Below are 262,166 nucleotides of genomic sequence, written 5' to 3' on the forward strand. Positions count from 1 at the left end.
ATTTCTCTCCAAATTATTTTATGCTGTTATCTTTGCTTCCAAATTCTTCTCTGGGTGTAGATCACTAGTGTAATACCAGGTTCTTGTACACATCTTCTGACCTCATTTACGCACTTAGAGCTGGACATTAATGATTTGACATATTGTTTTGAACTGGGGACCTAGAAACGACGGAGGGCTACGTCCCCGCCGTAGCCTCAGTGTTACACAACCCCATATCAGGCTACAGCAGTCCACCCACCCACCGCCGCCCCACACCGAACTCAGGGTTATTGTGCGGTTCAGCCCCCAATGAACCCCCTCCCCGGGAACGTCTCACACCAGACTAGTGTAGTCCCCAATGTTAGCGTGGTAGAGTAATTATGATGTACGCGTACGTAGAGACAGTGTTTGCGCAGCAATCGCCAACATAGTGTAACTGAGGCAGAGTAGGAGGAACCAGCCCACATTCGCCGAGGCAGATGGAAAACCACCTTAGAAACCATCCACAGACTGGCTGGCAAACCGGACCTCGACACTAATTCGCCGGGTGGATTCGTGCCGGAGACCGGCACGCCATCTCGTCCGGAAAGCAGTAAGTTAGATCGCACGGCTAACCGGGAGGGGATGTGACATAACTGAAATTTTTATTTGCTCATTCGGTTTTCCTTCATTCTCACCAGTTTTCCATAAAATCTCAACCGTGGTTTCCGCATTGTCCGTAATCTTTACGGTGCATTTCTAGAGCTCTTCGTTTTTTCTATTCTCCCCAGTCGAGTCAAAAAAATTGTTCAAATGGCTCTGAGCACTATGGGACTTAACTTCTGAGGTCATCAGTCCCATAGAACTTAGAACAACTTAAACCTAATTACGCTAAGGACATTACACATATCCATGCCCGAGGCAGGATTCGAACCTGCGACCATAGCAGTCGCGCGGTTCCAGACTGTAGCTCCTAGAACCGCTCGGCCAAGTCGAGTCAGTAGTCTTCTGGAGTTCCAGAATTTCCCTGAGACACTTTCATTCCTCCTCCTAAAGTTCTCTCAACTTCCCCTTGTTATTTAAAATAACACGCTCCGAAGCACAGGGTCTTGGTTTTATAACAGAATTATAATGACTGAACATGACGTTTTACGTCGTCACTCGTCCATTGTATTGTTTCTGTGTTGGTTTATAAGCAACATGTAATTTTCTGTCACTTCGTTCGACTGCCTCTTTATCCAGTACTGGGTTGGAGACGTTCTCCTAAGTATTTGCATTTATCTGTCATTTCAGTAATCCCGTATTTTATCTCCAAATATTTCTCCCCTTGGTGTCTGGTGTCCGTGTTCCATATATTACTCTTCATTCTAGACTACTTTCTCCAATGATTTCATGCTAGATCTCCAGCATTCTTTCTTCAGCGACGTCAGCACAATAACTTCGGTAGCAGATAGAACTAACAACTGTAAACAACACGGGTGCATTCGAGCAGTAGTGAGCAGACAGTGTTAAGTAGTGGACATGCGACTGTAGTTTCTCAACGCTGTTGCGTCACGAATTGCAATGGAGCATCATCGCTAAATGAAGTGTTCAAGACATTTTCCAGAATGTTTTGAAGAAGAGGAAGAAACTGTGCGCAAAGAATGTTCCGAGCCCTTGACTCCGGAATAAAAACGACGACGGGTGGACCCCTGCCGCAACTTTTTTGAAATACAAAACGAGGATAATGTTTTCTAGAAAAATTCAACACAGGTGACAAGACTTAGTTATCAGTACAGAACTTACGACAAAACGACGAAGCAGGAAGTCACAAGAAGGGTCAACGTTTTGACGACGTAACTGACATTCAAACCAATGTGACGCCCGAACTGAACAACATCCCAAGGATTGGCTTTCCTGGCAGTTTCACGTGGTTCTATGAACGTACTGTGCATCGTACTCAAGTGAGCGTACTGATATGGTATTACGGTATATTCTTGACTAAGGAGGAGGAGATTAGTGTTTAACGTCGACAACGATGTCATTAAAGGCAGAGCACAAGCTCGGATTAGGGAAGGATGGGAAAGGAAATTGGCTCTGCTCTTTCAAAGGAACAATCCCGACATTTCCCTAAGTGATCTAGGGAAATCACAGAAAACCTAAATCAGGATGGCCGGACGCGGGATTGAACCGTCGTCCTCCCGAATGCGAGTCCAGTGTGCTAACCACTGCGCAACCTCGCTCGGTTTAACGAACTTAGTGCTCGCTGCTTCGTTGGCGTAGACACTAAGGCCTGGAGAGATTTTTTTATTTGTTGTTTCTATTTTATCAATTTTCACGTTTGTCACAAATTGCAACATCTTCTAAACTTTTCACGCTAATTAAGGCCAAATAAGCATGGTCTTCTCAGAATGTAGTTCGGACTAAAAAGCGAATCTGCTAGCTGGAGTCCAAAGTTTTTTTTAATGGCGCCTTTTGCGTTCTTGTGGAGGTATTTCCACAGCACCTTTCATCCCCCTAAGAAATATTCTTTTATATCTAACCAAGTGAAATATCAATTTTCATAAATTAAGCTTCAGTTTTTTTAATGTAACGAGATATTTGCTTAAATTTTTTCATCTCCTATTGCATTAACTTACGGGTCGAATTTCCAGAAACACTAAACACTAATTTTTTATTTCTAACCGAGAAGTCACATACCAATTGTCATAGATGTTGCCTTAAATTACTTTAGTAGTTTTTTAGTAATTATTTTTTAAAAACTTTCACCCACTGTTTCACACCCATAAGGTTAAATTTCAAAAAATTCTGAAACACGTATTTCTTTTTCTAACAGAGAGACCAAATACTGTTTTTCTTAGGTTTAACCTCAAAATTGCCTTAATAGCGACATTTTTCAGCCAATCATCCCCTATTTCACCCCCTTAGGATTGGAATTTCGAAAAATCCCTTCTTAAACGACACCTACGGCACAACATCCGCACATTCTCCCAATTCCAAATTTCTATCGTTTGCGATTTGTGTTGGGCGATGATGTATCAGCCAGTCAGGACATTGCTTTTTCAACGTTAATAAAAAACAGGGTGTATACCGGAGATTGCTTCAAATCAAAGATCCACCTTTGTGGTGACGCAACAAATTTTCGTACCATTGCATGTAATGCTGTGTCCACTTGTTGATCTCATACTGCCACTAGCTCACGAAGCTTATTGGATGGGGTCCTACGTGGCCTGTTCAATGGTTGTTCTCTCTCTCTCTCTCTCTCTCTCTCTCTCTGTCTGTGTGTGTGTGTGTGTGTGTGTGTGTGTGTGTGTGTGCGTGTGTGAGTGAGTGACTGGGACGGCCTCAGCAACAGGCGACAGCGGACGGGCGGCAGCGTTGCCCGTGCCGTCTGCTCGCCCCCGCGGTCTGTGGCGCTCGCGAGTATCGATCCCGGGCCCCGGCTGGCGCACGTCCGGCCCTGCCCGGCTGTCCCGGGCTCCCGCCTCCGCCTCCGCCGCCTCCACCTCCTCCGGACTTTTATCTCGGCCGCCGTCTGCCGGCGCGCGCTTCCGCTGCCGATGACCTGGCTCGCCATCAGCTGCACCAAAGACGGCTGCCACTGGCCGAGACAGGCGGCGAGGGGCGAGAACAAAGCCCAGCCTGCGTGTGTCAGCTCGGGTCGATGCCACCGGCGTCTGGCACCCGAGTTAATCGCACGGAAGCAAGCGTTCCTTCACCTTTTGTTGTCAATCCGTCGGTCCCATTTCTCAGCATCGCGCTTCCCTTTCACCTCCTCCGATTCTTCACAGTTCGTCTTGGAGGGAGGCAGTAAGACTGCTGATGCGGTGCGGATGGAGCTGGACGGCTTCGGAGCATCCTGAGTCCCGGAACGACGATTAACATACTTGGCCGCGTCGACATTGCAGCACTTGCTCAGCAGGACTAACTACGGTCTGCTTGAGGGAATCGCCACGGCATTCCCGTCGAGTGGTTACGGGAAACTGAACTGAGACTGCACCGAGCGTCGGATGTAACCATTTGTAGGGATATGAAATGATCACATAAAGTCAGTCGTAGGTAAAGCAGATGAAATTAAACGATTGTATTTCATTGATGACCAGGAAAAAAAGAGCGATGCGCGAAGCATACAACCACTACCACCGTCATACCTTAGCAAAAGATCTTGCTGAAAACCCAAGGAAATTCCGGTCTTACGTAAAATCTGTAAGCGGGTCGAAGGCTTCCATCCAGTCACTCACTGATCAATCTGGCCTGGCAACGGAAGACAGCAAAACGAAAGCTGAAATTTTAAATTTAGCATTTGAAAAATCTTTCACGCAGGAGGATCGTACAAACATACCGCCGTTTGAGTCTCGTACAGATTCCCGTATGGAGGACATAGTGGTAGACATCCCTGGGGTTGTGAAGCAGCTGAATGGGTTGAAAATAAATAAATCGCCAGGTCCTGATGGGATTCCAATTCTGCTTTACAGAGAGTACTTTACTGCATTGGCTCCGTACTTAGCTTGCATTTATCGCGAATCTCTTGCCCATCGTAAAGTCCCGAGCGACTGGAAAAAAGCGCAGGTGACGCCTGTATATAAGAAGGGTAGAAGGACGGATCCTCAATATTACAGACCAATATCCTTAACATCGGTCTGTTGCAGGATTCTCGAACGTATTCTCCCTTCGAATATAATGAATTTCCTTGAGACAGAGAAGTTGCTGTCCATGCATCAGCACGGCTTTAGAAAGCATCGCTCCTGCGAACCGCAACTCGCCCCTTTTTCACATGATATCTTGTGAACCATGGATGAAGGATATCAGACGGATGGCATATTCCTTGACTTCCGGAAAGCGTTTGACTCGGTGCCCCACTGCAGACTCCTAAGGTACGAGCATATGGGATTGGTTCCCAAATATGTGAGTGGCTCGAAGGCTTCTTAAGTAATAGAACCCAGTACGTTGTCCTCAATGGTGAGTGTTCGTCGGAGGTGAGGGTATCATCTGGAGTGCCCCAGGGAATTGTAGTAGGTCCACTGTTGTTTTTTATCTACATAAATGATCTTTTGCATAGGGTGGATAGCAATGTGCGGCTGTTTGCTGATGATGCTGTGGTGTACGGGAAGGTGTCGTCGTTGAGTGACTGTAGGAGAATACAAGATGTCTTGGACAGAATCTGTGATTGGTGTAAAGAATGGCAGCTAACTCTAAATATAGATAAATGTAAATTATTGCAGATGAATAGGAAAAAGAATCCCGTAATGTTTGAATACGCCATTAGTAGTGTAGCGCTTGACACAGTCACGTCGATTAAATATTTGGGCGTAACATTGCAGAGCGATATGAAGTGGGACAAGCATGTAATGGCAGTTGTGGGGAGGGCGGATAGTCGTCTGCGGTTCATTGGTAGAATTTTGGGAACATGTGGTTCATCTGTAAAGGAGACCACTTGTAAAATTACTAATACGACCTATTCTTGAGTACTGCTCGAGCGTTTGGGATCCCTATCAGGTCTGATTGAGGGAGGATATATGAGCAATTCAGAGGCGGGCTGCTAGATATGTTACTGGTAGGTTTGATCATCACGCGAGTGTTACGGAAATGCTTCAGGAACTCGGGTGGGAGTCTCTGGAGGAAAGGAAGCGTTCTTTTCGTGAATAGCTTCTGAGGAAATTTAGAGAACCAGCATTTGAGGCTGACTGCAGTACAGCTTTACTGTCGCAACCTTACATTTCGCGTAAAGACCACAAAGATAAGATAAGATAAGAGAGATTAGGGCTCGTACAGAGGCTTATAGGCAGTCATTTTTCCCTCGTTCCGTTTGGGAGTGGAACGGGGAGAGAAGATGCTAGTTGTGGAACGCACCGTATGGTGGATTGCGGAGTATGTATGTAGATGTAGAATTCTCCACCTAGGGAAGTTCGGCAGCCGAATTGCAAGTCTTTTTAGTTGACGCCACATTGGGCGACTTGTGTCGTCACAATCTATACGCAACACCGAGTTTCTAAGTGGAGAAAAATCTCCAACCTGGCTTGGAATCGAACCCGGGCTCGCTGCATGGCAGTCTGAACGCTCTGACCAGTCAGCTGAAGGGACGGACGCTAAAGCAGATGGCAGACTTTGCTTCGTTAATGAGTTACTGGGAAAAGGCAGGCAGTCTACAAAGGGGATACAATGCAGTGTGGATAAACGGGCATTAGGAGATCTTGCACTTGCGACTTAACTTTCGTTGGGCTAATGTGCATCTGTATTTTAAAAACTTGGCTTGTAGATGTCTCAGGGTCGAGCCGTACGACGACTGCTCTACCAATCAATCCATTACACTCACGACCCTGCGGTCAAATGGTTGAGGGCAGACACGTAATGCGAGTTAAAGATTATTAAACATAAAAAATCAAGGAAATCACAGTAATAACGTATGCTACACTCGAGATATTTATTTTAAATAACTGATTTATTCAACATGATAGAGCTTTCTACAGGATGGTGGTCCCGATGGTAGTGTCCACTTAACACGCTCAAATTTCTAAATTCGTTTATACGAGGGTAGTCCCAAAAGTGAGGTCTCCTATTTTTTATACGTACATAGACTTGTTTATTTCTACAGTGGTTTACATCAGTTTACAGCTCGAACATTTAGCTATTTTTCGACATAATCACCATTTCTGTCGCTGCATTTTTGTAGACGCTGTAGCAGTTTTTGTATGCCCAAGTCATACCAGCTCGCCGCCATGCTGTTCAGAAAGATATGAACCTCTTCTTTCACCTCGTCGTCGGAGCTGAATCGCTTTCCGGCCAAATGTTCTTTTAACCTAGGGAACAGGTGATAGTCACAGGGCTCTAAGTCAGGACTATAGGATGGGTGGGTGATTATGTTCCACTTGAACTGTTGCAGGAGAGCAACGGTTTGCCGAGCGATGTGTCGGCGAGCGTTGTCATGGAGAACGTGTAGGCCCTTGCTCAACATTCCTCTTCTCCGGTTCTGAACTGCCCGTTTGAGTTTTTTTCAGATTTCACAGTATCTGTCAGCGTTAATTGTGGTCCCAGCGATTCCTCTCCGACGACGAGTTGAAAGAATAGGTTCATAGCTTTCTGAACAGCATGGCGGCGAGCTGGTACGACATGGGCATACAGAAACTGCGACAGCGCCTACAAAAATCCATCGACAGAAATGGTGATTATGTCAAAAAATAGCTTAATGTTCAAACTGGCAACTGATGTAAACCATTGTAGGAATAAACAGGTCTATGTTCTTATAAAAAAATAGACCTTACTTTTGGGATTACTCTCGTACACCAGTTTTTCTAACCCCGCACTCAGATGCATAAACTGAAGTTCATGTTTAACGAAATAGAGCCTCATAATCCGACAGCCAAAGTCACAGTTGCAAGTCTTTATTCAGAGTATAATGCGTGGTGGCACTCCCGATCGCGAAAACACAAGTAACAGAAAATCCACTCTTACATAAAAAAATCATAAATCAATCCTCTCTCTCCGATGGTTGTAACTTAACTTTTTGCCCTTGGATTCCACCAACAAATCCACCAATGTCGCCAAACTTTAGCCAGTGGGATCTAAAGTAGCCCCCCCCCCCCCCCCCTCTCCCCACAACACAATGAATGCACTTCTTACAATACTTTTACACATTGTGTGCAGCTGAAATGGAATGAAAATGATCTGGTAATGAATGTAAATGGAATTGGTCCACCATGCCTACACTGATAATTCTGCAATTATTTTACATACGTTACATGAAACATTGTTTGATATCATGCCTATTGACACTAACTAATAATTCCTGTAAACATCGCTGCGTGATGTATATAGACAGGGATCTGCATTTATCGCACTTTCAATCAAATACATCAACAATTTTAGTATGTTAAATTAAAGTGATATACTAATAGCTACATACCGCTTAATTTATATGTGTAAGTTTGGAGTACTTTCTGGTATAACACCCTTAAAAGTATACACTTACCGTTATAGCATATAGACACTTAGACCGACATAGCATATTTATTAATTATGTAATTCGCATTGCTGCTCGTGATAATGGCTACTGTGCAGCTTCTTTATCCGATGTTATGTCTTCCTTGCAAGACAGCTTTGTGTGTTATTTACAGAGTGTAAACGTTTACATTGTAGAGTCTAGTTATGCTTATAATTACAGATGGTGCTTGTGTAAATAGGATTGCCTTTCTTGGGCTCACATATAACCCTTAAGCTTACTGCATCAGTATTTCTAGTCTCACTTTAAGTTATTAGAGTGTTTGTTATGTTCAGAGTCTTGGTATTTCCAAACAACGTTTAGCTTCGGACATCTACAACTGTTAGCGGACTCCTGGCTTTTGCCTGAAAGTGCCTCCCTCTTGAGGCAAGACGCTCACTCCCGCTAATCCCTTGTCAGACCTGCCTCAGCGGAAATCATTACCGTTTGCCCAGCCTGAAATCATATAGACAACACAGTGAACAGTTTTCTATAGTAATTCAGTGTTGTAAGTGTTTCGGAAAGGGAACCTACCCTAGCGTTCTTCAGCAGCATAAACTAATCGTTTAATTCCTCCACAGCTCCCGTCTTTTCACAATACTCATTGCGGACCGTCTTTAATTGTTCACGATTTTGGGTATTAGCGCAGATATGGGATCTTACCTGGTTTCCCCACCCTTAACTTATACAGCTCCAAATAACTTAACGCCAGCCTGTGGCTTCCTCTCCTGCCATGTTACTTTACACACTGGAACCAGAGAAACCCTAAATTCTGTTCTCTGACAAGTTTCTTGTGCTAGCCATTGTTCGCAGCTGCTATACACAGTATAAACTGTAGCAGTGAGCAAGAAAAAGCCTTTTTTGCACTCTATAATAAATTTTTGTTTAAACAACTATACGCGTTTTGCCTCTTTAAAAAGGCACCCTCAGAGGGTGTCCTGGATTATTACATAATTTTTCGTTTTCACAAAGTGATTTTTAGAATTAATACAGCACACATAAATGTAATAAAATCAAGAGGTACTTTCAGTAAAAACGTCTAGTTCATTACAAAATCATCATGCAATCTTCCCTCATGTAAAAACCGGTTAAAAGTCGCACTCCTGTAGCATAAGTTCCGTAACACAAGTCGGTGCATTTCTGCGATCTTTGGCAGCAGTAGGATGGCGTTACAACCCGGCTGATAGGCTGTTACCAGTCAACAGTTCTGCAGTTTTTACTAGTTAAATAGGTTTAATTTTATAAATTAACTAATTACGGCTTTATAGCTTCTGAGGATGTCCGCTGTAGTAGGGGACGAAACATTAAAAAGCGGAGTAGCGTGGGTCATACATGGCCTGACGCCCATGAAACGATGTCGGCAATGATATAATTGCCAGCTGTTGAAGTCTGTTGTGCGGGCCGGCCGCTGTGGCCGAGCGGTTCTAGGCGCTTCATTCTAGAACCGCGCGACCGCTACGGTCGCAGGTTCGAATCCTGCCTCGGGCATGGATGTGTGTGATGTCTTTAGGTTAGTTAGGTTTAAGTAGTTCTAAGTTCTAGGGGACTGATGACCTCAGATGTTAAGTCTCATGGTGCTCAGAGCCATTTGAACCATTTGTCTGTAGTGCTTTGTTGCGGCATTGGTCTCAGGCAATCAGGCAACAGCAGCCAACCAAGGGTATGCGGGCCAGTCAGTTGTGTAGTTTTGTAGCTGGCCGCTACGAGAACGGTGTTGTAACATTCCGCAATGCAGTGGTCCGCCATAAGGGTGGGCCGGATTGCTACATGCTGTAGCATAAAGTACAGTAATACAACCGGCTCTGTGACGGGAACCGATATCCTGTCATAGTACATCCGGCCAGGACAAGTACTGGGTGGTTATAAGTAAACTAACAGAGTTCAGAGAGCTGTAGTGCAGGCTCTGCACACCGCAGGCTGCTGAAACAGCGTAGGTGTGTTAATTTAACCAACGCGTCCGCGGAATATGCTAAAAAAGTAATAGTTCCACATTTTCCCACCAGGTCAAAATATGGCGCTGCAGGCAGCCAGAATATGAAATGTTCCATGTTTTGACGGCAGTAAGCTGTTTGTTGCTTGGGGATGGGAGTTAATTTCTTTTGTGAAGTGATGGTTGGTGTAACGGTTTAAGTAATCTTTTTGGAAATTTGTGGTAAGGTCTTATGGGGCCAAACTGCTGAGGTCATTAGTCCCTAAGCTTACGCACTACTTAATTTAAATTAAACTAACTTACGCTAAGGACAAAACACACACACACACACACACACACACACACACACACACACACACACACACACGCCGGAGGGAGGACTCGAACCTCCAACGGGGGTAAGTCACGCAGACCGTGACAAGGCGCGCGGCTACGGTTTAAGGAAGATAACGTTTTCCGTATTCAGGAGGTAGACCATGCACGCTGGTAAAATTGTTTTATCAGAACAACAGCAATAGCTGTGCCGCATTGTGGGAATATCGCCTACAGAAACAGCTGCGAAGAGGGCCCATGTCAATAAATGGACTAAAGAATATGACCAAGAAGTTTGAAGAATGAGGTGGCACAGCATGGAGAGAAAGGCGGCCCATTCTCGTGGCAGTTTTTGATGAAGTTGCTATAGTCATAGCCGACCGTACAGCAAATGCCTCAAATTATGCAGCCAGTGCTAGAGCTGTGTCACGAGACCTCTCTCTCCACTAGTCAACAGTTGAAAAGATTCTGCGGTAATGTCACACTATTATCCCTACAACACTCAGAATGCGTGCCAAATGAAGCCCCAAGATAGGCTACAACGCTGTGACTTCGCCCTTCGTTTTTATGTGATGTGAGGTCATTCTAAAATATTTGTTTGCTGATGATACTAGCTTGGTAGTAAAGGATGCTGTGTGGAACATTGGCACTGTTTCAGATAGTGCAGTTCATGACATAAGTCTTGGCTTGTAGAAAATAAACTAACGCTAAATGACAGTAAGACTGAGTTTTTACCGTTTCTAACACGCAATTCAACAAATCCCAACGCTTTAATTTCACGGCATGGGTATACGATTAGTGAAAGTGAACAGCTCAATTTTCTAGCTGTTCAGATAGTAAGCTGTCGTGGAAAGCCCACGTTTAGGATCTTGTTCAAAGACTTAATGCTGCCATTTTTCCTATTCGAACGATATCTGAAGCAAGTGATAGTTTGAAACAAAATGTAGTCTACTATGCTTATTTTCATTCGATTACGATGCATGGTATTATATTTTGGGGTAACTCTTCCCATTCTCCAAGGATATTTTTGGCTCAGAAACGGGCGGTTCGGGCAGTACGGGGTGTAAATTCGCGAACCTCTAGTCGACCGCTGTTTACTAGCCTGGATAGTCTGACATTGGCCTGCCTCTCTCTCTCTTATATATATATATATATATATATATATATATATATATATATATATATAATTAGCTTATTCCCAAGAATAAGCAGCTTTCACTCAGTTAATACTAGGCAGATGTCCAATCTGCATTTTGACCGCACTTCCTTGACTCTTGTGCAGAAACGTGTGCAGTATACTGCTACATTCATTTTCACTAAGTTACCACAAGAATTCAAAAACCTTAGCAGTACTCCACGCGCTTTCAAATCGAAACACGAGTGTTTCCTCACGGGCCACTCTTTCTATTCTGTCGAGGAGTTCCTTGAAAAATTAAGCTGATTCCTGTATCATGTTGTTCACTGCGTTTACATAAATTTATGGCTTGTCTTTTTTCGGGTTCATAAACATTTTATTTTATCTGTTATTACTTTTACGTTAGTAATTTCGTCTACTGACACGTTCCATGACCTTCGAGATTTTCTCCTCAATTTGATCCTACGGAACTAGACGTGTTAAATAATATAAATAAAAAATATGACGGTGCCATGCATGCCCAGAACTGTCGCATATGGGATACTGCTCCTCCACACACTGTGTAGGGACATCGACTGCACTCAACTTACATGACTGTGTGGAGTGGTTTGCCAAACTCCTTCATTCTCGGTCCGTTTTTCTTTGAGAGGACGACATCTCTGAGTCCTTTTAGGTGTACAGTGACACCTGCTTGTTACAAGGATCTCCTTGTGCAAGAAGTGATTCCAGCACAGCAAGAATGCGACTGCGTCCAGACCAATATTTTCATGCCAGGCGGGGCGTCGCCTCATGTAGCTTGCCACATGAAAGATTTGCTTCGAGAAACGTTCGTTAACAACTGCATCATCTCTAGGAAATTTCAAGATGTGTGGCCTTTCTGATCCCATTTGTGACTTGTGGTGGTGGGGACATCAGAAAGATCGTGTCTGTCAGGGATGTATCCGAACTCTTCCTGATTTGAAGGATAGCATATGACGACATATCACTCTGATTTCACCGGATATGCTGTGAGCAACTGCCCACCATGCGTGTTATGAAAGCAGCATCTTGTTGATTGGGGAGACCATATTGAACCCATGTTTCAACATGTGACCAAATCCTAATAAAAGTGACAGTAGCCGGCCGGAGTGGCCGAGCGGTTAAAGGCGCTACAGTCTGGAACCGCACGACCGCTACGGTCGCAGGTTCGAATCCTGCCTCGAGCATGGATGTGTGTGATGTCCTTAGGTTAGTTAGGTTTACGTAGTTCTACGTTCTAGGGGACTTAGGACCACAGCAGTTGAGTCCCAAAGTGCTCAGAGCCAGTTGAACCATTTTTGAAGTGACAGTACCACCGTTATCAAATATTTGATCGTTACTCCCCTTTTCGTGCACCCACACCACATTCTGACTGCTTACAACGCCATATTTTCACCTGGTGGCAGAAAGTGGAACTACTTTTTTTCTTCAGCATACTTCGCGAATGAACTGATTAATGAACGGTGTTTTAGCGTCTTGCGATATTTACAGCTGGCACTGCAGCCGTTGGAACACCGTCAGTTTAGTTATAACCGATAGAGGTTCTCAAGGTACCCTCCGCCACACACCGTCAGGTGGCTTGCGGAGTATGGATGTAGATGTAGATAACCGCCCAGCATATAACCAGTTTAGCCAGTAGCTTCATTCCATCGGCATTGTGCTTTCGCCCGCCAAAGTCTCCACTCTAGTTATAAGCAGGATATGCAACCAAGCAGCTGTACTGCTACAGCTTCTTCTGAAAGCACCATCACGTTCGAACTGGCATCTCATTTGGTGCCAACGCCTGCCAGTCCAGCCAGCCTTAGAGAGTTCTGGGTTCGACTCACGGTGTGTGCATGCGCACGCCAGCCACCGTGGACAGTATATGCCAATCCAGCAGTAAGCTCGCTGTGCTGCGGAGTGGACACCCGTCATGCGTCAGCAAGGCCTTTGTCGCTTGCAGCCGCTGTTGGGCTGTCTCGGCATTCTGTTATTCACTGACGCACTCGCTGCCGCTAGCGGCAGTCAGAACCGGGGCCACAGCCATCGACCTGTTGTATGAGAAACGCTGAATGATAAAGAATGTTTGTGATTGCAGGCTTTCTCGGCGTATTCCAACCGACTGAGGTGGCGCAGTGGTTAGCACACTGGCCTCGCATTTGGAAGGATGACGCTTCAAACCCACGTTCGGCCACCCAGATTTAAGTATTCCGTAATTTTCCTAAATCGCTCCTGCTAAATTCCGGGAAAGGGCATGCCTTTGAAAGGGCATGGCCGATGTCCTTCTCCATCCTTGACACAATCCGAGTCTGCTCCATCTCCAATGACCTCGATGTCGACGGGACGTTAAATTAAATCTTCCTGCTGGCCGCTGTGGCCGAGCGGTTTCAGGCGCTTCAGTCCGGAACCGTGCTGCTGCTGCTGCGGTCGCACGTTCGAATCCTGCCTCGGGCATGGATGTGTGTGATGTCCTTAGGCTAGTGACGTTTAAGTAGTTCTAAGTCTAGGGGAATGATGACCCGTAGTGCGTAGAGTCATTTGAACGATTTGAACCAATCTTCCCGGGTGATCGACCGAGTAATGGCATCGTCTTGTCGCAACGTTTCGATGAGTTCGTCACCCATCATCGTCGCTTGCTTGTTGAACGATTCGAATACTCCCTCAATACTCGAATGTGCATCGAAAAATGAATGTACATTAGAGTGTCGATAGTTCGAAGTGTACGGAAGCAGGACGACATGGAACAATTGAGAAGTCGGACTATCGAAATTTATGTGGGGTAAAGAAATAAAAAGACGTTGAAAAAATTCCAGTAGTCAAATTATGAACTTTATTAAAACAAAATGTTTACATGGACATTTACGTTGGCGGAATAAAGGTATTAACTTACGTCTGGTAACAGTTTACCTCGTGATATAATCGTGGAGTGTCTTTTGTTTGGCGAAGCTGCAATATTCCCGCGTGGCATTATCAAGGTTTGATCTCAAGAGCAGATCGTGTCGATCGGTGTCGCCTCAGTCTGTTGCGATGTAGCGCATGGTGGATTCAAGTACAGCGTAGCCATCAATATGATTCACCATCGCTACAGTCTCAGCTTTATGCTTCTAAATTATCGTTCAAAAGGCGCAGATTTCCTTATCTTTGTTACAGTACTCATTTTTAGGTGTATGAATAAAAAGTCAACGAAGTAAACGAAACGCAACTGTACTGACAATGACAAACCTAAAAAACGAGTTTCAGCAAAGGGTTTGCATGTATAAACAACTAAAAATCGGAAGAATCGTATAATTGGGTCATTGACACAGCTAAGGAGAGAGAGTGGTTAGACAGATGTTGCGCCATGAGTTGGCTGGGGAAACGGATTGCGGATGGATATGTTCTTGGTTTTTATTTTGTAAAAAAAACTTTCTAAAGCCAAGGTAGCATAAGTATTTCTTTAATTTCAACAACCGGTTTCGGCTGTAAAATAGTGCACATGCATGTAATATCTCATCATGATGTGGCGTTCGCTGTGTTATTCAGTGGTTTGGTATTTAACTAATTTGTAAATGGAAATGATAATCTTATTTTATTACATTGAGTAATTACTAAATAATTTTTCTCCCGGCTAAATAATTGGTCAAGTTGCTAAAGAACTCCAAGTTAACGTCGTGTTAAAGTGTTGTCTGTAAGTTGTGTAAGTGTCACTAAATCACAGTTCATACAACAGATTCTATACAACTATTGATTATGATGGAAGCAGTTATCTTCAGCAAAATGATCATTAAAACCACCGAATATCAGCTGCGCACAACACTGACGTAAGTTACCTGAAACAATATGCTTCGCAACTCGTGCGTAATTAATTTCGGCTCCATACATCAGCTAGAAAAGTTTGTTACAACGATCGTGCTATGAGCACTGTTTTTAAAGAACCAATCTGATTCGAATTATTTTCATTAAAATGAGTTCGGGACCACCGGTGCACACTTATTTATACACATTTGTATTACGTTCGGCATTTATGTATGTAGAGTTACGTAATTTGAATTTGCCGCTGAGACAATTGTTAAGATGGCGGCAGACAATTGATAGAGACTTTCTATTGTTAGAGCAAATAAGTATTTTAAATGCTTATTAAACTTTATGAAACTCTACTTTCGTATTGTGCACTATTTAGACTTCATCAAGCAAACATTTGATGGGTTTCTAAGGAAAACACAGACAAAAATGCGATACAAATCGCTATCATCAATGGCTGCGCTCCTTGCAGCGGAAAGAAATAATTAACACAGATAATGCTTACTGAGAGAGGAATTAATGTTACAAATAATTATTCACTCATATTTATAATAATAATGAACTCTATTTTCAAGTAATAATTAACAAATAATTACAATTTCTTAACAGACCTCAGTTTGATATGCGTCCGGAACTTACGAAAGCCAACCAACAAAAGGTAAAAACAAAGGAAGACAAACACAGATCATAAAAGGAATTTACAATTACCATTGTCTGTGTATGATACACATCGATATGTCCAATTACATCATAGAATATTACATAAATAATTAATATTTATAAGTTTACACTGTTTTTTCATACGTCGAATAGATAATGTTTATAACTGTTAGAGGCATGATTTCCTCTCGTCGCACTGTAGCCAAAAATTTATCACGTGGATGTTACAATGACTTACGACGCAATATTTGAGAAAACATGTTTTTTGTTTGACGTTACAAGAAACAGAAATGGAAAATGTAAATCTATGTCTTCCATTCCCACATCTCTTCGTGTAATGTCAAAAAATTTTGTTTCTCAAATGTTACTTATAATTCATGATAAGAGGTACATTTCATGTATGTGCACAATGTTACAGGCCTGAAGATGACAGCAAAGTCTGCCGTAACCGGTTGTTGGAAATAAAGAAATATTTATGCTACCTTGGCTTTGGATAGTTCTTTACTAACTAAAACAGATTGCTCATTCTCATTTCTAAACATGAAAAAATTCGATAAGGTTTAAATTTATTTATTTTTAATTTCGAGGCTCAGATTTATGGGAAACTCGAAATTCCGAGATTCGAAATACGCGGACTCGGCTGTATTACACATGTAGTGTATAACGTGTCGTGTTCTATGGCTGGCATCTCGGGGTAGGTTAGGTTAGGGGAGCGGGTGAGTGCTTTGGGGAGTAGAGAGACGTTCTTTTGAGAGGGAGACGTTCCTGCCACTGCACTCGGCGGGACGTGCGTGCGAGCAATAAAATAGCGTTTTCACAGCCGAGCGCCCGCCTCTGCCTCGCGAGGGGGCGTAACAAAAGATGAAGACCCGCTTTCAGCGCTGCGGAATGGCGCCCACTTACGCGGCACCATTCCGTCTTGCTCCGCTTACAGCCAGTCTCGATTGATTCCGCGCCTCGTTCGCTCTCTGCCCGGAAAAGAGCGAAAATATCTACCGCGGAAACACGGAGGGTGAAGTGCTCGTATGGAACTGTAGCGGACGATGTGAAAGCAATGAAAGCCGATAAAATAGCGATATTGAGCATGCCAGACGCGGCTGATGACCCCTGAGATGACCGTAGAGAATTGTATGTGGTGTGCAAGAAATGCAACGAACGTCTTCTAAAGCGAACTGTCGCTGGTGGAGTGTTACTTATTCTCCGTGTTTTACTGTCCTTGTTAATACTTACTGACACAACAAGTATCGCACTAGAGTAATTTGGGACCCGTTATTGAATGGGCATTTAAAATTTCACTTTCAAATAGTTTTTTTTTTTTCCTAACGCAAAATGAATTGACGTTTCCCCTTGACACTGGGCGTCCCATAAAGCATATGACAAGCAGTATTTTTTTTATGCCGACGCCGTTGGGGGGCGCTGGGCTGTGAAAGCGCTATTTTATTTCTGGCGATAGCACAGGCAATGATAAAACTGAGGAATTAACCTTCATATTTTTCCAAAGAACAATCAGGCAAAACAAAAATGGATAGATGCTAGTAAAAATGCCGATTCATTTTGGGTTGCTAATGGTTGTGTGTGCTTAATACATTTTGCTGATTCGTATTAAGAAAGCGATTTGAAATGTGAGCTGTTGAATCTTCCTCTGAAATATAAGTGAACTCTGATGCTGTTCCATCTCTCCAGTGTTGATTTAGGAGTTAGTTACGAGCCAGATAAATAAAACCCACAGAAAACTATTTTATAAAGTAAAAATATTACCAACTAATGAAGATACTATTAGTAGAGTTTACATTTGACTTTGAAAGGAAGCAGTGCCGTAAAAGCGACTCTTGTCCCAGCTAGAAATTACGGAAAAGAAATAAAATAACTTAACCAAAAGAACGCAGATTTAGAGGGTCATCTCTCTTTTTAATGCTGACTTACTTAAAATTACAAAATTTAAAAAAATTGGTTAACAGTTCTTTATTTGACTGTCAGCTACAAGTGATTATGAAAGTAGAGAGTACTAACTGATCATCTGTACAGTTTGCAACGCCCGTGTCTTTACATTACACTACCTAGTCAAAAGTATGCAGACACCTATTAGTGGCCGGCTTGAGTGGCCGAGCGGTTCTAGGCGCTACAGCCTGGGACCGCGCGACCGCTACGGTCGCAGGTTCGAATCCTGCCTCGGGCATGGATGTGTGTGATGTCCTTAGGTTTACGTAGTTCTAGGGGACTGATGACCTCAGAAGTTAAGTCCCATAGTGCTCAGAGCCATTTGAACCTATTAGTGGACATTAATATGTGTATGAAATGTCGCGCTACAAGACACAGGAAAATAATATCCAGGATGTAATGTTTAATGAACAAAAAAGTCTGCTTCGACAGTGTGGAAATAGAGGCCAAAATACAATAACAAGAGTAACACAATAGGTACAAAATAAGTGTGGATAACAATAATGTGAGACTGACACTAAGCGCCGAGGGCATGGGTTGGAGATTAAATTCACAGAGAAAATACTGGCGCAAAGCTCCTTTCGGATTAGAACGCTGCCAGGTGCCAAGTCGGGAATGAGCACTTGGTGGACGCTAAGTTTGTTGCCTGTAAGTCTGGGTCAGAGTCTGAAGAGTGTTCAGTAAGGTAGCTCTTGGAGTTTGTGGCCGAAAGCCGGAACGTCCAATTCAGAATAACATCGCTAATGATGAACACACTGTGCTACTGCAGAATCTAACGTTCCTGGATTCAACCAGGCTAATATTCTGGAAGGAGAAACGACGATGACTTCTGAGGGCGGCGTTTGTCCTTAACGATGCACTTAGAGATCAAATCAGTTCGATGGGGGTGACTAGCACCCCTAACTTGCAGCTCTAGAAACCTGACTGACTGGTGCTATCTTGCCTCCGGCTTACACAAAGTGGGGCAAATAAAAGTGGCCCGGACGAATGGATACGATTGAACGCGAATATGTGCATTAACGGAGGGGGAGAACCTACAGTTATATCCAACAGGATGGAGCATCTGTCAATACAGCCGGCCGAATCTTGGAGCACATTTATACAATCTTCACGCCTGACAGCTGTTAGCAGAGACTCTAGCTGGCCACCCAGATCGCCTGATCTGTCACTGTGCGGTAACTTTGTGTGGTGGGCTCTCAAGTATAAGATGTATCACAACATATCTCATAGTCTGCAATAACTGCAGCAGAACATTTCCGGTGAGATTGCATTTGTTACTATATATATATATATATATATATATATATATATATATATATATATATATATATATATAATTAATTATCAGGTGAATTTTTCTTTTGATAGAGCATGATTCTTTCTCTCAGTGATATTAGCTTTTACCTACGTGCATAAGTAAATACGAAACGGGTTCTTGTAGGGCCGCTGTTATTCATGTACCAACTTTAGATTTTGATCGTGATGACTAAAACATAGTTGCCGTTAGCTGAATTGAATGTAATTTTGTTAATTTCTATTTATTGATTGCAAACCAAGGCTCGAGAGAATTTCGAATGTTGCCGTGGAGCGGCCACGATAAAACTTACTCAACTCATGGAATCTGTGTAGTTTAAAAAATGAACTTTAACGTAAATTAATTATCTGTTGCAATTTAAAAAGGTTCTTACAACGAAATCTCTCGCATTTACAGTTACTGTTAACACTGAAAAATTAATTAATACTTCAGCGCGTAATGCCCGACCAGAGGCTGCATCGAAAGATGAGCTTCCCGCAGCGCAAATTACTGAAAAAATTCTTATTAAAAATAATTAGCCACTGCGATCATTTGAGGTGACAACTATTACAAGGAAATTCATTTTATGACAATAATAATTAGTTTATTTTAGCAGAATACAGAATAACTTACATAAAATGTGTAGCCGCTCAATGGCTGCCTTCCGTATCGCGAAACAAAACAGTGTGTGTACCATAAAGTACATCCTTCCTCCTCGGCCGTACAATCGCGTCTCTTTGCGATCCTTTTTTATTTTCATAGACATCTTTATTTAAAAGATATTACTCTTAAATTATCGCTGCATATCAGTTGTTTCAAAAACATTAACTGTATCTTTTACACTAATTATATTCATAAAATACGTTAACTACGGTTTACAACCGATAAAAATGTCAATATTTATGTGACGTACCGTCACAAATCCACCTTCAGATACTTGCTTACCAGGGCCCAAAACTGCCAAGACATGAGTGGTGGTCACTACCAACATCTGCTGTAATGAGGCTAGTTCTGTATTTCCTTTCCTCTGCCCTGTGCTGTTTTTCTTTGTACTCTGGAAACTTGTTCTCTGGGCCACTTTCATGTGCCCCCCCTCTCCCCCCCCCCCCCCAAACCTCCTATAGCTGCCTGCGGCGGACTACTGTTGGAACTATTTCCATTCCACGTGGCGCGTGGGCAGGTTCCGTGATGGCGGTGCACTCTGCAGGCGCCGGCTTCGCCTGCTGCTGACCGGGCTTGACGGCTCCGTGTTGCACTTGCTATGCCGAGACGTGCAGGGGCAGTGTTAGCTGCCCGCGGCCCGTGTGAAGGAGTTGTCCGAAGGGTTGCCTCTATAGTAGGCGATAGCCACAGTCATTGCAGGGTATGTCCACACTTCGCCCTTATGACGGCTTGAAATCTGATAAGGATACTTTCAGTGGGGTGTCGGGAGTGTGTGGGGGGTTAGCAGCCATTTTACCTCAAGAGCCAAAGCCATTGATGGTTTTGAGTGTAGAACGTAGTCGACTTTCTAACTCAGCCTATGTGTTCCCTTGGGTTCAGATTGGGACTCTGGGCAGGCCATTCCATGTCAGAAACATTATTGTCCCCATACTATTGTCTCACAGATGCTGATTTATGACAGAGTGCATTGTCATGGTGATACAATCGCCGTCTCCGAACTCTTTGTCTACCGTGTGCATTAGGCAATGCTGTAAAATGTGATCATATCCTTCCGCATTTAGTGTTTTGTGAAGTGCGATAATCACGGAAAACACCCCCATGAGGTACCACCAACTCTTCCGCACGTACACGCTAGCAGGTAACGTCCTCCAGGCTTTCGCCATACACAAACTCGTACATCGGATTCTCATAGCGTATTGCTTGATTCATCATTCCATATCACTCGTTTCCAGTCATTCGCTGTCCAGTGGTGTCGCTCTTTACACTAGCACAAGCGTCGACTGAATACAAAAATGTGTGGTTTGTAAGTAGTGTAGTAATCATGGGAAACGGCCAAGTTTTATTGCTTCGAAACATAATAAACGGGAAGTTAAGAGACAGGGGATACTTGTGCGCAACAGCAGCCAGACCTCGGAGGGCGGTCACGTAAAATGTCAAAGGCTCTTAAAACATTGGGGAAAATACTGACCAGAGGCGCCAGGGCAGTGACAGTCGCGTATATTGATAACAATACAGTCTGTAAAAGCAATAGTGATATAATGGCAGACAAGGAGCGAGGATAAGAGAGAGGTGCAGGGAGTGAGTCTCTAGGAGGGGCACCTGTACTTCATGAAGAGTCTATAGCAGGCCTGGCCTAAGACATGAATAACGACAGGCTCTTCCCATCCTCCACTCAGCCTTCGAAGAATAGCCAATGAGATAGTGAGGGCCCTTCGACAGCACGTCATGTCAGGGACTGGCGGAAGCGAAGGGGAAAATTGAATAAAACTCGGAAAGAGGATCCTCAAAAAGATCTATCACAGTCACACTAGAAATTTGGTAGTTGTATCAGCAGAGAGAGCCAAAAGGAGTACCTAGACAGGGCTAAGCAGAGTTACACTATGTGATCAAAAGTATCCGGACACCGCCAAAAACATGCCTTTTTGATATTAGGTGCATTGTGTGCCACTTACCAACAGATACTCCATATCAGCGACCTCAGTAGTCATTAGACATCGTGAGAGAGCGTAATGGGGCTCTCCACAGAACTCATGGACCTCGAACGTGGTCAGGTGATTGGGTGTCGCTTGTGTCATGCCCCTGTACGCGAGATTTTCACATTCCTAAACATCCATAGGTCTACTGTTTCCGATGTGATAGTTAAATGCAAACGTGAAGGGGCACGTACAGCACAAAAGCGTAAAGGCCGACCTAGTGTGCTGACTGACAGAGACCGCCGACCAGTTGAAGAGGGTCGTAATGTGTAACAGGCAGACATTTATCCAGATCATCACACAGGAATTCCAAACTGTATCAGGCTTCACTGAAATTACGGTGTGATCCGATGGCAGGGTGTGGGTATGGCAAATGCCCAGTGAACATCTGCCAGCGTGTGTAGTGCCAACGGTAAAATTCGGAGGTGGTGGTGTTATGGTGTGGTCGTGTTTTTCATGAGGGGGCTTGCACCCTTTGTTGTTTTACGTGGCATTATTACAGCACATGCCTACGTTGATCTTCTTGCTTCCTACTGTTGAGGAGCATTGCATCTTTCAACATGTTCGAGCACCTGTTCATAATGCACGGCCTGTGGCGGAGTGGTTACACGACAATAAATCCCTGTAATGGACTGGCCTGCACAGAGTACTGACCTGAATCCTATAGAACACCTTTGGGATGTTTTGGAACTGATTGAACGTATGACTGCGAGAGTGGAAGCTGTCATCAAGGCTAAGGGTGGGCCAATACCATATTGAATTCCAGCATTACCGATGGAGGGCGCCACGAACTTGTAAGTCATTTTCAGCCAGGTGTCTGGATAATTTTGATCACATAGTGTATCTGTAGTAGTTGCAGCGCAGCTGATGGAATCCTAATCATTTCGGTAGGGACTTCTGTATGTCTTGTCGTGGGTGCAGTCTCAGTACTGACAGTTCCGTTTTAAGTAGACGGAACTGTGCTAACTAGTTACTGTCTTTGTGTAAAGACTTGGTCTCTTCGTCGATACATTTCCTTTAGAGCAAGTATATCAGGAACTGATACTGTTTTCTGAATAAAGTTGTAGAACACTTATAGTATTTGTTATTTCAGTACGTATGCAAGCCTTACCTTTTGTAATAAGGGAATTTTAACAATATAGTCAGTTCAAGACACCTTCGCACTTAGGCCAACCGACTATTTACTTTCCGCCGGCCACGGTGGTCTCGCGGTTCTAGGCGCTCAGTCCGGAACCACGCGACAGCTACGGTCGCGGGTTCGAATCCTGCCTCGGGCATGGATGTGTGTGATGTTCTTAGGTTAGTTAGCTTTAAGTAGTTCTAGGTTCTAGGGGACTGATGACCACAGATGTTAAGTCCCATAGTGCTCAGAGCCATTTGAACCATTTTTTTTTTATTATTTCCTTTCCTTCCGAATTCTGTCGCCCAGTCCCGAGCAACATTCACGTTTCAGGCGCGACAGTAGCTGCTCGAAAATTGTATCTCATTCTTTTTAATTTCCTAAGCACAGTCATTGTGGTAGTTCGACTGCTGGTAGCAGTTTGCACCTTACAAGTGATTGCTTCCGCTGACTTCTAGCGATTTTTTACAACAACCCTCCGCAATGCTCGACATTGATGTCTGCTTGGTGTTTATTTAGCTATGGTTGTTCCTTCATGTTTCCACTTCACAGTCACATCACCAACAGTCGACCTGGCTGATTTAGAAGGTTAAATGTCCCAGACGGATTTGTTTGTCAGTGACGACCACGTCTGAAGCCACTGAGCTCTCCTAACCGAGTCATTCTGCTGTTACTATTTCACTACTACCTACACAATCCTCCTTGCCTTCATTTACATTGGCGGTCCGCCTATGTTGTTATCTAGTGTTCAGTTCCATATTAGATGTCGGTATCTGGATACTTTCGATCAGCTAATGCATGTAACTTCTAAAGCGCTGTGTTTTTAAGTCAAGATAAATTTATTTGTTGTTTAACTAATAAATGAGTTAATGATACTGTGGCATTTGTTTCTTTCTCCTTGATTATTGATAATATTACTAGTGATAACCAAACATGATAAATCATCGGACTTCGAATGGCACGACTGCACATGGGCACAACAGATTGTACACAACGCCTGTATCTTGTTGCCTAGAGTTTACAACCTCCATGCTATGTTTATATTAGTAAATTTTTAACAGTGGGGAATAATCTGCAATACTTCACACCGTAAACTATGGGGCTGATTCCATTTGAGGTTCGCTACTTTAGTTAATCTTTCCTTAACCAGGGGTCTAGTTCACAGACTCTAACTTTCTTCAGCAAGGACGCTAGCTTCTCTTAATAAGTCGCTCGTCATATTCGTTACATTTCACATACACTATTACAATAAATAATACCTGAAAATTACACATACTAGTCTACAAATATCTTTTCACTAATTATTGACACATCTACTATGCTGTGGTGATCTTTCTTTGTTTTAATCAAAGAAGTTATCTTTAATACTACAATTTTAATCACTTTAAGGTTTCTAGTTGTTACACTTCTCAACAGTTTGGACCCACAGCATAGCATCCTGAAACTTGCAATTACAGTGCCTTTTGTTGTTTTCTGCTCCAAACTGCTCATTGAATTCCATAGTTATAACTTATTGTAAATATTTAAATAATAATTTTAAGCCTCAGTAAGACTGACCATGCTTCTGTCGTAATTTTGTTGAAACCATGACTCGTACAAAAGGCATGTATCATGTGGTAGAGGAAACAGATTAACTATCCATAAAATTCACTGGTAATACACTTTGATGTTAACATTGATTTAATATAAACTTTTCATCGTAGCGCAATATTATTACACTTCATTACACTTGAAAATGATTACTTTTGTTGGTCTTTTTTATAAGGTGCGGCTTCACACTTACAATCGCAATACGTTGCTGATAGCGTCTTATTTGAACAAACTTAGCCAAAATAGTGCACTTAATAAATTTCTTCTTAGTAGTCGCATCGACATACCAAATAGAGGATTCCAGTTACGTGGTCATACGCAGTTGCACTAGTCATTGCATTATTGCGCAACAACACACTTTCCCTGTAAATACTCTTCTTCTCATTCTGCAACTTTTTAATATTTATATTCCACGGAACCACTCTATAAGACGTCGTTTCGGCGATGTAATTTTAAATATTTAGTAACTTTTAGTGCACTTAGTAATTAGCCTTGGCCTGCTCGCGTGTGATACATCCGCTGCCTTGCTACCCGACGACTCGACTGCTCATTGTTCTTCTTCCTACTGCCAGCTGGGCTGTTTCGCGTTTGGGTTACCTGGGTGAATCCCCCATCTTGCTACTCTCGTAAAATTAACTTGTACATTTACTTATATCCTATTTACTTTCATACATTCTTTTTCCATCAGTACATACTAATTATCTTTTTTATTCGTTCAATTCTTATCTACATTCCTTAAACACTTCTGAATATTTACTACGGGGGTGCTGGTCGTACAGTATGGCTTGCAGTATCGTTCACCTTTTGGCCACTAGATGGCTCTCCTTGCTTGTCTCCAGCCACTCCTGCCATTTCGCGCCGTTCCTTTACACTAATACTACTGCTCTCAGCGCTTGTAGCGTCACAATACGAATACGGTGTAACAAGAAAAATCCCTATTGTTTTTACAATTATTGTGTAAGAGTTTTATGTGGTGCAGTGAGGCGAGGCAAGAGGGTCGTTGTAGACTTTACCGCTCGCAGCACATCTGCATGTGATGCTTCCGTGTACTCTAGTAACCACGACAATGGTCAGTTCTGTCCCCTCTCCTCGGGGTGCTTACGAGCCATTATTTGTTGGCAGCTGCCATCAGCTGGTAAATGTTGTTGACCGTAAGTGATCTCGACGAGTCATGTATTAAACGTGCCACATGAAATTGTGCAGGCAAACTGCGACAGATCTTGTAAACTCTGAACACGTCTTATATCACTGCTTTATTATGCCGCTAAAATCAAGAGAGCATGCGTTGTTAAAAATTTTTATCAGCAAGTGGTCTGTTGATTTTGTAGCTATATATAAAGCAATTGTAGAAGACATGCTAAAAGGATATTCATTGCTTTGTACCTAGCGATAGTCGTTCAGTATTTGAATGCTGTTGTGGTGTGACCCTTACTGACGATGTATCTTGCCCAAAAGCTTTACAATGCTTTTCACAACATTATTCGTCGACTACAGCTATTGTTGAGGAATGATGGTGGACATATTGAGCATTTCCTGTAAAGAACATCATCTTTGCTTTGTCTTACTTTGTTATGCTAATTATTGCTATTCTGATCAGATGAAGCGCCATCTGTCGGACATTTTTTGAACTTTTGTATTTTTTTGGTTCTAATAAAACCCCATGTCACTCCAAGCATGTGTGTCAATTTGTACCTCTGTATTTACATTATTCCGTGATTTATTCAGTTTTCAAATTTATACTGACTTTTTGATCACCCGGTGCTCTGGACGCATGCAGATAGACTTCAATTCAGGGCTGGCCGAAGAATATTTGCAGTCTGCTGGCCCAAGATTTCCCAATACTCTACATAGTTCTGTAATGGCAACCAATATTCTATAGGTAATAAAGGAGGAAAATGAATTATCACAATGTTTTTACGAGTTGTCCAAGCCAACAAACGTGTTATGTCATGAGATCAACAAGTTCTTGTTCTTGCACGTATTTTACAAACATTAAATTTCGTTATAAGCGGACGTTCACCACTGTTTTGAGATGAAAGGAAAATGCGACCGATAATGTCGGTACCTCATTATCCTACAGGCGACGTTCTGTATAGGTAGGTTCGAATGACTCTGCTGTGTACACTCCGTCTCACTGATTACCGACGTGGATGGAGAAGTCCTTGAAACTATGAACAGTAGCTAAATACGGTCCAGTCCGCTGTTAGTAACATGGTAGACCTCTTTGGAACCAACAGTGGTGGTCTCCCACACTCTTTTTGTCATATAATGTATCTTTTTGCACTGAACGCTCCATTGGAGCTCGTTGCGGGCATTACATTTTAATCATCCGAGCTCGCATTGCGTACTCGCAAATCTCGACAGGCACGAAATATTTTATGACATTCGCGTCAGATCTGTCGGAATTTGTGCAACGCGAGAGTTTTGCACTGCGCAGCCTTTTATTCCGGCGGTGTGTGGGCGCGGCTGCTGCCCGTCACGCCCTCATCTCGTATTCTGTCAGAAGCGATCTGCCACCCGCTCGTAATGAAAGCGTCAGCGGTGGCCGGCCTAAAAAATTCAGAGCCCTCGGACAGTGTGTGCTGCTCCACGCGGTGTTAAAGAGCCCTGCTGTTTTTCAGTCCATCAGAAGCTCAGATTTTCTGAATGTAACATAACAAAGGCAAGCACAAGTGTCTTCTTGTTACCTAAACTGCTACTTCTGCTTGCCAGTCTTCATGGTGTTGACTTTCTGTTGGTTGAAAAATCGTTCAAATAGCTCTGATCACTATGGGACTTAACTTCTGAGGTCATCAGTCCCCTAGAACTTAGAACTACTTAAACCTAACCAACCTAAGTACATCACACACACATCCATGCCCGAGGCAGGATTCGAACCTGCGACCGTAGCAGCAACGCGTTTGCGAACTGGAGCGCCTAGAACCGCTCGGCCACATCAGCCGACCCTGTTGGTTGCCTCGTGAAGCAGTTCACATCTTCATAGCAGACATATGCTTCTACAATTTTGCTATATGTTGTAGGTGCCTTCATCTTTGATAGGTCACCATAGGATGGGCGGTGCACGGTGCCGTCTTATAGGTAGTGCTTGAGCCTTTTTGTCCATCACGCACTGTACATTTCTGTATGTGCCTCCGGTGCTTTTATTTCTGCACCCGTCGGTAACATGACTTTATAATAAGTGAGCACATCACATCTTTTAAATCTTTGAGCATAATACTAAACAATCGATATGAAATTGCAAGAAGCAGCATAAAAAGGCGAATGGAAAAGTTAGGGTATTACGTTGCAGTAGATGTTACCCTCTGGGAGGATTTAAGTAAATTGAGCGTGTGTTACCTAATGGATTTGGATTATCGAACCTGAATTTAATATAACAGTAGAAACCAGAAAGCTAAAGATTAAAATTTGGAAAATTTCTAAGTAACCAAGTTTACTTAAAAGAAATAAAATACGATCGCCAGCCGAATTAGGCATAGTAATATGAAACACTACTATTAAAAAATCCATATTGAATTCTGGTAAAGGAAAGCTACCATTACATCTTTCCCAGAGAAGTGCAATGAAACTCTACTATAATAAGATAAGTGATACAGTGAATACTAGCAGTTATAAACAGTATGTGCAAGCTCTCACAAGAACAGTTGACCCTTTATCTCTTCTCAACAGTAATACTTTGTCATACATAAATTGTCTCGCCATCAAATGTTGTGAAAGATACTGTTGTTGTTGTGGTCTTCAGTCCTGAGACTGGTTTGATGCAGCTCTCCATGCTACTCTATCCTGTGCAAGCTTTTTCATCTCCCAGTACCTAGCCGGCCGAAGTGGCCGTGCGGTTAAAGGCGCTGCAGTCTGGAACCGCAAGACCGCTACGGTCGCAGGTTCGAATCCTGCCTCGGGCATGGATGTTTGTGATGTCCTTAGGTTAGTTAGGTTTAACTAGTTCTAAGTTCTAGGGGACTAATGACATCAGCAGTTGAGTCCCATAGTGCTCAGAGCCATTTTTGAACCCAGTACCTACTGCAACCTACATGCTTCTGAATCTGCTTAGTGTATTCATCTCGTGGTCTCCCTCTACGATTTTTACCCTCCACGCTGCCCTCCAATACTAAATTGGTGATCCCTTGATGCCTCAGAACATGCCCTACCAACCGATCCCTTCGTCTGGTCAAGTTGTGCCACAAACTTCTCTTCTCCCCAATCCTATTCAATACTTCCTCATTAGTTACATGATCTACCCATCTAATCTTCAGCATTCTTCTGTAGCACCACATTTCGAAAGCTTCTATTCTCTTCTTGTCTAAACTATTTATCGTCCATGTTTCACTTCCATACATGGCTACACTCCATACGAATACTTTCAGAAATGACTTCCTGACACTTAAATCAATACTGGATGTTAACAAATGTCTCTTGTTCAGAAACGCTTTCCTTGCCATTGCCAGTCTACATTTTATATTCTCTCTACTTCGACCATCATCAGTTATTTTGCTCCCCAAATAGCAAAACTCCTTTACTACTTTAAGTGCCTCATTTCCTAATCTAATTCCCTCAGCATCACCCGACTTAATTAGACTACATTCCATTATCCTTGTTTTGCTTTTGTTGATGTTCATCTTATATCCTCCTTTCAAGACACTGTCCATTCCATTCAACTGCTCTTCCAAGTCCTTTGCTGTCTCTGACAGAATTACAATGTCATCGGCGAACCTCAAAGTTTTTATTTCTTCTCCATGAATTTTAATACCTACTCCGAATTTTTCTTTTGTTTCCTTTACTGCTTGCTCAATATACAGATTGAACAACATCGGGGAGAGGCTACAACCCTGTCTTACTCCCTTCCCAACCACTGCTTCCCTTTCATGCCCCTCGACTCTTATAACTGCCATCTGGTTTCTGTACAAATTGTAAATAGCCTTTCGCTCCCTGTATTTTACCCCTGCCACCTTTACAATTTGAAAGAGAGTATTCCAGTCAACATTGTCAAAAGCTTTCTCTAAGTCTACAAATGCTAGAAACGTAGGTTTGCCTTTCCTTAATCTTTCTTCTAAGATAAGTCGTAAGGTCAGTATTGCCTCACGTGTTCCAGTGTTTCTACGGAATCCAAACTGATCTTCCCCGAGGTTGGCTTCTACTAGTTTTTCCATTCGTCTGTAAAGAATTCGTGTTAGTATTTTGCAGCTGTGACTTATTAAGCTGATAGTTCGGTAATTTTCACATCTGTCAACACCTGCTTTCTTTGGGATTGGAATTATTATATTCTTCTTGAAGTCTGAGGGTATTTCGCCTGTTTCATACATCTTGCTCACCAGATGGTAGAGTTTTGTCAGGACTGGCTCTCCCACGGCCGTCAGTAGTTCCAATGGAATATTGTCTACTCCGGGGGCCTTGTTTCGACTCAGGTCTTTCAGTGCTCTGTCAAACTCTTCACGCAGTATCGTATCTCCCATTTCATCTTCATCTACATCCTCTTCCATTTCCATAATATTGTCCTCAAGTACATCGCCCTTGTATAGACCCTCTATATACTCCTTCCACCTTTCTGCTTTCCCTTCTTTGCTTAGCACTGGGTTTCCATCTGAGCTCTTGATATTCATACAAGTCGTTCTCTTATCTCCAAAGGTCTCTTTAATTTTCCTGTAGGCGGTATCTATCTTACCCCTAGTGAGATAGGCCTCTACATCCTTACATTTGTCCTCTAGCCATCCCTGCTTAGCCATTTTGCACTTCCTGTCGATCTCATTTTTGAGACGTTTGTATTCCTTTTTGCCTGTTTCACTTACTGCATTTTTATATTTTCTCCTTTCATCAATTAAATTCAATATTTCTTCTGTTACCCAAGGATTTCTACTAGCCCTCGTCTTTTTACCTACTTGATCCTCTGCTGCCTTCACTACTTCATCCCTCAAAGCTACCCATTCTTCTTCTACTGTATTTATTTCCCCCATTCCTGTCAATTGCTCCCTTATGCTCTCCCTGAATCTCTGTACAACCTCTGGTTCTTTTAGTTTATCCAGGTCCCATCTCCTTAAATTCCCACCTTTTTGCAGTTTCTTCAGTTTTAATCTACAGGTCATAACCAATAGATTGTGGTCAGAGTCCACATCTGCCCCTGGAAATGTTGAAAGATACTACTAAACCAAAAATGGACATGGACATAGTCCTGTTTCAATAGTTACTTTTCATATAGTACAAATGTAATTAAAAGTCACTGGCAATAGGTTTTTTACATTCACTACGAAGTAGTCTTGTTTCTATTTTTATGAATAAAAGCAATTACTGTAACTTTATCTTTCATAGGCAAAGACTTAGATGGGGCCCTCAAACTGTCTTTCCAATTTTTACTACACAAAGCACACACAACTCTAGAATTACTTCATAATGCAATTAGTAAATTTATTGTTATAGAATGTTTCTTCTTAATAAGTAACAATAAAGTGGAGATTCCCAAACTGACCATTACACCAAAGTAAACTAAACACACTTTTCTGAGACGATTTGGTAGATGGAAATTTAGGCATTAGTTTTTCATCATTTCACTCACCTTGCATAGCTTTTAAAACAGTTAATGCTGGCAATTTTCTCTATATAATTTTAAGTAAGACTTCAAGTGCATTTACACTCTAACTAACTTCAAGACATCGTACTGTCTTATTGCCATTTATACAACCAGTAATTTTCTGTAACAGAATTTAATGCAGTTTATCTTTAAAGCACAAACACATTGAAATAAAACAAATCAGTCACTATGGAGGATTTCATAAATGCAACGCTAACTTCCTCCTTTAACTTCAATTGAAACCACAGTATCTCTAGATATATTTTTGCATTCAGAATTGTGCAAATAATCAACCATTTATTTTCATTAGATTTTAACATACAGGATACTCGGATGTCAGTATTTATGTGGAGTGGATCCTAAGAGGTATCACGAGAGGAACCAAATCAAGGATCAGACACAAGTTTCACAGAGGTTGCCTTATTATTGCAAATTAAACAACACTTAAATGTACTGGTTCATAGTTTGACAAAATTCTGACCTCTTATAAACTGCCGAAGTGATTGCGCAATGTCGGTGGCGGGTACATGGTGGCTACCTGGTCTTTCCTCTGGATGTAATTTGCTCTATTATCTTCTTCTAGGCGACGATTCTTCCAACATTAGAGACTTTTTCATTAATAGAGCACCATTTTATAGCCGTACACAACCGAGGCCTTTCCATATTGCATCCAGGTACGGTACTGGACGCTACCCTCGGCACTTGCGCTGTCCACTCACTTGCTGCTGAGACCAGACTGTCCAGTAGCTAGCTGCCGACTGACTACTGTCCCACCTTTTAGTCCGCGCCAACCACATTTTGTCGCGCGCCAACTCACTTCCGTTGCAAGTGGGGAGTACTGTTGCTTTTCATTTTATACAATGCAAGTCCGTAGGTATGAACCAGCTTATACATAGTTTTAAACAAATATCTTTTAAAAAATCTTAATATTTAAATACATTAACATGTCGACACAAAAGCCACATAATTATATAACATTTTCCTCTAGTTAATACAAAGAATTTAAATAGTAAAAAGAGAACATTTTTACACAACTTTCCACTTCATTACAGTAGGTCAAAGACACTACATAGTAAAAAAATACATACTTGACATAAACAGAATTAATCAGTACAAAATATTTACAGTATTAAGTATGGTGGTACAGACTGTAGAGCATCTAGAAAGGAATTTGCTTCCAAGACGCTAGTGTGACGACTTATATTCTATTTATTTTTTTATTACATATTTATACCAGGACCTATAGGAGGCAATACGAGTTGAAGCTATTTGGTCTTGGAATGAGTCGGTACACAGTTTACAGAATGCTGATTTTCTAAACAAAATAAACTAAAGAACAGGAAAGAATTGTGAGAGTGTATGCGGGTAAATAACGCTTTGTGTCCCATAAATGTTTACGACAAACTTCAAGGATTTGTAGAGGGTGTCTTGAGGAACAAACTGAGGATACGAACCCCTGTCCGGAAAACTCATCCAAAGACGCTACACAACGTCGAAGTTAGACACCGGACTTGCTAATAGGTCACCCCTTCGGCAACAAACTTGACTTAGTACAATGATGGACCGTAGGCGGAACGTCTCGCTATGTTGTTTGTTATTCATTGATGACTGATTCCCACGATCACCAGTGGAGAAGATAGATTTAGCTGTTTTGTAGAAAAGCCTTGTCTCCTGTGAATGTGAAGCTTTGTTGCTTCTGTGGATGGCGGTTTCGGACATGGGTTTCCATCCACAGTTTATTTTTTCTCCTGAGTCCTTCTAAAGTCTCAAAGGTTTTTCGGTATACAATTGAAAACTTAACTGCAGATGGAAACCAGTGATACAGTCACCTACCGAGTCAACAGAGCAACTCATTCATAAGAGACAAGGCCTGTCTGTGCTGCAGGTAGCTCCATCTCCTCCTCTGGGCATCGTGGCAACCAGTCGCCATCACTGAATAACAGACAACCTTGCGAGACGATCCACCTATGGTCTGGCAGCTTAGTCACGTTTGCTGCCGAAGGGGTGGCCGAGGGAGAGGTTGCGGCGCCTGTAACTTCGACGCTCTGTAGCGTCGTTGGATGACGTTTCCGAACGCGGGTTCCTATCCTTGATTCGTTCCTCGAGACACCCTCTACAACCCCTCGAAGTTCGTCGCAACATTTCTGGGACGCACTGTATATTACAGAGAATAGTTCTCAACTACTGTAAGGAACTCCTGTACAGAAGAAGGGAAATGTCCCACAAGGAAATCTTTCAGCTTAGGCTTTTAAGAATCATATTAAAATGAATTCTTGAAGAGTAGCGCACATCTTTCTGTACGGTGCTTACGGAAGTGTTATCCAAGTGCAAATAATTTTTCCATATACACTGAATTAATGTTTGCTGTTTCTGCTCTGTGAATGGATATTGTCCACAGGAGATCCTATGTCGGAATATATGTACATCTGGCCGGAGTGGCCGAGCGGTTCTAGGCGCTACAGTCTGGAACCGCGAGACCGCTACGGTCGCAGGTTCGAATCCTGCCTCGGTCATGGATGTGTGTGATGTCCTTAGGTTTGTTAGGTTTAAGTAGTTCTGAGTTCTAGGGGACTGATGACCTCGGCAGTTAAGTTTCATAGTGCTCAGAGCCATTTTGAACTATTTGAATATATGTACAAAGATGGTAGAGCTAGGACGTTGAGAAACGTGAACAACGGCCTACAGGAATTCGCGAATTCACACCGCAAATCTACCCTACTGCTCTTTTCTGGCCTTAGAATATTCTTAGTGAGTGAGTATACAGAGTCCCCAAAATATGACACCATACAAGCGAACAAAGTGAAAGTAAGCCTTTTCGTCCCAGTATCAGTACGGTGGAGATTATTGTTATATTTTCTGCGCAAGACGTTTAACGTGATGCTTCAATGAAAGCTTTTCGTCTTCTACCATTCCCAAAAAATTTTTAAATGTTCGATTTTACTTCCTGTTTTACCCCTTTGGAATAATAAAGTTGCGCTTTTTGAGGAATCCCGCGTTGGAAACTGTATGCATCTCATTTTGTTACAGTTAAGTGTTAATCTGTTCTCTGAAAGCCACGTGCTGATATTACTGGCGACGCTGTTACGTATATCTGGAGTTTTAAAACTACAATAGACTATCGTGAGTAAGCGTAGACTACCGATGTTTTCCAAGTAGCGTTGGTCAGTTACGGGAGAACCGAGTTCCCTCTATGTTAGGTGTGTTGCATACCCATCGGGCGTTACCTCATTTCGATCGCTTTGTTTGCGTATGCTATCAGTGTCTTACCAGATTCCCCTAGAAACCGGAAGTGATGAATAGAAAGTGAGTGACCATACATAAAGGGCCGAGTAACTTACGTAAAAGCCCGCCCGTTTGGCCGTGCGGTCTAACGCACGGCTTTCCGGGCGGAAAGGAGCGCCTGGTCCCCGGCAAGAATCCGCCCGGCCGATTTGTGTCGAGGTCCGGTGAGCCGGCCAGTCTGTGGATGGTTTTTAGGCGGTTTCCGTCTGCTACGGCGAATGCGGGCTGGTTCCCCTTGTTTCGCTCAGCTACACTATGTCGGCGATTGCTGCGCAAACAAGTTCTCCACGCACGCGTACACCCCTATTACTCTACCACGCAAATGTAGGGGTTACACTCATCTGGTGTGAGACGTTCCCTGGGGGAGGGGGGGGGGGGGGGAGGTCCACTGGGGGCCAAAGCGCACAAGAACCCTGGGTTCGGTGTGGGGCGGCGGAGGGGTGAAGTGGACTGCAGTAGCCGTCGTGGGGTTGCGGCTGCGGCGGGGACGCAGCCTCTCCGTCGTTTCGAGAGCCCCGGTTGTATTGTATATACAACTTCCGTAACATTTTTGTTCTACATGGCTATACTCCTATCTGTTATTTAAGAATAAACAGTATTTATAGCAAAGCTGAAGCTGTCAAATTCTGGTTTTATTCGAAAATTGGTGAGTTATAACATGAAACAGAGAGATGTAGTAAAAATTAAGAAAATAATACTCATTTATCGTACAGCGCTAGAAAACGTAATTTTCTCAAAAAAGATAAAACGAAAAAGCGCAAAACAAAAATATATCAGACATCGTTTCAATACTTCATCCAACTTGTCTGTAACATTTTTCTGTTATTCGTAAACAATTTTCGCATTTACCGTTAAATAACAGAAAACTGTTGCCTTTAATCATGATGAACATCGTTCTGAAACTAACAAAAAGAATTGTATAGACTTTTTATGTTTGTGAAAGTAAACTGTACTTGCATCAAAAGTAATTGCTGTCGTTACATAAAAACGCAGAAGTTATGTGACCAATTAACTTTTATTACTTATAAAATCATATTTGTATTTTGTAAGGATATAAAACGCACAGCGGACTAATACTGAACGGCAAAAAAAAAATAAAGTCGTCGGCTCCCAGTTTCTCTCTAATACATTCATTTACATTGAAGTGACAAAAATCTGGGAGAGCGATGTGCACTTAATAGATGGCAGTAGTACCGCGTACGAGTGCATTGCATTGGCGGAGCCGTAATTTGTACTCAGGTGGTTCATGTGAAAAGGTTTCCGACGTTATTATGGCCGCACGACGGGAGTTAACAGACGTTGAACGCGGAATGCTAGTTGCAGCTAAACGCACGGGATATTCCATTTCGGAAATCGTCAGCGAATTCAATATTCCGTTCACAGAATGCCAAATTTCAGGCATTACGTCCCACCATGGACAACGCAGTGGCCGACGGCCTGCACTGAAAGACCGAGAGCAGCGGCGTTTGCTTAGAGTTGGCAGTGCGAAATCGAAATCAATGCGGGGCACACGACGAACGTATCCATTAGGACAGTGTGGCGAAACGTGGCGTTAACGGGCTATGGTAGCAGAGGATCGCATTGCCGACAGCTCATCGCCTGCAGCGCCTCTCTTGGGCTCGTGACCATATCGGTTGGACCATAGACGATTGAAAAATCGTGGCATGGTTAGCTGAGTCTCGATTTCTGTTGGTAAGAGCTGATGGGAAGGTTCGAATGTGGCGCAGACCCTACCAAACCACGGACTCAGGTTGTCAAGAATGCACTGAGCAAGCTCGTGGTGGCTCAGTAATGGTGTAGGCTGTGTTTACTTGAAATTGATTGCGTCCTCTGGTTCAACTGAACCAACAGAGACCTTTTGCAGACATTCATGGACTTGACGTTTCCAAACTACGATGGAGTTTTTATAGATTATAAAGCGCCATGTCACCGGGCCACAGTTGTTTGGGATTGGCTTTGAGAACATTTTGGACAGTTCGGGCGAATGATTTGGCCACATACATCTCGCGACATGAATCCCGTCGAACATTTATGAGGCATAATCGAGGGGTCAGTTCGTGCACAAAATCCGACACTTTCAGAAATATGGAGGCTTTAGAGAAAGAGGCTTTAGAGATAGCAAGGGACTTCATATGACTTATTGTATCTACGCCACGTCGAGATGATGGGCAAAACAAGGTCCAACACGATACTGGAAGACATCCTATGACTTTTGTGACCACGGTGCATGCCAATGCTATCAGTTATATAGGTATTCTTACCATTTACTGCGTCATTTATGTAGTGTACCAAAACTACCGAACCGTGCTTTTGGTAGAGTTCAACCATAGCTATATGATTAACATTACATTCAACATCTCTCACAATATGCACGACGTCAGCAAAGACAAAAAAATCTATCATGTTTACTGCCAGATCATTGATTCATATCAAAGTGCCCAGAACAGAACCGCGTGGCATCCCCAATTTACACGACGCCAGTCAGGTTCAGATCCTTTCCTTGTTTGTTGACACTAGAGTACTTTGTTGCGCTTCCTACTTTCCAGTGAACCATTGTTGAATTTTTCTCTAATCCAAGATGTTCAAATTTTAACAAAATATTGCGTGGTCCACACAATCAAATGCTTTGGTTGAAACAAAGAAAATATTTATTGTCCTCAATCTGTCTTTTAGCCCTGCTATTACTCAGCACATACAAGAATAAACTGTATTTTTCTGTAAATGCTACACTGTTGACGCTCAACTGACAATCTGGCAAGAAAATCTGTATTGGGGCCTTCCAATATTCCATATAATACTGCTCCAGCGTTGGGAGTCCCTCTCAAGTTCGCAGTGCGTTGTGTGTACCTTAAACAGAATGGAGTCATGAAGATTCTGCGTCCATGGCGGTCCACGGGCTCTGAGTGTTCAACAAAAGAATACGTAGTCCATTGTCGGCTGTATTGTGCTTTATTAAAATCGTGCTGTTATCTAATTTTGGCCGTGAGCCATAATCAAGAACATTTGCCGTATCACGAATTAAATATCGTGCTCATCACTTTCTTTTATGCCACATACATAAAACCAGAAGTCATAGCAGCACTTGCAGTATCTGACATAAAAGAATGTGACGACACGATACGTAATATATGACATAGCAAATGTACTTGATAATGGCTCAGGGCCGAAATTAGCTACTAGCACGGTTTTAATAAAGCACAATACAGCCTACGACGGACAATGTATTCTTTTACTAAACAATGGAATCAAATGGAAAAACAGCGCTTGTATAGGATCACACTTACAGGTTTTGAAACACTTTACTAAGAAAAGTACGCATGCAAAAGACACACTCCATGTGTTCGCATGTGTTTAGCATGCAGACTTGTATGTTGATTCGAACGAATTATTGCTTAGTAGAGGGATTACGATACGTAGTTTCAAAAGCTGTAAGTGTGGTTCTATGCCAGCACTGCCTTTTCAACTGACTGCAGTGTGTTTAAGGGGCACACAACTGTCCCCACTGATATGTGAATTTGGCAATATATAAAAATTTTCTAATGGTGCCCCAGAAGAGCGAAACGCCTCAATAGAAATATTGTTTCCCCAGCAACCAAGACTGTTTTTCTTTGGAAACTTGTTTTCTTTCTTTTTATCGGTAGATGATATCTTATGAAGTGTAGAACAACAGAAATATTCTTGGCATAACTACAACCCCAAATTATTCAAACATTTTCATTTTCTTCTATAACCAGTTGAACTCAGCGTAACATTATCTAGAATCGAAAATATTTTTGAATACAGTTTCGCTAAAAATCGATACACTTGTTGACACACGTTTGTGGATTCCTTCATATAAATGGATATCTAAATTTCAGTTTAAAACACGTACGACGTGTAGATAATCATCTGAAATGGACTCTGTGTTTCCTGGTTAAAGGGACAAACATGTGAAACCATGGGGGCTTCTCGGAGGCCTCGATGGCGAACTTGGTGTGGGCTGTAGCAGTGGTTTTCATAGTTTTTTGGGTCCCCGACTCCCTTGACCTGAACACACACACCTGCGGCTCCTTTCACACACGACATCTTAGGGTAAATTTACTTAAGTTTCGAAAAAAAGAATAAGAGTACTTATTTCTTTCTTAACTGTTCAGGTTTCACATTTTTATCAATTTGAATGTAATTACAACTTATTCTTGCAACGAAAACAATAGGAAGTTTGAGGTTGCTTCTTCATCAGTTCTTCAAATTTCGGCACAAGGTTGGAAACTGCGACTCGTAACTCTTTCTCCATATTCATTAGCGATCTATATTTCGTGTTGATGACTGCCAATTCTGAAAACCTACTTTCCGTAAGTAGGATGTTGCCAAAGGTATCAAAACTAGGGAGACCTTGTTATCTACTTGCGGATGTTCCTGCTTCAGTAAGCTCCAATAGTCAAGCAGTGACGAGGAAACAAACTTCAACTTCAATGTAGAGTCGGAAGACATATCAATAATTAGCTCTTGATCTTCAGTGGCACATATTTACAAAAGTTTTGTATTGAAAAATCAGAGATCCAGATGTATTGGACAACATGTTCTGAAAAATTCCATCAGAAAGTAATCTCTGAGTTCAATTAAATGATCCACAAACTGACTTAAATTGTTCGTTCAACAGAAGGTAAGTCTTCTAAAATCATGTGAAGAGCAGGGAGGACCTGTGTCTTTGTCATCAAACAAGATTTTTGCCACAGTAGGAGTTTCTGAAGCGTGAAATTTTGTGTGACCGTTGTAAAATTTTGGTCTCATTATCATGGAGAGATACATTCAGTGAATTAAGTTTTCAAAGTTGTCACAAGGACACGTTAGCTACAAAACAAATTTACTAAGAACTTCTCGGAACTCAAATGTTTCTCTGGAATAAGGTAAGAGTGAAGTTCATCCCTAAGTTCATACAGCTTTTTCAACACATTCCCATGTGAAAGCCAGCAACAGTTACTGTAATAAATTAGGGAAATTTGCTTGTACCCCACGTCGACGCACAGCTATTGAAAACATCGCGATGTAAGTGGCCTAGACTGATTTGACTTCAGTTACTGATTGAGGAATCTCATGAAGGACAGGGATTATGCTTTCTGCTGCCAATGCTTCTCGGTAAATAATACAGTGTGTCCAAACAGCATGAGGAGTCTCTTTACCATCAGAGCTTGCAGTCCGTCGTCACTACCAGCCATACTACGACCTCCATCTGTAAACTAGCCTACATAGTATTCCCAATTAATGTTTCCTTCCATAAAAGAATGTAGTGTTTCAAAGAGATCTCTTGCTTTGTTCCAATGGTTGTTTTCCTGCTGCAAAGAAATCTCTGTGAACTACCTTATCATGTTTAAACCACATGTAACAAATTAGAAGCGGATCATTGTTGTTGTCTAGCTTCATCCAACTCAGTAGTGAAATCATCATTACATTTGAGTCTTTCAACCATATGGTGATCAATATAGTCAGTCGTATCGAGTACTCGACATCTAATAGTGGTATCTGACAAAGGCCACTTTCCAGTTGCTTGGCAGTTGACTCACCTTTCATAAAAGGTACCATGTCCAGAGCAGCTCGTAAAATGTGGCTTACCGTTATGGTGTGTGGTTTCTTGCTCTTTGCTACAACTCAGCAACTTTGTAAGACGAAAGAACTGTCTTTGTAGGAATCGTAGCTTATTTAGTGATTGTTTTTGTTTTGTTTGTTGTTTCTTGTAACTTGTGGGAAAAGTATTCTCGTGGTTTGTTTAGTACACTGGTGTGATTTGACACCAAATGTAATTTCATTTTATTAGGCAGCAAGTTTTCCGTAGCTAGGATTTTGAAATACATGAGACGCTGAGGTCGTTCTTCGTTTCATGTCTGGAGAACTGCATCAAACATCTGAAACGAGACTCACCACCGCAACATCCAAATACACCAAAAATAAACGCAAAAACATCTATTTAAAAAAGCAGATAAAAATTCGCATGACGCGTTCCTATGAGACAGTCTTCACTCCTTTCCAACTGACTATGTAAGTGTAGACCATACATGACGTGAACTCAAGATAGTAGTGTCTGCGGCAAATGAGAGATTTATAACGAATAAATCAATAAAAGATGGTACTGAACTCCCATGGGACACAAAACAGTTCAGAAGACATGCAGAAGGAACGAAAACAGCATGCCAAATTTAAAAGAACACACAATCCATGAGATTGGCAATTTTTTACTGTATTCGAAACTTAGCGCAGACTTCATAACGAAACTCGGTCTCGTAATCCAGAGATTGTGGTTGTGTGTGAAGTACACCCCCCCCCCCCCCCCCCCCCGCAAGATACAAATAATACCTTCAGTGCGCAACAGCAATGGTAATATTGCCGATTGCAGCGTCACTACAGCCGAGTTATTAAACTTCATTTTCCGAAATTCCTTCACCAAAGAAGAGGAAGTAAATATTCCAGAATTCGAATCAAGAACAGCTGCAACCACGAGTAACTTAGGCGTCGATACTCTTTGTGTAGCGAAGCGGCTTTAAACACGTAATAAATGCAAGACTTTCTGTCCAGACAGTATACCAATTAGGTTTCTTTCAGAGTATGTTGTTACAATAGTCCACTGCTTAGCTGTCATATACAACCACTCGCTCGACAACAGATCTGTACCAAAAGAATGGGAAGTTGCACAGGTCGCACCAGCACTCAACAAAGAAAAAGGGTAATCCGATGAATTAAGGACCCGTACGTCAGATGTCAGTTTGCAATAGAATTATGGAACATGTGTGTTCGAACGTTATGAATTGCTATAAAAAAACGTTATTAACTGCTATAAAAAATGGCCTATTGACACACAGTCACCACGCATTTAGAAAATATCGCTCTTGTGAAAAACAACTAGCTCTTTTTTCGCACGAAGTAATGAGTGCTATCCACAGGGGGTCTTAAAATGATTACATATTTCTGTATTTCCAGGAGGCTTTTTCGCACAGTTCTCACAAGTGAATTTTAATTAAATTGCACGCCTGTAGAGTATCGCTTCAATTGTGCGACTGGATGCGTGATTTCATGTCAGAAAGGTTACAATAAGCAGTAATCCACGGAAAATCGTCCTGTAAAACAGACTTGATACCTGGCGTCCTCCGAGGAAGTGTTATGGGCCGTTTGCTGTTCCTAATGTACATAAACGATTTAGGAGATAATCTGAGCAGCTCTCTTAGTTTGTTTGCAGATGATGGTGCAATTTAGCGTATAGTGAAGTCATCAGAAGATCAAAAGCAATTCGAAAATGGTTTACTCAAAATGTACGTATGGTGCGAAAAGTAGCAATTGTCTCTAAATGCCGGCCGGGGTGGCCGAGCGGTTCTAGGCGCTACAGTCTGGAACCGCGCGACCGCTACGGGCGCAGGTTCGAATCCTGCCTCGGGCATTGATGTGTGTGATGTCCTTAGGTTACATAGGTTTAAGTAGTTCTAAGTTCTAGCGGACTGATGACCTCAGAAGTTATGTCCCATAGTGCTCAGAGCCATTTGAACCATTTTTTTTGTCTTTCAATATGGAAGAGTGTGATGTCATTCACAAGAGTACGAAAAGTAGTCCATCAGATTTCGATTAAACGACAAATTACATAAATTTAAATGCTGTCAATTCATCTGAATACTTGGGAATTACAATTAGGAACGACTGAAATTGGAACGATCACGTAGATAATGTTGTGGGAAGGACAAACCAAAGACTTAATTTTGTTGGCAGAACATTTAGATGCAACAGATCTGCTAAAGGCACTGCCTACACTATGCTTGTTCATCGTCAATTTTGCTGTGCTGTAAGGCATTTTTAGCAGAGAGGGTTGAGGAAGACATCGAAAAAGTCCAAAGGAAAACCGCTCGTTTTGTACTGTCGCGACACAGGGAGATAGTATTACGAATGTGATAAGCGATTTGAGGTGGCAGTTATTAAAGCAAAGGCATTTTTAGTTGCGGCGAGATATTTCACTAAATGTCAGTCACCAACTTTCTCTGAATGCGAAAATATTTTATTGGCACCAACCTATATAGGGAGAAATGGATCCTTGCAATAAAATTAGAGATATCAGAGCTCGTACAGAAAGATTTAAGTGTTTATTTTTCTCACGAGCTGTTGGGGAGTGCAAGTTCATGTAAGCGCTATGTAACCTTGCAGTCGATAATGTAATGGTAATGTTAGTACGCGTTTATTAGGAATCTTATTGATTACAGGAATTTACTTTCCCGAGTCAAAATGTTCCGATAAATTGTAGAAGGAGTGATTTAGAAGACATTCTCTGTCTTTATTTTCGGATACCTGGGAATTTCCGATTTCCTGGCTGATTTCTACGGACAACCTCTTACAGATATTTGCACCAAAATAACGAACTCCTTTCTGAGCTCTACGTAGCGTTGCATAGCATATATATAAAAATTATATCTTTTTTAATATTGTTGTTAGTTTCATAGTTCATCCTAAATTCACTCTTATTATTAATCAAAAATACCACTAGAGAGCAAATGTTTTCTGTTCATCTTCCAAAGTACTTGTACGTGACAGGCTGCAACAAGTGGTAGGTGCACAAATGAGTAATGAAGAATGATCAGTTCAGTGCACATCGCGTTTCAAACAAGAATAAATGGGCTGCGTGCAATTTAGAAGCAATTTACACCAAACATACATGATATTTCACATTGTGCTTTCATACAACGCTTGCCTGTTGCATATGTGGACATTGGCACAAATAACGGCAGGGCGCAAAAATTTCTGGCGCCCAGAGGCACAGTATAATTAATTACGGCCTGAATATATGGCTCCAGTGATTGCTAGCTGCTCTTTCACCGAGTGTAACATCCGACGTGGCCGTCCATCCGTTGGCTTCATAGGTCTTCAGTCACAAAACGAGCACTTCCCTTATAGTCTCTGAAGACCAGCAAGTGAACCTACACGTCAGTCTAGTCTTCTTTTCTAATGCTTACCTACGTGGAGTGCAAACTTTGCGCTTATGTGATTGAAGCTTTGACAGCTGCTATTAATCTTGGTATATATGGGTTGACTGATCTGCCCATGCCTGTGGGTTTTATGCAACCTGCAATGCCTTCAAAAACCATGCAAGAGGTTTTCATATTCTCTCGCTCTCTGTGTGCGAACTGTGAGTCCTACAGAAAAAAAGAAAAACACTTTTTGCAGAAAATTTAATGTAGTTAAATTTTGTACTCCGATCTGTCTTCGCTAGGGGCCTTAGTTTTTGAGTTATTCGAGAAAACGTAAAACAACGACCTTCAAACGTGTTATTCTTCCAGTGAAAACATATCCCAGTACAAAATTTAAGTACATTAAATTTCCTAGAAAAGATCCTGTTCATTCTTTCTGTAGGACTATTAGTTCGCTTGTAGCCAGTAAGAGAATGAAAATCTTGCGTGTGGGTTTAGAAGGTGTTGCAGGTTGCGTAAAACCCACATACACGGGCAGCTGAAATGGTTCAAATGGCTCTGAGCACTATGGGACTTAACTGCTGAGGTCATCAGTCCCCTAGAACTCAGAACTACTTAAACCTAACTAACCTAAGGACATCACACACACCCATGACCGAGGCAGGATTCGAACCTGCGATCGCAACGGTCGCGCCGTTCCAGACTGTAGCGCCTAGAACCGCTCGGCCACTCCGGCCGGCCGGGCAGCTCAATCACCCTGTATAGTCTTACTGGCAACGGAATACCAGTAACTCAGCGTTATGAAAATTTAAATCTTTTGGACTAGACTTTGCTAAGTTTAAGGTTCAGCGCAACATTACACGTGTTGAACCATGACAACCACATTATGAATACCTCATTATTTATTCATCTTTGCATTAGTCTATTTTTAATTACACGTACATTAGGTGCAGTTTGGCGGCAGGGCTTTGCAATTTATGCATTTTAACTCTGCCATAGAGTAGCTGTGCATCACGAAGCAAATAATTGCCCCGTACGTGAGAGAGTTTTTAGATTTAACTGAAATTACAGGTCTGAGTTAAATGTATTGTAGTTCAGTACTGGCTGTTCCATAGTAGAAAAACTAAGAAGCATCGACATCACGAAAGAATTGAACAAGTTTATTGTAAGAAACAAAATCGAAGACAACAGAAGAAAACTGAGTGAATGTCTCGACTGAATGAACAGTGGTAGACTACCGTACAAAATCAGAAATAATAGTCCAGTCGGTCGAGGAAGTCGAGGAAAGCCAGGCAACAGGGGGCACCGTAACGGGCAAAAGCGTAATACTTAAAGTACAGAAGAAGAAGAAGAAGAAGAAGAAGAAGGAGAATAAGAAAAAGTACCGTTGTGATGGATTTATTTTAAGTCACACAATTGTCACATAATTCTGTAGTGATGGAATTTAGTTAAGGCCTCATGTTGGAAGTTAATTAATGTTGATTACCTTTATTAAACATAAGAGAACAGCTATTGAGTTCGGCAGTTGCAATTAATAATAGATTAAGAGACTAAGTGTACCAACTGCAGAAATATTAATAAAAAAACATTATAGTCGTATATCTTCAGAACTCTTCTGTTTTGAACATTAGAGTTAATTTCAGTTATGCTTAATAAAATGGACTTGCTAATTAATTTGTGTCCTTCCATTATTACAATTAAAATATGAAAACAGTAACATCGCCTCACATTTTTGGGCAACAGTCACGAGATAACGCTGAACGATATTTCCGCCATATGAGTGCACAAACTTCGTTATTTTATATTACTGTCATGATTTAGGGCTCAAGCCATTATATAGTAGAACAGTATGGAGTATAACTTTGATGTCTTCTGTTAACAAAGTCTAATTATACCGAACGTTGTTGTACTTGGTAGTGTCTTGAGACCGAAATTGTGATAGTAATATAAAATAAAGACGTTTGTACAGTCGAATGGCGGAAATATTATTCAACACAGTAACATCACCGTTGTAGTAATGAAACTCTTTCAGATCCTTTGTCTTTAGTAATTATTAGGGGCAGTCAAATGAAAACGATACAGGGAAGAAAGTATGTAAACTGCCCATTATTTCAAAAGTAATCGTCAGAACTGTTGAGCCCTGAAGGAAGACATCCGTGACCGTCGATTTGCTTCGGACGAAGTAGTGCATGCCTGGCTACAATAACGGTTCCACAGGGAGCCACAGACACTTTTTTTCGTAAAGGCATGTACCGTCTTGTCTCATAGTGGGATAAATGTTTTAACAGTTACGGCGATTGCTTTGAAGTAGTAAACATTTTACTTCCATTTTTTTACATCTGTCCTGTTTTCATTTGACTACCCCTTATTTTGCTCGTGATAAAAATGGAATATTGTGGACTGTGGCAGTAGTGCTTAATTACATGTCTTTACTAGGCAGGCGTCGTGGTAGCATGTGCTGCTGAATCTGCATGTATATGGCCCAAGATGGAGTGGCGTTAGCGACAACGAACCCCGCTTAACTACCCTCATAAAGCCTCGAGTGACCTGCAGGCAGTAGTGCAAACGCCTTTCCCTGTGTCTGGCGGCCAGGCGTTTCTTATGATGCCATTGAGAATTTAACGCGAAGGGATACAACGTTTGAGTTGTGATTACTGACTCAATCTGCATCAACTTCATTCATTTCAGCGGAATAAGCTCAAAGTAATACGTATACGAGAGTGGTTTGATAAATCTGATAAATTTCTGTGAAATAATGGAACATTTTTAAGCGCCTTGGTGGTTGGTAAGCTTGATTATTCCATGGATCCTATAATGAATTTCAACAACGTACGGCATATAGTTAATTGCTGGCAGCCGTCTGAATTGCTCAATGTGTTGATTGCGTTTGAAAATGGAGGAAGCCGGGTTTCGTGGTGTTCTTAAACATTTTCATTTGAAGCGCGGGACTGCCGTAGAAATCAAAACAGAATGGAATTAATCTGATGCGGCTTCTGCACCATTATTGAAGAACATTTGCTTTTGGGTAAATGAATTTAAACGTGGTAGGGCGAGCACCGAAGGCGAAGCGCGTTCAGTACGTCCAATTGAGATCACCACAAAGGAAAACCATTTACAAAGTCCATGACATGGGGAATGCAAGACCACCGAATAAAAGTTCGTGAAATTGCTGAGACAGTAGGTATCTCAACCGAGCAATTGCGTTATATGCTGCACAAACTATTTGCTGTGAAGAAGCTGTGTGCGAAGTGAGTGCCGCGATTACTCACAGTCGACCAGAAGCGTATCTTGCACAATATTTGAACACGATGTTGGGTGATGTTTAACCGCAATCCGTAAGACTTTTTTCGTTGATTCTTTACTGTTGATGAAACCTGGATCTATCATTACACATCAGAGTCAAAACGACAGTGTAAAAAAAACCAAAGGCAGGTGAAATTGCACTAAAGAAGGCAAAGACCATTTTGTCAGCTGGTAAAGTAGGCCCATTGTTGTTTTGGTATTCCCAAGCAGTAATACCCATAGATTACTCGGATAAAGGCATAATCATAACTGGGTCCTGTTATGCTTTATTGTTGGATCGTTTGAAACAGGTTGACTGAAAGAAAATCAAGGTTTTCACGCAAAAAAGTGTTCTTCCACCAGGATAATGCACCATCTCGCCCATCAGCAATAACAGTGGCAAAAGTGCAGGAATGCGGCTTTGAATTGTTTCCGCATCCTCGATATTCACCACACTTAGCCCTGAGTGAGTTCTTCCTGTTCAAATGGTTCTAATGGCTCTGAGCACTATGGGACTTAACTGCTGTGGTCATCAGTCCCCTAGAACTTAGAACTACTTAAACCTAACTAACCTAAGGACATCACACACATCCATGCCCGAGGCAGGATTCGAACCTGCGACGTAGCGGTAGCGCGGTTCCAGACTGTAGCGCCTAGAACCGCTCGGCCACTTCGGCCGGCCTTCCTGTTCCCTACGTTGAAACTTTGGATTGCTGGGGAGAACTTTTCATCAAATGGAGAAGTATTAGGTTGCAGTCAATGTGTACAAGTTTGACAAAACCCGTTTTTCCGATGGGATTAAAAAGCTCGAGGATCGCTGGAGCGAGTGTATCTCCCTCAGAGAAGACTCAGGAAGTGAGGTGAGCTGCTTACGAAACCAGCATTTTTCTTCCTTTTTTACCAGACTTCTCAAACGATCCTCGTACGTCCCTTAAGTCGTCGGCACACGGACCGTGCTGTCGAACGTTAACGTCGAGCGTGCCAAGTTCAACGTGCTGCTGAACGCTCAGGAACAACGCGGCTTGTGCATACGGTACGCGTGCCCCAACGTGGTACACGCGTTAGCAACGCACTCCAGCGGCAGTTGTGGGATGTTTCTAGTTCGTAAATCACACTGTTTACTCAACAGGCGCGCTTAAAATTCCCACGTTCACTCTATTAAATCACATTTCCTCCATTGTTAATATTCTAGTCAGGTTGTTCTGTATGTAATATACACAAATAAAAATTTCAATATCGATGTACCTGTTTTAAGACAAAAAGGACACAGGCTTATAAAAGTTCCATTACAAACAATGCGACACAAATTTGCAATAGTTATCCACATAAGATAAACACTATTCTATCTTTCCCACATTTTAGTAAAACCCTAAGGTCATTCTTACTTGGCCGGGGGGTGTGGCCGAGCGATTCTAGGCGCTTCAGTCTGGAACCGTGCGACCGCTACGGTCGCAGGTTCGAATCCTGCCTCGGGCATGGATGTGTGTGATGTCCTTAGGTTAGTTAGGTTTAAGTAGTTCTAAGTCTAGGGGACTGATGACCTCAGATGTTAAGTCCCGTCGTGCTCAGAGCCAAGCCATCATTCTTACTTGATCACTGTTCCTACCCAGTAGCAGAATCTTTACAACATGTAAATGTCGAAACACAAAAGAAAAAGGAACAGCATATCTTTATACAAGTAGCGCAAGCTGTCCTGTAGATTAAGCCAATCGAATAAGTTCACTCCTCAAACAAAGGTGAGCTTATATTTACATAACATCAAATGTTGTAGTATATACTTACATTAAAATAAATAAATAAAGACCGAGCGAGGTGGCGCATTCGGGAGGACGACGGTTCAATCCTGCGTCCGGCCATCCTGATTTAGGTTTTCCGTGATTTCCGTAAATCGCTCGAGGCAAATGCCGGGATGGTTCCATTCAAAGGGCACGGCCGACTTCCTTCCCCGTCCTTCACTAATCCTATGAGACCGATGACCTCGCTGTCTGGCCTCCTTCCCCAAAACAACCCAACCCAATAAATAAAGCATCAGAACCTATTATACGCGAATGTTAGGAAAAAAAATATTTCGACTCAGCGAGGAGCGAACCATCAGATCACGTATCAGGTCACGAATCATCAACGCTACTCACTACGCTACAGTGACAACAATTCATTTTACGGCCAAGTCTGACATGTTGCCACCTGCTAAGTGCTTTAATCGTAGCTATGTTACTAACTGAAATTTAATTATAACAAATTGTACCAAGAACAATGTGTTCTTGGTGGATCCTCAGTGTGTCGCTACCTTCAAATGACATACTCTCGTAACACGCAAGTTACAATAATTCTTTTGTCACGAATATGATGTCTCTCATTCTTTTATTGCAACGAATCACGCAGTTAATAATGGGTTTTCGAGTGATTCTCAATTTGCTGGTGCTCAGAAACGATATACATACTTATAGGCTTGAACTGAATGAATGCCGCCGGCGCCTCACAGTTCAATGCTGAAGGGAGATGGCGTGCATGTGACGTAGGTGGCGTTGTGCCATCAGACTGGTCAACGCTCAGACGCACGTTCAGAATATCTGACATGCTAGATATTGCTCTACACGTTCGGAAAGACTCCCGAACGTGCTATTCCACGTTACAACGTCAGAAGCTCGGCACGCTCAACGCTCAGATGCACGGTCCATGTGCCGACGGCTTTATAAGAGAGGGCTCCCGTCACAGTATCGAAATAAGGGATTTTTTTCCTTAAATTTTACACTTTGGGTTCTGTGGAACACACTCCGTCCAATTTAACGTATTGATGATAATAATAAATGAAATGCACCAGTTTGCTTTTGTTCTACAATATTACTTTTATTGCTAACCGGTTTTCGGCTTACAAGGCCATCTTCAGACATTTACTGAGTATTATCACCAAATAAGTTAAATGTTAACAGACAACATTGGAAGAGAAGTAACACATCTAGAGTGAAGTAGAAACATACAGTAAGTAACATCTTTGCAATGAAATAGTAAAAACTGAACAGTACATAAATAACAATGGGGTTGACAGGAAACCTTTAGCACAAAATAGGAATAGCATGCCTACATAAGTTTCTATTAATAAACAAAACTAATAAAATAAGATAAAATTAGTACTAGACAAGGCTACATCAAGAGGTATGAAACATGGAGAGTGATACACAACCAATTAAAAAAGAAGAGACAGTTGTCAATGTAAATGCAGAATACATAAGGAACTTAAGCAATATCTGTTGTGGACTGACAAGACAGTCAGTCCACAGTGACGGGTAACCGAAAGGCACGCGCTTAAACTCACGCAGGCTGGCGTGAGGTCTGAAACAGGATACGTAATGAATGCTATAAAGAAAAGTACGTAGCTGCTGGAATACTTAACTTTAATCCATCATTTGTATACATCGTTCTTGATGAGACATGCTTCATACGATAACTATCAATTGCTATGGCGCCTTGCCAGGTCGTAGCCATTGACTTAGCTGAAGGCTATTCTAACTATCTTCTCTGCAAATAAACGAGGCTTCGTCAGTGTTGCATCGCTAGCTAAGTCGTCCGTACAACTGGGGCGAGTGCTAGTAAGTCTTTCGAGACCTGCCGTGTGGTGGCGTTCGGTCTGCGATCACTGACAGTGGCGACACGCGGGTCCGACATGTACTAATGGACCGCGGCCGATTTAAAGCTACCACCTAGCAAGTGTGGTGTCTGGCGGTGACACCACAATATCAATAAGATAAACAGAAATTAATAAATGCAGGAAAATGGAGGTGTTTGAGGGAACCTACAGTTTGAGAGTGTGGTGGTACTGCATTTTAACATTAGCATTATAATCAAAGCAGTGGCTGTGTACCAGTATTCATTAAATAAATGAGCAAAGTAAAATATGAACAGTATTTGATGAGACAACTACAAGGGGAGTTAAACATGGACAGTAATACAAGTAGAAGTTAAAAGGAAACTACAGCCTATGTGGAATACAAAGACAATTACAACAAATAAAACAACTTAATGACTACAGGAAAATGGGAATATGTAGGAAGAGAGAGTGTGGGAAGTAATGAACAACAAAGATGATTATATGAAGTTTAGGAAAGGGGAAGTGTTGAGTTGTCTGGTCATTTAGGATGAGATCTGGACTGTGAGCAAGATGTTTGTTAATTTCTAGGGCTTCCAGCAGGTTGAGTTTATGGCCTTTGTTTGCTAAGTGAAGTACATGGGACACTGGCTGGTAGTTGTGACCCTCACTCAGTACATGCTCAGCAAATGCAGAGTCTGAATTCTGCAACCTCCAGCTGTGTTCATGTTCAGCCAGCCTAGTTGATATGTCTCTGCCTGACTGACCAATGTAAAATTTGTCACAATCAGTATTACTGTCCATGTTTAACTCCCCTTGTAGTTGTCTCAGCAAATACTGTTCATATTTTACTTTGCTCATTTATTTAATGAATAGTGGTACACAGCCACTGCTTTGATTATAATGTTAATGTTGAAATGCAGTACCACCACACTCTCAAACTGTAGGTTCCCTCAAACACCTCTATTTTCCTGCATTTATTAATTTCTGTTTATCTTATTGATATTGCTTAAGTTCCTAATGTATTCTGCATTTACATTGACAACTGTCTCTTCTTTTTTAATTGGTTGTGTATCACTCTCCATGTTTCATACCTCTTGATGCAGCCTTGTCTAGTACTAATTTTATCTTATTTTATTAGTTTTCTTTATTAATAGAAACTGTTATGTAGGAATGCTATTCCTATTTTGTGCTAAAGGTTTCCTGTCAACCCCATTGTTATTTATGTACTGTTTAGTTTTTACTATTTCATTGCAAAGATGTTACTTACTGTATGTTTCTATTTCATTCTAGATGTGTTACTTCTCTTCCAATGTTGTCTGTTAACATTTAACTTCTTTGGTGATAATACTCAGTAAATGTCTGAAGATGGCCTTGTAAGCCGAAAACCGGTTAGCAATAAAAGTAATATTGTAGAACAAAAGCAATCTGGTGCTTTTCATTTACTATTATAATGTTGTTCTACCAAGAACCGACGGAAGATTCTGTTAATATTAACGTGTTGAGTTATATTAATCAAATATTTTTCGAGTCAATCACATTTTCGAAAATAATACGTATAAGTGTACCTGGATTAGTGTCTAACACCTTTCGGAATTCTTGTTGTATCCTACAATTCGGCGCGAAATACCGAAGCGCCAGTGTAGTGGAAAAGAGGCCCATTGGTTGAATTGCCCGGAGCTGTACGGCCCACGCCGTGGCGTGACTGGCTGGACGGAGGCGGAGCTGTACCTAACCTCTGTGCGGTTGGCCACCGTGCTAACGGAGCAAGCTGTGACGTAACAGGGCCGCCGCTAATGGAGGTAACTAAGTTGCCGGCAAGTTGCCCCTCGGCGCTGTTGCCTGCTGGGAGGTGTCGGGCCGTACCGCCGCCAGCTGGACCTCTCACACCTCCACTGTCGCGCACTACGACTCGTCAGGGCGTGAAGGGACGACAATTACCTCCTAAGGTTAACGCCAATGGCCTAACAGGGGAAATTGGCGCCCGGGGCAAAATTAGATTTCACCCTCCCTCCTTTCAACGTCCTCCTGTATGTTTAATCCACAACCTACTTGAATGCGACAATAAACCAAAACAGTATTTTAAGTCTGGAATTCTTCGATTACCCATTGTGGCAAGAGGTTGCCAATCTACCACTTCCAAGCCCCAAACGAACCAAACCGTCTAAACTTTTAAGTTGTTCTGGAACTGTAATGAGTCAAAGCTTAAATAATAATGAGTTATTACTTGTTACGATTTCGCTGCTCGTACCGCAGAGAACATACGAAGCAGACCAAGTCCATCGAGCCAAATTTGTCCGATAGATGTTCTGAGCTACGAAAGAAGCAGCTTAAGGATCCCGCGCAGGTAGCAACGCAACAGAGAATGGCGGCGTGATTTGGACGTCTACTCTTAAATTCGGAAAGTCTCTTTCGTCACTATATTCACTGTGAACTGCAATAGTTCTTCTGATTTCGACAATTGATGGAACAACTGTTTGGCAGCTCAGGTACTACCTAGCAAGGAAAGCATACAGACAAGCAATATTCGAGAGCTGGTCCAATGAGCGTTTTGTAACGCAAATATTTCGTGGTGGAATTAACTTTCAGTAAGATTCTTTCAACGAATCTTAGACTGTCATCTGCTTTCGTTGCGACCAGTTACATGTGCTCATTCTGCTATAGACCGTTGTGGACGGCTAGGATTACGTTTCTGTCTCTTTCGACTGCTCTATTTCCGGTCGTGTTGTGGACAACAATGGCTCTTACTGCATCATTTTGTTATTGTGGTCTTCTTACATGGTCTGATGCACCTCTCCATGCTAGGCAATCCTGTGCAAGGCTCTTCAACGCCGGATAATTACTGCAACCTTCGTCCGTTTGAACATGCTTACTGTATTCGAGCCTTGAGCTCCCTCTACAATTCCTGCCACCCACACTACAGAATTGACGACGACTCCTGAGGTGCCTCAGAATCTGTTCTATAAACCGGTTCCTTTTTTAGTCAACTCGTCCACAAATTTCTTTTTTCCTCAATCCGATGCAGTATCTCCTCATTAGTCACACGATCTACCCAGCTAATCTTTTGTATTCTCCCATAGCACCATGTTCCAAAAGTTGGTATTCTCTTCTTGTCTGAACTGTTTATCGTCCACATTTCATTTCTGTATGAGGATACATTTCAGACAGATACCTTCAGGAAAGATTATCTAACATTTAAATGTATATTCGATGTTAACAATTTCTCTTTTTCATTAACGCTTCACCAACTATTGCCTGTCTATATTTTACGTTCTCTGCACTGCGGCCATCATCAGTTATTTTGCTGCCCAAGCAGCAAAACTCGTCGACAACTTTTTATGCCTCATTTCCTAATCTATCCCCCAGAATCGCCTGACTTATTTCGACAACGTTCCATTACCCTTATTTTGCTGCCTTTCATCTTATAACCTCTTTTCAAGACACTATCCATTCTATTAAACTGCTCTTTCAAGCCGTTTGCCATCTATGACGGAAATAAAATGTTATCGGCAAACTACTAACCTGTAATCCCCTGTCTACATTTCTCCATGGTTTCCGTCAAAGCTTGCCGAGAGCACAAATTGAATAAAACTGAGGACAGGCTACATTCCTCTCATGCTCTGTCAGCTACTACTTTCTTTTAATGTCCTTCGACTATTGTAGTTGCAGTCTGGCTTTTGCACAAGTGTGAATAACCTTTTGCTCCCTTTATTTTATCCGTGCTACCTTCAGAATTTCAATGGGTGTTGTCCAGTTAACATTCTGGAGTGATTTAGACAAATCTAAAATTGCTCTAAATGCAAGTTTTTCGTTTTTTTCCCCCCTTCTAACTTCTAAGATAAGTCGTAAGGTAAGTTTTGCCTCACGTATTTCTACGTTTCCCCAACGTCAGCCTGTATCAGTTATTCCATTCTTATACAAAGATACTTTTCAGCTGATACTTCGGTCAGCAGCTGCGTTTTACGGAATCGGAATTATTATATTCTTCTTGAATTTTGTAGGTGTTTCGCCGGTCTCATATATCTTGCATACCAATTGCACACCAATCGAAATAGTGTTATCAGTAATTCTGAGGGAGCCGGCCGGAGTGACCGAGCGGTTCTAGGCGCTACAGTCTGGAACTGCGCGACCGTTACGGTCGCGGGTTCGAATCCTGCCTCGGGCATGGATGTGTGTGATGTCCTTAGGTTAGTTAGGTTTAAGTAGTTCTAAGTTCTAGGGGACTGATGACCTAAGCAGTTAAGTCCCATAGTGCTCAGAGCCAATTCTGAGGGAATGTCGCAGACTCCAGGGACCTTGTTTCAACCTAGATCTTGGAGTATGATGTCAAATTCTTCTCGCACTATCAATCTTCCAGCTGATCTTCAGATAGTTCCTTTTCCGTTTCCATAACATTGCCTTCAAGTTAATTTACATTTTGTAACCTCTCTACATACTCCTGTCTTTCAGTTTTCCCTTCTTTACTTAGTACTGGTTGTCCATCTGAGCTCTTGATATTCATACAACTGCTTCTCTTTTCACAAAAAGAGTCTTTAATTTTCTTGTAAGCGGTATCTATGTTTCCCGTAGTGAAATATCCTTCTAAATCATTACATTTGTCCTCTAGCTATACCAGATTAGCCGTTTTGTACACTCTGTGAATCTCTTTTGTCTACGGGTTCTCATCTTTTTCGCTCTTCGATCCTCTGCTGCTTCCACTATTTCATCTCTTAAATGTACCCATTCGTCCTCTGTCGTATTCCTTTCACCTTTTGTAGTCAATCACTGCCTAGTGTTCCCTCTGAAATTCTTAACCACCTCTGGCCCTTTCAACTTCTCCAGGTCCCATCTCCTTAATTTCCTACCAATTTCCAGTTTCTTTAGTTTTAATTTACATTTCATAATCAATAAATTGTAGACAAAGTCCACATCTGCGCCTGGAAATGTCTTACAACTTAAAATCTAGTCAGTATAGGTTTTTGAATATGTGCATAAATCCGATGATCCTTTATAAAATCGGGAACAACACGTGCCTCTTTGCAATCGCTCGAAAACATCTCTAAAAAATTAACACATTTGGAAATGTCTCTTTGTCAAACAGCGAATTAAATGCTCATCTTCTCCCAGTTATCCATCTTTTTGTTCTTGTTTTTCAATCAATGGTACAATTTTCTTTCCTCCTCTCTACATTACTTGCGTTTCTATTACTGTCCTCTTCCTTGCCCCCCTTTCCCATTCCTTTTCTCACGTCCTTTATTTCAAGTATCAACAATTACAATCTACCTGCTTGAAATTTACCTTGATTATTTTACTTCTCACAGACGAATATCGAGTGTTTTGTCTGTTGTAGCTATTAAGCTATTGATGTTTCTTCTGTTTGTTGTAAGTATTTCCAGTTATTGTATTCTTTGTTAGATGTAAGATCTCTTAAAACGTATTCGTAATTAATGTAATGTTTAACACGAAAAATGCGTGGTTCCAGGACGCAAAAAATTAATACACAGAAAGTGTTTTAACAATACCAAAAATTTTTGAAAAATAGTAGGCACCTTGTACACAGAATCAGTTTTTTTTGTTAAGATAAATATACTTTATAACCGTTGTTTCTGAGGTACGTGTATAAGATGCCCTGTGGTCGGCAAGTTCGAGTAAAGAAGGGCAGCACCAAGGGTCGCAGATTTTTTGGACCCACGGGAGATCGTCACGAAGATGTTGAAGAACCTGAAGTGGCAGACACCTGGAGATAGACAACGTCTAACCGGAGAAACCAAGCTCCTAGAACCAGTGTTAAATGGGGAATATATGAACGTGTTACAGCCCCCTATATGCAGCCGCGGAGTATGGACTAGACTAACTACAACGCGCAGAGGGAAATTTAAGCAGTCATTCTCTCCGTGCTCCATTCGCACCTACTGTGCGTTTCAATGGAAGTACCCTTTGCCATACATTTATCTTATGTAAAGAATGGTTGTGGATGTAGATACAGAAATTTACAACAAGTACTCAGTCTGCCCCTGCCATATGGCCCCTGTTGTTCCAGTAACGTAGTGCCCATTGGATCAGTAACGACACTTCTCGCGGCATATCTTCATTGGAATATTTCTTCTTTTCACCCTAATAAGCATTTCACGTAAGGTTCTTCTAAAAGGTTTAGATTGCCTTGTAGCGAGTCGGGTTTTATATTTGCTATGAAATTAGTTGGCCGCTTGGTTATGTTTAATATTAAGCAAATGGCTGCACTCGCAATTTTTTTATTTGGCTGTGTAATAGTCTTCCACTGATACTTTCCATCCTTACCAATTTCCTTTCCCGTCCATTCTTTGTCAGCTGAGACTAATGCTGGCTTTTTTTCTGCTTGCAGGGGCTTCGGCAAGCAAGGTTTCCAGTGTCAAGGTAAGCACGCGTCGCCTGCCTTCGCCGACCGCTTTATCTTCTTTATTTGCCTTGTTTAATTGGCATTTAGGCGAAATCGACGGGACGCATTGTTTTACAGTCTGCCTTAGCTGAAACTGTTCAAAATGCAAACACGACAGCGCGAAGGACTTCTGAGAAGCCAGGGGACTAAGTAAGTATGCAGCACTTATAAGGCGCCTGTTCGACCGATAATTAGTATCGTTCATGTATTTGGGGTCCTTACCAGATAGAACTGATAGGAGAGGGAGAGAAGATCCAACGAAGAGCGACACATTCCATCACGGGTCACCTAGTCGGCACGAGAGCGTTACGGAGATGCTCAACAAACTACACTACTGGCCTTAAAATTGCTACACCACGAAGATGACGTGCTACAGACGCGAAATTTAACCGACAGGAAGACGATACTGTGATATGCAAATGATTAGCTTTTCAGAGCATTCACACAAGGTGGCGCCGGCGGCGACACGTACAACGTGCTGACATGAAGGAAGTTTCCAACCGATTTCTCATACACAAACAGCAGTTGACCGGCGTTTCCTGGTGAAACGTTATTGTGATGCCTTGTATAAGGAGGAGAAATGTGTACCATCACGTTTCCGACTTTGATAAAGGTCGGATTGTAGCCTGTCGCTATTGCGGTTTATCGTATCGCGACATTGTTGCTCGCGTTGGTCGAGATCCAATGACTGTTAGCAGAATATGGAATCGGTGGGTTCAGGAGGATAATACGGAACGCCGCGCTGGATCCCAACGGCCTCGTATCACTAGCAGTCGAGATAACAGGCATCTTATCCGCATGGCTGTAACGGATCGTGCAGCCACGTCTCGATCCCTGAGTCAACAGATGGGGACATTTGCAAGACAACAACCATCTGCACGAACAGTTCGACGACGTTTGCAGCAGCATGGACTATCAGCTCGGAGACCATGGCTGTGGTTACCCTTGACGTTGCATCACATACAGGAGCACCTGCGATGGTGTACTCAACGACGAACCTGGGTGCACGAATGGCAAAACGACATTCTTTCGGACGAATCCACGAATCCAGGTTCTGTTTACAGCATCATGATGGTCGCATCCGTGTCTGGCAACATCGCGGTGAACGCACATTGGAAGTGTGTATTCGTCATCGCCATACTGGCGTATCACCTGTCGTGATGTTATGGGTGCCATTGGTTACACGTCTCGCTCACCTCTTGTTCCCATTGACGGCACTTTGAACAGTGGACGTTACAGTTCAGATGTATTACGACCCTTCATTCGATCCCTGCGAAACCCTACATTTCAGCAGGATAATGCACGACCGCATGTTGCAGGTCCTGTACGGGCCTTTCTGGATACAGAAAATGTTCGACTGCTGCCTTGGCCAGCACATTCTCCAGATCTCTCACCAATTGAAAACGTCTGGTCAAAGGTGGCCGAGCAACTGGCTCGTCACAATACGCCAGTCACTACTCTTGATGAACTGTGGTATCGTGTTAAAGCTGCATGGGCAGCTGTACCTATACATGCCATCCAAGCTCTGTTTGATTCAATGCCTAGGCGTATCAAGGCCGTTATTACGGCCAGAGGTGGTTGTTCTGGGTACTGATTTCTCAGGATCTATGCACCCAAATTGCGTGAAAATCTAATCACGTTATTTCTAGTATAATATATTGGTCCAATGAATACCCGTTTATCTTCTGCATTTCTTCTTGGTTTAGCAATTTTAATGGCCAGTAGTGTAACTACTGAAACTTATACCCTTCTGAAGCTGCTTACTGTATAAATTTATTGTTCTCCCTCTACGATTTTCAGCCCTCATACTTACCTTCAGTACTAAACTGGTGTCCCTTGATGTGGTAAAGTATTTCCTACCAACCGATCCAATCTTCTAGTCAGACTGTGCTACAAATTTCTTTTCTCCCCAATTTTACTAATTATGTCCTCATTAGTTACGTGATTTACCCACGTGATCTTCAGCATTATTCTGTAGAACCAGATTTTAAAAGCTTCTATTTTCTTCATGTCTAAACTGTTTATCGTCAATGTTTCACTTGATCTATTAACAACTAAAGTGGATTTTTTACTTAAATATTTTGTGACATTTTGCATTCGTTCCTATCAGACAACTACACATAACAATAAAAGTTTAACATCACTTCGGTCCCGAGAGTTCTGGAACCTGTATAGAAAATTCGAATAGAGATCAACATAAACATCATTTCCGCCCTATTTATTGCTCATGAAAACCACACATTGCATGTTATACCACCATACAGCAAGACCTTCAGAGGTGGTGGTCCAAATTGCTGTACACACCAGGATCTATAATACCTAGTAGCACGTCCTCTTGCATTAATGCATGCCTGTATTCATCGTGGCATGCTATCCACTAATTCAATCAAAGCATTGTTGGTCCACATTTTCCCACTCCTCAACGGCGATTCGGTCGTAGATCCCTCAGAGTGGTTGGTGAGTCACGTCGTCCCTAAACAGCCCTTTTCGATCTACCTCAGGCATGTTCGATAGGATTCATGTCTGAAGAACATGCTGGCCAATGTAGTCGAGCGATGTCGTTACCCTGAAGGAAGTCATTCACAAGACGTGCGCGATGGGGCGCAAATTGTCGTCCATGAAGACGAATGCCTCGCCAGTGTACTTCCGAAATGGTTGCACTATAGGTCGGAGGATGGCACTGACGTATGGTACAACCGTTACGGCGCCTTCCGTGACCACCAGCTGCGTACGGCGGCCCCACATAATGCCACCCCAACAGCAGGGAACCTCCACCTTGCTGCACTCGCTGGACAGTGTGTCTAAGGCGTTCAGCCTGACCGGGTTGCCTGCAAACATGTCTCCGACGATTGTCAGGAAGAAGGCATATGCGACATCGTCGGTGAAGAGAACGTGACGCCAATCCTGAGCGGTCCATTCGGCATGTTGTTGGGCCCATCTGTACCGCGCTGCATGGTGTCGTAGTTGCAGAGATGGACCTCGCCATGGACGTCGGGAGTGAAGTTGCGCATCACGCAGCTTATTGCGCATAGTTTATGTCGTAACACGACGTCCTGTGGCTGCACGAAAAGCATTATTCAACATTGTGGCGTTACTGTCTGGGTTCCTCCGGGCCATAATCCGTAGGTAGCGGTCATCCGCTGCAGTAGTAGCCCTTGGGCGGCCTGAGCGAGGCATGTCGTTGACAGTTCCTGTTTCTCTGTATCTCCTCCATGTCCGAACAACATCGCTTTGGTTCACTCCGAGACGCCTGGACACTTCCCTTGTTGAGAGCCCTTCGTGGCACGAAGTAACAGTGCGGACGCGATCGAACCGGGGTATTGACCGTCTAGGCATGGTTGAACTACAGACAACATGAGCCATGTACTTCCTTCCTGGTGGAATGCTTGGAACTGATGGGCTGTCGGACACCCTCCGTCTAATAGGCGCTGCCCAAGCTTGGTTGTTTACATCTTTGGGCGGGTTTAGTGATATCTCTGAACAGTCAGAGGGACTGTATCTGTGATACAACATCCACAGTTAACGTCTATCTCCAGGAGTTCTGGGATGCAAAGCTTTTTTTGATGTGTGTAGTTACCACTGATACAGATCAGCAAGTTAATTAATTAATGTCTGTAACTTAGTTTCACGTAGCACTTCAAACTTTAACATGTATCTAAAATAAAAGCGCACCATTTGGTACCATATTCACTAGCGATTAATACAATGGGTTCTGCCATTTGACTTGACGAGCACGCACGCAAGCTTAGGTCTTGGCGATACGGAAACTAGCGTCTGTCTTTGTCTGTCCACTATGAACCCCACAGACTCTAGGCGTTCACTACGGACTACAGTAAAATCCCTGAGTACCATGGAGCGTTAAGGAAATGCTCCAGGGCACACGGGAGGGAACCGGGTTTCTCTTGACCTTGAAGTGCAAACATTTTCTGACAGCTGATCGTAAGATAATAGAGACGGCCAGGTAGCAGTACACGTCTCAAGCATGCAGTTCCAGTCTACATCAATCTGGGAACCGGGGTGACGCAGAACTTTTTGTGATGATGTATTATTGCGTGGGATCTAATTTGACCCCTTCTGGAGGTACCATTGCTCCTGGAACGTAGTAGCCCGTAGGTTAACCGATAACCTGCAATATTGTTATTTGGAATGATCACTTGCCATTAAATTTTCTGCATCTTATTTGTGTCCACGGGCTTCTCTGTTAATATGTCTGCACACTCTCTCCAGCATAAGTGTTTCGCTTGCGTGACACTGTATTTCTCTTATTTCCCTTGAACCTGCTGCTAGGCGAAGTAAGGGATTGTGAGTGTGAACTGTAGAAGGATATCGAATTTATCTGCCGATAGCGGACGAGCGAGTTTAAAGTGCTAAGTTTCACCTGAACAGGAATATACACAATGGATGTACGTGTACAGGTCGTAGACGCATGGATGACAACATGTGGAAGTTTGGATTTGACTGTGAGTCGTACACAGATAGCCAAAACTGCTAAAAACTGAATATGATTCTTCATTCTCTGAATGCTGTAATTTGTGACTGCAATTATCTCTCACCTTATTTATGTAATTTCAATATAAACTAGCCATTTTTGTTACCATTTTTTTACACAAAAGCAGTAAGGCGACCGCTCGTGATAAGTGGGAAATCCAGGTTTTAGTCCTGATCCGGCACAAATTTTCATTGTCGTCGTTCCATTCTACAACTGAAGGTTGTCCTTATTCGCAGTTGCGAACACATGTAATGTATTCTTGAGACAGTCTTTTAGGTGTCTGTTATTTCTTATCTTAAGTTGTGTGTTAGCGAAAATGTGTTTCTATTTTGGTAGTGTTTTGATTATTGAACAATTACCATTTTTATTGCATTTTCCTGGTGATTGATCATGACCACCTCGTGTATTTTCAGCCAAGAACCGGGATATCTGTTTTTATTCAAGTGAGATGGTTGTTTTCCTGTAGTGAGTATTCTGTATATTTGTAATCTATACGCTCACTCTTCGATTGTTATGAAAATAATTATTATAAAAGTAATCATTTCAACTGAAGATGTCTAAAACAAAGAGACGTAATCATTTTGTATGCGTTTACTCGGCTGAACTATACGATGGACAGCTGATATGGATGAAGTCAACATTCCTCTCTCAAATTACGTTATCTCTCGCGGAAAAATGACAATGGAACCCTTCAAAAGTGTGGCCTTTTAGCTGCAAAACCACTAAAGACATCAATCAGCGGTTGACGGAATTTCGACTGTTGGAAATTGGCCCGATTCGCTGGAAAGCCAATTTTTCCGATACCATTTTTTCATGCAAACCAGTACCATAAAAAGTCACTTATGACAGCAGTGGAAAAGAAGTCGTTTCTAAAATAGAAGATCAAAACGCTCTTCAACGATCCATTTCAGACGAGAGGCTCAATGTTTTGGCATCATTTAATTGTCTTAGAAGATCATTTGCAACACTAGCTCATGAACGTAAAACTAATTTTATTAGTTATGAAATCCAGACATAAACCAATCAGCTACTAAAATTATTAAAGAAGTTAATTCTAAGTCGAATTATTTGCGAAAGAATTGTATTTGAATTCTACATGGGTAATATTTGCTTGGTTGTTACATTCCTTTAGTTATTGTGAATCTGCCTGACAAATGCATTTGCTTGTAACTATAGTATATTGTTTTTAAAATTTAAACACTACTTTTTGCGTGGACATGACCTAAGTCTTTCGTTTTTTCTTAAAAAAAGTCAAGTTGTTCATAACGATGTTAATAAACGGTGTTGAATACCTTAATGATATATATCCGTTTCATTTTTTAATCTTATTAATTCATCAATACAGTAGAGCCCTGATAATTCGAGCTAATTGGGGCGAAGGCTACCTCGAATTACAAAAAAAAAAAAACTCTAAAATACGGAAATATCACTAAATCAATGGGTAAATCGTGAGTAACTGTTTAATGAGCACAATAATGATTAAAAAATAAAAAGCAATATAGTACATACCTGTGTTTTATGTACATATGTGGGCGCACATTTCCAGTCTGTAAAAATGTGAATTGCAACTTAAAGAAATTGCCCATAGTCCTTTGTTTTAAAATAGAACCTCGTTTTTTAGTATCAGTCTTCTAAAAAGCCTGCTGTCTGATGGAGTAGCGTCCGCTTTCTGCTAAATATAATGCAATGCCACATCTAGCGCTGCTAGAGCCTCGAGGTGAGTGATCGCTCGTACAATTTCTTCAGCTCGTCGTCACTGTATTCGGGGTGTTGACTAACCATTTCGACAACTGCAAGATCCATCCATTCTGGAACATCACTTGCATTCGTATTTTCACCTCCAGCAAACTTTTTCATCATTTCTACCAACGATATGACATATTCGTCTGTGTTGTAGGTATCCATTTCATTCCGTAAAATCTGGTTCCGAAACTTTTGTAGTGCCTCCGCCTTTATTTCAAATCATAACTCATCTATCCAGTAAACCTTTTATGGTAGGTCTTTTCTTTTTTAGAAATTCTTTGATGTTTCCTTCACCTTTCTCTGGAACAAAATCTTCAAAAAACCACATCTTGTAACTATTTTTGTCCATCCAAGCAGATTTCTGCTAGACAGATCTAACTGGCAGTGCAGAAGCAGTGATATTTTTTAAAGCTCTAGGCTGAGCAGGCTTTTCTATAACCAGCAGCGTCAGTTTATGGTGGCCACTTGCATTCGACGCAGTAAGTACTGCTAACCTCTCTTAACGTTTTTTTTAGCTCGGGACAGCCTTTTCTTCTTTTCAGGCTAAGAGTTTTAGATGGAAGCATTTAGCCCTGTTTCATCACAGTTATACAGTCAAGTAGAAAGATTTCCTTCTTTTGTAATTTTTCTTAATTTTTCACAAAACTGTGTAACAGTTTGAAAATTCGCAGAAAGTTTTTCACCGCAATTTTCAAGCAGTCTTACGCCTATCGCTTCTTCCTCCTATCCATCTATCTTGAACTTGCAGTAAAATGGTCCTCACCTTCGTTTAACTCACTTCTAAAAGATACAGCTTTTTCTTGCAGAATATGTCCTGAAATTCAGTTTCCTTCGTGTCTTTGTTGAGTAAACCAAGCGAACAAAGCTTCACTCGTTTTTTCATACTCAGATTCCTTCATGGACTTCTGTTCAAATGACGAAACAGAATATTTGTTTGATGAAAACTTCTCAATTTCGTCTCTATTTCTACACCAATGTCCAGCTGTTGCACACAGACTCCATACTCAGCAGCAAGGTTTTTTTTTATGTTTCTCCTTTGTCTAGTCTTTCCAAAGCCTCTAGTTTCACAATCACGGGCTTGAGTTCCATTAATTTTAATGATCCTCAGTCAATAAACAGTAAAATTATGTACATGAATTAAAATTAAACTTCTAATATTTACAGGTTTAATACTTATATCTGCTTTCATTAAATCCATCATTCACACAGTAGCTAGTTACTTGGCCATTACAAACAGGTATTGTCAAAAATAAAAGTATAATAAATTTTCCTTACAATGGTCTACTGCACTTGTTGAGAGATTCATGGATGGAATAGGAGGAATTGGCCACCAAACATACTTTTAAATTATGTTTAAATTGTGCCTTGTCTGAAACTAAACTCTTAATGGTTGCTGGTAACTTATTGAAAATGTGCGTTGCTGAATACTGTACTCCTTTCTGGGCAAGAGTAAGTGATTTTAAATCTTTATGTATATTGTTCTTATTCCTAGTATTGACACTATGTACTAAGCAGTTAGTTGGAAAAAGAGATGTATTATTTACAACAAACTTCATTAAGAAATAAATATACTGAGAAGCTGTGGTTAGTATGCCCAATTCTTTGAATAGGTTTCGACATGATGTTTTTGGATTTACAATACACATTACTCTTATTATACGCTTCTGTACTCTAAACCTTTTTTCTCGATTTGTGGAGTTATCCCAAAATATGACATAATGGAGTGAAAATAAGCAAAATATGCCAGTTTTTTATATTTATATCTCCTATGTCTTACACCATTCCAATTGCAAACACAGACTTGTTTAGGTGCTTTAGCAGTTCGTTACTATGTCGCTCCCAACTGAATTTATTATCGAGTTGTTGTCCCAAGAATTTTACATTCTCAACTTCTCCTATTTCCATGTCATATTTTATACACACACCAGAAGGAAATCTCTTGGAAGTTCTGAACTGCATATTGTGGGTCTTTTCGAAGTTTAATGACAGTGAATTGGCTATGAACCACTTATTAATGTCAGTAAAAATTGGATTAGCTGCCCTTTCTAAATTTATATTTGATTTACTATTTATTGCAATGTTTGTATCATCTGCAAATAAGACAAACTTGGCATCTGGTAATGTAACAGATGACAGGTCATTAATATACACTAGAAAAAGTAGTGTAGTATGTAACCTTGGGGAACACCACATGTAATTTCTTCCCAGTCAGATGATGTCTGATTGCCTACTGCTGAAGTATTACCTAATGACACCTTTTGTTTTCTATTAGTAAGATATGACTGAAACCACTTCGCAGCACTACCAGTGATGCCATAATATTTTAATTTATTGAAAAGAATACTGTGATTCACAGTGTCAAAAACCTTTGAAAGGTCACAGAAATGCCGGTTGCCTCTAATTTGTTGTCCAATGAATTAAGGACATTAAGGATGGTATGCGCTCTACAACTGATTGTCAGGCGTTCCCGGTTAGTGAAGGGTCGACAAAGAAAGAGCAAGCGCATTCCTCGAAACCTAATGGTACCTGCCCATCTCTCATAGAAATGCATTAGCACTCTGAGGCAAAGGTTATTACTGTGCATTATGAACGGAAATTCTTAAGTGGGACAGTTTTATCTGTATTGTACATGGAAAATCGAAAGAAAGTTCAAAATTTAACACATTGGAATGTGCGTAAAGCGTACATGCGGACAACGTATGAAAACGTCTTTTTACTCTGTGTTTTATGTAACATTTTAATTTTCTGAAAACCAGTTCGAATTACACGGAAGCTCGAAATACCGGGGCTCTATTGTATTACTAAATGGCTAAAATAGTCACCCGGTCTCAGCAGCTGCAGGCTGCGTCTCTAACGGCTTCCAGAGGCAAAATGAATTTAATATTCAATATTTCATGTAATTATTGACCGAATTTAAAAATGTGAAATACTGTCGTAATTGTTCATTAATAGGTATAATCTTAAGTTACGTATGAAAATTACAAACTGAGTGTTAGCCTTGAGGCAGATAAATTACGGCACGTAAATTATACGGACTATATTCAACCATTATTTGGGAACCAGAGCACATAGCGACTTCCAACAAACTTTGAAAGTAATCTTAAACCTTTTCGGTACTTTTCCTCGCTGCCACCGCAACATAATGATGAAAGGAAAGAAGTTTATCACTTGGTACATTTTTCGCTGTTCTTGAGATAACACTTCAGCACAGTTATCATGTTTTTATTCATTACGTCTTTACTACAAACTCCAGTCGCAACGTATTTTGTAGACAGTATCCGCATATACCAATGAATGTAATTCCAGAATTATATCGATTTTATCGTTATACATGTCATACGTATATGACGTCATAAATATTGAGATGCCTAAAAAACTATATTTTTTGTGTCTTCGGCAATAAAGTTTTTACATGCTTAACACCAAATATTTAACATATTAACTCAGTTGTGAAGTAATCAGACGTTAAAGGCTATTTTATATATGGAGTTAGATTCTTTAAAAACTGAGAGGGGGGGGGGGGGCGGGATTTCTGGTTACAACATAAATTGTACAGTAAAATTCTGTACAGTTAAATAAAACCCTTAAATGCTGCGTCATAGGTCTTTAATTTTAAAATTTCTTTAGACTGCTATTTCTGGACGTTTATTATCCTGGTATGACCCGTACCACGAGTTTGTCACAGAAGTGTACAGATCTTCCATACGACCCTGTAAGAAGTAGCGCCTTTTATTAAGCCTGAACGCGATTCCTGTTCTCTTAGAAAGAGCAGCTAGTGCCGCAGAGTGGCCTATGTTGCTGGAGAACAGATTCACTGTGCTAGACGATTGCAGCAGACAGATCTGTGTCAGTCCCGGTCGTCGCCTGTTTGCAGCGCTAAGCTGCGCCAGTCCTGCGCACACTGCGACGATGGCAGCTCGCCATTCCGTTTGATTTGCTAGACAGTCGCACAGACTGCGTCCACAGCCCTAGAGATAACTTCATCCGTGCGCCGTCTGTACGCCTGTCGAAGTCGCTCTGCTATTAACTGCAGGGACACTGGTCACCCCGACACATTTAACACGGGTAATGACGCTAATGCTGGCTTGCACAGCTGTATGCGTGGTAAAGCATTGTGTAGGGCAAGTACGGCTGATTTGCTGGAAATCGTCATTTTGGGCCATCGCGCTGCCGCTCATACACAGAGGACTACAATATAGACTATAGCAACAGAATTAAAGTATCACTTTTTCGAAACCCCGTGATTGTCTCCCACTGCGACGTAAAAATATGAAATTTGGCTCAAAGGTGCCTACAACTTCCCACTGTAATGGCGCACAAGCGCGGAGCCCTGAGACGTATCTTCGGGCTTGACGGCGCTTCAGACAGCGAAGTGTCGACATATACGAAGAAAAAAGACCAGGGTTCAGAAGCTCAGGTGACGTGTAAAGTGGGTTAATAATGACCAATTGGCACCAAATTTTACCACAATTCTGCCTAACGCCACCGGGAACGTGTCACATGGCAGGATGGTCGTTACAGCCCCCTCTGAACCACATTTCACCCCTTCGTATGACGGATCTGCGATGCAGGTAAGAACCGCGACGACCAGCGTTGAAATCATGGGCTGTTCTTATGAGTGGCTGAGGAAAACATTTTGCCGCTCATAATCGACACTAAAAGGCGTCAGGAGTTGGCATAAAGGGCGTCAATGACACCACCCCTTTCCTTGGGACGTTGACTCCCGAACATTTCACTGACGAAAACGAGAGCGCAGTGTGATAAGCAGCAGGAAGACGTTCTTGGCAATCTTTGGTTCTTCTGACATCTCCCTGAAGCTTCAATCCGGGGTGGCCGAGCGGTTCTAGGCGCTACAGTCTGGAACCGCGCGACCGCTACGGTCGCAGGTTCGAACCCTGCCTCGGGCATGGCTGTGTGTGATGTCCTTGGGTTAGTTAAGTTTAAGTAGTTCTAAGTTCTAGGGGACTGATGATCTCAGAAGTTAAGTCCCATAGTGCTCATAGCCATTTGAACCATTTTTTTTCCAACCCTTCTTCAAGGACGTTGTGGGCTAGCAACCCCATTGAATCTGATCGAACCCCTTTGGGCTGCAGCTGGTCCGCAATTCTTGCTTTAGAGACAGTTCAAAACTAATCGACAAAAATTGAAAAGTTATCCGAAACAACATAGGGGTCTTACGCTTTTTCAGTGCTCCTGTTTCACACGACATCGGCAAACGGTTAAATAAAACAGCAAAGGGTCCTATGGACTCTCCCCCCCTGCCCCCACCCCCCTCGTTTGGCAATAACCTACTGGTACCTGCCCCCAGTTATTGAGAATTTTAGGAAGTGCATTTACAGAGTAAAACCTTCGGAGTAGTTCTAGGCGCCTGCAGGTATGCAACCACTTGACACACCTACAGTGCCAGTTGCCTTCCTGCAGCCAGGACAATCACTAGAATTATGTGGAAGTTTTCGTTAACGAAATTGGACTAGCTACAACAAAACATTCGCTTTATAGAAGCCATGCTACTGCGGCACTAAGGTTTGTTTAAGAGATCAGATTAAATGAATTTTTTCCCTGTGAAATTCCGTATTTTAATGCTTTCGTAAATTCTAGTTTATTACCGAGATGGAAACACAGCAGATTATGTATTACATCTCTGTAGTTTACAGTTTTGCCAGGCAAAGGACGTGGAAGAGCAGTGAACGAGATGGATAGCACCTTGGAAGGAGAATATGAGATGAACTTCTTTTCTTTTGCTTGTGTCGTTTTTCCCGTGGATACGCAGGGTCGGCATGGTTAATCGGATGTGGTAATGTTGATTGAAGGGATGGCCGGATGCCCTTCCTGCCGCCCCCCCCCCCCCCCCCCCCCCCCTTGAACGCGGAGGAACATAGCTAAATCTAGACTGGGAGGATCTCATGTACTGATGGGCAGGATCTGTCGAGCATTGTGGAGGGTGGTTGTAAAATATAGCGTGAAATCAGAGGAGGAAATACTTGAGAGTTCCAAAGTGCTACAAGCAGTCCAGCTAGTCCGATGATTGTGTTTAGGAACTTAAAACGAATGGGGTACGCTGATGGAATAGCTAGTCATCAGCCACAAACTTCTGTAGTGAATGCTAAGCGACTCTGGAGGTGCTGTAAAGGCCCGCACGCTGGACGGTGAACGACTGAAAGCGAATGATTTGGACTGATGTATCACGCTGTACCCTGTGACAATCCGATGGATGGGTTTGGGTTTGCGAATGTCTGTACGTTGTTGCCTGCCATCGTGTGTATTGCCAGTAGTGATGTTCGGAGGAGGTGGTTTTACGTATGAAGATATATCTTCTTGATTAGAATGTAATATCCTTACTGCGGTAAGAAAACGCTAAACGCGGAAAGATATGAAGAAATTTTTCAGCATTGCGTTGTTTACAGCAGATAAACAGTTCGCAGAGGACGATTTTCTGCATCAGCATCACAGTGCAACCTGTCGTAAAGTAGCATTTGTAAGGCAATGGTCTGTAACAGCAACATTTAATTAATGGACTGGCTCGTCCTAGTCCCGACCTGAATCCAATTTAACACTTTTGGGTTGAGTTATAACGCAGACCCCAGCGTTCACAATCAGTATCTTCTCTTATTTCGGCTGTTGACGAAGCACAGTTAGTCATTGCTTCACAGACATTCAGATACTCCTTTGAAAGACATTAACACGTTCGCTGCCACTGTAATTGGCCTTGTGTTGCCACGTAACCAATTATTTGTTTAATAGAGTCTCAAACTGTATTGCTAAAAGTAATATAAAATGTATTGATTTTGTAAGTAAAAGATAAAATTTACTCTCGTGAATCAAATTTTTTTTTTTGGAGCGCACTAAGACGTCAATTGCATATCAGTCCACATTCTGTAGAGGGTGGCCATCGACGCGCTAGTGCGTCTCGTTTATTTTTCCTGAAAATTGTGGCAGTTTAGAGTAATACATTTTTATTTTATATTTAAAAATAAAACGAAACATCGTACTGACAAACTACATATTTATTGAACAAAAAATATGGTAGAAACAGTATTAAAAAACAAACACAAGATCTTGAAGAAACTTCTGAAATACAATGTATGTCAAATCTCAGAAAAGATACAATCAAGGACTTTACCGATTACACTCAAACAAATGAAATAAATACAAAGTTCAAGAATAGTACCTACACATAACTGTCGAAGAATGAAAGAACAACGAAAGTGCTATCTGCCTTTTGAGGTGGTGAATAACACAACAGTTCAAACAATACCCTGCTTTATTTGGGCAATCTGGGCACTCGTAAATCGTGTCTGTTAGTTGTCCTCGGCTTGAGCATGATCTGCACTTGTTTCTCGGTGTTTTTGATTTTCCAGTTGATTCTCGTTTTACCACAACATGTTAGGGGTTTCTGACTGGTCGTTCTGCCTGATTTTGTGGCAATAGAGCTCTTATAATACTGAGTCTGAATTCTTGGAGGGGCATTTTTGTGGCAGAATATTTATTGTAAGGGCATGAGCATTTCCATAACGTGGATAAAAAGTCTCTTGTACCAGCGAATAGTTTTTCGTTCCGAGACGTAATATAACATCTGATCGTGCCGATCAACTCCCGACAAAAATGTGTTGTAGTTAACAATGGCCAAGGGCTTTGATTTCTTCTCCTTTCTTTTGTTTTCAACCTCAACCATTTCATTTGTAAATGCATTAGAAATGTAGCAAACCTCCCACTCATCACGCCACTTACCTATCGTAACTCCTTCCGCAAATCTGGCAACGGCTTCACCATTTCGTAATTTTGCCGTCTGTATTTCCTTGGGTGTATCCTTCTTATTCGTCCTCCGAGTTCCCGTGCAGTGAGTCCTCTTATCCAGGAGCAACTTAGCCAATGCGAAGCTATTATAGTAATTGTCCATGTACGCGTGGTGAGCAGCATTCAACTTTTCATCCAGTAAATGAAGAACAATTTTTTGTTCATGGCTTCTTCCCCCCAAATCGTCCAGCATGCCAGTGTATACCGCGATGAAAAAATTAATAAGTGGACGTATTTTATACAACCTGTTGGATGGTTTTGGTTCGCCCTGTTTTGGATTGTCAGAAAAATGCAATGCACGTAATATTATAAGACAACGATTTCGTGAAATGCTATCGGCAATTCCTTTCACGTGAAATAAATGGTCCTTTCTCCAATAGTCCTGCAAGTTCCTCATCTTTACATTTCTCATGTGCAGGAAAACTCCCAAGAACACTAACAATTCACCAACCGTCACATCTTTCCAACAATTTATTCGTGATTGTTCTTTGGTTCTAGACGCTGCAGTCCGGAACCGTGGGACTGCTACGGTCGCAGGTTCGAATCCTGCCTCGGGCATGGATGTGTGTGATGTCCTTAGGTTAGGTAGGTTTAAGTAGTTCTAAGTTCTAGGGGACTGATGACCTAAGATGTTAGTCCCATAGTGCTCAGAGCCATTTGAACCATTTTTTCTTTTTCTTTTTTTTTTGTTCTTTCGTTCCCACAGAAAGGAATAATTCAGTTGCGTTTCGATTTGTTCCTTCTACAACTTTCAGTAGAAATTCGTCCGTCAGCAAGAGACGAAAATAATCTAAGGGGGTGTTTCCCGTTGGTTGAATTAGCAGTCCCTCATTTTTTATAAACGCGCAATTCACCATTCCAACTAGCTCGCTTTCCCATGCAACACTATTATCAGCTACGTTACCAGTTGTTACCACTCCTTTGCCCTTTCCCCGTCGCTTGGATTCACAGCCATTTCTATAGTCTCATCTAAAACAAAGTCGGCTCCGTCAGACTCTTCACTGGATTCCCACCCGTCCTCCCCACTGGCCAATTCCGTTTCCGAATCGCTTTCTTCTAATATTCATAATAATTCCGCATCCGTTAGTTTATTGTGTCCGTAGTTTACGTTTCTTGGATTCTGAAGGGCCCGCCGTCTCACAATTGTTTTCCATTTTCAGTCCCACAACAGAGAAAAACTGTAGGGAAAAAACGCGAATCGCACCCGTAAAAACTGAAAACAATACGTTCTTAGAGTGCCTGCACAATTACCACATCGAATGGCTGTGACCGACTACACCGTGGTGCCTCGCAACAGCTGAGTCTCTCGCCACGCAGCTGCGTCCACGGCATGTGCACCAGTATTGCCCGGGCGTGCTGGTGCGCCGATGGCAGCGAACTTAGTATTCGTAATTGCGAATATGGACAACCATCAGTTGTAGAATGGAATAACGACAGTGAAAATTTGTGCGAGACAGGGTCTCGAACCCCGATTTCCCGCTCTTGCGAGCGGTCGCCTTACACTTTTTTTTTTTTAATCTCATTTAGTTCGCTTTCGTTCGTTGCATCTGCTCGGGGCGGACATCGTAAGACATCCGTTTAAGTTCGTTGTTGATCGATTAACTCAGTTTTTTTTATTACAGAGGGCTGCTAGCCCTCTGACCGAACACGCTGAGCTACCGTGCTGGCACCATTTGCCTATCCTTGCACAACTCCCGGCCAGACTAAAACTTCAGTATGTCGTCATCCATGTGTCCACAACATGTACTCGTACATTCATTATGTATATTCCCGTACAGCCGAGAGATTTTACTTGAAAGTCGCATTCGTGTCCGAAGGAACTTTTACATCTTAATTCGGAATAACACAGGCAGTGCAATATCGTATTAATTCACCTACACCGGGCAAGCGACGGTCTGCAGACACTCATAATGTAATTACGATTTAACTATTTTTCACCACAATTATCTTTGTTGCTCTGGAAATACATCCACAAGAGTGAAAAAACCAGTAATTTGCGGTCGCCAAAACGTAGAACACAGAATACAGGGTAACGCAGCAACCCTGAGACAGATGCAAACGTTCTGTGGTGTGGTTGCCGTCGCTACGGCAACAGCCAAACTTAGCATTGTTGAGGCGCTCTTCATTGAACAGGAGTACTAGCTTCATATTGGCCAACTCTTTTTCAGCAAACCTCTCCATACTGCTGTTTATCACCGTTTACCTACAAATAACACAGCCGGAATAAAACACACCCGAGGCAGAACCGAGGAATACTGAGTGGAAGTGTGGGAGCGAAGACTAAAGTGGACCTAAAACGTGGAGATATTTTCACAGAATGAAAGATAAGTGGGCTAACAAATTGAATAAATTATAATTACATGACTACTCTGTAATGAGCCTCCGAAGATCACGGGACGCCCTTACGCCAAATCAGTCAGAAAAAATCCCCGACAAATTTCCAAAATGTTGTCGATGGAGTTAAAGCTCAACCTGTAAATACGGGCTGACAGTTATTGAAGTATATGAAAAAAACGTAAATTCGTTACAAACTACAGCGTGCGCACACTGTATTCAACGTGTAACCGTCACTACAGATATTCGAATTATGTTATGTCATACGGTATTCGATATGCCTGTCATCAAAAAATGTTCAAATGTGTGTGAAATCTTATGGGACTTAACTGCTAAGGTCATCAGTCCCTAAGCTTACACACTACTTAACCTAAATTATCCTAAGGACAAACACACACACACACACACACACACACACACACACACACACACACGCCCGAGGGAGGACTCGAACCTCTGCCGGGACCAGCCGCACAGTCCATGACTGCAGCGCCCTAGACCGCTCGGCTAATCCCATATGCCTGTCATCATTCGCGATGATGTGCTGCAGACGAATAGCGAAATTCTGCATTACTCGCTGAAGTGTCGGAACATCGATTCTGTCGATGACCTAACAACCCTACCACAACAAAGGTCAAAAATTAATTATGATTGTAGTGTTGCTCACGATGCTAAATATTGCATTTTCGGGCAACAACAAAGTTATATTATGTGGCAGGTGTCATTACAGCACAGTTAATAAAGTCGTTTCTTGAAATAATGGATAAACTAGGCGCTCATCTTTACGTGTTTCCCACGCTGGTCTCGTTGTGAACTCATGGCCCAATCGTCGAAAATCTAGGTAGCGATGATTCCAAGCTCGGATGCAAAGAGGCCTAGGTGTTATTCTGCGATATTCAAAAGTCTTATAGATGTGTTTCATAAACCATTTTTGAAGATTAAACTAGGACAATGGTGATGTAAAAAAGTAGTCATCACTCCGAATTTAAGTTACACTTCTTTTTTATTACTTTTGTTGCAATCTCACGTACGTCGTTCCAAAACATCACTTCACAATATAAAACATACTTGAAAATATCTTCCTCACTATTAAAGTTCACATTTCATAAACTGACTACAATTTGCGTCTTTTTAACATGACGACCAAAGCTTGACTCTCTAATAACCTCTTAGGCGCCCAAAAATCGGAGTTACAAGTACGTCAAAGGTCATAGTGACAAAAGAAAGAATACACATAAGAATAATATCATTGCAATATATACATATCGATGTATCGAAGTACCTCTACATTAATGAAATCAAATCTGAATGTTGTCACAGAAATTTTACAGAAACACAGTAGAATATTGCTGGTATCGAGAGGTTGAGGTGAGGTGCTGTAATGGTTACGTAATTCCAAGTACCATTACAACCTCCTGAATGATAGTTTTCAGCAATGGTTTTGGGGTTATTGCTGTACACATTGCCTTTAATATAGGCCCACAAAACAGAGTGGTATGTATTCAGATCCGGAGAATATGACGGGTGATCCAGGCCAATGCCAGTGGCCTCTGGGTATCCCAGAGCCAGAATGCGGTCCCCAGTGTGCTCCTCCAGGACATCTGACATCTCATGCTTCGATGAGGCTCGACCTCAGTCTTGTATGAACCACATCATGTCGAAATCAGGGTCACTTTGCATGATGGGTATGAAAATCATCTTCCAAAATCTTCACATACTATTCGGTAGTTACCATGCCATCAAGGAATATCGCACCGATTATTCCGTGACTGGAAACTGCACACCACACAGTCACCTGCTCAGCCTGAAGGGACTTCTCAGTCACGAAATGTGGATTCTCAGCCTCCCAAATGTGCCAATTTTGTTTATTGGTGACTCCAGCCAAATGAAAGTTGGCTCCGTCACTATACCAAACCATATTCACATTGAAGTTCAGTTCGTCAGTTCTGTGGACTGTAGTGTTGGCGAAACAACTGCTGTTACATGGGGTTGGGCTTAATGGCTGATGGGTTTGAATTTTGTATGGGAAGACATGCAGATCTTCAACAACAATTTGTCACATTGTCTCCTGGTTGATTCCCACCCGTTGTGCAGCTCGCCTGATCGATTTCCTGGCGCTGGATTGAAACATAGCGGGTGTCTTTTCGATGTTTTCAGGCATTTCAGCCTTTTTGGACGACCAACACTATCCGTTCTCTCAGCTCGTGAATCAAATTCTTAACTGTTAGCACACTTGGACTGGTTGCCTTCAGCTTCAACTCGCTCGCAAACTTCCTTTGAGCCGCAGTTGGAATGTTATTGCTCGCACAGTAGGCCTTCACAAGCGCTATACGCTCAGGCAGGCTGTACCGTGACATTGTCAAGTGCAAATGGCCGACACCAATAAGTCGCGTGCGCATGCGAGTACTAATTCCCATCATGCCCCGCGGCCAACCGTGCAGTGTGAACGTCCTAACGCAAACCGTTCAGAAGTTCAAATGGCTCTGAGCACTATGGGACTTAACCTCTGAGGTCATCAGTCCCCTAGAACTTAGAACTACTTAAACCTAACTAACTTAAGGACATCGCACACATCCATGCCAGAGGCAGGATTCGGACCTGCGACCTTAGCGGTCACGCGGTTCCAGACTGAAGCGCCTAGAACCGCTCGGCCACGTCGGCCGGCCGTTCAGAAGTTATGACGATTTTATTTCATATAGTTCAATAATTGTCGCCCTGTATGTAACTGTAGACGTTAAATCGTAAGAGTTCTGCATGAGCTCCGTTGTGTTTCATAGGCGGTTACAATCTCCGCCGCTTAAGAGAGATAAACTCAAACTTCCTTCTAAAGTCTAACAATCTTCTTTTTTTCGGACATCCAGAGGTTTCGCTAATTTTTTCCTCCGTATCTGCAAACTGTTGAGAACAATATTACAGTATGCTGATAGCTTTTATCATTACTACCGTCTAATTACAACTGAGGGCAGCACGTTTTGTATTATCGCGAAATATGGGAGAGACAACCGGTCCAAGTGTGCTAACAGTCAAGAATTTGATTCACAAGTTGAGAGAACGGATAGTGTTGGTCGTGCAAAAAGGCTGACACGACACAGGATTTGGGCTGTACATCATTAAAAGAACGGCGTTTTTCGTTGCAACGGAATCTTCTCACGAAATTCCAATCACCAACTTTCTCCTCCGAACGCGAAAATCTTTTGTTGACACCGAACTACATAGGGAGAAACGATCGCCACGATAAAATAAGGGAAATCATAGTTCGTACGGAAAGATACAGGTGTTTGTTCTTTCCGCGCCCTATACGAGATTGGAATAATAGAGAATTGTGAAGGTGGTTCGATGAACCCTCTGCCAAGCACTTAAATGTGATTTGCAGAGTATCCATGTAGATCTAGACTGAAACACTATTTTTGTGCCTTTATGCGTTTCGTCTTTATTCTTTGCAAGACATCTTCAGTGATCTGGAACATCTGCATATTTTTATTTATGCTATTTAGTTTACATTTAGGACGATGCATATATAGGCTACAAACAGTTCTGGGATTTTGCATTTCTATGATGTGGTAATAATTTAAAGTTGTACTTACAGGCTGCGTGGATGTTGTTCTGCATGTTGTATTATTCTTTGTTAGCGCTGCCCACGAAACCTGTAAGTACAACCTTAAATTATTACTGCATCATAGTAAACTGCCAGAACTGTTTACAACTTATATTCATAACGTCCTAAACGTAAACTTAATAGTACAAACAAAAATATGTGCATATCCCAGACCACAGAAGATGCCTTGCAAAGAATAAAGGCGAAACGCATATGGCATAAAAATTGTGTTTCATTCAGTTGTAATTAGACGGTTCTAAAGGTAAAAATTATTAACATACTATAATTTTATACGCAGTTGAGGACGACAAGACTGCAAAAAATTGAATAGATTCAGAACAAGTTTTGAAGCTATAAATATTTTAGAGCTTTCTGCGGCTGCGTGCATTCCACCTGTTGGGAGCCCCCAATATTTTTGTGTGTGTATATATATATATATATATATATATATATATATATATATATATATATATATATATATATATATATATATATAGCATGCTCATGACAACGATAACCAGGTAGGAAACTTTATTATAGAACCATTTAACTATTGCGGCGTTTAGTTCCGTGGCGCAACACTAATAAGTCACTTGTTAGTTAACCTCAACATCTGTGTTTCCGACCTACACGACGAAAAGCGAGATGCACTTGATGATACACAATTCTTTTAACGCAAGCTCTTTGCTGTTAAGAACGACCTGCAGAGTGCGGTAAACAAATGAGGATACATTCCTCCGTTATTATCCTTGGATCCAGCATGAAGTAATCATCTGTTAGTGTTGTTACTGTAAACAGTTTTGACAGTTCTGGGTAAGTGGAGAAGATACATTCGCGCTAGTGAAACCAGTTCATATTGAGATAAGTTTGTGCCGGCCGAAGTGGCCGTGCGGTTAAAGGCGCTGCAGTCTGGAACCGCAAGACCGCTACGGTCGCAGGTTCGAATCCTGCCTTGGGCATGGATGTTTGTGATGTCCTTAGGTTAGTTAGGTTTAACTAGTTCTAAGTTCTAGGGGACTAATGACCCCAGCAGTTGAGTCCCATAGTGCTCAGAGCCATTTTTGAGATAAGTTTGTGAAATGCTTTCACACAGGAGTTTTATCTTTGTACTTAGCAGCATACTGGAAGTCTATTACTGCACACGGGAAATGACCGACATTTGCCAGAGCTTAACTGAAGGTGATGACCACCATTTACCGTGTAGAGTAATAGATTCCCAGTATGCTGCGAAGTACAAAAATAGTACTACAGTATAAAAGCGTTTCACAAACTGGTTTTGATCCATCAGAACCACAGTATGCGCTGCGTTTAATCAGAACTACTAGTACGATTTACAGTAACAGCAGTAACTGTTTTTAACTGCGCGCTGTATTCATGGACAAAACAGAGGAATGTTCCCTCATTTGTTTACTCCATTGTGTAAGTTGTTCATAACAGCAAAAAGGTTGGAGTAGAGGTAGGCTCTCTAGAAGGGATAAGTAGCGAACATGAAAAAGTGTTCATAGCTCTTAACGTGCGCATTTTGGAGCCCATGTCTACTGGATATTTTTCTTGCGATGGTTCACCTCTCCAAACATGGAATGCTTTTTTAACGTCCTTTATATTTATACGACGGAAGACTGACTAATCCTGTGAGGCTTGTAAACAAAGGGAACGGCGACGGGAGAAGTTCAGAGGACGGAGTCCTTATCTGTTCCTCAGATGGGGCCGGCTGTTGCGGACTCGAGCGCCAAGATGAGAGAGGTTCAGGCAAATAATTAATTTTCTAGAAGATAAGAAATTAAGAAAAGAAACCGTAAAAACGGGTAGTAAAATAAAAGTTAGTGACAAATACAGCTCGTATAAAGTGAAATGGCTGAGATAAGAGGTCGGAGAGAGTAGGAAGAACGGACAACATTAGAGGTTGAAAGAGAGATTTTTTTTTGATGGGGGAAGCTGGTTTCTTCCCCTGTAATATTAAATAACTTCTTACTACCTACAGATAAGAGCAGTCTCCTATATTTATCTTATGGCGTCATCCCAACGTATGCTGTGCTGTTTTTAACTGTTTCCTATTTCCGTAAGTTGCGCGTGAAATTTGTATGACAAGAGTCCGTGCAGTGTTTGACTTGTCGTGTTTGGTATTATTAGCCGAAACATAGCTGCAATGCACTTAATTGATCCATCATCGGTTTGTACGCTGGACTGTGTAACTTTATAAAAATAATTTTCAGCAGCGTGTATGTGGTTAGCAAAGTTTTCTCGTGTTAAAGAACTTGTCTCACTCTTCATTATACCTTGCTACCTCCAGTGCTGTCAATTTGGACGTTCTTAAGCTGCGTTCATTCTCTTGTTGTCAGCCACATCATTTGACACCGATCGCAAACATTCACGAGTCTGACACCATTTTCGGCAATGTACTGCGTTACGTTTTGTTGTGGTTGCTGCGATCCATACATTCCGTAGATCATGCTTCATGGGTTAACATTACTGCATCGTCGTCCGCCCCTGGCAGCTGAGTGGTCAGCGCGACGGAATGTCGTACCTAACGGCCCTGGTTCGATTCCCGGCTGCGTCGGAGATTTTCTCCACTCAGGGACAGGGGGTTGTGTTGTCCTTTTCATCACCTTTTCATCCAGATCGACACGCAAGTCACCGAAGTGGCGTCAACTCGAAAGACTTGCACCAGGCGAACGGGAGGCCCTAGCCACACGGCATTTCCATTTACTGCATCGATGCCGTCGTCATCATCAACTATTTGGCTACCGTTGCCGTATGAAGGCATCCTGTAAATGTTTTGATACATTATGCTGTTCAGCTATAAACGTTTTTTAGAATACACCCCCCCCCCTCCCCCCGCCAAGGGGACTCAGGTTACTTCCTTTTCCCTCTTTGGTTATCCCTTCCCCTTGACTGGGCTGTGCTGGTTGTGTTGCTTCTCCCTTAATTTCTGCCATCTTACATCATTGGACCGATGACCTTGCTGTTTGGTTCCCTGGCCCAAATGAGCCAACCAACCATATAATACACTGACGGAAAAATATCGCAACACCAAAAAATAATTCATGTAGAGTAAAGAAATTTCGGGAATACATTTGTCTAGGTAACATATTTAAGTGATTAACATTGCAAGATCACAACGTAATGTAAATGCAAGTTACGCCATTGCAAATGTGAAATTTTGGAACGTTAATAACCGGTGTAACCGCCAAAATGTAGAATGCTAGCGTGCAAACATTGTGTCTTACAGGTGGCGGATGTCAGTTTGTGGGATGTTGTTCCATGCCTGCTGTACTTGGTCGTCAATATATGGTCGATTTATGCTTGTTCTGGATGACGGGTTTTTGTTCGATGATGTCCCATATGTGCTCGACTGGAGACAAATCTGGTGATCGAGAGGCCTAGGCAACATGTCGACACTCTGTACAGCATGTTGGGCTACAACAGAAGTATGTGGACGAGCGTTATCCTGTTGGAAAACACCCCCTGGGAAGCTGCTCATGAATGGCAACGCAACAAGTCGAATCACCAGCTTTACTTACAAATTTTCAGTAAGAGCACGTGGGATAACTACGAGAGTGCTCCTTCTGTCATACGAAATTGCATCCTAGACCATAACTCTAGGTGTAGGTCCAGTGTATCTAGCACACAGACAGGTTGGTTGCAGGTCTTCAACTGGCGTCCTCCCAACAACACACGACCATCTCTGGCACCGTGGCAGAACCAAGTTTCTCATCAGAAAACACAACAGCCCTGCTCTCCAGTGATCTCTCGCTTGATCAGTTGAATGCAGACTACAGGGCTTTTGGGTCGGAGCTGTCCTTGAAGTAACCGATTTCTAGGAGTTCGTTGTGTCGTTGTGGTGCCAACTGCTGCTCAGTTTGCTGTGCAGATGCAGTACGATGCGACAAACCCATTCGCCGAACACGATGGTCTTTCCTCTCGGTAGTGCCACGTGCCCGTCCGGAGCCCGGTCTTCTAGCGACCGTACATTCTCGTAACCACCGCTGCCAACAACCGCGTACAGTGGTAGCCACTCTTTCTGCAATATGCATTTCTGCAATATCGCAGAAGGAACATCCAGCTTCTTGAGCCCTATTACTCAACCGCGTTCAAACTCAGTGACGTATTGATAACGGCGCCTTTGTCGCTAAAGACATTCTTTGATTAACTTCACCTCACCACGTCCAAACTCAAAAATAATTAACGCACACGGCCGTTACAGCGTGTGTTTAAAGGAAACCTGATTTGCATCCGTCTACGACACTAATAGCTCCACTTTTATGTGACTGGGGCGAAATTGGAATAGACATCATCTTTCAGATGCAGAAACACACTTACAACTTCCGTTTATGTCACGTAACATCTTCTTGGTGTTGCAGTTTTTTTTCTGTCAGTTCCACTTCCCATTAGGTCATAATCTTTCTCTCTTGGACTCCAACAAAGGACTCAAGTGATCCACTCTACCATCCATACTAGTGACAACATGTCACACCGCCGCCCCCTCACCCTCAAATTCCATTTTAGTTCCATTACAGGCGTAATTACGCTGCCACTAGAGTCTGTTCTCTGATCCAGTTTTTATTCTCCTGTCTTTCCTAGTAACTCCCATCAGACATTGCTCCATCAGTTACCGAGACGTCCTTACTTTTGGATGATTTCGCATGAAGACCAAAATTTCACCATCTGAAGTCAAAACTGGTAACTCACACATTGCAAACTGTTTGTTTCAGACGCATCAGAAAAATGATTTAGAAACACTTATCTAATGTACCAAGCGTTATAAACCATTTTTGTTCTTCTGTTTATCTCTCTAGCTTTCCACCCAGGTGTCTTCAATTTCCATATCGCTTTATACCCTGATGGTACATACAAGCACCAGATTGCTCGTCTTCAACATGCAGCGATACAGGGATTCTTGCGGCGGAGCTCTGGTCTGTTACACTGGTCAGCTTGAGAGTGGTCTTAGGCGGTATCTCACGCTCGTATAGGCAAATGCTGGGCTGGTCCCCAATGTAGGCCTTAGAAAATGAGATGCACACACTGGTAAAAAAGTAAACAACATTCATGAATTATGTGTTAGGCCTGTTCAGACTTCCCGCCTGCTGGCTACAAGCAATATGAGGAGCGGTTTACGATCGTGGAACCTGTGATCGTCATCTCGTCAATCCATCCAGCCGTTGCAGCCAGTAGATGAACCCTGACGCTGCCGCTGCTTCTTCATTCAAACAGCTCCTGATTTGGCCTAACTAGGATCCTGTCCCAGACCGCCCCCCACCTCCCCCTCCGCCCCCTACCCACCCGTAAAGAAATCTAAAGAGGTACTGGAAATCGTCTTTCCGCACTGAACTGGTGCTAACCATTCGGCTATGGAGACAAGCAGTCCTCATTATATTTTGTTTTACTTCAAGCATGCCAACTGGGATAAATCTTATTGTCTGGAGACGTAATCTTTCTCAACTCATTTTTTCGTGACATTGAAACAAACGGTTTAAATACGATAACACATCGAAAAAAGTTAATGCGTTTCAGAAGCAGAAGGCTCACAAATTCCTTCCCTCAGGTGAATGATGACCTAGGCTGCCAGTAGGGATGACAGATTAAACTGACAGAATAACAGAACATGCCTGACGAAAGGGTGTGCTGATCTGAAGACTGAGGGTGAACACAACAAAACACTCACTTATGAGGGCGCGCTGAAAAGTAATGTCTCCGAATTTTTTATGCGAAATCTCTTAAAGCTTTTTTAAATAAAACAAACGTCATTAACATTCTACATCTTTAACTACATATTTGTAGCCCTCTACCTCTAGAGGGCTCCGAATTGTAGCATTTAACAAGGAGATGTGTAACGCAACTATGTCGGTGTGCGAGAAACACCGTACTGGAATCTAGTTACGAATTCGGAGAGTTAGTCCACACATGGAGCACACAATCCTTCAGCATGACGATGTCAGAGCACACACGAGTGCTGCGTCATCTGCATCAGTCCGAGGCCATGTGTTCAGTATCATCGATCACCCTCCATGCAACCCCGACTTGGCTCCATCCGATTTTCATCTGTTTACAAAACTTAAAAAACATCTTCTAGAACTTCGCTTTGATAATGGTGCTCTGCAAGCAGAGGTGAGGCAGTGGCTCTGTCAACAGAGTCAAATATTCTATAGTGACGGTATCAACAAACTGGTTTCACGTTGAGAGAAAAGTCGCCAGGGCGAGAGCGTTGAGAAACAAATATGTAGACATGAAGAATAAATATGTAGAATGTTAATAAACTTTGTTTTATTTAAAAGGCTGTAAGGTTTTTCACATAAATAATCCCATGACATTATTTTTAAGCACGCCGTCGTATATTTATTATTGATAGTTATAGTTTCCAACAGATTCTTTTTACTTTTAACTTTTTTGTAAAAGTCGTTGCATGCTGCAAACTTCAAATTACAGCGAATGCATAATTCTGCGTTTACCTTATCGACACTCAATTTGTTTCTAGCGTCACACTACAAATGATTTGTGTGACAAGAATTCCATTTACATCACTGGTTTAGATATAGTTCATGCGAAGAGATCCGTATACTGACTAAAACTATGGAACAATTACGAAACTAAGCTTTTACGTCTACAAACTCGTTTTCCTGGAAAACCTTTTTTAATGGAGAAGAAATGATTAACATGCAGCAACGCCTATGTGGAAATAGTCTTCAGTGACATGGATTATTTATAGTCTGACCCTACAAACAAATTGGTTGTCGATATGGTTAAAGCAGAATTATGCATTCGTTGTAATTTAAAATTTGCAGCACGCAGTGACTTTCCCAAAAAAAATAAAGTTGACAAAAATTTGTTGAAAGCTGTAACTAGCAATAATAAGTGTAATTTTTAATGTTTGCTATATGTTTCATGGTATTCGCCCTCAGTTCGGCATATGTTCGGTAATTTTGTCAGTTTAATCTGGCCATCCTACTAACGACTGTGGCGTTTCGCCACAAAGTTACAATACAAATAAATTTTCCAGAACATTAAGAACAGCGGATCCAGCACGACGGACTTGCTGCGAAAGAGAGAAGTACTAATAAGCACCATATTCTTTATGCGTCGTAGTTTTCGACAATATATACCGTATGCTGGAGTTACAAATATGTGCTTCTTTTATATTAATTTTTCCTAACTGTTGACAGGGAACAGAAGCAATTTGAAACAGTCAACAGCTTACATATGCGATTACTGTAACAGCGCACCTCAGTGTGTGAGACACGTTTGGTTCAGTGCTTGCTTCTTTTGCATACAGCTCTACTTACTTGCGTTTTTTCTAGTTTTAGTGCTCAGAGAGACTATTGGAATACGAAAGTGGGTCTAAATAACAAATGCAACGACACCCACATACAGAAGCTTGCAAGTTATATGCATGTTCCTTGATTGATAATAGCGATCTCGCGATTTTGATATTAATTTTGTTATCTGGTAGATGGATTTGTGATAAAAGATTGTTATGGCTGAATACCTTACTCCTTAAGTGTTACTGTTATTTTGAAACTGGTCTTTACTGTTGAAAACAAACTTCATAACCAGTTGAATGTATTGTGGGGATGTTGTGAGTGCGCCCAGCTGTTTGACACTGGAGCACTAAAGGGGAGGAAATGTTACGTTTCTACTAGACCATCGTAAATTTTACTACTCCAGATTTTATTCAAACGAAGTTCAAACGCCAGTTAAAAAATTATTAGATCTCCAATGGTATGTTACTACAAAATAAGTATAAAAAGTCCTGCTCTGTAACCTAAATGACAATTTTACTGTCAAAATTTTACTACTCCAGATTTTATTCAAACGAAGTTCAAACGCCAGTTAAAAAATTATTAGATCTCCAATGGTATGTTACTACAAAATAAGTATAAAAAGTCCTGCTCTATAACCTAAATGACAATTTTACTGTCAAAATGTTATTGGAAAAGCAGCCATTATACAGGGTGTTTCAAAATGAGTATACAGGTTTTAAGGTTTTGCAGCACTTATTACATTCACCTTACAATTATAAATAATTCACCAAATGAAAGAGAAACACAAACAGTTTTTGTTACAATTATCCATTGTGAACGCCGATCACACACAGAGTCTAGGCGAGTTGTTCCGAAAGCTTGATCAATGTGTCGGGACTAACTGTTGCAATAACACTGTTGCTAAAGTGAGATAGATAGATCAGTTGGTATCGGAGATACATACACATGATCGCGTCATATCGTGTGTGAACGTGGAGGTCATGCATAAACTGCTGTGTCAACCGGCCCCTTGCGCCCAATCCACCGGTCGGGTACGTCATCGTTTAACCAGTCGCGTATTGAGCTTTGCCCACGCCGGCGCATCATCTTACTCCCAAATAAAGATGTGTTCTTCAACTTCTCCCCATTGAGACACGGGCCATAGCTGTTAACACATCAAGATAAGAAACATCAGTTACAGTTGATTCACCGAAAAAGAAAAGCCCATAAACTTTCCGCGGGGCTATTTCTTGGGGCTAAGCGTGAAAGACTCGCACTCGTTCAACACGTTTTTTAGTAACTCTTTATCATTCCATACTCTTCCCACTGCGCGTAGGTATACAAACAAAATTGTTTGAATCGCTCTTTCATTTGGTGTATTATTTACAACTGTAAGTTGAATGTAATAAATGCTACAACGCCTTAAAACCGGTATGTTCATTTTGAAACACCCTGCAATTTGTGCCATATAATAGTTAACTCAGAGTATTTCGCACATAAAATAAATAGTCTTCAGCTTTAGACACCATTATTACAATGTAAGCAAGACCTAGCTCGGTATTCTGCACAAATTCCCCTGGAGCAGTGATGACAATATGTCGTCAGTCTTCGTTTTCTCGAATGACAAAATGAGCATGCTTTTTCCCTCTTGACGTTGTTGTGCGTTCTACTACTGCTCAGGCGAAGTTCTACATGCAAATCACTCAATATGTAAGTCAAAACCAAGTTCTGCACCATCCATATTGTGCTGATTCCAGTAGCAACAGACGAGATTAACACTGAAGAGAGCCAAAAGTGACGTAAATTGTCTTTTAACTGTGACTGCTTGATACTTCACCTAACATGCCACAATACGATGAATTCCAAGCCAATATACGACTGTGAGTAATCAGGCACACTATTGCATAACATTCGTAATATTTACGACAAGAGCACCAGTGTCAGCAAACAGTTGGAGTCAGGTTATAAACAATTCATCCATTGTTAACAACAGTGATTGTCATGAAGGTATTCAAGAGTACTTGTCGCTTATGTGTCCAGATTGGCGGGAACCGTGAAAATACACCAAGTGAAATCGTAAATTTTACGAGGTTTTAGTAACGTAAGGTTAAAGAACTCTACAAGAACGTGTAGAGCAGCCGCTACATGTTATTCGCACTGAACGCTTCTGTGCGGCGAACATTTTCTTCCTTTTGAAGGTTTGTCCAGTACATTATCGAGCGAATAATAAGAAAGCTGAATGAGCTTTTTGATATTTTTTATTTCGGAAGTCTGCTATTGTTCATAAGTAAAAGTTGCAGAGCTCAGAGGTTACAGTAAGTACCGTCAGGTCTTACTTGCTGCGTGTATGTGATTGTGATTTCAAGATTGATGTACAATTCAGCAAGTGACACTCGCCTCTGTTGTGAGAAGTAAGGCTCTCAGGCAAATATTAGCTGAAGAAGAGGCACTTCAGTTCATTGTGGAAGACATTCCCTCCGACACAGTGATGCCAGTTAGATCCCATATACGCGCAACAAAGCGAAAGGGAAAAGTCCCGGGTGGTTAGACGCGTCACATTAGACTGCACGGACAGAAATCAAGCTGTCATAGCGCCTAGTGCTAAAAGGAAATAAGCAATGCTTACCTTTCCTGCGTTCGTTTCATTAAGTACCGTGTGAGTGAACATCACGAAAAGAAAACGTTCATTATGGGTGAAAAAATGGATGAGCAGAAGGGCTTTATCTTTAAAAAAAACTTCTTTTAGAGGACGAAAACTCATTTAGAAATTGAGGATGAGGGACTATAATTATCGATTCGTAGTAGACCTTGTACAACAGAAATTAACCAAGCCGCAAACTGCGATGCAACAATCAATTACTTTTGCCGAAAAAAACTGTCGGTTTTTCTAAGATTGCAACTGGAACCGTTGAATCGAAGTCTGCCAAAAAATATTATATTTTTGGTATGTAAACATCCTTCCTGCGGGCACCACTTAGCTTAGAGGTCTCAGTGACAACTACTTCTCGGCACTATCGTGAAAGCGGTGTTTATAAAATTTTCTCCACTGTTGCCTACAGCCAACACGCTTTTAACGTAAAGAATATTTCGTTTAATGTTGTATCATGTCTGTTCCTGTTGGGATAATCTTTACTTCTGACTTCAGTTCACATTGTTAAATAAAACACGTGTTTTTTGCACGTAGTTGTCAAATTCTAACTTCCTTTTTCTCGAAAGGACTTAGCACGCCGTGGGATCTTTGAACTGGACAGCAGCAGACGCCTTTACCGCTCGAAGCACAAGTGGGAGTAAACTGTATGGGTTCCATCGGGAGCGTTCTTGTAACATGGTACGGGCTTTCACATACGGATCGTCCCAGCCGTATTGCTTCACCAACTTGTGCTGGAAAATACCGCCACTACCTTCACTTCAGCTCTTGAAAAATTTTTATTTGATGCTAGAAGTGATTTGTGTGATGAACAGGAAACTATATCCGCGCAGAGAGATTGGTATAAGAGAAAAGTTGTAACAGGTATACCGCCAGTCCTGCAGAATGCTGGTACGCGAGTAGGAAAAGAGAGGGTTTCCGCCTGTCAACACACGAGAAATATGTAGATTTATCGGTTAGAAATTATTTTCTAACAGTCCTGCGGTACGCCTCGTGACTGTTTCTCTCAAATACGTTGTTATTTGCATGTGACTGACGATGCTGTTTTGCCAAGATTCAATACAAATATTCAGTACAGATAAGCTATAAGAGATTGACAACTAACAGATCAGCTTCTTGCAAAATTCATGAATTGCAAATGCAGATTAGTGACGGGCATAGATTAAAGTGTGGTGCACTTCAAAGATAGAACATCTGAAAAGCACTACATTTCAATGAACCCCACAAAGAGAGGCTAAGGACTGAGACGCAAATCTGGTTACATACGCGTTTTCTGTTTGTCCAGGTAAAACAGCTGCATGTGAATGATCCATAAAGAAGTGTGATCTGAGATGAAGTGTTGTGGGATGGTTGATAATAATTCTGATAAAAGCCTTGTTGTGCTCGTGGATTCTTTCCTTCTGTAGTGGAGCTGTTTGAGTACGTGATCTTGTAGAACATACACTTGCAGGATTGAGATACCCATTCTTACAAGGGTTCTTTCGCACAAACTTAAGACATACGCAAGGACTGCCTTGAAACTAAAATGACAGAAATGAAAGCTTTATATGGCCAAGCGTTAAGAAGAAAATGGAATTTTTTGCGCTGGTTGGATGGGCCATTTACGTTAGGGTAGTTTCCAGTCAGCCGTTGGCGCAGCGGAGTTGTTTGCAGTCCTAGGTTCGTGGGGTCGAGTCCTTACGCGGAAATTTCTTTTTTAATATTCAGTTCTTACGTTACTTACACTGAAAACAAACGAAATAAAGCGCAATACATTGCATTTACTAATACCTTGATATAATACATGAAATGGAAAGGCAAAGGAAAATTTGCGATTGAAAATAAATTTCTGTTAAGGGATTTTAATGCGTGCGCGAGAACTTCGTACATAAAATAAGAAACTGCTACTTCATTTGATGATTTACACATGCCTGGTAATACTCATCGTAAAGAAGGGGTACCAGTAATTTTCTCAGCATCCTGTGCACTTTATAAGCGCCACGTTTTTGGAGACTGTTGATAAACAATCCTGGTTTACATTCATAACAGATTCTCTCTGTCTCATCACACAGTTTGGCAGCAAACCACACAAAATACGAAGTTTCACCAGATATTGGCGAGGGTAGCTGGTGATTTAGTCTTCACCAGATGATTCAGTGTTCTCCAAGGTCAAAATGAAACTATCGCAATACGATGTCCTGCTTATTTTAATTACAACCCATTTTGAAAAGTTATTTGCAGAATCCTGTGAACACCGTAAGTAAAAATCTTTCTTGGAAACTGATTTTGCAATCCTAAATTTTCCTGTGCGTTTCCTTTTCATGCCTCTTATGAAAAGAATAATTTCGGTTTATTTGCATTACAAGAACGTAAAAATTGAAAATAAAGCAAAGAAAAAGTTTCTGCGTACGTACTCGATCCAACGACGGTTAGCGTTCAGTAATTTTTCCATAGCGCCAACCGCTGGCTGGAAACTACCCTCAACATAAATGGCTGATGCCTCTCCTGACTCGCGCCAAAAATGCTATTTTTTTCTAACCGCTTTGACATAGGGAACTCCCACTCCTGTCGTTTTTATTTCGTGGCCAAGCCTAGCATCTACCATAAATTTTGATGAAATCAGTGATTACGAGTAGGAAGGGTCCCATCGTTAGCCATTTTCTACGACTCCGAAAGGACAAAGAACTGCATTAAGGCGACTGCTACAGCACAGTTGAAAGGCAAGGTTTTCAGAGCCGAAAGCCCGGTCGTGTACCCTTGATGACTGCACGACACGAAGCTCTCCGCTGGCTATCAGTCTCCCGAGAGTGAACAGTACCGAGAGAGGTTGTGGGGCGGCGGATAAGTTTGTAAAAATAATTTACTATTGTCTCCTTGTTTGAATGTTGTATGATTTCCCTATCCGATGCACCATATGTGGGGCGGCGGATAAGTTTGTAAAAATAATTTAATTAATTGCTGGATATACGCTTGCATGTAGATCAGTTTCTGGCTTTTAGAATGTTGTTAATGCTGTCTTTCGCCGTTCTCAACACTGGCTCTCTATTTACTTCTTGGCACCCAGAAAGTGATTTAATAAAACATGGAGCCAGTATTTAGAGATCCTAGTGCCCACTTCAATTGAGATACCATTATAGCTGCAGCTTATAGCTCTGAGGAATTAGGAGATTGTCCGGGATTTCTAATCAAAAACGGTTTTCCAAAATAGTTGAGTATATTCTGAAATTCACTGATAAAAAACACAAGTATCCCTACAACCTAACTAACAGAGCAGTTCAGAGTCTAATGCGCTGATGCAACTATAAATGTCCGAATTAAATATTAAAAAGAATGCTCGCCATAATTTGATGAAAATATTTCATCAAACGCCACGCTAAATATTTGGTAGAATGTCTGTCCCGCGACGGCGCGTGAAAATACGACAATACGCAAACTGAAGCTAGATAATAAAAATCATTCCAGAATTAACACTTCACATGAAATGTTTTCATGGTTCCGCGTATCTCTAGTAACTTAATACGGCACCCGAGGCTGTTTGTAGCAGATACACTGATGCGACGCGACTACCGACACAGATGGCGTATCATTCAGCGTCTGGAGAGAACTGGGGCCTCGCCTTCCTCGCACAGCGTCATTATATATAAAGCCGCGGTGCGGACGGCGAAGGGAACGCCTGATCTTTTCGGCTCTCTCGACTAGCCGCTGGGCTAGTAACGCACCACTTCAAGTTACATAATAATTTATAGCTTCTTTTGCTTATGGCCGATGAAGCTTTTAATTTAAACGTGCATTCAGCACGCAGGTAAGTATTGATAATAAAATTTTGACGTGGCTAAGTTAAATACTTTGGGCGAGAGAATTAATTAAATTACACTGCACGCAGTAGATGAGCTCTGAACTGCCCCTTTTGAGATCCGCTATCGCTATAATTTTATAGGTATTCAAAAGAAACTTTTCACATCTTCATAGTCATAGCGGACCTCCAACCTATTTAAATCTAAACATCCTAGCCTTATTTATTAGCCTACTTAATCTATCTTGCTTCCTTCAGTTTTGAGATGAAAACCACAAAATCATGAATTTCCACTAAAGTCTTAATTTGTGAAATCCAAAGTACTGTTATTATTAAATCATTATGAAAGATCAATCTAAATATAAATTTTGAAGTCTCTAGCTCTTTTCTGTTGCGCCAATGATTTTTTCAGAAAAACGTCCAAATTTCGAAAATGACTTAAGTTATCGAACTGATATTCAACACACATTAATTTAGTATTATTCCTGACATGCTAGAAAAGTTTTAGGTCATTTGCTTAATTTTTAAGGTATTGCGCAACATTTATGACATCAGAGCTAGTTACAGCAGACTGGCTTGCAGACAATGGAAACTGATGTGAATTTACTATAGTGTGAGTAGGCTGCTTCCCTACAAGGTGGCGCAGTGGTTAGACACTGGACTCGCATTCGGGAGGACGACGGTTCAATCCCGCGTCCGGCCATCCTGATTTACGTTTTCCGTGATTTCCCTAAATCGCTCCAGGCAAATGCCGGGATGGTTCCTCTGAAAGGGCTCGGCCGACTTCCTTCCCCATCCTTCCCTAATCCGATGACACCGTGACCACGCTGTCTGGTCTCCTTCCCCCAAACAACCAAACCAAACCAGAGTGAACAGTATTGAGCATATCTGGGATGCCTTGCAACGTGTATGCAGAAGAGATCTCCACCCCCGCTCGTACTCTTGCGGATTTATGAACAGCCTTGCAGGATTCATGGTGTCAATTCCCTTCAGCTATACTTCAGCCATTAGTAGAGACCATGGCACGTCGTTTTTCGGCACTTCTACATGCTCACTGGGGCCCTACACGATATTAGGCAGGGGTGCCTGTTTCTTTGGCTCTTCAATGTGTAATATTCAGTTGACTGACTGACACACACTAACACATTTTGCACTTGTCTCAATACTACGTTGCCATAGTCATATAAATTAGTCTATGAAAGAATGCTGAAGTGCTGATTATTAGTAAAGGGCAGGACAAGGATCCAACGATACTTAAATCCTAGAGTCGAGTTTGTTGTTGTTAATATACAGGTGGAGTCAAAAGCGGCTTTACAACTTTGGAATAATATATAAATTTATTGAGGTAACTTACAAAACCTGTAGATGTGTCATTTTGTAGCAAACAACCTCAAGTTTGATTCACGTAGTGCAGCAGTACCCATTCCGCTTCTAGGAGCGCCAGTGTAATGCAAAGTTAATGTGGCTGCTTTCAAAATGGCTCTGAGCACTATGGGACTCAACTGCTGTGGTCATAAGTCCCCTAGAACTTAGAACTAGTTAAACCTAACTAATTTAAGGACAGCACACAACACCCAGCCATCACGAGGCAGAGAAAATCCCTGACCCCGCCGGGAATCGAACCCGGGAACCCGGGCGTGGGTGTGGCTGCTTTCACTGTTGCGGAGTGTGAACGGTGTGTGTTTTGTTTTGATGAAACGAACTCGGCAACAACTGTTCGGTGTAAATTTCGCATCGAATACGCTAAAAAAAACCTGCTAGCAGACCTACGGTTTATTCCTGGCACACGAACTTTGTTGAGAAGGGTTGTTCACTGCGACGTGATACAGCACCAGGTCGCTCGCGTATTGATGATCATGTCGGACGGATTAGGGAGATCTTTGCCCGCATTCCACTAAAATCAACGAGTCTCGCTGCACTGGCATTCCACAAAAGACTGTTTGGTGAGTCCTGCGTAGACATTTGCATTTGAAACCATATAAATTCACAATGGCACAGCAAATTAGTGATGCACGTAAGGTTGCTCGTGGGGAATTCTGTGCGAAAACGTTGCATCGGATAGAGGACGACGAAAGGGTCGTAAACAAAGTAATCTTCAGCGATGACTCAACATGTCATATCAGTGGCATGGTTAACACCCACAACTGAGAATATGGAACAGCCAAAATCCACATGCAACACTGGAAACGTTCGTGACAGCCTCAAAGTTAATGTATTTTGTGCCCTTAGCAAACTGAAAGTGAAGGGCCCTTTCCTCTTCATGGAGAAAACTATCAGTTGTATTGTGTATCTAGATATGCTTGAAAACTTTTTTAATTCCACAATCGATCGATGAAGATAACTGAGATGGGGTAGTTTATTACCAGCAAGACCGTTCACCACCACATTGCTCCGTGGAAGCTCGAGGATTCCTCAATAATCGCTTCCCAAGTAGGTGGATTGGCTATGACTACCTCCCTACACAGACTTTGTCTGTGGTTTCATTAAAGACCGTGTGTATGTTACTCCCCTATCATACAGTTTAGCCGACCTGAAAAATCGAATCTACGCTGCCGCTACAGAAGTTCCGCCCGATTTACTGCAACGAGTGCGGGAAGAAACTGATTACCGGTGGGATGTTCACCGCATCACAATCGAACCAAAATGACACTTGACACTTTTATATGGAACTTGAGGTTGTTTGCTACAAAATAACACATCTACCGATTCTGTAAGTTATCTCAATAAATTTCTATATCATTCCAAAGTTGTAAAGTCCATTTTTGACTCACCCTGTATTAGAAAAACCAGTATGCAGGAGGTGACAAGATCATAAGTTGCTACACGGGATGACTCTCACCAGTACAGATTTAGAAGAGGCAAGACAACTGAAGATGCAATTAATGAGGCGACCTCACTGGCGGCAGACGCTCATTCTACTTACACTCTAGCGATAATGATAGATACAACTAGCGCTTTCGATAATTTACTCTGGCCTTAGCGAGTTTGAGTGTGCAGAGGTGCTGCACAACTGCCTGAGAAGCTATTGCCGCTGGAGACAAGCATCTTTAATATGCCCAGGAAAGTAAATGTCGAAGACCTTATCAAAAGACCGTCTGCAGGGATCATTGTGTGATCCAGAGTTTTGAATGTAAGATTTACAGCCCGTACTACAGAAGTTATATGAGAGCCGTATTGTAAGCAGTCTGCTAGCATTTGGAGATAATATGTTCTTCGGTAATTCCAGAGTGGTAGAAGGCAAATGCAATGCAACGTTCAATGAACTAGAAGGATGGAGTCGAAGTGTCAAATTGTGATGAGCACTTCACAAAACTACGTACCTGCTGCTGAAAGGGGACCTAGCAAGGAGCCTTAAAGTAATATTTAATGATATAACGATCAGAAGAAGCGTAATAACGAGATATCCAGTACTTCTGAACGAATGTCGTAATTTTGCACATCGTATAGAGGAGGCTCGCAGAAAAGGTATACGTGATGTACAAAATTGTGACTATCGCAAATAAACAATTTCTGCTTCCATTGAAAACAATCTAAGCATACCACCAATCTGTATTAACATCAGTCGTAAATGCCGGGATGGTTCCTTTGAAAGGGCACGGCCGTCTTCCTTCCCCGTCCTTCCCTAATCCCATGAGACCGATGACCTTGCTGTCTGGTCTCTTCCCCCAACAACCAAACCAAACCAACCATCAGTCGTAGGATATGGTGTGAGTGTTTGAGTTCATAGATTGCACCTTGCGAAGCCAGCATCATTAGTCAGAAGATTTCAACGAGGAGTGCTCCTACGGTACTACTCCGAATGACGCACTCTCAGTAGTTCTAGGAATATGCTCCTTGAACTTTGAAATCGTAAAACTGGAAGCCCTTTATTGGTTAAATAAAGACATTCAAATGGAATTACGAAGGATACTTGGAACTGAGGCCTATGCGAAGAAGTTAATGCAAGATCGATATTCTAACTGTGGCGAAATGAATGGGATACTTCACGCGCGGGCAGGAGAACCTGCGAATTTCTTCCTATATCAAGGAAGTGACTGATACATTAGTTCACCCGTCATGGCCCTTATCTACGTAATCTGTACAAACGTGGAAGACAACTTAATGATAGTTGCGCCAGTGGCAGTGTGGGCGCTCCAGAGCACACATTCTCGAAATCTGGCAGAAAATCCAAAGAGATTCTGGTCATACATAAAGTACACCAGTGGCAAGACGCAATCAGTACCTCCACTGCGCGATAACAACGGTGAACTCACTAATGACAGTGCCACTAAAGCAGAGTTATTAAACACGGCTTTCTGAAACTCCTTCACCAAAGAAGACAAAGTAAATATTCCTGAATTCCAATCGGGAACAACTGCCAAGATGAGAAACATAGAAGAAGATATCCTCGGAGTAACGAAGCAGCTTAAATCACTTAATAAAGGCAAGGCCTCCGGTACAGATTGTATACCAGTCAGGTTCTTTCAGAGTATGCTGATAAAATACCTCCATATTTAGCAATTATATACAACCACTCACTCACAGAAAGATCCGTACCTAAAGACTGGAAAATTGCTCAAGTCACACCAATACCCATAAAGGGAAGTAGGAGTAATCCGCTGAATTACAGGCCTGTATCACTAACGTCGATTTGCAGTAGGGTTTTCGAACATATACTGTATTCGAACATTATGAAGTACCACGAAGAAAACTATTTATTGACACATAGTCAGCACGGTTTCAGAAAATATCGTTCTTGTGAAACAAAACTAGCTCTTTATACTCATGAAGTAGTAAGTGCTATCGACAGGGGATGTCAAATTGATTCCATATTTTTAGATTTCCAGAAAGCTTTCGACACCGCGCCTCACAAGCGTCTTCTAACCAAATTGGTTGCCTACGGAGTATCGCCTCAGTTGTGCGACTGGATTCGTGATTTCCAGTTAGAAAGCTCATAGTTCGTAGTAATAGACGGAAAGTCATCGAGTAAAACAGAAGTAATATCCGGCGTTCGCAAAGGAAGTGTTATAGGCCCTCTATTGTTCCTGATCTATATTAACGACATGGGAGAGAATTTGAGTGGCCGTTTTAGATTGTTTGCAGATGATGCCGTCATTTACCGTCTTGTAAAGTCATTAGATGATCAAAACGACTTGCAAAATGATTTAGATATGATATCTGAATGGCGCGAAAAGTGGCAATTGACCGTGCATAAGTAAAAGTGTGAAGTTATTCACTTGAATACTAAAAGAAATCAGCTAAATTTCGATTACGCGATAAGTCACACAAATCTGAAGGCTGTAGATTCAAGTAAATACTTAGGGATTACAATTACAAATAACCTAAACTGGAACGATCACATAGATAATATTGTGGGTAGAGCAAACCAAAACGACGATTCATTGGCAGAACACTTAGAAGGTGCAACAGGTCTACTAAAGAGATTGCTTACACCATTCTTGTCAGCGCTATTCTGGAGTATTGCTGTGCGGTGTGGGATCCGCATCAGGAGGGACTGACGGATGACATCGAAAAAGTTCAAAGGAGGGCAGCTCGTTTTGTATTATCATGAAATACGGGAGATAGTGTCACAGACATGATACGTCGATAGGAGTGGCAATCATTAAAACAAAGACTTTTTCGTTGCGACGGGATCTTCTCATGAAATTTCAGTCACCAGTTTTCTCCTCCGATTGCGAAAACATTCTGTTGGCACCCACCTACATAGCGAGAAATGATCATCACGCTAAAATAAGAGAAATCGGGACTCGCACAGAAAAATTTAAGTGCTCGTTTTTCCCGCGTGCCGTTCGAGAGTGGAACGGTAGAGAGAGAGCTTGAAGGTGGTTCATTGAACCCTCTACCAGGAACTTTATTGTGGATAGCAGAGTAATCACGTAGATGTAGATGTAGATTGTCAATATCCGCAGAGAAATCGAGCCAGCCTATCGAAGGAGCCGGTCCATCAATAGCAACCTTCCCATGTATGATACCAAGTGAAAGAAAGATACTCAGTGATCTACAAATACGCAGCGCATAAGCTCCCTAAGCAGCAATGTGGAGCGAATCGACCTGGCGCGTCTTGGACGACACTGCAGCCACAGTATCCAGGAAGGTCAAGGAAGACTTCACGAGGCATTCAACCCCACGTCAGCATGCTGCCAACCCGGCTACACGAGATTTCTCTACATATGGAAAGAGGTCAGATGCAATTTGCACAACTGCGGTTGGCAACCAACCAGTGAAATGCTTGTTCAAGAATTGAGATTAGATTGGTGCTAGTGATAAAGGAAGTGTGGGTTCCAACACGCTACAATCTCTTGTTGTAGTGGAAACGCTGGTGACGTGCTGCCCCACGCCAAAGGGATCCAGCAGGCGATACGCTTATATGAGGGCGGATCGAGTAGCCGTGACGATCATCTGCACCCTGATAATTGTACAAAAGCAGAGCAGAATCTGTAGTACAAACGATAGTATTAGTAGCTGGCTGAAGGAAGGAAGGAAAGATGGAAGGAAGGAAGAGTAGGGACTAACGTCCCATCGGCATCGAGGTCATTAGAGACAGGGTAATTTGTTAAGAGGTTAGGTTAGTGTTTTTTTTAACGTCCCGTCGACAACGAGGTCATTAGAGACGGAGCACAAGCTCGGGTTAGGTAAGGATGGGGAAGGAAACCGGCCGTGCCCTTTTTCAGAGTAACCATCCCGGCATTTGCCCGAAACGATTTAGGGAAATCACGGAAAACCTGAATCAGGATGGCTGGAGAGGGATTGAACCGCCGTTCTCCCGAATGCGAGTCCAGTGTGCTAACCACTGCGCCACCTCGCTCGGTCAATTTGTTAAAGAGGTTTTACTGTAGTTTAGTAGTGACAGAAAGCAATTGTATTGTCAGTATTTTGTAGTATTAACATTTGTTTTTGATAAATACCATGAATAAATGAATTAATATACATGCTTATTACGATCCACGAAAATGTGAATTATATGGCCTGTTTTAGCTTCCCGGATAACAGGCTGTAATTGTGAAGTGTAAAAAAATAGATGAGTAAATAAATATATCCTGGCGGATCCTTGAGAGACAATAATATCGTGCAAGATTTTTGATTGTGCAATATTATTGACCGTCTATGGGTAAGATTGACGGCTGTGCAGCGTATGTTGAACAACATACCGACGCCGCTACCGAGACTGGATTTTAATTACACCAGTCCGGCCGCTGTGGTCGAGCGGTTCTAGGTGCTTCAGTCCGGAACCGCGCTGCTGCTACGGTCGCAGGTTAGAATCCTGCCTCGGGCATAGATGTGTGTGATGTCCTTAGGTTAGTCAGGTTTAAGTAGTCCTAGGTCTAGGGGACTTAGGATCTCAGATGTTAAGTCCCACAGTGCTTAGAGCCATTTGAACTATAATTACGCCAACTGGTTCTGCTAATGTATGTAGTCTCTGGATAGTACCGCATATATTTGACTGCTCAATCCCACCTGCCAGACCGTTAATGTCGCGCAATTTGTTGTAAACCGAATTGTGGAAATTGCTACAAAAATCTGCTGAACGTACGTTCAAAAATGGTTCAAATGGCTCTGAGCATTGTGGGACTTAACTTCTGAGGTCATCAGTCCCCTAGAACTTAGAACTACTTAAACCTAACTAACCTAAGGACATCACACACATTCATGTCCGAGGCAGGATTCGAACCTGCGACCGTAGCGGTCGCGCGACTCCGAACGTACGTTCATTTTAGGATAATTGGAAGTAGATAGGGATTTGTCAGCTTCGTTGTTGCGTAAAATTTAATGCATGGTGTAACTGTCAGACGAAAACCGAGGAATAGGCTGTCATCAGTTGACGAAATACAGGGAAATATATCCGGAAACGAGTAAGACACAGTAAGTAAAAAAGTTAAATTCGTTGCGGAGTATTTACGGGATGCGAACGAAAAGCGAAGCTGGAGCTGATCTACTGGAACAAAAACACGTTGGTAATTCTGATACCACCAACGTTTTGCAAAGTCGAGAGATACCTTCTAATTTAAATCTAACCACAATTTGAAGATGATAATAATAATAATAATAATAATAATAATAATAATAATAATGGCGTGTGACGAGGGCCTCCCGTCGGGTAGACCGCTCGCCTGGTGCAAAACGCATGTATACATCTTTCATTGTATTTATGTAATATTTAAAGCTTTCTGTAGTAGCTGTGCACACTTCCATCAGTATTAGGTTTTTTGACTTCGGAATTTTAGGTCTTCAGTAGAAATTATTGTAGCCAAACAACATAACGTGACTGTCAGGCTCTGAGCTGCAGAAGCGGAGTCTGGCAGCAGAGTGGTCTTTTTCGTAATTATTAATGTGACCATTTGCAGAGGTACATCAAATGAGCAAGCGTCCATCCTCAGAAAATTCCAATAACCCTTTGGTCCTCTTTATCATAAAGTCAGTAAATTTTGATGTTAAGGTTTCCCTCTTTTCTTAGACCATTCATTCATTCATCCATCTACGCTTCCTCTTTTCTTTCCGGCCCAGGGACCAAGTAGACCTAATAGGTAGCGTCCCTATCCGCCATGTTTGTACCTCCGACATTTGACATGTAATTTGCGCAATACCACTTCGCTGTCTGGATCCCGAATTCAGTAAATAGCACTACATTATTGACACTCTAGAGGCCGCTTTTCGGTTTGATGTTGTTGACACGAGCAAAATACGCTACGCCACGCTCACCCGCAAGGATAAGGGCCCTACAAGCGCTCCAACAAGCAACAGACCGACAAATTTCGTGGAAACTTACGCACATCCCGACCGAATTTACTCAGGGATTACAGCGCCGCCCTTTTCCTCTCGCTGGTTGCTTATTGTGCATTGAGGTTGTATTTGACGAGATGCAGCTTGTTTTTACACAGAAACAGAAACTGGCATTTGCCATGGACGGCTTAGAGGTAACAAGGCTGAAAATGCTGAGGGAAAACTGTAGGTAAATGCAAAGAAAGAAATTCACTCACGTTCTGTTACTTAAGGAGCTGGGAGCTATGATTTTCGTAATTATGTACTAATGAATGACTCATACTTTTCGGAGCTGCTGAACATCATCAAATCATTCTTAACGAAAAAGAATAGCCATGAAAGTGGCTGTAAGCTGCGAGGAGACACCGTTAGCTATAGTACGGTTTCTAACCACTGAGGACCTCAAATTCAGTACAGCTATATCCCCACGATTATTAGTTAAAATGCTTCCAGAAACATGCAACACGATTTATAGTTGCTGAGTAAATACATCGTGGTAAAGCAAAATAAATAAATCAAATGATATTCATGTAAACTTTTTTATTTATGTAGCATAAAAGATGTCCCCTGTAAGTTTAAGAAACTCATTTCAAACCAGAAGAAGAGAGGTTACAAATGTTGATGCGTACATTATCTAATAAATAGAACAATAGATACATAGAAAATGAAGCATTTAGCAACTGTTAGGAGCATAAAAAAAGAACAAGAGACAGTCCTACACTTCGCCCTTATCATCTCGAGGATTAGATATAAACTGTATTTTTTAAATATTTCTAGTTATGAAACAAATATGTTTTGTTAATAAAGTCTACCTACGGTCTATGTTTCGGTTACCGAAGAACAGAAGGCAACGGACTTTTATTCATAAAATATACAGTATATCTTTGCTCTCTCTACGTGCCACATTAAACCATTACGGATTTGTTAAAAATGAAACAGTTGCTTCGTTTGTTATGTCTCTATTGCTATACTCCCGACGTATCCCACAAACAACTACCGTCTTTAAATTTCTCCAGAAACTCTGTCATTAAAGTTTCGTCCGCCTCGCGCTGTATCATGTACACTCCTGGAAATGGAAAAAAGAACACATTGACACCGGTGTGTCAGACCCACCATACTTGCTCCGGACACTGCGAGAGGGCTGCACAAGCAATGATCACACGCACGGCACAGCGGACACACCAGGAACCGCGGTGTTGGCCGTCGAATGGCGCTAGCTGCGCAGCATTTGTGCACCGCCGCCGTCAGTGTCAGCCAGTTTGCCGTGGCATACGGAGCTCCATCGCAGTCTTTAACATTGGTAGCATGCCGCGACAGCGTGGACGTGAACCGTATGTGCAGTTGACGGACTTTGAGCGAGGGCGTATAGTGGGCATGCGGGAGGCCGGGTGGACGTACCGCCGAATTGCTCAACACGTGGGGCGTGAGATCTCCACAGTACATCGATGTTGTCGCCAGTGGTCGGCGGAAGGTGCACGTGCCCGTCGACCTGGGACCGGACCGCAGCGACGCACGGATGCACGCCAAGACCGTAGGATCCTACGCAGTGCCGTAGGGGACCGCACCGCCACTTCCCAGCAAATTAGGGACACTGTTGCTCCTGGGGTATCGGCGAGGACCATTCGCAACCGTCTCCATGAAGCTGGGCTACGGTCCCGCACACCGTTAGGCCGTCTTCCGCTCACGCCCGAACATCGTGCAGCCCGCCTCCAGTGGTGTCGCGACAGGCGTGAATGGAGGGACGAATGGAGACGTGTCGTCTTCAGCGATGAGAGTCGCTTCTGCCTTGGTGCCAATGATGGTCGTATGCGTGTTTGGCGCCGTGCAGGTGAGCGCCACAATCAGGACTGCATACGACCGAGGCACACAGGGCCAACACCCGGAATCATGGTGTGGGGAGCGATCTCCTACACTGGCCGTACACCACTGGTGATCGTCGAGGGGACACTGAATAGTGCACGGTACATCCAAACCGTCATCGAACCCATCGTTCTACCATTCCTAGACCGGCAAGGGAACTTGCTGTTCCAACAGGACAATGCACGTCCGCATGTATCCCGTGCCACCCAACGTGCTCTAGAAGGTGTAAGTCAACTACCCTGGCCAGCAGGATCTCCGGAACTGTCCCCCATTGAGCATGTTTGGGACTGGATGAAGCGTCGTCTCACGCGGTCTGCACGTACAGCACGAACGCTGGTCCAACTGAGGCGCCAGGTGGAAATGGCATGGCAAGCCGTTCCACAGGGCTACATCCAGCATCTCTACGATCGTCTCCATGGGAGAATAGCAGCCTGCATTGCTGCGAAAGGTGGATATACACTGTACTAGTGCCGACATTGTGCATGCTCTGTTGCCTGTGTCTATGTGCCTGTGGTTCTGTCAGTGTGATCATGTGATGTATCTGACCCCAGGAATGTGTCAATAAAGTTTCCCCTTCCTGGGACAATGAATTCACGGTGTTCTTATTTCAATTTCCAGGAGTGTATATTAGAATAGCATTTAATCCCGTGGTGACAAAAGACGATCTTTTGTCGAGCGGTTGGCGCGACAGCATTGTATGCGGCACGGTTTGTTGGCTGAAGTCATGGTCTAGAGAGGGGGGAGGGGGGGCAGGTGTTCGTACCCAACAAACCGCCTGACAATAAAAGTTGGTCTGTCAGTCGACGCGTCTCTAGGCTCTTAATTGCAACTGTGTTCAAACCGCAGGCACACGGCGCGCATTCCAATGTTGAGCGCTGAGTGTGCCGAGTTTCTGTCATTATAGCTTGGAATCAGTATGTTAGGAAGTCTTTTCGAACATTCAGAGCAATATAGAGTATGTCGGATATTCTGAACGGAAGATGGAAGAACGCCAGCTGCGTCACCCGACGCCATTTCTGTTCAGTACAGAGTCGCAAGACACCGTAATTATTGACTTTCAGTTGAAGCCCAGATGAATATGTGCCGTTTCTAAGCACCATCAAATTACGAATATCTCTAAAATCTGTTGTTAACTGTACTATTTGTTGTAATAAAATGACGGGAAACGCCATATTGGTGGTTAAAGAATTATTGTAACTTCCGTATTACGAAGTATGCCGTTTCAAGGCAACGGCACGTTGAGGATCCATCAAAAACGCATTGTTCTTAATAGAATTTGTTATTATTAAATGTAAGTTAATAACATATCTACGATTAAAGCTTTTAGGAGATGGTAGGACACAAAGTATGGTTGTAATTAATCTACGGTTGGCGTAGCGCAATGAGTAGACACAGAATTGCTACTTACCAGGTGATATATTGGTGGTTCGCTACTCACTGCAAAAAATTTTTTTACTAACCTTCGCGTTTTGTAATAGGTGCAGATATTTTATTTTTAGTTTAATAGAAGTATATTCTATGATATTCGATGTTATGTAAATGTAAGTGCGCTCTTTCCAAGGAGTTAATTTCTTCGTTTGGCTTTATCTACAAGACAACTTGGGCTACTTGCAGTGCGATATTTTACGCTTTCTTGTATCAATTTTTGTATTTAATGTGTTGTAAATTAAGAATGATCTTAGAGGTTTACTGAAAAGAGAGAATGGTGAAATCAGTGACCTTGTGTGGAGAACTGTTATAAATTTATATCGCGCTATTTATAATTGAACTTTTATACGCCGATGTTCTTATTGGCCGATACTTTCCTTTTCGCCTTACAGCATTGTTGATGGATGTTGAGGTTTTTACTTATGTGTACTACAGACAGAAAAACATGACCAGCATATGGACAAGGGAGGAAATGTTCGTTTTAGTAGAGCTAACGTAGGTATTTTACGCCTGTCAGTTTGGCAAACAGTGTGATTTGCTAGCCTCAGATACAGCCGACAACTGCCGCTGGAGCGCGCTGCGATCGCATGTACCACGTTGAGGCTCACATACCACAAACGGAAGTCTCATCGTTTCTGAACATTCAGCAAGATATTGTTGAACTCGGCAGGCTCATCGCTGACGTTCGAACGCTGTTCCTCTGATGTGACTTACTTTGTCAGCCACATGAAACATACGTAATTTACTCATATTACAAGAACTTTATTTCAGTGCATTTAGTAAAATTTCATGATTGTATTCCCACCTAAGCGGTGGGAGAAATCTGGCGTTATTATTCGGAAATCTGTGAGAATTGAAGTTCGAATCAGACCTGAAGGCGTGCTCAGATAGCCTAACGGTTGAGACTGGCACTAATTTTCAGTAATTACAACATATTCATTACATTGTAGGTTCAACATATCCGAAGTTTGCACTGATAAAATTTCATAGCACTGTATGTTCTTTGGTTTCATCCCCTATCAGGCAACTCGTTTCATTGCATTTGAGTGTATTTAATTTAGTTCGGTCACAGGTTTATTTGGATGGCGAGAGAGCGTAACAGAAATACTTGAATATTAAAACTGGTCGACGTTTTATGTAAGAAGGTGTACATCTCCGCTTAGAAAATTTCAAGCGCAGTAACTACCAACATTCCTTAGTCCACCAAGTATGTGTCCCATAGGGATCGTACAGATAAATTGGGAAGGTAACTGTTCTCACAAAGGCGTTCAGTCATTTTCTGACGCTACATCCGTCTGCAGAACAGGAAGAAACCTTCATATATAGTACCGTAAACTGTACCTTTCGCCACACACTTCCCAGTGACTCACAGAGAATAGACCTTGTTGCACAGGAACACCCAGGATATTCTGGCACCATTATATGTTTGTTCTGCACGTCATACAGTTCACCTGTTGAGTGTGTGTATGTGTGTGTGTGTTTTGAACGTCAGACAGATTGTTGTGATTATTTTGTATTTTATTTCAGCCATATCAAGTTTGCGCCAATTCTTTCCTCGGGAGTTTGACGTTTCCTTCTTCCTTTCGCACAATTCTGTAACGTGTGCATTATAGTTGCTTTGGAATGAGAGAAGACGGGTATTATTTTATATACTGGTGTCCACGATGGCAAACCATGCGGTAGCAGCGCTCGTATGTGTTCAAACGCATGTGGTCTGTGTCGTGTGGTTATTCATGTTGTATTGTTTGTTCCAGTATGCAGCTTCGTGGTCCACAAGCGATGTCACGAATATGTCTCGTTTACCTGCCCCGGAGCCGACAAAGGAGCAGATTCAGACGTAAGTATCCGAAAAGCAGGCCTGTGCATTTGCTGCACTCAATAGCGCAGCTTGTTCAGTAATATGATATTTGCGCAGTTTTAATTACATAAAAGTTTACTACATTATAGACTCAGTGACTTCGAAAGTTTCAAGGTATGTTCTGTTTACATTGTGTGATAATTTGAAACGTACGCTTCTTTTACAGTTCCGGTTTTATATGGTTCACGCTTGTATCGGAATAGTAAATTACCAGAAATAGTGTAGAAAATTCTCACTATACTAGTTTTTACTCATAGCTACACAGGTCACACACCTGAAGTAGACAAGATAGTAACAGATCTGCATGAGAAAAAATATTGGCATTTCTAGATTTCGTTCTTTAAAATTGACGTGGAGGCGGATAAAGCAGTTGTTGGACATATGCTCCAATACTGAAGACGGCGAGATTTGAGACAATACGCTAATAGTAAGCGTTAGAACTAATAATGAGGATAGTAGCATAACCTAACGAACAATGTGTGTCGACAGATAGCAAAGTTTATTGGATGATAGGACAATTTTCCATCGGTTGGCTGTTGGCTGGTTTTTGTTTGGATCATGCTTCCTCTTAAGTTTTTTTCTCAGACTCATTTGTGTTTGCAGCAGGACGGCGATTCGAGATACTATGTCCACAGTGTGTTTCAGTAAGGATTTTGTAACTTTCAAAAACTCGTTTCGCTACCTTTCAGGATAACTACATGTTAGCGAAAGTTTGCTTGGCATAAATTTCGGCTTAACGATAAATGAGACAAAGACAAAGAATGAACACTCCGCGCGGCCAGTAGTTCAACAAATCGGCATTTTGCGTCCTTTTCAATGATGCGAGGCGTCGAGTATAGTGGCGTCCCAGTGAGGAATTGAAGCCACAGTTTGTGGAGGGTGCAGTTCAGATAAGAGATGCTCCTGTGATGTTTTGGGAGTAGCTTAAGCAACATGTCGTGGGTCCATAGATTAGCGTTACCGTGAACATGAGCCAGGATACCATTTCAACATTGCCCATGACCAAGTGTAATCTTTGCATACGCTTGGGGTATTTGAATCACTACCAAATCATGCATCAATTAGTAGTTGTCATAACAGCTCCCTTTTCCATAAAGTGACAATTTTTCGTCTATCAGATTTCGTCTTAGTTACGGTATTGAGCCAGTTTCAGTTTTAGAACATGTACATGGTCAAAGCAAAAGTTATTGACTAAGGAAGGGCTCATTCTGCGCAGACAACTGACACTGTCTGTGCTCGCTACATAGCGGTCGTAAACGCACTACAAAAAGCTCTCCACCCCTGGCAATAGGCCAGGCGGCAGCCAACACCACTTTCACCCTTTTCAGTCTCCTCTACCCTGACTCACATTTGTTCATAGCGGATGAAAATGACCCGCCACAAAGCAAAACTTACTGCGTTCATACAGGGTGTTTCAAAAATGACCGGTATATTTGAAACGGCAATAGAAACTAAACGAGCAGCGATAGAAATACACCGTTTGTTGCAATATGCTTGGGACAACAGTACATTTTCAGGCAGACAAACTTTCGAAATTACAGTAGTTACAATTGTCAACAACAGATGGCGCTGCGGTCTGGGAAACTCTATAGTACGATATTTTCCACATATCCACCATGCGTACCAATAATATGGCGTAGTCTCTGAATGAAATTACCCGAAACCTTTGACAACGTGTCTGGCGGAATGGCTTCACATGCAGATGAGATGTACTGCTTCAGCTGTTCAATTGTTTCTGGATTCTGGCGGTACACCTGGTCTTTCACGTGTCCCCACAGAAAGAAGTCACGAGGCCAATCCACGCCGCCTCCTGTATGTTTCGGATAGCCCAAAGCAATCACACGATCATCGAAATATTCATTCAGGAAATTAAAGACGTCGGCCGTGCGATGTGGCCGGGCACCATCTTGCATAAACCACGAGGTGTTCGCAGTGTCGTCTAAGGCAGTTTGTACCGCCACAAATTCACGAAGAATGTCAAGATAGCGAGATGCAGTAATCGTTTCGGATCTGAAAAATGGGCCAATGATTCCTTTGGAAGAAATGGCGGCCCAGACCAGTACTTTTTGAGGATGCAGGGACGATGGGACTGCAACATGGGGCTTTTCGGTTCCCCATATGCGCCAGTTCTGTTTATTGACGAAGCCGTCCAGGTAAAAATAAGCTTCGTCAGTAAACCAAATGCTGCCCACATGCATATCGCCGTCATCAATCCTGTGCACTATATCGTTAGCGAATGTCACTCGTGCAGCAATGGTAGCGGCGCTGAGGGGTTGCCGCGTTTGAATTTTGTATGGATAGAGATGTAAACTCTGGCGCATGAGACGATACGTGGACGTTGACGTCATTTGGACCGCAGCTGCAACACGGCGAACGGAAACCCGAGGCCGCTGTTGGATCACCTGCTGCACTAGATGCGCGTTGCCCTCTGTGGTTGCCATACGCGGTCGCCCTACCTTTCCAGCACGTTCATCCGTCACGTTCCCAGTCCGTTGAAATTTTTCAAACAGATCCGTTATTGTATCGCTTTTCGTCCTTTGGTTACATTAAACCTCCGTTGAAAACTTCGTCTTGTTGCAACAACACTGTGTTCTAGGCGGTGGAATTCCAACACCAGAAAAATCCTCTGTTCTGAGGAATAAACCATGTTGTCCACAGCACACTTGCACGTTGTGAACAGCACACGCTTACAGCAGAAAGACGACGTACAGAATGGCGCACCCACAGACTGCGTTGTCTTCTATATCTTTCACATCACTTGCAGCGCCATTTGTTGTTGAAAATTGTAACTACTGTAATTTCGAAAGTTTGTCCGCCTGAAAATGTACTGTTGTCCCAAGCATATTGCAACAAACGGTGTATTTCTATCGCTGTTCGTTTAGTTTTTATTGCCGTTTCAAATATACCGGTCATTTTTGAAACACCCCGTACCACTACTTTACTACACGAAACTGAGCTTTGAACACAGGTCTTCGGCCCGCAGCGTCTAATGGCAACTCTCGACTTCGTGGTAGAAGCAGAGAATACGTATACAGTGCCTAGCAAAAAAAGTAAAGCACTCCGAAGACATTACGCATACACAACACCAGTGGGCATGTAAAGGATTAAAGTTGCAATTCTCTGTGAGAGGTAAATCGGTCACCTCTGTGCTTCAGTGTCGTTCATGTACAATGTTTTACCAGGCCTGGTAGCACCTATTGGGTGATTTCAGCTGCCCCTACATATGGGTATTACGCAACCTGCAACGCCTTGAAATACTACGCGCATCCTTTTACAACTTTATCGTGATTATACTGCGGACACTTCCGTCTTGCAAAATGACAACAGCTTGTTCACATGTCTGTACGCCCACGTTACTGGTTCGTCGAACACTCGGGCACACATCGCACCTTGAGTGGCTCTCTAAATCGCTCTGTCTTAATCATGTAGAAAATGGCGGTGACTGGTTGGAACAGTGGATGAAACGTGGCTTCAGCTTTGCATCGCACACCTGAAGAAACTTTTGGACTATTTCGTCACAGAATAAAGAGGCAATTATCTAGGTTAAAGACGGTGTTAGTGTCATGTTTCCTGGGGTGACTAATTTTTTGTCTGGTGTGCTTATCTGTCTTATGCATCTGCGCAATATTCATCAATGCATTTTTGTTTCTAGCATCTTCCGATGCAGAATTTGTTGATATACGGAATGTTTCCTGATTTCTATTACCGAGGGCACTTAGTAGATACAGATTTAAAAGGGAACCCACGTGCGGAAATGTTCTGCTTGGTTATAAAATATGTTTCTAGAATGAATGTAAAAAATGAGAGAGCTAGTAGAGCGGGTCGTAACAAGCAACTTGCATATAGCGTCCCGTGTTCGCATCCTTTAGCATTCGGCGTCATTTAACAGCGTTGCGCGTCGCCGGGTAGGTAGGCATACAGCCCGCCATCCGAGTGGACATGGTGGCTGCCCTGCAGGGCAACGATTTCAACTTCTTTGTGACACGAAGGTAAAAGAAAGGTTAGGTTGACGTTTCATGACCTTTATTTGACAACAAAAACTGGTCAGTTACAAAAACTGGTCAGAATTACGTCCTCCTGCTCGAATGAACGCCATGCAACGACGCCTGAGTGATTGTCGCACCCTTTCAAACTCCCCTTCATCCGTCTCGATAGGGTGTTGTAACCAAGGAATTTCACGTGTCCCCAGACGAGAAAAATCAAGTCGAGGGAAACGTGCAGGCCATGCCACCGGCCCAACGGGCCCTATCAAATTCTCACCTAATGTCTCATCCGAATGATTTCGCACCGCATGAGCGAAGTGCGCAGATGCACCTTGTTGTTGGTACCACATGCTTTGTCGCATGTTCAGTGGGACATATTCCAATAACTCTGGAAATGTTTCCCTTCTACATCTAAATCTACATGGATACTCTGCAAATCACATTCAAGTGCCTGGCAGAGGTTTCATCGAACCACCTTCACAATTCTCTGTTATTCCAATCTCGTATAGCGCGCGGAAAGAATGAACGCCTGTATCTTTTTATAAGAGCTCTGATATCCCTTATTTTATCGTGGTGATCGTTCCTCCTTATGTAGGTCGGTGTCAACAAAATATTTTCGCATTCGGAGAAGAAAGTTGGTGATTGGAATTTTGTGAGAAGATCCCGTAGCAACGAAAAACGCCTTTCTCCAGCCCAAATCCTGTATCATTTCTGTGACACTCTCTCCCATATTTCGCGATAATACAAAACTTGCTGCTTTTCTTTGAACTTTTTCGGTGTACTCCGTCAGTCCTGTCTGGTAAGGATCCACACCCAGAAGTATTCTGAAAGAAGACGGACGAGCGTAGTGTAGGCAGTTTCCTTAGTAGGTCTGTTACATTTTCTAAGTGTGCTGCCAATAAAACGCAGTCTTTGGTTAGCCTTCCCCACAACATTATCTATGTGTTCCTTCCAATTTAAGTTGTCCGTAATTGTAATACCTAGGTATTTAGTTGAATTTACGGCTTTTAGATTAGACTGATTTATCGTGTAACCGAAGTTTAACGAGTTCCTTTTAGCACTCATGTGGATGACCTCACACTTTCAGTTATTATGACTTTATTAGTCGATAAACGACAGCGTCATCTGCAAACGACCTAAGACGGCCGCTCAGATTGTCTCCCAAATCGTTTATATAGATAAGGAACAGCAAAGGGCCTATAACACTACCTTGGGGAGCGCCAGAAATCACTTCTGTTTTACTCGATGACTTTCCGTCAGTTACTACGAACTGTGACCATTCTGGCAGGAAATCACAAATCCAGTCACATAACAGACACGATATTCCATAAACACGCAATTTCACTACGAGCCGTTTTGTGGTACAGTGTTAAAAGCCTTCCGGTAATCCAGAAATACGAAATCGATGTGAAATCCCGTGTCAATAGCACTCAATACTTCGTGTGAATAAAGAGCTAGTTGTGTTTCACAGGAACGATGTTTTCTAAACCCATGTTTAGAAGATTAAATATCTGATATCGTACAGTGGCCAGAGGAGCATGTATGAACCACTCAGATTATCGCCTACCAAAACGGTCGAGACACCGACAGCAAAGCGCTCTTGGTGATCACGAGCAAAGGCGGTGTGCGGATTATCCTGTGCCTTCACGTGTTGACGGTGTCTGTTGAACACATCTTCCTTGTAAAGGATGCCTCATCTATAAAAAGGTACAAAGTATCGAAATTCAGGTTGAAGGGCACACTTCTGCAAAAACAACTGGCAGAAGTCAGCGAGACGAGGAAAATATTCTGGGTTAAAGGCTTGAACATTCAAAACCCATCAGACCTTGGAATGACTAACAGCCATTTCTCGAGCAGTGCTCCGCGAGCTTGTTGAGGGCGTGTATTGAAATAGTGTTAACGCCTCCTCGTCGAACTCTGGTGCACGCACTGTGCGTTGATAACCACATCGTGCGCCATTACGATACGTTGTCAGCGCAGAACTCGCCTCAAGTGCGCCTGTCTCTCTTAGGGACCCGTGGATGGTGCGAATCTGGTACTCAACGATTCGGAAACCGCTAAACGTACAACTGTTGAGCAGGAAGAGCATTTCCATCCACCGCCCCGTAAGCATAGTGCTTGTCTGCCCTTTTCTTCCAAGAAAAGCGCTCCACTTACCGTCCACTCTGCACGGAACCAAACACGAGAGTCGTTTCTTGACATACTGACCCAGGGCAAGACAGACTCTGTAGCGTTTACAGATGCCGTCCTATGTGCGACATCGTATCGAGGAGGCATTTGCACTGCCAAACGCATCGCGTTCACGTCCCAGCAAATGCCGTGGTGTTGTCCCACCCGGAATACCTGCTACCATTTCGGCTAGGGTGGCGGGGAATGTATGCCTACGTCCTCGGCGGCGCGCGACGCTGTTAAATGATGCCTAGCGCTGAACGCAAAGAGCTACCGACATGAACTGTATGTAAAGTTGCTTGTTATGAGCAACTCTACCAGCCCTGTGCTTTTTTAAATTCATTTTGGAAACACCCTGTAGAATAAGTTTAAAGATAGGATCACTTCCAAATGTCCCCGTTCAATGTACGGACACAGGCTGAGAAGAGGGCACCGTCGTCAGTCCCTGTTGTAACCATGACATCACATACCATTTTTATCCGACTACAAAACGGCTGCGAGAATCTGGTACTTCCGCTACTAGTAGGTTTGACTGTGGTGTTACAGGGACTCGCCACGCTATGGACTGTGGAGAAGACACACTTCGTCATGTAGAAGAGAACCCGACGAAGACTGCTCGCATCATTGCACATGCCATTGGCTCCAGTAAAGCACAGCGGACAGAGCTCGCTGTCTCCATCGTGTGTGTTTCGTAAAGTGACTGATTTAAGTGATTCGGTGTTCAAACTTCTTTTACATCCAAACGGTACATTTCCCAACATGAGTTCCTAATTAAAACGTTATCTACAAAGTCCCCTCTACAACCTCTAGAAGCCTGTAATAGGAATTGTGAAACGTATGTATTGTTGTGGACATAGCCTTCCCATAGGATGAAAGAGACGCTGATTATGCGTCGGTAGGAATCTGAAAGATGTACCGGGAAGAATTATCCTATTCTGCCAACTACTTTCAACTGAATTGTTGCCACTGAACTATATGGGGTGATTCCGTGCAGATATAACAAACTTTCAGGGTGGTCTAGAGGTAGCATCTTAATTAGTTAGTAATCAAAACGTCATGGATCTCGGGTTCGAAACCAGACACTGTTTAAATTTTCAATAAAATCATGAGCAATAGCGGATAAGAAGTCACCCTCGCTCTGCCAACGGCCTTTCCAAAGAGGGCGGAGGAGCGGGCAGAGGTTCCAGGCTACTCTATTGCCCTTGTGGTGGGAAATCTGCCCCCAAAAAAGGCGGAAGGATCAGCTTTGATTAACTTCATGTGGATGCAGAAGGCAATGGAAACCACTGCTTTAAAGACAGACAGTGCGTATCCACAGGACTTGTGGCCTATAATTGGAAAGTGTCATGATGGTCTCTCCATTGGAAAAAGTTTTCGGATAAGTCCCCCATTCTAATCTATGGGAGGGGACTGCGAAGAGAGAGGTGCCCATGAGAAAAAGATTGAATAACCAACGAAGTCAGAGCATGGAATTTCAGAAGTTTAAACTTAGTAGGAAAACTAGAAAACCTGAAAAGAGAAATACTAAGGCTTAATCTAAATATAGCAGAGAGACACTGAAGTGAAACGGAGAGAGGATAAGAATTTCTGGTCAGACGACTGTAGGTAATATCAACAGTAGCAGAAAAAGGTATAACGGGAGTAGAATTCGTTATGAATGGGAAAGTACGGCAGAGAGTGAGCTACTGCGAACAGTTCAGTGATATGGTTTCTCCCATCAAATTAGACAGTAAACAAACGCCGACAACGATAGTTCAGATATACAGAGCGACGTCGCAAGCAGAAGGTGAAGGAACAGAGAAAGTATATGAGGGTTTTGAACGGTTATTCAGTAATAAAGTGAGATTGAAAATCTAATAATCATGGGGAATTAATACGCGTTTGTAGAGGAGGGAATAGAAGAAACTGTTGCTGGAGACTGTGGGCAAGGCAGTAGGAATGAGAGAGGAGAGAGACTAATTGAGATCTTGAATAAGTTTAAGACGGTATCAGCGAATACACTGTGCAAGAATCGGAGGAGGAGGAGGAGGAGGAGGAGGAGGAGGAGGAGGTGGTGGTGGTGGTGGTGGTGGTGGTGGTGGTGGAGCTATACTTGGAGATGGGAGAAAATTCCAGCTGGATTAAACCAATGACACCGAGATTCCGAAATCAGATAATGGATTGTGAGGCGTACCCAAGAAGCATATATAGACGTAAAGCACAATTTAGTAATGATAAAGAGTAGACTGAAGTTCAAGAGAATCGTCCAGAAGAATCAGTGTGGAAGGAATTGGAATAGTGAAGTACTGAGGAATAATGACATTCGTTTGAAGTTCGCCAAGGATATGGATACTGCGATAAGGAATATCACAGTAGGCAGTTCAGTTGAAGGGGAGTGGACATCTCTAAAAAGGGCAGTCGCAGATGATTGACAGTCAGACATGGGAACGTGGGAGGTAACTGCAAAGAAAGCTTGGGTAACATAAGAAATACTTCAGTTCAGGACAGAAATAAGAGCAGCATGGGTCATAATATCTATATTTCATTGCAGATCTGGATTTCAGCTGAGAGCAGCTGTCGACAGTGCTATAAATACAAAAATAGCACAGGATTCAGACACTGATAAAGTACACAAACCGAGAAACATGTCACAGTTGTACACAATGCCAACACAAAAATTGCATGCCGTGATAGGTAGTCATGTAGACTCAGCATAGTTATAGGACACAAAGTAGAATATAACTTTGGCATGTACAAGCATCAGTCAAACTGAGGCTGCTGTTTACACATCCATACAGCTAACCTCGGTTTACGTGATGTTGGATGGCCAACGCCGTCTATTTCCATTACCCGTATATGAAAAAAATGGGTTAAGGTAAAATTTACACATAATAATAAAATGAATTCACATAATAATTATAGCAAAATACATTTTTTCCAAGTGGCATGTAAATTAAAATACGAGTGGCGGCAAATGTGGCAATACATTGAGTCCATTATAGTGAAGTACATTAAAGTGTATTAAAAAACTTTACTTCATAAAATGATGATGAATGAACACAATTGTTAAGAAGCTTAATAATTTACACAAGAAAAGAAAGTTCACATGTGAAATAGGGAATAATGATTCTAAAAATTTCCGATACTTTAAAATTAAGAATGAAAATGGGAAACACGTCATTGGGATCGTCCGGAAACTCGCCTGTACGGATGGTGTGTTAGATTTTTATTCTGACCACCCTAACCAAAATACGAAGGAATTTTTAAATTTTGCAGTAAATCGCTTTTTCAAACTTCCACTATTGCAATCTGAAAACAAAACAGAATTAGATGTCATCAGTTACACTAAAAAAGCTAATTATTATGTAACAAATATTTACAATAAAATTTCAATTCAAGTGGGACCAAATACAACACCTGTTGCAAATAACACAGCAAATGCCAAAGATAATAAATTTGTTATGTTACCGTACTATCGTACTCTTAATATGAGCTTTTAAGAAATATAAAGTTACAGCATCTTTTCCGACGGTGAATAATCTTGGTCGATTACTATTAAGTAATGTACGAAAAACTAACATTTTTCACAAGTCAGGTGTAGAGAGAGTGGAGACTTCAGATTGTGACACTTGTAATGTGGGCCAAACTGAGAGACGGTTCGCGTCCAGATTCCGGGATCATATGACGCTGGAAAGAAGGGACCTGACGGGTAAACGTAATTTTGCCGTCCACCTGATGGACAGCTGGAACAGTGTTCTGGATGTGACCTTGCAATTGAAATTGCTTCAGAGAGGCGAGAAGGGCAGATTTTTAGATTTGCTTGAGGAAATGGAGATTTTTTTTTCCATCACAGATTTTCTCACGCTATCTTTCTCAATAAGCAAGTAGCAGTGAGAAGCACCCATTTTTTGGGAGCTTTTTCAAAGCCACCTTCTCGACAGAAGGCATGGTAGCGACTTAGGAGGTCCGAATTCAACTATTCAATTACTATGTAGTAACATTTGACAGTGTACCATATGAGTACAAACAGTAGAACTAAAACTCTAAGTTGTCTTTCCAGTATTTAGAGATTGTACACGTTGTAATGTAGTTTCTATCATCAGTGAATGCTACGTACGTTTCTTTTTTTTTTAAAAAAAATTGCTAACAAGCATATTGTTACAATTTTTTTTTATTCCACTTTTGCTTTTCAACCATGACACCGACTGAAAAGTTTCGTTATGTGGTGTCTACTTGCTTTCTATTGGTGAATATATTTCACATTTTTAGACCATAAAATGAACTAAAAATGGAAAATTACAGTTTCTACGCCAGTTTATTACTCCTTTTTAATATATTAAGGAATAAAGTTTTAATGCATTTCATTGTCCTTCGCTGTAATGGTCACAATGTATTGCAATATTTGCCGCAACACTTACTTTAATTTATACCTCCTGACAAAATTATATTTTACTGTAATTGTTTTTTGAATTCATTTTATTCTTACGCATAAGTATAATCTTAACCTATTTTTTCATATATGGATCACGGGCATAGAGGGCGTTGGCCGTCCAGCATGCCGTAAACCGAGGTTAGCTGTCTGGACTTGTAAACAGCTACCTCAGTTTGACTGACGGTTGTACGTACTGAAGTTATATTGTAATAGCGGCTTTAAAACTATGTCGAGTTTACGTGACTACCTACAACGATATGTAATTGTGCAGTTGGCACTTCATACAAATCTGACATGGTTCGTGGTTAGGGTGCTTAATCAACTTCTGTGTTTTTTTTTTGTGCTCGTATTTATAGCACTGATGATAGTTGCATTGTTAGCTGAATTCTACACTCATGCTCACAAATTAAGGATAACTGCAGAATGTGGTGCCACACAACGTGGCACTCCACAAAACTGGCGCTAATAGCACAGGAACATGGGGATCACACACGACACAGATCTGTAAGTCCACGGTATTTGTGATAAGTTGATAAAACCGTCCCGAAACACATGTGCTACAAAACGTCACTGTTTCCTGCGCATGTACCCCGACATCAATATGGGATATGATCACCATGCACAATACACAGGCCGCACAACGGGTTGGCATACTCTGGATCAGGTGGTCGAGCAGCTGCTGGGGTATAGACTCCCATTCTTGCACCAGTGCCTGTCGGAGATCCTGAAGTGTCGTTGGGGTTTGAAGACGTGCAGCGATACGTCGACCTAGAGCATCCCAGACGTGCTGGATGGGGTTTAGGTCTGGAGAACAGGCACACCACTCCATTCGCCTGATATCTTCCGTTTCAAGTTACTCCTCCACTATGGAAGCTCGGTGGGGCCGTGCGTTATCATCCATCAGGAGGAAGGTGGGACCCGCTGCACACATGAAAAGGTGGACATGTTGGTCCAAAAGTTCCGATACACCAAACCTGTTACAGTTCCTCCGTCAAAGACATGCAGGGGTGTACGTGCACCAGTCATAATCCCACCCCACACCATCAAACCACGACCTCCATACAGGTCCCTTTCGAGGGCATTAAGGAGTTGGTATCTGGTCCCTGGTTCACGTCAGATGAAAACCGGCGAGAATCACTGTTCAGACTATACCTGGACTCGTCCGTGAACATAACCTGAGACCACTGTTCCAACGACAATGTGCTGTGTTCTTGACACCAGGCTTTACGGGCTCTCCTTTGACCAGGGCTCAATGGAATGCACCTTGCAGGTCTCCGGGCGAATAAACCATGTCAGTTCAGTCGTCTGTAGACTGTGTGTCTGGAGACAACTGTTCCAGTGGCTGCGGTAAGGTCCCGAGCAAGGCAACTTGTAGTACTCCGTGGCCGTCTGCGTGCACTGATGGTGAGATACCGGTCTTCTTGTGGTGTTGTACACTGTAGACGTCCCGTACGGTAGCGCCTGGACACGTTTCCTGTCTGCTGGAATCGTTGCCATAATCTTGAGATCACACTTAGTGGCACACGCAGGGCCCGTGCTAAGACCTGCTGAGTTTGACCAGCCTCCAGTCGCCCTAGTATCCTACCTCTCATAACGTCATCAATATGTGTTCTTTGGGCCATTATCAACACACAGTCACCATTAGCACGTCTGAAAACGTCTGCACACTTACTCGCTGCACCGTACTTTGACATGCACCAACACACCTCTGCGTATGTGGACTGCTGTCAGCGCCACTATGCGAGGACCGCAGGTCAAATGCACGGCATGGTCATATCCCGAGGTGACTTAAACCCGCAAATCGCCAACCAGAGCGTTGTTTCACCATGTATCAGCATTATCCTTAAGTTATGAGCGTGAGTGTAAATAGCAAGTTGCAAGGCAACCATGGCGAAATAGATGCAGGAAAAATGTGAAGAAATCTAAAAATTAATTATCGTCGTAAGAACTGACCCAGCAAATGGTAAAATCAAAACAATCCTCGGTTAATTTAAAAGCAAGGGTGATTGCATTAGTGCAACGAAAATTCCACTGTAAAACGCAGAAGAAACAGCGGACGGGTGTAGGAAGTACACTGAAAGCCTCCACGAGAGGGAGGACTTGTCTGATGAATTGATAGAACAACAAACTGGAGTCGATAAAGAAACGTAGACGATCCAGTATTAGACTCAGAACTTGAAAGAGCTCTGGAAGACTTGGGGTCAAATAAAGCAGAATGGGTAGATAATAATCCATCATTGGGGGAAATAGTAGCCAAACGACCGTTCAAGTTGGCGTGTAGAATCTATGAGACTGCCGAGGTACCATCAGACTTTCGGAAAAATATCGTCCACACAATTCCGAAGATAAGAGTAGGAATCTGCGAGAATTGCCGCACAATCAGCTTATCATCTCATACATCCAACCTGTTGACGAGAATAATTCACAAAAGAATGGAAAAGAAAATTGATGATGATTTTTTGGCTTAAGGTAGACGACAGAGAATTATGTTGAATAATGTTTATTCAAGGAAGGTCGTCTCAAATAAACGGGAAGTGGTCCTACAATATTCAGTTAAAAATACATACAGTAACCACCCTTATCAAATGCAGTAGAGTTACGTTGAGTGTGATACGAGAATGGTAGCAAAAGAAACTAGAGAGGCATTTATCACTTTGGCTTGATAATGGAAGCAAACTGAAGGAAAATAAAGATACGCTTATAGAATTCGTAGATCTAGAAAAAGCTTTCGACAAAGTGAAACGGTGCAAGATGTTAGAAATTCTGTGAAAAAATGGTTCAAATGTCTCTAAGCACTATGGGACTTAACATCTGAGGTCATCAGTCCCCTAGAACTTAGAACTACTTAAACCTAACGACATCACACATGTCCATGCCCGAGGCAGGATTCGAACCTGCGACCGTAGCCGCAGCGCGGTTCCAGACTGAAGCGCCTAGAACCGCTCGGCCACAGCAGCCGGCGAAATTCTGTGAAGAAAAGGAGTAAGCTACAAGGAAAGACTGACGAGGTTCAGTATGTACAAGAACCAGGAGCGACCAGTGTGGTTGGAAGACCAAGCTTTGAATATAAAGTGGGTGAGACAAGGTTGCAGTCTTTCACTACTACTTTTCAATCCATGCATCGACCAAGAAATGATGGAAATAAAAGAAAGGTTCAGTAACAGAATGAAAATTCCGGGTGAAAGGATATCATTCGTAAGATTCCATGATGATGACATGGCTATCCTCAGTGAAAGGGAAGAACAATTAGAGGAGCTGTGGAAGGAGATCAACAGTCTAATGAGTGCTGGACTCGGAGTAAACCGGAAAAAGACAAAAGTAATGAGAAGTAGCAGAAATGAGAATAGCGAGAAACTTAACATCAAAATTGGTGCACGCGAGTAGACGAAGTTGAGTTCGGCTACCTTAAAAGCAAAATAAGCAATGACGGACGAAGAAAGGACATAAAAAGGAGACTAGTATATGCAAAGAGGGCACTCCTGGTCAAGACAAGTCTACTGGTATCAAACAAAGGCCTTAACTTGAGGGTGAGCTGTCACAAAATGTAGTTTTGGAATCCAGTGTTATCCGGTAGTGAATCAACGACTGTAGGAAAACCAGAACAAAAGAGAATCAAAGCGTTTGAGACGTGATGCTACATTAGAATGTTGAAAATCAGGTGGACTGATAAGGTAAGAAATGAGGAGATTCTCCGCAGAATCAGCGAGGAAAGAAATATGCGGAAGGCACTGTCGAGGAGAAGGGACAGGATGATAGGGCATTTGTTCAGACATCAGGGAAAAACCTCTATGGTACTAGCGGAAGCTGTAGAGGATAAAAACTGTAAGGGAAGACAGAGATTGGAATACATCCAGCAAATAACTGAGGTGGCAGGCGCATCAAACCAGTCTCCGTGGCAGGCCGCATTAAACAAGTAAGAAGACTGACGCTGCAAACATGGACTATAAAATGCGCACCTTAGTAGCTATGAGCACTTATTTATCTTCGATACTATGAAACACACCTCTTCTACAGAGAAGATGCCCAAAGCTCTTAAGGTATGCATGCTATTAGACTTGGTCCATACTATCACCTCTGAATGTTGCCTAACCCACGATTTTAGAAACAACGTATCTGGTACAAGTCAGAGGTTCGACCACTGTACCATCCTCTGCCAATGACGATATCGGATGCAGTGCAGGGTGCACCTCGTACGATTCCTTCCACCAAGAAAAATCCTGGCAATACTGGGTATCGAACCCGCGTACCCTCGCATGGCAGTCAGGTTCCCTGACCTCTCTGCTATGGAGACGGATTACAGTCGGAAATATCTGAACGGTTTTTGCCTATAGCTTTAGACTTCATTGTTTCTGGACCAGGGTCTCTTATCTCAAATTGATGTATTTACCCGTCTCCATTAACACTGAAAGTTTGCAACACTATCACGGAATCATCCTGAAGAACGTGCACTAAGCTCTATTCTTACTGAAAATTGTGGAGTCTTAAGTGAACTTTTACTACGACTTGTGCGCTTCTGACGATTGGATGTGGCATCACAGTACAACAAGATTCTAACTTAATACATAGTGCTATTGAATGGCAGCTTAATCCTGTATGATTACTTGAATGGCATTTTGGAGGCTTTTCATGTTACGCCATTTATTATGTTTCTTACTGAAACGCACTGTGTAACTTCACTAGTTGTTCCTGAGAGACATAGTATAACGAAGCTGTATTTACGTAGTGAAATACACTCCTGGAAATTGAAATAAGAACACCGTGAATTCATTGTCCCAGGAAGGGGAAACTTTATTGACACATTCCTGGGGTCAGATACATCACATGATCCCACTGACAGAACCACAGGCACATAGACACAGGCAACAGAGCATGCACAATGTCGGCACTAGTACAGTGTATATCCACCTTTCGCAGCAATGCAGGCTGCTATTCTCCCATGGAGACGATCGTAGAGATGCTGGATGTAGTCCTGTGGAACGGCTTGCCATGCCATTTCCACCTGGCGCCTCAGTTGGACCAGCGTTCGTGCTGGACGTGCAGACCGCGTGAGACGACGCTTCATCCAGTCCCAAACATGCTCAATGGGGGACAGATCCGGAGATCTTGCTGGCCAGGGTAGTTGACTTACACCTTCTAGAGCACGTTGGGTGGCACGGGATACATGCGGACGTGCATTGTCCTGTTGGAACAGCAAGTTCCCTTGCCAGTCTAGGAATGGTAGAACGATGGGTTCGATGACGGTTTGGATGTACCGTGCACTATTCAGTGTCCCCTCGAGGATCACCAGTGGTCTACGGCCAGTGTAGGAGATCGCTCCCCACACCATGATGCCGGGTGTTGGCCCTGTGTGCCTCGGTCGTATGCAGTCCTGATTGTGGCGCTCACCTGCACGGCGCCAAACACGCATACGACCATCATTGGCACCAAGGCAGAAGCGACTCTCATCGCTGAAGACGACACGTCTCCATTCGTCCTTCCATTCACACCTGTCGCGACACCACTGGAGGCGGGCTGCACGATGTTGGGGCGTGAGCAGAAGACGGCCTAACGGTGTGCGGGACCGTAGCCCAGCTTCATGGAGACGGTTGCGAATGGTCCTCGCCGATACCCCAGGAGCAACAGTGTCCCTAATTTGCTGGGAAGTGGCGGTGTGGTCCCCTACGGCACTGCGTAGGATCCTACGGTCTTGGCGTGCATCCGTGCGTCGCTGCTGTCCGGTCCCAGGTCGACGGGCACGTGCACCTTCCGCCGACCACTGGCGACAACATCGATGTACTGTGGAGACCTCACGCCCCACGTGTTGAGCAATTCGGCGGTACGTCCACCCGGCCTCCCGCATGCCCACTATACGCCCTCGCTCAAAGTCCGTCAACTGCACATACGGTTCACGTCCACGCTGTCGCGGCATGCTACCAGTGTTAAAGACTGCGATGGAGCTCCGTATGCCACGGCAAACTGGCTGACACTGACGGCGGCGGTGCACAAATGCTGCGCAGCTAGCGCCATTCGACGGCCAACACAGCGGTTCCTGGTGTGTCCGCTGTGCCGTGCGTGTGATCATTGCTTGTACAGCCCTCTCGCAGTGTCCGGAGCAAGTATGGTGGGTCTGACACACCGGTGTCAATGTGTTCTTTTTTCCATTTCCAGGAGTGTATATTGAACATTTTTGACATATTAACATTTAACATTCGATTACCCCTAGCGAAGTACAGTGCGTAGCTCTCTTGATACTTTTTGAAAGTTAGATAAATGATGCACTGAAATTAAATTCTTACTAGCTACAGTCATAGATTGTAGTTAAAGAGTACGAAAACCTATCGCTGAGCACCAGAAACTCTAAAATTCTTATCTTTCATTACGAAGGAGAAGAATGGATTGCATTTAAACAGAAGAGTAGCCTTCTCTATAAGTTTGTACGTTTTATGCTTACAATGCTAGTAATTTTAATTATTTAGCCTATTGCATGATTTTTGAATGTAATAGTGATGTAGTTAAAATGCTGATAAAGTTTGAGAATATATGCAGAATGATACGCAGGTATTAGGAGAAGAAACAGAATGCACTGTATTACATAATGGTATTTATAAAGGTATTATATGAAAGCACATTATGGGTTGCAAACGGCGACAACTAAGACATTTTCTTTGTTACTTTACTATCATGATCTTTTCATGGGACAATCTGGATCGAATGGAGTCCATTCATAGCGCATAATGCTCCGTTCGTCGAAATTATTTGCAACTCTCCCCTTAATAACAAAAATGCTGTTTTATCTTGTCTTTAGACTTCAGTTTTGACAAATAGACATATTAAACCTGTGTTGTTACACTATGAATATATGTCTAAGTCTACCAAAACTGGAGTTGAAGTATTAAGTACAGCCATGAAATAGTTTAAGGTTACTAATCATTCAGGTTACATTAATTCCGTTTACACCATTGACCTGGCCATATTGACTATGGTCAAATCGCATATGCCTCTTATTGATAACGTACCATAATTGGAGAGGCTCAACAACGGATATTTTGGTCTTGAGAAGTACTACTACTACTATTGCCGCCGCCACCACCACCACCACCACCACCACCACCACTACTACTAGCAATGTGGTAGAATATTCTGGACTCCAATGCTTTCGGTTTATATCTAAACCTACTTAACTCTATCACCACAAATGAGAAGGATTTACAGGGATTTCACCCGTCTGGGTATTTGTTATTGAGCGGGAACGATATGCACCCATTGTACTGTATTGTATGTTAACTGGGGACCTAGAAACGACGGAGAGGATCCGTCCCCGTCGCAGCCGCGGTGGTCCACAACCCCACGACGACTACCGCAGTCCACTTCACCTGTTCGCCGCCCCACACCGAAGTTATTGTACAATTCGACCCCCGGTGGACCCCCCAGGGAACGTCTCACACCAGACGAGTATAACCCCTATGTTTGCGTGGTAGAGTAATGGTGGTGTACGCATACGTGGAGAACTTGTTTGCGCAGCAATTGCCGACATAGTGTAACTGAGGCGGAATAAGGGGAACCAGCCCGCATTCACCGAGGCAGATGGAAAACCGCCTAAAAACCATCCACAGACTGGCCATTTCACCGGACCTCGACACAAATCCGCCGGGGACCAGGCGCTCCTTCCCGCCCGCAAAACCGTGCGTTAGACCGCAGGGCCAACCGGGCGGGCCATATACATCCATACTCGAAAGCACTACGTGTATAGCATGTTACTTGGCTTCTTCGCCTTGTACTCAGAATGCCAATAGTTGTGGAATACCGATTAGACTGTGGAAATTCAACACGGTGAAGTTTCTTACCAGTCAATGAACACACAGGGTTCAATTGACTCCACCCGAAAGATATTCTATTTTGTCCATGTTTAGCAATCTGTGTAGCGACATAGTTTCTTAAAACTACTCAGACTGATTTTCATACCTATCTCTAACGATCTTAGACAGGGACTGGAACCGAGAACCCGGAACTTTGGCTTTCACGGACCCGCTCTTGGCTCTTACTAACCGAGCAATCCAGCTAAGTTCCAGTCTGACGGAAGTTTCTAATACATGTAAAGCACAAATGAGTTCTCATTGAACACGTATCTCAAATCGAAATGTGTAGTGATTTCGTTTAGCAGCTGGTTTGGAACCACAGCAGAAGAAATTCTATATGTTATTATGGTGCAACAACTGCCATTTTTCATTGGGTCTTCATGGTGACTGAATCATTGACATTATCTGCATCGACATCAGTCTGAGAAAATCGTCGGACAGTGTGTGCCAAAGATAACTTTTTTGTACCATACATTAAAGTTTCTTCGCGATCCATTCGTGAATGGAGCGTGGGAAAAATGACTGCTTGTGATCTCTTTGCGCACTCATGAATGCTTAATTTTGTCTACACGTTATCTGTGAATATGTACGGTGTGTTAACTGCAAGTTGGCTGATTGGCTCCCTTCCTGAAACGGTAGATCAGTAGTGTCTTTTCGTACTGTACCCTTTCCTTGTGATAAGTGTGCGTAATTGTTGCAGTTAGGATTTTATTTAACATGTCACGACAGTATACGATTTCCGTTTCGATTACAAACAATATTTAAGATAGCTACAATCAAGCATTTCTGTTACTCCGCCAGCCACAGTAGCCTGTGACAAGTGACATTTCACAGCGCTTTTTTTGTGTGCGTTTGTTGTCCCCTGTTAGTGCGATCTGATATACTTGAGCAATATTCAAATGTAAGACTGCAGTAAACCAACTGACACTTAAATTTATTGAACTAAACTGTTGTTGTTGTTGTTGTTGTTGTTGTTGCTGTGGTGGTGGTGGTGGTGATGGTGATGGTCTTCAGTCCTGAGACTGGTTTTATGCAGCTCTCCATGCTACTCTATTCTGTGCAAACTTCATCTCCCAGTACTTACTGCAACCTACATCTCTTCGTCTCCCTCTACGATTTTTACCCTCCACGCTGCCCTCCAATGCTAAATTTGTGATCCCTTGATGCCTCAGAACATGTCCTACCAACCGGTCCCTTCTTCTTGTCAAGTTGTGCCACAAAGTCCTCTTCTCCCCAATTCTATTCAATACCTCCGCATTAGTTATGTGATCTACCCATCTAATCTTCAGCACACTTCTGTAGCACCACATTTCGAAAGCTTCTATTCCCTTCTTGTCCAAACTATTTATCGTCCATGTTTCACTTCCATACATGGCTACACTCCATACAAATGCTTTCAGAAACGACTTCCTGACACTTAAATCTACACTCGAAGTTAACAAATTTCTCTTCTTCAGAAACACTTTCCTTGCCATTGCCAGTCTACATTTTATGTCCTCTCTGCTTCGACCATCGTCAGTTATTTTCCTCCCCAAATAGCAAAACTCCTTTACTACTTTGTGTCTCATTTCCTCATCTAATTCCTTTAGCATCACCCGAATTAATTCGACTACGTTCCATGATCATCGTTTTGCTTTTGTTGATGTTCATCTTATATCCTCCTTTCAAGACACTATCTATTCCGTTCAACTGCTCTTCCAAGTCCTTTGCTCTCTCTGACAGAATTACAATGTCATCGGCGAACCTCAAAGTTTTTATTTCTTCTTCATGGATTTTAATTCCTACTCCGAATTTTTCTATTGTTTCCTTTACTGCTTGCTACAGTAAAGCTGCATGCCCTCGGGAAAAATTACGGCTGTAGTTTCCCTTTGCTTTCAGCCGTTCGCAGTACCAGCACAGCAAGGCCGTTTTAGTTAGTGTTACAAGACCAGATCAGTCAATCATCCAGACTGTTGCCCCTGCAACTACTGAAAAGGCTGCTGCCCCTCTTCAGGAACCACAAGTTTGTCTGGCCTCTCAACAGATACCCCTCCGTTGTGGTTGCACCTACGGTACGGCCATCTGTCTCGCTGAGGCACGCAAGCCTCCCCACCAACGGCAAGGTCCATGGTTCACGGAGAGGGGGGGGGGGGGGAGGAAAGGGTGAACTAAACTACAGTATTTTATTACAGCATAGTCAGCTAAGTGTTTTGGAAGATTAAACAGAAGCCCTTGTTTCGTGTTTTTATTAAAGATACTTCCTTTAATCTTCTGTCCATTTAACAGCGAATGCTGTTTTAGAGCCAATTGACTCGTAGATACCTAAGAGAATATGAACATCGGTGTTGCGCATAAATTTTAATACATTAGGGAAAAATCAGGAAACAGCTTGAACTAGATAGGTTACATATTATAATTGATGAAATTTGAAAGCTCCTTATCCTAAAATCCCATTTCTGTCTTGTGTCATCTGTATAAATACAGTATAAAATGAGAGATTTTATAATTTGTCCATGGTCACGCCTTTATGTACTAGTTATTAGGTTTGTTAAGTTTCCATCAGTGGTCTATCGAAATTGCTATGTTGTGTAATTGCGTCTAACTTATATTGTGGTGTGTTTGCTGATCTACATCTACATGATTTCTGTAATTCAAACTGTAAGCGCCTGGCAGAGCGTTCATAGGGCCACCATCAGACTAATTCTCAATCGTTCTACTCCCGAACATCGCGTGGAAAAAAGAAACACTTAAATCGTTCCGTACGAGTAACAATTTCTGTTATTTATTATAAGGTTTGTTTCTTCCTGTGTAGGTTAGCGTCAGTAAAACAAATTTCCCTTCAGAGGAGAAAGTTGGTGATTGAAATTTCGTGAAAAGATCTCTCTGCAACGAAAAACGCCGTTGTTTTAATGATTGCCATGTCAACCTGCGTATTATGTCCGTGACACTTCCCCCCCACCCCCTCCCTATCCCACACCAACCCCTATTTCGCGATAATACAAAACGAACTGCGCTTTTTCGATATCTCCTACAATCCTATGTGGTAGGGATCCCATACGGCTTACCAGTACACTTTCAGAGAACGGACAAGCCTAATGTAAGCACTCTATTTACACTCGTGGCCATTAAAATTGCTACACCACGAAGATGACGTGCTACAGACGCAAACAACAGACGAGTGTAACCCCTATGTTTGCGTGGTAGAGTAATGGTGGACAGGAAGAAGATACTGTGATATGCAAATGATTAGCTTTTCAGAGCATTCACACAAGGTTGGCGCCGGTGTCGACACCTACAACGTGATGACATGAGAAAAGTTTTCAACCGATTTCTCATACACAAACAGCAGTTGACCGGCATTGCCTGGTGAAATGTTGTTGTGATGCCTCGTGTAAGGAGAAGAAATGCGTACCATCACGTTTCCGACTTTGATAAAGGTCGGATTGTAGCCTGTCGCGATTGCGGTTTATCGTATCGCGACATTGCTGCTCGCGTTGGTAGAGATCCAATGACTGTTAGCAGAATATGGACTCGGTGGGTTCAGGAGGGTAATACGGAACGCCGTGCTGGATCCCAACGGCCTCGTATCACTAGCAGTCGAGATGACAGGCATCTTATCCGCATGGCTGTAACGGATCGTGCAGCCACGTCTCGATCCTTGAGTCAACAGATGGGGACGTCTGCAAGACAACCACCATCTGCACGAACAGTTCGACGACGTTTGCAGCAGCATGGACTATCAGCTCTGAGACCATGGCTGCGGTTACCCTTGACGTTGCATCACAGACAGGAGCGCCTGCGATGGTGTACTCAACGACGAACCTGGGTGCACGAATGGCAAAACGTCATTTTTTCTGATGAATCCAGGTTCTGTTTACAGCATCATAATGGTCGCATCCGTGTTTGGCGATATCGTGGTGAACGCACATTGGAAGCGTGTATTCGCCATCGCCATACGGGCGTATCATCCGGCGTGATGGTATGGGGTGCCATTGGTTACACGTCTTGGTCATCTCTTGTTCGCATTGACGGCACTTTGAACAGTGGACATTACATTTCAGATGTGTTACGACCCGTGGCTCTACCCTTCATTCGATCCCTGCGAAACCCTACATTTCAGCAGGATAATGCACGACCGCATGTTGCAGGTCCTGTACGGGCGTTTCTGGATACAGAAAATGTTCGACTGCTGCCCTGGCCAGCACATTCCCCAGATTTGTCGCCAACTGAAAACGTGTGGTCAGTGGTGGCCGAGCAACTGGCTCGTCTCAATACGCCAGTCACTACTCTTGATGAACTGTGGTATCGTGTTGAAGCTGCATTGGCAGCTGTACCTGTACACGCTATCCAAGCCCTGTTTGACTCAATGCCCAGGTGTATCAAGGCCGTTATTACTGCCAGAGGTGGTTGTTCTGAGTACTTATTCTCTGGATCTATGCACCCAAATTGCGTGAAAAAGTAATAACATGTCAGTTCTAGTATAATATATTTGTCCAATGAATACCCGTTTATCATCTGCATTTCTTCTTGGTGTAGCAATTTTAATGGTGTGTAGTGTAGTAGACTTGTTTCGTCTTCTAAGTGCTCTGCCCATGGAGATATAAATAAATGAATGTCATGTGGCACAACGGCCAGGTGCAAGCAATTGGACGCAACTTCGGCGACTTGGGTGTCTTGAAAACCAACGGCATCCGGTTCTACCCAAACTATCACCCGTCCAAATACTAGGTGGACCCAATGTTGCTTACCCCCTTAAACATCCCAATAACCACCAACCGCCACTCAATGTTGCTTACTGTCAGCGATCGGGCGGGAACCGGTGTTACCTAGGTGACAAGGCCGCTGGCATGGAGGTGTAATATGGGGAGGTGACACTACATTACTGTTCGTTGCTCTGAAGTCGGCGCCGCCATGTTAGATACCTTAAAACATTAACAGACTACTGTTTACGATTGCATCACGTTCTTTATCTGTGTCGTATGCATGCAACGGTTGTTCTAAATAGCAACTGCTGCATTTCAAATGTGTGTGAAATCTTATGGGACTGTCCGCAGCTCGTGGTCGTGCGGTAGCGTTCCCGCTTCCCGCGCCCGGGTTCCCGGGTTCGATTCCCGGCGGGGTCAGGGATTTTCTCTGCCTCATGATGACTGGGTGTTGTGTGATGTCCTTAGGTTAGTTAGGTTTAAGTAGTTCTAAGTTCTAGGGGACTGATGACCATAGATGTTAAGTCCCATAGTGCTCAGAGCCATTTGAATCATTTTTCAGTTTCACCCTTCTGTTAGTGCGGGACAAACAACCTCTTTTTATATGGTGTGGAAAAATTTCCGCTACCAGTCACAATAAAAGGTTATTTATTTGTCATACGACCGGTTTCGGGCATGCGCCCATCCTCAGATGTTTATACATGTACATCTTTATATTGCTGGAGATCACTGTATAAATACAAAAAAAAATTATTTTACATATGCCGCCTTACCACTTACAATTGTCCCACTTGTATCTGTTTAGTCACCAGCAAATAATATTTTTTTATTTATACATTGGTCTCCAGCAATATAAACATGTACCTGAATGTATAAACACCTGAGGATGGGAGCAAGCCCGAAACCGGTCGTGAGACAAATAAATAACCTTTTATTGTGACTGGTAGCGGAAATTTTTCTACACCCTATAAGGGAACAGTCACGGAGTTCAACTTCATCCACTATGGATACAATTCATTCTCTTTTTATATATTTCATGAAACGTTTATTAACAAATCTGTCACAGTTAAAGTACATACGTTTGGTGACTAGTTAACGAACTGACTGGTTCATTCTCAAGGCTGACTTACTATGGCTGCACTGGAAGTACCTGATCTTAATAATGAACATCACTATGGCAATACAGGCTTTTATAAGTAATTGTAGATGACTGTCGCAATCAGCATGTCTGTCTTTGAATCTAACTTGCGAATTAGGCACATTTTGGTTGCGACAGTCATCTACAATTACCTTGTGAAGCTTGCATTGCCACTGTGATCGTTATTAAGGTCAGGCACTTTCAGTGGAGCCTCAGTTGGTCAGGCTTGAGAATGAGCCAGTTGTTTGAAACTAGCCGCGAAACGGATCTACTACAACTGTGACAGATTTGTTAATAAAGGTTTTATGAAACAGTAAAAGTAACTATCGCTAGAACGAGTCCACTTACGAATGAAATGGAATTCCTTTACACTTTAGACTAAAATTTGTGACATTGTTAACGAACTTCAGGTATGTTCACTTGAAAACCGACATACTTGTATCAGCATTATTTACTGTTGTTTTGGACGTACGTTTAACTTTGCAAGCCTTGGTTGATTTAGCTGTCTGCATGTGTCATCCCGCTGTCCTTGTCGGTGCTTTGAAATTATCTATTTAATCCTTGTACAAGGGTCGTCCACAAAGTCAGTTCCGTTTGGTTATATAAAACAAACATGTACAGATACAGAAAAAATATTCATTGTGCAAAAGACTAAAACTGTTAAACTACCTTTCTACATAGCTTCCGATATTTTGTAGGCACTTTTCATAGCGTGGCACAAGTTTTTGTACACCTTCTTACCGCCTGTGTATTTAACCATGTGATAACATGTTCTTTCAGCTCGTCATCATCGTTGAAGTGTTGATCACCAAGGACAGATTTTACGTGTAAGAAGTTCCTAAGGAAATGCAATCCGAAAACAAAGGAAGTAGATTACAGTACGCTTGTTCGCCCTCTGCTTGAATACTGCTCAGCAGTGTGGGATCCGTGCCAGATAGGGTTGATAGAAGAGAGAGAGAAGATCCAACGGAGAGCAGCGCGCTTCGTTACAGGATCATTTAGTAATCGCGAAAGCGTTACGGAGATGGTATATAAACCCCAGTGGAAGACTCTGCAGGAGAGACGCTCAGTAGCTCGGTACGGGCTTTTGTTAAAGTTTCGAGAACATACCTTCACCGAACAGTCAAGCAGTATATTGCTCCCTCCTACGTATATCTCGCGAAGAGACCATGAGGATAAAATCAAAGAGATTAGAGCCCGCACAGAAGCATACCGACAATCCTTCTTTCCGCGAACAATACGAGACTGGAATAGAAGGGAGAACCGATAGAGGTATTCAAGGTACCCTCCGCCACACACCGTCAGGTGGCTTGCGGAGTATGGATGTAGATGTAGAAAGTCGCTAGGAGCGAGGTCCGCGCTGTATGGAGGATGATCAAACGCGCCCCTGTGGAATTCCTGTGAAGAGTTGTTTGCTCACATTCGCCGTGTGAGGTCGGGAATTATCGTGGGGGGGGGGGGGGGGGGGGGGGGGAACGCCTTTTGGCAGTAATCCTCGGCGCTTGTTCTGTATTGCGTGGTGCAGTGGTCTCGCAAAAACCATGTGCTTTGATTGTTCGGCCTCGTGGTAAGAAATCAATCAGCAAAATGCCTTTTCAGTCTCAAAAAACAGTGCACATGACTTTTCGAGGTGTCAAGATTTTCTTAGGCTTAACCTTCATTGAAGTGTGCCTCCATTCCATTTATTGCCGTTTTGTTTCAGGGGTGTTGTACGATACCCAAGTTTCATCCCCCGTGACTATCCGAGAAAGAAAACCATCGCTTTCTTCACTGTAGTGTGTCAAAAACTGAAGTGCAGTGCCCATCCGTTGTTTTTTTGTATTATTCAGTAAGAATTTCGGGTACCCAACGTGAGCAAAGTCTTCGAAATTTCAGTAACAATTTCATGAATTAGTGATCGTGAGATTTGCGGAACTTGCATAGCAAGGGCACAAAGTGTAAACTATGGTTGTTCAAATGGCTCTGAGCACTATGCGACTTCCGAGGTCATTAGTCGCCTAGAACTTAGAACTAATTAAAGCTAACTAAGCTAAGGACATCACACACATCCATGCCCGAGGCAGGATTCGAACCTGCGACCGTAGCAGTCGCTCGGCTCCAAACTGTAGCGCCTAGAACCGCACGGCCACTCCGGCCGGCCTTATGGTTGTGCTCAATCTTCTCTTCAACTGTGTGAACCAGTTCATCAGTAACCACAGACGGGCGTCCACTTCGTTCTTCATCGTGCATTGGACCACATCCTTCACTGAGCAGTCTGACCCATCTTCTAACCATTGTGCTACTCATAGCATTTTGTCCGTAAACCTCGCAGATTTGCCGTTGAATTTCCTTTGATTTAACTTTCTTTGCATTTAGAAAACGAATCACAGACCTGATTTAACACGCGGCCGCAATTGCGGCTGACATTATAAAGAAGCACTACAAAGCAAACGTTGGCAGCAGCGATCTGAAAATGGCGTACATGTCTTCTCCTTGAGTCAGAGTAACCGGCGCGCATGCTCGGAACTGCGATCGTAGCTCTGCCGCGGATAGAAATAGAAACGGAACTTACTTTGTGGACGACCCTCGTGTTTAGTCTGTTCCATCGTCTTTTGAGGTCTGGGTTATCCGCCCGTCAGGTTTCCCTATTGTTTTTTTTTTTTCCTGTCATATTAGGTCGAGGGCTTGTTGGGGGATGGCCTGTCTCCAATTTACTATGATGGTGGTGGTGAAAGCTTCTTCTATTGCCTGTTGTATGGTTTTTCGAGTCTGTTAGTGACCTGCTGGAGGTCATCGTCATCTGTTACGGCTACTGGGAACGCAAGGCTTTCTGGGAGGACATACTTGTATCTATCTCAGTCTGCGTTAGCGTATTTTCATGTTGTCCGCCTTCTGGGAACAGTCTGGTGGGCTGAGTGGGACTGTTCGCGGAAAGAACAGGAAGCTTGTCGCTTGTAATTGAATCACCGATGTAAGGTTCTGCCGCTTCGTCGCTGATGTTGGGTTTGTGCAGAACGAGGTCCGGTTTCTAGTGTCCCTGAAAGCCGATAAAGGCCGCTTGATTTACACGGAGAGTAATGAACGGTTCTGTTGACAGTATGTTGTGAAGTCGGCGTCCGTTTCCGTTGTCAGCTCTGTCTCCCAGCATATGGTGTCTTGTATTTAAGTCACGTAGAATTATTAACTTATTTATGGTCATTATGTGTCATAAGAACTGGGATGGTAGGAGCCTCCTTGGGGAGGGGGTGTTTGTACATAGACTGTGATGAGGGCACGCCTGTTTCTGCCTTTTATTTGGACTATGACCGCTTCGATGTTCTGAAGTACTAGCGGGAGAGGTCTTGCTTTCTCTGCCACCGAGTCGCATGTATACAGGGGGTATAAAGTCAGAGAACACTTTCAATTATTTATTGCACAAGAACGAAACATTCTACAGATATCGTTGTTGTTGTTGTGGTCTTCAGTCCTGAGACTGGTTTGATGCAGCTCTCCATGCTACTGTATCCTGTGCATGCCTCCTCATCTCCCAGTACTTACTGCAACCTACATCCTTCTGAATCTGCCTAGTGTATTAATCTCTTGGTCTCCCTCTACGATTTTTACCCTCCACGCTGCCCTCCAATGCTAAATTTGTGATCCCCTGATGCCTCAGAACATGTCCTACCAACAGGTCCCTTCTTCTTGTCGAGTTGTGCCACAAAGTCCTCTTCTCCCCAGTTCTATTCAATACCTCCTCATTAGTTATGTGACAGATATCACTTTCAGGGTTTCTCTTCAAAATGACATCTGTATGACAGATATCAAACATATGTCATTTTGAAGAGAAAGCCTGAACATTTTCCTCATGTATACCGCCATAGCGTAGTTTTGGTAATTTGCCGATAGTCAGCGCTAGTCGCAAACATAGCGAGTTCAGGTGCGGAGCGAGCTTTGTGTGTGTGTGTGTGTTGGAGTTTATGAAATAGCCTCCCTGATCACCAGATCTCACTCCGTATGTTTTTTTCCGTGGGGACACATTAAAGATCTGGTGTGTGTACCGCCTCTTCCACGTGATGTAGCAGAGCTCCGGGAGAGAATACGGGAAGCGGTTGCCACAGTCGACGATGCCATGCTGGGATGGGTATGGCAAGAATTCGATTACGGTGTTGACGTCTGCCGGGTTCGCATATCGAATGTTTGGAAAAAACTTTCATAGTTTCTCTTCAAAATGCAATACGTATGACATCTGTACAGTATTCAGTTCTTGTTCAGTAAATAACTGAAAGTGTTCCTGGACTTCATGTACACCCGTTTGACTACTCCGTCTCTTCCGTCTTACCTATATTAGCGAAAGGTGTCGTATTTGGGAAAGCCGAATTTGTCTCTTACCGTGAACCAATTGTTGGCTATTCCTACAACATGAATGCTGGGAAGATTTTTTTTTTCTCTCATCTCAGCACAGGGTTCAAAGCCCGACTCAGCTGTAGACTCCACGCCTCACTCAGAAATAATATCGACGGATGTTGAGAAATACGTACCAAATAAATTAATAAGAGATAGTACTGATCCCGCATGGTACACAAACAGGTCAGAACACATCGTGCCACATTTAAAAATACAAAATTTCATGACTGCCGATGTTTTGCTGAAGTGTCAAAATGTATCGCGGACTTAAGTTGAGATGCTTTTGTTGAGATGCTTTTAATGGCTTCCACAACGAAACTTTGTGTCGGAATCTGACAGAAAATCCAAAGAGATTCTGATCGTATGTAAAGTATACCAGCAGCTAGACACAATCAATACCTTCCCTGAGAGATAGAAATGCTATTGATGAAAGTGCCAAGAAAGCAGAGTTACTAATCATGGTTTTCCGAAATTCATTCAGCAAAGATGATGAAGCAGATATTCCAGAATTTGAATCAAGAAACACTCCCGACATGAGTAACTTACAAACAGATATCCTCGGTGTAGCGAAGCAGCATAAATCACTTAATCAAGGCAAGGTCTCCTGTCCAGATGTGTGTCAGTCAGGATTTTTTCGCGGTATGCTGATACAATAGCTCCATATGTGACGAAGCAAGCTGGCATCTGTTACTTCCTCTCTAGTTTTGCCATCTGCCTCCTTGAATTCATTTTATTTTCATTTTTGACTAATTACCATTAAAATACATGAGTATAATCTGCATTTTCATGAAACAGAAAGGTTGGCCCTCAGCCTTAAGGAATATAGCACCAGATCTAATTTTGTGCTTAGCTTTGTGTATGTAATTAATTTCCTCATTTATTTTGACCATTCCTAGTTAATATCTTTTGTTATAGAGTGAAATCAGTAATTGTTTCGTGGCTTAAATTCTATTGTTGACTTATAAACAAATATAAATTCTGTACTTATTATAAACATATGGAAGGACTACTACTAGGATCCTTGAAGTATTCATTTGGCTCTATTCGAAAACATTGTAACACGCCCGGGAGAACAAATGGGTGGGGTACCTTTAAACTGGTTTTCACTTCTGGACCGTGCGCCCTGTCCACACCACGTACCTGATAATCCCGCGGCTGTCGTATTGTCCTGCTCCACACTGCTGCTGGCTTGCCTGAAGTTATCTATCGAAATATGCAAGCGGGTTTAGGGGAGCCACTCAACGTTAAAACACAACACTGTTCGACGTCTGGTATGAACAACTATATTCTGTGACGATTAAAGAAAATCTCAGGTTGCACTGTTTACATTCTAATTCATAAGTGTTTATCCCAATTAATGTATGATAACCAGTCCACAGCATCACCCAGACGAGTGAACGCGTAACCGACATGACGCAGGTGATTGTTGATGATGCGGTAGTCGAATGATCGCACGAAAGTTCTTACGCTCGTCATGCATACATAAATATTTGGTACCAGTCCTCCTTGACACTAGTAATAAATTTTAACACTGTTCACAAAGTTAAATTTACAGTTCTCAGTTGCACGAGCGTGCACGTAACCGTCGTGGCGCGGTTGATTGTTGATGATGCGGAACGCAATGTTCGAACGCACGTTCTCACGCTCGCTGCAAGACACTGGCACTTAAATGCTCTCTTTCGTGGTAAATAGTATTACCGATTCACATAGTTCATTCTTGGAAACCGAACACGGCGCGGTTGATTGATTGAGCCGGGTGACGCGCAGCGAGAGGATACACAAATGCGTAATCGGCGGCACTGCTCACTTTTAATTACGTCATTACGCACTTTTCTCTGAATCACTTACATATTCCATCACTTTACTATAATATCACTTGCAGCAATACTTCAACTTCCATACTAACAATGCCTCTCACATGCAGAGCTACACACAACACAACATAACAATTCCGTGTCCCATGCTCGACTCAACAGACGCGGCTGCCCGCATAGATACTCTACAACTAAGCCAGCGATATGACAATACACTTACAACATGTTAGCAAAGCCAGCCCTTAGTAATTCCAAAATAATTACCAGGTTTGTCAAAAGAATTGTTTGTATAACCATATCTGTTAATTTCATTATTTAAACAAATAATTCGGCCTAACGTTTGTGATAGAAGGAACTATTAAAAGAGGAGGAATTTTTCGATGTGTTCAGTTAATTGAATGAGTTGGGATTTAATTATAATTTCTTTAACTTAAACGCTGGACAATGTATAGTTTCAGTGCCTGTTATTGTGAGGATATATAAAGGCACAATTTTTGGTCCCGAGACAGTCAGTCACGGCCGATTTTCAGACAGGAAGTCTGTATCAGTCAGAGTAACAAGAATGTATTAACTTAGTCGAATTAGTGTAACACAAATAGGCCGTGTGTTAAAACAGTGACAGTGTCCGATCAATTTATTTGAGAAATAGTGTGACACGTATCTTGTATTCTGCAAGAACTATGAAATCTTCTCGGATTGAAGTCGCCTGAAGATGGCAAGTAAGAAACTAGCTGAAACATTGCTGGAGAACAACGCATTGTATCAGCTGTCAACCCGAGAAGATTTTATCAATGTGTGGTTAGGTATTTACTGCTCATAGATGTTCAACAGCAAACTATTGTAGCAGTATGCTGATGTTTGCGTGCAAAATATTAATGAGACTTAACCTTTACCAGTATTGAACTGGCCATATAACTGTGTAATACTGGGGGGTTGTGAACAGCGAAAGTAAAAGAACTGTGGAACGCTACTCCCGTCCCCCATTTTTCAGCCCGTATAAAAATGCAGTACATCGGCACCGAGGACTATCAACGAAGAAATAAAGCAGGCGAATGTCACACATACAACCGCTCGCTCGATGAAAAATCCATAAGAAAGTTGCACAGGCCACACCGATACTCATGAAAGGAAATAGGAGTACTCCGCGGACTTACAGATCTGTATTACTAATATCGATTTGCGGTAGGATTCTGCAACACATACTGTGTTCTAATCTTATAAATTACCTCGCAAGTCGCCGAAGTGGCGTCAGCTAAAATGACTTGCAAAATGGCGGCCGAACCCCGAAGGGGATTCCCGGCGAATAAATGCCATACCACGAAAAAACTATTTTTTGATAGCCAACACGGATTAAGAAGATATTAGTCCTTTATTCACACGAAGTAATGATTGCTATCAACAGGGAATCTCAAATTGTTTCCATGTTTTTAGATTTACAGAAGGCTTTAGACGCAATAACTCATAAGCAACTTCTAATAAAATTGCGTGCCTATCTAATATCGTGGCAGGTGTGCGATCGTATTCGTGATTTCCTGCCAGAAAGGTCACAGTAACTGACGATAAGTCATCGTCTAACACAGGTAATATTTGTGGTTCCCCAGGGAAGTGTTCCAGGCCCTCTGCTGCTACTGATTCATATAAACGATGTAGTAGACAATCTGAGCAGTCCTCGTAGATTGTTTTCGGATGAGTCTGTCATTTGCAAAAAATTGCAAAATGATCCAAACAAAACATCTGTGTGGTGCGAAAAGTGCCAGTTGACACTAAATAATGCAAAGTGTGAAGTCATTCACATAGGTGCTAAAAGCAATCCACCAGATTTCTGTGACACGATAAATGGCGCAATCTAACGGCTCTGAATTCAATTAAATACTTAGGGATTACAGTTAATGTTGTGGGGAAAGCGAACCAGAGGCAGCGACTTATTGGCAGAAAACATAGGAAATGCAACAGATCTATTAAAGAGATTGTCCACACTACGCTTTTCTATCCTTTTCTGCAGTACTGCTGTACAGTGTGGAATCGTATCAGATAGGATTGACGGAGGACATCGGAAAAGTTCGAGGGAGAGCAGCTTCTTTTGTATGATCACGAAACAGGAGAGAGTCACACAGATACGGTAAGCGAATTGGGGTGGAAATCATTAAAACAAAGGCGTTTTTCGTTGAGGCAGGATCTTTTCCCGAAATTTCTGTCACCAACTTTCTTCTCGGAATGCGAAAATAATTTGTTAATGCTCACCTACAATGGGAGAAATTATCATCGTATTAAAATAAATCAGAACCCGCACGGGTAGATTTAAGTGTTTGTTTTTTCCGCGCGCTGTTCGGTAACTTGAAGGTGGTTCGATGAATCCTCTGCCAGGCACTTACTGGTGAATTGCAGAGTAATCATATACATGTACATAAACATAATTAGACCGTCGTGAACCATAATTTGAGTGGCCTCTTTAATAAATCTCAGAAGCAGGAAGACTGTCGAAGTATCTTGGTTTTGTTGTGATCTACAGTATGGACGGATTTTATACTATGGTCGGCCGACTTGGTGATATGGTGTGATTCATTGCCGTGTCTACAGGGTGACAATTATTGAACTACACGAAAAAAACGTAAATTAGTTACAAACTACGGCATGAAAACACTTCAGTCATCATGTAAACGTCAGTACAGATATTCGGATTTACGTTATAACATGTTCGATATGCCTGCCATCATTGACGATGATGTGGCGCATACAGATAGCGAAATTCTGAAGTGTGGAACATAGATACTGTCTATGACCTCCTGAATGGCTGTTTTCAGCTCAGCAATGCTTTTGGGGTTATTGTTGTACACCTTGTCTTTAATATAGCCCCATAGAAAGGAGCCGCATGTTTTCAGATCCGGAGAATATTGCTGCTAATCGAGGCCAGTGCCAGCGGCCTCTGGGTACCCCAGAGCAAGAATGCGGTCCCCAAGCCGACGCAAGGCACGTGCGAAACGTGCGGCCGCACGGGGCGGCTCTTTCCGAGGGACGGAAAATTTGCCGCCTCGCCCCCCCTTTTTTTAGGGCACCCTCAACATTCATGCCCAAGAGGGGATTCGAAAGTAAACCTTGGAGGGAGCGGCTTCAGGAACTAAGGCATGGCGCCCAGTGTGCGATTTGCAGGGGGGGATTTCCCCCCCTCTGCATCAGACCATCGCCTCCTCTAGTTTTAGTTTATGCATCCCAACCTGGGATGTTTATTTCCCACGCACTGGAGTAATACTTTACATATAATTTAAATTTGTCGAGCCGAACACTGAAAGTCTTTAATACAGTCTTACTATTAATACTATTAATATGTTTGCTTATTAATATTGAAAAAGTGTTATGTAGTAGGTAAGCATTTCAAAACATTTAGAACTAAATGACAAGACGACACACGCCACATTTTCGTAGCATACCAAAATGTTGCAAGACGTCAACCCAGCGTAAACGAGGCTTTAGAGCCAGGTCTGTCTTGTATGGTGGATGTGATGTGTTGCGCACGAAACTAAAACCTGCAATCAAATCCAAACGTCGTGGAAAACTGTGTTAGAGATGTCATCCTGCAGCAAGATAACGCTCGCCCACATTCTGCCAAACGGACAGCCGACACGATAAAGGAGTTGAGATTCGAGGTGCTGGAACATCCACCATACAGTCCAGACATGGCTCCTAGCGATTTTCACATGTTTGGACCCTTAACGGAAGCATTACAGGGAAGAAGATTTGAAAGTGATGAAGACGTCATTGCTGGTCAATTGGTTACAGATGGAACCGATAAACGTATTTTCCGATGAAATAAAAAAAAACCTCGTAAAACGTCGGGAAAACTGCATTGAAGTCGACGGATGTTACGTAGAAAAATAACGCATGTTTCAGTTTTCTATCATCAGAATAAGTACAGCTTTTCACAAATGTACCTTTACTTTTTGAATTCCCCTCGTATACCTTCATGTAGATGATTTTGTAAATAAGCTTTACCTATAATGTACTTTTAAAGATATAACAAGGGATGGCTTTTCTGATAGTGCATACGCGTGAACAGTGAGTTTCGGCAGTAACATCTATTTATAAACAACTGTTTAATCATGGGTAACGCCACGGTTCAAACTAGTAACATATATAATTATACTAACCCCCTAAGACATCCCCCCCCCCCCCCCCCCCCCCCCACTGGTAAAAGCACAAATCGCACACTGATGGCGCCTCGAATACCTGCCGGCCGCCCCTGTTGAACAAGGGCAGGGAGGAGGACTAATTTCTTCCTCGCCACTGTGGCAGCACCGTCGTGTTTACGCCGTAGGAACAGAGAGGGGGAAGCAGTCTGGCGTACACGCCAGTATTCATGAGAAGCGCTACCAGCCTGTAACGCGCCGTGCGTTTACTCACAAGTAATTTTGCAGAAGACGAAATCTAATTTGGAAATTCGAATGCAATGTTCGACACTGCGGTTACATATTAAGCCTGAAGCAATTTTGCTAAGCCCTTCAATGGCAGTTTCCGAGTGTTTTATTCTTCCCGCATTATGGAAAAAAAATGGTTGAACGTAACTACAGTCAAACATGTCTAACACCTACAATGGCTAGAAGTATTCCGAAAGGGTAAATACGCTGCGAGTAATTACAAAGGATATAGACATTACTAATAAGCCTGGCATAAGTTGTGTTTCGACGTATTTTTGAAAATTTTTGCTATCCGTTTCTGAATGATAGTCGGACGTTTTGGTTTTTGACCCATGGACACCTGTCTCCGCCTGCATGAACAACAATTAAACTCTGACCGGCACTTTTGTTTGACAATACTACTCGCACTCTACATGTAAGCACATATTAAAAGCTTTGAGACTCAGTGGCCGAAACCTAGGTAGATCTGAAAAGTAAAAACAAAAATTGCTATTGATTGCTGACATTTCCTACAGATTTGTTTAAATTAAAGTACACAAACGTTTTGTAAATTAAAAAAACGGGGGGGGGGGGGGGGGGGGGGCAATTTAGCAGCTCGCACGGGGCGGCACTTGGGCTTGCGCCGGCCCTGACGGTCCCCATAGTGCTCCTCCAGGACATCAAACACTCGCCTGCTTCGATGGGGTCGAGCCCCGTCTTGCATGAACCGCATCTTATCGAAATCGAGGTCACTTTGGATAATGGGGATAAAATAATCTTCCAAAACCTTCACATACCGTTCGGTGGTCACCGTGCCAGCAAGGAATATCACACTAATTATTCTGTGATTGGACATCGCACACCACCCAGTCACCCATTGAGAGTGAAGAGACTTGCGGATTCCCAGCCCCTCAAACGCACCAATTTCGCTTCTTGACGAACCCAACCAAATGAAAGTGGGCTTCGCCGCTAAACCAAACCGTATTCACATCCAAGTTCTGTTCGTCAGTTCTGTGGACAATAGTTTTGGCAAAACACAACCATTGTTACATGGGCCTGGGGTTTAATGGCTGATGGGTTTGAACTTTGTATGTTGGTTGATTCCCATCCTTTGTGCAACTCGTCTGGTTGATTTCCTGGGACTGGTTTGCAACATGGCGCACAGCACTTTCAACTAAATATTACATATGATTTACATTTCAATTTATGTAAAATATGACAAAATGTATAACAGCAGGTACATTTTCAATTTTAATATTTGTCTATGTTAAAAAAGAGAACATAAAGTACATATTATGTGTATTAAACAATGGGAACTCCAGGATGGAATAATGACAGTATTATGAAAAGGAATGTTGCTACTCACCAGATAGTGGAGGTGCTGAAACACAGAGAGGCACAACAAAATGACTGTCAAACAAACAAACACACACACGCACACGCACACGCACACACACACACACACACACACACACACACACACACACACACGCGCGCGCGCCCACACACACACACACACACACACACACACACACACACACACGACCACAGTCTCTAGCTGCCAAGGCTGGACTGTGGTTTGTTTGTTTGTTTGTGTGTGTGTGTGTGTGTGTGTGTGTGTGTGTGTCTCTGCAAGCAAATCTCCTTTTCAAAATATTGCATGTGTTAAGATCCCCAATTGAAAAGATGCTACACTAATGTACAATGGAGAAAATCTCCATCACTTTCTATTTATTGATCCCTCAATTTGCACTAGTTTCAGGTACTGATTGCACTAGTTTCAGGTATTGATTGCACGATTAATCCAGTCATGTATCTTTATGATTCTAGAAAGTTAACACATGGAGACAGTCAGCAAAATTATTAAGAGGTGGCTTGGGTAGCTTTTCCACTTGCTTACTGTTGCTTTCATTTCTAAGTGTGTCTTGCAATTACGTGGCAAATAATATCACCCCACATATCGACTTTGATGGAAGTTGTCGAATTTACTCAGAGATGTTTTAGTATGAAGATATTTACCTCTAAATACGATGTGACATAAACTTTTTTTAACAACTACTGTTGTGTGTAGGGAGAAAGACATACATTCAGTTCTCATTAGATGTTCAAAAACTAAAACTTGCGAAAACTTCTTTGTGGTATGGAAACCCAGATGCTTCTCAGTCTGTCTCACGATGATGGTACCATGGAGGAATGTGTTTGTGCAAACAGAAACATTAGTGGTACATCTAACCACTAACATTTTCTTTCTTGAATAATCGGGTTCTGTGCACATTACTCATAAAGCAGACAATGCTGACATGTTTAACATTTAATACATGGGCTATGTCAGCTTTGTAACATCTCAAGTATATGATATTTGTGTTGAATCAGTGGATGCACCTTTTCTACTGTATGTGGTGTTAAAACACTTTTCATTTGGTAAGCTAGTGTCACATGTGCCAAAAAGCCATCAAAAATAAATTGTTGAGTTTCATTGTTATAACAATTGACTGAGTAATATTAATTTGCTTGGAAAGCCTCTTTGGATGCAGAATTATTTCTTAACCTACTGTTTAATTATTCTTCAGTGTAACATCTCAGCTTAATCTTAAAAGAAATGAAAAATGTAGATGATAGATCTAACGTTAGCAGATTTCAGTGGTTTTTGTTTTTACTTCAACTATTAAATTAATCAAGGGCTATAGAGCTGAGAAGGAAATGTCTGCCACTTAGTTAACTTTTTTTTACATGCATTCTGAATACTGTTTCTGAATCTTTGTGGTGGTGGTTCATTACATGGACTTGGTGAGTTGTGTGTCTGTTGGGTTTCATCTTCAGTAGAGCAAGGTAACAAAAATTATAAATGCAATGCAATGGAATGGAGAGAATGTGACGAAGTTTTCTTCTTTATTACTCTTAACAATTTCCACTGCTACTCTGAACAGTATATATTTTGTAAACTAATATATGTGTCCAAGAATTAATGTGACAAGCTCCACAGATGTACCAGCTGAAACATGTAACAAATGCCACTCCTCCATTCTTTAAATAACTGCTTGAATTTCAGAATCTTTTGTCATATTTCAAGGATGGTGGCATTTAAAGTTGTTTCAGTGCTATAATACAGCACTGTGCTTTGAAATAAAGTTTTTCACTTTATAATAATGAAGACAAATATAAATCATAGATAAAAAAAATAAATACTCTCAGTGAATGTTTCCATGGAGAATTTACATACCACCATCGTTCTGAGAATTGTTGATTTGTGTTATATGATGATGATATGAACGATATTTTGTGAAGAGATTAGATACCAATTTCCATTTTATTGTAGTTTATTTATTAATGAAAGTAACACTATTGTGTAGTAATTTAGAACAGTGTTTGTTTACTGTACTGCCAACTTGCCGATAGAGCATACAACATCACAGAAGGCACGATTTAGAGTGAACAAGAGACAGTACAGTCTGTATGTATCCACAGGATTCTCGGACGAAACATCGGTTCAAGGTGCACACATACAGCAGTCCAACATTCTGCGACCACTGTGGATCACTACTATATGGGGTGATCCACCAGGGCATGAAATGTGAAGGTAACGGTGGGCAGATGCTGAGGAGCCACCATTGTCAAATGTAACTCTCCCATTTGAGTCTGGGATGCCGATCTTTCAGAACAGGCACGTGCTAGAGCCAGTGCCTTTTTTTTTTTTGCCATACATTTGTGTCACATGCAAACATTATGTCTGCATGATGCAGATAAATTTTCCAAATATAAAAGGGCATTAAATCCTGTAAGGGAAAGAACCATTATGCTATTCTAAATATCTTAATTTTTGTTTGCTAAGTGTTGTTCAATGTAATTTTTGCAGCTAAAACTCAATGTTTTTGATTGGTATTTCAGTGAAACATGAGCAAAATTTTTAATTAAAATGTTGCTGCTAAAATTCAATTATTTTATCAGTCACTATTTCAGTGAAATATGAGCTGAAATTTGTAATAAACAAAATCTGCATCCCAAATCAGCTAATGGGAGATGACATTTCACAGAGTATTAAGTAAAAAAAAAAAAAAAAAAAAAAAAAAAAAAAAAAAAAAAAAAAAAAAAAAAAAAAAAAAAAAAAAAAAACACTTTGACTTGGTGGTGGTCCCGACACTAAATCTTTTCCATTTGGTGATTTGTGCCTGCCTGCTTGCCCATTTGCTTGTCTGATTGCATGGTTGCATGTAATCTGTTCTTGTAAACAGCTTCTCTCTCATTACTTTTTCCTTAAAATCAGATTTTCATTTTGTAACCATGCTCACAGTTGTCATCTGCAATGGAAATGCATCTTATCAGTTATGGAACGAGCACTGGAAAACTTTTCCCACAAACAGGTGAAATCTGTTACTGAATTGGGATGAAAAAAGTTCATTCAGATCTTCATAAATGATTGCAGGGCAATCCATTATCCATTTATATTGAGCAGTTTTGTGTTTTTAAAAAGTTTAACAGGATGGTGTATAGCTGTGTATTCTCCCTGAAGTAAATTTCCAAAAAGTTAACAGCAGATTGTATATAGTTAGAGATATTAATTTTGTTAATAATTGTGATATAATGTAAATGCTGAAACACAGATGTTTGTCCTTTATGTATTAAAACTGTAATATTTTTGTTGTTTGTGTATACTTTTCTTACAATAGCACATTTCAGCATGTGTAAATGCTGCTACCATAACTTACCAGACTGGCACAAAGTTATTTTTACTTGAAAAGCAATTCTTTTAGCATGGAAAGAATTTATTGTGTTTGCTCAAAGTTGTTGTCATTGATTCTCTCATACAACCTTTATTTGCTTCCTGAATAATAGGGGATAACAATCTGCTTGAAACAGGTTTCATTCAGCATTCTGAGGGTTGTGTAATATTTCTCAACTATTTTAGGTGGGGCTAATGATTCATTGGTAGCACATTTTCATTGAAACAGTATGCTAGTTGTGCTATCATTCCCCATATTACCATGTGTCTTATTATATGAATGTGAATAATTCTGAATGGGCTGTATGAAGAGCACTTCATAATAGAGTTATTATTTTGATTGTCCCAAATAGGTAAGTTGGAGTTTTTTAAAAAATCAATATTTCAGAAAAGTATTGGTATTTACTTTTCATTTAAAAAAGAAAGACATGTGTGATAGGAAAGTACTGTTTGTCTGCATTTTATGTTCCTGATCACTGTAATCAGTTCCATGACTTCAGTGAGCAATATTTTTCATTGAGTATTGATCACACAAAAATAAACATACTAAGTCTTTTTTTTTCAGCTAGGGGATAGAAAATAATCTCAGTGTCCCAAGGCCTGCAACAGTTTACATTCATTCAATTTCTGTGTTGCAAAATTTTGTCCTCAAGTGACTCTACACCTCTTCATACCTTATTTTTGAGTTTTCTGTTTTCCTCCTTTTCTCCTATTACCTTCCCAGTCCACAGTACCTGATACTGTACATTTGCTTGTGTTGGTTGATACTCACTGTGATAGGCCACTAGCGCGTGACGCTTTGATCGGACACTCGAATGTGTGTTGCTCTGTGTTTACCACCAGGCCTCCGCCGTGCACAAGTGGGAGGTTTTCACGTACTTGACTCCGACTTTCTGTGACCACTGTGGTTCCATGCTGCACGGCATCACGCATCAGGGCCTCAAGTGTTCAGGTCAGAACTGTTCTCACAAGACACAACTGTTGCCACTGTAACAACATTAGTGCCAGTGATATAGAAATTTAGTATCAAAGCCATTTCATGAATATGTCAGATATTAGATTGCAACCATTCTGAGCAACCATTAATCCATGTTTACAAGTGTAGAGAACATAGCCCATCCAAAATTCTATCAATATCCAGCTGTAAGAAATTATACATCTAGTGATGTGGTTCTTTATGGTACTGTGACACCAAGTAACTAACATTAAAACTAACAAGTAGCTGTAAATTTTGTGCTAAACTATTTGTAATAAAGAAAATAATAAAATTGTTTTAAAGAAGTATTATCCCTTACTGTGGTCTGAAGTGAGCTAAATGAACTAACATAGCACTATTTAGTAATTTTTGCAACCAGGTGACAACCAAATAAATTTCAAGCCATCATTTGAAAATAACAAAAGGAAGGTGGAAGACTGTGTGATGTATTTTGTAGCAAAAGAAATGCTGATTAATTTATAGATTGCATTCATATTTTTCTGAGAAAATAGTCATGAAACAATATTACTTATTTATTGCTCCTTTCATAATAACTACTGCTGTAAATAGCTTGTAGCCACTCCTTTAAATTATTTCACTTTCTTGCAGCTCCTTCTGTAAATGTCACCTTATCAGCTAGTCATAAATTTTTGCTTCTTTCCTGGTATATCATATTTTCAAGATCAGAATTCTCAAAACAAAGATATGAAAAAAATGAAGCTATGAATTATATTTCCACTGAATTATTGCTTTCAACTTACAGTACATATCCTTTATGTGCCACTGATACAGGATTTGAATGAATTTTCAGTTTCTAGTCTTCTTTGTTGCATTTTTTTCTATTTCTTGCTTTCAGTTCTCTGCAAAGAAAGCACTTCTTCACAGAGTTCATGGTTCATTGTATCCAGTCACTTCATGTTGATATTGCCTTATCAACTTAATTAGTTTTCACGTTAGTATATAGAATGTTACAGAATAAAAATATAATGTTGTTTGGGCGTTCAAGTAAATTTGTTTTACATCTTTTCAGTATTTGGTAAAGACAAATTATTCCTGAATCAAATTCTGTATTTTTCTGTATATGATATTTAAATCTTATTATTTTAGATTTCAAAAAACTACTTTCATTGTGGAACTTCAGTTCCTCTTGAAATGGAATACTTAGATGCAACTCATCTTTAATCCTTTTGAAGTATTTTGCAGTTTCTCTTATGTGACTTCTTTTAGATCATAAAACTTCTCAAGACACTTAACAGTGACAAAATGTGCTGGAGGAAACCTCTCAGAATATTTTACGATCATAAAGGGATTCTTGTAAGCAGAAGTGATTTTAATTAACTACACTGAGGTGACAGAAGTCGTAGGATACTTCCTAACACCATGTCAGACCTTATTTTTCCTGGCGTAGTGCAGAAACTTGACATGGCAGCGACTCGACAAGTCGTTTGAAGTCCCCTGCAGAAATATTGCGCCATGCTGCCTCTATAGCTGTCCATAACTGCAAAAGTGTTGCCAGTGCAGGATTTTGAGCACAAACTGAGCTCTTGACTCTGTCCCATAAATGTTCAACAGGTTTCATGTCAGATAATCTGGGTGGCCATACCATTTACTTGAATTGTCCAGTATATTCTTCAAACCAATCATGAACAACTGTGGCCCAGTGACATGATGCATTGTCATCCACAAAAAAATCCATTGTTGTTTGGGAATGTGAAGTCCGTTCCACACCATTATGGAGTGACCGATGGCATTCGCAGTGCCTTGTTGACAACTTTGGTCCATGGCTTCTTGAGATCTGCACCACACTTGAGCCATACCATTAACCCTTACGAGCTGAAATCATGACTCATCTGTTGATAGGCAACAATTTTCCAGTCATCTAGGGTCCAACCAATATGGTCACAGGCCCACGAGAGGTGCATGCCGCCGGCACTCGTGTTGACCGTCTGCTGCCATAGCCCATTAACCCAAAATTTCACCACACTGTTCTGATGAATATGTTTTTCGTATGTCCCACATTGATTTCTGTGGTTATTTCATGCAGTGTTGCTTGAGTGTTAACACTAATAACTCTAAACAGATATTGCGGCTCTTGGTCCTTACGTTACAGCCATGAGCCACTGCATTATCTGTCATGAGAGGTAAGGCCTGACATTTGGTATGCTCAGCACACTCCTGACAGTGTTAATCATGAAATACTGAATTCCCTAATGATTTCCTAAATGGAATGTCCCATACATATAGTCCTAACTATCATTCCACATTCAAAACTGTTAATTCCTGTCATGCGGTGATGATAATGCCAGACACCTTTTCATGTGAATCACCTGAGTACAAGTGACAGTCCCACCAATGTACTGCCCTTTATACCTTTGTGATAATGCCACCATCTGTGTACATGCATATTACTTTCCCATTACTTTTGTCACCTCAGTGCGTATATAAAGCAGTTGATATATTAGTGTATCATGTCTGACAGTTTTGAGAAAACTATTGTGCTTCATTTTTAAGTTGACACTAATACAACTAACTAATTTCAAGAATTTTAAATGACTGCTGTTGTAATTATTTCTATCAAAGGATAATTCACTTGAGAAAACTACATAAATATGAGACAGAACTTCTGGCAAGTCTTTATTTTCAACAGGCAAAATATAAGCATTCCCGATAGGTATATGTGATAATTATTTCTTCATATTGGGGTTCATAGCTTGTGTAATGTTTACCGATTACATCATTTTTCCTTTATTTGTTTGTCTTTCAAATACAGGAAGAAAGACTCCACCTAATAAGACTGAAGTAGCCTAGCAACAGAGAACAAGGTTATTATTGGCACATCTCCTGATGTCATGGAGCTGTGTGTCTAATTAATTTAGAATGCCTCTCAGAGTGTTATTTCTTTTTTTATCTTGCTGCATATGATTTCTTGCCCTTTGACACATAAACAGGCTTCACAACTAAGTCTGGTGCCTCATAGTTTTAAGCAAAAAAATTTTGGTGTTCCATAGCATATGCTACACCTCATCGTCCTTTTAATTCGTGTTTTACAATTGTGTCCTATGTCTGTAGGACATGCAAGATACTTATTTCCAAATTGATCAATGTTTTTATGTTTTCTCTTTGTTTTCTCTTTTTGTTTGTTCATCTCATGGCATTTTCATTTACTTTCCTTTTTATTGACAATCACTTCTTTATATAATTCCTTCAATCCCTTTCTTCATTTGTCTTCAGTACTATCCTGTTGTCATCTGCAGTTTTGCTCTATAAAATAATTATTTTTTTCTTTTAGCAAAATATCATACCATTATTTCAGGTTATTAAAATTATTTGTGATCATTAGTTTCCTCCTTATACAATTCTGTGCCTTAAGTATGGTTTCTCTTCCACAGTTTCCATTGCTGGTTTCTTACACATATACTTCTCTCCCATTCCTCTTTAGCTGCAGACGAAATGACCTTTAGGGCTGAAACATTGAAATTTGGCCTTGATGGGTCACTGGAGGGAGTTGCACCACTTCTGCATGACAAGTCACCTAATTCCCATAAATTTTGGGTAGAGCAGCAATGAGCTCCAATGGCAAATTCAATCACATCCCAGTTGTGTTCGATCGGGTTCAGATCTGGTGAGTTGAGGGGCAAGCACATCAACTGAAACTACCCAATGTGTTCCTCAAACCACTCTGCACATTCCTGGCCTTGTGACATGGTGCATTATCTTGCTGAAAAAGACAACAGGTCATCATGAGGGGGTGTATGTGGACTGCAACCAGTGTATGATACTCGTCGGCCACCATGGTGCCTTCACAAGCTCCACTGGACCCATCAGTTCCCATGTGAATGTTTCCCAGAGCATAATGGAGCTGCTGCCAGATTGTCTCCATCCACACTACAGGTGTGTAGGATCTGTTCCATTGGGAGACGAAAGATTCGCAGCATCACATCAGTATGATGAAGGAGGTATTGAGATCAAACCAAGCAAAGCTCTGCCATTGTGCCAACATCCAGTGCCAATGGTTACATGCCTATTTCAGATGCAGTTGCCAATGTCGTGGTGTTAACATTGACACATGCATGTGTTATCGGCAGCTGAAGCCCATTGTTAGGAGTGTTCAGTACACTGCATATTCAGACACACTTGTACATTGTCCAGCATTAACATCTGAAATTAGTTCTTCCACAGTTCGCAGCCTGCCCTGTTTTACCATTCTTCCGAGCCTATGATGTCTGACATCTGCAATGAGGAGTGGCCACCCAACCCCGTGTCATCCAGATGTGGTTTCACCTTGGTTTTGGCACTTGTTGAAGGCACTCACCATAGTACTCCTCAAACACCTGACAAGTTGTGGGATCTCCAAAATGCTCATGCCGAGCCTCCGGGCTGTCGCAATCTGCCCTCAGTCAAACTCAGAGAGATTGTGTGCCATCCCCACTCTACACACGGATAGTACATTCACTGAAACTACACAAACTGTGCATGTGTCTCATTAGTAGTCATTCCTTGTCAGCTGACACTGCTATCTATCTTCAGGATAGGTTTATATTGATAGCAGGTCAGTGGTCCGAATGTTCTGGCTGATCAGTGGATTTCTGCTAGCATCTATAGAATCAGTAGGTGCCATCTCAGAGTCTGCATTTGCTTGAAAATGTATCCTCTGAGTTTGCTCTTTTTGATATATATTCCCTAATGCAAGATTTATGTAATCTTATCTGTATGATGTCATAATCTCATTCAAATTTAGTACAACTTCTTATGTGGCATGTAACACCAAAAATTTTCTTCCTGCACTAAGATTCAAACCAGCTATCTATGAAGACTGCCATACATTATCAACCTAGGCCACTGAGAGGTTTTGTTGCCTGTTTACAGCTTGGATATGATTGGAAAATAAAGCTCTTCATATACTGAATACCATGTCAAATACATGCACAGTGTAATGCTAACAATGCCTTTGTTAGTCTCATCCATAAACTCAAGTCTCACCTGTACTTTGCTTTCACATGACTGATGAATCTCTCACTTAATAGCAAAGAGCCTTTGCCTTTGAGCACTATTGGCTGGAAATCATTAATAAATTTTCCATCCCTTACTAAATTAGAAAGAAGAAGGAAAGAAGATTAGAGCTTAATATCCCATTGGGGATGACGTCATTAGCAATGAAACACAAGCACAGAATGGACAAGGAATTGGATCTGTACTTTTTAAAGGAACCATCTTGTCATTTGCTTTAAAGTATTTAGGGAAATCACTGAAATTTACTTCACAATAACTATACTGGGATTTGAACCCATTTCCTCCCAAGTGTGAGACCAGTAGTGTATCCACTGTGCTACATTGCTCATTCCCTGTATTGCCAGTACTAATTATCATAAACTATAATGACCTGCACTGTCATGTGGAGACTCTGTCTGACATTTCCCACAATTGCCAAAACATCAAGTGTAAGGCTGAAAACTTGTGTCTATGAAGTAAGGTGACACTAAGAACTTTCGTGATGGCTACTGCATTTCATTTTCGTATTGTACCACTTTTGCATCTCATGGCTAATTGCTATCAAGATCAAGTTCTTCTCTTTAACATCTTTTGCAGTCTTCTAAATATTTTACTTTTTTTCTTACCTTGTAAATTAGGGACATGAAATGTTGCAAATTTTAGTCCACCATGATTTTGTGTTAGTATCCGTTTCACTGAACACATTGTCTCAACAGGTACTGTTTAATTCTAGGTATATGTGGAATATAGCTTTGACTTTCATTCTTTTAAGATTTCCTTTCAAGTAACATAAAAATCTACCTAAAATATGAATTTGAAACGTTTGCTAAATATTGTCATAAGCAGATATTTATTAAAATTTGTCTAATAAGCTACAGAAATTTACTTTCGGTGTAATGAGTGGTGGATGTACTTGTGAACCATGTCCAGAAATTATTCTTACAACTTTAATCAAGCAGTGATGAATTTGCTATGTAAAATCTCATTTTGTAACTAGACTGATATGAAGACATGTACCCGTCATACTTACACTGTTGATGGAACATTTTCTTGTGAATCATCTGTATGATGGTTCATTTACAGAGTTATTACTTTTCTGCAACATGGAAACCAATAACAGTCAACTGAGATTGTGTACATGTATTGTTTTCTGGTTTCAAAACCTGTCCACTAAATGATATCTCCTAAGAAAATAGCAATAAAAAACCCAAAAGGGGCAACCTTCCATTGTCTTTTGGCAATACTTTCAGTAGCTGTAACTTACTTTTGGTATGTATTTCATTTTAGAATTGGATGTCTCTATTCATTTTCTCCTGATCTTCTATTTTATTTGGTCAATACACATTAGATATCCAACAAAAATATGCTACCATCAAGTATTAAGTAGATGAGATATAAAATTTTTGAGGAGCCAACATTTTCCATTCTTGTTTTTGGATTGTGCTAGCATTTGGTCATCCATTGTGTCATAGTGCAAGCTTAACTGTTTACAAGAATTGGAGATAAATCAGTCTCAATATTGTTAAAATAATCATCCTTACATTTTCTTTGGGTGCTTTAGGGAAACTGCGCAAAAATTGAATTGGGTTTTTTGGAAGATGATACATCCTGACTATTCCTCCAGTGTCTCAAGTTTATGGCCTGTCAGACCAACTAATTGGATTCTGTGACAGAAGTAGGCAACTATGTATAATATGAAGTAGTTCTTGTAACTGTGTGCGCTGTCAAGGGCACTTCTTTGTCTTTTCTGTTTGTGAGATATTACTGTTTAATATAAAGGCATTATGTGTTCATCAAACACCATGGGAAATGACAGAGAGTTTGTTCCATACCGTTACCAAATCCTAATATCTCATAGTTGTGAGAATTACTATTGCTTATGAAGCCATCTGACTTTCATTGGTCCAATGCCTTCCTTTTCTAATCATTGGAGGAAGCAATTAGCAGCCACTGATATAAACACTGGTGTATTTACAATTGTTTCTTGTGTTATGGCAGGGAAATTAATGTAAATATCTAGAGCCATTAGTCAGCCAACACCAGATGAAAGTTTGCACACAGTTAAGTGCCCCCATCATTAGTCACTAATACCCTTCCTGCCTTCAATTGAAAGAGGAAAAAGTCACTGCATCAACATGAGAAAATGGAAAGTTGAACCAGTGACAGCTGTCACAAGAGGTAAGAAGAATGATATTCCCTCATTTTACAAGCTTCAGCACAGAGTGTCGATTTCAGAAGTTCAGATATGTGAAATGAGAATTTCTCCAGTAAAAAGACTCCTGCAATGATATCAGAATTACAGGGAAAATAGAGATGATGCAAGACGATAGCTTAACCTGCCATGCATGTTTACTACTGCTGGATGGTAGCAGTTGAGTTGCATTGAATATCTTGCAGCATTACAACTCTGTTAGAGTGTTGGGGGTGGTATGCAATCATAGCTTACACAAAACAGAGCTGTTTTAGGCTGTTGACTTTGTTTTTAGAGTATGAAGTACAGGACCTTTCATCATGGATGCTCATTTCAGGGAGATAACTAAAGTGTACAGTGAGTAACTTGACGTATTTCACTGATACTGTATTGTATTAAACTGGCCTTTGTGCTCTTCAAAAGTCATACACGTTTGTTAGATATTTGAGCAGTCCTCCATGTGCTTCTTCTCCCTTCCCTTCTTTATTGTAGTTTCATTAGTTTTTTTCTGTCTTTTTATAACACTTTCTTAGTTTTCCCTTTTCTGCAATGTACCCTTTATTGCAAATGCTCCACTTCAGTTTGGTTTTCTGTCATCTCGGTTATGTCAGCTTAATGTAGTGTTTGCTGTGTACTGTTCTGGTCCTTGTACAGAAGGTAAATCTCAACTGCAGTGAATGAGATACGTAAAGTATAGTCTACATAAATTTCTGGGTTTCATCTGGTTGGTTCGTCAGTGCAGTTCTTTCAAGAACTCAGTTTTGCAAGTTTATCTACTGCAATCCTTTTCATAACAGAGAAAATTTGTTTGTTGTAAATACCACCACTAGTATCCTGCATTACATTGAAAAGTAGCTTCTTTAACAATTTTCTATTCTTGTGTAACTTAATGCATTTCATGTTTATTTGTCTGAAGCTCTGTACAATTTTTGGAAAAGTAGAGTAGCATATTGTTTGATCTGTGCTTAATGAATTCTCAAGAAGCTTATCTTTTTGTTGAATTTACTTATTTTATTGATTAAAATTAAGTTCATTAATGTATTCCCAGGTAGTTACATGTTTACTGCATACAGTGTAGCTTTATACAAATTTAGCTGGAGAGGGATGACTGAAAATATATTTTGCTCTTTCTGATATTAAACTGGGAAATCTCAGTATGTATGATACTAATTTTACTGTTTTGTCTATTCAATTTTTTGGGTAATATGCTTAGACAAATTTGATAGCTGAACATCATTATACCATGAGGTTGCTTTCCTTCAGTATGCTTACAGTTACTAGACTCTCACATTGTTCTCTTGTAGCAATAAAATAAATTTAAATTGTTGATATTAAAGAGAGCTTTCACTCTTAAGATTACTTTTTTACTGGAAATTTTTGGGTTCCTCACAGACACCATTAAATGGCAAATTTTACTAAAATGCAATAATATGTTAAAATTAAGAATATCTTGTTACCTTTACTTCTTAACATTTGCATTCCACCAGGACTTTCTCTTGCCTCATTAATATTCTGTTATCATTTTCAATAATTGATACTTAAGATTTTAATGCACAGCTTTAAAACAGGAAATGAAAGAGTAGATTTCATTTTTAAAAGAAAAAATTAATTTTTAACAATATGTCATGGATAAACTTCAAGTACAACATTTGGAATATACCAGTTGCTTTTTCTGCCCTGATGTGTGTAGATTGTTTACACATTGGCACAACTACAAATTCAGTGACACCATTGTGTTATGTGTCTTTTGTCTTCATTGTGTTGTTGTGGTCTTCAGTCCTGAGACTGGTTTGATGCAGCTCTCCATGCTACTCTATCCTGTGCAAGCTTTTTCATCTCCAAGTACCTACTGCAACCTACATCCTTCTGAATCTGCTTAGTGTATTCATCTCTTGGTCTCCCTCTATGATTTTTACCCTCCACGCTGCCCTCCAATACTAAATTGGTGATCCCTTGATGCCTCAGAACATGTCCTACCAACCGATCCCTTCTTCTGGTCAAGTTGTGCCACAAACTTCTCTTCTTCCCAATCCTATTCAATACTTCCTCATTAGTTATGTGATCTACCCATCTAATCTTCAGCATTCTTCTGTAGCACCACATTTCGAAAGCTTCTATTCTCTTCTTGTCCAAGCTATTTATCGTTCATGTTTCACTTCCATACATGGCTACACTCCATACGAATACTTTCAGAAATGACTTCCTGACACTTAAATCAATACTGGATGTTAACAAATTTCTCTTCTTCGGAAACGCTTTCCTTGCCATTGCCAGCCTACATTTTATATCCTCTCTACTTCGACCATCATCAGTTATTTTGCTCCCCAAATAGCAAAACTCCTTTACTACTTTAAGTGTCTCATTTCCTAATCTAATTCCCTCAGCATCACCCGACTTAATTACACTACATTCCATTATCCTTGTTTTGCTTTTGTTGATGTTCATCTTATATCCTCCTTTCAAGACACTGTCCATTCCATTCAACTGCTCTTCCAAGTCCTTTGCTGTCTCTGACAGAATTACAATGTCATCGGCAAACCTCAAAGTTTTTATTTCTTCTCCATGAATTTTAATACCTACTCCAAATTTTTCTTTTGTTTCCTTTACTGCTTGCTCAATATACAGATTGAACAACATCGGGGAGAGGCTACAACCCTGTCTTACTCCCTTCCCAACCACTGCTTCCCTTTCATGTCCCTCGACTCTTATAACTGCCATCTGGTTTCTGTACAAATTGTAAATAGCTTTTCGCTCCCTGTATTTTACCCCTGCCACCTTTAGAATTTGATAGAGAGTATTCCAGTCAACATTGTCAAAAGCTTTCTCTAAGTCTACAAATGCTAGAAACGTAGGTTTGCCTTTCCTTAATCTTTCTTCTAAGATAAGTCGTAAGGTCAGTATTGCCTCACGTGTTCCAGTGTTTCTACGGAATCCAAACTGATCTTCCCCGAGGTTGGCTTCTACTAGTTTTTCCATTCGTCTGTAAAGAATTCGTGTTAGTATTTTGCAGCTGTGACTTATTAAACTGATAGTTCAGTAATTTTCACATCTGTCAACACCTGCTTTCTTTGGGATTGTCTTCATTGTTTTCCCAAAATGAGACATAAACTGTTCTGCCAGCTACCTTGCTCATTATGTTCCACAGCTTGTTTGAGTTCCTTACGATGTGTTGTTTTTTTTAGTTTTTCTCTGTTGTTCCCAGATTAGTCAGAAGTGGAATTTTTGAACCAAAACTTTTGTAAAAGTATTCTGCGTAGTACACATACAAACAGGTCCATGATCTGTGAACAGTATGATCCAGTGTTCAGAAGACATAAACTGCCTAGTCATTTAATAAACCAATAAGCAGTTTACAAACAATATTTAACATTTCAGATTTCTTAACTGAAAAATTTTTCCTGTATTAGGGTTTTGAACTGACCTAAATCACTTCTTTGATGTATTTTTACCACCTATCAATCATTAATCAGGGTGAAATTATTGTATTTTATATTTTCAGTATCAATATGTTCCTGTGATTCAAATAATAAAGGGACAATGATTGTCTGATGCCAGTGAATTTTGTGGATACTGCTCTTTTGCTGGAGCCCATGCTTCTGACTGTTATGAACATTATTCTTGAGCTTTGTGTGTTAGAAATGTGGTGATAGAAATTTTTGTAAAGGAAGACTGAAGTTTGTTTCTACTTGGTGAATAGTTTCCATTTCATAGCTGATATATTCTGCATTTTGATAATAATACTTTTTGTCACCATAAGATGACAACAAATTTCTTTTGTTGTCTTTTGTTTACATTGTTTGCTCTCAGTTGGAAGGAAACTGAAGGGGGTCATTTGTTTTCCAGTTTGCCAAAAATATTGGCACTACCATTCTAAAAACAAAGGGGGAGGGGGAGAATTTGTGATTTTTACTCCCTGCAGTATTTCTTTATCTCTTGTTTTCAGATTTGTTTTCATGTTGTTCATCACTGTGCATCATTGTCAGCATCTCTACTTTGAAAAATTAAAGTGCTCATGAACAGCTCAGCATTTTAAGCAATCATGCACAATGTTTTTATGTACTTTTCTTTAATCTGGACCTGTACTTCCATAAATATCCATCAGCGAACCAAAAGTAAGATGCATACTCGAAACAAGTCAGAAATATTTTTTGTTATATCTAATAAAGGCCAGAATTTGCATAAATCACTTAAAACAAGGTATTAAACAGTTAACAGTAATTAATGTGCAGTTTTCCTGAGTGAATTAATGAGTCTACTCTGTTAGACTGTTTTCCCAACAAGTGACTAGAAGAAAATCCTTTAGTATGGCTTAACAAAGACTGGCTCAACAAGTAAAACTTGTCACATTAACATGCAAACATAGACTAACATTGTGAGGGATAGTTTTCTGTGTTGAGTGTGTCGAGTGTTGCAGCATGTGACATGAACGTACACAAACGCTGTGTGGAGACGGTTCCTAACCTATGTGGCTGCGATCACACGGAGAGAAGAGGGCGAATTGAACTGAAGATTATCTGTGCTGGCAACAAATTGACTATTGAAAGTGAGTAAATGCAGAAATGACTGGAATCCTTCATCTTTTTGAACTTCCTAATTGAAATTCTGTTCATTGTATTTTCTCAATCTTGTCTTTTTTTGTTCTGTGAAAAATATTATTTTTAATTTGAATTTTGGTTGACAAATATTCTCTTTATAATTAATTGACTGACACTGAATTCCTTGACATCAGCTGTATCTACTACTCGATAATGACATGTGAAAATTTGTGCTAGATTTCCTGCTTATCGTGAATGGGAAATCTGGCTTCAAGTCTTGGTCCAGCGCATAGATATATACCTAATACAGCTGATGTCCATAAATTGCTGTGAACGAATTAATTTTGAAGTATTTCATACAGCTGTGGATCAGCAGCAGCATCTGTTCTTTCAGACATGCATGAGAGACTTTCTTTTATAAATTTGCAGTTCGCCAAGGCCGAAACCTAATTCCAATGGATCCAAATGGTTCATCTGATCCATATGTAAAACTCAAGCTCATACCTGATACAGACAGCATAAAGAAGAAAACAAAGACAATCCGTTCCTCTCTGAACCCTGTTTGGAATGAGACAATAACATTGTGAGTATTTGTTGACTTGTTAAATTCTGTATTTAAGTGTAAAGGTTGTAAATTGAGAAGTTATTCCATTTTTTGAAGTGGGAATTTAAGTGTATGGCATAATCCACTGATGATGTGTACTCATAACAGAATTAACTGTGCATGTTTCCCTTATTTCCTTTTCCAGATGTTGATCTGTTAATTTCCTTCTTTCTTTATCAAAGAATAATACATTCAGATTAATTATTAGTATGAGAAGGAGACAGGAGAGGATGTAAGAACAGTTAATACTTCTTTGTTTCAAACTAGGCACCTAATGCTACTGTAAAAATTCTCCCATTTCTCCCACTTTCCTCAATCCACAACCTAAGAGTAATCTAATCAATGTATGGCTTTCAGGTCTGCCATCAGATCACATTTTGTAAATCCTACAGTCAGCCGCTCCTGGTCTTGTCATTAGCATTTCTTTCTCTCGATCATGGGGCCTGGGTTCAGTTCCCATCTTGGTCTGAGATTTTCTGTGCGTGAGACTCTTTGGTTGTTTGTGTGTGTGTTTTTTCTTTTTGTCAAACAGATTTCATTTCTTTGTAAATCCCACAGTATCCCTTTGAGGCGACTTCTCAATATTTTCAGATGCTGGCTGTTGGGTATTGCTGGCATGCTTCTACCAACTGATGATGTCAAGTAGTGAGATTTTCAAGATATAATTTGGTGGCAGATCCAAGAGCCGTATGGAACTTTTAGTATCTGATCTGTGCTCATCTTGTCTTGTTACTACCCCTTCACTCTTCTTTGCCAAGGAATCTCATTCCATAACATACAACTGATTCTTGCTTTCTGGCTGTTGTTGGATCTCTGTCTTACTTTATCTTCACCTCACCAGATCATCATCAAAAAGCTTTGTATTTAAATGCAAACATTTTTGGCTAGGCTTTGTGGTGACTGTTATTAATGTTGAATGAAACAAATTTACTGTTACCAGGTGAGCATTGTATGTATTTTATATTCTCCTAACATCTCTGCCACCATCACAGTTTGACCTGCTCCCAGCTAAGATAGTCATGAAGGAGGTGCTAAAACACCATAGCCCAGCTTCCAGAAGTGTATATTTTGTCTGAGCATGTATGTACAGAATGTACACAGTTGAGCCTACATATAAGATATCCCATTCTTCCTATCCCCTATCAATTCCTCTCCCTCCTATAAATCCTCCTCCTCTCTCTTCTCCCTGCCCCCTTACCCACTCTTCACATATTTCCCCATTCCCTTCATGTCCCCATGTCTCCCACTCTCCACACCTATACCCCTCTCCCTAGCCTCACCCCCTTCCCATTTTAAAATTGCTACCCCACACTTTCATAAAAGTTTTTTAGTGGGTGTATGTAATACTATAGATATAAATTTTTAACACTACATGCCATTGATGGGGCCAGGAAAATTAAAGATAAAACTGTAACACTTAACTGTGGTTATGAGATGTGTTGGTCCCAGATTTGATTATATTAATGAGAAAATAGCTCTCTCAGTTTTCGCTTTAACATACAAGGCAAAAATTATACAGTCCAGTCAGTCTCCGACTCAGTTTAATGCAAAGAGCTAGCCAGACAACATCCACTGAGTTCGTATTTACACAGTCCAGTCACATTAATGTGACCAATGCCTCTGTTCAGTGTCAATGTACAATAACTGTTCACAGATGGCAGGTGGCAGCACTAGCAATGGAGGGCACACAAATCGTGTTGGGAGCACAAGGAAAACAGTGCAGTGATTGTCGTAATATGGAAATGGAGAGATTTATGTGGCATCCAAAATGCCATGTTCCTTGGCTTTTAGGCCAAAGGTGAAAGCATTTCCAAAATTGATAAATTTATGATCTGCTTTCATGCTGCTGTGTTTAAAGTATACCGTGTATGGCTGAATAGCGCTATCCAAAATTGGCATCGAGGCAAGTGTGGTGCACCACAGGCCATAGATGACAGCAGTGAATGGCTGTGCAGATGTGTATGGACAAGTAAATGTGCACCTGTTAAGCAACTGACTGTCAAGATGAACCAAGGGGCTACCAATAGTGTCTCGTCAAAGACCATTCAGCAAATGTTGCTGTGTATGGACCTCTGCAGCAGGCACCTGGTTCTTACACCCATGCTGTTCCTTGGTGACAAAGGCTGGAATTTGGACACCAGCAGTGTAACTGGATGTCCTCTGAGTGGTGAAAGGTGGCATTTTCAGGTGAGTCACATTGTTTGCTCCATCAGGCAGCTGGCCATTGGTGTGTATGGCATGAAACATCTAAAAGTAAACATCCTGCAACAATTGTCAGAATGGTCCGAGCTGGAGAGGGGGAGTGTTAGGCTCTGGGAAGTGCTTTTGTGGCATTCTCTGGGTGATCTCATCATTCTGAAAGGCATAGTAGATCAACAAATGTATGTTTCTATCCTTGGGGACCATGTTCACCCCCATACACAGTTTGTTTTTCCTTGTCATTATGGCCTCTACCTCAGGACAACGCAAGACGTATACAATGCACAGCAAATTGGCGCTATTCAAAACTGGAACTAAGACAACTGTGGTGCACCAAGGGCTGTAGATGGCAGTAGTGTACATGCATAGTTTGAAGAGCACCAGCATGAGATTACCATACTCCCTTGGCCACCAAATTGGAGAGGGGGAGTGTTAGGCTCTGGGAAGTGCTTTTGTGGCATTCCCTGGGTGATCTCATCATTCTGAAAGGCACAGTGGATCAACAAATGTATGTATCTATCCTTGGGGACCATGTTCATCCCCATACACAGGTTGTTTTTCCTTGCCATTATGGCCTCTACCTCAGGACAACGCAAGAAGTATACAATGCACAGCAAATTGGCGCTATTCAAAACTGGAATTAAGACAACTGTGGTGCACCAAGGGCTGTAGATGGCAGTAGTGTACATGCATAGTTTGAAGAGCACCAGGATGAGATTACCGTACTCCCTTGGCCACCAAACTCCCTGGATTTAAACTCAATCAAGACTATGTGGGACACCTTCATCATGTTGTACGCACAATGGATCCTCAATCGAGAAACCTAGTGCAGCTGGCCATGGCACTGAAGTCTGCATCACACCAGATTGCTGTTGGTGTTGACCAGAACCTCAGTGACCGTGCAAAATGTGGATATTCAGACTTTTGACAGATCATCACATTAATGTGACTGGACTGTGTATAAAAGTATAACAATTAGCATTACGTTATACACCAGTAATGGCTATCACTGTTTCTTTAAAGAATTGAACACCCATGTACAAAGCAGCTAGTTTTTCATGCATCTCAATGTTTACAATGTCATATTGCCATAACTGTATATTGTAAGAGCCTGGGCTGAGAAACCTAACAGTCGCAGGATGGTGAAGCATGTAGCACAGTGGTGAAGGCCAGACGGCACTCTGTGCCCTACTGAAATAGCATTAGTAAGATGTATATTTATTCATTTTAAGTGTTACAATTACATCATCATTTCCACGGCTGCGGTGAGGGCAGTGGGCACATCAGCCTCGCAATATGCTGACTCATCCACCTTAGCAGATTGTCAAAGCCGTTGTCTCCAGAACACCAGGGCACCATGTGAGGTAGTGGTGTGTGTGTGTGTGTGTGTGTGTGTGTGTGTGTGTGTGTGTGTGTGTGTGAGATGTTGGCAGCTCACAGTGACCAGGTCTAGCAGACTGGGTAGTCAGCAATCTTGAGGGCAGAAATCATCTGGCAAATGGTAGACAGTGTCTCACAGGATCTGCATCATAGGAGGCTCACTGTAACTGAACAGCGTAGGGGTAGGAAGCCTAAGTACATATTGCTTTTCATCTGAGGCAATGACATTCTCTTTTGCTGAGGATGACTGCATGTGTAAACATTTTCTGGGCTCATCGACATTCTTGATCACACCTCAGTGTCACAAAAGTCGCTTTCAGCACTTCAACTTGGTGCTTTACACCATGTCAGTGGGCTGATAGGTGCTCTTGCATAGCATTTATTCATTTTTGCAGCATCACGCTGTGCTGTCAGAATGATGTTATGGTCCCTCCTCAGTAAGCTCATGTTGCTGCATCAGTGATTCAGACTTCTCACTCGAGCAAGGTGAAGCAATAGCTTCCAGGGTGTGCCATGTTATTTGTAGTGTCAGCTCTGCCTGTTTGCGTTCTGGTTGCTGCGTGGTGCACTGACTTCATTTCATTTGGCTTAGTACTAGTCGGAGAAAACCTTAAGAAATCATGAATTTGACCATGACACCTTTTTGCAGCACAAAAGTACAATGATATTATTTTGCAGGTACATTTGGTGGTATATGCGGGTACAGTGTTGCAAATAAAGTTAGTAGTAAAGAAGTTATAAATTAAAATGTCACAAAATGTAATAAGCAATAACTTTCATCATTTTGTTGGGGGTGTCAGTAAGAAAAAGTTTCTAAAAAGTTTGAAATTATGTTTAAGAAGTTAAGTACTCTCATTCACAAATACTGTATCAATATAGCTGTGTATTATGTGTGGCATGAGTTATGCACCCTCAAGACATAACAATTTTAATACTTGATTTATTGTGTTAAACCTTTAATGTAAGATTACATCTCTTAGTGAGTAGATTATGGAGCATTTTAAATTATTACGTTTGGGCAATAATTATATGAAATACTGGGAATAAAATTTTTGTTTAGAAGTTGTTAGAAAGGCAATGTGCAACTGAGATTGGGTGACCGCATGAGTGTTTTAGCTGTTTACTAAGTTGCTGGATAATTCATTTAAAATTAATATTTCTATATTAGAATAATTGTACGTTGTTTATAATACTGGACATTGTTTGATTTGTCATTTGTCTTTGAAAAATCATAGTTTTTCTACAAAACTACAGTAATACTGCTTAAAACTCACATTTGGTACATTTATTTTGACTTTCTGGAGTGTCATTGTTGCATCCTTCGTGGGAGGTGTATGGTACAATGAACAGATGTGCCCAGGTACCAAAAAAAATGATAGAACTTCATTACACAGTACTTTAAACAAGTACAACAGTTTCTGAAGTGACACCACTTAAAAATAGTTCTGATCTGATAAAAGTTGACACAAACAGAATAACAGTTTCTTGAATATAGGAGCCTTGCCATGATGCAGATACAGCTTTTGAGTTAAGTACCCTCCCCATCCTAATAGGGTAACTCCTCAGGGGGCTCACCGCTCTTCGGTGAGTTTGTGCTTGGCCACCGTGGGACCCTGCCTTTGCAGTGTCTTTTCCTTTCCATGCTGCATGTTTATCCATTTGTTATTTTTTTCACCCCTCTTGGGAAACATGTCTGGGATGTTTTTGGGACTGTGTTCTGCATTTTCAGTAGCCTGACATCAGAACAACCCCTCCACTATTTTCTCATTCTTTTTTCTTTCTTTGGTTCCCTTTACCTATCCTTCCTCCACTTTGGCGTTTTGAGAGTCCTCTTTTTCTTCTTCCTCCCTGTGGACTCCTGAAGGCTGGCCCATGCATCTGTTGCATAACAGGTGACTGGGTAATGCATAATTCCCGTCCATGGGTCAACAGGCAGCATTCGCATATACCCCCTGGTACAGGCCAGGTCCAAGTAGAGGTGTTTGCCTGAGCTGTTACCTTCCCAAATTGCCAATTGGACCCTCTGTCAGGTGTTTGTGAGGTGAGGCCTGAGGTATGAACAAGCATATTAGGTGGGTGAGCCCCCCCATCCGAGGGGGAGGGGGGGGGGGGTGCCAGTTGGAAGAAGTATGCCGTCGGAGGCACTGGCAATCATGGGGGATTTTCTCACAGTGAGCCAAACTTCATCATCTCAGTCTATGTCTACTAAGCATAAACGGAATAAGACGGATGAATCGAAGTCCTTCCCAGCTGCACCTAGGTTCCTCTTGGTTTTGCATGCTGAAGATGGACAGTCCTTTGATATGGTTAATCTGTTTATTATTCAGAAAGGTGTTGATGCAGTTGTCAGCCCTGTGAAATCATGCTCTCATTTACGCAATGGCACTTAGGTTTTTGGAGACTACATGTGAGTCTCAAGCACAACAGCTGCTTGCAGCTTTGTTCCTCCATGGATACCCTGTTCATGTCAAGGCCCATAGAATGCTGAATTCTTCACATGGTGTTACTTACACTAGGCTGCTTGATGGTCTTACTGAGGCAGAAATCCAGACTTACATCTCTGATCAGGGCATCATTGCAGTCCATTGGGTGAGGAAAAAGGTAGATGCATCCTTAGTGCAATACACACTCTTTTTCTTACACTTGATAGAGTAGTGCTTCCATCCAAGATCAAAGCAGGCTATGAAGTTATCTATGACTGTCTGACCATACATTCTGAACCCAATGCACTCTACCAGTGTCATCATTACAAGCACACTCACATATTCTGTCGACACCTGGCCAAATGTGTAATCTGTGGTAGAGATGCTCACTTCATTCTTCTGATCCACCCCACGGCTGGGTGATGTTCACATTCATATGTTGCAGAACCTTTCTCTTGTGGGTAAGCAATTTTTCCTTCATATGTACAATCGCATTTGGGCAAACGGCAAGTTTCCTAGATGCTAGCATGAAGCCACTGTCATACCCATGCCTAAGCTCAGTAAGGACAAACACCTTCCTTCTAGCTATTGCTCAGTTTCTCTCACCAGCTGTGTTTGTAAGGTAATGGAATGTATGATTCCTGCCCGGATGATATGGTGGCTTGAGTTTCGCAATGTACTAACCATTGCACAATGTGGATTTCTAGCACGTCTTTTTGCAGTTGACCATCTCATCACTTTGTCAACCCATTTCATGAATGTTTTTCTGTAGAAATACCATCCTGTGGGCATGTTTTTTGATTTGGGTAAAGCCTATAACACCTGCTGGAGGACTGATATCCTCTGTACTCTCTACACGTGCGGCTTCCAAAGCCACCTGCCCCATTTCATTCAGGAACTTTCAAAAGACCGAGTTTTCAAGGTACATGTAGGTTCTGCCTTGTTGGACACCTTTATCCAGGAAAATGTGTGCCTCAGGGTTCCATTCTGAACGTTTTCCACTTTGCTTTTATGGTCTATCTCCCGCAGGGCACCTCCAGCTCCCTTTTTGTTTCCAATTTTGCCATATATTGCAGTTCTCCATGGACTTGTATCCTTGAGTGGCACCTTCAGTATTGTCTCACTTGTCTTTACTTGTGGAGCATCAACAATGGCTTTCGATTTTCCAATGACAAAATTGTTTGTATGAATTTCTGGCTGTGTAGTGGTTTCTTCCAGTGTCTTTACTTCTTGGACCTGTTGCTCTTCCGTTTGTTGAAACTATGAAATTCCTGGTCCTCATTCTCAATAGGAAACTTTCTTGGTCCTCCCATGTCATACCTGGCCGCCTGCTGTATGCGGTCTCTCAATATCATACATGTCCTCAGCAGTACTTCCTGGGGAGCGGATTGGACCACCATTCTCCGTTTTTACCAGTCCCTAATCCATTTGAAACTAGACTACGGGTGCTTTGTTTATGCATCTGCACATCCGTCCATCTTACACTGTCTCAATACAATCAACTGTCAAGGCATCTGTTTAGCCACTGGTGCCTTTTACGCTAGCCTGGTTGAAAATCTGTATGCAGAAGCTGTCGAACTACTGCTGTCATACTGCCGTGATTTTCTCCTCAGCAGATATGTGTACCATTTGTTTTCCATGTCTGGCCACCCATCGTGTGCCGTCTCCTTCAGTGACTCCTTTGTTCGCCAGTATGGGGCGCATCCCTCTTCTCTGTTATCTCTTGGAGTTCACTTTCGGCTATTGCTCTGGCAGCTTTACTTAATGCTACTTCCCACTTTCCCGATGGGTGGGAACCCTTCACCACTCTGGCTTTGTGCAATGGCATGTGTCCATCTTGGACTTCATTAGCTTCCTAAGGACACTACTTCAGACTCGCTCTATCATAGTAAGTTTCTCAACCTTAGCTCAGAACTTTGTGATAGTACCTATGAATACACTGATGGCTCTCAGACTGACCATGGTATCAAGTGTGCCTTGATCATGGACACCGAAGATTTCACCCTGTACCACGCCATGCAGTACATCCAGTGACACAGGCTTTTCAATTCTGTCATCTTCTCAGACTCTCTGTGTCCTTCAGAGCCTCTGTGTGCTACGTGTTATACACCATCCATCCCTTAGTGCAACAGCTCCAGAAAAGCTTTCTCTTGCTCACTCATGATGAAGCCATTATAATACACTCCTGGAAATTGAAATAAGAACACCATGAATTCATTGTCCCAGGAAGGGGAAACTTTATTGACACATTCCTGGGGTCAGATACATCACATGATCACACTGACAGAACCACAGGCACATAGACACAGGCAACAGAGCATGCACAATGTCGGCACTAGTACAGTGTATATCCACCTTTCGCAGCAATGCAGGCTGCTATTCTCCCATGGAGACGATCGTAGAGATGCTGGATGTAGTCCTGTGGAACGGCTTGCCATGCCATTTCCACCTGGCGCCTCAGTTGGACCAGCGTTCGTGCTGGACGTGCAGACCGCGTGAGACGACGCTTCATCCAGTCCCAAACATGCTCAATGGGAGACAGATCCGGAGATCTTGCTGGCCAGGGTAGTTGACTTACACCTTCTAGAGCACGTTGGGTGGCACGGGATACATGCGGACGTGCATTGTCCTGTTGGAACAGCAAGTTCCCTTGCCGGTCTAGGAATGGTAGAACGATGGGTTCGATGACGGTTTGGATGTACCGTGCACTATTCAGTGTCCCCTCGACGATCACCAGTGGTGTATGGCCAGTGTAGGAGATCGCTCCCCACACCATGATGCCGGGTGTTGGCCCTGTGTGCCTCGGTCGTATGCAGTCCTGATTGTGGCGCTCACCTGCACGGCGCCAAACACGCATACGCCCATCATTGGCACCAAGGCAGAAGCGACTCTCATCGCTGAAGACGACACATCTCCATTCGTCCCTCCATTCACGCCTGTCGCGACACCACTGGAGGCGGGCTGCACGATGTTGGGGCGTGAGCGGAAGACGGCTTAACGGTGTGCGGGACCGTAGCCCAGCTTCAGGGAGATGGTTGCGAATGGTCCTCACCGATACCCCAGGAGCAACAGTGTCCCTAATTTGCTGGGAAATGGCGGTGCGGTCCCCTACGGCACTGCATAGGATCCTACGGTCTTGGCGTGCATCCGTGCGTCGCTGCGGTCCGGTCCCAGGTCGACGGGCACGTGCACCTTCCGCCGACCACTGGCGACAACATCGATGTACTGTGGAGACCTCACGCCCCACGTGTTGAGCAATTCGGCGGTACGTCCACCCGGCCTCCCGCATGCCCACTATACGCCCTCGCTCAAAGTCCGTCAACTGCACATACGGTTCAGGTCCACGCTGTCGCGGCATGCTACCAGTGTTGAAGACTGCGATGGAGCTCCGTATGCCACGGCAAACTGGCTGACACTGACGGCGGCGGTGCACAAATGCTGCGCAGCTAGCGCCATTCAACGGCCAACACCGCGGTTCCTGGTGTGTCCGCTGTGCCGTGCGTGTGATCATTGCTTGTACAGCCCTCTCGCAGTGTCCGGAGCAAGTATGGTGGGTCTGACACACCGGTGTCAATGTGTTCTTTTTTCCATTTCCAGGAGTGTATTTATTTGGTTCCTGCTCACATCATTCTGATCTTCCATTCATGGGAACAAGCTCTGGGGAATTAAACCTCTCCCAAAGGCTTGGCTGATCTCCTCTTGGCCCTCTCACTGTGAGGAGATCATTTTAGTTGGGTTGCGTATTGGGCACTGTCTTTTCATCCATCACTGTCTGTAAAGTGGCGCTCTCCCACAACTTTGTGCTCAATGTGTGATGTTCACCTGCTTTATTTCTTCGTTGACAGTCCTCATTGTTGCTGTACTGTGTTGTTACACTGGCTGAAAAATGGGGGCTGGAAGTTCAACACTGACTCTGTAAATGATGTAGCCAACAGCTGCACAGTTGTGTTTCACAGTTATTTACTTTCACTGGTCACAACCCCCAACATTACACAGTTAATCTGACCATTTCACTATTGGTTAACTTTTGATAAGCCTCATTTATAGTTTGCAGGCAAACATCAGCATAATGCTACAATAGTTTACCGTTGAACATCTATGAGCAGTAAAAAACTAATTGCACAGTTTTTACAGAATAGTACGTGTGACACTATTGAACAGACACTGTCATTGTTTTAACACACAGCCTGTTTGTGTTACAATTATTTCACAGTTAAGGCGTTGTTCCTGATCTAACCTGTGCAGGTTTCTCATCTGAAAATCGGCCATGGACTGACTGTTTCAGGACCAAAAATTGGGCCTTTATATCCTCACAATAATAGTTACTGAAACTGTACATTGTTAAAATTAAAACAACTCATTCAGTTAACTGAATGTATCTAAAAAGTCCTCCTCTTTAACAGTTACTTCTATCACAAAGGTTAGGCTGAATTATTTGTTTAAATAATGAAATTAACAGATATAGTTACACAAACATGACAAACCAGGTAATTATTTTGGAAATAAATAAGGCCTGGCATTGCTAACATGTTTTCGAATAGAGACAAATAAATACCCTAAGAATGGTAGTACTACTTCTTCTAAATGTTTATAATTAGTACAGAATTTATATTTGTTTACAAGTCAACAACGTAATTTAAGTCACGAAACAATTAACTGATTTCACCTTATAACGTAGGTATTAGCTAGGAATAGTCAAAATGAATTAGTAAATTAATTACTTACACTAAACTAAGCACAAAATTAGATCTGGTGCTAATTCTTTAAGTCTGAGGGCCAACCTTTCTCTTTTATGGAGATGCAGATTATACTCATTTATGTTAATGGTAATAAGGCAAAAATGAAAATAAAATGAATTTAAGGAGGCAGATGGCAAAACAAGGGAGAAACCTTGCTTCATCACAGTTGTCCTCAATCTTTGACGGTTCACCATTTCCTGACAGAATGCTCTTTTTTTTTTAACAACTTATCTTATAATTTATATTTGTCATCTGAGTTATTGGTCATTTTAGTGAATGATGTGCAGGCTGTTGACTGAATTTTACTTTTTATCTGTCATAGCAATATGGCGAAGGATATTTAATCATTAGTTCAGGGCTTCTGTTTTTATAGCATATTTTATGGCCCTTTTTCCAAGAGAAAGTACCTGTTTGTAGCTGTGTTTCCTTCTCTCAATTGGACTAAATGTGTAGTCACTTTTAACTCCTTTTTCATTGTCCCTTCTACAGTTCTGACATGGGCGTGTATGACCTTATTCGTTTTTGCACCCTAAAACAAATAAAACTAATAGTGTAGCACTGATGTAGCTTCGAAACATCCATACATGAGCGTAGTCCGTGGCTGAAGTAGTCCCGAAGACCATGCGGTTTGTATGTGGTATGCAAGGCTGTAGGCTCTGGCAAGTGTGAAACCACTTGCATGGTCAACTCCTGGGCCAGAGAACCACAGCTATGAGCTCTTGATGTTGACCGATAAGTGGGCAGCTGGGCAGCAAACTATAAGGTCAGAAGAATACCAGGAAATCATAATAATGTCACGTGGCTTGCAGAAGGCTGCTAGTGCCAGTGATACTGGCACTGTATCAAGTGAATGTGGCACCATTAGATACTCCAGTGGCTGCTGCAAGCATGATGTGTTGTGGTTGAGTTGCAGGTGCCTTAGCAGGCTGGCAACCAGTAGCACTCTGCTGAGTGGTTGATGACTGTATCTAAAGGTGTCAGTCACAATGACTACAATCAATGTTTATCACAGTTCAAAACTAGCCCACACAGACAGAGTGGTTTAAAATGGAACGAAACTCGTAAACAATTTTAGTTTTTATAAAAGTGCCAAACTTCATATAAATTCTGTAAGTTTGTTATGTAAACAGCAAAGTATCCCATACATTCCTTCTTCAACTAATGATGACAAATAAAGCAGAAAACCTCCACAATAGCACCCAAAGATGTTAGCTATTCACTCAAAACCCTATGATGACACCGGAAAACTAAAAAGACAATTTATGAATGAAAAGTATACATGTATCAGCTGCTTCACTAAACCACTTTATCAGATATTTCAGAACTTTCCAGTCGTGGTAGTTGCATTTCTACCTCTCCACCCTCTTCCGCCCTCTCCTCCCTTTTGCCCCTTCTCCCCCCTCCTACTGTGATGTGTCTTTCCTTTTTCCCACTAGTCTGCCTTCATCTTCTCCTCCAATTCTTCTCCTCTTTCTGCTAACCAGTTCCACCCTTTCTGACACTGAACTATGCTGTTTAACCCCTTCCTGTTGCACCCATCAATTGCTAAGCACTTCCATTCATTGTATAGAAGAAGTCCCTCCACATGCGGATGTTTATTTTCCACTTAGGAGTTTTATTGTTTTGAAATTACTGCTACAGAAAGCTGCTGCGTGGGTTGTAGAATGTGTTTGCTGTAGAAGTGCAATTTTTTTTATGGTAGAGAAACCAACCCTCTGGTGGCCCAGTGAACACTTACATGTAGTACCGTATTTACTCGAATCTAAGCCGCACTCGAATCTAAGCTGCTCCTGAAAAATGAGACTCGAAATCAAGGAAAAAAAAATTTTCCCAAATCTAAGCCGCATCTGAAATTTGAGACTCAAAATTCAAGGGGAGAGAAAAGTTTTAGTCCATCTCCAAATCAAAACAAATTTGGTGTATTGTAATATGAGACACAATTTAGGTCAAATGAATGACAATACAGCTACAGTAGTTTGGTTCGAGTCGTAAGCTTAGCAGTTAAGGTTTACCAGGTAGCCATGGCGACGCGTCAGGCGCTCCGTCTGTATTTATATGGGTACCCTTCCTTTTTCACGTGCTTCACCTGGTTTGAATTGATTGCTTATTTTTCTTTGATCTGATAAGCACCATTTTCTTTACGTCACTCTAAGCTGAAAATGCATTGCTGTACTGTGTCATGCATTCTGATAGTGTGTGTTTACGGCCTGTTGCCGCTCACGGCATGGCTTGCTTTTGTGCGTGCTACCACCGCTTACAATTAAAAAGAAAAGAGAGAAATCGTTTCATTAGCAAAACAATGGCGAGAGACTGCTATTTGTTGTTACTTACACTACTGCTTTCTACCCCCCTGCGGGTCCGGGGTAAGAATAGGCCCCAGGTATTCCTGCCTGTCGTAAGAGGCTACTAAAAGGAGTTTCAACCATTTTGGCCTCCTCGTAGTAGGTCCCCCTTGGAGTTTGACCTCCATTTTTCAAAATTCTAGTAAAGTACGAGCCTTTTGGGGAAGGACGCCTTACGTGGTGTATCTCTGGTCCTCAGTGCACTAAGACCTTGGCACGCAGCATTGTAACGGCGTTGTTACCACACCCACTATTCCTCAAATTGGGCCTAATCGCCTGATGAGTTGCACAAGTTACGCCCATAGTGCATCCCCATCTGCACCTACGATCATGATGGACTTTCCATGGCACCCGAAATCCAGCACGGTAGCCAGACCGTTGTGGTGGGGTCGTCATCTACCCTCTAGGTTGTAGCCCCCTGACAACACAGGGATCGTCCTGCCGATACCTGAGCTGCACCCTCCCCACACCGGCCAAGTAGTAGATGCCCATCTCCTTGGGGCATCAGGACTCCCTGCAACGGTCATTCTGCCAGGTGGCCCTTGCTGAGGCTGGGTGGCACCCGTGGGGAGAGCCCCTGGTCGGAGTGGGTGGTATCGGGTCGGACGTTTCGCAGATGAAACGTCAACATGTATCAGGTCGATCTGCGGCCGAGTCTTTTAAAAAGAAAGGTACTGTCTCTGGTTCTGGTTCTCCTGCCCTTTCCCCCATGGCCACTCCCTGGGAGGAAGGACAGGCCCGCCGGCTTGGGACGAAGTACTTCCCCCGCTATTTAGTCTGTTCTCGGACTGATGGGGGGACGTTCGCCACCTCCAAGCCCATGTTCTTTGTCCAGCACATCGAGGACATCTTCGGGGAAATCGAGGCTCTCAGTAAGATGCGTTCGGGGTCCGTTCTTATAAAGACCACCTCCGCCACACAGTCGGCGGCGCTTCAGGTGTGCGACCAACTAGGGGACATCCCAGTGTCCATTGTCCCGCATCTGGCCCTGAATAGGACGCAGGGGGTTTTTCATCGGGACCTCCTGCTGCAATCTGATGAGGAGCTCAGGACCAACCTGGAGTGCCGAGGCGTGCATTTCGTCTGGCGAGTCCAGTGCGGCCGCATCGATACCAGGGCCTTTATCCTCGCCTTCAAGGGGGACGTTCTCCCAGAGAAGGTAAAGGTGATGTGCTACCGGTGCGACGTGCGACCTTACGTCTCGCCTCCTATGCGCTGCTTTCGGTGTTTGCGCTTTGGGCACATGTCCTCACGGTGTGAGGCTGAGCCCCTTTGTGGCGATTGTGGACGTCCTCTTCGTGAGGAACATACATGCACCCCACCACCTCAGTGCGTCAATTGTCCTGGCATCCACTCGCCTACATCTTTAGACTGCCCCGCGTATCAGATGGAGAAGAAGATTCAAGAATTAAAAACTTTGGATTGTCTCTCTTATTCTGAGGCCAGGAAGAAGTATGACCACCTCCATCCCGTGACGTTGACAACTTCGTTTGCCTCAGTTGTGTCCACTCCTTCCACAGTATCCTCGCCCCTATCCTGTCCACCCTCCACCTCCTCACCCCATCCGGGGTCTATGCCTCCGCCTCCCAAATCCCTCCCTTCCAAATCCTCCTCCCTCGCGGCCCCTGCCCCCTCTGCCCCAGGGGCCACCCTTCCTACTCCTTCCCCTCCGCCGCCTGAGAAGCGATCCTCTTCTCAGGCATCCATCGGGGAAACGTTCCGGACCCCGACTTCCGAGGTCCGGCATTCCAAAACGGACCCCGCGTGTGAGGACCTTCTTCGGGTCCAGCCCACCATCCTCGTGCCTCATCGGACTTCCAAGAAGGCCTCTAAGATGAAGTCTTTATCCCCCTCTCCACCCCGGCACATTTCGTCTGACGCTCCATCCGTGAGTCGCTGCTCCTGGCCGTCCTGTTTCGCCGGACGCTCTGCTGCCAGGCGCTCAGCTAGCCTCTCGTCAGCGGACGATGCTGCCCCTCCTACGCAACCCGGGAAAGCGGCTGCAGCTGGCGATGACTCGGCGGAACAGGATCCACCTCCCTCCGGTTGTAGCGTTGTTCCCTCGAAACCTGGCCCTCCGCGGCCGTTGAGGTGACCAGCTCTTCCCCCGTTTCGTTCCCCCTTTTTTCTGACTTGCGATGGCCTTGTTACATTGGAACATAAGAGGTATTCGATCTAATCGGGAGGAATTACAACTGCTCCTCCACCTGCACTGTCCACTTGTCCTTGGTCTCCAGGAAACCAAGTTGCACCCGACTGACCGTATTGCCTTTACCCACTATACCTCGGAGCGGTCTGACCTCACCCCTGCGGACGGTATTCCAGCTCATGGTGGGGTCATGTTGCTCGTTCGGGACGATGTCTATTACCATCCCATCCCATTGACCACCCCACTCCAAGCCATAGCTGTCCGTATTACTCTTTCTGCCTTTACTTTTTCTGTTTGTACCGTCTACACTCCATCGTCATCCGCAGTTAGTCGTGCCGACTTGATGCACCTGATTGTTCAGCTGCCTCTGCCGTTTTTATTGTTTGGCGACTTCAATGCCCATCATCCCCTTTGTGGCTCTCCTGCATCCTGTCAGAGAGGCTCCCTCTTGGCAGATGTCTTCAACCATCTCAATCTTGTCTGCCTCAATACTGGCCCCCCCGACCTTCCTCTCGGACTCTACTCATACCTACTCCCACTTGGACCTCTCGATCTGTTCTACCACTCTTGCCCATAGGTTCGAGTGGTATGTCCTTTCTGACGCCTGTTTGAGCGACCACTTCCCCTGTGTCGTTCGTCTCTTGCACCACACCCCATCCCCATGTCCTTCGAGCTGGAACATACCGAAAGCTGACTGGGGACTTTACTCCTCCCTGGCGACCTTTCCGGACCACGATTTTCTCAGTTGTGGCAATCAGGTCGAATATCTCATGGCTGTTATCATCAATGCTGCCGAACGTTCCATTCCGTGTACTACCTCTTCTTCACGTCGCGTTTCCGTCCCCTGGTGGAATGAGGCTTGTAGAGACGCTATCCGTGCTCGACGACGTGCTTTATGCACCTTTCGCCGCCATCCTACGTTGGCGAATTGTATTGGATACAAACGAATCCGAGTGCACTGCCGCAGAGTCATGAAAAGACAGCAAAAAAGCTTGTTGGGCCTCTTTCACCAGCTCCTTTAACAGTTTTACTCCCTCTTCTGTCGTCTGGGGTGGCCTGCGCCGGCTGTCGGGCATTAAGGCCCACTCCTCGGTACCTGGCCTGACCTCAGGTAATGAGGTCCTTGTTGATCCTGTGGATGTCTCCAACGCCTTCGGCCGCTTTTTCGCGGAGGTTTCAAGCTCTGCCCATTACCACCATGCCTTCCTTCCCAGGAAAGAGGCAGAAGAGGCTCGGCGACCTTCGTTCCACTCGCTGAATCTGGAAAATTATAATGCCCCCTTTACTATGCGGGAACTCGAACGTGCACTTGCACTGTCCCGGTCCTCTGCTCTGGGGCCAGATGCCATTCACGTTCAGATGCTGGCACACCTTTCTCCGTTCAGTGCAGCTTTCGTCGCCTCCACTCCGCTGTTGACCATCTTGTGACCTTGTCGACATTCATCATGACCAACTTTTTGCGAAAGTGCCAAACGGTAGCCGTGTTCTTCGATTTGGAGAAGGCTTATGATACCTGTTGGAGAGGAGATATCCTCCGCACTATGCACCGGTGGGGTCTACGCGGTCGCCTGCCCCTTTTTATTGATTACTTTTTAATGGATCGAAAGTTTTGGGTACGTGTGGGTTCTGTATTGTCCGATGTCTTCCTCCAGGAGAACGGAGTGCCTCAGGGCTCCGTCTTGAACGTAGCCCTTTTTGCCATAGTGATCAATCTAATTATGGATTGCATTCCACCTAATGTCTCCGGCTCTCTTTTTGTCGATGACTTCGCGATCTACTGCAGTGCCCAGAGAACATGCCTCCTGGAGCACTGCCTTCAGCGTTGTCTAGACAGCCTATACTTGTGGAGTGTGGCAAATGGCTTCCGGTTCTCTGAAGAGAAGACGGTTTGCATCAACTTTTGGCGATATAAAGCATTCCTTCCGCCATCCTTACATCTTGGTCCCGTTGTTCTCCCATTCGTGCAAACAACTAAGTTTCTAGGGCTCACACTGGACAGGAAACTTTGTTGGTCTCCGCATGTCTCTTATTTGGCTGCCCGTTGTACGCGTTCCCTTAATGTCCTCAGAGTTCTTAGTGGTTCATCTTGGGGAGCGGATTGCGCTGCCCTGCTTCGCTTGTATCGGTCCATAGTCCGATCAAAGCTGGATTATGGGAGCCTGCTCGGCCATCCCTCCTACGCCGTCTCAACTCCATCCACCATAGGGGGTTACGTCTTGCGACCGGAGCATTCTACACTAGTCCCGTTGAGAGTCTTTATGCTGAAGCTGCCAAATTACCATTGACCTACCGGCGCGACGTACTGCTTTGTCGGTATGCCTGCCGGCTGTTGTCAATGCCCGACCACCCCACTTATCAGTCTTTCTTCGCCGATTCTCTCAACCGTCAGTATGGGTTGTATGTGTCTGCCCTGCTGCCCCCTGGAGTCCACTTTCGTCGCCTGCTTCGACAATTGGATTTTGCCCTCCCTACCACCTTCAGAGAGGGTGCGAGCCCGACACCACCTTGGCTCCAGGCTCCGGTTCATATTTATCTCGACCTCAGCTCGCTCCCGAAGGAGGGTACTCCAGCTGCGGTGTATTGCTCACGGTTTGTCGAACTTCGTGCACGACTTGCCAGTCACACCTTTATTTACACTGATGGCTCCAAACCTGACAATGGTGTCGGCTGTGCCTTTGTCGTCGGGCCCGTCACCTTTAAATACCGGCTCCTCGACCAGTGTTCCAGCTTTACGGCCGAGGTTTTTGCTCTGCATCAGACTGTTCAGTATGCCAGCCGCCACTGCCATTCATCGTATGTACTCTGCTCTGATTCACTCAGTGCTCTTCAGAGCCTTGGAGCTCCATATCCGGTCCATCCCTTGGTGCAACGGATCCAGCATTCTTTTGCTGATGATGGCTCTCCTGTCAGCTTTCTTTGGGTTCCCGGCCATGTAGGAGTGCCTGGGAATGAGGCTGCTGATGCTGCAGCCAAGGCTGCAGTCCTCCTGCCTCTGCCAGCCTCCCATTGTGTCCCGTCATCTGACGTTCATGGGGTTGTTTGTAAGAGGCTTGTGTTGTTGTGGTGGGATGCTTGGTCATCACTTCAAGGAAACAAGCTCCGGGCAGTAAGAAGGTTCCCAACTGCTTGGACAACCTCCTCCCGACCATCTCGGCAAGAAGAGGTCCTTCTGACCAGGTTGCGGATTGGGCATTGCCGGTTTAGCCACCGCTACCTGCTCTCGGGTGACCCAGCCCTGCAGTGCCCTTGTGGTCATGCATTAACAGTGCACCATGTTTTATTGTCGTGTCCCCGTTTTAGTCAATCTCGTGTTGTCCTGTCTCTGCCATCTACTTTACAGGATATTTTAGCTGATGACGCTCAAGCAGCTGCTCGTGTTCTTCGTTTCATTACTTTGATTAGCTTGTCCAAAGACATCCAACTCTTTCACTTATTTTATCTGCATCTTTGTAAGAACTTTCTGGTGTCCCCTCCCCTTGAGTTTTACTAGATTCTATGTGCTCTAACAATTGTGACTGGGCGCTAATGACCTCAGTAGTTGAGTGCCCTTAAACCCCACCCCTCCCCCGCCGGGGGGGGGGGGGGGGGGGGGGGGGGGGGGAACAAAACAAAAACTACTGCTGTCTTTGATAATGATCAACAAGAACCAAATAATAGACTGCGTATGATAGATGATGTTCTGAACGAAAGTTTAGCGAAAATTTTTCTCCGTTTCAAAATCTTTGCAGGCGCCTCTTTAATTTCTGTGCAGAATGTAATGAACTAGAGTCATCTTAGATTTAAAAATCTAGTCAGTTGCCGTGCTTCATTTCTGACTGTATCACTATTAGGCATAAGAATAATACGAATATAAACATGACATTATATGTATATTCTTCCGCGTTTGCTGTTGTCTCACTCTAGTTTCGTAGTTTATTAGGCAGACAGGATTTAAATGAGATAGCAGCAAACATGAAACAATACATGGCAAAATGTTTAGATTTGTATTATTCTTATGGTGAAGAGAATACTGCATGTGATTCACAATTCATAAAAGTTCCTATTAGCAACCATCTCTTCTCGCAGGTAGGAAAAAATTCAGAAAGCAGAGTTGGCCATATTGACAAACATCCCAAACAGTCTTGCCAGTTGGATTTTCGTAGTACATTGAAATGCTGCTACATTTGAAGATGAACAATACGGAATTTGTATTTACTTCGTTGGATAATGTACCAAAATGCAGTGGTCGAAAGTCGGGGCAGAGGAAAAAAGCTAGTCTTCCACCCTTTTTTTTTTTTTACTGATGTAGAGGTTTTGGTGCCATTACTTATCTTTGTGCCTACAAAGCATTGCTTGTGTAGCGCTACATATACGCGACGGCAGAAGTTGTGGCTGCACCCACCAACATTTTTCAGAACTTCCGTTTGCTTTGCACTCGATTGTAAGCCGCAGGTGGTTTTTTGGATTACAAAAACCGGAAAAAAAGTGCTGCTTAGATTCAACTAAATACGGTAGTCCCCAGAGAGATGGATAGTTGGTCAGTATTAATAATGGAGAGGGATAGACACCATTACAGATAAGGGAGTGGGAATTTAAGTGCTGTAGCAGCCAATAGTATAGGCATAGTTACTTAATTAGTTTGAAGTCCCATGGATCAATTGACAGAAAAACCTTAATGATGTGGAATGATTTATTTTACATCCACACCACAAATTAATTTGAAAATATTTTTGTACTATTCTTTAGTATGGGAACATTACAAGGTTGTATTAATGGGACAGATGTGGAGAATTCAAATAAAAGTGGTACAGTTCATTATGGGTTCATATCATTAAGGTAAAAGTGTCCTCCAATGGGAAGCACTATGGAAATGTGTCTCATATAGAGACTTAACATTAAAATTGTGAGAGGGCACATTCTGAAATGGTTTAACAAAGATATTTCATCCTTCAAAATAGGTCTCAGTGTCCATGATGATAAAATATGATCTTTGCTGGCACACAGTCATGCTGAAAATAATTTTTGCCATATGCAGTTCATTAATGGAATAGGAAGCAGATAAAATAACACTGGTATTGTGTCAGTTCTTTGAGTCTATGCAGCCTTCCTTAGAGTTCTTCAAAGCCTTATATTTTGCTGCAGTGTAGTATACAGTTTTATATTTTGCTGCAGTATGGTGAACGGTTGATCCCAATCAACAAGAGAACATTCAGTGTGTGAGCCGTCATTTATTGTCACTACAGGAACTATTTATTGCGTTATCATAATAATTTTGTTTGGCTGCTTGTATCTACTTCATTCAGACAGCAACTGTGTAACATTAGGAAGACAATTCCAAATTGAAATTTGTTCAGTTTTTAATTAGTACACCAAGTGTAACTCTCTTGAATGCTAACATATCCTAGATTAAGATGAAGTTTTTAGGGTTGTGATTGTGATCCAAAGGAATACTGAATCTGGAAGATTTTGGCCTGAACTGTGGAGAACATTTTAAAAATTAATGTTTCAGTTTTAAGAGGTACAATCTGTCTGGCTTGGAATTTTACTTTTGTATTGCTGGATAATTATTTTCATGCATCATTAGTACTTCTGGAAAGAGCTCCAATTTGCAAAACAACTTTCATTGTGGAATATTAAACAAGAAAAACTGGTAAATTTGGCTGTTGATTTTTTTCAGATGAGAAAAGTATTGTCAAAGAAGAGAAATTTGTTAATTAAATATAAATTTGAATGTTAGGGAGGCTTTTTGGGAAGCATTTTTCTGAAGAGTAACCTTGTGTGGAATGGAAGCATGGATGACAAATGCTGCAGACAAAAGGAACTTTTCAAATATTGTTTTACAGAAGAATTCTGATAACTAAATGGGTGGTTTAGGTATGTAATAAATACTGCAACTAGATGGGTGGTTTGAATAAGTAATAAATACTGCATTGAGTCTGGTAGAAAATGCTTTATGGATAATTTGATTAAAAGAAGGGATACACTGATAGAAAAAAATCCCAAGGCATCAAGGAGTAGTTCGTTTGGCAATGAGGGAAAGTGTGTGAAAATTCTACATTAAGACCAAGGCTAAAAATACAGTCAGTAGACTCAAATGGTTCATACCTACACAGTATGATAAAACATACCCAAGGCAGAGAAGAATGGAGAGTTGTATCAAATACTATTAGGACCACAGATCATAACAAAAAAAATCTTCTTGGTGAAATGTCACCCTGGACCTCAAGATCTGTGTAGCAAGGGCCTGAATGAAGCATTTATATCCACTGTGCGCAGTTTCACCACTAGTCCACATCATCTCTCATGTAGCTGCTACAGACTGTTTAAAGTCTTATGAATTAATACAACAAATTATCTGCAACTTTAATGTGCAGTTTCCATTCCATTTCAAAAAGGGTAAATTATATTTGTTCAAATTGTGGCATAGGGCTTAGTTTTTCTTTAACCAGAAGCTTCATCTATTAATAGTCTAATTACTTTTCTTTCTCAGTGAACTGAAGCCAGAAGACAAGGATAGGCGGCTTCTGATAGAAGTGTGGGACTGGGATCGAACTTCACGTAATGATTTTATGGGCTCCCTGTCATTTGGCATCTCTGAGCTCATTAAAGCACCAGTTGAGGGGTGGTACAAACTCCTGACACAAGAAGAAGGAGAATTTTACAATGTCCCTGTACCTGAGGAGGGTGCAGATCTTGCTTCACTGAAAAATCAGATGAGAGTAAGTATAATCATTTTAACAGAATATAAATTTGTGTGTATGCCCAATTATATATGGAATCAACACATATGTGTTTCATAGACCTGCATGTGCAACAGTGCCATTGTTGTGCATGTTGGTACATGGAAGTTAGAGGGGAGTGGAAGAGGGGTCATCAGTTTCAAAGAAAGCTGTGATAAAGATTGAGAGATTTTGTTTTATTTGTCGTATATTGCTGATATTTGGAGGTCTTGAAATCTTTTGACATAAATGCATAAAAGCAATTTTTGACATTAAACTAAAGTGATTTTAAAGTATTGACTAAGTTTTAAATCATGTCATATGATTTATAATACATGAGTCATTAATATGGAATCATGGTAATTATTGTGACACTAACCAGAAATTAAAAACCCTGATTCTTAACTTATAAGTTGCATAATATATAAATTAAAGAAAATATTGACATTATGATTCATTAATGTGATTTCTGAATTAATACAAAATATTTCTTCTGTTCCCTCCATACAGGGAGCAACAATTCTTAGCAAAAGTCAACTCCGTCACACGGTGGGCAAAGGTTTTACATACTGTATTCTTAGGTTCATAGGTGGCTGCCATGCATGCACATGTAGAGACAGTTATGGTGCTACTAGTGCCATGGGAAATTAATGCAGTTATCTCTTACTTGTTTCCCTTGTCTGAGATTATTTTTTAAAAATTGTCTTTATAGATTTATGTATAGTGAACACTTACAGAATAAGATTAAATGGATTAAACTACCACAGTTTTATTTGTAAAAGTAGAGAAACCAGTTTCTTACAGAAATATCAGTATTTAAGCTACAACAAATAGAACCCTGGAATAATAAATCATCCTTGAGAGTGTAGGTACTCACAGAGTTGCCTCTTCTATTGAGATAAATGCCAACTTGAATATGTGGCAGTATTAACATACTGTTTGTCATCTGACAACACCTCATTCCACTGTTCCCACTTGCCAACCACAGAATTATTTCAGTCACTGTATGTGTTCATTTACTATACGTTTATTTTCCTTTTGGTCTGGAAACATATCAGAAGACCAAAAAAATATATCCATACAATTCCCAATGGTAGCAAGAGCAGATAAGCATGCTAACATTGCATAATCAATTTTGTAGCTTATGTATCCAAGTTGCTGACTAGAATAATATACAGAAGAATGGAAAAGAAAATTGAGTACTTGTTAGATTATGACCAGCATGGCTTTTAAAAAAAGTAAAGGCACCAGAAAGGCAGTTCTCAAATTTCACATGACAATGGAAGCAAGAATTAAGAAAAATCAAGAGTTTTTCATAGAACTTACCAAACTTTAAAAAACATACAATAGTGCAAAATTGTGCAAGGTGTTTGAAATTCTCAGGAAAACATAAATGGAAGTTATAGGCAATATATCATATATCCAATAACCAGGAACAATGTGCTTCAATTAGAAACAGTATTGGACATTGATATAGTCTAACTCCCCTGATCTTCCATCTAAAATGTCAAAGACACAGTGATGGGAATAAAAGAAAGGTTCAGAATTGAGATGAAAATTTAGAGTGAAATAATATCACTAAGATTAATGTCATCCATATTTTGCAGCTGTGAAAGTGACTGTATTCAATAAACAAGAAGTTTGTATAAAATGCCATCTTCAGGTGCAGATCATCTAATACATAATTGACATTTGTTCTTGGGTGAGGTGATATGCATATTCGTGTTACGAGAAAGTTAGATGTTAGGTTTTGTATTTCATGAATCAAGTGCAGAAAATACTTTAGAAACAGTGGGGAAGAAAAACAAAACCTTACCAAATACATAAGGAAGAAAACTTTAAACTTTTGAGGTCAATATACAGTGATTTATTCATTCTGTCATCACATGTTATGTCACTCAGGCACACATTTGTTTACACATTCTGAAAACACTTCACAGATGTAATTTAACCTGATAGAATCAAAGATGATATTTATCATGTAGTGTCAGAAAATTGAGTATTAACAAGTTGACATATGCAAGGAATAATTTTAAAATAATTCTTTAAAATTACTGAAGTAACTATGGCTAGGAAATCTGTCTGTTCATTTAACATAAATGACAAAATTTATGAACCAATGTATGTTGGCCTCAAAAGGTTAAAAATGTTCTTCTTAGTTTGTTCAATAAGTTTTTCACTTTTTTTCCACTGTTCCTCAAATATTTTCTGCACTTGATTCATGAAATACAAAACTTAACACCTTTTTCGTAACTGGAACATGTGTTCCACCTCATTCAAGAGCAAATGTAAATTGTATATTAGACGATTTGCACCTGAAGATGGACCCCCCCCCCCCCCCCCCCCCCAGGGTGTTCCACCTCATTCAAGAGCAAATGTAAATTGTATATTAGACGATTTGCACCTGAAGATGGACCCCCCCATGGTTTGCAATGTATCATGTCATTTAATAAAAAAAAAAAAAAAAATTGTTACTGAAGGAGTTTTTATTCAAACTTCCTGTGTAATATCATTAAGATTGCCATCCTTAGTAAAAGTGAAAAATAATTGCACGACCTATTGACTGAAGTGAACAGTCTAATTGAGCACACACACTAAGGATTGAGAGTAAACCAAAGAATGAAAAAAGTAATGAGTAGTAGCCAAAATCAGAGTTGGGAACCACAAAGTAGACGATGTGAAACAATCCTGCTATCTTGGAAGCAAAATAACACGTGAAGGACAAAGCAGTGAGGACATAAAGCAAACAAGATAACAAGGTCTCATGGCCAAAAGAAGTCTGCCAGTATCAAACATCAGTGCTGGAGGAAGGAATTTCTGGGAATATACATTTATAGTATAACATTTCATGGAAGCGAATCCTGGACTGTTGGAAAACTGGAATAGAAGAAACTTGAGGTGTTGGAAATATCATGCTGTAGGAGGTTGTTGAAAATTATGTAGGCTGATAATGTAAGAACTGAGAGAGTTCTCCACAGAGGAGAGAAATATGTGGAAAATTTTGACAAGAGGGGGGACAGTAAGACAGGGCACATGCTGAGAAGTCAAAAAATAATTTCCATGGTGTAAACTTCCAGATTTTTTCATAGTGACAGATTAATAGTGTGCTCTCAGGTGTTCTGCGAAAGTTATTGTTCCATTTTATGCACAGTATTTCGACAGATAATCCAGTCATCTTCTTCAGGTGGTATGAGTTACGCTATTGTGCGTACTCTGCCCTGGACTCCTACAAGACTGTGGCATATTGTTGGTCTTGCATTGATATTTATAGCTCAGTTCAATTCCTGATACCCACTACACTCTTTGATGCTCTTGTTTTTCAGAACCCTTACTAATACTCCAGGAAACACAAATTCTCTCAGAATTTTCCAGCCCAGCTGGATGTGATGGCTGGAGAGATCTTAATAAATTGAGTGCTGGGCCACTAGCCTTGTTTAAATTGAAACCTGCATACCTGTTCATCAGATTTTTTTATCTTTATTTTGACAGACTTTTTAATTATGCTGTCCCAGAAACTTGGTGTTTGCACTAAAGTACTGGTCTCGTCACATTTCATTCCATGATTATATTCCAAGCAATACTTGGTGGCAGCTGATTTGCTTGGTTGCTTTAGTTGGGTATTTCACTGATGTTTCTTGCATCTGTTCTCAACTGTTCTGATAGTCAGCCACAAGTAAGATGTGCCACTCTTGGTGTTCAGAGACCTCAATCAATTGCAGCTTGGAGATAACCTTTTATTTTTATGTTGGTTACCCATTCAATAGAGACCCATGTTCCAATTCCTTGGCATAATCACAGAGAAGTTTGATCATTGTTTTACAGAGTTTTTTTATGAACTTTCTGACTCATCTTATTTTCTGTTCAATGGAAAATATTATGAACAAACCAATGTCTTTGTGACAGGTAGTCACTTATTGCCTTTCGCAGCCAACCTATTCGTGAAATACTTTGAAGAAAAGGCACTAGAATTCTTAAAGTTGAAATCAGCCTGTGGACAACACATTTGTGGTTTGCTCACAAGGAACAAAAAAACTTGAAGAGTTCTTAGAACATTTAAACTTATGTCCAAAGTAATATAAAATTCATGGAGGACCTTTCCTCAACAAATTAGTTAAGAGAAGAATGGGTGGATCCTGGGGTCACAGTGGATATAGAAAGCTTGTGCATATTGACTACTATCTCCACACCTTGAGCCATCACCATCTGTCACAAAGAAATTCAGTGTTAAGGACTGGTCCATAGATCTTGAACACTTTCAGACAAGGAGAACCTCACCAAAGAATTACAAAACCTATGAATAGTGTTCTGCAGGAATAGGTACTCAGATCATCAAATTGAGTGAACATTGCATCCAGTATCAAGAATGCCCGAGAAAGAGTTTGAGACTGAGGCTGAGCAAGAGTTTGAGACTGAGGCTGAGCAAGAGAAGCCAAAAATCACTTATCTACCTTATACTTGCCCAATATCCGAAAGATCAGTAGACGAAAGACCTGCACCAGGCAAACGGTCTACCCGACGGGAGGCCCTAGCCACATGACATTTCATTTTCAGTAGACTCCTATGGAAACACGGCATCCAATGTATTTTACTTCCTTCAAATAAGATAAAAAGTCTCCTGTGTAGTGTTGCAGGCTGTTTAGGTCTCCAAAGGTTGGGTGTGTGTTGCATTCCATATAAATGTGGTATATGTTATGTGGGGCAGACTATCACAACAGTCAACAGGAGATGCAGGGAATAGCAGTTTCATGCCCGATTAAAACATTTAAGCAAATCAGTTGTTGGAAAGCTCAGCCTTGAATCTAATCATGAAATTAAATAAAACGAGGCCAATATTATGACACAAACACAAAGTTTCTGGGACAGCACAATTAAGGAGTCTATTGAAATATAGAAGTCAGAAACCTTAATAAACAGGGTTAGAGGATTTGATTTCAACAAGGCTTGGGGTCTAGCATTAAATTTATGAAGATCTCAGAAGCCATCACATCTACCAAGACAGGAAAGCACTGACAGAATTCCACCTTCATGGAATATCAGTGCAGGCTCTGAAAAATGAAAGAGAAGCAAAGGGCATAGTGGACATTGGGAATTGGATGTGGCTCTAAATATTGCTGTGAGACCAACAATACTTTAGAGTTTGTTTGGAGTTAGACAGCAAGCACTCATAACATCAAAATCCATAGCAGCTGAAGAAGATGTCCAGGTCAGTCATCAAAATATATTCCTTGAAATGGAAACAATACTTGACATATAACCCAGAAACACAGTGTTAATTTCCATAGTACTTGAGTGAGCTGTAAAGATTAAAAGATGTAGGGGAAGACAGAGATTAGAATATACCCAACAAATAGTTTAGGATGTTGGGTTCAAGTGAGATGTTGAGCCGAAGATGTCACCAGAGGAATATGTGGTGGGCTGCATCAGACTAGTCGGGGGGACTGATAAAAGCCAAAAATTAACTTGAGCATGAACTTGACCCATCCTCCATAGTACTACTGGCAGTTTTCAATCTGTTACAGCCACAGATTACACTTCTAAATTTCTTTACAGCCAGTTCTGGCTTTGGAAGAAAATGTGAAAGTGTGGTCTACATGCCCCATGAATGAATCGTAATAGTCACCACTATGGGCCCTGGTATTATGTCAGTATGTGTGATGCAGATGTCTTGGTTCCAGTCATCGTGTAACTAAGAGTTTTAAATTATCATAAACATTCAATACAGCAGCCACTCCAGGAAAAGAATAAGGCATTCCATCTCAGTACACTAAGTCAAATTGAGATAACTGGATTGGATGACATTCCTTCAGAATCGAGATCCTTGAAAGAGTCGACAATTGCAAAACACTCCACCTAGTGTGGAAGACAGGAGAGACAACTGAAATATCTTCAGACTTCAAGAAGAATATAATAATTCCAATTCTGAAAGTAAGAGATGCTGACAAGTTTGATTATTACTGAACTATCAGTTCAATTTGATTTGCCATGGCTGAAGAATATCGATAGGAACTGTTTAAAGAAGAATGAAAAAGGTGGTAGCGGTTAAACTTAGGAAAAATCAGTTTGGGTTCTAGAAAAATGTAGGAACTCTTAAAGTGTTACTGACACTGTGACATCTTAGATGACAAATAAAAGAAAGAAAAACCTATGTTTATACCATTTCTAGAATTAGAGAGAGCTTTTGGTGTTGCCCAGACTACACTCATTGAAATTCTGAAGATAATGAGGATAAAATACAGGGAGTGAAAGTTTATTCAAAGCTTCTGTAGAAATAAGACTGCATCATAAGAGTCAAAGGACTTGAAAAAGCAGCAGCAGCTGAGAAGGGAGTGAGATAAGGTTGCAACCTATTCTTGAATGTTATTAAATTTGAACATTGAGTAATATGTGAAGGGAACTAAGGATAAATTTGTTAACAGAGTTAAAGTTCAGGGAGAAGAAATGAAAATGTTGGTGTTTGCTGATAATATTGTAGTTTTCTCATAGATGACAAATGATTTGGAAGAGCAGCTGAGTAGAATGAAGGAGGTCTCAAAAAGAGGTTGTAAGGTGGATATCAACAAAAGTAAAACAAATGTAAAGGAATGTAGTCGAATTAAATCAGATGATGCTGAAGAAATTGGATTAGAAGGTGAGATACTGAAAGTAGTGAAGGAGTTTTGCTATGTGAGCAGAAAAAGAAATAATTATGGTTGAACTGTGGAGGATGTGAAATGCAGACTGGCAGTAGCAAGAAAAGCATTCCTGAAAATGATAAATTTGTTAACATTAACTATAAATATAAGTATTAGTGAATTTTTTCCAATTTTATTTGTCTAGAACCTTATGTGGAAGTGAAACACGAATGATAAACAGTTCAGACAAGAAGAAAATTGAAGTTTTGAAATGTTGTGCTGCAGTAGATGGCTGAAGATTAGATGGATAGATTAAATAATGATGACATACGGAACTGAACTGCTAGAAAAGAATAAGTTTTTGGCACAACCTTGCTAAAGGAAGCACTGTTCGTTAGGAAATAACCTCATGCATCATGGACTCAGTGGTTTGGTAATGCAGGGAGGTTTGTGTTGGGGAGGGGGGGGGGGGGTGGGCAATTTTGTAGAGGGAGACCAAGGCTCAAATACAGTAGACTGGTTCAAATGGATGTACACTGTAGTATTTCTCCATCTATATTTATATTCTACAAACCGTGGTGAAGTGCATGGCACAGCTGTAGAGAACTGCACAATGTGGCAGCTGTATCAAACCAGTATTTGGACTGTAGACCATAGCAAAAAACAGAAGACATTACAACTGAACCGCTTCAATCATTTCAGTATGTACTATGTGTATTTCAATGCACCATGAATTTGAAGAAAATGTTATATGAAATGAAAACCATTACTGCAAGCGTTCAGAGACTGTCCTTAATTACAACTCATAATGTTATGCAAATATACCAAGGGTTTAACATTTTAGTAAAGCAAAAGTCCATGTCTAACTGATACTTAGTTGAAATCAAACAATGGAAACTCGAGGTAGGAATATCAGCAATGTAGAAAAAGATAGATTGCTACTTACCATAAAGATGACACTTGAAGTTGCAGATAGGCACAATTAAAACACACTTACACATAATCTTTCAGCTGCAACCTTCATCAGAAAAAGAAAAACACACACCATTCATTCACACAAGCAAGCACACATGACGACCAACTATGGCAGCTCAAGCCAGAATGTAACTATCACATGGGATGGAAGCAGCAATCTGGAGCAGGTGGGGAAAAGGAAGGGATGGCAGTGTACAGTTGGAGAGACTGTGTATGGGCTAAAGTGCCAACAGGTGGAGTGTCAGGAAGTTGTGGGGCAGGCAGGAGGGGAAAATGGAGTGAAAAAGTAAAAGAGCGGGAAAGATGGGCAGGTGTGTCGGCAGAGGGCAGCAAACAGATGGTAGGAGATGAGAATGGGGAGGAAGTGACAGGACAGAAGGAGTGGAAACTGTTGGGTGGAGGGTGTTAGGACTGTATGTTACCATAGGTTGAGGCTGGGATAATTACAGGAATGTGCTGTAAGGATAACCCCTATCTGCGCGGTTCAGGAAAGCTGGTGGTGGAGGAGAGGATCCAGATGGCTTGGGTAATGAAGCAGCCATTTCAATCAAGCCTGTTATATTCAGCTGCATGATGTGCCACAGGGTGGTCTACTGTGCTCTTGGCTGCAGTTCGACAGTGGCCATTCATCCTTGTGGACAGCAAGTTGGTATTCATACCAAACTTGAGGGTGGTGGGAGGATTCCTGCTTGTGAAGGCCTTAGTGAGACCTCAGTATACCAGATAAGGGAGTCTTTATCACTGCAGGTATGACATCCCCAGGCAACCAGGCTGTGTGGGAGTAACTTTTTGGTGTGAAAGAGATGACAACTATTGAAATGCAGGTACCGTTGGTGGATGGGTGGGTTTGATGTGGACAGTTGCTGATGGAGCGATCGGGGAGGACGATGTCAATGTCCAGGTAGGTGGCATACTGGATTGAGGAGGACCGGGTGAAGCAGATGGGAGAGGTGGTGTTGAGGTTGTGAAGGAATGAAGATAAGGTGTCTTGGCCGTGAGTCAAGATCATGAAGATATCATCAGTGAACCTGAACGAGACCAGGGGTTTGGCTATTTGGGAGGCTAGGAAGGTTTTCTCTATGGCCCATAAACAGGTTGGCATAGGAGAGTTCCCTGCAGGTGCTCATGGCTGTGCTGTGGATTTGTTTGTATACATTTCTTTCAAAGGAGAAGTAGTTGTGAGTTAGGATGAAGATAATAAGGTGTGTGAGGAATAAGGTAGTGGGTTTGGAGTCTGAAGGACATTCACATAGGTAGTTGTCAATAGTGGTATGACCATGGGCATCAGCTATGTTGGTGTATAGGGAGGTGGCATCAACAGTGACAAGTAGCGATCCAGGAGGTAAAGGGGTGTGGGTGATGGAGAGTTTGTGAAGGAATTGGTTGGCGTCTTGCCTGTGGGAGCCTAGGTTTTGGGCAATTGGCTGAAGGCCTTTATCATTGTAAGGGTGCGTGATAACCAGCCACAATGGGGCATTCAGGATTGTTGATTTTGTGTATTTTGAGGAGCATGTGCAGAGTACAAAGGGAAATGGACTTAGAGGAAAGGTTTTGGAAAGGGCCTAAGTCTTTAAGCAGGAATTATAGGTTGTTTTGGAATGGGATCACTCTGGCAGAGTTTATAGGTGGAGGAGTCAGACAAATGGCAGAGGTGTCCCACCAGTTAGTTACTGCAATTCATAACAATAGTGGCGAAACATCTGTGTAGGATGATTAAATCAGGATTTATTACATAATAGAAATATAGTTTTACTTACTATGTTTTCAACTTGTAACTTCATTGTTTCCCATGGTTTTATTTATGTTTTTGTAGCAGCTTAAGTCCAAATAGCATGGCAGCTGATTCATATGCAGCATGTCACATAGTCAGCTGCTTTATCATGTGCAAAGAGCTGAACTTAAATAACCACATTCTTTACTTAGAGTTTTTATTTTGAAATGTTGGAAAAACTACACACACATAGAATGCACTATAGAAAAGTACTTTTAACAACAAACCAAACCTGTTATTGACATTAAAGTAAATACAAGACTACAGACTATATTCAAATACATAAATTAAAAAAAAATAAAAAATACCTTTTATGCAAATTAAAAAAAATTGTAGCGTGTGAAGAAAGGCTAGCAACAACATGGAATAGTTAAAGATAAAGGATACTGAGCTTTCAGGAAATGAGGAGTCTTCACATGTGTATTGCATTCTTCATCACTGTACCATATATTTTGTCTTCCACACTGTCCAAGTTGTCGTAACTGCCAGGTCTATTATGACGCAGGCTTCCTTAGTAGCTCTATCATCAACCAGTTAAACCTATTCACCTATCACTGTGGTTCTGGGGATATAATGTATAACTGAATTTTTAGACAACTTCATATTACCAAAATATTTAAGGAGCAGCATTTTCCAAGAATAGAGTTTCTTAAACAGCTTTTGCATTTGTTATATACTCTTAACACACATTCCTCAAAATGAAATTTTGTGCACCATTGGTTAATAGTCTTCCATATAAGTTCCAACTTTTGTGATATAGTTGGTAGAGTCTCAAATTACATGGAAGTCTCTCTCTCGTCCCTTGTAAAACTGCCTGCAAAAGCTATTAACCACAGTATGATGACATAAACACGAAAAGGATCTAAGTAAGCCTGAGTGATCAAAAAATTAGCTTTCTCCATAATTTAACAGTAGGCTTCTTAGCATTGTTTAATTAGGCAACAAATTTGAGAAAAAAGCATTCAAAATCTGCTTGAAACCTCCAATGGAAATAAATCTTGCTGCCATAGAACAGGTTCTGTGACATAACTGGATAGACATGAATGTGTATTTTTGCAGTTATAACGGACATCACAGAGAGATGTAGTCTCTTCATTATGTCTATATATAAATATATGTTCTTTCTCTTTACCAATGTGTAACCAAGGCTGATCTTTTTACTGTGTTTTCTTTCTATCATATACTTCTCTTTTATCTTCAGAACATCAGGTTATACTCTGTTTAGGTGTGTGATACATTTTTTCCATTTTCTGCAGCCTTCCTGTTATTTACCTTTAACTGATTTATGTTGTTGATTTGGCACAGTGAAAATACTTTGTCAGAATGATAGAGTGTAGTGTATTATTGCACATTAAAATACTCAAGACTGCTTCAAAAGTTAAAACATAACAGCTCATCAAAATATTGTCATTAAATTGAATTTTGTTGAGAGTTCTAAATGATGGGAAGAGAGATGTTTATTCATAGCAAGCTGCTTTTTAATTATTTGCAGATGAAGTGTGTTTTCAGCTCCATTTCTTTTCAGCTGTGTGTGTGTGTGTGTGTGTGTGTGTGTGTGTGTACAAGCATACAGTGTGTATTAGATCACTCACTCACTTGTCTGCCTAAAGAGAAACAGCTATTTCATGTTTGCACTAAAGCTAAATTAGAAGCCAGCAGCAAACAGCAGTATGGCTGTTGTAGAATGCCTGAATGTTTCTTAATGATACATTTTTAGAAAATAATTTAGTTTGTATCATAACATAGCATAACTTTAACGACAATATGAATACTGATATGTTCCTAACAGATGAAGATTGCGTTACAGGGCTATGAAATAAGCCATCAGTCATCTCTCATTTAGAAAGAGTTACTGAGAACACATGAGATATTTGAGGTAATTCACATGACACTGAAGTCTTTCATTACTAAACTATTTGGATCACTGATGGCAATGTCATCCCTTCAAAAGGTTCTTCTTTTATGTCGTTTTGTCTTAACCAGTATATTAACTATTAACTGCAGTTTCAGGAGACGTCTTTCATTACCACTTCATGAAAGGAGATATGGGTGGTCTGGAGAACCGGTGGAACATTAGTAATGTGTGTTAAATGAACATTTTGGCTGTTTTAATGTGTTCAACTGATGTTAGAAATTCTTATACAAATTGGGCAGAATGTGCATACCAAAAATATTATCAAAATTCTTCAGTAAAGAGGTTTGTTGGGGCAACGCTCTCTCAAACTTCGAGATTACAGTGTACAGTTAATTTAATTCTTGGGGAAAAAAATTTGTTTCCAATTAAGTGAAGAAGGATCTTTTTGTCCATTCATTGTATTCTGTTTTCTTTCTTTTGAGAATTAAACCGTCTTCTTCTTCTCCTTATTTTCATTTTGGCCATCTGAGGACTGCATAAACTCAGATCAGCTTCATTTCTTCTGTCTTTTTTCCTGAATATTCTTTCTTTCTCATACTTTGCAAACTTCTTCACAGTTACGTCCATGATGTTTCTATCCTAGGTCTAATACCATACTGGAAACCTACGACAGCCTGAATTTTGTAATCAGCCTCACCTGGTTAATTCAAAGTATGTGTGTGAAGAACGTGGTCCTTCTTTTCCTGACTGTGGAGCTCTTCTCTATCTGGGTGTAAAATTATTGGCTTTCTAGTCCTGAATATTGACTGCTTCCAGCTCTTTAAAGTCCCAATACCTTCCTGAGAATCCTCCATTCCAGAAGTTGTACTCTCTTAAGTAATCCTGTTCTGTCTAGGTTCTGGCTTTCTGCATCATATAAGGCTTCAAGGCAGCTCATTGCCTGGTAGTGTCTTAATTTTACCTTGATAGAGAGATTCTTCTTAGTTTAGATGTTCATAGTGGGTCTATTTGATAAATTTATCTTATTCATTCATACTTTCATAACTTCTTTTTCTGTCAGAGCAATTTCTGTGCATTCTTATACCCCTTCCTGACAGTGATCTGTAATCACTCATTTCTGAAATTAGGTGGTTTGATTAGTTACCTATTCTAAAGGTGACAACAAGATCACAAAATCATCTGAAAATGCTAGACAGCCTACCAGTATTTATTTTTTCTTGCATTGCAATCATATTCACTCACTCCTTCCATTTCTTGTCATCTTTCTTTGACCATGTTATCAAAGATACAGTTAAGGAGCAAGGGTGTTTCCATATGAAGGACTCCGAATATTTCCTCTAAATTTGAATGTCCTCTAGCTTGACCTTGAGTGTGAAGTTGGTAAAGGTCTATTTAATCAATTCACTGGAGTTTCTATCCAGACTTCTCTCCTCCAAAATTTTGAACATGTTGGTGTATCTGCTGAATAACAAGCATGCTTGAATTCTATGAATGTGAGTATGAAACTCTTGCTTCTCTGTTTTTTATATGCAGTTACTGATTTCAGATTCAAAATTGGTTTTGTGCTCCTTTCTGAAGCTTTCTTGGTTTTAAGTTCGTGCATTTAGTTGCTTTTACATTCTGTTTTGAAAATATTGTCACGGTGGTATTTGATGATATGAACCTGTTGGAACACACTCAGGAATAGTTGACACTTGCCTCATGTTGTCACAGGAGGGTCGACATGCCCAAGTGGAATAGACTTGAGCAGTATTGCCTCAACCATATTGTGGACAGCAGGCAAAAGGGGCAACATTCAATTACAATATACAGAATTTTTCCTTTTTTATATGATAAAGCGTAATCTACATCTACATCTACATCTACATCTACATCCATACTCCGCAAGCCACCTGACGGTGTGTGGCGGAGGGTACCTTGAGTACCTCTATCGGTTCTCCCTTCTATTCCAGTCTCGTATTGTTCGTGGAAAGAAGGATTGTCGGTATGCCTCTGTGTGGGCTCTAATTTCTCTGATTTTATCCTCATGGTCTCTTCGCGAGATATACGTAGGAGGGAGCAATATACTGCTTGACTCTTCAGTGAAGGTATGTTCTCGAAACTTTGACAAAAGCCCGTTCTGAGCTACTGAGCGTCTCTCCTGCAGAGTCTTCCACTGGAGTTTATCTATCATCTCCGTAACGCTTTCGTGATTACTAAATGATCCTGTAACGAAGCGCGCTGCTCTCTGTTGGATCTTCTCTATATCTTCTATCAACCCTATCTGGTACGGATCCCACACTGCAGAGCAGTATTCAAGCAGTGGGCGAACAAGCGTACTGTAACCTGCTTCCTTTGTTTTCGGATTGCATTTCCATAGGATTCTTCCAATGAATCTCAGTCTGGCATCTGCTTTACCGACGATCAACATTATATGATCATTCCATTTTAAATCACTCCTAATGCATACTCCCAGATAATTTATGGTATTAACTGCTTCCAGTTGCTGACCTGCTATTTTGTAGCTAAATGATAAAGGATCTATCTTTCTGTGTATTCGCAGCACATTACACTTGTCTACATTGAGATTCAATTGCCATTCCCTGCACCATGCGTCAATTCGCTGCAGATCCTCCTGCATTTCAGTACAATTTTCCATTGTTACAACCTCTCGATACACCACAGCATCATCTGCAAAAAGCCTCAGTGAACTTCCGATGTCATCCACAAGGTCATTTATGTATATTGTGAATAGCAACGGTCCTATGACACTCCCCTGCGGCACACCTGAAATCACTCTTACTTCGGAAGACTTCTCTCCATTGAGAATGACATGCTGCGTCCTGTTATCTAGGAACTCCTCAATCCAATCACACAATTGGTCTGATAGTCCATATGCTCTTACTTTGTTCATTAAACGACTGTGGGGAACTGTATCGAACGCCTTGCGGAAGTCAAGAAACACGGCATCTACCTGTGAACCCGTGTCTATGGCCCTCTGAGTCTCGTGGACGAATAGCGCGAGCTGGGTTTCACATGACCGTCTTTTTCGAAACCCATGCTGATTCCTACAGAGTAGATTTCTAGTCTCCAGAAAAGTCATTATACTCGAACACAATATGTGTTCCAAAATTCTACAACTGATCGACGTTAGAGATATAGGTCTATAGTTCTGCACATCTGCTCGACGTCCCTTCTTGAAAACGGGGATGACCTGTGCCCTTTTCCAATCCTTTGGAACGCTACGCTCTTCTAGAGACCTACGGTACACCGCTGCAAGAAGGGCGGCAAGTTCCTTCGCGTACTCTGTGTAAAATTGAACTGGTATCCCATCAGGTCCAGAGGCCTTTCCTCTTTTGAGCGATTTTAATTGTTTCTCTATCCCTCTGTCGTCTATTTCGATATCTACCATTTTGTCATCTGTGCGACAATCTAGAGAAGGAACTACAGTGCAATCTTCCTCTGTGAAACAACTTTGGAAAAAGACATTTAGTATTTTGGCCTTTAGTCTGTCATCATCTGTTTCAGTACCATTTTGGTCACAGAGTGTCTGGACATTTTGATTTGATCCACCTACCACTTTGACATAAGACCAAAATTTCTTAGGATTTTCTGCCAAGTCAGTACATAGAACTTTACTTTCGAATTCATTGAACGCCTCTCGCATAGCCCTCCTCACACTACATTTTGCTTTGCGTAATTTTTGTTTGTCTGCTAGGCTTCGGCTATGTTTATGTTTGCTGTGAAGTTCCCTTTGCTTCCGCAGCAGTTTTCTAACTCGGTTGTTGTACCACAGTGGCTCTTTTCCATCTCTTACGATCTTGCTTGGCACATACTCATCTAACGCATTATGTACGACGGTTTTGAACTTTGTCCACTGATCCTCAACACTATCTGTACTTGAGACAAAACTTTTGTGTTGAGCCAACAGGTACTCTGAAATCTGCTTTTTGTCACTTTTTCTAAACAGAAAAATCTTCCTACCCTTTTTAATATTCCTATTTACGGCTGAAATCATCGATGCCGTAACCGCTTTATGATCGCTGATTCCCTGTTCTACGTTAACTTTTTCAAATAGTTCGGGTCTGTTTGTCACCAGAAGGTCTAATATGTTATCGCCACAAGGTAGTTTTCAGATAAAGCACTTAAAAAAATTTCACTGGATTCTTTGTCCCTGCCACCCGTTATGAACGTCTGAGTCTCCCAGTCTATATCCGGCAAATTAAAATCTCCACCCAGAACTATAACATGGTGGGGAAATATACTCGAAATATTTTCCAAATTATCCTTCAGGTGCTCAGCCACAACAGCTGCTGAGCCAGGGGGCCTATAGAGACATCCAATTACCCTGTCTGAGCCTGCTTTAACCGTGACCTTCACCCAAATCGTTTCAAATTTCGGATCTCCGTCAGTTTCCTTCGATACAGATAAGCAGCTAGTGCAAAACAGTTTTTGAACAATTTAACTGAGAAATGGCAAAATTTTTTATAGCCAGATGAAGCTATATAATATACTGTGAAAGATAATTCTGCCACGTGTGATGATAGCTTCAGTTAAAATACTGTATGTTTGAATGCTCCTCTTGCTCTACTATACTGCAGGATAAGATATGCAATAAATGATAAATTTATGCCTCTTTTCATACTCTAATCACATCTTTAAAAACTGAAGAAAACATCTGTACAGAAAAAATACCATAGTCCAAAGCAAAACTGTAAGCACATAGTAATTGTGAAATAAACAAACACTTACTAATGTGAAGAATGGTAGTCCATTGACAAGTCACCAACAGGAGATAAAAAACTTTCAGGCTTCTATGTTGTGAGTTCTTTTACTAGGAGGGAAAAAGAAATCCCATCGAGGAAACATTATTTTGTAAAAGAATAGGAAAAAAGTTATCATGGCTGTCAGATCAGTGCAAGCATCTGAGGGTAGTATGAAATACAGTGGCATTTTTAGTCAAGGAAATTTCCATGTCATCCTATTTTAATATGTACTGTTGCTCTTTATTCTGCATGTGATTACTATTTAAGTCTTTATATTAGCTTATTCTTTTTTCCCTTATTCTCATTTCTCTTTAAGTGCTTTTTCCTGTTTCCTCCTTCATTATAATGATGCAAGTTGCACAAATAAAAAGTACAGAATGAAAACCTTGGGTGAGAAATGAAAAAGGAAGTAGTTGCTGCATTTTAACATCAGTTGAATGGTAAAGCCATTGTTTGAGAGCCATTTCCATCTCCACGGTAGGAAAGCCCTAATGTGGAGGGAATCCAAGAAATCTAATGTTCTAGTAGGAGCAAAAGTTTATGCTGTTATGTTTCACAGTATGGACAGAAAACAAATATTGGATGTTATCACTGGTTTTGACTGATAGCTTGGTGCTGATAATGCAGATGAAAAGCTTGTGCAAGACTTAAAGGCATGTGTGTTCTCTCTTAGGCTGCCATTCCCTTTATATCCTATGGTATACCAGTAGCGGGTCTGGAGTAAATGGTGCTGTCTTAATGTACAGAACTGACTTTTTAAAACTCCATCTTCTACAAAATGCACTGTATTTCTTTCTTATTCATATCAATTTAATATTGTGGTGTAATTTAAAAGCCTTATTTTGTAGATTGAAGTCCAGTTTGACACTCTAATAAAAATGCAATATTCTTCTGTTACAATCAGTGTTAGTATTCATTTCTTTTACTTTAACTTTGAATTAATCATGATTCACATACCTGTTTCATCTGCTGTAAGGCCACAGTATGCAGATAAGGTAGTTGGTAAATAAATGAGAGTAAAAATCACCAATGTATTCCCAAATTTTAGTGTAATTTAAAAAGACAGTGTGGATAAAAAAGACAGTGCAGGATTTCAGATTATCCCTGTTTCCTAGAAATCTTTAATAACTTAGCATAATCTCATAAATTAGAATACTACTTTTGGCTACTGAGTAACCTATTGTTAGCATGCTTTGTTATTTATCTTCCATTTCTGTAGTTCAAACATGCGTGCAAGCTGGCTTTTAAATAAACTGTAACTGCCACAAATTAACTGTTACATTTTTAACTGCTGGTATCTTTGCCACTGATATACAGTTTGCAGCTAAATAGACTGAAAATTGCTATTGTTTTTATCTTGGCCTCTCATGATATTAAAGAGATAAACAAAACGAAACAAATACTTTATTAAACATTTTTAATTAAGTAGTTTACTTCATATAGGGGTTTTACATTTTTCATGTTATATACATTATGAATTTTTCTTTTACAGTGTAGTAAAGCTAAAGGTATAGGATGACTCTCAGCAGTCTCCTCAAGCATCAAAACTTAGTGTTGCATGCAAAATGTAAAAAAAAACCTTGTTCTTATTATTTTTAGTGAAAAAATAAGGAGTTCCACTCTAGTACAGTCTACAACTATGTTACATATGAATAAGTCAAGTGTGACCATACAGTTTGATTTGCATTAAGACTAGTAACAACTTCCTGCACAGCACTTCCACAATATTTGCAAATTAGGGCAACCAGAACAATTACGTTGATATTAATACTGTCCAAGACATGTTTTATAAAAGAAGGAATTTCCTTTCACTATGAACCTCTGTTGCACTGTAGGAGTAATTTAATAAAACCCCATTAAATATGTGAATATTTATTTCTGTATGACTGATATGTCAGAATTCATAGCCATGTCACCATATATGAGTGTGGGTCATAATCTGTCTTGTTATATTACAGAAAACTTCCATTACAAAGAAAGCACCTCCTCCTTCTGACAAAGATGTACCACACAATATGGGAAGGAAGGATGTCATACGTGCTTCAGATTTCAACTTCCTCATGGTTCTGGGGAAAGGCAGCTTTGGCAAGGTGATTGCTAAGAGTGTTCATCATATGAGGCACTGCCAGAGATTTTGTTGCTATAAAATTTAATACTTTCAAATCAGCAACTTTTAATAATATTTGAGCTCAATAACTTCTTCAGATATTTTTTTGAATTCATTTTAAATGTGGTGCACTATGTTGTGCGTTCCATGGTCTCCTCCTGAAATGAATCTATTACAACATTTTTCTTATACTTTTGCCTCATTGTATTTGGAATGTAAATAATATTGCATTTGTTCTTTTAGAATTTTGGAATGTAAATAATATTGCATTTGTTCTTTTAGAATTTTGGAATGTAAATAATATTGCATTTGTTCTTTTAGAATTTTGGAGAATTATAATATTGAATGACTTCCTTTTGTTTTCCTGCACTTCATCACATATATATATGGAAAGTTTGCAGACTGAAGAGAGGATGTTTTGTGGTATTGCATGGGCAAATGGAAATTAGTCCTGTCAAAATCCACAAATTAAAAGGTTTTAATATGACATGGACCCTAACATACATGAAATATAAATGTTTCATAATTTACATTTTTATGTTGTTCCTCTTCATTGCAGGTAGCTTTCTTAGGCATGCATAAATTGTTTCATGCAACTTATATTTTCCACTTGTTTCACAACTTTTGGGGTAAGATAAATGCACAAAAAGCTGACCACAAGCCTTCAGAAGTAACATTGAAAGAGGACATTTGTCAGTGTTTCTGAATGTCTGATTCTTTGATTTCTTATTGACAACACTGTGTGCTGGCTAATATTGTCTAGGAGTATCATGGACACACACAGTTTAGTGAAACAAGACATCATATCACACAACGAAGACACACAGCAAGATATAAATTTTTCAATCTTTCTTGTAAGTATTATAAGCTGACCCACATACATTTTCAGTCCCACTCTGCCCCCTTTTTTTAAAGGACTTCAACAAACAAAAATCTGAAATAACATATGAACCCAGATCTGAACTAATCCCTTCATAACACAAAGAAGACAGTTTCATCTGCCACCTACTTACGTTTATTTTTCAAACAAACAGTAGCTAATAAGCCAAGATGAGTTTAGGCAATACTGATTCCAGTGGCTTAGTTGCACCTTGTGACAGTGATTTAATTCTAAGGTATGCTTATGGAGTTTTGGAATATAGTGTTGGCTATGGATATGTGAGTTACAGTGTTCTGAAGGTGGAAAGTACACCTTAATATCAGTAAAGCAAGAAAGAAATATCATCATGTTTTTATTTGTTGATGTTCTAAATATGATTTCTTAAGATGTGATCGGAATGTTGTTGGTAGTGTGAAAATTGTGTCAGTGGCTAATGACCGAAGTCAGTTGTTAGAACATGTATGTGTGTAATTAATTTTGGTCTTAAAGCTTCTGCTTCTACATTCACATATACAGTGAGGTGACAAAAGTCATGGGATACCTCCTAATATTGTGTCAGACCACTTTTTGCCTGGTGAAGTGGAGCAACTCATTGTGGCATGGACTCAACAAGTTGTTGGAAGTCCCTGCAGAAATATTGACCCACGCTGCCTCTATAGCCATCTGCAATTGGAAGGTGTTGCTGGTGCAGGATTTTATGCACGAAATGACCTCTCGATTATGTCCCATAAATGTTCAATGGGATTTATGTTGGGTGATTTCAGTGGCCAGATCACTCATTAAAACTACCCAGAATGTTCTTCAAACCAAATGCAAACAACTGTTGCCTGGTGACATGGCATATTGTCATCCATAAAAGTTCCGTCACAGTTTGGAAGCATGGAGTCCTTGAAGAAAATCATCTCCAAGTAGATAAACATAACCTTTTCAAATCAGTGACTGATTCAGTTGAACCAGAGGATCCAGTCCATTCCGTGTAAACACAGACCAGACCATTGTGGAGCCACAACCTGCTTGCACAGTTCCTTATTGACAAATTGAGTCCATGACTTTGTGGAGTCTGCACTGCACTACACTCAAACCCTACCATCAGCTTGTACCAATGAAATAGGGACTCATATGACTAGGCCACAGTTTTCCAGTCATCTAAGGTCATAAACACAGATGAGGCATGGCAGGTGATGTGCTGTTAGCAAAGGCACTCGTTTCGGTCATCTGGTTTCATAGCCCATTAACACCAAATTTCACTGCACTGTCCTAACAGGTATGTTTGCCGTACACCTCACAATGATTTCTGCAATTATTTCATGCATAGTTGCTTGTCTGTTAGCACTGACAACTCGACGCAAATGCCACTGCTGTCTCTCTGTGTTGTTTGTAGTAAGAGGTAATACTAGGAATTTGGTATTCTTGGCACGCTCTTGACAGTGTGGATCTCAGAATATTGAATTCCTTAATGATTTTCAAATTGGAATGCCCCATAGCTCCAACTGTCATTCCGCGTCCTCTTAATTACCTTCATGTGGCCACAGTGGAAACTTTTTCATGAACTACAGGAGCAGAAATAACAGCTCCACCAATGCACTGCCCTTATATACCTTGTGTACACAGTACCACCACCATCCTTATATGCGCGTATCACTATCCCATGACTTTTGTCAAGTCTGTGTATACTCCACAACACACTGTACAATGCATGGGAGAAAGTACATCATACCAATATTATCGGTTTTCTGTGCTATTCTTTCAACTTATCATGCATAAGGGAAAAAGACCCACTGTATGCCTCTGTATGTGCCCTAACCTCTCTTATTATGATCCCTATGTGAGAGACATGGTGGTGACAGCAAGATGACTATACAGTTTACTTCAGTTACAAGTTCTCTAATTGTACCCAACAGGGCTTCATGAGAACTGTCATTCTTCTTTCAATCATTTCCACTGAAATTCCCTGAACATTTTTATTACACTTTCACACATTTTGCTATCCTTTCAACATGTCTTTAGATGGCTGAAACAGTATTTACTTGAGCACTGCTTCTGCTATCTGTGGATTTCTGTAGTATCACAATAAGTACACCAAATTTACCAAATATTATTAACTGGTTAATTATGTCACTTTGGATTATTATTCAATTTGATTGTTGTGATTATGTATTCTCATTTAATAACTTCTTTCCTTACAAATTTATTGTGTTACCCATTACTTTGTACATCATATGTACAAACAATGCACTAAAAATTACTATTGGACCAAATAAAAAGTAAATAATACTTGTTCAGCTGAACACTACAACTATGTAAACTCCAGTTGTAATACAGTGTGTGTTTCCCAGTCATACTGTCATAACTGGAGTTCACTTCAATCATCCAACAGTTGTGTTGCCTGAGGCTTTCCCTCCAGACTAGTTGTAAATGCAGTTCTCGGATGAGACGATGGATGTTTTTGTGATAATTCCACAATATTTCAGGCTGTGACTGAAGCTTCCTATTTATGACAGTCGGAGAAGAAAGTGCGTGGGCATGGAATTTTTACAACATCAGATGCCTGAGAACCATTTTTATAAATTGCATCCAACAGTTAATTGATTGGATTAACTTCAGTTTTGTTAGTGATGAGTAGGACAAGACATCCTGTAATATGCATTGCCAGAAAAAAAATTAGTACACCCATTCAGAGTTTTCCAGTTTACTTAGGATATACTAAAAGGATTGTAATCTTAGCCTGTGGTCAAAATATTTATTCACACTGTGTTTCTGTGGAATACGACCAATCCTATTGGAAACAATTCCTGCTTAGGTCAAAAAGGCCATAATCGTAGGGGCCAGAACTGTGGCAGGCCAACGTATAGAGTATAAATGGCACAGCTGAGCAAATCTGCTATTCCAGAACATTATCTTGGTATGGCTCCTCCTGTGGCATATTCTAATGTGCAATTTAAACTATTGGGACAGTATTATTAAGGAAGCTGCTGAGATCAAATTAGCGAGTGACCTTATAAATGGAGATTGAGTTTTTTGCTTAAATTGTGTGTTGAATCTGTCTCTCTCCCTTGTAAAACAACAGAGGGACAGATGTAATGCCACTTGCTCACCCATTGATAATTAATGTTCACTGTCAGTAACTTTTGACTTTAGTCATCTGTGTTGGCTTTCTCCATATATGTTTTAGGGTTCTTATTTGTGTAGCCCCATTTACTGAGGATTGAAATTTTCTTATACACACCTTTCTCGTTGCATTTGTGCCTTGAAAATGATGGAGTGTTTCCTCTGCCAAAATGTCAACAGTTGTTGAAGACATCACTTGGCTGAATTTCTTTAAGATGCTCATACTTACAAAGAATTACTGTCTACTGCATAGAAGGTGTAAAACAAAACGTACACCTGTAATTAGAGAGATGCCGAATGAGCCATGTTTGGCTGTCTATAGGAAAATGCAGGAAGCCTGCCCTATCAAAATCTTACCAAAGAATTGTTCACAAAAGCCAAAGTACATTTGATCATATGTAAAGACTGTCAGTGGCACCAAAGTTGAGTTCAACACTCGTGGGTGACATAAGGACTGAGATTGACTATCAAACCAAAAATGGAAGTGCTGAACTCCATTTTCAAGTGATAATTTTCAAAGGAAGATCCAGGAGTGCTGCTCCAGTTTAATTCTTGCATACCTGCAAAGATGAGTGATACAAGTATTAGTATTGGTGACATTGAGAAACAGCTGAAATTACTAAACCTGAATAAGGCCTCAGAGTCCTATGGAATCCCTGTTATATTTTACACAGTATCTGTAGGTTGACTGTCCCTCATTTTAACCATAACATAGTGTAGTTACAAAGAAAATATGCCCAATGGTTGTGTGAAAACACAGGTCAGGCTCATTTGGAAGAAGGGTAGCAGAAGTAATCTAGAAAAGATCGTCCAACATTTTTGACATCCATCAAACAAAACACTGTGCTTAATGTTTGGAAGAAAGCGGAGGTCACATACGTCTACACAAAGGGTAGCAGAAGTAATTCATAGATCTACCATTTATTATCATTCACATCCATCTGTTGTTGAAGTTTCTCAAAGAGAATGATCAACCAACATGCATTATGAAAATATCAGTCATGGGGAACGTAACTGTTCTCACAAGATGTTCTGAAGTATATAAAGTTTGATAATTAGGTGCATACATTATTTGTAGACCAGTAAAGGCATATGACTCAATATGACACCACCACATATTAACAGAAATAAGACCATTTGGGGTATCAAATAAAATTTATGACTGGATTGAGAATTTCTTAGGAGGAGGGGTACATTTTGGATGGAGACTCATTGACAAGTGTAAAGGTGACATCAGACATGCCCCAGAGGAGTAGGTTTGGACCATTGATGTTTGTGATGTGCTCGTAGATTAATAACTGGGAAAGCAAAATTATTATTAATTTCAGATTCTTGGGTATGGTGCAGTTATTTATAACGAAGGACTAGCTGAAGAAAGCTGGACAAATATTCACTCAGATCTTGATAAGACTTCAATGTGATGCAGAGACTGGGTACTTATTTTAAGTGGAAATGTAAAATTTTTCACTCCACAAAACATAAAACTTAGTATCCTCTTACTAAAATATCAATCAATGACCCTTGCCTGGAATCAGTCACTTCATACAAATACCTGGCTGTAACAATTTGAAAGGATTTTGAAATGGAATAATCACATAGTCTCTGTTGTAGGTAAAGCAGGTGGCACACTTTGTTTCATTGGTAGGATACTTGGGAAAATGCTGTCTACAAAGGAGATGGCTTCTAAGATGATGCAATCCATCATAGAATATTACTCAGCTGTGGGATACAGACCAATGCAATTTATTAGTATCCTCGTATTTCATTATATACAAAGACACAGAATTTGTCATAGATGATAATAATAATAATAATAATAATAATAATAATACATGAAACAACTGACAAAGATAGTTATATCAATGAGATGGAAAGATACAATGAAGAAAATTAATGTGTAGAATGTGGTTTTTAAAAAGAAGGTTAAAGAAACTTGTGAGTGGTTGGGGTGAAAAGTCAGTCAGTGGACAACAGATTGCTTAACCATATTTTGTATGTTTTATCATTTGTGGTGCCTAATTCTTGAAAAGTCTTTGCTCATTTCGTTCATACAATGTAATGCACACACATGCTTGCATGCACTTGCTGAATATTATTTCTTTGTGGAAGTATAATATGTTTGTTAATTTTCAGGTTATGTTAGCAGAAAGGAAAGGAACAGATGAATTGTATGCAATTAAAATACTGAAAAAAGATATCATCATTCAGGATGATGATGTTGAATGTACAATGGTTGAAAAGCGAGTGTTGGCCTTATCAAGCAAACCACCCTTCCTTGTTCAGTTGCATTCCTGTTTTCAGACTATGGTAAATATTTAATATAATTTCTTATGATATTATTCTGAAAGTCACTTTAGTAATTTAAAAAAAAATATTGCAATCTAACAGTGTTACCTGGCTGAAGGACAAGAAATAGAGAACATACTGTGCTCTTATATGTTTCTTAGATGGGTATAACATACATAGTCATAATGTATGAAAAGTAGTCTTATGGACTTAAATGTAAGTTAACAAGTACCGTTTTCAAATTACATTCTCTGGTATGCACTACTTCATACTTAGTCCATCCATGTCAACCTGGATCATTCACATTTTTGTGAATCACTTGGCTAAATTTCCACATTGATTGATTAGATGTTTCTTTAACATTTATTATTTTAGTTCTCTAATTTTAATTTGTTTTTGGCTATTTTATCCTGTGGTTGGCTGCTAGTATTTTTCTCACTGATCATATTTCTTCCAAAGAATTAACAACAACCATAAATTTACTGTGCAGTTCCTTAAGCTCTGATTGATTAATACCAATGTTCTGACATAAGCTATGACTTCTTCACTCTAAGAACTCTCTCATTTTGGTGGCTAATGGTAGCAGCTGTTTTGATAGAAGTCAGAGGAAGTGTCTGTTTTGATAGAAGTCAGAAGACGGTGCATGACTTCTGAAGGATATTCATTTGTTTCCAGTCACTACCAACCATAACTGTCAATACTGAGCGAAAAGAGAACTTTCACTACATGTAACCATTTTAAGATCAGTTACGTATGCTATATCTCTGATATTTAACACTGCATATTATGTGTAACTCTGCATATTATGTCTTGCCCATAGCCTGCTTCGATTGTGTGGCCATGGGCTGGTGCAACATGAACACCATATTTTTTCTGTATATATATTTGTATATATGTTTAGTTAGATAATTGTATATCAGCATGATTTCCCAGTTTATGCAAGTCCTTTTCGGGAATATTTAGTTAGTATCCAGTAGCATTTGAACAATATAAGATAACCACCTCAGAATATTGTTTATTTGCATTGCTATAGTGTCAGGCAGAGATAATCAACACTTGCCACACTATCACTAACATCACCCACTGTATTCAGACTTATAATTCTCAATTAAAAATAATAATTATATTATCATATAATCTTATATTTCATATCTTATATTTTATATCGTTTGTATTCCTTCAATGTATTATTTCTGTCTATCAACACTGGTGCTGGCTTTATTTAGTGTACTGCTGTTTGCTCTTATACCTTTGACGAAATGGATATTTGTGGAAGAATGGTCCCCTTCCTCCTCGGCTCCAAGTCCTTATCTCCAACTCATTATCTCTCGCTTCCTCTTTTCATGTTTCATACATACCCTCAGTGTAGTAATTTAAGGTATCTCAGAATTTTCTGTTATATTTTATCAACTACATGAGTGGCACACACAAAATAAAATGAGTAAATATCCTCAATTTCCTATCTAAGTTTATGTAAATTTCTTGTAGCTGTAGGCCTTTCCTCTCAAATTTAATTTGTCTGAATGTCAATGTCAGTGCCTTACCTATCGTACATTAGCTTCATTTGATACTTACCAGTTTTTATATTATATGCACATGTGTGTGTATAACTCCAAAAGTATGATAGGAGCTGAAAAGTTTGTGGGACAAAAGTTGCATAGAACAATGGGGGCCATAATATGACGTTGGGTTTTTCTTGCTAGGTGAGGTCACTTCAGAGGTATGAAGGTCTACTTTGTTTTCTTAAATGGGATGCTATAGTTTGGTACTTATATTCTGATAGTGGCTATCAAGATGAATCCAATGATATGTAACAGTAAGATGTTTGAAGCTCAACGAAGGTCACAAAGGTAGCAGGAACGTCCATTTACAGAAGGTGTTCGAAGAGATGACCATTGGTATCAATGCAGCGCTGCAGTCTTCTTTTCATGGATTGAGTGGTATTCCTTCTCACATCGGAACTTATCGAAACACATGCTCTTACAGTTCTCTCTCACATATCTTCAGGTGTAGTTGGAATGTCTTTACAAAACAACATCTTTCATGAATCCCCACAGGAAAAAATCCAGGGGCATCAAGTCTGGCGAATGAGCCAGCCGCGACACATCTCCTCTGTGTCCAATCCGACGATTTGGGAATTGTCTCTGCAACTCATTTCTAGCCATCAGCGAAAAATATGGTGGACACCCATTGTGTTGATACCACATTCTGTTCCTTGTTCCTACAGGTATTTATTCCAATAACAGACCTAATTTTTTTGCAGGAATGTGGTGTACTACTTGCCATTAAGATTTCCTTCAATGGAATAGGATCCTACAATTCTGTCCTCCATAATCCCACACCACACACTCACCGACCATGGTTTTTGGTGTGTAACTTGCCACAGCCAACGTGGATTTTCAGTTGCCCTATAATGCATGTTATGCAAATTAACATTTCCATGGTTCATTAATGTAGTAAATAAAATCAAATTAATAAATGTGTCATCCCTCTGAATCTGAAGCTGAGCCCATCGGCAGAATTCAATTTTATGCATACAATGTGTATCGGTTAATTCTTGGTGGAGACTGATATAGTAAGGATGATAATTATGGTGATGCAGAACACTAACAACACTACTGTGGCTCATGCCAGATTCCCTTGCGATTTGATGCGAACTAACACAAGGATCTCAAACCACTGTGGCAAGAGTACCAATTACCATTTCCTCATTAGTAACTTTCCTTTGCTGGATATGTTTCCAATGCATTAAAGATCCAGTTGTTCTCAATTTATCATACCCTACACATTGTACATTTAAAAATGTGTGAGTACGGTGAGGATATCTTTCAGTGTACAACTCTCTGGCTCTCACTGAATTTCGTTGGCTTTCTCCGTAAATGAGAGGCGTATCAACTTGTTCTTGGAAAGAATACATCATTCACATTTGCTTGATTCAATGACACTAGTCTTACCATTCCTATTAGTGTTGTATTGCAAAACTGTTGAATGGTGTTTACATGTCAGCGGCATGTTAGATGGATACACTGTATTCGGCACAATATACGATAGAGAATTGTCAGAGCATGTGCTTTAATAAGTGTCAAAGTGGTAAGGATTGGATTGGATTGTTTGGGGGAAGTGACCAAACAGCAAGGTCATCGGTCTCATCGGATTAAGGAAGGACGGGGAAGGAAGTCGTCTGTGCCCTTTCAAAGGAACCATCCCAGCATTTGCCTGGAGCGATTTAGGGAAATCATGGAAAACTTAAATCAGGACGGCAGGATGGGCGATTGAACCGTCGTCCTCCCAAATGCGAGTATACCAGTCAATCCATGATGAGAAGATAGCGGCACTGCATTGATGCCAGTGGTCATCACTTCGAACACCTCCTGTTAATGGACATTCATGCCACCTTTTTGACCTCCATTGACCTTCAAAGACCTCACTGTTACACATCATTGGATATGTCTCGGTAGCTGCTATCAGAAAATAAGTACCAAACTATAACATCCCATTTAAAAAACAAAGTTGACCTTCATATCTCTGATGTGACCCCACATAGCAACAAAAAAACCAACATCATTTTATGACCCCCGTTGCCCCATGCAACATTTGTCCCATGCAACATTTGTCCCACAAACTTTTCAGCTACTATCATACTTTCAGAGTTATTCTAGGTGGCAATAGTTAGTGACACCCTGTATATGGCCCGCCCGGTTAGCTGTGTGGTCCAACTCACAGCTTTCCGGACTGGGAAGGAGTATCTGGTCCCTGGCATGAATCCATCCAGTGGACTTGTGTTAAGGTCTGGTGAGCTGGCCAGTCTGTGGATGGTTTTTAGTCAGTTTCCCATCTGCCTCAGCAAACGTGGGCTGGTTCCCATTATTCCGCCTCAGCTACACTATGGTGGCGATTGCTGCACAAACAAGTTCTCCACTTACATGTACACCACCATTACTCTACCACGCAAACATAGGTGTCTGAGACATTCTCAGGAAGGGAGGGGGGGGGGGGGGGGCAGAACTGACACATTAACCCTGAAAGAGTGGTTTGGCGTGGGATAGTGGAGGGATGAAGTGAACTGCAGTAGTTGTCATGGGGTTGTGGACCACTGCTGTGGCGGGGACGGAGCCTCTCCGTCATTTCTAGGCCCCCAGTTCACATACAATATACCCTGTACATAAAGTACCAAAAGTAAACCATTGATTCCTTGAAGTGTCAAACTTCCAAGCCTAAAACAGCTTCAGATGTGTGATTAATGTGTTAAATACTTGACATTAAGCATGTAAGCAATAAAAAATTTAGAAAAGGGTTGAAATTATATTTAAATTTCTTTGTAAGTCGCTACACACCCTCATTATCAAACACTGAAAGAGTATAATCTGGGTAATTGGTGCTCTGTTTTAATAAAAAGCTAGTTCATTACAAATCTCAATGTTTATGACATCGTATCTCCTGAACTACGTGTCATACAATGATATAATTTTGCTGGTACATGCAATGGTATATACAGATACGGTCTGCAAAATGTGTTGCACATAGTGTTAGTAGTGGCATAGTAGTAAAGTAAAATGTCATGCCTTGTACTGAAGTTTTACTGCATGAACAACAAAAATATAGTAAACGATAACAGGATGGGGATGGGGAAAGATGCTAGTGCTGCCGATGGGAGCCTGCAGGGACAGGACAGGACTGCTAGATGCAGCCTCAGGAAGCTGTTCTAGGATGAGGATGTGGAGAAGAGAAAAGGAATATGTAAGTGCATAGATGCCATAGAAGGCATATATAGTACGGGAGTGGGAGCAGGGAAAGGAGTATGTCAGTGGAGAATAGGGAGTAGTGAAGTTGGATGCCAAGGGGGTTACAAGGAATGAAGGTTATGTTATAGGAAGAGTTTCCGCATGCACAATTCAGAACAGCTGGTGTTTGTGGGAAGAAACTAGATGGCACGCTCCATGAAGTAGTCATTAAAGTGAAGCACATAAAGTTGGGCAGCATGTTCAGCAAATGTGTGGTTGAGCTGTTTCGTGGCCAGTTTGGCAGTGGCTATTTGGGTAGAAAGACAACTTGTTACTTGTCATGACAATGTAGAAAGTGGTTCTGCGGTTGCAGCTTAATTCGTAGATCACATGGTTGCTTTCACAGATAGCCCTGCTTATGTTAGTGTGCCAGGAGCAACTGTCTATCCAGGCCTAGTAAGCCTGAACTTAAGACACAAAATATTTTAACTTCTTATCAGAAAGCACAATTTAAATATAGTGCTAAAACTCTCATAATGTGAAATGAGGTCACTTGTTTTTTTATAGGAGAGGGGTCGTATTTATATTTAAATAAATCATAGAAGTCAAATTTTGAGGAAAATCAAAATGTGATCAAGCCTGCAGATTCTACAATTTATTGTTGTTACATATGTGACCTGTCATAACTGGAATATCAGTAAAAGTCTTAGAATTTCGTGTAACCATTTCCACTAACTCTGCTCTAACATTATCACAGACTGGCAAAATTAAAATCATGTAGTAAGACTCACTGAAAGCACAACAAAGAAGTCTGTCTTTAAGCACAACAAACACTTTTCTTATTTTGAACTGCACATAATTCTATCTGATATGCAAATTAATATGCGTTAGTGTGGCTGAACTGTATTTTAATGTTGAAATGAGTACAGTGTTCACCAAAGTACAGATTTAATTAAAGTTCATTACTTCATTGCAGGACCGCTTGTATTTTGTGATGGAATATGTGAATGGAGGAGACTTAATGTTCCAGATACAGCAGTGTGGTAAATTTAAAGAACCTGTTGCTGTGTAAGTTTGATAGCTTTATCAGATTTATTAATAGTATTTCAAACCTCTATAAGATGCTTGCACTAATGAATTTAAATAAATTCTAGGTTCTATGCTGCAGAGATTGCAATAGGACTATTTTTCCTTCATGCTCGAGGAATTGTATACCGAGATTTAAAACTGGACAACGTTCTTCTGGATCAGGATGGACATATTAAGATAGCTGATTTTGGCATGTGCAAAGAAGGTATAACTGGTGACAAGACAACAAAGACATTCTGTGGGACGCCAGACTACATAGCACCAGAGGTAAGGATACTGATGTGTAATATTGACTTGTGTGAACAGCAAATTTATGTTAACCAATATAACAATGATTGATAAAATGGCTACTTCCACATTATTGTCTGTTTATTTCTCTCTTCTGCTTCAAAATAAATGTGCTTTGCTGAAAAAAGACCAAATTTTCTGCCTATGTACTAGTGTTCCTTTACCATACCATGTTGATTGTTGCAATAAATCAGATTACCGAATTTAAATTTACTTTTTATGCAAATTACTTTTGAACAACGATTACCTAATAACCATCAAAATTCTCTCATGGGTTATGTTTTCAAAGTTGTTGTTATTCAAGCAGTAATTTATACTTTGCTAATGTTTATGGTGCATTTAATTTGGATGAGGAGTTTTTATCTTACAGAAGACATTGATATTTAAAATTCCATTACGTATAAAGTTTCTTCATTACTGAAATATGTTTGAATGTACCTTTGTGATAAATTGTAAAATTTAGTCAATTGACAAAAACTGTACAGCAATTATTTATGAACTTCTAGCAGTGGATGTCAACACACTCCGATAACAAGTCGTCAGTTGATTTGTGTGGTGAAGCTGTCAGAAGGAGTTCGTGCCCTGTGCACCAGGAGAACTGTGGTTAATGTCACTTTGCTGCAGTGCGACACTCCATGACTGTTTTATCTGACAAAAAAGCTTCACTTAGTTGCGATCAAGCTTGATTGATATACTTACCTTTTAATGATCATTCTTTCTCATTTCATTAGAGGTTTGGATTATTCTGCTTGTCATTCAGTGCCCTGATTTATTCTAAAATAAAAGTTGTTCTTGCTGCATCAGAATTAATATTTTTCATCTGTACTGGCTGAGTTATGAGCACTTCATGGTCTGTTCAGAAGGCTATCAACTAGTCTTGCAACAGTGGTGACCCCAGTGTGATAAACCCAGTGACAATTAACTGCAATACAGTTAAATTATAACTGATTTTTCATGAGTCACGAATTTTTGATATGGTAGATGTACGCACTGTATAAAGGCTCTCAGCATGACTACCCCAGCATTATAGTTCAGTTGAGGCAAGTTTTTTTCTGTGCTGGACTAACAGCAGGCTCCACAAAGTTTGTGTTAGTGGTCAGCCAATTAGACAGTTGTTACACCACAAAAGTAAAGGACATAATAACCATGCCTTCTGAGATAGAATCATACGGTACAAGACAGAGTTGATCCACAGTGTGTCAGTTTCACAGGAAGAGTGAGGGGGTGAGCACTTATGCAGGAAGACATTAGGGACAGAAAGTCATCTCAGTACCACCAACATCTGCGCAGAAGGGCAATGTGTGCACAGTATGGGGTACACTGTTGCACACACTGTGGAGCAACTGGCTGCCATTATAGTGTACCAGACAGAGATGTCACTAAATGTCATACCAGACCTGGCAGATAGAATCCGGGATGCAGTTGTGCGATCCTCGTGCAGTTCAACAGTGGCAGCATGCAGCAGTATATTGACAGTGACACGCATGGGTTATGACAGCCTCATGAAAAAAGTTGAAGCTCTGAGCAAAAACATCAGTGAGTTACACTCTGAAATGCTAGAGGTCACTTCCAAGGAGGTCTAGAACTAATTCCCCTAAGAAATCTCCAGCAACAGGCAGTGCAACAGAGCATGAAATTTGTCAGTATCATCAAAATTTCAGAGACCAGACATAGAAATGCACTTCACCATGCACTTTCCCAAATAGCAATGGCAATCAGAAGTAAGCACAGTTATCAGTCAACTTTGCTCCACCTGAAACTTCCTGGCAGATTAAAACTGTGTGCCCGACCGAGACTCGAACTCGGGACCTTTGCCTTTCGCGGGCAAGTGCTCTACCATCTGAGCTACCGAAGCACGACTCACGCCCGGTCTCACAGCTTTACTTCTGCCAGTATCTCGTCTCCTACCTTCCAAACTTTACAGAAGCTCTCCTGCGAACCTTGCAGAACTAGCACTCCTGAAAGAAAGGATATTGCGGAGACATGGCTTAGCCACAGCCTGAGGGATGTTTCCAGAATGAGATTTTCATTCTGCAGCGGAGTGTGCGCTGATGTGAAACTTCCTGGCAGATTAAAACTGTGTGCCCGACCGAGACTTGAACTCGGGACCTTTGCCTTTCGCGGGCAAGTGCTCTACCATCTGAGCTACCGAAGCACGACTCACACCCGGTCTCACAGCTTTACTTCTGCCAGTATCTCATCTCCTACCTTCCAAACTTTACAGAAGCTCTCCTGCGAACCATGCAGAACTAGCACTCCTGAAAGAAAGGATATTGCGGAGACATGGCTTAGCCACAGCCTGGGGGATGTTTCCAGAATGAGATTTTCACTCTGCAGTGGAGTGTGCGCTGATATGAAACTTCCTGGCAGATTAAAACTGTGTGCCCGACCGAGACTCGAACTCGGGACCTTTGCCTTTCGTGGGCAAGTGCTCTATCATCTGAGCTACCAAAGCACGACTCACGCCCGGTCTCACAGCTTTACTTCTGCCAGTATCTCATCTCCTACCTTCCAAACTTTACAGAAGCTCTCCTGCGAACCTCTTCATAACTGATCGAAAGGCAGAACAGGAGTTTCTAGTGGACATGGGATTCAATTTGTGTATTGTTTCATGGGCCCTGTTGCATAAACATTGGCCACAGATGTTGTTCCACCTCTCTGTAGCCAGTAACTCATCCATAGTGGCCTGTGGCATGCAACACACACAACTAGCTTTGGGATTACACCATACCTTCACTTGGATATTTACCATAGCAGGTATGGCAGAACCCCTAACTGGAACTAACTTCCTCGCACATTATCACATGCTGCCAGACATCGCCAATGCATGCCTTGTCGACATGGCGTACCTGCTATGGGGTTTTGACATAGCATGGCTGTGCATGATGCCAAACTTATTCAGTCAACAGGCAACAGGTATGCCAAGCTACTGGAGCATATCCCACAACCCCCAGGCACTCTGAAAAAGGGTACATCACCACTCTATGCAGTATATTAACAGTGCTGCAAACCCACCAGTTTCATGTAGACCAAAATGCCTTGCTCTAGATCATTATGCTTTTGCCAAACCAGAGTTCAATGTAATGTTGATGGAAGGCATCATATTCCCCTCCAGTAGCTCCTGGTAGCCTCCCCTACACTTGGTGTGGAAAAAGTGCAGCGCATTGCGCAGATTAATGTGCCCTTAGCAATACAAGGTTTTTCTTATTGCATTGTATGCCTTGATGACTTCCATGATTTTTCAGCCACAACACAGGAATATCAACAACACATACCCAAAACTGTAGGCACGTGTATAAATACATGGATGTATTAAATACTGCCAAGTGAGATCATCTTTTAAGGCCATCTGATCTCAGCAGCAGAATGATTATTGCTTGTGAAAAAAGTAGAAGCCATATTGAAGATTCTACAACTGGAAACTGCAAAGGAACTATGCAGTATTCTGGGAATTTACTGGTGTTAAGTAACCCAATCAACAGAGATTCAAGAGCCTCTAACCACAAAATTGTCTCCCTGAAGATAAGGGAAAAATGACAGCACTGTGGACGAATGATATGAACACTGATTTTGAGGCAGCCAAGCAGTGTGTCACTCCTTACACACACTGTGTTAGAAGCAATTCTCACACTGGTGGTGGATGCAAGCCACACTGCAATTGTTGCAGCATTACAACATATGTGGACAGAGAATGGCAGTCATTCACGTTTTACTCATATAAATTCTCTCTGTCACAACAAAAATTGAATGCATACAATCACAAACTACTCACAGTTTGTGAATCTATTACCTACTTATCATGAATGTGGAGGAAAGAGAGTTTGCAACTTACACAGACCACAAACCACTCATCTACACCTTCAGGCAAAACAATGATAAATGCTCATTATGGAAATACAATCAATTGGAATTTATTGCTGAGTTCAGCACCAATATCCTTCACATATCAGGAATTAACAACTTAGTAGTTTACTGCCAAACCCTTGTAAACAGTATAATGGACACAGTAGATTTTACTCAAATGACCAAAGTGCAAGAGTTTACCCACCAGGGTAGCCGAGAGTGCTAATGCACTGCTTCCTGGACTCAGGTAGGCACACCGGCCCCGGATCGAATCTGCCTGGCAGTTTAACAACGAGGGCCGGTATGCCGGCCATCCTGGATGTGGTTTTTAGGCGGTTTTCCACATCCCACTAGGTGAATAATGGGCTGGTCCCCACGCTCCACCTCACTTACACAACTCGTAGACATTTTGGAAAAAAATAAAAATGTTCACACTATTCCATGGCTTAAACTAAATGCAGACAGCTGGGGTACACTAATTCTGTCCCGGGGGGGTTTGGGGTGGTGGCAGGAAGGGCATCCGGCCACCCTCTGCAACTAACACTGCCAAATCAATAGTAACAAGGCCAACCCTGTGTTGCAGTGGGAATAAGGCCTCAAGAAAATGATGATGATGATGATGATGATGATGATGATGATGATGATGATGACCAAAGCACAAGAGTTGGACAAGGAGCTTAAGGATCTTCTGAAAGATACTTCCCCCCACCTTCAGTTGAAACTGACCAAAGTTTCTGTCACAAACATTAAACTAATTTTCAAAGTCTCTAATGGAAGATCTCTACTGCTTCTGCCTTCCTCATTCTATAGATACACTTCTGATAGCCTACACAACTCATGTCACCCTGGCAGCAGGTCACAGTTAAACTGATCGCTAGTCTTTTGTATGGCTTGGCGCGCAGAAAGATTGTAGAACTTGGACTCATGCACGTGTTCAATGCTGGCAAAGCAAAGTATTTCACCTGTGGGTGATTTCCCAGATTCCCCTTCTAACTCAGTACCACCCAGGACTGGATCAACTTCATTGCATTCTCTGCCAGGGCTTCTACTACCTCTTGTCGTGCCCTGAAATGAGAAATATCCTTCCCACCCCTCCCAAAGAGGTATTTGGCTGTCCACCAAACCTACACAATATACTTGTCCATTCCTATGCAACCCCTGCTACCAACCCTTACCTCATGGCTCAAACCCCTGTAATAGACCTAGATACAAGACCTGTCCTATACATCCTCCCACCACCACCTACTCCAGTCCAGTCAGAAACATCACCTATCCCATCAAAGGCAGAGCTACATGTGAAACCAGTCATGTTATCTACAGGCTAAGCTGCGACCACTGTGCTGCATTCTATGTGGGCATGACAACCAACAGCTGTCTGTCCGCATGAATGGCCACCGACAGACTGTGGCCAAGAAACAAGTGGACCATCCTGTTGCCGAGCATGCTGCCAAACATGACATCCTTCATTTCAGTGACTGCTTCACACCCTGTGGCATATGGATCTTTCCCACCAACACCAGCTTTTCTGAATTATGCAGGTGGGAAGTTTCCCTGCAATATAGCCTATGTTCCCGTAACCCTCCTGGCCTCAACCTTCGTTAGTCATTGTCCTCTCCCATCCAGCTCCTTCTCTGTTCCCATTCCAGCATCGAGCACTACACAGCCCTCATTCCTCCATCGCACCCAGTCTTTTTACTTCTCTCCTTTTCCACTATCCCTTCCCCCTCCCCACCTCTCCACTCCCTCCGCCTAACCTCCTGACTCCACACAGCTGCCCTACCCTCTTTCCACCTCATCTCTCTGCACTCCTCAACAGCACGTCACTGTCTGTCATGCCTACCCTACTGGCCCTTCCCGTCCCTGCCCCAGCCTCCTCCTTACCCCCACCCAGTCACCACTCCCATCATGCACCAGTGCTGCTGCTCACATTGTGGCCTCATTTGCCCGAGACTGCAGTCATATGTGTGTGAGTTGTGTTTGCATGAGTGTATATGTGTGTTTATGCCATCTAATTCTGATGAAGGCCTTACTGGTTAATAGCTAATTTGTGACAGTCTTTCTGTTGTGCCTATCTGCGACTCAGCATCTCCACTGTATGGTGAGAAGCAACTTTCCTTTTCACAATATTGTGGTATTAGGAAAAGGATAGATTACTATTCACTGTAAAGATGAAACATTGAGTTGCACACAGGTGCAACAAAGAGGGTGTTACACATTTGCGTTTTGGCCAAAGCCTTCTTCAGAAAAGGAGACATGCACACAACACAATAGCAAATGCATCTCATACATACATGATCACTACCACCAGCAGTTGTCTGTCTGCCAGGCATAAGGAACGTGCTGTTGATTTGTGGGTTTTCAGCAAAATTTAGTGTAGGAATATGTCAGAAAAAGAATGCTATTAATTGTATCAAAATTCATGCGATAAAAGTATAAAATTACAAAAACAGGTAATGGCTGAGCAGTACATTCAGGAAGTGAACTTCATATGTTGGAGAAGATTAGACAGGAGAGCCAAGTTAGTCAGACACCTGTTGTAGGGATGAGGGGAAACAAAGATCAAGAGAATGCTACAAGTCACTTACAATTGTATATCACTTGTAGTACTCCTATTTGAGTAAGCTTGCAATAGAACAATATGGCAGAGACTTACATTCTGCTTGGACATTCTTATGTTCTACCAGAATTTTCTAGAACTTTCGACACCATTTTAAGATTCCAGTACCATCAAATTTACCATACAAATAGTAACTTAGCAAAGGTACAATAAATTTGTGTTGTTTTGTTGCTGATAAAACAGCTTCAGATTCCACCTGTGGTGACAGCAGTGTTAAACTACTAAATTGAATTTCCATTTTGATATGTACCTTTCATGCAGAATGATTTCTCCTGTGTTTTATTAATTTATAAACTTGAAACTTCTGTTTATAATCTCCATTTATTCAAAGAACTTTCAAACAAAATATCAGTCTTCATGACAACTACACATAACAGTGTGACAAAGAGCGTCCATATATCACAAAATAAATTTTATACAAGATTATCAGTGTAGTACATTATTATGTTTTCATTATAATTTACTTTAGTAAATCACAACAAACATACATAGTTTCTCATTTTAGCATGTATTCCATCTTCTTTATTTGCATGGAAATTTCAATAATTCTAGAACTTGTTCTTTTATCTCATAGTATACGATTTTGTATCGTTACTGGTTTTTGCGCATATATATTTTCTTGCCTTTGGGCTTTAATATTTGTTTAAATTTAAACATCATTTCTTTGAACAGTTTTATTAACATACTTATATATATATATATCCTCAGTTTTGATTTGTTTTCTTATACAAAACATCAATTCATATTATCAGACACATCAGGGATGAAGGGGTGCAAGTGTTTTACAGTAGAGATCACATGGTCCACAGCTGTTGTGGTACATTCTGTTACTATGGAAGCTCAAGTGAACATCCCCCATGAGATAATACTGCTCCCACTGGCCTGAATCAGATGTGTGATGCCTGTTTTGAGCAGCTGGTCATAATCAGTAGTCCAGTTTAGCACACAGTGTAATTCTTTCAACAAAGTGACATTTTTCTTTGATTCACATGTAACTGATACTGCTGTGGGATCAACACAGGAACACAAAGGAGCTGTCTGCTGTTGATCCACATGTTCAACAATGTGGGCTGAACACTTGTGTTCAGAAACACTTACATCTGACCTTTGGAGAAAAGAGAGCCACTTGTATGAATATCAAGAGCTCAGATGGAAACCCAGTTCTAAGCAAAGAAGGGAAAGCAGAAAGGTGGAAGGAGTATATAGAGGGTCTATACAAGGATGATGTACTTGAGGACAATATTATGGAAATGGAAGAGGATGTAAATGAAGATGAAATGTGAGATTCGATAGTGCATGAAGAGTTTGACAGAGTACTGAAAGACCTGAGTCGAAACAAGGCCCCAGGAGTAGACAACATTCCATTGGAACTACTGACGGCCTTGGGAGAGCCAGTCCTGACAAAACTCTACCATCTGGTGAGCAAGACGTATGAGACAGGTGAAATACCCTCAGACTTCAAGAAGAATATAATAATTCCAATCCCAAAGAAAGCAGGTGTTGACAGATGTGAAAATTACTGAACTATCAGTTTAATAAGTCACAGCTGCAAAATACTAACGCGAATTCTTTACAGACGAATGGAGAAACTGGTAGAAGCCGACCTCGGCGAAGATCAGTTTGGATTCCGCAGAAATGTTGGAACACGTGAGGCAATACTGACCCTACGACTTACCTTAGAAGAAAGATTAAGGAAAGGCAAACCTACATTTCTAGCATTTGTATACTTAGAGAAAGCTTTTGACAATGTTAACTGGAATACTCTCTTTCAAATTCTGAAGGTTGCAGGGGTAAAATACAGGGAGCGAAAGGCTATTTACAATTTGTACAGGAACCAGGTGGCAGTTATAAGAGTTGAGGGACATGAAAGGGAAGCAGTGGTTGGGAAGGGAGTGAGACAGGGTTGTAGCCTCTCCCCGATGTTATTCAATCTGTATATTGAGCAAGCAGTAAGGGAAACAAAAGAAAAATTCGGAGTAGGTATTAAAGTCCATGGAGAAGAAATAAAAACGTTGAGGTTTGCTGATGACATTGTAATTCTGTCAGAGACAGCAAAGGACTTGGAAGAGCAGTTGAACGGAATGGACAGTGACATGAAAGGAGGATATAAGATGAACATCAACAAAAGCAAAACGAGGATAATGGAATGTAGTCGAATTAAGTCGGGTGATGCTGAGGGAATTAGATTAGGAAATGAGACACTTAAAGTAGTAAAGGAGTTTTGCTATTTGGGGAGCAAAATAACTGATGATGGTTGAAGTGTAGAGGATATAAAATGTAGACTGGCAATGGCAAGGAAAGCATTTCTGAAGAAGAGAAATTTGTTAACATCGAGTATAGATTTAAGTGTCAGGAAGTCGTTTCTGAAAGTATTTGTATGGAGTGTAGCCATGTATGGAAGTGAAACATGGATGATAAATAATTTGGAAAAGAAGAGAATAGAAGTTTTTGAAATGTGGTGCTACAGAAGAATGCTGAAGATTAGATGGATAGATCACAAAACTAATTAAGAGGTATTGAATAGAATTGGGGAGAAGAGGAGTTTGTGGCACAACTTGACAAGAAGAAGGAACCGGTTGGTAGGACATGTTCTCAGGCATCAAGGGATCACAAATTTAGCATTGTAGGGCGGCGTGGAGGGTAAAAATCGTAGAGGGAGACCAAGAGATGAATACACTAAGCAGATTCAGAAGGATGTAGGTTGCAGTAGGTACTGGGAGATGAAGATGCTTGCACAGGATAGAGTTGCATGGAGAGCTGCATCAAACCAGTCTCAGGACTGAAGACAACAACAACAACAACAACAACAACAACTTCTGCAACAGCTCTGTACTGTGTAATCAGATTTGACACAGATTTTTGCTGCCTATCCTGGCTTACATATGGTGCAACACCTTGTTGCCTACTTATAGTTTGTAGTTTCACCATCCTTGAACCACAATTCGCAACAGTACAACACAAAGAGATAATGAGTTTTGCAATTTCCAAGGTGCTTATTTCCAGGTTCTGGGCCATAGCAATCTGCCATCTGTAAGAGCCACTTATGTAAGTGTATTTATCCATTTGCAGCCTGTATCATCGCTAGAACGATTTCCAGTCAACTCTGCTCTCCTTATATTCTTTTCTTATTACATTACGTGCTCACAATGCCATCAGGTGCATTCAGGCTCATGGTGGACAATAGAAATAATATTTTGCATCTTCAGTCTCTACCATATAAAATCTTGCCAGAGTTGTTGCATCAGATTGAAAGTGGGTGTTTGATATCAGGAGGCTATGATGGAGTGGGCTACAGACTTGGACCCTTACTTGTTGGAAACATTGATGAAAGTTGTGTTGTATCATTGATTTATATCTCTGGTTCCAGGGTACATCCCTCTTTAAGAGTCAGTTGTTTTCCTGATGGAGGGAACAGAGTACATTGTTGAAGTTTAGAATTTTATATCAGTTTGCCGAAAAAAGTCTATGGAAAAGTTTTTATACATTAAATCCAAATCCATCTCGTAGGAGCATTTGTTAGGTTCTTACAGCTGTACAGTTTTTTAACATAATACTGCAAACTGAAAGCTGTATCTAATTACTGATTGTGAGATTGATGATTTTGTTTTCATATTGCAGTGTAATCTCAGAATACTATTTCTCCATCCATCTTGCAGTGTGTACCCTTGAGTATACTAGCACAGTTCTTAAAACAGAAAGTGTCAGAGAGTGTCGAATTTATCATAATAATATCACTTTCAGATTATTTTGTATCAGCCTTATGGGAAATCTGTGGACTGGTGGGCTTATGGTGTATTGCTGTATGAAATGCTTGTTGGACAGCCTCCATTTGATGGTGAAGATGAAGAAGAACTTTTTGCTGCAATCACTGACCACAATGTCTCATATCCGAAGAGCTTATCAAAGGAGGCAAAAGAAGCATGCAAAGGGGTTAGTATCTCTCCAGGATTCCTTGAATATGTCAAAAATAATGAAGCTGTTGCACTGCTCAGCAATTTTATATTATTTTTTTTAGTTTCTTACTAAGAACCCAATGAAAAGACTTGGATGTGGGACAAGTGGAGAAGAGGATGTCAGAGGTCATGCATTTTTCAGAAGGATTGACTGGGAGAAAATTGAGAACCGTGAAGTCCAGCCTCCTTTCAAGCCAAAAATAGTAAGATTAAAATCATATAATAATAATTCTTACTTAGTTTGTTCTTATGATACGTATATGAATTTGAGATGAGCATTTTATTCTATCAACAGAAAATTCAGAATTTTTACCTCAGTGTATTAATGTTTTAAAACTAAAAAGACATCACATGAAAAGATAAATGCTTCCATTTATTTTTATGCATTAGCTATTAAGTGAATTGCCAAGATCCATCATTCCAACTAGCCTTCTTACTGTTTAAAGTTCCCTTTCATTATCTAAGTAACAGCTTGAGAATTAAGAATCAAATATAATTCACCAATACAAAATTTTCTAGAAAGTAGCCATATTTCCTCTGTTTGATGAGAGCTGTGAAAATTTATCAATGTATATGACATATGGAACATTGCTGTTTATTATATTAAATAGCAGAATAAAATTGTATTCATGCACCATCCATTATTAATCTATGAGTGAATAGCTGCCTTTCCTCTTATTTGTCATTTTTTTTTATGACTTGTTCATATTTCTCTTTACTGCTCTCTTTGAAGGTGAAGTAGTGAGAAGTGCACAGAAACCACTGGAGATTTGTGTGTAGTTGTCAGATTTGACCTCATTCTCAAGTATTACCAAGTCTCAGTACAAGCATTACACAAAGTACTTTGTTTTACAATAACTCAAAGCAAATGAGTAGATTCAACTGCTACACATGTACCGCCTTAGCTGTGTTCATCTGTTCACTATGTAGCTCATCACCTTTTGGGCAAGAGCTGAAAACCTAGACAGTAATTGTTATTTTGCATACTGGACTTTCCATAATGGATGTTGTGATGTGTCTTGTAATATCCCTGTAACTTTTGGGTAGTTTAAATGACATATTCACCCTAAAACTTTTTCTTCTTATAGAAACATCGTAAAGATGTCAGTAATTTTGATAAGCAGTTCACATCAGAGAAGACAGATCTAACTCCTACTGACAAACTGTTCATGATGAATCTCGACCAGACTGAATTCATGGGCTTCTCATTCTTAAATCCAGAATTTGTGCAGCATGTGTAAAACCAGTTTGACAGATGTCTGTTTATGGTAAGTTTCTGTGTAAGAGAAAGTGTTACAATTTATACAAAGTAAGTGATTTAAACAGTTTTAGATTGTGTTTATACTTTTGGAATATGCGCTAGACAATTATATTTAAAATATTACATACGATCTAGTGACTTTCCAATTTATTTATTATTATTTACTTCTTGTAAATAGAAATGGCCAATATTTTTGAGTAAATATTCAATTCTTAGGAGATTAGTGGTACTTACATTTCCCTACAGATTGTTGATTTATTATGATCAAGGTTCTTCAAAATTAAGCAATAGCTCTATGTTTAATACAGATAATGCCCTATTAAACATTTTTCTGTAATTTTGTCCATTACTCTGGATAAAATGAAAAGAGTTACGGTTAGTTAAACAACAATGTGATGTCTATCATAACTTATGAAGGTCATGCAATATAGCACATTATTTAATGGATTAATGTATATACGAGAGACATTTTCATGCATGGTTTTTATTGAAACATCATTTCATACACAAACCATTTCCATTTTGCCCTATCCAAGCTGAAGTATACACTGGGAACTATACTTTATTTGATCACATTTATACACATAATATGGTTAACTGTTTCACATGAGTATATTATACTATCATTCCAAACTTTCATTAGGTTCATGATCATCTCTATCCAACTTGCAGTTTAGAGCAGTGCTAACATAGTCATTCAGCACCATAAGTCTTACGATTTTGCCACGAGAAGTGCTCTATGCTGTTTATGCTGTTTAGTGTAGCAGTTAGTGTCTTTGGTGAACATGCTGCAGGTCACCAGTTCAAACCTGACCACCAGTAGTTACTTGTTATTTAGTATTTATCATATCTGGAAGGTTCTCAAAAATTCTTCTGTTTGTAATGTTTTTATATTCTGTGCTTGTATAAACAGCAGCACTCTCAATCTAGGAGTTCAGTTCTGTTCTGGCTGTGCATTGGTGCTCAAAATAAAGGTGCTTTAATTGCTAAGTGTTTTACTTCATTGATGACCCTGCTTTTGGATTTAGACATGAGTATGGTCACAAGGAGACATAGTTTTATGGAAATGCAGTTTTCTTCAAAACATCAACATCACTGTGGCTCCAATTAGGCAATGTAAACGCCATCAATCTGCATGGACAGGAATAGGAATACAAGTAGTAAATCATTCCCAAGGTCCATATATTGCACATACCAATGCACTCAAAAACAGAAACAAATTAGCTCCACATCAGACATCCATCGTGTTTTCTGGAACACTGGTCAGGATCCAATGAAATGGCTGAGAAGCTTCAGCTAAGCCACCTAATATGATTGGAGGGATGACATAATGTGTTTAGGAGTTGTGTACTTTTACTTGGATGGCAGAGTTCAACAGTGGGTTGAGAACAATGCAGACAAACTCAATAGCTTTGATAATTCTAGGCTGCACTGAAGAAGATATTTGACAACAATCAGCAGCATGTCTGTTTAGTGGAATAAAAATTGAAGAACAGGGTCCTACATCCTGAGGAAATGACACAGTCCTGCATATGGAATGTTTTGGCTCTGTGCCACATTATGAATCCAAATATATAGAAGCCAAAAAAGTTTCACAGTTTGTGAAAGGAGTTGCAGAAGAGATATACCAAACTCTTCTAATAAAGGAGTTGTAACAAGCCAGGAATTCATCAAGTAGTGCCAGTGCATTGAGGAAATGCTGTGGAAAAGAATCAGACAAAAGAAGTATGACTGACTCCTGAATGTTGCCCTATGGCAGTTGTAGAACACCATCATGACCTCACTTTTCTGATACGCTAAGTAGTGAGAGAAGAGATGCAGCATTTTATGACAGGCACAACTATCAGATCAAGTAAGCAAGAGACAGAAGCTATGAATGCTAACTGCGCACATAAGGAGATAGTCGAGGCTGTCGAAGTATTAGTGTCTGTTGATCTTACTGCCAGTCTCCACCACCAGTCAAACATGATGGGAAGAACAGATTCCTTTAGCTTGGATGTGGACCAAAGCCAGCATCTAAAGGGAACAATGAGCTCCTCCTTGAAGTATAATGCCCTGCAGAAGAACAGGTATCTCAAGGACAGAGGACAAAACACCAGTGTGTTTCCTCTGCAGATGCCCAGGTTACTTACATTACTACAGAGAAAGAAAACAAGTTTTTGAAGCCTTCTACACTACCAATCATCACTGCAGTTGTGTTCATGCCAGCTAACTACAGACAGCTATAGTTGACCTGTGGCATGAAGCTTATCACCATACATGGACAAGATTGCTCCCCCACAGGCTATAACTGTTCCCTGTCAGCATACTACAGAGGTACCAGCTACTCGCCTAGCTGCTGAATTCAGAAAATCTAAGCAAGGCAACCAGTTATGGAGGTGAAGCTGCCACAGATGAAAATTATCCATCCACAAAGATGTCTGAAAATATCGGTGACATTACCATTCATGGCAAATGTGTCCAGGCACTGGCGGACAAAGACACTTCTTTTTCTGTAGTGTAGGATGCTTATCATTACCATGTAAAGAAGACTATGCTTTGAGATATAAAAGTGAGTGTGCTGAAAGTCACAAATGGGAAATGTGTCCAGTCAGTAGGAACATGTATTGTGACAATAACTATCAATGGCAGAACATAGCCCTTCAAATTAGTCATTCTATCAAAATGTAATTATAATAATATTCTTGGAAGGACATCTAACAGGCATCACAAGCAGTCATAGTCTGCGAAAGATCAGAGCTCCAGTTTAACAAAGTTATTTCAGCAGGCACCCATAACAGACTGCTCTGGCCACTTGTTTGTTTTTGAAGATGTTTTTATTCTTCCATCGTCAATGAGGAGAGTTTGTCATCAATAGAGATGCACACTGACGCTCCTGTCAATTGCAAAACACTATTCAATTAAAAAATAAATCTACATGCCAGTGTTGATCATAAGCATTATAGGTGGTCAAGAAGAACTTGGGATCACTAATTGTCATGAGCAGCCACTGCTTGTTCCTAAAGGAATGTATGTATGGATGGCCAAACCAGTCCAGGAAATGCAGCTTAATGCCATCAACAAAGAATTGTGCTCTGCTACCACTACAGACAACATACAATAGGAAACCACTATTTAACAGCCAATATGATCTGGCCAATTCAAGAAACAATGTTAGTGAGTGTTATCCATTCTGCACCAGTTTTTGGATTCTTTAAAACCTGGAATAAAAAAACATACCAAGAGACTCATGGTAAAATGTTGTAGCATCATTGGGGTCATCCACCAAATACTCTTATAGGGCATTACTGACTGAAGTACAGATAATCCAGGAGGTGAAGATGACACTACAACCCTCAGAGTATCCTGATTCTCTCCTGTGGTGCTTGTGAAGAAGGATAGCACATGATGCTTCTGTGTTGATTATGGATGACTGAATAAAATCACAAAGAAAGACGTCTACCCATTGTCAAGCATTGATGACACCCCAGATTACTTGAGAGGAATAAAATACAGGGTGTCCCAAAAAGAATGACCCAATTTTAAACAGAATTATTTATTAGGAAGAAGGGCTTAACAACAACAAATGGAATACCTAATTACCCAGAAAAGACAGAAGTTTATAAAAATCTGTCATAAATGTTCAGTATGTTCTCCATTGGCTGCACGGACGATATCTAGCCAATAGCTGAATTCATCCCAAATTGAGCACAAGGTGTCTTCTGTCACTGAATCTGTAGCAGCTGCTGTTCTGGTTTTTAGTTCATCAGTGTCACGAGGTAAGGAATAAATGTAAACACATTGTTTAATGTATCCCCAGTGGAAGAAATCACATGGTGTTAAGTCAGGGTACCTAGGAGGCCAAGAGTGTAAAGCCTGGTCTTGCGGTCCTGTATGCCCTATCCAACGTTGAGGCATGTTTTGCATTGAGGAAGCTGCACAATTTGTTGTGCCAGTGCAGAGGTGCTCCATCTTGCTGATAGATTGAATTGTCAGAGTCAGGTTGTGTGAATAACCAGTTCCATAGCAATGCAAGATACAATTGTCCTGTTACAGTTTCTTCCTCAAAAAAGTAGGGCCCATAAACCATGCTTTGCGAAACAGCACAAAAAACATTCACTTTTGGTGAATCATGTTGATGTTCAATTGTTTCATGAGGATTTTTGAGCCCACGCCTACATTCATTATGACAGTGAACCTTACCGCTAACATCGAACATTGCCTCATCGCTGAATATCAACAGTGACATAAAAGTGTCATCTTCCGTGTTCTCTAGAATAGTACTGCTAAAGTCCACTCGCTTCACTTTGTCAGTATCTCAAAGAGCTTGTACCAGTTGTAATCAGTATGGTTTGAGAGCTAAATGACGCCGTAACACACGCCACACTGTCATGCGCGGTAATGCAAGTTCTCGGCTAGCATTATGCGTAAACTCCGCTCAAATGCTCATCAGATTTGTTCCACTGTTCGTTCAGGAATGTGTGGCTGGCCAGGAGTTTTGCCATTACAGAGGCACCCTTTTTCTTCAAATTGTTTATACCACTGTCAAATCTTCTTTGGTGATGGTGGTTTAGCACAAAATCGAATATGAAACACCCGCTGAACTGCGATCACTGATTGAGTACAACTAAATTCATTAACACATTACGCCTTCTATTGTGTGGACGCCATATTACATAAGACTGGCTGCACACTCCAGGTCAGCACTCATAGCAACATTTAGCGGATATTTTCTGAAACTCTAGACCAGGCTGATTACATATAGCACTGTTTCTGTTACCTAGTGACATTTGTCTCAATATTATTACAAGTTAAAATCAGGTCATTCTTTTTGGGACACCCTGAATTTCTCTACTAGGGCATGCAGACAGGGTACTGGCAAACTGAGGCTGACTGGGAAAAGGTGGCTTCTATAAGCTCCAAGGTATGTCATTTGGGCTATGTAAGACTACAGCCACCTTAGAGTGTTGTGGATAATCCACTTTGACACTTGAAATGGAAAACATGTCTTTGTTAGACTCAGTCACCACGCACCAGGTGCCTCAAGATGCTTCATCAGCAAAGAAGCACTTCTATCTTTTCCTAAATAGCGACTCCAATTTAAAATTACTAAAACACTGCTGCTGCCACGCAGGACATAGAAAAGAAATGTCAGGATATTTTTGGATCTGTTTCTCAGTAAGTTACACTATTTCTTGAAGCCATTAAACAATCTACCACCACAGTAGTGACCAGAAGGTCATTAGCGAGGAGGATGTTTAAGCTGCTTGACAACCATGTTGAAATGCATTCAGACTGCAGGTCTCCACCTGTACCGGAAAGTGCTTCTTTGCTGATGAAGCATCTTGGCGCACCTGGTGCGTGGTGACTGAGTCTATCCTGATCCAGTGAAAATAAGAGCAGTCACAGATTTTCTGACTCCTTGGAATGTTCTTGATGTGAGAAATTTACCAAAATGTTCTATTGCTGGCAATTCATAAGAGTTATGTACTAAGGCACGACCCTTGCCAGAGCTACTGCAGGGAGACACCAAATATCCGTGGAACAAAGTATAAGAAAGGTCTTTCCATATCCTTAAGGTGGCACTAACATCTTATTCAACCCTAGCATTTATGATTAGAATACTAAGACAGTAATTCACACCAATGCTAGCCATTATAGGATTGGTGCAGTTATAGTACAAATTCAGGGATGGCCTAAAAAGGACGATAGCTTATGCTTCCAGAGTACTCTACAAGTCCAAGAGGAACTAAACTGAGAAAGAGTGCCTTGTAGTTGTTTGGGTCATCAAAAAGTTCCCAAATACAAGGACACAGATTGGCTTTAAAGGAATCCTGTGGCAGAACACAACAGCACAAATTGAATTTCAGTCATTGTTGCATTAACTGATATTGCTATTGAACACAAGGAAGATCAAGGCTTGCTGAAAACCATGCAGGCCTTAAAGAATGAGGTACTGACCAAAACAGAACTCCAGTTAATGAATGGAACATTTAATAAGGGCAAAAGCAATTATAGTATGGTATTATTGGCTGGCACACCCTGTCTAGGGTTGCTTGGCTGCCTGGTGCAAATCTTTTCATTTGATGCCTCTATGGCGATTTGAACATCAATGAAGATAAGATGAAATGATTAGGACAACACAGACACCCAATACCCAAATGAAGAAAATCTCCAGGCTGACCAGAAATCGAACCTGGGTCCCTACGAACAAGAAACAGTAACACTAACCATTATACCCCCAATCTGTGGATATTTATAAGAGAAACTGTGATACACGGGGGTGGAAATAGTTGCTAGTCATCCCAGCTCAACTATAGTTGGCTATGCTAAAGTTTTCCCACAAAATTCCAACATCTGGTCACCTGGGACTCATGAAGACTCTAGACAGAATCAGGCACAGACTGCCAGTTTGTTAGATACTGTGTGAACCACTGACAGAAGCACATGCCAGTGACAGGAGAACATGCCAAAATTACATCTGGGCCTTCTGGTACCAATTACACCTGTAGCAGGAACATTCCACCAAATTGGGATGTTCACTACACTTTCCCCAAACTTGTGATGAATGCCGAAACTCCGGAAATTGTAAGGTTCCTTGTGTAAGATATCATTTTGAAGCATGGAGCATTCACTGTGACCAGTTCTGATTGTGGAAAAGTTTTCCAGTTGAGACTAGTATCAGAGGTAATTTCATGTTGCAACATCAACCACAAGGTAACAACTGCCTGCCACCTACAGATGAATGGTCCTGCAGAATTCTTTAATCAAATATTGGTAGACAGGGTCCTGGTGTATGTTTATGTCAAACAGAGACATATTGCGAATACATAGAAAGAAGGATCCTTTATTGTATGATTATATGATAGCGGATCAAACACTGGTAGCAGTTACTTCTGTAAAATATCTGGGAGTACGCGTGCGGAACGATTTGAAGTGGAATGATCATATAAAATTAATTGTTGGTAAGGCGGGTACCAGGTTGAGATTCATTGGGAGAGTCCTTAGAAAATGTAGTCCATCAACAAAGGAGGTGGCTTACAAAACACTCGTTCGACCTATACTTGGGTATTGCTCATCAGTGTGGGATCCGTACCAGATCGGGTTGACGGAGGAGATAGAGAAGATCCAAAGAAGAGCAGTGCGTTTCGTAACAGGGTTATTTGGTAACCGTGATAGCGTTACGGAGATGTTTAACAAACTCAAGTGGCAGACTCTGCAAGAGAGGCGCTCTGCATCACGGTGTAGCTTGCTTGCCAGGTTTCGAGAGGGTGCGTTTCTGGATGAGGTATCGAATATATTGCTACCCCCTACTTATACCTCCCGAGTAGACCACAAATGTAAAATTAGAGAGATTTGAGCGCGCACGAAGGCTTTCAGACAGTCGTTCTTCCCGCGAACCATACGCGACTGGAACAGGAAAGGGAGGTAATGACAGTGGCATGTAAAGTGCCCTCCACCACACACCGTTGGGTGGCTTGCGGAGTATAAATGTAGATGTAGATGTAGATGTAGATACAGTACTGTCTGTTGTAGCATTCACCTACAGCACAGCAAAACTAGACACTTTCTGCTTCTCACTGTACTTCCTGCTCATGAGGCTGAAACAACAATGAATACACTATTCCCCTTTCACTTCGATGATACTGAGGAAAACTGTGTAAACCATCTCATAAACGGGACTGAAGAAGCAAGACAGCTGGCTCCCACATGAATCCTGGATGGCAAGGAGAAAGACCAGGAGCAGTGCAAGCCTAGAACCGGCTAGTGAGATACAGTTTGGGTGATGTGGTACATATTTTTACACCTGCACGGAAAGTGGGATTAATAGGAAAGTTACTAAAGTGCTACATTTGTTCATATTGTATCCTGGCACTTGTTGGATGTCACTTTTGAAGTCGAGGATTATGAGCCTTCATCGAGAAGACAAAGGTGCCAAGTGTCATTCGTGTCCTCCTTCACTCCTGAGACATAGGATGATGGTGGAGACTTCTTGTTAAAGAAGACTGAAGATCCACTTGATGATCAAGAAACTTCAAGGTGAGTGGTTACCTTTCATGCTCTTCATAGTGAAGAGGGCGTGATAACACGACCAGAATTTGAGGATCCACCAGTGTTGCGATGCAGAGAACCATTGACAAGATCTAGATCCAGGGTGCTGTAGTTGGTTGCAATGAGAACTTCTAAAACAGCAGCTCACTGATACTGCAGGAGAGGGAGCAATACTGTGAGATGTGTTGTATACAGTGTAAAGTGGTAGTTGGCTTTACTGGCATGCTGCAGGTTGCCAGTTCAGACTTAACCACCAGCAATTATTTCTTATGACATATTTATCATTTATAAAAGGTTCTCAAAAGTTCTTTTGCATATAATGCCTGTGTAAATATCAGTAGTCTCTGTCCACAAGTTATGTTCTGTTGTAACTTTATGTTAATGTTTGTATTAAATGTGCTTTCAGTGCTAAGTGTTGTACTTTATATTGATGAACCTGCTTTCTGATTTGGTCTTGAGTGTGGCTATGAATTGACAGCATAGTAATGTGAATTTATCTATATCTATATCCATATTCTGAAACTAACATGAAGTGCATGGCAGAGCACACAACCCATTGTACCAAATAGCAGGGATTCTTTCCATTTCATTTATGTGTGGAATTCTGGAAGAATTATTACAAAAAAGCCTATCTGCACACTGTAATTAGTCTCATTTTCTCTTTGCAGTCGTTAAGGATACGTAGGATGTGGTAAAATATTTCTTGACTTCTCACTTAATTTGGGTTCTTCAAACTTTTTCAGGATAATTTATGTCTATACTCAGCTTTCTGCCAGATCAAGTTTTCATTTCAGTGTTGCTCTTCCATGAGTGAAACAAACATGACCATGTGTGTTGTTCTCCCAATGTAGTCAGAAGTTCTACAAACAGATGGATGGAGTCACCATGTGTTACCTTCTGGTGCCAGGCATTGCCAGTGTGTATGTGGAACACTTCTAGGAAACAGCTCTCAAAACCACACAGCTGAAACCACTGATATTTTACAGAGATGTTTCTGTAACATTCAGGGTTTTGTCACATGGTGAAGAAAACCTATTAGAATTCTTGTGCCATTTTAACAGTACACGCAACACCAAAGAAGTGGAAGGAAAAGGATGCCTACCATTCCTACACATTCTGATACAGAACAACCATGAAGGCATGTATGGGACATTTTGCCTGCGGGAAGAAAACACACACAGTCCTGTACCTAAATGTCAATAGCTACCACCATCCAGTGCAGCACACATCTTTGCTCACCAGCCCGGTACGTGTGGCAGCGAGCCATATGCAACAAGGGAAGTCTGTCTACCAAGTTACAGCATCTCCGCGAAACCTTTCACAAGAATGCCTACTGGGAAACAAAAATGAAACACACTCTCCAGCCAAGGAAAAGGAAGAAAGATAACAATCCCAAGAAGAAGCCAAGTGTATGGCATTCCATCCATATGCATTGTTGCCCACAGCCAAGATTGCCAGGATAATGGAGAAGTACAGTATAAAAACCAGTTTTTTGCTTGGTGGTCAAAATTTAGAATTTATTTGTGTCAGTCAAAGACCAACTAGGGCTTACAGGCACTTGGCATCTGGGGCATAACTTGTGAGTATCACAGGCAGGACATTGGTCAGACATAGTGTGCATCTCACCGCACTGTTCAAAAAAAAGTGGGAAGTATTCACTTTGGCCAAACCTAAAAGTCTGCATTGTTAGAGCACAGAATCAATGGACACATGTTTGTTTTCGAACAGACAAAAGTGCTGTACCTTGCCAAAGGTTCTGTGATTCGTTCGTCAATGAGGCAGAACAAATAAGAGTATATAATGATCATGTCAACCAGGACAGCGGTTTCCATCTGACCTCTGCATGGGATGTGGCATTAGCAAAAATGTGGCCGGGATGCTCTGATGTGAAAGTGGCAGAAGTAGTGGGCAGAATAGACAGGCAGTAGGAGGACCCAATGTCCAGACAATATCCACCCTGCCACATGCCGCCCCCCCCCCCCCCCCCCCCTCCCTGGCCCTGGCCGCAATGTCTCCTCCAGAGGCATGTGATTGATCCACCCATTTGACCTCAGCAGAGGAGACTGCAGTCCAGCAGTTATAAAGGAATGAACTGGACATGAACCAAACACTTCACTTTCAGACAATGTAACTTTCAAAAAAAGTTACGAAAACAAAACACCACAACTTAGGTGGTAACCCAAGAAGATTTCATCAATGAAATTTTCTGAGAACACCTGCATTCCAATATAACCTTCTTACTTTTTATCTTGTCAGTCCATATCATATAATTTTCAGCATAATTTTGTAGACCAGATCTGAAATGCTTAGTTTCTCTTCTTTTCTGATTTTCCCACAATCCATGATTCACTAGCACATGATGCTGTCTTCCAAATGCACATTCTCAGAAATTTTTTCCTCAAATTAAATCCTACATTTGTTACTCATAGATTTCTTTTGGTCAAGAATGCCCTTTATTCAGTGTTAGTCTGCTTGTTGTGCATGCTTTGTGTGTAATTTGTTAGTTTGCTTCCAGGGTAACAGAATTCCTTAAGATCGTCTACTTTGTTGTCACCCGTTTTGATGTTAAACTTGATATTCTCATTCCTACTACTTCTCATTACTTTTGTCTTTAAGGCTTATCTTCAGTTCATACTGTGTACTTGTTAGGCTGTTCATTCTATTCAACAGGTCCTGTAATTCTTCTTCACTTTCACTGAGGATGACATGTCATCAGCAAATGTTATCATTGATATCTTTTCACCCTGAATTTTAATCCTACCCCTGAACCTTTCTCTGATTTTCATCATTGTTTCTTTCATGCATGGATTGAACAGTACGGTAGAAAAGTTGCATTCCTGTCTTACACCTTTTTATTCCAAGCTCTTTGTTCTAGGTCTTCCATTCTTAATTTTCTCTGTGGATTCTTGTACTTGCTGTATATTACCCAACTTTGCTTGTCGCTCTTTCCTATTTTTCTCAGAATTTCGAAAATCTTGCACCATTTTATACTGTGTAACACTTTTTGTAGGTTGACAAATTCCATGAAAGTGTCTTTGTTTTTCTTAAGTCAAACTTCCATTATGAAGCCCAGAAATGCCTCTCTATCATGTTATCTTACCTAAAGCCAAACTGATTATCATGTAGCAGATCTTCAATTTTTCCTATTCACCTGTATATTATTCTTTTCAGCAGCTTGGATGCAGGAATTGTTAAACTCATTGTGCAATAGTTCTCACACTTAAATACTCTTAATGTTTTCAGAATTCTGTAAATGATGTTTTTACAAAAGTCTGATGGTATATCCATAGTCTCGTAGATTCTACACACCAACCTGAATCGTCATTTAGTTGCCATTTTGTCCCAACAATTTTAGAAATTTTGAATGAATGCTGACTGTCCCTTCTATCTTATTTCAAACTAAGTCGTCCTAAGCTTGGTTAAATTCTCTCTCTAATACTGGATCCGTATGTCTTCCATATTGATTCCCATGTCAACTTGTGTCAGGTCATCAGAAATGACCTCCTCCTTGTACAAACCTTCAGTTCACTCTTTCCATCTATCTACTCTCTTCCTTGCATTTAACAGTGAAATTCCCATTGCACTCTTGAAGTTGCCACCCTTGCTTTTAATTTCAACCAATGTTGTCTTGACTTTTCTGTATGCTGAATCAGTCCTTCCAACAATAATTTCTTTTTAGATTTTTTGTTTTTGCCCTGCAGCCATTTCACCGTAGCTTTTGTGCATTTCCTATTTCTTTCATTCCTAAGTGACTTACACTATTGTGTTCCTGTATCTCCCTGAACATTTTTGTACTTCTTTCTTTAGTTGATCAGTAGAAGCATTTCTCCTGTTACCCAAGCTTTCTTCACAGTTACCTTCCTTGTATCTATTTTTGCCTGTCCAATTTGTGTGATTGCCCTTTTAGAAATGTCCATTGATCTTCAACTGAGCTGTCTTCTGTGATATTCATTATCATATCATATAGAGACAGAAGTTCAAACACATCGTTCCCTAGTACTTCAGTACTGCACTTCTTTCCACATTAATCCTCCTGGATTCACAGTAACTATCTGACCTACCTTGCTATTCATAATGAATCCTACTTCTGTTAGACCATTTTCTGCTGCTGTTGATATTACCCAATATTCATCTGACCAGCAATCTATATCTTTCTTCCATTTCATTTAATTGACCCCCACAATATCTAGATCAAGACTAAGCATTTCCTTTATCAGATGTTCTAGCTTCCCTGTCATGTTCAGACTTCTGACGTTCCGTGCTCTGACTGGTAGAGTGATACCCTTTTGTTGGTTATTCCCTCATTTTATCATGGTTACCTCTCTCTTGGCAGTCCATTCTCAGAGATCCAAATGGGGGAAAATCTGGAATCTTTTGCCAATGGAGAAGTCATCAAGACACTTTTTCAGTTACACATCACATGCCCTGTGAATCCACATTATGTACCTTTAATGCAGAGGTTTCCATTGTCTTCTTCATCCTCGTGCTTTTAGGGTGAATTTTCCCAACTTGGGAGGCAAGAGAGTGACTCATACTTCTATCTGCTACTCTGCCACCTGTGACGAAGTTGTTAGCAGATGCCAGACTTAAATTTCTTGGAAGTATCCTAATAATGTAAAATTCATGCATTAAAATGTTGCTTACAAAACCCTTGTTCAACTGTTTCTTGAATTTTGTTCACTGGTCTGGGGCCTTTACCGAATTGGTTTAAGGGAAGAGAGAGAAAAGATTCAAATAATACTTGTTTGATATTTTGTGGGTTTGTTTAATCAGTGTGAAAGTTTCTGGATGGTCCTTTCAGAGAATTGGCACAGAAGTTGGAAGTGCTGTGATAGAGGTGCAGTGGTGCTGGTGTCAGTGGGCATGTGAGCATTCTTAGGGAGCACCTGTAGATGAGGTTCTGGGTATCCACATATCACAGACACCAACCAGGGTCATCATATTGTAAGGGCTGCAGTGACATACTGTACAGCTAGCACAAAAAAGATGGATTGTGAGCTCAGATGTGTCAACATGGACTGCTGCAAACTGGTTATTAGCAGTAGGACTACGGGCATGCACGCCTTGAGCTCATTTTCCACTTATGCAACAGCATCCGACATGCATGGCTCGACTAGTGCCATCAGGATCTCTTGAGAGATGGAATAGCACACTGTGGTCTTCAGAGACAAAACCAGATTCTTCTTGCATGCAAGTTATGGTAATTTGCCCATATGAGCACTGTCTCATAGAGTGTATTCGTCTAAGACACACTGGCTCCACCCCAGTCTTTATGGTCTGTGATGCAATAACCTACAACTGTTGTTCATCTTCGGTGCTTCTGGAGGTGATGCTGACAGCACTCAGTATGTGTAAAATGTTGTTAGTCCATTCTTTTCCCGTTCTTGCAACAGGAAGGTGCAGTATTGTGTCACAGGATAATGTTCTCTCTCTCTCTCTCTCTCTCTCTCTCTCTCTCTCTCTATCTATCTATCTATCTATCTATCTATCTATCTATCTACCTATCTCTCACACACACACACACACACACACACACACACACACACACACACACACTGCCCATGAAATTCAATGTGCCCTTCAAGATATGCAACAGCTTCTGTGGCCAGCAGAATCTCTGGACGTGTGGGATATGATAGGATGAGAAGTGACTTGTGCAATTCATCAACTAACAACTCCTACATAACAATGTAACCAGGTCAAGCAGGCGCAGCATAATGTATCAGAGAATGGTATTTGCCATGTGTATGATCAACTGGTTGCCATAGTCAGCATCTGCATTGCCACCCTTGGAGGCTACACCATATACTAATATGGGTGTTTCAGCATAGATCAATACCTGGTACCTCAGAACCACTTGTGCTATTGATCTGTAAATGTAATCATTTTGTGTACTCCATATGCACTTTTGCAATGATAAATCTTAAGTGAATTGGAAACCTCCAAAAGGTAGTATATTTCATCACTTAAGTATCATGATCTACAGTACGAGACTATTCATTTTTCTGCACAGAATTTGTTAAATAAGTCTCATTGTAAATTCACTAAGCGAGTTTGTACAGAGAAAACTATATTCTTGACTTTGCAAATGAATAAATAAGTTTTTAACATACTGCACTGTGATGTGTAGGATGTAAATAAGAAATTTACACTGAGTAAGCATCCTTCCTCGCAGAAACATAGAGAACAACATGTAAAATGTTTTTGTTATATATTTCAGCCTCATATCACACAAATAGTACCATGGCTAGTTTTGAATTATTAACAGGTCATCCTCAGATGTTCTCAAGTTGTTACAAAGAATATATGTAAGTGGTGTTTGTTCCATCAGACATGTCTGGTAGAACTCTCACATATTTCTGTAATGACTCCTTGATATCTGTTTCAGTATGATTGTACTAATATCATCCAAACGCCTATGGGACTCAGTAACTTGTGCGTAGAGGGGTTAATGGACGAGAGTTGCTGCATTGCAGCTTGTAATAAGTTGGAAATTTGAACCGGTTAGGGTCTGTGTCCAGGTGGCTAAAGTGGTTAAGGCAACCACTCATGAGAAGTGGTAAATTGGGGTTTGAGTCCATGTCCAGCAGAAATTTTCAACTTTCACCATTGCCTTACTACAATGTCCTGTGTTGCTGGAAGTCGTGCATACCCAGCTACTACTCCCATCACGTCACATTGTGCTGGGGAGGTACTTAAATAGTAAACATATCTGCACTGTGATCCAGAATTTGACTTATTACCAAGCTGTCATCAGATGATTTGAATATGCTACATTGTAACTTGGCAACTGAACAAGCCAGATTCAGAATCAGAGTGCAACTATGTTTACACTGTAATTACCTTCCAGGGGCTGTTCAATTGATGAGCTACTAAATAACATAATAAATAATCTCCTAATAGCTTGGTGATAAGTCAAAGTCAGTAGTTACATCATTTGTGAGACCTGAGGCTGAAATATATAATAAAGACATCAACGAGAAAGATATCACAAAGATAAAATGTAATGGAAATTTAGCTGGTCCTCAAATGTAAAATAGTAATTATATGCCTTAACTGTAATTCTTCAGGCTTTCCTGGCAATATAATATACCTTAACTGTTCATGTGTAGCCTGACAAATACAACTACCCAGCTTTCACTGGTGATAACACAGTGAAGACCCCTACGAGTATTTTCTGTTATATCTAACATAGTAAATAATATATCTAAAAACAAAGATGATGAGACTTACCAAACAAAAGCGCAGGCAGGTCGATAGACACACAAACAAACACAAACATACATACAAATTTCAAGCTTTCGCAACAAACGGTTGCTTCATCAGGAAAGAGGGAAGGAGAGGGAAAGACGAAAGGATGTGGGTTTTAAGGGACAGGGTAAGGAGTCATTCCAATCCCGGGAGCGGAAAGACTTACCTTAGGGGGAAAAAAGGACAGGTATACATTCGCGCGCACACACACACACATATCCATCCGCACATACACAGACACAAGCAGACATTTGTAAAGGCAAAGAGTTTGGGCAGAGATGTCAGTCGAGGCGGAAGTAAAGAGGCAAAGATGTTGTTGAAAGACAGGTGAGGTATGAGTGGCGGCAACTTGAAATTAGCAGAGGTTGAGGCCTGGCGGATAACGAGAAGAGAGGATATACTGAAGAGCAAGTTCCCATCTCTGGAGTTCTGACAGGTTGGTGTTAGTGGGAAGTATCCAGATAACTCGGACGGTGTAACACTGTGCCAAGATGTGCTGGCCGTGCACCAAGGCATGTTTAGCCACAGGGTGATCCTCATTACCAACAAACATTGTCTACCTGTGTCCATTCATGTGAATGGACAGTTTGTTGCTGGTCATTCCCACATAGAAAGCTTCACAGTGTAGGCAGGTCAGTTGGTAAATCACGTGGGTGCTTTCACACGTGGCTCTGCCTTTGATCGTGTACACCTTCCGGGTTACAGGACTGGAGTAGGTGGTGGTGGGAAGGTGCATGGGACAGGTTTTACACCGGGGGCGGTTACAGGGGTAGGAGCCAGAGTGTAGGGAAGGTGGTTTGGGGATTTCATAGGGATGAACTAAGAGGTTACAAAGGTTAGGTGGACAGCGGAAAGACACTCTTGGTGGAGTGGGGAGGATTTCATGAACGATCGGTCTCATTTCAGGGCAGGATTTGAGGAAGTCGTATCCCTGCTGGAGAGCCACATTCAGAGTCTGATCCAGTCCCGGAAAGTATCATAAAATGAAGTAAAAGTGACAAAATGTTTTGACACTTTGCTAAAGCCTACACAGTAAGATGGTGAAATTATGGATTGTAGCTGTCTTTTATTTTACACTGTGATCTTGGAAGGCTGAAGATGTCTTTTTTATGCTTGTGGTTTATTGCTGGCACAAAACTATTGCAATATAGTTTCTCCACATTTAAATTTTCATGGATACTGCTAGTTAGTGACATTAGTAGAGGCAGCAGTAGTTTTCTAATACATGAGTTAATTTTAGGAATATTAAGCCAATTTGAATTTCGTATAAAGATCCTCTCAGAAATTTTTATGAGGGAGTTCAGTTTTTGCAATGTGACTTCTGTAACCAACAAGAAAATTATCGTTTGACTACTATTAATCTGATAAAACAGCAAACATGTTTCACAGTAGACATCTGTGTATGACCTACTGACCTACAAATCTTCATTTCCATTTGATGAATTTCAATGCTAGAAGCTATTTTAATAGTAGTAATTAAGAAATAAATATCATATTTGCATTTCATGTGATTCATGTCCACTTCGTTGTAGGGGTGCACAGAATACCAGCTCCTAGAATTTTTTTTGTGTCTTCTGATATGTATTTTGTGATACTTACAGGTGAAAAGAGAGATGCGCCTACCTCCTTGTTGATGGAAGAATACTGTTAGAAGATGAATGTTCCATGTCAGGTGAACAGTGTGTCTGGATACATGTTCCACTTCTCATTCAAACCTTCTCATGGTCTTCCTGGTTGGTTTGAGCTGTGTACACATGCCAGAAGCAATAAAAGTAAGATAATTAGAATTGACACTGCAACCTGTATTATTTTAGCTGTTTAAGTATGTTATTGGAGAGCAATAGCATTCTGCATACTCATAATTTTCAAACACACGTGTCTGAAAATTTTGTATTCATTCCATCTGTGTACATTAAACATTAAATGATACTTTGACATTTGTAAATTGTAGTTCAATACATTTAATGCTATAAACACTCAGACACTTTGTTACTTTTGAAACTTTAGTGATTGAATTTCTTCTTCAATTCTCATTATCCCATCGTGTTTGGAATTAAAGATAGAACTAGTTTACAAGACAATATGAAATACTCTGATTTCCAAATGAAGCTTTATTATTATCTAAATATAGAAACATATCTGACATTCCTAGAATTCTGTGCAGTTTCAATAAAATGGTGATTGTAAATAATTGTTCATATTATACATTTTGTTTTGAGAACTGCACTGCAATGTCTCTTCGAAAATGTTTTCAAAGTTGTTTCTTTATGTGTACTATCTTTTATGTTTAAAAATATAGTTATTTACACATAAATATGTATATTGTGTGTGGAAGATGTACACAAGACATTAGAAATGATATTATATAGTTGAAACTTAATTCTCTTAAAAAAATATTTTTAATAAATGTTCCAAGTGCCTGCTTCAAACTCTCTTCATGCACATTGGGACATCCATATCTCATAATATTATATGAATTGTCTATCTATTTGTGTGCTTATGGGTTGGATTCCACCAATGTTTATAGTGCAAATATGTAATATAATTTTTTACATTCGAGTTCCTACTGACTGATAGAAATGTTAATTACTGTTCCCTGTTAAATACATTGTGTGTTCTAACAGAAAGTTTGTTCTTCATTTGACCGTTGTGGTTGTGTGGTGAACAACTAACGATTCTGTACAATAATGTGACATAATATTCCAACATTGTTATAGAAAATTACACTGTATAACACCAAGTCTGTTGCCTGTTTTGTGATTATATTGTGCTGTCATTTTTAAAGGTGCAAGAGGCATGCATCTCATTTCAGATTTTTAATGTAGTGTGAGTACAATTTTAATAAACTATATGTGCAGCTTTGTCAGATTAAACACAATATCCTTTCCAGTCACAGAATGTTTAATGTGTTACTTCTTTTCTTATGTAATAGTTCTGTCTGGAGCACTAATTGATTTACCATATATACATATATAGTACTAAAGAGAAGTAATACAAATATTTTCACCATTTTAACAACAACAACAACAACAATAATAATAATAATAATAATATAATAATACCAATAAACTTCATAAAAGAAGAAATATATGTATGAAAGTTATAAGTTGAAATTATTTACCAATGAAAGAATGGCCAAAATATTTTATGATGTTTCTGTATTTTTCTTTGGTGTTACAACTTTGGTATGGTTGCAAAAATATTTGTCAGGTTTATTAGGACTGCAGTACTGTAGATGTGGGATGCTTGTTAAACAATTACTTTTTATCTTACGATCTGATTTCTATTGATTGTCTTTATGTGTTTATTTCCAACACTAGTGTATAGGAAAACGTCTGAGTTGTACATCATAACAGAGGCCAAAGAAAACTACACAAATGACTTTCACAAAGATAGTGGAAGCTATCTTCTAGCTTAATAGCAGGAGGGATGGTTTTATGTGAATGGATTTCTGTTGAAGATATTTGGCCTGTACTCGGCAAGGGATGGGGAATGCAGAGAGAGAGAGAGAGAGAGAGAGAGAGAGAGAGAGAAATTTGGGGGGGGGGGGATATATATATATATATATATATATATATATCTAACTGTATACATCTGTGTATTTTATCACATATTTCAAGTTTCTTCTGTCCAAGGCAAATGCAATTCACCATTGATGAGCATTTTATTAATTTATGAGCTGCCTGAAGCTCAGGTATTACTGGTATGAAACCATTGGTACCCAAAAGCTTTCCTTTATTGAAGTCAAAATAGGAATGAATATCATAATTTTGTGCTTTTGAGAAATTGCATTAATATATTTGTAGTACACATCTCCATAAAAAATTTACAGGCAACAGTTAAATTGGGACAGTATTTCTGTATGCCTATGACATGTAATGAAATTCTTGTATTTTGCATTGTTTCCAAGAAAGCGTTACTGGTAGGAGTACATTTTACAGTATCAAAAACCTTTGTATAAAAATGATATGTGTATTCTAAAATTAGAGAAGATAATCTAAACTGGTAGTTAAAACTGCAAAAAGTATTTATAAGAGACAAACTTAACAAAACAGCATGCTGTAACACAGAAGTATAAATATATTCATAAGCTTCCACATTCAAATGATCCATTTGCTGAGCTCAAAACAAACAAGATAGTGTATTGCAGTAGGAAGAGATGGAGAAAGAGACAAGCATGCTGAGAGAAGTAGACAGAAACTTTCCATTATAACCAGTACTGATCTGTCTGTAATTAGTTGTGCTTACAACTTAATATCTTTCACTGATTACCTACCCCTTCATGGTATAAGCCAGTGTGTCTCTATAGTGACATGCTGTTTTGGTAAGTGATGTTGTTTTATTTATATTTCAATGAAATGAACTCTTGTTTGTATAAATGTATCATTTGGTGCTATTGTTGTAAACAGATTCTATTAATTAGAAGTGTCTTATGTTTCTATGATTTCAGAATTTCCATCTTGCATGTAACTCTTCCAGTACTACAGCTACCAACTTTAAGTGGAATTAATTAAAAGTGGAGCATATAAGCTGTTTCGTTTTATTATGTTAACAGAGAATCTAAGCATGTACTATATGATGACATTCCAATAGCATTTTTGTATCTCACAGATCAGTCATAGAGAAGTGCCTTCTGCAAAAATAGGAACACTGTCAGTGTTTGCCATCCATACCAGCATCTTCACTGTTCCCTTGCATTGTTTGACATGGACATAACACCTTTTCCATGTGTTTATTTATTGTAATACTGTTCTTTCACTGTTTGGTACTGTTTTCTGCCTTCATACCTTTCTTTTTGCTGTTGTTGTCCATTAGTATTTCCTTCTGACATTTCCCCATTCTTTGCCTTCCATCTCATCATTTGCTTTGAGTCTACTGAAGGACGGTATACCTGAGGGAATGAGGTTTTCTTAACTGTTTTTCCTGGTGTATCAGTAGGTTAGCCTGTGGTGTGAGTCAGAGTATCTTCAGCTTTTGTTTGCACTTTAGTCATTTATGGCACATTATGTTGGATTTGTTAAGAGATTGATAACAACATCTACTATTCTCCACTTATTCACAATTATTGTCTCCAATTTATAATACTGTATTACAGTAATGTTCTATCTGAACATTATGTTTTCCTCTAAAAATATGTCTAGACATTATGTTTGCCTGCATCTTATTGAGACATTATTTGTATTACTTAGGACAGGAATTATTCTTCTGTGTGAATATTCATCTTCATTGCTTGTGTATCATATGCAGTTTTTATTTGCAGATCATCCTTACTTTAGCAAATCAATGAAAATGATCAATTTTTGAAAATATGATGTAATGGATAGCCAAAAATCTGCTCACCAAGCTCACTCATACTCTTGTCTGGTGCAGTCTCCAACAACCAGTCTTTCCTTCTCATCCTGTCCAGTAAGTCTCCCCTGACCCAGGGTTCTGTCCGACTATTACAAACTCTCCTTATTTCCTAAACCTCTTCAGTTCTTTTGCTTTACCCCTCTTCATTCCCCTTCAGCTTTTCTGCCAGAAGAAGGAGCCACCAACTCCAAAATCTTGCAAATTTTAATACCTGTATGTGTGTGTTCTCCTGCCACTGCTTGGTAAGTAGATTTTTATCCATCCATTACATTGCATCAGTGACTGTATTACTGAAATTTGCTTATCTTGTAGTGCCCTGCCTTTGTAGTTGTTTGTACTGATTTTTATACCCTTAACACTATCTTCAACTTTTCATTATCCACTACAGGTTATAATTTTCATACTTTTGGTACTCCTTAGTTTTTATTCCTCAAAATTTTCTCATTTGCATAAAGAAGTTAATTGCTAAATTGATACTGAATACAGATGTAGAAAAATATACTTTTGAAATGGCATTAAAAAAACACATGAATGAAAGCTGACTGAAGCTACTTTTAAAAACCAGTGGTACCTTCACTTATGAAAAGAGAGGAGAGGATTTTAGGAAATGTGAGTATTTAGTGATATTCAAGGGAGTTACACTAGTACTCATCTCTCCCTTATTTTTACATTATGGAGCAATAAGCTTTCATAGATGTTGATGTGCCAGACTTAGAACATGTTTTGCTTCTTCTTTTCTAGCTTGGACAGCTCTGTTTGATTTCAAACAGATGTCTTCAAATGAAAATAACAGAAAATTTTAACTTCTATAATGTAACTAGCATTGACAAAATATTGTAATAAATATCTTCATTTTTTTATACACATGATATTGTTGTTCTTTGTTTAAATTATTTCTGCATTGTGGTATTTTGTATTATGGATAATGAACTTTTATTCTGGAGTTTATGCTATTGGAAGGATATTTTTACTCAGCATTAACTGATTGATGGCTTGTGCTGTGTGCCTTGAACTGAAGTTTGTCCACTGTGATGTTGTTAGCCAGTGTCGTATCTTCAGAGTAATGATCCAAGCCTCATTCTCTTGCCTCATCCCCTCCTCAACTCTCATTCCCCCACCCCCCCCCCCCCTACCCCTGGCCAAAACACACACACACACACACACACACACACACACACACACACACACACACACACACACACACACAGAGAGAGAGAGAGAGAGAGAGAGAGAGAGAGAGAGAGAGAGAGAGAGAGAGTGCTATTGTTATGACTTATCCATCACTTCATAATGTTGTTTTCAATCTGATTCTTTTGAATGTCTTTCTCTTGTTTGTCAAAAAACCCACATCATTCTTGCAGAGTCTCCTATCTGACATTTTGGCTTCAACAAGAAAGCTGAAATGTTGTCTCAGAAGAGGCTACAAGAATGATATGACAAGAAAATCCAGGAACTTTTACCATAATTGAGTATGACTATAATACCCTTCATTTTTAAATGAAAAGAAATTGTAGCTGTTTAAAGCTCATATTTATAACACATAATGTGGTTTATTGTTAATGAGTTCCTTTATCTGTGATTTGTGAATCTGACTGTTTACAGTAATAATTGGTAACATTCAACTGTATTTATCTCCTACTTACAGTTCAACAACGGATTTTGAGAGGTGTCACATGATGATGAGAGCATTGTCTCTAGAAACATATTGTTGAGCTGTAAGTAGGGCAGGAACAGAATTGAATGCTACCAAGTATTATTGTAAAAACCTAACAACAAGTACCTCACATCCGTAATGGATGATGATCCTGATCTTTAGTCTGTCGCCTGTGTGTCTGACAGATTGTGAGGGTCCCATTATTCATTTGGCCAGTGATAATATAGCTGCAGATTCTTTCTGGAAGTTTCTCTTGCAGAAGCTGTTTGAGAGTACATGTTTTGGTAAAATATACATGTAATATTAAATTATCCATTTTCGTAGTAGGCCCTATAGTACCAAGAACTGGAAGATTCAGCTGGAACAATAAATATATGCAAAATATATCAGTAACAGTGTGATACAAAAACACCACTGTAGTTTCCTTATTTTTTTAAATTACCTTTAATGAAAGTAAATTTTTGGTAATTAGAAGCAGTTTATTGCTTTCTTATATTCCTTTCAAAATATGTTGGACACTTGTATTCTATATTGCTCTCTTTGGCTCTTACTATAGTGATTGATAAAAAAATTTGTTGTCAAATTAGATCCAGTGTTTATTTCTGCGTTTACATATCAGCTTTACATTACCTTTCAGATGAGTGAACTTCGTCATTTCATACAATGTATGGAGAAAGGATGCAAGAATATGAGTTTTACTGTTGTTGTTGTGGAGGAATTTAGTCCATTGGGATTATGGTACATTTATTTTACAATCTCTCTCACTGTTAACTCTGGATTTTTGCTGATAACATGCATTATAATGATTGCATGGGAATGAAACTATATGTTACATATCTTATCAATGATTTGAATTTTGACTGCGAGGTTCTGTAAGTGGCTGCTGTCGGCAATGGACTCACTTGCCTGATGATAACTATTACAAAACTTCTACACCAGTTTTTATAGTGAAAAGTCAGCTCTTTGCCACACCTTTTCTTCCTCTTCTATGATGCTCTCCGATTTGGTCTTTCACAAATTATCTTCCAACCTATGATACTGGAAGATAGCATAATGTGAGAAATCAGTTGATGATAGTGGTCAATGTCTTTTCAACATGATTGTAGAATTTTTGAAGTTTTCCTGCAGGACAGAACAGTCCTTCATTTTTCTGGTGTACATTTGGTTGTTGGAAGTTACCATTAGCAAGTTTTCTGGTTTCAAGCCATCTGTTGCTAATGAGCAACAACAATTTTCATGTAAAAGGCTGCATTCTGCAGTGTGTGGAACAAGAGGGATCCCTCTAAGTTGATCCAGGCATCAGGACTGCCAACCCATAGCTCACACATGTTTGTAGTTTGTGCACTGACTGAAATATAACTACGTGTTATCTGTATCATTGAGAAGGCCAGAGTGCTGACCACATGAGACATCAATTCTGGCATCAAGTGATGCTTTGTACAGAGTATGAAATATCAGTTGATCTGCAGGATAATATTAATACAACTTCTGACCATTGACAGGGTTTGAATTCCCCCCCCCCCCCCCCCCCCCCTTAAACTTGTGCACAGCAATCACACAACACAGATGAAGTTGACCAGATCATCTATACAACTCACATGTACTTTGAATATCCCGCTATGTTGAGCCAGCTCCTGGAGATACAAGATACAAGATTTTTCATGCTCCACTTTTATCAAACTTCTCTGGGTAATCACCATAATGCATATAAAATAACTCATTAACTCTTAGAAATTGCCACAGACTGTTGAATATGTATTTCTAGATTCTTAATGGGTTATTGTAATAACGCATATTGTTAACCTACCATGTATCTGGAAAGATGGATCACAAAAATTACATTATGTTCTGATTAATGTTGTTCACTTAAGAAATGAAGTACAGAAACACAGCTGTGCACCTGTGACAAATCATCATGACCCATCTAAATCTAGGCTGACCCTGGCCGAAGCTCTGGAACAGCTCAAATGTTGAATGAATGTGCATACTGTAGTACTAATATGTAACAGACCAGGATAAAAAGTTCTCCAAGATATTTTTTCTGCACTCATCTCTTATCTGAAGCTGTACTCATAACTCTTAAGGGCTTGTCCACAATGGAATACAATTTAACTGTTAAAAAAGTAATATCACTTAAAGCAAATACATTTAAAAGTCTAGGAGATTCAAGACTGTATGCATCTTAGAAGTTAAGATACTGCTCATTGTTAGGGAACATAAAGTGTAGCACTCTGCAGTGTGAAGTAGTTAAGTACTCATGAACCATCATTCTAAGTATCTTAATTGCCATTATCATTGAAGCTTACAAGAAAAAAGAAAAATACAAATATCACTGATGTGTACTTCAAGGTACATTGTAATTCACTGCCACCAAATACATAGTGCACTATATTGAAATATAACTTGCCTAATAGAACATTTCTTCCTGGGAAATACGATTTTGCTCAACAGTGTGTTTCTGCAACAAGTGGCTCAGATTCATGCTACAATCAAATAGAAAATGGAGTGTATAAAATTCGATTATAAACATAACTCTTTGTGGACTATGAGTAATTTCATTATTATCCAACAAAAATCTTTGAATGTACATTAACAAATCAAAATTAAGATATATGTATAAGAATAATTTTGATAATTCTTACAGAAAAGAATGGCAATGAGATTTCATAACTATATAATACAAGGCATTTCCTCAATACAGAAGAAATTGTAGGGAGAATGTGCAACAGTAATTTGTTTGGCAGAGAGAGTCAAAATATAGCGAGGGATGTTTAAGTTATGAATGAGAGAATAGTGGTAAAAAAAAATATTGCCCCAGTCAGTGTAACTATTTTGGAAGCAAGTTTCCACCAATCTGAGGGCAGAGACTGTGAAAGTAAATAAGCAGTTAGTCTGCATTTTGGATATTCCACAATATTGCTATTCTTATTATATGAATGTGACATACTGTGGTAGATGATGTTATTGTTATGTTATTTCTCTTGCCTTAGTAATAGGTTGTTTCCAGAATTTGGAAGGCAAGAAGAGTCACAGCAACAGGCGGAAGTGTTTTTCCTCCTTATGTAACACTCTTTCATGGGTAAAATGGAAGAGCATTGGCCCCAAAAGATAGAGATCTTGATTTATTCCCTGGTCAAAAAATAGTTTTAGACTATCACAGATTTTGAGCCCATGAACACTCCATTAAGAACACGAAAATCTTTGCAGTATTTTATTTTATTCCGCAATGACCACTTTCAACAGAATCTTGCTGTCATCATTGGATCTTCAGAAAATCCTTATTAATATGCGTACGTGCCACCACTACAATGAAAACACTATCCACTCATAGGAAATGACATTATGTTGACTTGTCAAACACATAAAAATTGTATGAAATACAAACTGAACTAATTGTGTGCCCAGGAGCAGAGATGCACACGTAGAAAGCACATTCGTGACCCAAGTACGTCACAGGGCCATGAATGCACTTTTTGTGTGTGCATCTCTGCTCCTGGGCACACAGTTGTTGCAACGTATGTTTTATTATGTTTTATATGTTCTTTTTTTGTGTTTTTGAAAAATAAACATGATATTGTTTCCTATGAGTGGAAAGTGTTCTCACTGTAGTGGTGGCAAGTATGCATGTTAATAAGAATTTTGTGAAGATCCAATGATGACAGCAAGATTCTCTTGAAAACTGTCACTCCAAAATAAAATAATATACCAAATGTTCTTGGTTACAGATATTCCTGTTCACCAGTTACAGATTGCTCCCTACAAACATGTGCTCACTATACTCCATTAAGAAAAATAAAATGAAGCGTAGTGTCAATACTGATTTAAGATTAACTTGGGTACAATATACCTTAAGGTTACTCTTCAGTTCCACTGCGTTTGTTGCTTACAGTAAGATAAATCTGAAAAAATATTGCTTTTACTTTATTCGGTATGTAATATATTTATTATCACATTAGTTAGATGAAATTAGTGTCTTAAATGGCAAGAATGTGGCAACATAGAGCCCCTGTTGTCACATCGTCTCTGCCATGAGTAGATAATAAAAGTATCATAGTAAATATATAAGATTGTTGTGTATCTAACAACATTTTACTAATGTAGTTTGTAGAGTGGTCTCTAGGTCAAGCTGTTTAGTACATATATCTAACAATTGTCTTAACAAAAATCTGCAGTGAAACTGAAGAACTGATCATAGAAGGCAAATGAAATTTGACTGTCAGCAAGTTCACCTTTTTATGGACATTTTGAGTCTAATAAATGACTGTGAATTGTAATCCACTAATGACTAACAGATGGGGAAAAGTAAAGTGGCATTTCAGTAAAGATTATTGATAACTGTGAGGAAAAAAATTAACTGAAATGAGAGATATCTTATCTAAAACACTCTAATACGAAACTTAGACATAACTTTGAGGGGTTGAAAAAACAGTTAATTGAAGTCGGAGTATATTCTATAAAATGAAATATAAAAATCATGAGTTTTGTTAAAACTGGAAGTCAAATGTGACTGTGGTGAATGAATCGAATGGATGTAGAAGAAAACAGGACAGGACTCAGAAGATTTAGGGTTTATATACACTTGTCAGTAGTTTCCTACCATAGTAGTCTCCTGAGCACACTGCATACTTTGAAGATTCATGTACAACAACATTATTCAAACTATGATTTAAATGAAAATAGGAGATAATGCTTGTACAATCCCCAACATAGTCCTCTTGACACACATTCACCACTACCACAGACATCACTTCCCATTTACCACAATTTGTCACCACCTTCTGCTTGTAAATATGTTGCCTAAGATATGAATTTTATGAATTATTCATTCATGTCCTCTAACCCACATTTTTCCATTAATCATTCAGCTAACTCGGTGCTGAGCTCCATTTCTTACCATGCTGTGGTAACCCTTTTCTGCTGCACTGCTGCACTGCACATCCTCAGCAATCTCTGTGAAGTGTTACAATCCATCTGCTGTCTGTTATAAACATTTATATCTCATTATATAGAGGAGATGTTTGTCAGAAACATACACAACAAAAAGACTGCTATACATTATAGCTTTTGGACAAAAGGTGTTCTGTGAGGTTGCACGCACACACGCACGCACGCACACACACACACACACACACACACACACACACACACACACACACACGAGCCTCTGGCCACAGTGGCCAGTGTTTTGTGTGTGTGTGTGTGTGTGTGTGTGTGTGTGTGTGTGTGTGTGTGTGTGTGTGTGTGTGTGTGCTGTACTTGAGAAGAAGACCTTTTGGTGAAAGCTAAAACATATAGCAGTTTTTTCATTGTGCCTGTATGCGGCTCTACAGTTCCTGTATATGGTGAGTAACAATCTATCTTTTTCATAATGTTGTTATTTTTTCATACTGTACTTTCCATTGTTTAAATTTTTATATCTAAAATAATCTGGAATCCAGAGTACCGTAATCTGTGATGCTATAGGAAGTATCTCACCAGTATATCACAGAATTTTTCCCCAGTCTGTACCACTTAGTAATTGTATTTAGTACTTCCTTATAATAGTTTACATCTGTCATCATAGCTTATCCCTCTGAAAATAAAATTTTCTTATTTTATTACAAGTCACCTAAAATATGCTGCATTTGTTAATATAAACAAAAAAGACTAATTCTCTGCTTCAGCCTATTGACAAAATAATTGTGCACTTACAGACCTTCACCAAAACAGATGATTAAATTGATATGCTTGTGCCTGTCACTGAAATATTACTTAAATGAATGGATAAATAACTATAGGTTTTCTACAAATATAGAAATATGTGCCACAATAACAGTTGGATTTATAGAATGGAAAAGAGTAAATGTTCTCATTAACTGATGTACATATAACTTACGTTGTTTGACAGGAGAAAGAGAAGGGAGAGGTGTATGAGAAACTGTTAATGTTACTGAATGAATGTAATTACATTGAAAGACTCAATCAATAAAATTAGACCAAGCTGTCTGTTTTCAGATACACACAGTTTTGGCTTTGAGAGTTACTCATTAACTCATTCATCACATTATGCAAATGCCATTACAGAGGAGAATATCCAGGAATGTGGAAGGAGCCAAATTACACACTGACAAAAGGATATGGCTGTCAGTGATGTCTTCGAGCTGTATTAATGATCAGATATCACCAAAGCTAATCTAATGTGTACAACATTCTTGCTTAAAAGCACTACAGATCAGTTTCTTATAATTAACAAACAACATTATGAAATGAAATCGCTCAACACACATGATTAACAGGTTGCACATGGACAGAACTACACATGCTCTTAAATGCATTCAGTTTTAGTGATTAACTTCACTTGCCACATGTTTCTGTAATATTAGCACTGGTGTGTCATATTAATATCATACTCTCAGCATTCTTGTATTTCGTATTACAAAGAACATATTTGAAATAATCTTTAAAAGCAAACAGAAGAAAGAAATTATACTAATGTAATAGAGTACATCATACCCTATTTCTCAGTAACTGCAGTCAATACTTTGGGTAACCTGTCCTTCTAAATTTCACCTCCTTCCACTTCCAGCCAATCCTGCCAACTAACTTTGTTCCATCATTACTAATCTCTTGATTTTCAGTATCTGTCATTATATTCACCAACAGCTCAGGATAAATGAGACACATGTTAGAAGCTCATATCCAACTAACAACCTGGCAAACCAAGAAGATTTAAAACCGTTTATCATTTAATGATGCAACTAGAAGATGCAGGGCTACATTAATTAGTTCTTCAAGAATGTTTCAGTATATGACCTTCTATTAATGACAATGACCATAACTTTTGTTACTTTGTTGTTGTACAATCTTTCTCACTTGGATTTTTAAATGAAGTTTGCTTGGGATACATTATTGTTTCAGTTGTCTATTTATCAACTTCCTAGGTAGCAGAATTTCTGAATTTGTTCTGTGTTTCATATAATTCTAATATTTATTTATATTATCCTTAGTATTCTTGATTTTAAGTGCCTTTCTCATAACCATCCTTGTCCTCAAAATATATTCTATTCTTCTTACCAAGAATTGATTTAGGCAATCTGCAGAAAAGTGTTTTCATGCTCGCATATTAATTACTTTGCGTAGCATTTATTTCCCTTCCATTATCATACTTCATGTTTGATATTTTGATTCCCTATCATAGTACCTGCCATTCCAGACTCCTATGATCTGTTAGTGACCAAAGCTTAGCTTAGTAATATCCTAATATTCCTACAGTGTAAATAATATCCATGCATTGCTTCATGAAATGTTCTTTATTTTGTCATGTACATGTCTTTTGTGGGTTGGTATACGTAGACAATAATACAATTTCCAGAACATCTGAAAGAATGTATGTATGTGTTGACAAGGTAACCAGTTGATTGTGAAAACTCATAACTTATGAAATCTTCATAAAAGAATTATATCTACATACGTGAAACATGATAGAAGATTAGTGGTTTCTTTTGTTTTCCCTCTTTGAGTCAAATGTACACCCATTGGAAAACAGTAGGATCTTAAGAATTGACTGTAATAATTCTAAGGCACTATTATGTGTCTTTTTATGAGTTATATTTTTCTTGTTACTCGACTTCTTTTTTTTTTTTTTTAGAGGTGGTGATCATGATGTAAAAATGTAAAGACGAAAGACATAGATAGTTTTGGTTGTTATAGTTAGCAAAAGAACTTGTTCTCCCATTGATTATGTACATATATGTGGAAACTAACTTAAATCTGTCCTCCCCCCCCCCCCCCTCTCTCTCTCTCTCTCTCTCTCTTCATGTATGTGTATCCTTTTTTCCCCTGTGTGACTGTGCAGTGAGAGATGGTCATTCTTTACATCATTTTTGTTTTGCTCTATACTTTATTATTTTGAAATGGATGATAAATAACATTACAATAACTATGTTGACACTAACATAATTTGAAAATGCTTGCTGAAGTCACTTGTAAATTGTTTCTACAGTGTGTGTGTGTGTGTGTGTGTGTGTGTGTGTGTGTGTGTGTGAGGAGGGAAGGGGGTAGGGGGTCACAGGCACATGTTTCACACAATTATTCCTTAGGTTTGAAATGGTACTCTTCGTCTTCTAGAATTTGTATAAAGTAAAGAAGATGCTTAGAATGTTTTTGCCTAGTAAGATATATCAGTTGCAGTAGACAGAGAATAATTCCAGTTTCATACCGGAAATCATCGTTCTTGTGTATCCTTGGACTGAGGTTCAAGAAGATGCATTCATTCTTCACATCAGATTTGAGTTGCATTTTAATAGGGCTTAGCATGTAAGTAGAAGGATATCACATTTAGCTTTGAATCTAAAAAATAACTATTAACAGATGTCATTTCAATTTGTTGTACTTGCGTATCAGCAGCATGACAGCTGATCTGGCGGCGTAAAATTCTAAACTCTTCTTTAAAACGTTTCTCCTTCTGTTACATATATATAAATATCTGATTGTGCAGATGAATATTTTGCATTCCACATTAGACACCCAAGTGAATTATCTTAGAAACTTCATGTTGCATTTAAGTTTTATGAGAAAAGATAAATCAACCATAATAATTTATTAGAATACAAGTAGTCATGGTTTAAGTATGTCTGCAAAGAAAGAAGTGGTATAATATATCTGCTACTAGCTGTTAAGCACTGTTTAAATTTTATGCTGTGTTGTTGTGGTTGTTTTTCACAACTAGACCTAAGAACGACAGCACACATGCTGTTACTCGCTACATTAAAAAGACATATTATAGTTCATTAATGCTCATAACATGCCAATAATACATATTACACTTTTAAAATAAGTCAACATTAATGTGTGAGGGGATGCATTTTGTAATTAATATTTTCATTTCTTGTACAAAATATTTGTGAGAATTCAGTAGTCACATGAGTGGCAAATGTAAAATCTTGAAAGGTGTTGAGGTAGACATTATATTATTCTCCTATATCTGTTTCGGCATGTGTGTTTCAACAACAATGGCAACATTAAAATCCAATTATGTTATCATGATCAACTGAAGATTGATTGAAAATTTTGTTGAAGGAAGTACTGTTGTTTTATAAAGTTAAAAAAAAATGTTTAAATTGTATGTAAATAATAATAAATGGAAGATGTTCATCAATAGACACCAGAATCACTTCATTTTAAAGACAATGTGATAAATTACTGTTAACTCGATAGTGTGATAATTAATGTAGTAATGTAAAAGTTTTTATATGTACATGTGAATTCAAGAATGCTTTTGAATGACCTGTAAAAAGTCAGTGTTTACTGGACAGCTAACTTTCCAAATTAAAATGTTGAGGTGTTCGTTGTGTTTTCTATGTGCTTGATATATGTGGGTAGAAGGTGTACTTCACCTTCTAAGCACCTTTCTTTAGAGAGAGAGAGAGAGAGAGAGAGAGAGAGAGAGAGAGAGAGAGAGAGAGAGAGAGAGAGAGAGATTTGGATGAACAAGTCATCACATCATTATGAACCACATTACTCAGGAACTTCCATTTTCTGTCTTTAAAGTGTGAAGTATTACTTTCTTTAAAATCAGAGATGGCATAAATCCATACATATTCTAAAGGCTAATGCTTTATCAATGCAACCACTCTCTTTTGTCAGTGGCTGTTTGTTTGTTTCAGTTTCATGTTACTGCCATATCCTGTTCTTATCTTGATGTCTTCCAAATACTTTATCTGAAGCCATCCTCTTCCTTTCTTTCCCAGTAACTTCCCTCCAAGAATGTTAATGATGAAGGTTATTTTTATGTTTTCTGTTTCTTTTAATTATCTCCTCTGCTCACTGACTTTCCTCAGTACCCCCAGGTTGGTTTTTCTTTCCAACTAGCTCATTCTTGTCATTTTTCATCACATCCACATTTCAGCAGCTTAATGTTGATTCCAACTCTCACTGATATGAAACAGTTTGCTCCATATAAATGATTTTGTAAAGGTTTTTCTAACACCTTTTCCCATAAATTTCTTGTTTTAAAAATTTTTCTTAGCCTTTATTTTAAATCCCTCTCACCAATGCTTCCTTCTCTCCTCTTTCATTAAGCATCTATTGTCCCCAGTAATTATGTTACAGAGATAACAAAACTACCTCATGTGATTAATTCTGATGTCATTGATTTTTATATTGGTTTTAATTTCTTCCATATTTTTCCATACTACCATTACTTTCATTTTCTGTTTGTTCAGTTTTAATATCCATTGTTTAAGAAGTTTTACAGCACTTGCAGGATTGTATTTCTTTTTCTTTTTTGGAGACTACAGCTATTGTGATGTTGTCAGCAAATCTGATGCAATGTATCCTTTCACCATTCAGTTTTATTCCCTTTGTCTCCCATTTCGTGATCTGAATAACTTTCTCAAAGAAACATGAAATAAATATGGAGGCAGGGAACAGCCTTGTCTTAAATCCTTTTCTCATCTTGGCTTCTTTCTCTACCTTATTGACATTTACATTTGTGCTTTGGTTCTGTTACAGTTGATTAATCATCCCAGTCCAGTCCTATATTCTTCATAGTCCTAAAGAGAAGCTCCCAGTTCATATTCTCAAAAGCTTTTTCTAAGTCAGTGAAGGTAAGATACGCTTGTTCATTCACATCCACCCTTCTTTCCAGCAGGATGATGTCTCTAAATAACATTGATAATGTTCTATGATTTGATGCTGTCAACTGCCTTTCTAATTTCAAGTATGGTTCTGCATTGCGTGAAGTCCTCTAGTATGACTCCTCTTTCATAGCAGTCATTTATTACTCTCAATAATTGGTCCTTCATGTTATTACCTAAATTTTCCAACAATTCTGCTAGGAAGTCATCAACAACAGTTGCTTTTCCTTCTGTGAGACTCTGAAAAGCATGTTGAAATTCATGTCTTACGGTTGGGAGACATTGCATTTCTCTTTCACATTCATTTATGATTTCAGTTGGATTATGTTGATTCTTGAAGTCCTTATTATTGTGAATTTCTTCTACGTATTCTTTCCAACAAGCACACATCTCATCCTTTGTCTATCAGCAATAATCCATCTTAATTTTTCACAATTGCAGATTTCATTTTAGATTTGCACTGAAGGGCTCTTGATTTGCTAATAAACTAGATACCGTTTTCCCTTTTGCCAATCTTCTTATATTTATACATCAATGTTTTATGTCTGTTTGTCTTTTCATTCTCTGCATTTCACTATGATGTGATTTTTAATTCTTTTGTAGTCATCTCCATTGCTTTAGTATTTCTTCTGTTATCCATAGTTTTATAGGCTCCAGTCTCCTCTTTCCTCAAACCTCATTTGTTGCTTTAACTATCCCCATCTTGATATTATTCCACTTAGTTGGCTCATCACTTGCATCAGCTATTTGATTGTTTCTTTCTTCAACAGTCATGGACTTTAATAATTAAAAGTAAAGTAGTGGATTTGCTATAACTGTGTGTTCTCCTCTTCCTCTAATAATGGAGCCTGAACAAATTATAATTTGGCTTCACATGAATTTTCTCTAATAATGCTCTACATCAGATCAAGTACATGTTGTAATGCAGGGAAACATTTTTTTGATTCTGTGCATGTTCTGGAATTCATTGTTACATATCAAAATTGCTGCATTATTGAAATCTAATATTTTTTGTTGCTGCAGCATCAGTAGAACTGATGAAATAGTAATTATTCTATCTTAATGGTTCCCTTGTGTTTAGGCTAATTAGGTTTTAGGTATGAAATGGTTTTTGCAATACACCATTATTCCATCTTCACAAAACTTCAATTGCTAGGGTATATAGTTTCCAGTATCACATGGTTCAGGTCCTCTTAAATGCTGCTTTTCTGTTTGTTGCTCGGTACATTGCTGATATATCATGTGATTTTTGCAGTTTCATCTGACTGAACAGCAGTAGCCCTTCAGATATATAACAAGCAAAGGCAGCCTTAGATGACCAAATAATTCTGAATTTTTTCAGATAACAACTACTACTAATACATCTTCCGTGCAGGGCTTTGTATTATCATGCTTGTTGTTACTTGAGAGTGCCTATCTTAGCCAAACCTTTTGTGTGTGTGTGTGTATATATATATATATTTGTGTGTGTGTGTGTGTGTGTGTGTGTGTGTGTGTGTGTGTGTGTGTGTGTGTGTGTGTGTGAGAGAGAGAGAGAGAGAGAGAGAGAGAGAGAGAGAGAGAGAGAGAGAGAGAGAGATTCATGTTTTTTCCTGTTTAGTGAAAAAAAGTTATTTAAATTGTGGTTTTCAGTTGTCGATTGTGGTGACAACTAGTGTTCTTTCTTGTGTGCAGTAATCAATGATATTTTTTGAATTTCTGTGTAGACATAAAACACAACCACAGCAAGTAAACTTACTATTTTTTCTAACTATTGGTGTCACAAAAAATTACAAAAATCAATTATAGATACATTTATAATTGCAGAATTAAAACTTTTATCAAGATATTCTAAACACAATATTATTGAAATTTGACATGTGGAATAAAATTGCAACTATAATATACTTTAAAGAAATAATTTCAGAACTTTTACCATAATAAAGCATAGATGCATTGAAGGACCCACATTGTTTGCAATGTTTAGGTGCTAAATAATTCTGTTTATCTTTCCTCATAACTGCTTTATTTCCTGTTACAATAAGTATTTGTGTTTCTTCACTTCCTATCCTTTCACACACACACACCTTCCTCCAAAGATACATAAACAAAGTGTAAACAGAGATTATTATCAATGTCTGACAGAAACTGGCAGCCATCTAATTGCTTTTATATTTTATGTTATTGCTGTTTGTGATTTAAATTTATTGCATCAAAACTACCACTCTGCAGACAATATATGGTTTATTCCATATAGTGGCTTAGTTAAGAGTTCAAATGTTATCTTTTTGTCTGAAAACAGCCATTTTTTAATTTTCCTCTTCTGCTCTGTAATGTGCGGTTTTGCTTCATAATTAAAAAACTCCTCTCTTCTCATCATTTGCCATCTTGACCTTAATGTTACACAAAAACCTGAAACATTTTTTAAAGTCCCACATTAAGTGATTAACGGTGCTATCTTATGGAAAAATATTGTTCATAACAAATTCTTAATGATTTTTATGCAATTGTTTTTAATGCCTTAACCATGATTTATGTATTTGTAAGCCATTCACAAATAACTGTTTAGGGTTTTAATCTAAAGAAAACACATGGCAGATGTGATAAGTACTTTCAAGTTGCTACTCAGAAGTTACTGTCTTAAATTGACTCTATGGTAAATTGTGACAGTTAAAGAACAAATCATAAACAAATAATCAGTAAATCTCATTAAGAGTAATCTATTGATTTGTGAAATATTATACAAACTCTAGTCTTTTATTATAAAAATAGTCTTCTCATACATGAAATATTAGCTACTGAATAGTAGAAGCATTCAGTTGTTGACAGGCACACAAAGAATTAAATCTTTCTTCTCTCTCTCTCTCTCTCTCTCCCTCCCTCCCCCCCCCCCCCCCCCCCCCCCCCCCCCCCTCCCACGTGCATCTATCCAGCTACACTATGGCAGCTGAACATACAATGTTGCAATTGCAGTATGGCACGTGGACTGGGGTGAGTGTTTGTGTTGGGTGGGATGGTTATAAGGAGAAAGAGGCGAGAACAGAAAGGAGTTGTTGGGGAGGCAGCTGGTTGTAGGATAAGAATGCGGGGAAGGGAGAAGGGGGAAAGAGGGGGGGGGGGTGCAGCAGATGTGTGGGAAAGAATCATGGCACAGAGGCACTGGAGCCAGTGTGTTTGTGCAGGGCTCACTGACGATGATGTGATGGCATGGAATGAGAGAGGGCAACAGAACAGAAGGAGGGGAGAAAATGGGGCAGAGGATGTGAGTGCTATGGGCTAATGGAGATTGAGGCAGGAAGATTACAGGAATCAAGGATGTGTTGCAAGGATTACTCCCATCTATGTAGTTGATCTAGTGCTCGATGGCACATGTTGTGAAGTAGCCATTGAACTCTAGCCTGTTGTGCCTAACCTTGCATTGCATCACTTGCTGGTCAGCTCTGTTCTTGGCCACAGTTTGGCAATGACCATTCATTCTAGTGGAGAACAGTTTGGCAGAAAGTGCAGCACGCAGCCTAGTTTGTATTTGAAATGGCTGCTTTCATAGGTGGCCCTGCCTCTGATGGGACAGGATAAGCATGTGTCAGGACTGGTGCAGGATATGCTGGCTAAGGTCTTCCACAGGGATATGAACCCTGTTGCAAGTGATTGTGAGGGGGAGTGGCATATGGATGGACTGGAATTAGGAAGGGAGGCAAGAATTGTATGTAGAATTTCCTTCATTTCCAGGTGTGATGATAGATAGTCAAACACCTGGTAAAGGATAGGGTAGGTGGTATTGGGTGATTTTTTTTTTTTTTTTTTTTTTTTTTTTTTTTTTTTTTTTTTTTTTGTGGTGGTGGGGGGAGCCTCCTATCTAGTTCCTCAGTATGGTGGGAGGGTTAGAGGGGCATGTGAGTATATGGCATGTGAAATCTGTTTGAGGACTAGGTTTCTAGGTTTTTGGGGATAGTGCCTGTCTGTGAAGGCCTTTGTGACACATTCAGCATAGTGGAAAAGGATTTCTCATCACTGCAAATATGCTATGCATAGGTGGCCATGCTGAATGGGAATGATTTTACTTCATGTGGAACGGGTGACAGCTGTCAAAATTGCAGGTTCTGTTGCTAGTTAGTGGGCTCGATATGAACAGAGGTATGGATGGAGCCATCAGATAGGTGGAGGTCAATGTCCAGGAAGGGTGGCAAACTGGACTGAGGAGGATCAGGTGAAGTGGGTAGGGAAGAAAGTTGTTGGAGTTGTGGAGAAATGAGGACAGGTTGTCTTTGCCCTAGGTCCAGATTGTGAAAATATCATTCACACTACATTCTGTTTTTACCCTATGGAAAATTAGTTACACTGAGAAATCATTACTTGCGAAGAAGTGGCAATGACAATAGCTTGTATGCATGTAGACCTTCAACTGCTGCCAATTTATTACTATAAAGTTTTCATATTTTAATTTGTCAAAACTAAATTATAAGATAATTTTTGTTATTGAAAGTTGCACATATTAATCTCACATAGTAAGCATTGACAAGTTCAGTCTTCTCCACACAGAGACTAGGATTCAGGTTGAGATGGTTAACTTGCATGTTGAGCAGGTTGTACCTTGCGTCCAAACATTGTTTTGAAGAAGTTTGCAAGTGGAAATGATTATAGGAAACAACCTGTAATTATATTTATTTTCATTAACAGACTTTCAGCATTTCAGTGAAACAAAATCACTTAGAACACATTGTGTGAACCAATACATAAATTACATGAAACATTGAAATATTTTATAATGTAATAAAAATAATTACATTGTTGGAGAAAGCTAAAGATGCACTGAAAAACTGACATTAAATATCTTAAATGGTAAACCATACCATTTACACTGCTTCTGTTAACGCAATTTCCTTTCCACTTATTTTTTTACTATTACACTGTAATTTTTAATGTGAATGCATAAAAAGTGCCATTTTCATTTACAACCTTGTCGATGCAAACTACAAATGAGAGAAAGAGAGGGGGAGAGAGAGGGAGAGAGAGAGAGAGAGAGAGAGAGAGAGAGAGAGAGAGAGAGTTCTTGTTGTGTCCATTTGCATGTTTGTGTTGACATGCATGAAATAGGGGTGCTATAAACACAACAAAGAATTTGTAAATGTATTTAATACAAATGATGACAGCAAGGTTTTTGAAGTTAAATGTCTGACAAAGAAAGATCGAAAACAGTAATCAGAAGGAAAAAATGCAAAATAAACATGTGTAAAAGAAACACTGACAAAAGAGAATTTGTTGAGTGTCAGTAGGAACTGACAGGTACAAAACAGACCTTTCTTGTCAACTGGTGGGAGAAGGCAGAAACATAGCTAAGGCACTTCAGAATTTCTGGAATTAATTTAAAGTAACTGTGGTGGGTGACAGTGATGAAAAAATTGTATATGGAAACTGGTAGTTCTTTTTCAGTAAGAAGAAACATTCTTCAAAACTGTTTTGTATATCATCAGGCTGTTCCTGAACATTCTTATCAAAAATTACAAAATCTTTGAAATCATTTTATTGTGGAATTTTATTGTTGCAAATATTAAACATTTTTTCACTGTTACAAGTGGTACATCATTATATAAACTATTTTGCTGTGCATTTAAAGTTTTGTTGTTGCCAGTGCCATATATTTGTGGAGACACAGTGTAAGATTTCGGGGATTCAGTAAATTGGTTGCATGACTGGTATACAGTTAATCTAAGCTTCATTGTAAGAAATACTTGTAACTTATTTCAAGATGTTTAAGCTGTGCAGGACTGATCAGGCAACATAATGGATTTAAGGTGTTTGTTTTTTTCCAACCCCCAGTTTTTTCAAGGAGTCACATTTTCTTTCTGTTGACAATTGGTTAGGCCAGCTGCACAAGTACTTGTCTGGACATAAATTCATCACTGTAGACTTTCTTTGTATTGTTTTTATCCTGCCTGTTGCATAATTATTCGTGTCATCAACTCTTTGTTTATTTATCATAAACCATTTTGAAGTGTCTCATTATTCAAGATTGGTTGTGACTGATTTTTTCTCTGTCATCTGTGTTAGTCTTCTGTATTACTTCACGTAATTTATTCACAAAGGAGAAATTTAATGGTCATACACTCTCAAGATTCAGCATTTATCTCTATATCTGGCAAATGGTGGGATCTTTATGTTTGTCTTACTTGGACAAATAAAGAAGTGGACGAGGAGAGTAGCTGTAACATAAGAATGTTAATGATGAATCTCAATCCTTTATTTGTGAAAACTCCATTCACAAAAACAAGGGTACAAACCATCTGTTGCATTTCATTAATAGTTCTGAGTAACTATCCTTCCCTGTAGTACACACTGTCATGTTCAGTTTTTGTTTACTGTCCTTATATTAAGTCTTACATTGTAAGTATGTAAAGTCTTCAGTTTTGTATTTGTAATATAGTTCCTGTTGCTCATCTCTCTATCCTTGTTTTTATATGATTTTGTAGAGTTCAACACATTTTAACATACTGTATTTGCACATTTACCAGCAAAATTATAATTACTATTGATGTAAACAATCATATGTCCACATTATTATTATCTGGCTACACTTATCAAGGGGTGATTGTATAGTTCACTTAATTAAATTTCTGAACACTGAAGTATATAGTGGACTTGCACTTCCTTATGTCCTTTTGCTGCCACTGAATGTGGCCAGACCTTTATTTTTAATAGATCAGTGAGTTATCAATTCATAATACTGTATTTCATAGTCACATCAAGTCGGTGCATATCAAATAAGTTGCTGATAATTAAAAAAAAAAAATGAGAACAGCCAAACACTCACCAGTAGACAAGTGATGTAAGACACAATTAAAAGGTCTTAAAATTATACTTACCTTTGAGCTTTCACCATTCTTATTGCCATAATTTTTGTAGGTAGGGCTAAAGAGCTTAAAAGTTATGGTGATTTTTTGATCTTGTCAGTTAGCTTATATGGTTGCTTCTTCACAGTGTTCTGTTTATTGTTTGCATTCTGGAGCTTCCAGTATATTAATATACAAATCACTTGTAGAGATACTCAGTTTGCAGATTTTATGTAATTTTTGTGCATATATACTGCAATATTTCTTTTTCTTCTGTAGAAGAAGTAGATTTCTTGCACTCCATTAATGCGAGTGATGGAATGTAACTCCACTGTATTTATGTGCAATACTTTATTCAAGCACATTTTGTATGTAGTGTGTATATAATCCATCCACAATGATCTCTTCTCTGAATGCCAAATACTTACATCATTGTGATGTTAAAGCTCATAGATGGGTACTCAAAGAGCAATTTAAAAATGGCCTAAAAATCTGAATGTGGTTGTAATGAGTAATGTAGTGTTAGTGAAAAGTGGATATAGTTTCTTCATGTTATATGTAACAGACTAACTTTGTAGCAGTTTTAGCTGCAACCTGAAGCAGAAGCATTATTGATAATAATTGTACTCTTCCTTCAAAGACTCAATGCTTTGCTGTGTAACTGTGAGACATCTACAAGTGTGAAGTTTTGCAGTCCAGGTTGATCTTTTATTCATTAAGAAGTAGATAGGATTTTCTCTCAAGGAGGAAAAATAAAGAAATCTATTCTTCAAAAAGTACAATAATTTCTAATAAGTTTATGATATTATTGGGACAAGGACTGTGGTTTAGCAGCTTGTAAGAATGCAAATTTCAATACAAAAATAGACTAAATTTTCTCAATAGATTAGCAGTGTAAGTTTATTGATTCTAATTGCCATTTAAACTAGTTTCCAACATGCTGTACATAAAGAACTCGGCACAGTATTTGCAGAAATATATGCGGTACTCGCAGTGCTTATGCTTAAAACTGCTATACATTGTGATATTTTGTTAGCTAATACAAGTAAAAATGGTTTTACTGGCATTTCATGTACTGTAAATGTATAGTGATAATGCAATGTTTTTTGATCATATGCCTTGTACAACATCTGAAGTACTGCTTTGCAAAGTCATCTAGATATTGAAATACAATTTCAAAGTTTATAGAATTCCTATTACAAACTTTATGCTGTAATTTTGAGGAAAGATATTTTCATAGTCATAGAATATTGTTGAACATATCTTTTATGGAATCATATTCATTATTTACTACATGTATCAACTGAAGAAACATAAACAATCAGTAGCATCAATTTAGACATTAGTGATGGTATTTTGGTAATACATTCTGATATAGAGAATTTCAATATACTGATTAGAGGCCACAGTACATGGCTGAACTTGTTCATACTGTGGATTCCTAACTGGTATAATTGTGTTCAGTATGGTGAAATGCTGAATTATACACTGCTGATGTCTCAGACAGTAATAGTGTGTGAGAGAAATAAAGAATACCTATCTTAATATCTCTGTGACTGAATAAATGTTCTTGTGTTTGTTACTTATCTATATGCTGTGACTTCTTATAAGAAAAAGAAATTGGTCTTTGTCATTCTATTTTACTACTTGCTGCAACATATTTCATGGTCACTAGTGAAATATTTCCCTTTTTTCATTATCTCTTCACACTTCTCTGAATGACGTGTAATAATTTTTTGAATACATTATAGTTATCGATAAGTCACTTATGTAATGTATATCCCACTAAAGGTC

At 40.7% G+C, this 262,166-nt stretch overlaps 1 protein-coding gene across 2 annotated transcripts; it reads left to right on the forward strand.

The window, feature by feature from the left end:
* The first annotated feature begins 56,266 nt into the window (after nucleotides 1–56,266).
* LOC126417407 (protein kinase C, brain isozyme-like) lies at nucleotides 56,267–237,735 on the forward strand. 2 transcript variants are annotated; one of them, XM_050085115.1, is made up of 14 exons: nucleotides 56,267–56,294; nucleotides 103,725–103,807; nucleotides 142,076–142,187; nucleotides 155,898–156,026; nucleotides 156,448–156,601; nucleotides 178,324–178,552; nucleotides 196,468–196,599; nucleotides 202,738–202,911; nucleotides 208,588–208,679; nucleotides 208,766–208,967; nucleotides 219,190–219,378; nucleotides 219,464–219,604; nucleotides 220,490–220,669; nucleotides 237,546–237,735. In XM_050085115.1, the coding sequence occupies exons 3-13, from the start codon at nucleotides 142,175–142,177 to the stop codon at nucleotides 220,640–220,642; spliced, it is 1,608 nt and encodes a 535-aa protein (XP_049941072.1). In that variant the 5' UTR covers nucleotides 56,267–56,294; nucleotides 103,725–103,807; nucleotides 142,076–142,174; the 3' UTR covers nucleotides 220,643–220,669; nucleotides 237,546–237,735. The 2 variants fall into 2 exon arrangements, with proteins under 2 accessions (XP_049941072.1, XP_049941073.1); XM_050085116.1 differs by lacking the exon at nucleotides 142,076–142,187 and adding an exon at nucleotides 144,171–144,279.
* Nucleotides 237,736–262,166: the final 24,431 nt, after the last annotated feature.

This window comes from Schistocerca serialis, chromosome 1, assembly GCF_023864345.2.
Source record: "Schistocerca serialis cubense isolate TAMUIC-IGC-003099 chromosome 1, iqSchSeri2.2, whole genome shotgun sequence".
NCBI lineage: Eukaryota > Metazoa > Arthropoda > Insecta > Orthoptera > Acrididae > Schistocerca > Schistocerca serialis.

Bases quoted from the DNA above. Each gene is read 5' to 3' on its own strand.
- LOC126417407 (XM_050085116.1), top strand. From the start codon at position 144,240: ATGCTGCACGGCATCACGCATCAGGGCCTCAAGTGTTCAG. The intron at 208,680-208,765 runs GTAAGTTTGATA...AATAAATTCTAG, and splicing joins TTTAAAGAACCTGTTGCTGT to GTTCTATGCTGCAGAGATTG. The intron at 219,379-219,463 runs GTTAGTATCTCT...TATTTTTTTTAG, and splicing joins CAAAAGAAGCATGCAAAGGG to TTTCTTACTAAGAACCCAAT.